This window comes from Capra hircus, chromosome 7, assembly GCF_001704415.2.
Source record: "Capra hircus breed San Clemente chromosome 7, ASM170441v1, whole genome shotgun sequence".
NCBI classification, from domain to species: Eukaryota; Metazoa; Chordata; class Mammalia; order Artiodactyla; family Bovidae; genus Capra; species Capra hircus.
This window is the reverse complement of record NC_030814.1, coordinates 71,789,159-71,996,997: the sequence shown is the minus strand read 5'-3', so window position 1 is coordinate 71,996,997 and position 207,839 is coordinate 71,789,159. Positions and strand designations below refer to the sequence as shown.

Below are 207,839 nucleotides of genomic sequence, written 5' to 3'. Positions count from 1 at the left end.
GGGGGACGTCGGCGTCGCGGGGTCATTATTTGGGTTTCCCCACCTGCCCTCGCGGTGTCTTTGGTGATTGGACGCAGTAGGCCAGTGCTGCGGGGCCCCGGGTACTGCGTGCAGGCCTCGAGGTGCCAGGCGCCCGAGGGCAGAGCGCCCCAGACCAGGAATTAGGCGAGCAGTCTTGGCGGGACCAGCTCAGCGGTCCGCCCTCCCACCGCTGTTCCGCCGGGGTCCCGATGCCCGGCCCGCAGGGGCGAGGCGCGCGCTCCCCGGGGAGCAGGGCTGCGGAGCAGGCGGCCTGCGCGGGGCGGAGGTGGCACGAGAGGGCCATCTGCCTGGGTGCAGAGAACTGCAGCGTCCGCGGAGCGAGGCTCGGCCCCTCCGGGCCCCCAGCCCGCGTCCACTGCCCCGCGCGCACACACCTACTGACGCCCGCCCGCGCCCCCGGCCCGAGTGCCTGTGCCAGGCCTAGACCCGGACTAGGCGCGGGAGGCGGTGCAGGGATTAGTGGACCCCTCCCCCAGCGCTCCCCTCGCCCCGCCCGGGGCTGCGAGGACCCCTGGGCCCGGGGGTGACGAGGGAGCTTCGTCCCGGCGGTGCCCGGGCTCGGGACTCGGCCTCAATGAGCGGGGGCCGCACCGCGGCAGGCCGAGGTGCGGGCGCGCTGTCAGATTGCTGCCCGGCTCGGGTGCGGGGGGTGGGCTCAGCGCGGGGGTCGCCTGGCCTCATCCCCCCACGGAGGCCAAGGCTGGGCGGGCAGTGCCCGGGCGGGTAACCCGACCCGACCCGGCTCCCGGGAGCCGCTCACCCCGCACGGCCGGGCAGGGGGAGGAAAAGGAATGGAGGGAGGGGGAAGGGAAGGGATGGTGGGTGAGGGGCTGTGGGGACCGCAGGGCTGAGTCCCCGGCCTGTCTGCGCTGCTCTAGGGCGGCTGCCTTTGGCGCCTGGGACGAGCCAGCCCCCGGCCTCGCGGGCGTCGGGCCTGCGGCAGGAGGGAGCCCTGGGGCTGCACAGGCTTGGCTCGGGGAGGCAGACCCGAGCTGCTGCCTCCATTTTGTTTCCTGCTCTGCTTGGTCTGTGGTGGTGGTGATGTGGGCTTGGGGTGCGGCCCGGCAGGGGGTTCACCTGCGGCCGCGCCTGCTCGGGGTTTGAGGCCTCGAAGACCCCAGCCCAAGCCCCCAGGTGAGCCCCGCGGTAGGAGGGGGGTTGCCTTGGTCTCGAGCCCGAGCCGAGCGGGCTGAAGGCAGGTGCCCAGTGGATAGGGAACCCGGGCTGTAACCTAAGATGGAGGCCGGGACTGACGCGGGCCCGAGCGGGGCTGGCGGGGCGGTCGGACAGGCCTCAGCCCAGCCAGGTGCCGCCAGGGCTGGGGCTCCAGACTGGTAGGGTTCTGGAAACGTGTGCAGCCCGGGGCCGGCGCAGCTCCCCGAGGTAGGTGAGGGGATCGGAATGCCACCCACGACGCCCGCAGGCCCCGACACTCCGGGGAGGCGCGCGAGGCCCCTGGGGAGCCCGCCTCAGGCCCCGCCCGGGCAGTCGGGCCGGCCCGTAGGCCCGGGCCGCGAGCGGGCGCGCAGGGGGAGGGGAGGGGGCGGCAGCGGCGGCTCCGCTGATTGGGTGGCGCGCTCGCGAGCCCGACTTCACCCGCCCTGAACCCCGAAGAGTGAGGCAAAGGAGCGCGCGCCTTGGGGGAAGGGGTGCGCGCGCACTCGGGGCCCCAGCCGCACGCGGGCCGGCGCGAGGCGCTCGGTCGCACGCGCCACCGCGGGGGCGCGCGCGGTGGGGGTGTGAGGAGGAGGCGGCGGCGGAATAGGCCGGGGCAGGTCGCGCTTGCTACCTTCTCTCCTGAAGAGAGACGCGGGGGGAGGGGGGTGCGGCGAGCGGCTCCACGCTCTCCCCACCGCTCCGCTCGCGCCCCAGTGTAATGAGGGTCACCCCCTCCCCCCAGCCGGCCCGGGAGGGGGCGCGGGGCACGGTAACTAGTGCGCTGGGGTGGGCGGCGGGCTGGCGCGAGCGGATGGGGGAGGCGGCCGGGCGGGGAAGATGGTGGTGGCCGTGAGGTGAGGGGCGCGGGGGAGGGCCGGGCGCGGCGCAGGGTTGGTGGCCCGCGGCGTTGCAGCCGCAGGCCCCCTCCCCCTCCATCACTACCAGCCGGGCTCAGGCCTAGCCGGCCGGGCCTCCGCGAACTTCCTCCCCGCGCGGCCCGTGCCCCGCCGGCCTCCCGCGCGCACCTCGGCCTCCGCCTCCCTTCAGGTAGCCGGCTGGGGGGCATGGGGCCGGCTGCCCTCCTGCAGCAAACTTTGCTTGGTGCTGAATATTGATGAGTACGATCGGCTCGGCCAGGAGGTGCTACCGGCGCTGCGGGAAGGAACGCGGCCCGGGCAGGCGGCGGCGGCGTCGGCAGCAGCCATGTTTGTCAAGCTGTAGCAGCTGCTGCTGCTGCTGCCCTGACTCGGCTTCACCGACTGCCTCCGTTTCTCCCCCTGCCGCGTTCCGGCCTCTGGGCCTGGAGCTATGGACCAAGCAGGCCTGCAAACAGAAAGGAGAACTTCGGGGTGCACCCGCTTCGCTGACTTGCTTGCGGCCTGAGCACGGTCACTGCAAAGGCTCGGGCGCCAGTTGGGGCGCAGGGTGCAGCGCTATTGTGACCGCTGCGCCCGAGCGAGCCAGGAAGGATGGGGGGGTAACCTTTTTGTGCAGCGTCCCGGAGCCCGCCTCGAACCCTACAGCCCCCTGCTTTTGGGAGATCCGGCCGCTGGACTCCTAGCGGGGGAGGGGAAAGACAATCCTGTTTTGAGATTTGGAAATTTCTACTGCCAACGGGATTTTAATTTTAGATCAGCCCAACTGCCCACCAGCCTGCAGGAAAAAGGGACGGGCTGTTTCCATGTGGCAAGATCTACCCGTCTCCGGGAAGATGGAGTTCGCGGAGGCTCACCGAGGCTGTTTTTCCATCGTCAACTGGGGAACTTTTTCCACCCGTGGAAGTGCAGCAGAAAAGCATTGAGGCCACTAGGCCTTGAGAAGTGGCTGCCATTTTGAAGATAAGAGTCAAATGGCCCATTAACCCAGATTAATTGCCGTGTTTTTGGATTCCAGGTTGATGCTGGCCCAGGATGGATCAGACCTGTAAACTACCTAGAAGAAATTGTCTGCTGCCCTTTTCCAATCCAGTGAATTTAGATGCCCCTGAAGACAAGGACAGCCCTTTCGGTAATGGTCAATCCAATTTTTCTGAGCCACTTAATGGGTGTACTATGCAGTTATCGACTGCCAGTGGAACATCCCAAAATGCTTATGGACAAGATTCTCCATCTTGTTACATTCCACTGCGGAAACTACAGGATTTGGCCTCCATGATCAATGTAGAGTATATAAATGGGTCTGCTGATGGATCAGAATCCTTTCAAGACCCTGAAAAAAGTGATTCAAGAGCTCAGTCGCCAGTTGTTTGCACTTCCTTGAATCCTGGTGGTCCAACAGCACTTGCTATGAAACAGGAACCCTCTTGTAATAACTCCCCTGAACTCCAGGTAAAAGTAACAAAGACTGTCAAGAATGGCTTTCTGCACTTTGAGAATTTTACTTGTGTGGACGATGCAGATGTAGATTCTGAAATGGACCCAGAACAGCCAGTCACAGAGGATGAGAGTATAGAGGAGATCTTTGAGGAAACTCAAACCAATGCCACCTGCAATTATGAGCCTAAATCAGAAAATGATGTAGACGTGGCCATGGGAGATGAACAAGACAGCACACCAGACAGTAGACACGGTGCAGGCAAACCGCCATTCTTGCCATTAGCTCCTCAGGCCGAAACGCAGAGAAATAAGCAAAGAAGTGACGTGGACGGCAGCCATGAAAGAGCAGCCCTTCTCCCAGCCCCCCTTTCACTAGGAGATACAAACGTTACTATAGAAGAGCAATTAAACTCAATAAATTTATCTTTTCAGGATGATCCAGACTCCAGTACCAGTACATTAGGAAACATGCTAGAATTACCTGGAACTTCATCATCATCTACTTCACAGGAATTGCCATTTGTAAGCAGTTTTTGGTACAACTTAAATAGATACATTAATGTATATATACAGGCAACTTAAAGGGAAACTATAAAAACCAGTTATAACTAATTGGTTTTTGATTGTTTACCAGTTCACAGATGAAAGCTTATTACTAATGATAAGCTCTTTGGGAAAATTTTACTTTGATCTAAAATTTTTTCTGTCTTATATGAGTTTGATTCTTTTCTGATTTTCCAAGTTAACTCTCCATTGAGGACTGGTTAAGAGTTAAGCTTTTAAGGGCATTTGGTTGAGTTCAGAATTAAGTTTTCAAGATAGAGGTATACATTTGTTCAGCTTTTTTTCTAAAAGTGGCCTTGGCTTTGCCTTGGTTGTGTCTTGAGTACAGAAATCAGTGAATTACCTGGAGTCCTATTTTTGCATAAGGCATGGGTTATATTTTTAGTTGATGGGATGACTTGCAGGTTGAAGTACATTTTGGGTTCACATTCAGGGTAGCTCAGATGAAAAGGCCTTTTTGGACATCAGTCAAAATTTAAATTAGGCTATTTTTTTCTGAGGTATGTGTTGTACAGCATCCTATGGTAACAGCCACCATGAGAATACGCTCTTGAACCTTCTCTGCTCTTAAATTTTGAAGTGTAGTTATGTGTGTGGTATGGGTGTATGTGTATGGAAATGGGAAAAAATGCACTTTGAGTTACTCAGTAGTGCTACCTACTATTGTTAGATTGTGGTAAATGATACTTGCTTTTTGAAAATCTGGTCTTCACCCAGAATTTTTGACTGTCCCTAGTTAGCTAAATGACCAGTTGACTTCACTTACCCTGTTTCATCACTTTTAAAATCTGAACCAGCTTGATTGTTAAAAGATGCCTTTCAACTTTAAATATTTGATTCTGATTTTGTTTCTGCCCAGACACATTGTCATGGTCATCTGTTATGTCACCAGAGAGGATCCCAGTCCCTCCCAAGATGTCTCTGAAATACTCTGTAAAGATTTAGATAGAAAAAACTTTATGGTGTGTGGTGATAGTTTTGAGTGCCTTCAATGTTCATTTTACTATATAGCCCTGCAGTTCTTTAAAATTAAGAGTGAGAATGTGGGTGTGTCGCTTTTGTTTCTGTTGATTCATATCTTAAATATGCTTTAGTACTACTCCTTGATTTCTTAGTTTGGCAGTTGCAGATTTAAAAAATTTGTTTTTGTAGTTATTTTGAGTCTGTTTTGTCCTAGATACTTTTTAGGGTGGATAGGCTGTGTTGGCCTATCAGCAGCAGCTCAGACAAATCCTTCCTTGTTACATTGAAATGTATTTTACATGTATATAGTTTTGTCTTTACATAAAAACTTAGATTGGAAGGTGGAGATACATGTTTCTCTAGAAGTTTATTAAGTGTAAGTCTATGTGGTTCTTATCAAAGAGGTGTCATTACTGGTTCTAAAATACTAGAGCCTTTAGAAAAAATGTTATGCATCTAAAATGAGAGTTAAACTTGTATAAGTGCAGAAAAATTTTCTTCATGTAGAAAATAAGATTACTCAAAGACTATTGACTTGAAGAAACCAGTATCTGTTCTTTTTTTTTGACCGTCCTGCATGTGGCTTATTGATCTTAGTTCCCCTGACCAGGGGCTGAACAGTAGTTCAGTCTTAGTTCCAGGCCACGGCAGTGAAGTCCTAACCACTGAACGCCAGGGAATTCGAATATTTATTCTTTTAAGTCTTTCTTACAGATTGTGTATAAATCTAAATTGCTTCATCCAAAATTGATTGCTTTCATTTTCGCCTTTGATATTTTCTGAGAATTTAAAGTGAAGTCAGTCTCAAAATGCAAATTTAGTTGAACAGTAAGCTTGAGCAAAGTGTAATTAAAAGAAATTCTATATAGCTGCACACTTGATATATTCAGACTATTCACAGTGACTGGTTGATGCAGCAGGTGTGGAGAGCACTTACTCTATATTAGAGCCTGTGCTTAGAGCTAGAAATTTTAGAAAATCTTTTGCACATGCTATTATTGTTTGATACTGTGATAGAATAAGATTCTCCTGGCAAGAGTAACAAGTACTTATTAGGATTTTAAAATGAGTACTTTTTAGGATTTTAAACCCTCTGTCTGGAATTAGAGAATGACAACATAATTCAATGTTGTATTGCCAGTTGTTTTTGTACAACTAGCTATCAGCAGACTGTTTGTCCCCTGTCATAAAGGAGCAACCTCTTCAGTTCACCTTCATGCTCTTTGGTTACTTTTTCTGCATACAGTGATGTGAAATGGTTCTCACTATAGTTAATAATCCTGACCTGGTGTTTTTGTATTTAATTGTCTAATTTCTGCCAGTGTACGTATATAGTATACAATGCTTTGTATATTGTAGGTGCTTGGAAAAAATCTTCAAGGAAGGTTGGTTCCCAGAGCTCCAAGTTGTAACAGGCAATAACTTAGTTTTAAGTGGTTTCGTCTGTATTATCTCACTGGGGCTTCATAGCCTTGCAGTAAAAAACAAATGTCATAAAAGGTCTAGATCTGCCTTAAAGGTACTTAAGATTATTGGGGATAAGACTGAAAACTATTGAAATCATAGAATTATTTGAGTACTCTTGGTTTTCTGTAGGGACTTTTGAAGGTCCCTGACACTCTTGCCTGGGCCTGAAGTGTCTCTTGGCTTTTTTGCTAGGCTGATTGCAGCAATTGTTTGTTTGATATTCTTCCTCATTTAGATATTTTATGGAGGTAAAATTGAGTTAATTTATGCTGTGGCAGTATTCATCAATTTTGGGAATCCTCAAAGTTCTTAGGATGTAGGCAGCCTCCAGAGTAGTCTAAAATATATATTAGTGATTTTCTTTATCTGAAGAAGACCACTAAAAATGAACACAATTAAAATTGAGGACTAAAATTCCACAAGTAAATAGAGAGGAACAGGTTTATTTAGATTTTATATAGAAATGTAAAATTGAGAATTAAAAAAGACAGTTTTAAACCTTTATCAAAATTTGATTATGATGGCAACTTTTCTTATCATAAGGTGAGAATCAAATAGGTTTTTATTTTGGCTGTGGTGTGTCTGCATTGCTGCACACTGGCATTCTGCAGTTAACGGCGAGCACGGGCTGCTCTTCGTGGCAGAGCTCAGGCTTCTTGTGGCGGTGGCCTCTTTCGCTGTGGAGCATGGGCTCCAGGCGCCCGGGCTCCAGTAGGTGCAGACCTCGGGCTCTGGAGTGCTGGCTCAGTAGTCTTGGTGCAGGGGCTTAGTTGCTCAGTGACTTGTGGAATCCTAGACCAGGGATCAAACCAGTGTCCCCTGAATTGCAAGGCAGATTCTTAACCACTGGACTACCAGAGAAGCCCTCAAGTAGGTTTTTAAAATTTTTGTCCAGCAAAATTGTACAATAGGTAGATGACATACTTTGTTTTACTTCATTTTCTTACCATGATCATAAGGATAAATTTTTGTAAGTATTTAAGGGCTTAGTCTTAACTAAGGTATTGTTTTAAAAAACTGTCCATTGTGCACAGTTTCAGGTGTATACCAAAGAAGAGAAAGTGGTTGAATTTCCATGTACTCCTCACCAAGCTTTAAGAATTCCTGATATTTTGCCAATCTTGTTTTATCCTCCCTCCACGATGTCACTTCACTAACTTTTCTTAATCCTTTGATGTTCAGCATCTCTCTTTGAAGCTCTTGTCCTGTTCTCCTTGTCAGTTGTCACTTGTTTATTGGTTGACCTAGATCACCTTTTTCTTGCCTTTAATTGGAGTAGTTCTTTATTATTTGCATTGACTTTGAGAAACACAGCATCTTTGTGCCAGATTTGTTTGCAGTTTTACCTTGTAATTGATTTGCACTGTAATACTAGCTTGTGCTTCATTAGGTAGAGACAGACACTATATTGTATGTGGGATGGATGTTAAATAGAGACTTTTTTGGGAGCCTTTTCAAAACAGACATCTCGATGTTGTGACAGTATACCCCTGTACAGTCTTGGACATGCAGAAAATATGAACCACCCTCTGTACTAAGTTCTGTGCCGTGGATTTTCAGGTGGTTAAGGAGATCAATGGAGAGGTGAATGAAACCTAGAGCAATCAAGGCTCCAGTAAAGAGTGGGACTTCAGTTCAGTGACTGGGTTGGGTTTGGTTAGGTTTAGAAAGGTACTTTGGATAAAAAGAATTAAGTAAACTTAGTATTTTCACCACCCTACTCCAGTACTCTTGCCTGGAAAATCCCATGGACGGAGGAGCCTGGTGGGCTGCAGTCCATGGGATCGCGCTGAGTCGGACACGACTGAGTGACTTCACTTTCACTTTTCACTTCCATGCATTGGAGAAGGAAATGGCAACCCATTCCAGTGTTCTTGCCTGGAGAATCCCAGGGACGGGGCAGCCTGGTGGGCTGCCGTCTATGGGGTCGCATAAAGTCGGACACGACTGAAGTGACTTAGCAGCAGCAGCAGCAGCAGCAGCAGTATTTTCACAGGGTTGGATAGGATGAATGTCCTCAGGTAATGTGGATGGTTTAGTTGATCAGTTATGTCTGACTCTGTGACCCTGTGGACTGTAGCCCGCCAGGCTCCTCTGTCCATAGGATTTCTCAGGCAATAATCCTGGAGTGGATTGCCATTTCCTCTTCCAGGGGATCTTTCTGACCCAGGGATCAACTCATGTCTCCTGGCTTATAGGCAGATTCTTGACCAGTGAGCCACCAGGGAAGCCCGTCTTTATGAAATAGGGCCTAGAAATTCAGATTGGCATTTGATGTTGATGTGATAGAAACTGGGATCCAGTGAGGAATTTCAGCTGAGAAGTGACACAATGAAATCTGTGTTGGGGAAATTTTGGCTGGGAGAGAGTAGAGGCAATGTTAGGTTGTGGAGTCTTGCACTAGTAATTAAAAATTAGAATTGAGCAGAGTCAGTAGTAGAAAGGGGGTAAATCTGAGAGATTATTTCAGAGGAGAGAAAATTGGCAGCCCTTTTAGGGTTGCCTGGACTGGGAATAAAGTTGGAGCCTGGATTTGAGGAATGAAAGAGATAAGTACAGATTTTGTTCAAGGCTTGTTGTGTTGGTGCCTGAGACAGAAATGGGGTTCTCTCTTCCCTTCTCATCTCAGCAATTCTCTGCTTCCTCCTTTCCTGTCTCCACACTTCTCAGCTTCTGCTCTTTCTCTGAATCTGTCCTTGCTGGAGTTGCTGGTTCTCTTCATTACTTTCTCCTATCTGCTGGGATCTTTATTCTCAACCTTCACTGCATCACTTTTTCTGCCTAAAAACAGAATGACATCTGTCTATTCTAAAGAATCTTCCTCTATCCTTACCCCTGTGATTACTTTCCTGTTTCCTGGGGAATTTCTTGAGAGTTGTCTACTTTGTTTACACCTCCTTAAAGCCCTGTGGATTGGCGTCGCTACTCTGTTGGAACTGTTCTTTTCAAAGTTACAAGTGGCACCTCCAGACTTATCCTACTAGATGTGCAGTGTTTTGACCACTCCTCCTTTAAACAGTCCTTTTTGGACTGCTTGTTCTCTTTTCTTCCTCTTTTCTGTCATTCTCTGCAGTCTTATCTGCTTTTATTAATTCACTTCTCTGCTGTGTGGAAACTCTTGATCTGACTTCTGAGCTTCAGACCAAGAAACAAATTTCCAGCTGAGTTCCTCTTCCACCTGTAGCATACTTACCTACCTTTGACCATCTTTTTTTGCCAAACATGCTTTTCCTTCTGTCTTTTTAAAAAATATTTAAAAAAAAATTTATTTTCATTTGTTTGCCCATGCCAGATCTTAGTTGTAACATGAGGCATATTTGATCTTCGTTGCAGCATTCATGATCTTTTAATTGCAGCCTGTGGGGGTCTTTTAGTTGCAGCCTGCAAACTTGCTGCATGTGGGATCTAGTTCCCTGACCAGGGATCAAACCCAGGCTCCTTGCATTGGAATCAGGGAGTCTTAGCCACTGGACTGCTAGGGAATTCCTGTCTTAATGATGGCATCATCCTCCAGTTCTTTTCAAGGTTGGAAACCTTGGAATCACTTGTTTATATGATCAAAATGAACTTGAGTGCCTTCTCGATGTATTGAAAGATACAGTCTGCTTTTAAGGAACTTTACCATGCAAGGAAGACTGGTGTAAACAATGACAGTACAGAATACCACATGGCCTGGTAGAAGTTATAGAGCAGTACTGTGGGAGTTTGGAAAAAGTCATGCCTGGAGTAATGTGGAAGAATTTCATAGAAGGTTATATATATTTAAGCAGAGACAAGCCAGTAAGTAAGGAGGAATAAGCACATGAAAGTGGCAAGAAATTCTTTGATGGGAATCTGAGAGGAGCAGGGTTGTCAGGAGATAAGTATGAATATAGGCCTTGTATTCCATGTTATAGGGTTGAATTTTTATGCTGTTTCCATTCTATTATGTTATCTTTATTACTGGTCTTCATATTGTTTTTCTTTCCAGTCTTTCTGGAGAGACAGAATTACCTGTGACCTTCAAAATGAGAAATACGAGGTGAGGTCTCTGATGGGGCTTCCCTGGTAGCTCAGATGGTAAAGAATCTGCCTGCAATATGGGAGACCTGGGTTCTATTCCTGGAGGGAAGATCTCCTGGAGGTGGGCATGGCAATCCACTCTAGTATTCTAGACTGGAAGGAACCCCATGGACAGAGAAGCCTGGTGAGCTACAGTCCATGGGTTTACAAAGTGTCAGGACTGAGCGACTATAGGCACACAAACAAAACACAGGTCTCTGATGAAAGCTTTACCTTCAGTGCCCAACTCTTCTCCCCATCTGCCTAACAAATAAAGCCCAAATTCAGTGTCTTTGATGAGACCTCATCTTGACTTTCCCAAATCTCATATGCTAAACCCAAGATATCCTGGCTGGCCTGACCTGAACTATTAGTGGTGCCTTGCTTCACAGTCCCCTGGCTTATGCCTTTCTCTTCCTGGTCTAATTTCAGCATTTAGTATCTTAACAGTGTGTAGTGTGATGTTTTCTTTGTAGCAGACACTCAGTGTACTCATGGAGTAGAAGAATGAATGGTACTATTACAGAGATACATGTTGGGAAGGGGAGTAAATTTTAGGTAGGAAGGTGATCAGATAGTGAGCTCTTATCCTCAATGTACCAAATTTCAAAACTTCAGAGATTTTTTTTTTTTACTTCATTCCCTCATGCCATCAGTTTCTAAGGGCTTTGAATTTGTGCTCCTTATATCTCAAGCTTTCATTTTCCTATTCTTATGTATAAGCTCTTAAGGATATTAAGTCATAAAAGTTTCATAGAACAGATTCCTTGAGATGCTGCCTGTTTAGTAGAAGTCCCTAATCTTTTTGAGCCCATTCCTCATTTCTAAATGGGGCAAATACTGTGCAGCCTTGCACATTTGAGAGGATGCAGCAAGATAATTTATCTGAAGCAGCTAGCACAGTGCTGTTTTTGAAGTAGGTGCTCAGTAAGTGATGCATGTTATTCTATGCCAAGAGCCAAATGCACATTTGGAAGAATTGTGAATTTTGAGAAACATATCTTTACAGTTTTGCTTTTTTCTGTTTATCCAAACTCTTCTTGCTTAATTGGTGAGATAAGGGCATTGGACTATTTGACAGTTTAAGTTTTCGTTTAATATTAGGAGAATTGGATCCATTTTTTGATTGGTAATCAGGAGAGTTTAATTTGGGCCAGAAGTTCAGTATCTTTCCCTACTCCAGCTGTGAAGTGGTATTATTTTTTACATTGTTGCTCTTTGCTGGGTGTTCTTTGTCATGGATATAAATGTTTCATTTCCACCCCCTGGTTTGTAGGAGAGTTGACCTCTTTTCTGGTGGTGGACTTGATTTTCATTGAATGATCATTTCTGAAACTTTTTTAAAATGATCTCAAATGAAGAAATTGCTAGGAATCTTTTTAGTTAGAAAAGTAACATAAATTCATGGTAAAAGTGAAAAATGGAATGTTAATAAAAAAGGATCTTTATTTCTGTCATCTTCATATGTTCCCTCTTTTTTTTCTTTTTTTGGGTCAAACTGTGACTTGTGGGATCTTATTTCCCTAACCAGGGATTGAAGCTGGGCCCCCTGCTGTGAAAGCAGGGTCCTAACCATTAAACTGCCAGGGAATTCCCAATGCTCCCTCATTTTCACTCTTAATATTTTATTAGAATTTTCTTTGTGTTTGTAGACCTTTTTTTTTTTTTTTAATCTTTTGGTCACACAAGTGGCCTCATATACATATTATTGAATACTTTGTTTAATATGTTAGGGACATGCATTCAAATGAACATGTAGGTAGATTTTTTTTAATTATTGAAACTTTTATTGAAAGTAGTATAAGTGCACATGCAGTTAGTTGTAAGAAATAGTACAGAGATCTCATGTGTGTTTTGCTTGATTTTGCAATGGTATGTTTTGTGAAAGCATCTAATACCACAACCAGATTATTGACATTGGTATAATCCACCAAACCTCAGATGACCCAGTTTTTGTTTTTCACATTCTTTTTTAAAGAAAATTCTTTATTTCTGTAAGGACATATTCCAGATGTCCCTGGTTTTACTTGTATTTGTTTGTATGTACTGTGTTAAGTTCTTTGCATTTTTGTCACCTGTATGGATTTGTATACTCAGTATCACAGTTAAGATGTTTAACAGTTTCAGTGCCACAGGGGTCTCTCCTGTGGCCCTTTTGTATCACATCCATCTTCTTCCTGGCAATTCCTCTTCCACCTTTGGCCAACTACTAATCTGTCCTTTGTTTCTAAAATTTTGTCATTTAAAAAGTGCCCATAAATGGAATCATGCAGAGAGTGTGTGTGTGTGTGTGTGTGTGTGTGTGTGTCTATAGCCTTGTATTGGGTCTTTTCACTTAAAATTACCTGGAGAGTCATCCAGGTTACTGAGTATATTGATATTTTATTTCTTTCTAAGTAGAAGGCAGTGGCACCCACTCCAGTACTCTTGCCTGGAAAATCCCATGGATGGAGGAATCTGGTGGGCTACAGTCCATCGGGTCGCGAAGAGTCGGACACGACTGAGCGACTCCACTTTCTCTTTTCACTTTCATGCATTGGAGAAGGAAATGGCAACCCACTCCAGTGTTCTTGCTTGGAAAAATCCCAGGGACGGCGGAGCCTGGTGGGCTGCTGTCTACGGGGTCGCATAGAGTTGGACACAACTAAAGCGACTTAGTAGCAGCAGCAGCATTCTACACACACACACACACGCGCGCGCGCGCACGCACGCACGCATGCACACATACACACACGTACGTGTGTTTAACCGTTCACCTGTTGAAGGACATCTGGGTTTATTCCAACTTTTGGCTATTAGAAGTAAAAGTGCTGTGACCATTCATATATAGCTTTTGTGTGAACATAAGTTTTCATTTTTCTGGGAATAATGCCCAAGAGTACAATTGCTGAATCACATGTTACTGGCATGTTTGCTTTTATAAGAAACTGCCAAGCTGATTTCTAGAGTGACTATACGATTTTACATTCTCACCAGTGGTGTATGAGAGATCCACTTCCTGTTCATCCTCACCATCATTGAGTGTTGTCACTATTTTTGTTTTAACCATTTTGATAGTTATGTAATAATACCTCATTCTGGTTTTAATTTGCATTTCCCTGATAGCTAATGGTGTTGAACATCTTTTTGTCTGCTTATTTGCCATTTGTATATCCTCTTTGGTGAAATATACTCAAGTTTTTTGTTCATTTTCTAATTAATTTGTTTGATTTTAATTGTTGAGTTTTGAGAGTTCTTTATGTATTCTAGATGCTCTATGTTCTTTATTATGCCTGTATACAAATCCTAATTTTTAACTATTACGTCTTTTAGATGACTTATTAAAGAAACTGTATAATCATACATACAAACTTGTGGTTTCCCCTTAATAAATTGGAACAGATTTTAGTGTTTGTTACTGTTATTAGGTAAAATTACTTTATTAAGTCCTCTAAAATTCACGTCTAGTAAACTTACAGGAAATACCATAACACTATGTTTAAGATTGCTGGAAGGATAAAATCCATTTTGGAGGGTGAACAATTATATCTGCACATTAAATTAAAAATAATTACTGGTTATATGATATCCCCTCATATAGCAAGAAGAATCTGAAGGTAATCTTTCTCTGTAAATTATGAGGGTATATTTCCCTTGTCATTTCTATAATTTCTCTTGAAGCAGTAATTGGAGCTGTTGGGGATCCCTGATGATGTCAGCAGTGTGCATTGTGGAAGTTCTGTCTATACCCAGTAAAAATAATAGACATTAATGCCAGGCTAATTGGTAATGAAATTTTATGTCCAAAGGCATCTCTTTAATGTTGCAGATGGTTCAATTGACAGAGTATCGACTCTATTTTTCTTATTAACATATGAAGAAAAAGCACTTCCACCATGCCATGATCTGTAAAGAATTGCAGAGCAGTGGTTGAGAGGTAGCAAAGTGCTGCATTTGAAATGCTTTTCTAATGTAGTAGAGTTTTGGGGCAGAAGTGTTACAGTGCCGGTTATTATACCACTGAAATTAGTTACTTGGTGGAGTAGATACTGGAGTTTTAAGTAAAGTCTTGATAGGTACCTTAATAATTTCATAGTAATGCCTGTGGAATTGTTCCTAAGGATAAACTGGTGATAGTGGAATTTTCAGGGCAATGGGTTAATTTTCTTTGTATCTCAGATGTGCCTACTTCTGAATGGTTTTCCAAAAGGATTGTACGATTTTACACAGTTCTCAGTAGTGTATGGGTCTGACGTTTTCCTCCCTTTGATAACAAAACAACTTTGATAGCATTGATTTTTTTTAAAGTTTTTTGCATAATTAAATAGATGCATACTACTACTGAAAGATTGATTTAATTAATACAGTTTTATTGTTGAAAGTGATTTATGTTTGTATTTCTTCTGTGGCCTTTGCTGTCTGTATCCTTCACTGACTTATCTGGATTGTAGTGTTTTGTAGCTATTATCCTTTAATTTTATGGACATAAATATTTCCTCTCAATCTGTTTTTCATTTTAGTTAATAATTTTCTATAGTTGTAGAGCTGAAGTTTCATTTTTCATATAGCCAAATTGGTGTTTTGGAGTGATTTCTTTTAACAATTTGAAGCTTATTGTGCTTCTATAAATTCGCTAAACAAACTGTACATACTTGTAAAAATTTGAAGAAATCCTGTCTGCTACAGTCTTAATTGATTTAATAGAAATTTTATTTTAATATCTAGCATGATACAGATAATTTTTATTGTGTCTTTAGTATTCTTTTTGGAAACAAATTCTTTTAGCTACTTCCCTTTGTATTAGGGAAGCAAATTACCCTCAAATTACCTGCAAATTGCGTAGTCTGAAACAATAAACATTTCTGTCATACGAAGTTAGGAATAAGGGTGTGGCTTAGCTGGGTGGTTCTGCCTTTCTCTCATGAAATTACAAGCACAATGTCCTTCACTGCTGCAGTCATTTGAAGGCTGTTGTAGAATCCTTGTCCAAGATGATGCACTCATATGGCTATTGGGAAAAATAAATAATATATGGCTGTTCACAATAGGAGACCTCAGTTCCTTACCTTGTGGGCTTCTCCATAGGGCTGCTCACAGTGATTAGCAGCTTTCCCCAGAGTGAGTGGTTCAGAAGAGGAGAAGCTTAACAAGGAGATCCAAAGAAATATACAGTGTGGGAGGGGAATACCTTGAAATGTGGATCACTGGGGGCCACTAGGGCAACTAGTTACTAGCCCACCCAGTAAGAAATAAACAGTTTTAATTAAAGGAGAAAGCATAAGTATACATAGTAGTGATACTTAAAACTTTTAAGCTGATGGACCTTGGATTTTTGAATTAGGTATATGGTTGAAAAATATAGTATAGAAAGATAACTAATAAAGTACCCTAAAGTACTCTTCTACCTTGCCTGCTAAATTTCAGTTCTTATGGGCCTTCTTACCTTTTTGTATGATAAAGGTAGCAGATTATGCACACTTAATCTTTCTTTTTCACTTAATTTGTTGTCTAAATCTTTACATTTTTGAACAGTATTTTCTCATTCATTTATACACTTAGATAGTATTTTATTTTATGAATGTATGAACATTTTCATTCCACATATTCTTTTGCTGAAAGGGAACAACTGTGCACATAAGTCATTGTGAATGTATGCAAATAAATCTGTAGGGTAAATCTCCAGGACCGAATTCTGGGTCAAAGTTAAATGTTTATGATTTTGAAAATATTGCCAAATTGCCCACTAAAAGACTATATGTATTTACACTCTCAGCCAGCAGTATATGTATTTGCCTGTTTCAGTGGGGATTCTTTATTTCATTTGTCATAGTATAAAATTTAGCATCTTAGCTTTTTTTTTTTTTTGCCACACTGTGTGGCTTGCAGGATCTCAGTTCCCCAACCAGGACTCAAACCTGGAGCCACCACAGTGCAAGCCTGGAATCTTAACTATTAGACTACCAGGGACCTCCCCATCCTAACCATTTTGAAGTGTACAGTTTGATAGTATTGTGTATTTACATTTTGTGCAGCCATTCTCCAAACTCCCGTTAAACAGCTGTGCACTTTCCCTTCCTGCCAACTCCTGTCAACTACCATTCTGCTTTCTGTTTCTGAGTTTGACTGATCTCGAAACGTCTTGTAAATGGAATTATACAGTGTTTATCTTTTTGTGATTACCTTATTTCACTTAGTGTAATGTCCTCAAGAATTTACCCATGTTGTAGGCTGTTAGAATTTTCCTCCTTTTTAAAGATATTCTGCAGTATACCACGTTTTCTTTATCCATTTATCAGTCAATGGCCACCTTTTGCCTATTGTGAATAATGCCGATATGAACATAGGTGTACAGATATGTCTTCTAGATTCACTGGGGTTCCTTTTTTTTTTTGGTCACACCATGCAGCTTGTGGTCAGCTTAGTCCCCTGACCAGGAATTGAACCCAGGCACTCAGCAATGAAAGCACATAGTCTTAACCACTGGACTGCCAGGGAATTCCTTATGGGGATTCTTTAAAGCTTTTTTTTTTTTTTAATTTGACGCCACTGAGTCTTAGTTGTAGCACTTGGGATCTAGTTCCCTGACCAAGGTTTGAGCCCTGGCCCCCTTCATTGGGAGCACAGAGTAGAGTCTTAGCCACTGGACCACCAGCAAAGTCCTCCTGTGGGTATTCTTACGATACTTCTTATACCCAAGGGAGAAGAACAAATAATAAATGTTTATTTGATACCTAAATGACCTATAATTTGGATAGTCTCCCCCCCCCTTTCTCCCTCCCTCCCTCTCTTCCTTTCCTAAGGTATTTTTTGTTGTTTAAAGCATGGACCTGGAAAAATCAAACATCCTTTCAGTTCAGTTCAGTTCAGTTGCTCAGTCGTGTCTGACTCTTTGTGACCCCATGAATCGCAGCACGCCTCCCTGTCCATCACCAACTCCCGGAGTTCACTCAGACTCATGTCATGGACCTGTAAAAATCAAACATCCTTTATGTTATGTATAATTTTTTTCCACATTTAAATTCTGAGTATATGTCTTATAAATTAAAAAAGCATAGTAATTGCATTTTAAAAAATTAAAATAAAAGTCACATATTGTAAAATTCACCTTTTTAAAGGATACAACTCAGTGTGGCTTTAGTGTATTTACAGAGTTGAGCAACCAAAACCACTATCTAATTCCAGAACATTTTATCACCCAAAATGAAACCCATAGCCAGCAGTCACTCTTCATTTTCCCCTCTCCTAGTCCCTGTCAACCACTGATTTACTTTGTCTCTATGACAAAGTATTTTATCTTTTCTGTATATGAATTTCATGTAAGTGGAACTATACAGTCTTTGGCCTTTTGTGTCTGACTAGTTTCATTTAGCATGTTTTCAGATTTATCCATATTGTAGTATTACTGTAACTGCTTAATTCTATTTTATTGCCAAATAATATTGCATTACATTGATAATCATTATTTGTTTACCCATTCATCATCCGATAGACATTTTGTTTGTTTTCACGTTTTTTGGCTGTTAGGCGTAATGCTGGGCTTCCCGTGGGGGCTAGTGACAAAGAACCCGCCTGCCAGTGCAGGTATATATGTAGGAGACACAGGTTCGATCCCTGGGTCGAGAAGATCCCCTAGAGGAAGGCACAGCAACCCACTCATGTTTTTGCTTGGAGAATCCCATGGACAGAGGAACCTGGTAGGCTGTAGTCCATAGGGTCCCATCAGACACAACTGAAGCAACTTAGCATGCATGCAAGCACAATGCTGTTACAAACACTTGTGTATAGATTTTTTAATGGATATATGTTTTCAGTTCTGTTGGGTATATTCCTGTGAGTGGTGTTGCTGGGTCACATGGTGACTGTTTAATATTTTGAGGAACTGACAGACTGTACCATTTTATCATCCTTTTAATGATGTATGAGAGTTGTAATTTCTTTATATCCTTGCCAACACTTGCTTTTTTTTAAATTTTAGCCACCCTAGTGAGTGTTATGTGTTATCTCTTGATTTTGTTTTACATTTCCCTGATGACAGATGTTGAGACTCCTTTTATGTGCTTTTTGGCCATTTGCATAGCTACTTTGGAGAGTCTGTGTTGTAAATTCTTTGTGTATTTTTTAAAGGTAGGGATTTTTTTTATTGTTGTAGTTTCTTGTATTATGGATTAAGTTTCTTATCAGATATGATTTGCAAATATTTTCTCCCATTCTATGATTTTTTTCATTTTTTTGATGGTATCCTTGAAACACAGAGGTCTTTATTTTCTTAATTTGGCCATGCTGAGTAGCCAACCGCGGATTAAATCAGGGCCCTTGGCAGTGAAAGCATGGAATCCTAACCCCTGGACTGCCAGGGAAATCCCATAGGTTAGTAATCTTTTTTTAAAAAAAATATTTATTTGGCTGCACTAGGTCTTAGTTGTGGCACTCGGAATCTTTAATCTTTGTAATAGCCTGTGGGATCTTTAGTTGTGGTAGGTGAACTGTTAGTTGCTGCATGCAGGATCTAGTTCCTTGACTGGGGATCAAACCCAGGACCCCTGCAGTGGGAGACCATTGGACCAACAGGGAAGTCCACGCCACATAGGCGTGCATACACACACCTATATATATAAATATATAATTGATTAACTTATTTATTTGGCTGTGTCTAGTCGTAGTTGCTGTACAGATCTTAGTTGCTGGTGAATGTTTGTTTCATCATGCAGGATCTTTCACTGGAGTGTATGGACTCCAGAGCACACAGCCTCAGTAGTTGTGGTGCGTAGTTAGTTCCCTGACCAGGGATCAAACCCGTCTCCCCTGCTTTGGCAGTTGGATTCTGTACCACTGGAACACCAGGGAAACCTCCTGGCTGCCTCCCGCCCTCCGCCTTTTTTTTGTTGTTTTTTTTTTTTTTGTATCGGCTGCACTGGGTCTTCATTGTAGCACATGGGTAACTTAAGAGTTGTGGTGCTTGGACTTCTCTTATTGTGGAGCACTGGCGCTAGAGCTTTCAGGCTCAGTAGTTGTATCACACAGGCTTCTTGAGTTTCGCTTAGTTGCCCTGTAGCATGTGGGATCTTAGTATCTTAGTTTCCTAAAAAGGGATCAAACCGTTGCCCCTCATGTTGGAAGGCAGATTCTTTTTTTTTTTTTTTAGGAAGGCAGATTCTTAACCACTGGACCACGAGGGAAGTCCTTTCCTTCCTTCTTTAGTACAGTGTATTACATTAATTGATTTTTCTGTGTGTTGAAGCAGCCTTGTGTTCCTAGGATAAATTTCACTTGTTCATGATATATAATATTTTTTATTTGTTGCTATATTTGGCTTCCCTGATGGCTCAGAGGTTAAAGCATCTGCCTGCAATGCGAGAGACCTGGGTTCGATCCCTGGTTCGGGAAGATCCTCTGGAGAAGGAAATGGCAACCCACTTCGGTATTCTTGCCTGGAGAATCCATGGACAGAATCCCTGGCTGGCTGGCTACAGTCCACGGGGTCGCAAAGAGTCGGACACGACTGAGCGACTTCACTTTCACTTTATTTGGATTGTTAGGATTTTTGTATCTTTATGCATAAGGGATGCTAATCTGTAGTTTTCTTGCAATGTCTTTCTGATTTTGGTATCAGGATAATACTATTCTAATAGAATGAATTTCATTTTTTAATATGATTATTTTTTATAGTAAGAGTTACATTCTAAGTTTTCAGTTAAGAGTAATTTTACCGGGTACATTTTATTGTAACTTTGCATTTTGAAAATTGCTAACATTGAGACAATGCATTCTTCATTCATTACTCAATAATTTTTTATGTGCCAGGAATGCATAAGATGGGAATATGGTGGAAGCTGAGGCAGGGCAACTGTGCTAGGCTGAGGGGAGTGTGATTTAGGATTCTAAGGATTGAAATAGCTGCTGCTTTGGGAGGATAAGAAGTTGAATATGGTGTGATTAGTTTGGGAAGATGCGGCAGGAAGGGATGGTATTGAAGGGAGAAGTTAGGGTCCAGGTCTTTCCCTAAGTTCTCCCATTTCTTTTGTTTGTTTGTTTAAATGATTGAAGTGATTTTTTATGTATTTATGGCTGTGTCGGCTCTCCTTGGCAGCATGCGGGCTTCTGTCTAGTTGTGTTGTGCAGGTTGAGTTGCCTCGCAGCGTGTGGATCTTAGTTCCCTGACCAGAGTCTGAACTCAGATCCCCTGCATTGGAAGGCAGATTCGTAACCACTGGACCACCAGGGAAATCCCCTATTGAAGTGATTTTTTTTTTCTATTTGTATTTGACATTTGTATCTATTGTTAACCTGTTTCTGTTACATTTTGATTGCTGCTCACCGGGAAAAAGCATAGATTAAATCCCATTAAAAGAAGTCATAAGAATCTTACGTTATTAGAAAGGCAGTTTATGATCGTAAAAAAAAATGTGGGAGGACGCAGACCCTTAGAGTTATTTGGAAAGCTGTGTCTTGGTCTTAAGTGCTCAGTTATGTCAACCAAATAAAACATAACTCTCAAAAAACAGTTGTGGGCTTTGGAGTTGGACATGTCTCCATTTGAGACCAAGACTTGATTCTTTTGTTTCCCTTGGACAAATGACTTTTCACCCTTAGTTTCTTAATCTATAAGCTGTTTTGAAAATTAACTCATAGAACATGGTGAGTATTTGCTGCTATTGTTAATTATCTAGTTAACATATATTGCCCTATGGTAGGCAGCTTAGGCTCTGTACTAAACACCTAACAAGTATTAGCTCATTTAAACCTCAGAACAAGCCCACATAAGTTGCTGGGCACAAACGTTACTTCAGGTTCACACATTAAGAAATGGAACCCAGGTGACGGTGTTGGTGTTCCAGCTAAAGCCATTTGGCTTCAGAGCATTTTTTCTGCTCTACTGCAAGGGTGCTGTTCATTACATAATGTATTTTTAGTAGACTCTTGTCTTGTTGGGAGTGGGAGATGAAAATGAGAGGTAGTAATTTGACAGTTTTTCTCAAGTTTACATGTCAATTTGGCCTGAAAACATGAATAGAAAGATATGTGTGTCATTAGCAAATTTGTCCTGTCCTGTACTTCAGAGTCAGATGTAACGTGTCCAGTATGAGGATTTATTTCTGTCTGAATTCTTGAGTTATTTCTGTGAATAAATAACCAAATAAATAACCGCAGTGTAAGTGTAGCTATGTGGTAATAAAATGTTCTTTCAGTTTATCATAACCAGATGTGAATGTTCCATTTAAAAAATAGTTACCTTAGGAAGCTAGGACTTTTATAAGATTTGAAATAAAATTTAAATTAGTTAAAATTTACCATTTAAACAACTTTAAACTGTATAATTCAGTGGCATTTTTTATATTTACATTATTGTATTAGCATTACTGCTAATTCCAGACCATTCTTATCACTCCAGAAGGAAAGTACTTAATCATTAGAACAATTACTCCTCTTTTCTTCAGTCCTTGGCAACCACTGGTCTTTTTTTCTTTATGAATATGCCTATTCTAGACATTTTATGAAATCAAAGTATGTGGTCTTTTGTGTCTGGTCCCTTTTCCTTAAACATCATGTTTCAAGGTTTATCCATATTGTAACATGTGCCAACACTTTGTTCCTTTTTATGGCTGAATAATATTCCATGGTTTGAATATACCACATTTTGTTTATCATTCATCAGTTGATGGGCATTTGAATTATTTCTGCTTTTCAGTTATAATGAATTATGCTGCTGTTAATAGTTGTGTACAGGCTTTTGATTGACTGCCTGTTTTTAAATCTCAGATGTATACCCTCCAGTGGAATACTGGGTCATATGCTAATTTTGTTTAATCTTTTGTCCCCTTTCATTATTTTTCATTGAGGCATGATTGACATGCAGAAAAGCTATACATATTTAGTGTATTTATCTTAATGAATTTGAAGATAAGTATGCATCTGTGAAACTCACCATATATAATACCATACAATTAATTTAACCATAACATCTACTCAAGAAATTGTAAGTATATAATACAGTATTGTTTATTATATGCACTATACAGTACATCTCAGTCTTGTTTGTCTTGCGTAAGGGGAACTATGTACCCTTTGATTCACATATCCCTGGTTCCGTCTCCTCCCAGTCCTGATAACCTTCCAACCCCTGATACACCTCTGAAAATTACCCTTCACCTTTAGCTCCTATGAATTTGACTGTGTTGAATTCTGTATAAGTGGGATCACATAGAATTTGTTTTTCTGGGTCTGGCTTATTTCCCTCAGCATAATATCCTCCATGTTCATATAATATCTAGTGGCAAAATTTCCTTCTTAAGAAAATTCATAATACTCTATTGTACATATATATCACATTTTCTTTATATGCTTATCTGTTGGACACAGTTGCTTCTGTGTCTTTGCTGTTGTACATAAAATGCTACAGTGGCATGGGTGTGCGGATATCTATTTGAGATCCTGATTTCAATTCTTTTGGGTATATATGGCAGAAGTCGGATTTCTGATCATATTTTAAATTTTTTGAGGAACCTTCACATAGATTTCCATGGTACCAATTTATATTCCCATGAACAGTATGTACGGGTTACCTTTTCTTTGTGTATTCTTGTCAACACTTGTGGAAGTTATTTCTGTGTTCTGGATGCTAGGTGTTTATCAGATGTTCAATTTGCAAATATTTGCTACCATTCCATGAGTGTTGCTGTTGCTAAGTCACTTCAGTCATGTCTGACTCTGTGCAACCCCATAGTTGGCAGCCCACCAGGCTCCCCCGTCCCTGGGATTCTCCAGGCAAGAACACTGGAGTGGGTTGCCATTTCCTTCTCCAGTGCATGAAAGTGAAAAATGAAAGGGAAGTCACTCAGTCGTGTCCGACCCTCAGCGACCCCATGGACTGCAGCCTACCAGGCCTCTCCATCCATGGGATTTTCCAGGCAAGAGTACTGGAGTGGGGTGCCATTGCCTTCTCCGACCATGAGTGTTACCATTCTTAATAGTTGATAGTGCCCTCTTCTGCAGAGGGAACTTTAATCTTGATGATGTTCAGCTTAATCTTTTTTCCCTTTTGTTGCTTGTGCTTTTGGTGTCCTTACTATGACTCCATTGCCAAATCCTAGGTTGTAAAGATGTACTGCTGTGTTTTCTCTTAAAATTTTTATAGTTTAAGCTTCTACGTTTAGATCTTTGATACATTTGAATTAATTTTTGTATATGGTGGGAGGTGAGGGTCTGACTTCATGTTTTAAATTAAAAAAAAATTGAATGGCTTTATTATATAATTACCACATAAATATATCCATTTAAAATATATAATTAGTAATTTTTAGTATATCCATTGAGTTACATGTCCATTACCACAATCTAACTGGAAGTTTTTTTAGAAAAATTATTTATTTGGCTGTATTGGGTCTTAGTTATGGCCTAGGAATCTTCATTGCGTCATGGAGATCATTCGTTGGATACACAGACTCTGTAGTTGTGGTGCTCAGGCTCAATTGGGGCATGCAGCCTTAGTTGCTCCAAGGCATATGGGATCTTAGTTTCTTGATCAGGCATCAAACCTGCATTGCAGGGTGTATTCTTTACCGCTGGACCACCGGAGAAGTCCCTGTAAGAATTTCTTTGTTATTCTATTAGCAATCAGCATTCTCAGCCTGAGGCAACCAGCAGTTTTATGTTCTTTCTTTATGGATTTTCCTATTCTGGACATTTCATATAAATAAAATCATATAATGTATGGTCTTTTATGATGAGTTCTTTAACAGTGTAATGATTTCAAGTTTATCCATGTCATAGCATGTATCAGTACCTCAGTTTTTTGTGTGTGGTTGAATAATACTCCATTGCATAGATATATAGACCACATTTTGCTGTCCATTCATCAGTTGATGGATCTTTGGTTTATTTCCAGTTTGGCTGTTGGAATGCTAATGTGAAGGTTCATGTAAAAGTTTTTGTGTGGATGCTTATGTTTTTTTCCCCTCTCTTGAGTATATACTGACCTTGAATCCGAATTTAATGTTTTTTAAAATTTTTCAATTAAATGTCACAACTAAGAAAATTATTATTTATGAAAATTACAGCTGCTTCCTTGCATACTCCCAGTAGTCTCTCCCTACTTTTTATAAAAGTGGATGTAGATTAATATAGCATAAAATTAATTATTTTAAAGTTTATCTGTCATTGGCATTTAGTATAGATATTCACAGCATTGTAGAACTACTACCTCTATCTAGTTCGCATAGCATTTTCATCAGCTCAAATGATATGAAAGTCCCATGACCATTAAAGTCATTTCCTATACAGCTCTCATCCTAGCTCCCAGCAGTCTGTCTCTATGTATTCTGCTTATTCCGGATATTTTATATAAATGAAGTCACATATGTGTGACTTTTTTGTTTCTGGCTTCTTTTCCTTAGCATAATGTTTTCATAGTTTATCCATATTGCATGTGCACCAGAACTTCATTCCTGTTTATGGCTGAAGAATCCTCTGCTGTATTTATATACCACATTTTTTTCATTCTCCATTGATGGACATTGGTTTCTTCCCACATTTTGGCTATTTTGCTTAATGCTGCTATAAACGTGTGTGTACTAGTCTCTTTGTGGACATAACTTTTCATTTATATTCACTATATACCTAGGAGTAGAATTTCTGGGCCATGTGGTCATTTTACATGTTAACTTTTTGAGGCACTGATAAACTTTCTCAGCGGTTGCACCATGTTTACATTTCCACCAGCACTGTACTCGAGTTCTTATTTGTTCATATTCTTGCCTATCCAGCGCTTTATTTTCCTTTTCTTTTTAATGTTAGGGCCATCCTAACGGGTGTGAAGTGGTATCTTATGTAGTATTGATTTGCTTTTCCTCGCTCACTAGTAATGTTAACCATCTTTTCATGTGCTTGTTGGCCATTTGTATACCTTCATTGTAGAAATATCTGTTCACATTCTTCACCCATTTTAATATTAGGTTTACCTTTTTGTTGTTGAGTTTTAAGAGTTCTTTATATATAGAGGATATTAAGCTCTTACCAGTTATGAATTATAAATATTTTATCTCAGTTGGTAGGCTGTCTTCTCATATTCTTTTTAAAAAATTTTTTAATTTTTAATTGAAGGATACTTGCTTTACAATATTGTATTGCTTTCTGCCATACATCAACCTGAATCAGACACAGGTATACATATGTCCCCTTCTTCTTGAACCTCTCTCCCACCTCATCCTACCCCTCTAGGTTGTTATAGAACCCCATTTTGAGTTCCCCGAGTCATACAGCAAATTCCCATTAGCTATCTATTTTACATAGGGTACTGTATGTGTTTCCATGAGAGTCTCTCCATTCATCCCATTCTCTCCTTTCTCCCTCCACCTCTGTGTCTGTAAGTCTGTTTCTCTATGTTTGTGTCTCCATTCCTGCCCTGCAAATAAGTTCATCAGGACCATCATTATAGATTCCATGTATATGCATTAATATATGATACATATTTTTCTGACTTACTTCATTCTGTATAATAGGCTCTAGGTTCATGCACCTCATGAGAACTGACTCAGATGCATTTCATCTTTCAAATGGACATCTAGGTTGCTTCCATGGCCTAGCTATTGTACATAGTGCTGCAGTGAACACTGAGGTACATGTGTCTTTTTCAGTTATATTCTTGATAATGTTATTTGACTGGCTACAGTTTTAATTTTTATAAAGTGTAATTTATCTTTTTTTGTTTCTTATCCTTTTGATATCAAATCTAAGAATCCTTTGCGCAGTTGGAGGTCTTGAAGACAACCCTTTGTTTTATATCAGTTCTTAAATAGGCTTCCTTGGTGGCTCAGTGGTAGAGAGTCTGCCTGCCAGTGCAGAAGGCAGTGGCGCCCCACTCCAGTACTCTTGCCTGGAAAATCCCATGAATGGAGGAGCCTGGTGGGCTGCAGTCCATGGGGTCGCTAAGAGTCGGACTCGACTGAGCGACTTCACTTTCTCTTTTCACTTTCATGCATTGGAGAAGGCAATGGCACCCCACTCCAACACTCTTGCCTGGAAAATCCCACAGATGGAGGAGCCTGGTAGGCTGCAATCCATGGGGTTGCTAAGAGTCGGACAGGACTGAGCGACTTCACTTTCACTTTTCACTTTCATGCATTGGAGAAGGAAATGGCAACCCACTCCAGTGTTCTTGCCTGGAGAATCCCAGGGATGGCGTAGCCTGGTGGGCTGCCGTCTATGGGGTCGCACAGAGTCAGACACGACTGAAGCAATTTAGCAGCAGCAGCTTGTAACGTGGGTTTGATCTGTGGGTTGAGAAGATCCCCTGGAGAAGGAATTGGCAACCCATTCCAGTATTCTTGCCTAGAAAATCCCATGAACAGGGGAGCCTTGCAGGCTACAGTCCATGGGGTTGCAAAGATCAGACATGATTTAGCGTCTAAATAGCAACAGATAGTCTATGATCCACTTTGAGTTATTTTAGTATATGGAATAAGGAAGAAGTCCAACTTTATTCTTTTGAATGTGGTGATCAGGTTGTCGCAGGACCATTGGTGCATACAGAAGAGACTGTTCCCTCTCCATGTAATGGTGTTGCAGCCACTGTCAAGTCTACTGAAGATGTTTGTGAGAGTTTACTTCTGGACTCTAAATTTTATTCCTTTGATCTATATTTCTGCTCTTATGCTAGAATCATACTGTTTTGATTGCTTTAGTTTTGTGGTAAGTTTTGAATTCAGGATGGGTGAGTCCGCCTGTTTCTTTATCTTTTCCAATATTATTTTGGCTATTTTGTTTACTTGCAGTTCCATGTGAATTAGAGAATTGGCTTGTCCATTTCTCCAAAAATGTCCTTTGGAATTTTCATAGGGAGTGAATAGAATATGTGGATTACTTTGGAGAGTATTGCTATAGTAACAAAATTAAAAATTCTGATCAATGAACGTTGATGTCTTTTCATTTATTTAAGGTCGTCTTTAATTTCTTTTCAGCAGTCTTTTGTAGTTTTCAGTGTACAAGTCTTTCACTGTTATTCTTTGGATGCTATTGTAAAGTGAAATTTTTTCCAGTTTCTTGTTTTGAATGTTCATTGCCCTTGTATAGAAGCAAAGGTAATAGTTGAGGTAATGTTATACCCTGCAACTTTGCTGAATTTATTAGCACTAGTATTCTGTGTGCCTGTATGTGTGTTTGTGTTGTGTGTGTGAATTATAAGGGGTTTTCTGTGTATAGGATTATGTCATCTGCAAACAGAGGTAGTTTTACTTCTGCCTTTCTAATTTAAATGCCCTTTTTTTCTTTCCTTGCTTTATTACTCTGGCCAGAACTTACAGTACACAATGTTAAAAGCAGTTGTGAAAATATTTTGGTCTTAATCTGATCTTAAGGGAAAAGCTTTTAGTCTTCATTTGCCATGGAATATGATGTTAACTGTGGGTTTCTCATAAATATCCTGAATTAAGTTAAGGAAATTCCCTTCTATTCTTAGTTTGTTCAGTTTTTTTTTTTAATCATGAAAGGGTGTTGGATTTTGTTAGATGGTTTTTCTGTGTATATATAATGGTAACTGTGTGTTCTTTTCTTTGCTCAGTTTTTCTCTTGTGGCCACTTTGGGCAGCTTATGGGATCTTAGTTCCCTGACCAGGGATTGAACTTGGGACCTCAGCAGTGAAAACGCTGAGTCCTAACCATTGAACTGCCAGGGAATTCTCTCCTTTGTTCTTTTAACACAGTGTGTTACATTGAATGTTTTAGGGTGGTTTCCCTTTTTTGTTGTTGTGGAAGTATTGATTATTTTTCCATAAGTGAGTATGCAATTTGGTGGTGTTAATTACATCCATATTGCTATGTAACCGTCACTGTTAACTGGAGTGAAAACTTTCATCATCCCCAACATCTCTACCCTTTAAATAATAACTAATTGCTTTCTCTCTAGGCCCTGCTAACTTCAGTTTGTATAATTGATCCTGCTAGTCTTGGAGGGTCTCTTGGGGAGGCAGGGGTGCGGGGGGTCATACAAACTGGTGGCAGAAATATTGGGGAGTGCCCAGGCAATGGCACCCCACTCCAGTACTCTTGCCTGGAAAATCCCATGGATGGAGGAGCCTGGTAGACTGCAGTCCATGGGGTCGCTAAGAGTCAGACACGACTGAGCGACTTCACTTTCACTCTTCACTTTCATGCATTGGAGAAGCAAATGGCAACCCACTCCAGTGTTCTTGCTTGGAGAATTCCAGGTACGGGGCAGCCTGGTGGGCTGCCGTCTATGGGGTCGCACAGAGTTGGACACGACTGAAGTGACTTAGCAGCAGCAGCAGTAGCATCCCCCTGAACTCATTGAAGGCAGACATATTGCTTGGGCAGTTAGCATTATTGTGTTAATTTCTACTGTACAACCAGGTGATTTAATTACATATACACATATTTATACATTGTTTTTCATATTCTTTTCCATTATGGTTTATTACGGGATATTGAATATAGTTCCTTGTGCTGTACAATAGGACCTTGTTGTTTATCCATTCTCTATGTGATAGTTTGTGTCTGCTCGTCCCAAATTCCCGGTCCATGCTCCCTCTTCCCTTTGCAACCACAAGTCTGTTTCTGTCTTATGAGTCTGTTTTTCTTGCATAGGTAAGTTCATTTGCGTCACATTTTAGATTCCACGTGTAGGTGACATCATAATGGTATTTGTTGCTCTCATTCCTATTTTATTTAGTGTGATAAGATCTAGGTCTATCCATATTGCATTGTTTCTTTCTTTTTTTACAGCTACGTATCCTGCACCTTTGTCATTCTTCTATCAATGGACGTTTAGGTCATTTCCATGTGTTTGCTGTTGTAAATAGTGCTGCTGTGAACCTAGGGGTGCATATATGTTTTCTAATTGAAGTTTTCTCTGGATATATACCCAGAAGTGGAAATGCTGGATCATATGGCAACTCTATTTTTAGTTTTTTGAGAAATCTCCATACTGTTTAACATAGTGGCTGTACCAGTTTATATTCACAGCAGCAGTATACAAGGGTTTGCTTTTCTCCACAGCCTTTCTAGCATTTGTTGTTTGTAGACTTTAATTTTGGCCATTCTGACTGATGTGAGGTGGTACCTCATTGTAGTTTTGATTTGCATTTCTCTGATAATTAGCAATGTTGAGTATCTTTTCATGTGCCTGTTGACCATTTGTATGTGTTTGGAAAAATGACTATTTAGGTCTTCAGCCCATTTAAGTTTTTTTGTTGTTGTTGTTGTTATTGAGTTGTATGAACTATTTGTATATTTTGGAAATTAAGTCCTTGTCAGTCACATCATTTGCAAATATTTTCTCCCAGTTTGTGGGTTATCTTTTTGTCTTGTTTATGGTTTTCCTTGCTATACAAAAGCTTGTAAGTTTGGTTAGACCCCTTTTGTTTTTTTTTGCTTTTATTTTTATTGCTTTGGGAGACTGACCTAAGAAAACATTGATATGATTTATGTCAGAGAAAATGTTTTGCTTTTGTTTTCTTCTGAGAGTTTTATGGTGTCATGTCTTTAAGCTATTTTAAGTTTATTTTTGTGTATGGCATGAGGATGTTTTCTGACTTCATTGATTTGCATGGGGCTGTCCAACTTTTCCAACACCACTTGCTGGAAGAGACTCTTGTCTTTTCCCATTGTGTATTTTTGTCTCTTTGTTAAAGATTTATTGTAGGTATGTGGGTATAATTCTGGGCTCTCTATTCTGTTCCATTAATCAGCATGTCTGTTTTTGTTCTAATACCATGCTGTTGATTAGCTTTATGGAGAAGGAAATAACAACCCACTCAAGTATTCTTGCCTGGGAAATTCCATGGACAGAAAAGCCTGGTGGGCTATAGTCCATGGGGTGACAAAAGAGTCGGACACGACTGAGCGATTTCACTTTATAGTATTATAATCTGAAGTCTGGGAGGGTAACGCTTCTTGCTTTGTTCTTTTTCCTCAGGATTGCTTTGGCATTTCTGGGTCTTTAGTAGTTCCATATAAATTTTAAGATTATTCTATTTCCTTGAAAAACATCATGAGTAATTTGATAGGGAGCACATCAAATCTGTAGATACCTTTGGTGGTATGGCCATTTTAACAGTGTTCTTCCAGTCTAGTAGAATGGGATATCTTTCCATTTCTTTGAATTATCTTCAGTTTTATTAATATTTTATAGTTTTCAGTTATCTCCTTGGTTAGATTTTTGGATGCAATTTAAAAAGGGATTTTTTTTTCTTATATTTCCTTTCTGATATTTCATTGATAGTGTAAAGAAATGCAACTGACCTTGATGTGTTAATCTTATAGCCTGCTACCTTGCTGAATTCGTTTATTAGTTCTAGTAGTTTTTGTGTTGTCATGTTTTCTGTAATAGTATAGTATTATGTCATCTATATACAATGACAGTTTCACCTCTTCCCTTCCAATTTGCAGACTTTTTACTTCTTTGCCTTGTCTGATTGCTGTGGCTGGGACTTCCCACACTATGTTGAATACAAGTGTTAAGAGTCGACATCCTTGTCTTGTTCCAGATTTTCATAGGAAGACTTTTCAGTTTTTCTCTGTTGAGTATTGTCTTGGCTGTGGGTTTGGCATAAATGACTTTTATTTTGTTGATAAATAAAATGATTTATTATTTTATTATGTTGAGATATTAGGTTGGTGAAAAAGTAATTGCAGTTTTGAACCATGAATTTTAAATCATGAAAAGAAGTGAAAATGAAGTCACTCACTTTCCAACTCTTTGTGACCCCATGACTGTAGCCTTGCCTAGCCTACCAGGCTCCTCCGTCCATGGAATTTTCCAGGCAAGAGTACTGGAGTGGGTTGCCATTTCCTTCTCCAGTCATAACTAGGCTCAAACACATCTTTATTAATCAAACTAGGAACCATTACAATCAACACATGTTTGCCAACAAGAAATAAGTTTTTTTTTTATTTTTGGTGTTTGGGAGTGATTTTTATTCATACGTGAAGATTTCCAAGGGAGAAATTTTGCCTTACAGTTTACAACTTTTCATTTTTCTTTTACGTTTTTTGGTGCAATTTTCAGAGTGAACTTACTGCTCCCCACTTTCTTAGCCCTTTTAAACAATTATTAGGTTTTATTTTTTTGAGCAGTTTTTGGTTTACAGAAAAATTGAGTGGAAAAGAGAAAGAATCCTCATGTACCTCATAAACTGTAAAATCCCACATAATGTACAATACAAAGAGTAAATTCTAGTATACACTCTAATGTAACTATTTAATAATAATGCAGTATCGGTTCATCAGTTGGCACAGGAAATGGCAATCCACTCCAGTATTCTTGCCTGGAAAATTCCATGGGCAGAGGAGCCTGGTGGGCTCCAGTCCATGGAACGAAGAGTTGGGCAAGACTAAGCAAATGAGCACATAGACTCATCAGTTTGAATGTATGTGCTACATTAAGGTAAGATGTTAAGAGGAATACGTTTGTTTATTCCTGTAGCGTAAAAATTTGTGCTTTGGGATTCAGTGAACTCTTGGAAAGCATTTTCTGCCACCTGATAGTTGTGGAAGCATTTTCCCTGCTAAAAGTTGTTGAGATACTTCAGGAAGTGGTAGTCGATTGGCAAGAAGTCAGGTGAATATGGTGGGTGAGACAAAACTTCGTAACCCAATTCATTCAACTTTCAAAGTATTGATTATGTGATGTGCGGTCAGGTGTTTTTGTGGAGAAGAGTTAGGCCCACATTGTTGGCCAATGCCCACTGCATGAGTGTTAGTTTTCAGTGCATCTCGATTTGCTGAGCACACTTCTCAGATGTAATGTTTCGCCAGAATTTAGAAAGCTGTCGTGGTTCACACAGGCATCAGACCACCAAGCAATGACCATGACCTTTTTTTGGTGGAAGTTTTTGGCTTTGGGAAGGGCTTTGGAGCCTCTTCTCAGTCCAGCCACAAAGCTGGTCATCTCCAAGTTGCATATAAAATCCACATTTTGTCGTATGTTACAACCTGATTGAGAAATGAATGATTTGTTGTTGCAGCATACAATAAGAGAAGATGACATTTCAAAACGCCGATTTTTAAAAAATTTTCAGGCAGCTCATGAGGCACTTATTTATTGAGGTTTTTCACCTTTCCAGTTTGCTTCAAATACGAAATGACCGTAGAATGGTCGGCATTGAGTTCTTTGTCAACTTCTAGTGCAGTTGTAAGAGGATCAGCTTCGATGATCTTTCATCTAGTGTTGTCAACTCCCAGTGGCCAGCCACTGCCGCCTCATCTTGAGGGCTCTTGTCTCCTTTGCAAAACTTCTTGAAACACTAGTGCATTGTATGTTGTTAGCAGTTCCTGGGCCAGATGCTGTTGATGTTGCAAGTTGTCTCAGCTGCTTTCCAGCCCATTTTAAACTCGAATAAGAAAATTGCTTGAATTTGCTTTTTGTCTAACATCGTTTCCCTAGTCTAAAATGAATAGCAAGTAATAAGTCATTAGCAAAAAAAAATAAGGTGAGAAATGTACATTAAAGTGATATAAAACATAACCACATTTATTTGAGTCTATTCCAATATCAAACAGCAAAGTTCAGCAATACAAAATTGCAGTTACTTTTGCACCAACTTAATATGCCCTCTATTCCCGGATGAATGAAAGTTGAGTTTTGTCAGATGCTTTCTCTGCATCTGTTGAAATGACGTTGAAATGGTTTTTGTTTTTTCTTTTGTTGATGTGATGTGTAACAGTTACTGATTGGTATATGTTGAACCATCCTTGTGACCCTGAGATGAATCCAGCTTCATCATGGTGTATGATCTATTTTATTTTTGTAGCCTTTTATTTTTTCTTTTAGTTTTTTTAAAATATATATTATTTTATTGAAGTATAGTTGACTTACAGTGTTTCAGGTGCACGACAGGGTGATTCAGTTATACACATATATTGTTTTTGAAATTATTTTCTATTATAGCTTATTACAAGATACTACAATTCCCTGTGCTATACAATAAGCCTTGTTGCTTGTTGCATATCTGTTTTTCCCCCTCCAGTAGGATTTATTTAACAATCATATATAACTGGAAATATGGAAAATTACAGCAGAATAAAAACACAAGAATTGTAGCTTGTCATGTTAAAAATTAAATAAAGGAAATACTGCTTAAATAAAAAGGCCTATGATATATGTTGGGTAGCTGAAGGTACAATGCTAAGCAAAACATTTAAGGTTCAGGAGTCAAATTTATCCATCCTTCTCTTCAGGATGGATTCAACACTATGTTCGCAAGAAGGGGTGGGCACTGCTATCCTCCCTTTGCTGCTGCTGCTGCTAAGTCGCTTCAGTTGTCTCCAACTCTGTGCGACCCTATAGACGGCAGCCCACCAGGCTCCCCCGTCCCTGGGATTCTCCAGGCAAGAACACTGGAATGGGTTGCCATTTCCTTCTCCAGTGCATGAAAGTGAAAGTGAAGTTGCTCAGTCATGTCCGACTCTTCGCGACCCCATGGACTGCAGCCTACCAGGCTCCTCCGTCCATGGGATTTTCCAGGCAAGAGTACTGGAGTGGGGTGCCATTGCCTTCTCCGTGCATATCTGTTTTTTAAATTAGGAATTTAACATTCTATTCCTACTAAGTCAAACAAGTGGAATCAAAATGTCATAACTTTTTAGGCAAAAATTAAGTTTTCTAAAATTTTTATATTATACATTTTATTTATGTATATTATACAAAAGCTTTTCTACTATGCTAATAAAGGCTTGAGAAAGAATATCAAAAAAAGAAAGATGGAGAAACTGGAAAATATAAACTAAATGAAATGGAAACACTGAGTATGAAATAGAGTGAAACAAACTAGATAAAGTAATAAAAGATCATCATATAGTCCAGTTTTTTTTATATAATAATTTATTTTGCTTTAATGGTTTCTTTTACCTTATAAATGGCAAAAGTCTCAACAATATTAGAACAGGTAAAAGAAATGAGCTAAGCTGCTGTAAAGGATCATGAAGACTATTTAAAGATCCACACATCAGAAAATCTGATGTCACATCAATCCCCATCACTGAAATAATTTAAGCTGTAACAACGAAATGTAATGCCATGAACACAAATGAGTCTTATTTTATAGTAGCCCTTTGTGTTCACTAAGTCCCTTCAGTCATGCCCGACTCTGTGCAACCCCAAGGATTGTAGCCTGTCAGCCTCTCTGTCCATGGGATTCACCCTACTTGTACATTAACTGGATGATAACCCACCAACCTTGCACTTCCAAGTAAAAGTGGTTAATAGGTTAGAGCTTCCCTGGTGGCTCAGATGGTAAAGAATCTGCCCACAATACAGGAGACCCAGGTTCAATCCGTGGGCTGGGAAGATCCCCTGGAAAAGGAAATGGCAACCCACAGTCCAGTTGTTTTTAAACCTGACTGCCCATTAGAAACATATCTGGAGCTCTGGAGGGAATAAAGCAATACCTGGGCATTTGTGTTTTTCAAAAATTGGAAGATAATTCTGATATGCATCTGAATTTTAAAAAGTGATTACAGGTTTTTCTATTAAATGGTAGTTTTGGTGATAGAGAATTCTATAATTTTTCTTTTGACTAATCATGATACAGTATGTGGGGTCTGTATTTCAGTTAGTAAAGAATCTCTGCAATGCAGGAAACCTGGGTTCAGCCCCTGGATCAGGAAGATCCCATGGAGAAGGAAATGGCAACCCATTCCAGTATTCTTTTTTTTTTTTTTTTTTTTACAAATCCACACTTTTAGTTATTTTCAAGAAGTTTAAATTCTCGAAGGGTATAGCATCACACGAATTCTGTGTCCAGTGGCCTTAGCAGGAAGGTTGCTTTGGAATTTGGCATGAACCATGCCACTGTTTCCATGAGATCGAGTGATCTTTCCCCAGATTACTCTGGTTTTGTTAGGTTTTCCACCAGGAGTTACTGTGTTGTTCTTTGCTTTGTACACATAAGCACATCTCTTGCCTAAATAGAATTCAGTTTCATCTTGAGCTTATACACCTTCAATTTTCAGGAGAGCAGTGTGTTCTCTTTGGTTCCATAGACCCCGTTTATAGCCAGCAAAAATTGCCTTGGACCACAGCCTTCCAGACATGTTTGTCGTTTCAGAAGTCCTGTTCCCAGCAGGCCTTCACAGGGTCCAAGATGGCTGAAAGAGCCACTCCAGTATTCTTGCCTGGAAAATCCTCTGGACAGAGGAACCTGGTGGGCTCCAGTCCATGGGGTTGCAAGAGTCATACAAGACACACACCAAACCAATCATGATACAATAGTATTAAGTGAGTAATAGTTACACAATCACAATAGTAAAAGATGTTCATCGGTTTTCTCAATCAGTAGCCAGACAAAAATAAAAGGTAATTACAGTTGCAAGCCATAATGGGAACATTAACTTAACAACATAAAATAATTACATACAACTTGAGGGCGGGGGGGGGTGGGGTGGGGGAGTCAAGCAGATGTGAGAAGTGGAAGTAAGTACATGCACACGTTTTCATCTGCTCAGCCAGTCTGCATCTTTTGATTGGTGCATTGAATCCATTTACATTTAAGTTAATTACTGATATGTATGATGTTACTGTTTTCTTAATTGTTTTGGGTTTATTTTTTGTAGGTCCTTCTCTTGTGTTTCCCGCCTAGAGAAGCTCTTTTAGTATTTGTTGTAAAGCTGGTTTGGTGGTGCTGAATTCTCTTAATTTTTGATTGTCTGGAAAGCTTTTGATTTTTCACATCAAATCTGAAGAAGAGTCTTGCTGGATAGAGGATTCTTGGTTTTATCTTTGTCTTTAGTTTTTGTCAGTTTGATTACTGTGTGTGTTCCTCCTTGGGTTTATCCTTCCTGGGACTCTGTGCTTCCTGGACTTCCTTCATTCACTGTTTCCTTTCCCATGTTAGGAAAGTTTTCAGCTCTTATCTCTTGAAATATTTTCTCAGGTCCTTTCTGTCTCTCTTCTCCTCCTGGGAACCCTATAATGCAAATGTTCATGCATTTAATGTTGTCCCAGAGGTTTCTTAGGTTGTCTTCATTTCTCTTCATTGTGTTTTCTATATTCTGTTCTGTGGCAGTGATTTCCACCCTTCTGTCCTCCAGATCATTTATCCATTCTCCTGCCTCAGTTATTCTGCCATGGATTCCTTCTAGTGTATTATTCATCTGTTTGTTTGTTCTTTAGTTCTTCTAGGTCTTCAGTAAGCATTTCTTCTCCATTGTTTTCCCAACATCCTGGATCATCGTCACTATCTTTATTCTGAATTCTTCTTCTTGAAGATTGCCTATCTTCAGTTAGTTGTTTTTTGGAGTTTTATCTTGTCCCTTCATCTGGGACATAACTTTCTGTTTTTCATCGTGATTAGTTTTCTGTAGTCTAATTTTCTGTAAAAAAAAATAAAAATATGGTTTTTCCTGTGGAACTGTGCTTATTCTTGCTTCTTCTGTCTGCCCTCTGATGGATAAGGCTAAGAGACTTGTGTAAGCTTCCTGATGGGAGGGAAGGGTGATGGGAAAAACTCTGGTGCGAAGAACCTTACTCAGTAAAGCTTTAATATCATTATCTGCTGATGGGTGGGATTGCTGATGGGTAGTTGTTTGGCCTGAGGCAACTCAGCCCTGGGCTCTATGGTAGGATTAACTGGTGAACTCCAAGAGGGTTTATGCCAAGGGGGACCTTCCTGGCCTGATGCCGCCAGCGTCCCCGTCCCTGTGGTGAGCCCCTGCTGACCCACACTCCACAGGAGACACTCCAGCACTAGCAGGTATTTTTGGTTCAGTCTCCTGTGGGGTCACTGCTCCTTTTCTCTGGGTCTTGGTGTGCAGAAGACCTTGTTGGTGTGCTCCAAGACCGGAGTCTCTGTTTCCCCCAGTCCTGTGGAAGTCCTATAATCAAATCCCGCTGTCCTTCAAAGCCAGATTCCATGGGGGTTCCCAGTCCCTTTGTCGGATCCCCAGGTTGGGAAGTCTGATGTGAGGTTCAGAACCTTCACAGCAGTTGGATAACTTTGCTATTACTGTTCTCCCGTTTGTTCATCACCCATCCAGTGGGTATGGGATTTGATTTTATTGTGATGGTGCCCCTCCTACAATACCACTGTGGCATCATCTTTGTCTTTGGACAAGGGGTATCTTTTTTTGGTGGGTTCCAGCATCCTCCTGTCGAGGAGGAGCTAGTTGCAATTTTGCAATTTTGGTGTTTTCACAGGAGATGAACGCATGTCCTTCTACTCCGCCATCTTGAATCGGAAGTCCATGGTGTATGATCTTTTCAAGGTGTTGTTAAATTCAGTTTGCTAGTATTTTACTGAGAACTGTGCATCAATATTCATCAAAGATATTGGCCTGTGCATTTCTTTTTTGGTAGTGTCTTTGTCTAGTTTTAGTATCAGGGTTATGGTGGCCTCATAGAATGTCTGGGATTTTTCCCTCTTAAGTCTTTTGGAAGAGGTTTGAGAAGAATTGGTATAAGTTCTTTGTATGTTTGGTAGAATTGAACTGTGAAAGCCATTTGATTCTGTACTGTTGTTTGTAGAGAGGTTTTAAAATGTTTTTAAAACTACCGATTCTATTTCACTTCTAGTGATTGGTCTGTTTAAATTATGTGTATCTTCTTGATTTGGTTTTGTGGGTTGTATGTTTCTAGAAACTTACAGGTTGTTGAATTTTTTTCACAAATAATTGTTCATAGTGTTCTCTTATGACCTTTTGCATTTCTTTAGTATCAATTGTTGTTTTTCTTTTTTCATTTCTTATTTGTGTCCTCTCTTGGTGAGCCTGGCTAGAGGTTTGTCAACTTTGTTTACCCTTTCAAAGAACTAGGTATTGGCTTTATTGATTTCTTTCCCCGCTATTGTTTTAAAAATCTCTTTCATTTCCTACCTGATCTTTATTATCTCTTTTCTTTCTATTGACTTTTAGGTTTTATTTGTTGGTTCTTTGTTCTGATTCTTTTAGATGGAGCTTATGTTGTTTATTTGATATTTTTCTTGTGTTTGAGGAAGGCCTGTATTACTGTGAACTTCTCTCTTAAGAACTGCTTTTTGCTACATCCCATAGTTGTGTTGCTGTGTTTTCATTTTCATTTATCTCAAAGTATTTTTTAAAAATTTCTCTTTGATTTCATTTTTGACCCATTAGTTTTGTAGGAACATGTTGGTTAGTCTCCATGTAATCTTTTTTTTTTTTTTTTTCTGTGATTGATTTGTACTTTTTATGCCGTTACGGTCAGAGAAGATGCTTGAAATAATTTCTGTATTCTTAAATTTGTTGAGGCTTGTTTTGTGCTATAGAGAATGTTCAATATGTACTTGAAAAGAACGTGTATTCTGGTGGTTTTTTTTTTTTTTTTGGATGTAATTTGCTGAAAATATCAAGTAAGTCTAACTGTTACATTGTATCATTTAGGATCTCTGTTGTCTTATTGATTTTCTGTCCAGAAGATCCATCCATTGATATAAGTGGGGCATTAAAGTATCCTAATATTATATTCCCATCACTTTCTCTCTTTCTGTTACTATTTGTTTAACATGTTTGGGTGTTCCTGTGTTGGACCCATGCTGATAGGTGTAATACCCTCTCCTTGTGTTGATCCTTCTATCATTTTCTTTATGGCCTTTGTTGTATCTGATATGAATATCGCCACCCCTGCTTTGTTGTCATGCGTTCCATTTTTCCCACCCCTCTCTTTCAGTCTGTGTGTATTCTTTGCCCTAAAGTGGGTCTCTCTCTCCCCTCTTTCTGGCTGCACTAGTGGCTTGTGGGACCTTAGTTTCCTGACCAGGGATCAAACTTGTGCCCATGGCAGAGTCCCAGCCACTGGACTGCTTTTCCCTACTCCATATCTTTTGATTGGAGCATTTAGTTCATTGACATTTAAAGTGATTATTGATAGATATGTTTTTATTGCCATCTTAATCCTTGTTTTACTTTTGAGTTCGTATTTCTTTTCTGTCCTTTCCTTTTTCCTTTTCTGGTTTGATGATTTTCTTTTGTTATGCTTGTGTTCTTTTTTTGTTTTTTGTGAGTCTGTTGTATGTTTTTGATTTGTGGTTTCAAGTATGTTAACCCATTACTATGATATTTCTTTGCTTTAGACTAATGAGTCTTATAGGCTCAAACAGATTCCTAAAAAAAAAAATCTGTTTTTTATTTTTATTTTTTTGCTCTCATCCACATTTTCTGATTTTGATGTCCTCTTTTACATCTTTGTGTTTATTCTTTTGCTGTTCTTTTTTGTTATTGTTGTTCATGTTGGTTGTAACTTTCAGAAAATTTTATTTTTTCTTTTAATTTGTATACTGGCTTATTTAAGTGATTTACTTGAGAATTGTGATTTTCTCTTTATTATAGTTGCTTGTTTTTTTTTTTTCCTTTTTTATTTAGAGAAGACTTCAATATTTCTTTTAGAATAGGTTTAGTATTGTATTCTTTCAGTTTTTGCTTGTGTGAGAAATTCTTTCTCTCTCCTTATATTGTAAATGATAATCTTGCTGGGTAGAGTATTCTAGGTTACAAATTTCTCCCTATCCGTACCTGGATTGTATCTTGCCACTTCTGGCCCCTGCAGCATTTCTGTAGAGAATCAGCTGATAGCCTTACAGGGTTTCTCTTGCAGTTAACTTTTGTTTTCCTCTTGCTGCCTTGGAGAAGAATCCATAGTCACTTTAACTTTTGTTATTTTAATTATAATATGTCTTGGTATAGGTCTGTTTTGGATTCAACTTTTTTGGGACCCGCTATGCTTCCTTACCTGGATTATCTGTTTCTTTCGTGAGGTTTGGGAAATGTTTAGCTATAATTTCTTCAAATACATTTTTGATTTGTTTCTTCTCTTTCTGGAATCCCTATTATGTGTAGATTGGCACACTATATTATATATATATATCCCATACATGTACTATATATATCCCATAGGTTTCTTGTATTGCTTTCCGTTTTCTTTTTTCCATTTGGCTTTCTGCCTGATATTCTGATTGGATAATTTCCATTATTCTGTCTTCCAGATCACATATTCATTCTTCTGTATTATTCAATCTGCTATTTATTGCCTGTAGCTTGGGTTTTGTCTCAGCAAATGAGTTTCCTAATTTTTCTTGGCTTCCCTTTCTAGTTTCTAGTTTCTTTTTACAGTAGTCCACATTTCTATTGATAGCCTTTCTTAATTCCTTGATTATTTTCATTGCCTCCTTTTTGAACTTGGTGTCTGTTAAACTGAAGAGATTTGTTTCATGGTTTTTTCTTTCAGGGGAATTCTCTTGATCTTTTAATTGGTAGTGGTTACTTTGCTTTTCTATTTTACTTAGATTTCTTACTCTATGAGTTTAAGAAAAACAATTTTCTGCTGTGGTCTTTGAGGGGTCTTTTTATGTGGGAGCATCCCTTGTAGTCTCCAAGGTTTAACATTTTTGGTGTGAGGGCTGTTTTTAGTATGGATGCCTGCTACCTCTTTCCTCAGTGTGTGCTGACTTTTATCCCCTTGATAAAGGGGTGTACCTGGTGTGACCAGAGCCTGCACTGGAAGCTGAGCGTGGCCACCTCTTTGCTCTGTGGTTGTCATAGCCCTGTTATGGGCAGAGTCTGCTCCTTAGTTGTAGGAGTGAAAGCGAAAGTCACTCAGTCGTGTCCGACTCTTTGCGACCACCTGGACTATATAGTCCATGGAATTCTCCAGGCCAGAATACTGGAGTGGGTAGCCTTTTCCTTCTCTGGGGGATCTTCCCAACCCAGGGATCAAATCCAGGTCTCCTGCATTGCAGGCAGATTCTTTACCATCTGAGCCACAGGAAGCCCAGGAATACTGAAGTGGGTAGCCTATCCCTTCTCCAGCAGATTTTCCCAACCCAGGAATTGACCGGGGTCTCCTGCATTGTAGGCGAATTCTTTACCAACTAAGCTATCAGGGAAGCCCATAGTTGTAGGAGTAGAAGCCCTCAGTTTCTGAGCTGTGGTGTGAGGTAGATGGGATTGGAGCATTCCCATCGGTAGAGGAGCCACTGAGTCCACTGCTGGAGCTGTCCACTGGGGAGTGTGCTTTGCGATGTCCCCTAAAACCTATTGTGTAAGCTCACAAAGTACACTGTTGCTGGCACTGTCCTCATCCCTGGTCAGCTGTGGGAATGCTGGTTTTAGGCCCTGGTGTCCCTTAGGCACTGCATTTACAAAACTACCGGTGCGTATCCACCAGTTCAGATCCAGTGAAGTCTGGTACCAGGACCAGATAATTACAGTGTGGGAACTATGGAAGCAGCTCAGACCCTGGCCCAGCCTCCATGTGCATACTCCCACACAGCCCACAACTTCTAAGGCCAGACCTGTCCCAGCCTTGGGGACACCCATCGTCTACTTGGATGTCCCACAGGTACTGAGTATAAAAAGCTGGCAGCCTCAGCCCTTTTCTTGATTAATCTTTTGCTTGATTATTGCAGACCTTTTTAGTTGTTCAAGATGGTTGTGTAGTTGTTTGTGGTAGTTTTTCTTTCTCCTGTTGAGTTATTACTTTTGTGGAGGGACTGGCCTTTAACGTTGCCTATTCCTTCATTTCTTCTGATGTCAGTCTAGACACATTTGACTGTTAAAGCCTTTGTGCAAAGTATTTTGGGAGTTTATTTTTTGTATTCATTGTTGGGCCTTATTTTTCTCTTTCTGGCAACACGTCACTTCATGTGGGATCCTAGTTCCCTGACCAGGGATCACACCTGTACCCCTTGCGGTGGAAGTGGGGAGTCTTACCCACTGGACCCCTGGAGAAGTCCCCAGACCTTGCTTTTATTAGGGAGAATCAAGTAAGAACGGGATCTGGTGAGGAAGTTAAACTGCTAGATAGTAGTTTAGGCTCTGTGTGTAATTTGTAATTAATATGAAAGCGTTTAATCATGTGCTATGTAGAGTTGACTTGTTAGTAGCCTTTTATAAACTACAGATAAATCTATCTATCACCTGTGTTTGTAACAGCCCACCAGCCAAGAATAGTTTTTTTGGTTTTGAATGGGATCAAATCAAATCAAAAAGAAAATATTATGTAACATGTTAAAATGATACAAAATTAAAATTTCAGTAACCAAAAAGTTCTGTTGAAACATGGGTCTTTTATGTGTTGTCTGTGGCTACTTTTGTGCTATAATGGAAGAATTGAGTAGTTGGGAAAAAGATTATATGAAATATTTACTATTTGGACATTAACAGAAAAAGTTATCATTCCCCTGTGTAAGTTATCCTGAGAACTACTTTAAATGGTCTTGTAAGGACCATAATTGTTTATAGATTCTGGTGTGTTATGTCAAAATATTGTTCATAAACACATCTCATATTTTACATTTAAATGAATTAAAGCAGTAACTCATTAGTTAAATAACTATAAATACAGCTTTTCCGGTTAATGGGAAGATGTTTCTAGGTAGTCTGATACTCATATTGTTACTTGGTTAGCATTTCTTCCTACTCTCTTAATACTCTTCCTTGGTTTTCAGAAAGGTGGATAAAAAGTTCTGTGTTCCCGTAATACTCTTATAGCATTTTTCATATATGTTTTGCTTATTGTTCTGTCCTATATCCCCCCAGTAAACTTACAACTTCAAGCTTGGGATTGTGTTGTCTTTATTTTGTATCTTTGAGTCCTGCTACAGTTTCTCATAAGTAGGTAAGCAACAAATATTTTTAGGAGGAAAGAATGAATATTCTGTTAGAGAAATATCTAAGTCATTTCTCATTCTTGATCCTCAGAGAGGAAAGAGATTAAACCTAGATGTATATTTTAGAGGTGTAAATTAAAATAAGTAGGGTTTTGCCAGAGACTGAATCAGTTGTAGGAAATTATTATACATTCAAAGTACTACTGGTCAAAACTGTTACTATCTTTTAACTCACCAGAGTATAGATTGTACATATTTATTACTTCAGTGATTTTGTTTTGGGGCTGTGTCATCAACTATGTGATCACAAAAGACGAGGGTTAATTTTTCTGTGGTTAGTAGAAAGATACTTTGAATTGCATTTACGTTATTGGAAGTAATAAATAGTATTTAAAGTCTTATTCAGAGGTTATTCTTGGAAGGGCAAATAATGTTAAAGCTTTGTCTATGATATGTAGTATATTATTTAAACCACATGGAAAAGGATATTTTGTATGTCACTTAGAATAATAATACACAAGGTAAAATTCTAAAAATATCTCTAGAATGGCAAGTGATACATCCTGTCTGCATTTTACAATAAAGCTTATTTGTGATGTGAACATTCAAATTAGAAAATTCTACCTTTTCTTCATTTTAGTGTCTTCAAACAGTGTTTAGAAATTGAAGTGTTAAAAACTAAATTGTTCTTTTAGATTTTATGATTGTAAATTTTGAATACTGTCTACATACTGAAATGTTTAAAATAGGTTTTGTCATTACTTTTCCTGATTAGTACAGTGTAAATCTAAAAGGATTGTGTTGGAAGAGTTTATAATAACTTAGAAAAATTAAAAAAAATTTTTTGGTTTTCAAAAATCCCCCTCTGGTGATATGCAGGTTTTTCTTTTAACTCTAGATCTTAGTTCAGAGTCCAAGCCCAGACTTTTTGCAGAGAGCAAGATGGTAGATACCCAAACTTTGGAAATCAGTCAGAATTGAGCTCAGCAATTAATGATGTCCCATTGGAAATTTTCTGTTTTGGGTTTCTCAGTAGTAAATGGAGGTTAATACCCCACCTATTAGCATTTTTTATGATTCCACTATATTACATGTAAAAGGTCTTGGCACATGGTTGAAGGTTTTCAGAAATGTTTTTTCCTCTAAACCTAAGATTCAAATTGGTCCCAGTTTCTAAAGGGTCAAAGTTTTTCTTTAAGGATTCAAATACTGATTCACAAACATTGGGTTCTCAAACTATGTGGGTCACCGATTAGCTCAGCATATTTACTTAACTTCAGTAGATTTAAGATCTGTGGGCTCTTCATCATTTGAGTTGGTGTTTGATCCTATTTGTTCACCAGAAACTTCAGATGCATCATTTTCATAAATGCAACAGGTTTAGCATTGAGAATCTACATGGATAAACTGTGAAACTTGTTTTCTGGTTCCTTCCTGTTTGTATCAGGTTCCTCTTAGCACATGCTGTAGCTTTCTTTTCTCAACAGCTCTTTGTATTTTTATTTCTTTTCTGTGTGGGAATCAAACCATACACCACTGAAGGGGATTAGTTAAATTTCTGGAATATTCCAAGTAGACTACTGGCAGCCAAAGGAGAAAATGCCCATTGGCTGTGGTTTTTAAATGAATGTGACACTTTAGCAGGTACTTTGTACCTCTGTGCATGCAGCTGTTGTTTTCCCACTTACATGTAAGTAGGACTTAAAGCTGCAAGGAGTGAAATGAAAGATAGAAACTTTCACAATATCTCATTAAGTTATTTTTTTAATCTTTGATTTATTCATTCATTATTCAACAAATACTGAGCATTAACAATGTGCCAGACACTGTTTTAAGTACTGGGAATATAGTGACCCTCCTTTGAGTACTGTGGGGAAGGCTAACATTAAACTGGATACTCCACAATACTTATGTAACTACAGTTAAATTGAGGATTAGGAAGAGAAGTAGGGAATTCCCTGGCAGTCCAGGGGTTCAGACTCTGCTATCACTCCCAGGGGCCTGGGTTTGATCCTTAATTCAGGAACTAAGATCCTACAAGCCATACTGTGCAACCCACCTCCCAGCACCACCCCCACCCCAACAAAGAAATAAAGGGGGAGGGGGAGAGGAAAAGTATAGAGAACTTGGAGCTTGCATCCCAAGTGCTTAGTTAGGGAGTTTTCCCTAAGAATGTGGAGACTGGGAATCCAAAGATTAAGTAAGAGTTAACTGGGACATAAAAGGGATTGGGAGGGTAGTGGTGAGAGTGGGAGAAATGAATTTTCTTTTTCTTTGAATGTGTTAGTATCTTTTTTCTTTTTAAATTTTTTATTGAAATATGGTTACACTGTTGTGTTAGTTTAATGTGTACAGCAGAGTGACTCAGTTATACATGTGTTCCTTTTTTAGATACTTTTCCGTTTTAGGTTATTACAACATGGTTCCATGTGCTATACAACAGATCCCTGTTGGTTATTTATTTTAGACATAGTAGTGTGTATATTTTAATTCCAAACTCCTAATTTATCTCCACTTCTCTTTCCCCTTTGATACCCATAAATTTGTTTCTGTGTCTGTGAGTCTATTTCTGTTTTGTAAATAAGTTCATTTCTATCAGGTTTTTAGATCCCACATGTACATGGTATGATTTTTTTTTTTTTACTTCACTAGTAAGATAATCTCTGGGTCCTTTCATGTTGCTGCAGATAGCATTATTTCATTCTTTTTATAAGGGGGAAAGGAACTAAAAGACCATTTTAGGCAGAGGAAGCAGCTTGAGTAAAGGCTAAAAGGAACTACAATAATTTAGTAATTGTGCAAAGTCTGTGAGCTTATGATTGAATCCTGGGCATCCTAAGGATCTGCCTTTCAGATTTCCTTTCTTTTTTAATTCAGAGATAGATTGTGTACTCACATTGACTATGGTGAGAGGAAACTCTTTATACCAATGCGCAGATTTTCCTCTCATGATGCCTTCTAAATAAATTATTTGTTACAGTTAAGATTTTAGAGCCATTCTTTTTTGTTTCCTGCTTGAAAATGGCATTTTACAACCTTATATGCTGTAAAAGATTTATAGTGAAAAATATTTAAATCAGCCAGGTTCTATCCCTGGTAAATCAGTTTATCAGTTCTTATGTGTTATCCTTTGAGATATTTTATACATATGTAAGCAAATGTATATACTATTCACCCCATTTTGTTTTTGTTTTTAAATAATGGCGGCGCACACTATTACCTTTTTTAGTGTAAAAGTATTTTAATAACGGTTTTTTTTAGAATTTCTGTTTTATATTGGAATACAGTTAGATTAACAATGTTGTGATTCAGCTCATTTAGACTATTACAGAGTACTGAGCAGAGTTGCTTGTGCTATACAGTAACTCCTTGTTGGTTATCTATTTTCTTTTTTTTTTTTTGGCCACATCACACAGCTTGTGGGATCTTAGTTCCCACACCAGGGATTGAACCCTGGGCCCTCCACAATGAGAGCACAGAGTCCTAATCACTGGACAGCCAGAGAGTTCCCTGTTTATTTTAAATATAATAGTGTTTACATGTGAATTCCAAAGTTCCATTTGGTCTGTCCCCAACCCCCATAATCATAAATTTGTTATGTAAGGCCCTGAGTCTGTTTTGTAAATAAGTTAATTTATGTCATTTAAAAAAATTTCCTCATATAATCAATATCATATGTTTGAAATGGAATCTCATCCAGAACGTCAGTATAGAACAGAAAAAAGATGGCGCTGCTTTAATTTGGGATGGAGAAAAGGCATATTTTCTTCTTCCTCTCTTGGGCAGACCCTGAGGGACTCTTCAAGATACACTCTCTGAGGAACACAATTGAAACTACTTTTTGGATGGAGTTTCAGCACAAGGATTTTGAGAAGTCCAGAGGGAGAGATCACCTAAACCAGTAAATGTAAAATGTGTTGTTACAGAGGGAAAAAATTGGTGCTACCTGTGGAGGAGGGCAAGGGGGAAGGAAGCCAGTCCACCTGTGTTTGGACTGTCTTGAAACTATTTCTGTTCTTTAGAATAGTCTATTAATAGATAATAAATGTTAATTAAACGTTCCTTTAGAGATACATACTGAAGTATCATGAAGGAAAATATATCTGGGGATTTGCTTCAAAATAATCAAGATAAGGAGGTTTATAGATCTTCACAGCTTGTACCAAAATTCTTGCATTCTGGGCCTCTCTATTGTATGAGAGGGCTAGTGTTGTAGGGTGTTAAGACTGGAAAGACAGCATAGCTTTAGGGAAAAGACACTAGAATAGAAGGCCACATATTCTAGTCTTCTTGTTATCTTGAGGAAATCACTTAGGTATGGCAAAAACATTGCTTTTTTTTTTAAGGTACATGGGGACACATAAAGTTCGATTGAGTAAAATTTGCCCTTTTTTAAATTGCAGAAAGCTATACAAACTGTTTTACTGTGTTTTCTGAGGGCATCTTTGTTTTAAACTTGAGCTAACTTAAGTTTAGTACTATCCATTAGTGACTTGTCTCTGAACAATATTGATTAATTTCTCTTAACAGTATTGATTAATTTTGACTCAGTATTGATTAATTTTGACTTAGATAAAGATGGAGAAGGCAATGGCACCCCACTCCAGTAGTCTTGCCTGAGAAATCCCACGGACAGAGGAGCCTGGTAGGCTGCAGTCCATGGGGTCGCTAAGAGTCAGACATGACTGAGCGACTTCAATTTTCACTTTCATGCATTGGAGAAGGAAATGGCAACCCACTCCAGTGTTCTTGCCTGGAGAATCCCAGGGACGGGGGAGCCTGGTTGGCTGCTGTCTATGGGGTCGCACAGAGTCGGACACGACTGAAGCGACTTAGCAGCAGCAGCAGCAGATAAAGAAGTACAGTAAAGAGAATAGATGTCTTTTTTGAAGAGACTGAGGCATCTTCTGTTAGTTGAATTATGATGTAAAGGTGTTGTGAGGAACGTTACCTGGTGAGAGTTTATGAGCAGAATCCCCTTATTGAATGAGAGATTAAGGTCACTAATTGTGTTGAGGTTGAGTATAGTTACGGATACTAAAGGCTGATGGTTTTATTTGTTTTTCTGTGTTGTGATCTGGTGAAAAGAGCATGGGCGATTGAACAGAGCACAGACGTGGCTCTGTTTGGCATTTGACCAGCCCATTTCCTATTTCTGAGCCTCAGATTCTACACCTAAAACAGATAGTAATTAATATCTGCCTCATTGTCACTATGAGGTTTAAAATAGAAAGAATATACATTTTCATAGAATGTACATTTTCATTTTCTCCTACTTGGAGTATCAGAAAAACACTTCCTTTTTCTTGTGTGACTTTACATTGGAATTGTATAGTCAGTTACCTCTTGCTGGTGTCAGAATACCTGTTTTTAAAAATTTTTCTTAACTGTTCTCCCCCACCAAAACAAACTCACTCAGGCCTATAATTACAGTAAAATACTAGCTAGCTATATGATTTGTTTTCAACCTTGGCTGTTCATCAGAATCACCTATGGATCTAAAAACAACTAGATGCCAAAAACCTCACTTGTATATATTGAATCAGTCTCTCCAGGCCTGTGGGTGGGTATGAGGGTCTGGCTAGGATTGAGAGCCATTGACCTGCATCTTCTGAAGCAGAAGCAGATCCATAAAAGGCATAGACTAAAGCAGAAGTCAGAGGGAAAATAAGCCCCAGGTCATACACAATAGTTACATGGTATAATGATGAATGGGAATCGTGGGGACATAATAGCTTCTCAAACAGTGAAAGAAAAATTTGTGGACAGAAAGACTGTGCAAAATGAAGTTGATTTATGTTGTAATGTTTTGGCACTAAGTTTTCTATTGTAGCAAAAATGCTTCTGGTCAGTGTTATGAAATTCTCCAGATTAAGAGTTCAAGGATATCTCCAAACTAATGTTTAAATCATTCAGTTCCAATATAATGTACAGGCATAATGGCATACAGCATTTTCTTTTCTTGCATCAGGCCAGAGAGTATAGCTCTCCTCTCTCGTTCTAGCCTTTTGGGGTTGTAGAGGGCTGCACCCTTTCAGGCCTGTCTCCTGCGCTGTTATCGAACCTGTTTTATTGTGGGTTTGAGAATTTTTATGGCATAAAGCCAAAGGTCTAGGCTAAGCAGGAATGCCTTGGCCTGCATGTTTCTGTTCTACCTCTTGAGCAGGCTGCCCTTTGTGAGCAGCTTCATGCTACATCCAGGCGGGGCTTCCAGCCTTAATTACCGTGTGGTCTTCAATACACCTGTTTCCATGACTAACCTAGCAGCTGCTATGCTTTCCAGCTTTCAGTGGACCAATTCCCTGCTTTTCTGCTGTCCTTTTCCAAGGCTTCAGTGATTCTCTTTGATCTATTGTCAGTGACTTTCTTTTTGATCTGTTGTTTCTGATATTTAGCCAATAAACAAGAGGTCATTTCTTACTCAGTAACAAGTTGTACACAATAATCTTTAGTCTTTTGCCTCAGCTTGCTGTAGGTTAAAATTGTAATGCTGCCAGAAATCGTTTATCCAACTACTCTTTGCTAGATTTTTTCTTCTTTTGCTACCTGGGTTCCAGATCCCCGTTTTTTCTCAGTGAAAGTTAATAGACCTAGCTCTGACTCCCGTCTGCAATGTAGAGAGGGTTAGTGGGAGGACACTTAAGGACTTAAGGACTCCAGTTCACTCCTTTGTTCTGTGATTGGTATGGTGAAGTAGGGGTCAGACGATGCTGACTTCTAATCCCCACCTTTTGTTAAAGCTCTCTACACTTCTGACAAGGTCACTCTCTGTTTCTCTTTCCTGGTCTGCTGTAAATATGGGATAATAAAAACTGTGCTGCCTATCTCACCTGGTTGTTTTTGAGATTCATATGATAAAATGGATGTTAAAAGAGCTTGGACAACTAGAATATACACGAACACTTATTTGACTATGTAGCTGTGAGTAAGGTGGGAGTAAAGCAGATGCTTTAAGTAGTATTTTACTTTCTTTTCTAGAGTTGAACATTTCCTTTGCAGTTCTGGGTTGATACTGGGAAAGGAAATCACAATTCTCATAAGGTAGAAGAATTGTAATCACTGACTAAAAATAGTTATCGTTTATTTTTGATTTCTCGTACTGGATTAAAAATAGTATTAGAGTTCTTCAGCCTCCTACAAAATTGGAGGCATTATTATCCTACTTTCATGGGCAAACAAACTGCCAGCTAAGAGAGGTAAAGTAACTCTTCAGAGTCTCACAGGTGGTTTAAGAGCATAGCAGGAATTAAGCCCATACATTTCTGTTACGCTGACTGGCAGTGTATTTAATTCCTCATTTAATTATAAGCAAACGTATATGAAGGATTAAGACTTTAAATTTAGTCACTGTAAGTTCAGTTCAGTCGCTCAGTCGTGTCCAACTCTTTGCGACCCCATGAACCGCAGCACGTCAGGCCTCCTTGTCCATCACCAACTCCTGGAGTTCACCCAAACCCATGTCCATTGAGTTGGTGATGCCATCCAACCATCTCATCCTCTGTCGTCCCTTTCTCTTCCTGTGCTCAATCTTTCCCAGCATCAGGGTCTTTTCCAATGAGTCAGCTCTTTGCATCAGGTGGCCAAAGTATTAGTGAATTACAAATGCACAGAATAGTATAGCTATTTATCTTGTTACCCTACTTATCTCATAGTCATGGACAAAATCATTTGGTCCCTCTGTCTTTCACAGTCTCTTTGGGAATAGTTTATCCCTCAGAGAGGACACTCATTTTCAATAAGTTCTAGAAAGTGAAAGTCGCTCAGTCATGTTTGACTCTTTGCAACCAAATGGACTACACAGTCCATGAAATTCTCCAGGCCAGAATACTGGAGTGGGTAGCCTTTCCATTCTCCAGGGGATCTTCCCAACCCAGGGATCAAACCCAGGTCTCCCACATTGCAGGGAGATTCTTTACCAGCTGAGCTACCGGGGAATCTTAATAAGTTATAAATTATATAATAGCATCAGAATTGTGTTACTATTTAAATATTTAAATAAATATTTAAATAATTGTAATACCTTTGCAAAGAAACACAATTAATAATATTATAGCAGCTGAATAATATTATAGCAGCTGCTTTTGAGTTGTAATTATGTGTTAGGCCCTTTATAACTTGGTAAGTTTGACTTCAGAGTCAGTGCTTTTTAAATTTATTAATTAATTTTGGCTGTCTGGGTCTTCCTCGCTACATAGGCTTCTCTCTAGATTCGGAGAGTTGGGGTGCTCCTTAGTTGTGCTGCTGGGGCTGCTCACTGTAATGGCTTTTCTTGTTGTGAAGCACAGGCCCCAGAGTGCATGGGCTTCAGTAGTTGCAGCATGTGGGCTCTAGAGCACAGGCTCAGTAGTTGTGGTACATGGGCTTCATTGCCCCATGGCATGTGGAAGCTTCTCACATCAGGGATCGAACCCGTCTCCCGCATTGGCAGACGTATTCTTTACCACCGAGCCACCAGGAAAGCCCCAGAAAATTTCTGTATAGCATTCAGATGTATTTGTTCTTCGTTAGTCGCTCATTCATGTCTCGACTCTTTGCAACTCCATGGACTGCAGCATGCCAGGCTTCCTTGTCCTTCACCACCTCCCAGAGTTTGCTCAAACTCATGTCCATTGAGTCAATGATGCCATCCAGCCGTCTCATCCTGTGTCGTCCCTTTCTCCTCTTGCCCTCAGTCTTTCACAACATCAGGGTCTTTTCCAGGGAGTCAGCTCTTTGCAGCACGTGGAAGTATTACAGCTTCAGCATCAGTCCTTCCAGTGACTATTCAGGGTTGATTTCCTTTAGAGTCAAACATACAGATGCTGCGTAATTAGCCAGGTACCTGTCCAACATCTATCTGAATTATTTCCATTTCTTTCATCATTTAAAAAGTGATGAGACTAAGTTACATTTAAAGTACTGCTTTTCTAAACTATGCCACATTCTCTCACATTGTTTCTTAGTTGTTTGTTTTTTGGTTTTTTTTTTAAGACTGAAACGTAGTTGCCATTTCTGAGATTTTAGCTACTGCCCTTTGTGGTGGAAGAAAATGCTCTTCAAAAATCAGAAATGTGTTGACAGCTACAGAACAGCTTCAGTGGCTTTGCTTGCCCGAATAAACTTTTGAAAGTTAGTTGATTTTTTTATTTTTTTGAGGGGGCTATGCTGTGCAGCTAGTGGGATCTTATAAGTTCCCCAGCCAATAATTGAACCTGGGCCCTGGCAGTGACAGTGCCGAGTCCTAACCACTGTTCAATTCAGTTCAGTCGCTCAGTTGTGTCCGACTGTTTGCGACCCCAAGAATCGAAGCACGCCAGGCCTCCCTGTCCATCACCAACTCGAAGTTCACCCAAACTCATGTGCATTGAGTCGGTGATGGCACCCAGCCATCTCATCCTCTGTCGTCCCTTTCTCCTCCTGTCCCCAGGGTCTTTTCCAATGAGTCCACTCTTCGCATGAAGTGGCCAAAGTATTGGAGTTTCAGCCTCAGCCTCAGTCCTTCCAGTGAACACCCAGGACTGGTTGGATCTCCTTGCAGTCCAAGGGACTCTCAAGAGTCTTCTCCAACACCACAGTTCAAAAGCATCAATTCTTTAGCACTCAGCTTTCTTCATAGTCCAACTCTCACATCCATACATGACCACTGGAAAAACCATAGCCTTGACTAGACAGACCTTTGTTGGCAAAGTAATAGCTCTGATTTTTAATATGCTATCTATGTTGGTCATAACTTTTCTTCCAAGGAGTAAGCGTCTTTTAATTTCATGGCTGCAATCACTATCTGCAGTGATTTTGGAGCCAAAAAAAACAAAGTCTGACACTGTTTCCACTGTTTCCCCATCTATTTCTCATGAAGTGGTGGGACCAGATGCCATGATCTTCGTTTTCTGAATGTTGAGCTTTAAGCCAACTTTTTCACTCTCCTCTTTCACTTTCATCAAGAGGCTTTTCTGCGAGGAATTCCTTAAAGTTATTGAGTTGGCCAAAGAGTTCCTATGGTTTTAAAGTAAAAATAAAAGACACATTTTCACCAAGAATTATTGAACAACACATTTACTGTTTTGTTCCACTTCGTTCTGACATTTTTCAGGCAACTTTATAATTGTACCTTCCCAAACTTTTTATCTTTTTGAGCAAAGAACTGTACTAGGTACCTTTTACAGTCTTCCAGAGAATTGAAATTTTTTCCATTAGGAGAATTTTGTAAAGACTGAAACAAATGGAAATCCAAAGGTGCTTTGTCAGGTGAATACAATGGATGAATCAGAACTTACCAGCTAAGCTGTAACAGTTTTTGTCTGGTTATCAAAGAAACATGCAATGTGGTTTTGCTTTTATCCTGATGGAAGATAACGTGGTTTTTGTTGACTAGTTCTGGTCGTTTTTTGTGGAGCGCTACTTTCATTTGGTCCAGTTGGGAGTAGTACTTGTTGGAATTAATTGGTTTTCCAGAAGCAGCTCATAATAGAGGATCCCCTTTCAATAGCACTGTATACACAACATCACCTTCTTTGGATGAAGACTGGTCTTTGGTGTGGTTGGTGGGGGTTCATTTTGCTTGTTCTATGATCTTTTCTGTTCCACAGTATTACATAGTATCCACTTTTCATCATGTCAGCTGTTTCCTGCGGGGTCTAATGTTGACTGTTCTCTGTATCTCGATTTGATTGCTATCCCCTTCAACTGGTCTGCTCGACTGTGGAGTATTACCCAGTGAGAAGTCTCCAGTGCAAAACTTCGAAAACCGTTTTTTACACATTGGATCAGTCACATCACCTTCTCCACATACTGCACAAATCTTTGTTTGCATCTCAGTTGCATTTTTACCTTTCTTTAAATAATAAGACATAACGTGCCAAAGGTGTTGCTTTTTTCTTTCCATCTTCAATATTAAAATGGCTACGCAAAATTCACCAATCTTGAAAAGTTTTTTTTTTTAATGCACGGTGATGTGACAGCTATCACAGTGCAGTGTGACAGAACTGTTTCAAATGAAGTTAAAGACAACTAAGCACTACTAGAGCCATTTTATGGGAAAAACCGAATGAACCTTTTGGCCAACCCAGTAGCTGTTCTAGATGGGGGAATATTTGGATTTCTTAAATGGTTAGGGGGATACGATATATGTTTAAATAGTGTGGAAAATTTATTTGTAAAATGTAAAATCTTATGTAAGGAAAATTTTGGTTTATCTTCAGCGAATAGATTGGTGCAGTGTTTAAAGCATTTTTATTGGAGTCAGATTTGAATCCCTGCATTGATATTTTAATAATAGTTTTGTGAACCTGGGTAAATGAATTAATTTATGCCTCAGTTTTTGCATGCATAATATGGAGAAAAACACCCTCCTACCCTGTTCTTGGAAGCTACTGTGACATCAGAAGTGATTAAGTGTTCAGCAAAGTGTCTGATTTTTTATTGTGCCTAAATGTACCTGGCTAGATTGTTATATTTAGTACAGTTATTTTCCTTAGCAGTTACTCGATATGTGATGTGGTTGGGATGCACTCTAACCCTCTTAAAGTACATCTCTAGTTACAGTGTGCAGGCTTCTCTTGTTGGGGAGCATGGGCTCTGCAGCTCGCAGACTCAGCTGTGGCATGCAGGTTTACTTGTCCCGAGGCATGTGGGACTTCAGTTCCCCAGCCTGGGCTCAAACCTGTGCCCTCTGCAGTGGAAGTGGGAAGTGGGGAGTCTTACCCACTGGCCCTCCAGGGGAGTCCCATGGCGTTTTATACTTGTCCAAGACCAAATCCCAGATTTTATTTCCTCAGACCTGCTTTTCCTGTAGTCTTCTCCATTTTAATAAATGGGAACTCCATCTTTGCAGTATTTAAGGCATAAAGGAGTGATCCTTGAGTTCTCTGTTTTAGCATACACATCCAGTCTATCAGCAAGCCCCCTGCCATCCCAGCTAGGTTCACATAACTGTTACATCACAAGCCCCTTTCAAAGCAAAAGATGGGGGAGGGGTGTGATTAGTTGCAAACTTCTTGGTGCTAGATCTTTTGTTCTTGAGGTCAGGTGATGGTCAGCTAACAGCGTTTCTATAAATCTCTACTAAATGAATGTTAGTCTCTGTCTTTACAAGAAAGGGCAAGGTGCCAAGGCACTGCTTTTACTCTCCAAGGTCTCAGTTCAGTTGCTCAATTGTGTCCGACTCTTTGTTACCCCATGGACTGCAGCACACCAGGTGTCCCTGTCCATCACCAGCTCCCAGAGCCTACTCAAACTCATGTCCATTGAGTTGGTGATGCCATCCAACCATCTCATCCTGTCTCGTCCCCTTCTCCTCCTGCCTTCAGTCTTTCCCAGCATCAGGGTCTTTTCCAGTGAGTCAGTTTTTCGCATCAGGTGGCTAAAGTATTGGAGCTTCAGCTTCAACATCGGTCCTTACAATGAATGTTCAGGACTATTTCCAGTCCTGACTAAGACGAGGCAAAACTCAGTTGGCAGCTCCTTCAGGGCCAGGTTCCCACATCTTGCCCAGCTGTCATCACTGAGGGAGCCAGGCACCCAACCCAAATAGCCCTCAGTATCCTCAGGCCACCCAAATGGGGGAGACCAGGTCTCACTGACTGCAGCCCAGACAATTGACCACTGCTAGTAGGTCGCAGAGACAGGGATTGGGGGAGAGGTTCACCGCTTCCTCAAAGCCTGGGCCAAGGCTAGTGGAGGGCCTTAGTAAGGACTCTGAAGCCCTGCACAGCATAGTCCCCAGTCTGTTCCCTGGGCCCTCCAGCTCACCTGCTGGCCAAAGGCTCAGTGAGCTGGAGGCCCTTTAAGACAAGGCCTGAATCTGCCTCTTACCTCACACTCTGCCTGATGACCACCACACACCACTGACCCTTGGCTGAATCATTTCCTTAATGGTTCCTCATTGATAGTTATTTATGGGCAGGGCCCTGCTGACCAATAGCTGAGCAAGACAACTAAGAGTCCGTTGTTGATGGTTGCTTGTGGGGGCGGCCCACTGAGGCACTGACCAATGGCTGAGCAAGACCTGTTGCCTAGTAATAGGGTGCAGAATAATAAGGCAGAGCACTGGCTGCCTGATAAGGGCTGTGCTCATACTGCTCTATTAACAACGTCTCCTGTGGAGCATGGGCTCTAGAGAGAGCTGGCTCAGTAGTTGTGGTGCACAGGCTTAGTTGTCACTTGGCATGTGGAATCTTCCCAGGTCAGGGATCAAACCTGTGTCCTTTAAATGAGCAGGTGGATTCCTAACCACTGGACCACAGCGAAGTCCCCCAGTGGTATTTTTTATCGGGCAGATTTGCTAAGGAAGTCCCTTGAAATTTGGGGCTCCCCCAGTGGCTCAATCTTGAAAGAATCTGCCTGCAATGCAGTAGAGTCAGGTGACAGGGGTTCTGTCTCTGGGTCGGAAAAATCCCTTGGAGGAGAAAGTGGCAACTCATTCTGGTATTGTTGCTGGGAAAATTCAGTAGACAGAGGGAGCCTCTTGGGCTACAGCTCGTGGGGTCACAAAGAATTGGACTTGACTGAATGACTGAACAACAATAATAATATGCTTAAGTGTTCCTTCAATAATAAAGAATATCATGTTAGTTAGGAATTAACCAGACAGTAACTATTGAATACCCACTGTTTGCCAAGTACTGCTAGGGCTAAGCGTTGGACACAGTGTGAGAAGTCTCCTTTTCGTTAAGGTGACTATAGTCTCTGAGGTCTGCTATCTGTAGACTTTAGCTTTGCTATTATCATGTTACAATGAAATCATATTGGAAAGTGTTTTATAAACCACCCAACTTATAGAAATGTAAGATTATTTTTATTTTATTTACTCAAAAAATTTGCATGTTAAAGGAGCAATAGTGTGAGTTTTATGTAACCTGTCACCTTAGGTGTCCTCTTTGTAAAATACTGAAACTGCCTACTTTTAGCATAATAATAAAAGAATTGGTAGGAAAAAGTTGAAATTCCAAAGGAAAATTCAGATAGCCCTGTATAATGTAATTCTTTAGAATAATACTTAAAATTTGGTATTTTGTAATTTTTTTTTTTACCTTTTTTTGGATTGTGCCCTGAGTCATGCGGGATTTTAGTTTTCAGGGATTGAACCCTTGCCCCTTGCAGTGGAAACACAGAATTTTAACCGCTGGACCTCCAGGGAAGTCCCAAAGCTTGGTATATTACTAAACATATTTTTTTCTCCTTTTGGAATTGATAAAAACAGTTGTTGTTTAGTTGCTAAATCTTGTCTGACTTTTTGCAGCCCCTTGGACTCTAGCCCATCAGGCTCCTCTGTCCATGGGATTTCCCAGTCAAGAATACTGGTTCCACTGTTTTCCCATCTATTTGCCATGAAGTGATGGGACCAGATGCCATGATCTTCGTTTTCTGAATGCTGAGCTTTAAGCCAACTTTTTCACTCACCTCTTTCACTTTCATTAAGAGGCTTTTTCGTTCCTCTTCACTTTCTGCCATAAGGGTGGTGTCATCTGCATATCTGAGGTTATTGATATTTCTCCCGGCAATCTTGATTCCAGCTTGTGCTTCTTTCAGCCCAGTGTTTCTCATGATGTACTCTGCATACAAGTTAAATAAGCAGGGTGACAATATATAGGCTTGAAGCACTCCTTTTTCTATTTGGAACCAGTCTGTTGTTCCATGTCCAGTTCTAACTGTTGCTTCATGACCTGCATATAGGTTTCTAAAGAGGCAGGTCAGATGGTCTGGTATTCCCATCTCTTTCCGAATTTTCCACAGTTTATTGTGATCCACACAGTCAAAGGCTTTGGCATCTTAGAAAACCATTATAGGTCTGGTTTGGACCTCTTGATGAAAATTCACTTTCTTGATGGAAAGTGAAAGTTTTGGAGTTAAGAAGTTCAGTAGTTGGTGAGGGGTGGTTCCTTCTGAGAGCCGTGAGAATCTGTCCCATGCCTTTCTTAATGTCTGGTGGCCTCTGTCGAACCTTGGTTTGTAGAAAGCATTCTCCCTGTGCCTTCACATCACTTCCTTATGTGTTTCTGTCTCTGTGTCCGAATTTTCCTTTTATATAAGGATATAGTTGTATTTTAGGTTGTTGTTTAGCCACTAAAGTTGTGTCCAATTCTTTGAGAATCCCTGGACTATGGCCTGCTAGGTTCCTTGTCCATGAGATTTCTCAGGGAAGAATACTGGAGTGGGTTGCCATTTCCTTCTTCAGGGGATCTTCCCGACCCAGGGATCAAACCCATGACTGCTGCTCAGTAGATGAATTATTTACCGTTGGGCTACTTGTGAAAGCACCAGTATATTTCATCTGATTGGACATAGCTGTTCTGAAATATGCCTGTCCTCCAGTCTAAGCTTAGATGACACTTCTTCACTCTAGTCTTTGCTGCTATTCTCCAGGAATTTTGGAGTCAGGAATTCATGTTTGTGTTTCTTGTTTTGCTTTGTTTGTAGGTTTTTAGTTGAATAATCGGCTTTTACAAGGAGTTGTTCCAGAGTCTTTCTCTCTGAGGTGGTATTTTTAAGCTCTTCTGAGGAGTCATATCCCGCCCCCCTCCCCCCTTAATTTTCCTTTGTCCTTATTTTCTCTATTTTCATGCTTGGAAGCCTATTTGGTCTGAAATTGTTGCCCGTTTCTAATTTTTTTATATATTTAGGTCACTTACAGGGATTTCCCTGGAAGTCCAGTGGTTAAGAATCTGCCTTCCAATTCAGGGAAATCATGTGCCATCCCAGTCTGGGAACTAAGATCCCATATTTCTTGAGGGGCGAAGATCATGTGCTGTGACGAAGATATTGCAGCTAACCCAAAATAACTAAAAACAATTTTTTTTAAAAAACACTAGTATTTGGATGTTGTTGTTCGTTACTAATATGTATTTGTATAGGCATTTTTTCCCTGTAGGTTTTCATATTTTTTTTTTTCTTGGTTGTCCTGGTAAATGAATTAAATAGTAAGGAGAAAATTAATGTTTCAAGTTTATGAAAATCTTCACCCATGATACTTTTAGTTTGATGAAACTATTTTGTGTTTCTCAGTGAGTTTTTTTTTCATCATTGTAGTTCAGGCATAGTGTCTAAGTAGTTGGTATAACTTATGTAAGGCTGTGTATTACACTTTCAGTATCCCTTAACTTCATCTGCACTTTGCATATTTCATTGTTTTCTGCATAATTTGTTTAATAGGCCTCTTGTTGGTTGTTAACTTTTTTTAAAAAATTGAAGTACATTTGATTTACAGTATTGCGTTAGTTTCTGGCGTAAAGCAAAGTGATTCAGTTATACACATTCTGCTCTCAGATTCTTTTCCATTTCTGTTTGTTGCAATGTATTGGATATAGTTCCCTTTGCTTTATACTGGGACCTTGTTTATCTACGTTATATGTAGTAGTTTTATTTGCTAATTCCAAATTCTGTAATTTATCAACCCCTCTTTTCCCCTTTAGTAACCATAAATTCATACTCTGTTAAGTCTGATTCTGTTTTGTAAATAAGTTCATTTGTAACATTTTAGATTCCATATATAAGTGGTATCATATGTTGTTTGTCTTTCTTGGTCCAGTTTACTTCACTTAGTGTTATACTCTCTAGTTCTGTCCATGTTGCAGCAAAGAGCATTACTTCATCCTTTTTATGACTGAGTAGAAATTCTATTGTGCTTCCGTGATGTCTAAGATGGTAAAGAATCTGCCGATCTGCCTGCAATTTGGGAGACTTGCCTTCAGTCCCTGCGTTGGGAAGATTCCCTGGAGAAGGGAATAGCTACCCACTCAAGCATTCTTGCCTGGGAAGTCCCATGGACGGAAGAGCCTGATGAGCTACCGTCCATGGGGTCGCAACATAGCTGAGTGACTAACACTTTCACTTTCAGAATTCCATTGTATATGAATACTGCATCTTTATCCATTCATCTGTTGATGGACATTCAGGTTGCTTTCATGTCTTGGCTATTGTAAGTAGTGCTGCTGTGAACAGTGCGGTGCATATATCTTTCCAGTTGGAATTTTCTCTGGATAATGCCCAAGAGGTGGATCGTTGGATCATATGGCAGCTCTACTGTTAGTTTTTGAGAAACCTCTGTAGTGTTTTCCAGTTTTTGCTTTTCTCCACACCTCTCCAGCATTTATTATTTGTAGATTTTTTTTTCAATGATGGCCATTCTGATCAGTATTAGATGGTACCTTGTTATAGCTTTGATTTGCATTCCTCTAATAACTAGCAGTGTTGAGATTTTTTTCATGTGCCTGTTGGCCTGCTGTATATCTTCTTTGGAGAAATATCTGTTTAGATCTTCCGTCTTCCTTTTGAACATTAATTTGGCTGTGTGGGATCTTAGTTGTGGTATGGGGGATCTTTAGTGGCAGCATATGGGATTTGTGAGCAGGGGCTGCTCTTCATTATGATGCATGGGTTTCTCGTGGTGGCTTCTCTTATGGAGCATAGGCTCTTGGTGTGCAAGCTTCAGTAGTCATGGCATGTGGGCTTTATGAGTTGTGGTACTCTGTACTTTGGCTCAGTAGTTGGGGCTCGCAGGCTTAGTTGCTTCACGGCATGTGGAATCTTCCTGGCCTAGAGAGATCGAACCCATGTCCCCTGCATTCACAGGTGGGTTCTTAACCATGGGACCAGCAGGAAAGACCAGATTTGTTTTTCTGTCCCATTTTGGTATCATGGTTTTAAAGTTTTGTAGCCATTGCTACCTTTGATGTAATTTTTTTTCCTGATAACTTACAGAATGATAATAGGCAGAAATGGCGCCTTTGCATCGTACTTTTCAAAAAGCTTTTTTAAAAAAATTGTAGCTTCTGTCTCTGTTCCTAGTGACTGTATATACATGAAGAACTAATGACACTGTTTCTTAAAAATTTATTAAGCACCTACTATCTGACAGACACACTAGGCTTTAGTGTTATTTTTAACTATTTTACTTTTGGCTGTGCTGGGTTTTGATTGCTGTGCAGACTTTTCTCTAGTTGTGGTGAGCAGGAACTACTCTGTAGTTGAAGTGTGTGGGCTTCTCATTGTGGTAGCTTCTCTTGCTGCAAAACCCAGGCTTGATGAGTGGGCTTCAGTAGTTGTGACACATGTGGGCTCAGTAGTCAAGGCTCCTGAGCTCTAGAGCACAGGCTCAGTAGTTGTGGTGCACAGGCTTCAGTTGTTCCTTCTCCTGCGGGATCTTCCTGGACCAAGCATTGAATGCATGTCTGTCTCCTGCCTTGGCAGGTGGATTCTTTGCCACTGAGCCACCAGTGATGCCTGAGACTATTTTTAGTAAGCATATTCTGTGAGAATTAACTCTGAATGCAATCTTAAAGTTGAATGGTAACTTAAGAATCATGGAATTGAGCCCAGTACTTTGGTATCCTTGAGCTCCAGATATTACTGATCATTATTTTATTTGAATGATTTCACTCATTTCATCCACAAATATTTCATTTTTAAAAATTCCTATTTATTTATTTGGTTGTGCTGAGTCTTAGTTGCAGCATCTGGACTCTTAGTTGTAGCACGTGAGATCTAGTTTCCTGACCAGTGGTCAGACTCAGGCCCCTTGCATTGAGAGTGAGAGTCTTTGTTATTGGAACACCAGGGAAGTCCCTATTCAGCATATTCTTTATTGAACACTTAATATGTTCCAGGTGGGTACTTCTGTAGGCAGTAAACAGGGACAATCAGGTCTGAAATAGGAACTCATCAAGCCTCTTTTGAGACTTGGAATTTATGGAAAGTCATAATGTTTGTATGCCTCCTTGGAGTAAATGTACAGATCCTTTGTCTAAGTACCTTAGGTGCTATTTTTAGCTACCTAGAAACAGTTTGGCATATGTGACACTCCTTTGTGTGGTTTATCAGGTGGGAAGCTCAGTCCTAGTAAACACAAAGTCATCTTTCTCTCAGGGCAGGAGAACTGTACTGTTGATGGGATGTTAAAGATGTTGTTGTTGTTCATTCACTAAGTCGTGTCTGACTTTGTGACCCCATGAACTGTAGCACTCCAGGCATCCCTGTGTTTCACTATGTCCCGGAGTATGCTCAGACTCATGTGCATTGAGTCAGTGATGCCATCCAACCATCTTATCCTTTTTCTCTCCCTTCTCCTCCTGACTCATTGGAAAAGACCTTGATGCTGGGAAAGATTAAGGGCTTTTCCAGTGAGTTGGCTCTTTGCATCAGGTGGCCAAAGTATTCGAGCTACAGCATCTGTCCTTCCAGTTTATATTCAAGGTTGATTTCCTTTAGAGTTGATTGGTTTGATCTCTTTGCAGTCCACAGGACTCAAGAGTCTTCTCAAGTACCACAGTTTGAAAGCATTTTTTTTTTTTTTTTTTGGTGTTCAGCCTTCTTTATGGTCCAACTCTCATATCTGTACATGACTACTGGAAACACCATAGCTTTGACTATACAGACTTTCATTGGCAAAGTGATGTCTCTGCTTTTTTAATATGTTGTCTGGGTTTGTCATAGCTTTTCTTCCAAGCCACAAGCATCTTTTAATTTCATGGCTGCAGTCACCATCCACAGTGATTTTGGAGCCCAAGAAACTAAAATCTGTCACTGTTTCCGTCTTTTTCCCATTTATTTGCCATGAAGTGATAGGACCTGATACCATGATCTTCTTTGAATGTTGAGTTTTAAGCCAGTTTTTTCACTCTTTCTCCTTCATCAAGAGCCTTTTTAAGTTCCTCTTTGCTTTCTGCCATTAAAATGATGTCATCTGCATATCTGATGTTGATATTTTTCCTGGCAATCTTGATTCCAACTTGAGCTTCATCCAGCCCAGCATTTTACATGGTGCACTCTGCATGTAAGTTAAATAAGCAGGGTGACATTATGCAGTCTTGACATACTCCTGTTGTTCCATTTCCGGTTCTAACTATTGTTTCTTGACCTGCATACGTATTTCACAGGAGGCAGGTAAGGTGGTCTGGTATTCTCATCTCTTTAAGAATTCTCCGGCTTGGGCTTTCTCTAATTGCAGTGAGCAGGAGCAGCTCTTCCTTTGCTTTACATAGGCTTCTCATTGCAGTGGCATCTCTTGCTGCAGAACACAGGCTGTAGGCATGTGAGTTTCAGTAGTTGTGGTACTCAGGCTCAGTAGTTCTCTTACATGGGCTTAGTTGCTCCTTGGCTTGTGGGATTTTCCTGGACTGAGGATTGAACCCGTATGCCCTGCATTGACTGGAGAATTCTTAACCACTGGCCCTTTATTGTTAATTAATTAACAGAAATGTCTGTGTTTGAGAAGAATGGAGAGTATCACCTGCCCAAGGGACCACAGTATCCTCCCCACCCTCCAGTTTTATTGAGATGTAGTTGGCATGTAACATTGTAATGGGATCAGAGTCTCTTGATATTGTTAAAATTTTTCTTGGGCTCCCTGCTTCCACCCTATGTTGTATTGTGATCCAAGCACTAAGGCAAAGATATCTTCTCCTTGGGATGATTCTGTTTCTCTGTTACTCGGTTTTTAGTTTTTTAGAATTTAAAATATTTATTTTCCTAGAATGCAGGTAGATTGCTTATGTCAAGCAAATATAAATTGAGAGCTACTACCAACTGGAATATGTTATAAACAGTTAAGACAAAATAATTTAGTTCTACTTATTTTGTAATTGTTGTTAAGGTGGAGTGTTTTCATCTAGTATTCATTAGGTCGTGTTATCTCAGAAGGCGTGTGGGAAGGTGATGTTTTGTTTTGAAAAGTGTTGATTTTTATTGATGCTCCATGTTTTGTCTGTCTAAAGTGTCAACCCAAGAAAAAGGCTACGCCACTGAAGTATGAAGTTGGAGATCTCATCTGGGCAAAATTCAAGAGACGCCCATGGTGGCCCTGCAGGATTTGTTCTGATCCGTTGATTAATACACACTCAAAAATGAAAGGTAAAACTTGCAGCTGATTATATGTAATAAAATATAGTGTGGAATTATAAACTTGCAGTTGCCTGTAGTAACAATTTATATTTACTTTTGATCATTTCATTAGTGCATAGTTGTGTATTTTAACCTCTTTTGGATTTCTTTTAAAAAGGTTTGTTTTATGTTACTCTATGATTTTAAAAATTCTCATTTAGTCTATCTGTAGATGCCAGAAAAATGTTAGGCTTTATTGTGTAAAGTTCATATTATTCAGAATCATTTTTCAGTATATTTATGTTTTTCTGCTTCAGTCTTCAGATTTGTGTCATTTGTTAGTTTCAAAGCTGAAATAATTACAAAGAATACTTATAAATTATCTTGAATTTCAAAATCTTGATTTAAAATATTTTCTTCAGTTACTATTGTTACTTGATTATTCTGTTTGTATCTTAATGTCTTAACTTCTCCCTGTTTCCCTAATATGTTAAGATATTCTGTGATTTTATTGTAGTTTTAATGTATGTATTTTAGTTTTTGAGTGAGTTACTAACACATATGGGGCTTCCCTGGTTGCTCAGCTGGTAAAGAATCAGCCTGCAATGCGGGAGACTTGGGTTTGCTCCCTGGGCTGGGAAGAGTCCTTGGAAAAGGGAACGGCTACCCACTCCAGTGTTCTGGATGGAGAATTCCATGGGCTATATAGTCCATGAGGTTACAAACAGTCAGACACAACTGAGAGACTTTCACTTGCACTTTTTTCGCTAACATATGCACAAGGTTTAAAAAAAAAATTCTCTGATCTGTCCCATTCTTTACCTCTTTTCAGAGAGTAGTCAGTTGTTATTAATGTTTCTTTCTAAACTTGCTTTATGTAAATGCAACTATGTATTCTCATCTCCCTTCCCTCCTTTTATTTAACATAAAAGTAGCATATTGTAGGTATAGTTTTTTCACCTGTTTGACTTTTTGGAGATTATAACCATTCCCCTGTTGATGGATGTTTAGGTTGTTTTTAATCTTGGGTTGAAAATATTATGCATATACATACACACGTGTTTGTGTGCATACAGAACAGTATTATAAACAATAACTGTATTTAATGTCTATTTATCTGGAGGATGATTTACCACAAGTGGTATGCTGGGTTTTCTGTTATATTTTGAATACTAGTATTGAAGTACCCAAAGACCTTTATAGCTCACTGTTTAAAGAAAATGATACCTAACTTTGTGACCTGCTTGGACATTTAAGTTCTTCTGTAGAAAATTCTTTTAGTCCCTCTGCCCTTCCTATGCCTGTGACATTGCTGGTTTCTTACTCATTATGGTGTCCTTCATGTGCACTAGTTGGGTCGATGCCATTTGTTCAACAAGTGATCAGTATGTTCTAGAAGTACTGTGCCTAGGTATTGGGATCTAGTCATTGGCAACGCATTTTGCTTGCCCTTATGTATTATTAGAGTCCAGTTGAAAAGAGAAGGCACCAGCAAATAGACGAAATGACTACTTACTTAACAGAGAGGTGTGTTCAAGGAAACATACTGATGATGTGAAGTGATGTTGGTGATGATGTGAAGGTACCTAACCTGAACTTTTGGAGCAGGGGTAGTCAGGGCCAGTGGTGCTGTAAAGTTATGTTTGATCTGAGATGTGATAGGTCAAGTAGAAATTAACTAGGGGAAAAGAAGCTTCCAAGCACAGAAAGTGGTATATGTTCTGCTCCTGTGAGGGCTGCAGCCCCTAGAGTTATGGAACGTGGCACAACATGAGGCTGGAGAAATAGGTGTGATTCAGATCATGTAGCATTTTGTAGACTTCATTAATATTTTGTATTTTTTCCTAAGAACAGTACCATTAACATGCTGTGAGCAGAGGGAGATGTGATCTGATCTATATATTTTCAAGTTCACTGAGTGCAGTGTGGAAAATGATTTGGAGGGGGCACAGATAAATCGGAGGAGATGATTAAATGGGTTTTCACAGTGATTATGTCAAGATTATAGTGGTGAAGAGGAAATGAAGACTACTTAGGAAGTAAAATGTGTATGATTTGTTAGTGGATGGATAATGGGAAGTGAGGGAGAATGAAGACTAAGGTTTCTATATCTCAGGATGGTCCCCAAGTTTTTAGCTACACCAGCATCTAAAAATGTTGCCATTTACTGAGAGCACTGGAACATCTACAACTTGGAGGTGACATCTTCTTGTTGATATTATTTGAAGCCATGAGGAAAGCATGGATGAGTTGGCCTTGGGAGAAGATAATATGGTGAGAAAAAAAGGTGGCTCTGAGGAAGGCAACATTTTGAGGTCTGTGTGGAGGAGATTGAGTGTGCAAAAGAGATGGGGAAAAAAAAATCAGATAAAAGGGAAACACCAGGAGCATATGGTATTGACGACTAGATCTGTTTTATAAAGCAAGTGTGGTCAGGTGCCTAGAGATCAGATGAAAAGTCCATTAGGTATAAAGAGCTGGAGATCACTGGTAATCTTTTTTTGATGGTACAGTTGTGACTGAAGTGTGTGTGTGTGTGTGTATGTGTGTGTTGGTAAGGGAAAGGATTCTATGTATTTATTATTGGTAGTCAGTCTCTCCTAGTTTCTGTTCTCTCTCCGTATGAACTGATGCATCAGTAATTTGTTATTTTTCATCATCTTGAGGAGATACCACCAGGAACTTTTTCTGTCCCTTCAGTCGACATGAGTTACCTTCTGTACCTGGTGAAGAGTTATCATCTTTCTTGGAGATTGCCTTCAACACTCCTGTGTCAGATTTCATCTCTTCCTTGTTTGTGATTTGCTTACTATTATATAAAATACATGGTAAGCACGTAAGTAGTTTCCTGTAAAGGAAGCACAGAGGTAAAATTTTTGAGACCTTTGAGATCTGGACATATTTCTATTCTTTTCCTGTACTTGTTTGGTAGTTGAGCTGTATAAAATACTAGGCTGGAAAAAATTTTTGCTCACAATTCTTTGAAGGCATTGCTCCATTGTCTTTTAGCTTCCAGAGTTTTCTATTAAATCTGAGACTGTTTTGATTTATGATCTTTTGTATATGATTTTTGTCCTTTACTCTGAAAGCTTGTATCTGTTCTGATAGTTCATAGACTATACCTTGCTGTAGGTACTTAGTAGGCCCCCTTTGATCTACAAGGTTAGTTTTCTTAAGTTCTAGAACATTTTCTTGAATTTTTTCATTGATTGTTTCCTTCCCTTTATTTTCCTGTAAGTCTTATTCACATGTTGACTCATTAGTTGCATTGAACTAATTTTTTTTTTTTTATGGTTGAATTTTTGTTGCTTTGCTCTACTTCATGGGGTAGAGCACACATGAGTGTGTTGATGTAGTTGGTTCTTGGATTTGCTCACTTTTTGTTTTTTTAAAAGAAATTTCCTTTTTTAAAATTAATGAATTGGTGTGCTGTGTCTTTGTTGCTGTGCATGGGCTTTCTTTAGTTTTGAGTGGGTGTGTCTCATTTCTGTGGCTTCTCTTGTTGCAGAGCATGGGTTCTAGGGCACACTGGCTTTAGAGACAGGTTTAGTTGCTCCGTGGCATGTGGAATCTTCCCAGACCAGAGATTCAACCTGTGTCCCTTTCATTGGCAGGCAGATTCTTAACCATTGGACTACCAGGGAAGTCCATGCTCTCTGTTGATTGATAGATTTTAGTATCTGTTACGTATAACATAATCCTTATCCAGGTGTTTCCCAGCTTCCGAAGCTGTGCAACACACCTGCATGCTAATAATTTATTCATCTGTTCCCTCTTACTCTCCTGTCCTTAATGAGCCTATCCTTGAACATCTCTTTATTGTAGTGTTAGTGGAGATTAGGAGATGGAGTGAATTTAGAAGTGCTTACTCAATTCTTCATGTTGACCTGGAAATACTCTCACTTCATCTTGAATAGACTTTCAGCCAGTCTTGTTTTTATGTTTTTCTATATTTTATGCTTTTCTGTGCTTCCACTTCTGGAGTTCCCGTTGCAAAGCAGTCTAGGGGTGAATCAGATTACTTCTTAGCTTTTCTCAAGGCTGACCTGTCATTCATTTTGTTTAACTCTTGTCACCATCTGACTTTCAGTGTTGCCAAATTTTTATTGTTGTTTCTTTTCCTGTATTTTATCTTTTGTATCTTTAAAAAAAAATTGTATTTGGAGGATAATTGCTTTACAGTGTCGTGTTAGTTCCTGCTATACAGTAATGTGAATCAACTATAACTATACATACATCCCCTCCCTCTTGAGCCTCCCCCACCACCACCACCACCACCCCCGTTTGCTTTTATAAAAATTGCTCTTTGTTGTTCAGTTGCTAAGTCATGTCTGACTCTTTCCTACCCCATGAACAGCAGCATGCCAGGCTTCCCTGTCCTTCACCGTCTCCCAGAGTTTGTCTCCCAGAGCTCAAACTCACGTCCGTTGAGTCTGTGATGCCATCCAACCATCTCATCCTCTATCCCCCCTTCTCCTCCTGCCTTCAATCTTTCCCAGCATCAGGGTCTTTTCTAGTGAGCCAGCTCTTTGCGTCAGGTGACATCAAGTATTGGAGCTTGAGCATCAGTCCTTTCAGTGAGTATTCCGGGTTGATTTCCTTTAGGATTGACTTGTTTGATCTCCCTGCAGTTCAAGAGACTCTGAAGAGTCTTTTCCAGTACCACAGTTTGAAAGCAGCAATTCTTTGATTCTCATCTCTCTGCATCCTTTCTACCAATTGTTACATGAGTGTTTTGTTTTGTTTTTTAAGTAAAACAATGTACATATATAATGGAATTTTATCATTTCATCCATTTTTAAGTTTATAGTTTGGTGGCATTAAGTACATTCACATTTTTGTGAAATTATTTGCACTGTCCATCTCTAGCACTTTTTCATATTCTTGAGCTAAAACTCTGTACTAATTTAACAAAACTTTCAGTCCCTAATTAATACTGTTCGACTTTTTCTTATGAATTTGACTGTTCTAGGTACTTCATATAAGTGGAATCATGCAGTGCTTGTCCCTTTGTGTCTGGCTTATTTAACATAATGTCTTTAAGGTTCATCCATGTTATTATTGTGTTACTCATTTGTAAGGCTCAGTGATTTTCATTTATATATATATGCCTCATTTTGTTCATCTTTACACCCTTCAGTGGATATGAGGGTTTTCTCATTTTGGTTATTGTGAATAATGCTTCTGTGAACATTGGTGTTCAGCGGTCTTCCCTACCTGACTTTTTATTAATATCTAGTCCTTTTCATTTGTTTTCTTAAGCAAATCTTTCTAATTTTGTTTCTCCCACTGCAGCCACCTTAGTTTATGTCTAGTCATCTTGAGTATACACTAGTGGTAATTTCTGGTCTCCTGTGTCTCCTTTTTGTTTCCTGTCAAATGTAATATTCATTGGTCAAGGAGATTTATCTTTCTAAGGTACAGAACTGAACCTGTAGTTCCACAGTTTAAATGGAGTTCAGTGCTAATGGGATAATGGTCAGACTCTTAACATGGCATCCAGGCTCTTCAGGTAGTCTCCCTTTCCTTCAGCTGTTTGACTTAGTGTTCTGAACTACTTATTGTTCCTAGCTGCTTCATTTGTTCTGTTCGTTTATGTCTTTGAGGGTTCTTGGCCCCCTTATAGGAATTCTTCCCTCAGTTCTCTCCCTCTAAAATTTTCTACTTAGGTGTCCCATTTGTCTTCCAATTAATGATTTTCACTTAAAAAAAAATACATTAACAACCTAAGTGTCCATCAGTAGATGGACAGATAAAGAAAATGTGGTATGTATACACAGTTGAATATTATTCAGCCATTCCAAAGAAAGCACCCTTTCCATTTGTGACAGCATGAAAGTACCTGGCAGGCATTATATTAAGTAAAGTATGTCAGAGAAATATAAATACCATATGAACTGCCTTATATGTGGAATCTATAAAAACCAAAATCCAGAAAACAAACCAAGTTCATAGATCCTGAGAATAGATTGCTTGCTGTCAGAGGCTGGGGGTGGGGTGGGTCAGGAATGGCAAAATGGGTTAAAAGGGGGTCAAAGTAATAGCTATAAAAGAAATAAGTCTCACGATGTAATATACAACATGGTAGCTGTAGTTGATGCTGCATTGTATATTTGAAATTTACTAAGAGAGATCTTAAAAGTCTTATCACAAGAAAAAAAAATTTTGTAAGTATGTATGGTGATGGATTGATATAAATATCAAGTCATTATGTTGTATATCTGAAACTAATATACCTTAATGTTAAAAAATGCCATTGCCAATACATGCCATTAAATGATAAATTTGAGTGTATGCAATGCACTCATGAACCAGTGTTCATGTTAACATCAATTAGCATGCAGTTTTCCCATAATCTCTTTATACTGTGTATCTTGTACCTGTCAGGCAGTGAATTCTCTCCACTGTCTGTAATAGTGACTGTTGCTGCCTCTCTGTATGGTGTTCTCTGTATATTACTCTCTTGTAGTGAGTGCTTTCAGTTCTCTGTATGCTGGCACATCATAAATGTTTGTAGTAATTGAGTTTACTTGTTTTGGGGAGGATAACTTTACTTTTCAAATTGACTTTAAGAATCTGTATGTGTGTGTATATGTGTACATTTAATCTTCCTTTATAGGTGGTTTCTGTTGAAGTGTTTACTAGGTAGAGACTAAAGAGTTTAGCGTGTTTTTTTTTTTTTTAACAGAACTTGTTTTTAAAATGTACAGTAAAACAAAATTTAACCAGGTTGTAATTCATTGTGAGTTAAAGTGAATTTTTATATAAAACAATTTCCTTTTTTTTTTTTTAAATAGAGACAAATCATTTTACCTGTGTAGCCCTGGCTGTATTTCTTTTGTGACCTTTTTTTTTTTTTAACTGGTATGAAAAATGATAAGAAAATAAGTGTATAGAAGTACATATATTATGTAAATTAGATTGTAATCTTTTCTGGATGAGATTTGTATTGATTTTTGATAATTGCATATAACTTTGGACAGCCAAGAAACTGTAGAATAACTGGATTTTTTCCCCCCCTGGCAGTTTTTAATTTATTATTTATTTATTTATTAAGTTATTTATTTATTTAATAATAGTTGTTATTTAGTTTTTTATTTCCTTTTCTTTATTTTTAAAAAATTTCTGTAGTTTGAATTATCAAGTCCCACTTTCTCTGCAATTCCAGTGTTTCATTCTGAATTTGTTCTCTCTGAAGTTGTTGAATTTATTATTGTCTATAAAATGGAGGTTATACCACTTATGTTTTAGAGGTCATTGTGAAGAATACATGAAAAGCAGCTTGTCCAGAGTAGCTGGGCCATACGTGTTAGCACATCATATGTGGAGTAATGTTGAAACATTTGTTCCTCCTTATACTTTAGCATAATATTTTATAAGTTTGTTTAGTGTTTAGTTCTTGGTAATTGTCATTTTTACAATACTGCAACTTATTATATGGCCTTTGTGATTTCTGATAATGAGGGTATAAAACTTCTAGTTTGGAATAGATAGCATATCACCAGAGCAAAACATTATATTGTTGCATTAACATCTTAACCATTTTCTTGTCACATAAATTGAAATTTTACTTTCTATCTAACCTACCTTAAAGTTTCTTTTTCTGTAGGTTTTTTAGCTTGTTGTTTTTTATGTTACTTTTAAGTGACAAGAAGGTTCTTTGCAGCTGTGGTGTTGCTGTTCTCTTGATGATGAGTAGTCTTTTTTCTTTTTTAAGTAATGACATTGTGGTTTTTGTTTTTATCTAGTTTCTAACCGCAGGCCCTATCGTCAGTACTACGTGGAGGCTTTTGGAGATCCTTCTGAAAGAGCCTGGGTGGCTGGAAAAGCAATTGTTATGTTCGAAGGCAGACATCAGTTTGAAGAGCTACCTGTTCTTAGGAGAAGAGGGAAGCAGAAAGAGAAGGGATATAGGCATAAGGTATTTCTCTTTCTTTTTTTAAAGCGTCTCAGATTATCTTCTTAGGGTTAGGGAGGGAGGAATCCCCAGCCTTTCTGGGACCAGTCTTATGGAACATAATTTTTCCACAAACCAAGGTGGAGGGTATGATTTGGGGATGACTCTTATAAGGAGCACGCAGTTCACAGTAGGGTTCTCACTCCCATGAGAATCTAATGCCACCGCTGATCGATGGGAGGCAAAGCTCAGGTGGTTTATGTTAGCCATGGGGACTGACTCACCTGTCGCTCACTTTCTGCTGTGTGGCCCAGGTCCTAACAGGTCATGGACCAGTATCAGTCTGGGGGTTGGGGACCCCTGGTTTGTGGGATCAGCCAAAAGAAGAAATATTACAATTTTTGAAATATAAGTTGGTGAGAAAATTGTCAGAAAGCTTTTTTTTTTTTTTTTTTGCGCAGGATAAGGTAGGGCTAACCTTGCAAATATTTCTACTCAATATTTTGAGAAGTGATACTTTTGTCATGTCACTTACATGTGATAGTACAAAATGGCACAACCAGTCACATTTGGGTCTATCTAATTTAAGCAGAAAATGACCATCAAAATGAAACGTTCTTCTCCCTCTCTAACTATTTCTCTTAAAAATGACAAATATAACGGTTTGAACATTCTTGTTTTGTTTGTCATTTTGGTTTTCATGTGTGATTATCAATGCTTAAGATTATAGTTTCAAACCTCGTTACGTTTTAATAAAGAACATGATGTTTTTGTTTCATTTGCTTGATGTTGTGTTTTAGCTAATTCTTTTGATAACACCTTTATAGTCCATTCTAAAAGGGGAAATAATTTCTCTTAGATTTGTGTTTCCTACTTTTAGACTATTCTATAAAAATTATAATTTGGATAATTTTGAGTCAGTATGCAGTCTCTGCTATTTCCAACTGGAGTTTCTTTGTCTCTAAAACTAAGATAATAATATGTACCTTGTTGAACTCTTGTGAGGATTAGCAATAAGTACTTTGTGTGTCACAGTATTCATGCTTTGAAACAACTAACATGTGCTACTGTTAGGATGCAGGAGGCTAACTGCATCCTTTCTAATACTTTGGGTAGTTGGTGGTAGGGAGATATCAAAGTTTTTGTGTCAAGCCTTTAAGTATGTGTATTAAACAAGCCCCCTTTCAAAAGAGTTTGCTTGGGCTTTCAGGTTCTGAAAAATTGATTTACTGTAACCATAGTCAGACAATTAATGGCTTTGTGCTTGTGTCTAGAGTAAATCAGATGATCTGTATATTGCTTTATAAGAAGAGGCTACTGTGTAGTGGCCTGAATTGTTACATGGTCAGCAGAACATCTCTTTCACAAGTATTAAAGTATTTGTGGACACTAAATGATAGAACCTTGGCTAACGTCTCTTGTATGAAGCCAAGGAGGGAAATAAGAGTCTCAAAAATTAGATGTATTTCACAGAGCCTTGATGTCCTTATGCTATGCTGCTGCTGCTGCTAAGTCGCTTCAGTCGTGTCCAACTCTGTGCGACCCCATAGACGGCAGCCCACCAGGCTCCTCTGTCCCTGGGATTCTCCAGGCAAGAAAACTGGAGTGGGTTGCCATTTCCTTCTCCACCTTATGCTATGAGGATTCAAGAAAAGAGCATATGTAACTTGTTAAACTATCCAGGGTGTATTGGTGTCTCTGCACTACATGATTAAGCCCAGGACACTGTTTGATTATAATCCAGATTGTATGTAAAACGTATAGAAAATTCTTGATTAGTCAAGGGCCTGGTGATAACCTGAGTTTCAAATTTCAGGTCTTTTAGGGAAGATCTGACTTAACTCATTTCCAGTCCTAGTTTTTCCACATTTATCTTCTTTAGCCTTTTGTTTTCTTTTTTATGCAACTGAGCAAATGCTTGGCCTTCATAATTCGGGAAGGAAATCTTTATGATTGGCAGAGTAAGTAGGAGTGATCTGGTTATTCCTTGACATAGTAATATAATGTTGATTAATAATGAAATGTCGTAGTCTAATTTATGGTCCACTTTTTGTGCTTTTACTGGCAAGGAGAGTGGAGGGTTTCCAGGATCAGTCTTCCTCCAGTGATAGATCTTAATGATAGAAGAAGTGTTGCAGAATCCCCATTAGCTAAGGTCTGACTGGGCTGTGGGAGGTAACCGCCTGACAGTCCCATAAAAGAGCCTCAAAGAAATATAATAAGGCTTGAAAAGCTTCTGATTTGAGAGGTGCTCAGTGATCATCTCCCTGTTTCCTCTTCTGTTTCTTAGATGAGTAATAATCTTTTTTTCTTTACATTTAAGGTTCCTCAGAAGATTTTGAGTAAATGGGAAGCCAGTGTTGGTCTTGCTGAGCAGTATGATATTCCCAAAGGGTCGAAGAACCGAAAGTGTGTCACCAGTTCAATCAAGTTGGACAGCGAGGAGGATATGCCATTTGAGGACTGTACAAATGATCCTGAGTCAGAACATGACCTGTTGCTTAATGGCTGCTTGAAATCTCTGGCTTTTGACTCTGAACATTCTGCAGATGAGAAGGAAAAACCCTGTGCTAAGTCTCGAGCCAGAAAGAGCTCTGATAATCCAAAAAGGACTAGTGTGAAAAAGGGCCATATGCAATTTGAAACACATAAGGAAGAACGGAGGGGAAAGATTCCAGAAAACCTTGGCTTAAACTTTATTTCTGGGGATGTGTCTGATAAGCAGGCCTCGAATGAACTTTCCCGGATAGCGAACAGCCTCACAGGGCCCGGCACTGCCCCAGGAAGTTTCCTGTTTTCTTCTTGTGCAAAAAACACTGCAAAGAAAGAATTTGAGACTTCAAATTGTGACTCTTTACTGGGCTTGTCTGAGGGTGCCTTGATCTCTAAACGTTCTGGGGAGAAGAAGAAATTCCAGCGAGGTCTGGTGTGTAGTTCGAAAGTACAACTCTGCTATATTGGAGCAGGTGATGAGGAAAAACGAAGTGATTCCATTAGTATTTGTACCACTTCTGATGATGGAAGCAGTGATCTGGATCCTGTAGATCATAGTTCAGAGTCTGATAACAGTGTCCTTGAAATTACAGATGCTTTTGATAGATCAGAGAACCTGTTACCTGTGCAAAAAAATGAAAAGGTAAAGTATTCTAGGTATCCTGCCGCAAACACTAAGGTAAAAGCAAAGCAGAAGTCTTTGATTACTAACTCACATACGGACCACCTAATGAATTGTACCAAAACAGCAGAGCCTGGAACTGAGACGTCTCAGATTAATCTCTCTGATCTTAAAGTGTCAAGTCTTGTCCGAAAACCCCAAGCAGATTTTAGAAACGATGGATTTTCTCCAAAATTCAGCACATCATCAAGCATTTCCAGTGAGAACTCAATAATAAAAGGTGGGGCTAAAAATCAAGCTCTGTTACATTCAAAAAGCAAACAGCCCAAAATTCGAAGTATCAAGTGCAAACATAAAGAACACCCGGTTGTAGCAGAACCTCCAGTTGCAAATGAGGACTGCAGTTTGAAATGCTGCTCTTCTGATAACAAAGGCTCTCCTTTGGCCAGCATTTCTAAAAGTGGGAAAGTGGATGGACTGAAACTACTGAGCAACATGCATGAGAAAACCAGGGATTCGAGTGACATAGAAACAGCAGTGGTGAAACACGTTCTGTCAGAGTTGAAGGAACTCTCTTACAGATCCTTAGGTGAAGATGTCAGTGACTCTGGAACGTCAAAGCCATCGAAACCATTACTTTTTTCTTCTGCCTCTGGTCAGAACCATATACCTATTGAACCAGACTACAAATTCAGTACATTACTAATGATGTTGAAAGATATGCATGATAGTAAGACCAAGGAGCAACGAATAATGACAGCTCAGAACTTGGTCTCTTATCGGAGTCCTGGTCTTGGGGACTGTTCTACCAGTAGTCCTGTGTCAGCTCCTAAGGTCTTGGTTTCAGGAGGCTCCAATCACAGTTCAGAAAAAACTGGAGATGGCACTCAGGATCCAGTCCACCCTGGCCCTGGTGGGGGCAACTCTGCACTGTCTGGGGAGCTGTCTACTTCCCTGCCTGGCTTGGGGTCTGATAAAAGAGACCTCCCTGCTTCTGGCAAAAATCGTTCAAACTGCGTTACTAGGCGCAACTGTGGTCGATCAAAGCCATCCAAATTTCGAGATGGTTTTTCAGCCCAGTTGGGAAAGAACACAGTGAACCGTAAAGCCTTAAAAACAGAACGCAGAAGAAAACTGAACGAGCTTCCAGCTGTGACTCTTGAGGCTGCGCTACAGGGAGACAGGGAGAGTAGGGGTTCAGAGAATAGCTCCTCCAGAGGTGAGGCAGAAGACCCTGGTAAGGAACCACCCCTTCAATTAATAGGCCATGTAACAAGTAAAGATGGTGCCCATTTTTCCAGTGTTAGTTTTGATAATAAAGTCAACCAGTCTGACCCTGAAAAAATTTCTGAAAAAGGCCCCTCTTTTGAAATCAGAAAAGTCCCAGAGCTGGACTCTGAAATGAACAGTGAGAATGATGAACCTAATAGTGTAAACGAAGCAGTGCCTAAAAAGCGATGGCAGCGTTTAAACCAAAGGCGCACTAAACCTCGTAAACGCACTAACAGACTTAAGGAGAAAGAAAACTCTGAGGGTGCCTTTGGGGTCTTGCTTCCTGCTGACCCTGTAAAGAAGGAAGACGAGTTCCCAGAGCAGAGACCTCCTGCTTCGACAAACAAACTAGAGCCTGCACTGACAGATCCAAATCGTGCCGACCACTTAGATTCAGCTGGGCCACGGTTGAATGTTTGTGATAAATCGAAAGCCAGCAATGAGGAGATGGAAAAGGAGCCAGGAATTCCCAGTTTGACTCCTCAACCTGAGCTCCCCGAACCAGGTAAGGGTTCCTAACTGTGAAAGAAAGGGACTAGATGAAGTGATGATAATGATACCCTACCAAGTTTAGTCTGTTTTCACGGAAGACCTAAGTATAAATTGGGAGGGAAGGGTTAATTACTTGAAGTGAAAAAAGGGCTTTATGTAGAAGGGTCTGAATTTTGATGACCAGGTTTCCACATACTTTCAGAAGTTACATTTTACCAAGAAGCTCTTTTTTCTTTTGCTTTTAATAAGTATCAAGAACATTTTGTTTCTGCTCCCCATTTCATACCTTTTAAAATCTGTGAACTTTTGGGGGCTCTGTATTTGAGAGGTTCTGAGTGTAAGATTAAAATCTAGTTGTTAGTTTACAGAAAGCTAATACATTTTATTGAATGTTAAGCTCTTAGAGCTTAAGGAAGGCTCTCCTGTTATATGGACAAAGGGGATATGTTTTTGAAAAAATGTGACTGTTTTGTGGTACTTATTTGAAGAGCTTAAATGTCTTTCATCCCTTCTGGAATGAAGTTTGAGAATAAATTTTTAAAAATCTGAAATACCAGGTTATCTTACCTTAGCTGCAGAAGGAAAGCAGCATAAGTTTTTCAAAATATAAGTATTATGCATTGAGGATAAAACTGACTTTTCTTAAAAGATTTCTCCATAATGTTTACCATAGTAGATTCTGTTTTCTAACAGCTTTATTGAAATATAATTCACATATCATAAAGTTCACGTTTTGAAAGTTTGTACTTCTGTGGTTTTTAGTATACTCAGACTTGTGCATCCATAAACATGATTAATTTTGGAACATTTGCATCAGCCTCGAAAGAAATCTTACAACCTTTATCAATCTCTCTTCATTTCGGCCCGGTCTATAGATTTGCTTGTTCTATACATTTCATATAAATGAAATCATATAATATGTGGTATTTTGGGGTTTTTTGCTTTGCGTTTATATCAGCACTTTATATTTATTATGGTAAAAAACACATGAATGTACCTTCTGAACAAGTTGAAAGTGTATACTACAATCTTACCTATGTGTGCATTATTGTACAGCACCATTTATTAAGCATGCTGTACTTTTCCCCATGTATGTTCAGTCACTAAGTTGTGTCCAACTCTTTGCAACCTCATGGACCCTGGCATGCCAGGCTCTTCTGTCCTCTACCAGCTCCTGGAATTTGCTCAGATTCATGTCCATTGAGTTCGTGATGCTACCTAATCATCTTGTTTTTTGTCGACCCCTTTTGCTTTTGCCTTCAATCTTTCCCAGGATCACGGTCTTTTCCAGTGAGTTGGCTTTGCATCAGGTGTCCAAACTGTTGGAAATCCTTTGTCAGAGATAATTTATATGTTGAAGGGTTTATTTCTGTACTCTCTGTTCTGTTGATCTATATGTTTGTCTTTATGGTAATAACAAGTTTGTTTTGACTACTGTAGTTGTGTAGTATGTTTTGAAAACAATGTATGATCAGTCTTTGTTAAGAGTATTTTTAGTGTAGGATGGCTTTTTTGTATTTCTGCAAAAAATGACATTAGGATTTTGACAGAGTACTGAGTCTGAAGATGACTTGTGTAGTATGGAAGTTTTATTAATGTTAAATCTTTGAATCTATGAACACAGACTGTCTTTTCATTTATTTGTGTTTAGTACTCAACTCCCTCACATCCTTGCTTAAGTTTATTTGTGAGTGTTTTATTCTTTTTTACTGTATTGTGAGATTGTTTTCTTAATTTCCTTTTTGAATTATTTGTTGTTATTGTATAGAAACACAAAGTAAAATTAATTAATATAATTCATTTATTTTTAATTGCAGGATAATCGCTTTACGGTATTGTGTTGGTTTCTACTAAACATCAACCCGCAGTCTGATGTTTTTAAAACAGTGTTTATTTCGACTGTGCTGGGTCTTCGTTGCCGTGAGGGCTTCTCTCTAGTTGTGGCAAGTGGGGGCTGTACTCCCTAGTTGCAGTGTCCAGGGCTGTCACTGTGCTGGCTTCTCTTGCTGCTGAGCGCAGGCTCTGCGGTAAGCAGGCTTCAGTAGTTGTGGCTCCTGGACTCAGTAGTTGTGGCACACGGGCTTAGCTGCTCCTTTGCATGTAGAATCTTTCTGGATCACAGATCGAACCCATGTCTCCTGCATTGGCAGGCAGATTTCTTTACCACTGAGCCACCAGGGAAGCCCAGAAACACAACTGAGTTTTAAATGTTGATTTTTCTCTTTCAGCTTTACTGAATTCATTATTATTCTTACGGCTTTTCTTTTTTGTGGAATCTTTAGGGTTTTCTTTAGATAAGGTCATGGTATCTATGAATTGAGATAATTTTACCTTTTCCTTTCCAATTTGAATGTCTTTTATTTATAATTGTTTATAATTCTTGTCAAATTGCTCTGGTTCGGACTTCCAGTGTCATGTTAAATTGGCAAGAATGGACATCCTAGCCCTTTTCCTGACCTTTCAGTTTTTCACCATAGATGCTCATGTTAGCTGTGAGATTTTCATATATAACCTTTATTTTAGATTATTTCTTAATGTTCCTAGTTTGTTGAGTGTCTTCTATTAGGAGAAAGTGTTAAATTCAGTCTTTTCTGCACCAATTGAGATGATCATGGTGCTTCCCAGGTGACTCACAGGTTAAGAATATTCCTGCCAAAGCAGGAGAGGCAAGAGATGTGGGTTTTATCCTGGATCTGCACTCATCTCACACGCTAGCAAAGTAATGCTTGAAATTCTCCAAGCCAGGCTTCAACAGTATGTGAACCGTGAACTTCCAGATGTTCAGGTTGGATTTAGAAAAGGCAGAGAAACCAGAGATCAAATTGCCAACATCCGTTAGATCATCAAAAAGAGAAGAGAGTTTCAGAAAAACGTCTACTCATGCTTTATTGACTACGCAAAGCCTTTGACTGTGTGGATCACAATAAACTGTGGAAAATTCTTCAAGAGATGGGAATACCAGACCACCTCACCTACCTCCTGAGAAATCTGTATGCAGGTCAGGAAGCAACAGTTAGAACTGGATATGGAAAAACAGACTGGTTCCAAATCAGAAAAGGAGCACGTCAAAGCTGTATATTGTCACCCTGCTTATTTAACTTCTAGGCAGAGTAAATCATGCAAAATGCCAGTCTGGATGAAGCACAAGCTGGAATCAAGATTGCCAGGAGAAATATTAATAACCTCAGATATGCAGATGATACCACCTTTATGGCAGAAAGCGAAGAGGAACTAAAGAGCCTCTTGATGAAAGTGAAAGAGGAGAGTGAAAAAGCTGGCTTAAAACTCAGCATTCAGAAAACTAAGATCATGGCATCCGATCCCATCGCTTCATGGCAAATAAATGGGGAAACTGGAAATAATGAGAGACTTTATTTTTTTGGACCCCAAAATCATTGCAGATGGTAACTGCAGCCATAAAATTAAAAGATGCTTGCTCTTTGGAAGAAAAGTTATGACCAACCTAGACAGCATATTAAAAACCAGAGACATCACTTTGCCAACAAAGGTCCCTCTAGTCAAAGCTCTGGTTTTTCCAGTAGTCATGTATGGATGTGAGAGTTGGACTATAAAGAAAGCTGAGCACTAAAGAACTGATGCTTTTGAGCTGTGGTGTTGGAGAATACTCTTGAGAATACCTTGGACTGCAAGGAGATCCAACCAGTCAATCCTAAAGGAAATCAGTCCTGAGTATTCATTGAAAGGACTGATGCTGAAGCTGAAACTCCAATACTTTGGCTAAGAACTGACCCATTGGAAAAGACCCTGATTCTGGGATAGATTGAATGCTGGAGTAGAAGGGGACGACAGAGGATGAGATGGCTGGATGACATCACTGACTTGATGGACATTTGTTTACTCAAACATGAGTTTGCTTAAGCTCCGGGAGTTGATGATAGACAGGAAAGCCTCACGTGCTGCAGTCCATGGGGTGGCAAAGAGTCCAAAGAGACTGAACTGAGCTGAAAGGTACTGAAATCAGAGTGTTATCTTATCACTGTGGAATTATGTTAGAGATCAGTAGCAAAAGATATTTGAAAATAACCGATATATTTTCAAGTGTAATGTGACACTCACCAAGAAAGATCTTTGACCTAGCCATTGAAAGCTTCAGTAAATACTGAAAAAACACAAAGGGTGATTGCACAGAAGAAAGCATTTAAATGATTTTTTGGAAAATAACCTGTATATTTTCAAGTGTAATGTGACCTTTACCAAGAAAGATCTTTGACCTAGCCATTGAAAGCTTCAGTAAAGTTAGAAGACTGAAAAAGCACAAAGGGCAGTTGCAGAGAAGTAAGCATTTAAATGAGCAATTAGTATCAGAATGAGAAATTTATATCAAAGATACTTTTAAAATCCCTTGTGTTTGGAAATTAATTGTCCACTTTTAAACAGTGGGTGTATCTTAAGAAGCCATAGCAAGAAAATAGAAAATAAAAATGCAAAGAGATTTTTCCAGAATTTGTTGCATGCAGCTTCAGTTGCTCAGTGTAGTTGAATACAAAGTGGAGTTTTGAATAAGGTATGAAAAGAAAACAAATAATGGATACTAGGATAAAAATGTGTGAAATTTTGAACAAAGTCTGTAGTTTAGTTAATAATGTTGTATCACATGTTAATTTCTTAGTTTTGTTTGTTTTTTATAGAACATAGTATTTCTTTAGGTTCTCAGAATTGGATTAGAAATTTCAAGCCTCATTCAAAAAATGTTTTAAAATCACTAAGATGATAAGCTTTCTAAACTTTTAGCTGTAATACTTGATGCCAAAATACATGGAATTATATCAAAGTTTTGAGTGAATATAAATTAGAAATCTCGCATTCAGATTAAGTCAAACAAATGGAATGAATGTCATAAAACTTTTTGCTAGACAATAACTCATTTTTTCCAAAATATATGTTATACATAATATATATATATGCATACACCCACACAAAAGCTTTTCTATTATGCTTATAAAGACTTAAGAAAGAAAAATTTTTTAAAAAGGATGGAGAAATTGGAAAACATGCTGAATAAAATAGTAGCACTGATTTTGAAATAGAAGAAGTAAAATAAACTAGATAATTTAAAAATCATCATAGAGTGTACTTGTTTTTAAACATGACCACTCATTAGAAACACTTCTAGAGCTTTGGAGAAAAAAGTAATATCTGGGCATTTGTATTCTTCAAGAAATCCCAAGATAATTTTGATATGCATCTGGATTTTAAAAAGTACTTACAGGTTTTTCTATAAAATAGTAGTTTAGTCTTAAAGAATTCTAGTATTTTTTGTTGACTATTACTGTTTTTTGTTGACTGTCATGATTTCTTTTAGACATCGGTGTTCTCTTGTAGATCACTGAGTTTCCTTAATACAATTGTTTTGAATTCTTTGATAATTCATAGATCTCTGTTAGTTTATGGTTAGTTTCTGAAGATTTATTTTGATTCTTTGGGATGTGTTTCCTTGTTTCTTCATATATTTCATAATCCCTCCTCCCCCTACCCCCCTGGCCCTAGTTTCATGCATTTGAATTTGATTAAACAGCCACTTTTTTGTGTCTTTACAGACTGGCTTCATATAGGGGAAGGCATACCAATCATATTGGCTAGAGATTCTGGGGACCTCTGGAATCTTTTTTGTAGAATGGGCTTCTTTGGGCTTGTGTGTGTAGTTTCCTAATCAGAGAGGTTTGTCTGTTTCTTTTTCAGGAGTTTGCAATCTCTTGCTTCCTCTTGAGTTTTTCTGCAGTACTGCAAGTTAGTTGTTGCTATTGCAACAAGCTTTCTCACTGTCTTTAATTCTCAGCAGCTCCCAGGTATCTGAAGAAGCCAGCTCTCTGTTAGCTTCCACAAGCAGGCCAAACAGGTACTAGTCCCTTGGTCAATTTTCTAAAAATCCAGATTTCCAAATACTCCCTCTTTTACCTCCCTTTGTAGAGAGAAGCCAGGAGTTTAGTACTTTCTCCCAGTCTTACCAATCTGGCCCCTGTCTATGTCACTATAGCCCCTCTAGTTCCACAACATGTTCCCTCTCTCCCTTATTTGTAGTGCCTCCAAGAGTCCAAACTGTGTGACTTCTCTTGGGTTCCCAGTCAGATTAAACAGAAACAAAAAAACTGCAATGTTGGACACCTCCAACATTCAGCTTTAAGGGGGAGCTCAGTTGTGCTTGCTTTTAGAGCGGCAGTCTCAGGTAAAGTGAATTGACTCTTCTAATCCATTTCAGTGCTGTTTTTCATGGGTTTGCACTTGCCCTGGGGTACTGTAAGTTCTTAACTGATTCTGCCTTCCTGCTGTACAAGTTTTGAGGAACTGCCAGAATGTTTTGCAAAGGTGTCTACCTTTACATATACACCTATTTGACAAAGCTGTCCTGGCTGGTGTCAAGTGGTATTTCATTACTATGATTTTGATTTGCATTTCCCTGATGACTGACCATATTGAACATCTTTTTTTATATGTTTTTTGATCACTTAAAATGTTTTTTGGGCTGTTTGTCTTTATTATTTAATTGTAAGAATTCTTTACATGGTCTCTATATAAGTCCACTATTAGGTATGATTTGCACATATTTTCTCATATTTTGTGGGTCACCATTTTGATTCTTAATCATATATTTTGAAGCACAGACATTCTTAATTTTGACAAAGTCTGATTTGCCTATTTTTTCTTTGGTTCTTTGTGCTTTTGGTGTCATAGCTCAAGTAACCATTGTTAATCTAGTTGTCTCAGCACCATTTGTGAAGAAGGGTATTCTTTCCCCATTGAATGGTCCTGGCACCCTCTTTGAAAATCTTTTGACCATAAATGTGATGGTTTATTTCTGGACTCTCAATTCTTTTTTATTACTATATATGTCTGTCTATATGCCAGTACCACAAATTCTTAATCTTTGTAGTAATTAATTAGTGTAGCTCTGAAATCAGAAAGTACAAGTCTTCCAACTTTATCCCTTTTCAAGACCGTTTTGACTCTTCTGGATTTTTGCATTTCTGTATTTATTTTAGGAGCTTCTTATCATTTCTGCCGAAAAGCCAGCTGGGATTTTGATAGAGGTTGTGCTGAATCATAGGTCAATTTGAGCAGTGTTGGCATTGTAACAATGTTAGGTTTTCCAACCTATGAACAAGAGATGGCATTTCATTAATTTAGGTCATCTTTGTTTTCTTTCAACAATGTTTTGTAGTTTTCAGTGTATAACTCTTGCATTTCTTCTGTTCGTTTTGTCCCTTAGTATTTTTATCCTTTTTTGGTGCTATTATAAATAAGATTATTTTCTTAGTTTCATTCTTGGATTTCCCATTGCTAGTATGTAAGAAATACAGTTGAGTTTTTAAAAAATTTTTTTACTTAATTTTTTAATTGAAGGATAATTGCTTTACAGAATTGTGTTGGTTTCTGCCAAACACCAACATGAATCAGACATAGGTATACATACGTGCCCTCCCTTTTTGAAGCTCCCTCCCACTTTCCTCCCCATCCTACCACTCTAGGTTGTTACAGAGCCCCAGTTTGAGTTCCCACAGTTGACTTTTATATATTGATCTTATGTGTTGCAACTTTACTGAACTTTTTTTTTTTTAAGCTCTGATCGTTTTATTATGAATTCCTTAGTATTTCCTGGGCTTCCCTAGTAACTCTCATGGTAAAGCATCTGCCTGCAATGCAGGAGACACGGGTTCGATCCCCGGGTCAGGAAGATCCCCTGGAGAAGGAAATGGCAACCCACTCCAGTATTCTTGCCTGGAGAATTTCATGGACAAAGGAGTCTGGCAGGCTATAGTCCATGGGGTTGCAGAGATCGTTTTGCTTCATCCTTTCTAATCTGGGTAGATTTTGTTTCTTTTTCTTGCCTAATTGCCCTAGCTTAATCCTTCAGTGCATTGTTGAGGACAAGTAGAGTGAACAGACACCCTCGTGTTACTCCTGATGTTAGGGAGGAAAGCTTCTGGGATTTCACCATTTACCTATGATATTTATTTACTGGGATTTTGATACACAGCCTTTCAGACTGAGAAAATTCCCTCTATACCCAGTTTGTTTAGTTTTTCAGATTTTTTTTTGTGCTTATTGAGATGATTATTCCTGTTTATTTCATTTAATATGACCTATTAACTTTCTTACGGGGGCTTGAATTTTCCTGTCCATCAGACTGTAAACCGACAGGAGGATCAGTCACAATTTCTGAAGGACTTGTCCTCTCTCCTGCTCCCCTTCTGCTTGGTGCCAAAGCACCTTTCCTTGTGGTTTCCTGGAGGTTGACATACGGTTTACTTCCGTGTCGCTATAACTCTGAGGATAGAGTCTTTCGGGGCCCAAGTTTAGTCTCCTTTGAACTCCTGCCTCCCAACAGGGTTGCCAAGAAGTCCTCAGGACAAAATCAGTTTCAGTGCTCTCCTTATTTCTGTGGGTTATTACTTTCCATTGGATTTTGGTTTGTAGTTCTTTACAGTTTTGTCAGTTTTTACTTCATTTAAGGTAGGTTTTTAAACATATTTATGCAGTATTTGTATTTACTTTCAACAGGAGATGTGGGCTGAGTAATTTGCCATCATTATGAAGAGTTGTTTATATTTTTGCCTCCACCCTCCCTTTAAATTCTTTTTCCTCTGAGATCCCAGAACTAGAGTAGAGGTATGACAGGGTTTAATAATCTGTATTGGTGGATTGATGTTGCTGTTAGTATTCTAGTTTCTTGGGAAATACCAGTGTTTTGAAGAAAAGATCTAAACTTACTCAGGGTAAAGTTTACATTCTACAAAAGTCACACACTTTTTAAGTGTGGAAGCAAATGTTTTTTTAGTAAATTTACTGAGTTGCACAAATATCCCTATAAATCAGTTTTTGAATATTTATAGCATTTCTGTAAGATCATCATAGTTAGCCCCTGTTCCTATTCCTAGTCCCAGGCAACCACTAGTCTACTCTCTCATCTCTATAGATTTGCCCTTTCTGGACATTTTATATTAATGGAATTATACAATGCATGATCTTTTTGTCTTTGTTTTTTTTCATTTAATATAATGTTTCTGTGGATTACTAATATTGTGGCATGTAGCAATATCTTACTCATTTTGGCAGTGTGCCCAGGATCACCCATGTCCCTGATGTCATATTTCTTATTCCCAGTGTGTTCCTCACTTTGAACATCCTGCCTTGCACTCGGGGACTCCCACAACAAGCGTGCCCCATGTCCTGTGCATCTTGGGCACCTCATCTTTCTCTCCACCTGCCAGAAAAATCCCACATTCAGGGTGCCCCATGCCTGAAACATCCCTATTTTATAACTTTCTATGTCTTGAGAACCCTATATTCTGTGCATCTGGGCACCCGGGCCTCAGATATGGATGGCTCCGCTTACCTGTTCCCTGCTTTCCAACGCTTGCCCTCTTTTTGTTGTGCCCAGTGTCTTGGGCCCCCATGCTGACTGCACTGGGTGCTGTACCCTAGTTTGCCCCAGTGCTTGTTGAGCCTGTGACCTTTTCTTTTGTTTTCCTTTTTTTAAGAAAACACCCATATTGCCACATTAAAATGAGGCAGGAATAACGTTCTCTGAAGTCACCATATTATGAAGTATTCCTGGCCTCTTGAGTAGATTGTATCCAGCATTCCGTAGGCATTAGCCTCTGCTCTCAAAGAGTTTATAGTATAGTAAAATGATTCTTGTTGTTTTTCAGTCATTACTTCTCGTCTGACCCTTTGCCACCCCATGGACTGCAGCATGCCAGGCTTTGCTGTCCTTAACAATCTCCCAAAATTTGTGCAGATTCATATCCATTGAGTCAGTGATGCTGTCTGTCTCATCCTCTGCAGTACGAAAAGTGAAGTGATTACAGCATGTGAAGTATAGTAAGACTAGGATAAAGGTTTATAGGGAAATTATAATAGATACTTGTTTCACTGTTAATTCAAAGAGAAATGGTATGGTACTTTGATATTTTGGTTATAAAACGTGGCAAGAGGTATATTTTTAAAGCAGGTACCCGGAATTCTATATCTTATCTTTTCTGTCGGGATACATGCCATACATTTTTAAATGCTATATTGGCATACATTTAATGGTTTACAGATAACTATTTTTTTGATGTTTCTAAAGTGAAACTCATCACAACTGTGATAGAAAATACGTGTGAAATGCTTTTGAAATTCATGTTGTCGTACTGATAGGGTAAATATTCTATCTGGATATTCATCTAATATTCTGCATAATCCAGCGAGAAGTTGTTTAGTCACTAAGTTGTGTGATTCTTCTGCAACTCTATAGACTGTAGCCCACCAGGCTCCTCTGTTCATGGGATTTCCCAGGCAAGAACACTGGAGTGGGTTGCCACTTCCTTCTCTAGGGGATCTTCCCGACCCACGGATCAAACCCATGTCTCCTGCATTGGCAGGTGGATTCTTTACCATTGAACTACCTGCTGCTGCTAAGTCACTTCAGTCGTGTCCGACTCTGTGCGACCCCATAGACGGCAGACCACCAGGCTCTCCCGTCCCTGGGATTCTCCAGGCAAGAACACTGGAGTGGGTTGCCATTTCCATCTCCAATGCATGAAAGTGAAAAGTGAAAGTGAAGTCGCTCAGTCGTGTCCGACTCTTCGCGACCCCATGGACTGCAGCCTACTAGGCTCCTCCGTCCATGGGATTTTCCAGGCAAGAGTACTGGAGTGGGGTGCCATTGCCTTCTCCATTGAACTACCTGGGAACCCTCTTAAGAGAGATGCTACATGGTGTTCTTTATGATTTTGCCTGATTTAGAATCTATATTGTATTATTAGCTCTGTCACTGATGCTGTGTGCTCTAGTGCCCTTACTCAGTCGTGTCCAACTGTGCGACCCCATGGACTGTAGCCTGGCAGGCTCCTCTGTACCTGGGATTCTCCAGACAAGAATGCTGGTGTGGGCGGGCATGCCCCCCTCCAGGGGATCTTCCTGACCCAGGGATCAAACCCAGGTCTCCCGCATTGCAGGTGGATTCTTTACCATCTGAGCCACCAGGGAAGCAGCTATAGGACTAGTTTCAGTTTAATTTCCTTAAGCTTAGGTGGGCTGTTTGTGGATAGAGCAACAAAGGTCTTCCTTCCTCCCAATTTTTGCATAAGGTAAACCATAGCAAATCATTTTTACCCTCTTGGAGCTTAAACCATAGTGTTTTTTGTGAGTTTCCTATTTCTGTTTCTTTGGGAATGCAGAGATGGTTATATGAAAACATTGGATTTCTCTCTAACTTTTTGTTTAATACTGAACTTGTGCCTCCTCTTTTAGCTGTGCGATCAGAGAAGAAACGCCTTAGGAAGCCAAGCAAGTGGCTTCTGGAATATACAGAAGAATATGATCAGATATTTGCTCCTAAGAAAAAACAAAAGAAGACACAGGAACAGGTGCACAAGGTATATTTCAGCATTTCAACAATGTTCTATCAGTCCTTTTAGGATACTGCAATTTTGCCTTCATTATCATGTTTTATCTTCACGGGACAATAGTTTCCTTAACTGGAATCTTGTTTTTTAGTTTTTTATTTCCAGTTTCTGGCATAGTGTTTAGCATATACTAGTTATACAGAAAAGGTATAAATGATTCTACATACTATGTGTGTATAGTGTGTGTGTGTATACTTTCCCCTTTTGCTTTTGAAACTATTTTAATGATTTAGGAGTATTACTATGATAAAATATTTAGTAAAAAATAATATAAATAATATAAAAATAATAGCTTGATCCTGATTCTGTCAACAAATGTTACAGTACCTATTTGCTTTATTTTTCACTTGAATTGCTTGAAACTCAAAGTATTTTAAAGTAAATTAGAGATATTTTGCAGAGAAGGCAATGGCACCCCACTCCAGTACTCTTGCCTGGAAAATCCCATGGACGGAGGAGCCTGGTAGGCTTTAGTCCATGGGGTTGCGAAGAGTCAGACACGACTGAGCGACTTCAGTTTCTCTTTTCACTTTTATGCATTGGAGAAGGAAATGGCAACCCACTCCAGTGTTCTTGCCTGGAGAATCCCAAGGACGGGGGAGCCTGGTGGTCTGCCGTCTATGGGGTCGCACAGAGTTGGACACGACTGAAGTGACTTAGCAGCAGTAGCAGCAGCAGAGATATTTTGACTCTGTTACTACTTGTACCTCTAAAAATCTAATAACAAATCTTGTTCAGATTTCCCCAGTTATTTCCTAACCTTTACATTTAATTTATCTGAAACAAGATCCAGTCCAGGACTACACTTTATATCTTGTTGTTGTATTTCTTAAATCACTTTAAATCCAGGACAGTCCCCCGTTTTCTTGACTCTGTGTAAGTGATGAGAGTGACATATTAAAAGTATCTGCCTTCTCAATTTGCTTCTAGTTTCCCTGTTAAGTGGTAGTTTTAACTAACATTTTGATAGATTCAAGTTAAACATTTTGGCTAGATTACATCATAGCTGTTGCATGACATTGAAAAGTATTTAACCTCCACTAGCTCAAAATGGTGATTAACTGATCTCTCTGGTTTGAGTTATGTTTCACCTCTTTTGATCAAACAACAGTACACGTATAATTAATTTGACTCCAACAGAATATCCTGTTTCCCATCAGCTATTTCCCTGTTTTTTTTTTTAAAGCAATTATAATTCCTTGTCTATATCAATAATTTCATTTGAAGTTACAAAATGAAGACTTTAAGATTTTATTATTTCTTCTGCTTATATTATCTGGCAGTCTCATTTTATAGTATAGAAATGGGTATATTTCTTTCCCATTAATGTATCAATTCAACATTGGAAGTTTATTATTAGCTGCTTTTATTGATGACACATTAGGGAATCTTTTGGAGAAGGAAATGGCCAACCCACTCCAGTATCTTTGCCAGGAGAATTACATGGACAGAAGCCTGGCGGGCTACAGTCCATAGGGTCTCAAAGAGTCAGACACGGCAGAGAAACTAACACTTTGACTTAAAGTGAATCTTTTTTTTCTTTTTTTTTAGATCATCACTATGGCCTATGAATTTTTATAGCTTTAGTGTTTCTCAGTCTCTGTGATGTTGAATAATTTGCTTTGGAAATGAATTGAGATCATTCTGTCGTTCCTGAGATCGTTTTGTCATTTTTGTCTTACCTGTCAATGATGTTTTTACCCTTTAAAATTATAGTGAAATATATGTATATAACATAAAATTCATCATTTTAACCTTTTTTCCTCCCAGTTTTTATCTATTTTTGTTCTTGGCTATCCTGGCTCTTCTTTGCTACACGTGGGCTTTCTCTAGTTGTGGCAAGTAGGGGGTAAACTTAGTTGTGGTGCGTAGGTTTCTCATTGTGGTAGCTTGTCTTGTGCAGCATCAGCTCTAGGCACGCCAGCTTTAGTAGTTGGAGTGTGCAGCCTCTGAAACACGGGCTCAGTAGTGTTGTCGGCGGGCTTAGTTGCTCTGTGTCATGTGGAATCTTCCTAGACCTGGCATTGAACCCGTGTCTCCTGCACTGGCAGATTCTTACCCAACTGTGCCACCAGGGAAGTCCCTGACCATTTTTTAAGTGTAAAATTCTGTGACATTAAGTATGCAATCATTGTCTTTGGAACTTTTTCATGTTCCCAAACTGGAACTCAGTATCTCTTAAAATGTTTCCACTTCCTCCTTCCTTTAATCCCACCGTTCTAGTTTTTTTGTCTCTGTGACAATTTTCCTATTAACAGAAGTCACCTCATACAAGTGAAATCATACAATATTTGTCATTTTGTGTCTGCTCATTTCAGTTACTGTTATGTCTTCAGGTTTCTTCCATTTGTAGCATGTGTCAGAATTTCATTCCTTTATAAGTGCATTATTCTTTTTAACACTTGAATCACAACAATTTTGGCCTATGGATTGCCCGTTTATCTTTTGTTCTTAGGTAAGTTCCCGCTGTGAAGAGGAAAGCCTTTTAGCCCGATGTCGATCTAGTGCTCAGAACAAACAGGTGGATGAGAATTCTTTGATTTCAACCAAAGAAGAGCCTCCAGTTCTTGAAAGGGAGGCTCCATTTTTGGAAGGGCCCTTGGCTCAGTCAGAACTTGGAGGTGGACATGCTGAGTTGCCACAGCTGACCTTATCTGTGCCTGTGGCTCCGGAAGTCTCTCCACGGCCTGCCCTTGAGTCTGAGGAATTGCTAGTTAAACCACCAGGTAAGATGGGGATGGGTCTCAGTATGTAAGTGGGTATACTTAGAGGATGCAGGAGATTTTAGTATGTTTTGATGGAAAGCCAGTAGTGTATCTGTGTACAACAAACTATCCATTTTGATCCTGGGAAATTCTTACAGTACTGGCTAATGGATACAGTTACTGATCATGAATTGGCGGTATACTGTCAGGAAGACATATTAAAAAAAAAAAAAAAACCTAGGCTCCTTACACTGTTTCTGCTCTTCATAATTGTTGACCAACCACAGTGTGAATCAGCACTCAGACTAGGATTTGGGGGAAGAGCACTGCATACTAGAGTAAACACAAAAAAATTATACTTTAGATACTGATTTTTACCAATCTTTGTGTTACTTGGGAAGTTGTTTTTAATTTTATACTTTTTAAAATACTGACTATTGAGTATTGTAGTCAGCCAAGGAAAATTCTGCATGTAACTTTCTTAAATTCCCAAGAATTGCTTGTAATGTTATTCTTTAGAAAGGTATCCAGTTGTGCAGAATCAAATAAGACAGAATCAAAAAGAATAATCCCCATTATGCGCCAAACTGTTATTTGGCCGTTTTATATAATTCTTAAGAGCAGTCCTATAAAGTAAGTAAGTGTCTCTACTTATTTAGGAACAGAACAGAAGTTCTACTCTTGGTCCATTTATGCCCAGAATTCTGGCTCTATTGAATTCACTTCTCCTTTTTTTTTTTTTCCACCAGTTGATTGCTCTAAATGCAGTTCTGCCCTTTTGATTCCTCCCTTAGTTCATTTGTGATTTAAAAAACATATATATATATAGTATATACACACACATTGACATTAGAACAACCTCACATTAGTTTGTGTCTATATTCAGAACTATTTTCTTATTTTGTTTTACATTAACTAGCATTTTAGAATAAATAAATTTTTACCCCTTCTCTTCCCAGAATATCATGAGAAAAAAACAAAAAAATAGATGACTAATTTTTGCATGATACATAAGTTTTTTAAAAAATCAGCTTGTGCCCAGTTTCTAAATCATCTAATGAAAAGATACATGCATTTCAGGAAATTACGAAAGTAAGCGTCAGAGAAAACCAACTAAGAAACTTCTTGAATCCAATGATTTAGACCCTGGATTTATGCCCAAGAAAGGGGATCTTGGCCTTACTAAAAAGGTATGTTAATTTTAGTCAATTCTAAAATAGGGTTGCATCCAGGAAATAGAAGATTTTAAAAACAAATCTTTTAGTAATACCTATAACATCAATACACATGCACATAGAAATTCTAGAATGTCAGAGTATATATGGTTCATCTGAGTGGTTCTACATTAACAGACCATTTTGCATTTGTATGAATATATGTACCAGTTGGCTTTAGATTTTCTTTTGAAATGAAAATGAAAAAAGCCTTTACAATTGAGTAAAGTTTGCATTTGTTGTAATCTCTTTTCTTGGTTCAAAACTTCTTACCTGATTTCTACTTCACTTCTGTCTCTACAAGCCACTGTAAGTTAATGCCATTGCATTCAGTGTCTGAGTAATACCTAAGAAAAGACCCTGTTCAACTATAATCCAGGCATAAACATTTCATCTTCAGTTTTGTGAACTTGGTTCCCATTAGCCAAGAAGGCATAATTTTATAGTAGTTAGAAATAGAAAATTATTTTCTAATTCTATAATGAATCATAACTGGATATTGAATCCTTAGGATATATCCTGTTGTCTTTGTATTTGAGGAATAAGTATATGTTAAAGTTTCAGTTGTAGGATGCACAGATTTCCTGTTTTTAAATATATATACATATATATTTATTTATTTGTTTGGTTGCACTGGGTCTTACAGTAGTTATGGCACACAGGATCTTTCATTATGGTGGACAGACTCTAGTGTTTGCACTTGGGCTCAGTGCTTATGGCGTCCATTGCTCTGTGGCATGTAGGATCTTAGTTCTCTGACCAGAAATCGAACTTGAATCCCCTGCACTGCAAGGCATATTCTTAACCACTGGACCACCAGAGAAACCTCCAGATTTCCTGTTTTTAAAAATTCTTTTTCCTTAAAGAAAAAATATAAGATTGTAATCAAGTCATAAATAAATTGAGTTTCTGGAATTCTTTTCTTAGCCCTGACAGACTTCTAATCTTTAATCCTGTATTAAGTCCCCTTGTTTTTGTTAGTCACCCACCAGTAAATGTAAAATTTATTTGTATTTTTATTAATATATTATTTTTAAAAGTCATTTTACGTACTTTAGTTTTTCTTCTCAAAGCAATCCTGTGACATGGACTTTTCAGTTTTTCTTAGGTTCATCTCTTGCCCTCTGCATTTTCTTTGCAGTCCATGCAACCTTTAGTGACAATATGTCTCCAACCCACTATCCTCTTGTTCCTTATACTCTAGTAAGGCTGAGAACATCTCCTGCAGTGCTTTCTCTCCTGGCCTGTATTATTCAAATCATAGCCACTTTGCAAGATTGTTGGAAAAGGGCCAGTGAAACTGGGATTCAGTTAAGCATGGAAGTGACTTTTGCAATCAGATGATAGATTTAATAGGTGAGTCATGGGAGGCCTGTTGTCTTACTGCTAGAAGTGAGGCACTGCAAATATCAAAAGAAAGTAAGAACTCAGGCGAGTTAAGTGAATGATCCCCTCCTCTCATTTTGTGCTAAGCTGCTTCAGTCATGTCCAACTCTATGTGACCCTGTGCGGTACAGCACACCAGGTTCCTCTGTCCATGGGATTCTCCAAGCAGGAATACTGGAGTGGGTTACCATTTCCTTCTCCAGGGGGTCGGCCTTCCCGACCCAGGGATTGAACCTGTGTTTCTTTACATCTCCTGCCTTGACAGGCGGGTTCTTTACCACTGCTGCCATCTGGGAAGCTCTATGGAGCTATAATTGACATACCTAAGTTAATGATGTGAAGAAATAAGATGAAATTTGAATCCTCAGTTTTGAGGTTTTGAGACTATGTTACTTAAAAAATAGTGTTAATTTGTTTTATAATAACTGTAAATGCAGTGTTAAAATTGTATTTTGAAATAGTTAATCTGTGTAACCTTGCTCTGTCCAATGTAGGTTTCTAATATGAAATTTAAGAGGATAAAAAGCATGATTTAGTTGGAACTTCCTTGGCTGTCTAGTGATTAAAAGAGTCCTCACTTCCACTCCAGGGGGCAGAAAACACATGGTTTACTTGATGTGTGTGTATGCTCACTTGCTCAGTTGTGTCCTGTTTGTGACCCCATGGACTGTAGCCTGCCAGGCTCTTCTGTCCATCGGATTTCCCAGGCAAGAATGTTGAAGTGGGTTACCATTTTCTATGCCAGGGGATCTTCGTGACCCAAGGATCAAACCAGTGTTCTCTTGCATTTCCAGGTGGATTCTTTTTACCACTCCTCCACTTTGGATGCCGATTTAGTTGATACACTTAATTTTAATAGGCGAATGTGTCCCAGAACTCTTGAGATTTAGTTTACACCAATAAAATGCACAGATCTTAATTGTTTGATGCCAATTGATAGACAGTTGTTTATACCATGTAATAAGTACCAGCCAAACTAAGTATGCTATATAAATCCACTACCCCCAGAAGTTCTCTTGTGCCCCCTTTCATTAATTATCCATTCTCATCTCTTCCAGAGGCAAAACTTTCTAACTTCTGTTACCATAGATTAGTTTTGCTTGTTCTTTCTTTTTTTTAAGTTTTGGTTGCGCTGGGTTGTCATTGCTGCAGGTGGGCTTTCTCTGGTTGCGGTGTGTAGGCATCTTGTGATGGCTTCTCTTGTGGCAGAATATGGGCTCTCGAATGCATGGACTTCCATAGTTGCAGATTGCAGCCTCAATAGTTGTTGCAAATGGGCCTCTTGGCCTATGGAATCTTTCTGGAGCAGAGATTGAATTTGTGTCCCCTACATTAGCAGGCAGATTCTTAACCACCAGACCATCAGGGAAATCCAGTTTTGCTTGTTCTTAAATGTCATATATTTTGTTTTGTTTTTGTTAGCTGGCTACTTTTATTCAAGACACATATTTGAGATCCATCCACAAAGTTGCTGTTTCAGTAGTTCACTTCCTTTTATTGCTGAGTAGTAGTTCAAGTAGTTTGCTTGTCTTTTTTCCTGTTGAGGTACATTTGTGTTTTCATTTTGGGTCTATTAATTTTAAGGCTGGTATGAATATACTCAGAATCTTTTTGTGTACACATATTTTCGTTTTTCTTGGTTTTGTAAATACTTAGGGTTGGGAATGCTGACTCATTAATGTTTTCCTTTTAAAGAAAATGCCAAACACTTCTCGAAAGTGCTTGTACAACTTCACATTCTCAGCAGTGATATATCAAAGTTCTAGTTGCTCCACATCTTTAATAGCATTTTGTTTACTGGTCTTTTTAAAATTTAGCCATTGTAGTGGATATGAAATGATACCTAATTATGGTTTTAATTTGTATTCTCTAGCGACTAATGATTTTGAGCCCCTTGTTATGTGCTCACTGACCATTCCTATATCTTATCAAACAACTATTCAAGCACACATATTTTTGGTTGGGCTGTTCAGCTTTTTTATAGTTGCCTTTTTAGGAGTACTTTTTGTATTTGGAATATGAGTCTGTTGTCAGGTATATATACTGTAAATATTTTTTCCCAGTCTGATGGTTGCCTGTTCATTTTTAAGTTGTATCTTTCATGAAAAGGAATTTTTAAAGTTTTTTTAATGATTTATATTTTGTGTTTATTTCAAGAAATCTTTTCTTACCACATCGACACAAAGATGTACTTGTTGTGATTTCATTAGAGATTTTATGATTTTGATTTTATGTGTAGATATTCGTTTTTTTTAAAAAAATGATTAATGACTATTCGATAAATTTCTGTGAAGAGTGAAGAATAAGAGATAATACTTGTATTAGTTTGGCTGCCATGACAAAGCAACACAGGCCAGGCGGCTCACACAACATTAATTTTTGCACAACTCTGGCGGCCAGAGTCTGGGATCAAGGTTTCAGCAGAATTCCTTTCTTCTAAGGCCTCTCTCTGTGGCTTGTAGACGTCCGTCTTCCTCCCCGTGGCATGAGGTCATTTTGTTTGAAGTTGTTGTTGTTTAGTCCCTGAGTCATGTCCAGTTCTTTGCAACACCATGAACTGTAGCCCACCAGGCTCGTCTCTCCTTGGGATTTCCCAGGCAGGAATACTGGAGTGGGTTGCCATTTCTTTCTCCAGGGTAGATCTTCATTTTTTGAGATGGAGTTTTAAAGTGCATATCCAGTTGTTTTAGTACCATCAGTTAAAAATCTCTATTGCTATCCAATTCTCTTACATATTTTTGGTTTCTTTAAGCATTAAATATAATTAATGTCCCTGTCACTGTTGCATTTTTAGTTTTTTGGTAGGGAGATGAGAATCAGATTTGGTGCTAGAACAAGTAAAAACGAGAATTGTTGGTGATGGTTAGACCCAGACTCTGGAGAAAAGTTACCTCTAAGTCAATTCTACTGTCTGACCTAGTCAACTTCACAGTTAAATTCCTGGCCACTCCAAACTGTATTTTGAAACCATCAGGTTGAAACCATGATTCAGCTCAGTCTTGGGACTTTGTCATGGGTTAACAGGCAGGCCACATCTTTCCTATAAATGGATCAGTCGGTGGCTTCAGAGAAAGAGGTAGTCTGTTGCGGTACTGGTACTTTAAGAGTGCACTGACTTAATACATATCCACACCAGGCTACACATAAAATAAATTAATGGAATCTTCCATGTACCCTCCAAGGCACTTACAGAGTTCTGTGGTCTTTTTTATTACAAGCAGAGCAGATGGTTTTTATTCACATAGTGTGATTTGTGTGTATGTACCTTGTTATTTCTATTTTAACTTAACAAAGTTGTTGATATCAGACATTAGAATATTTTCTGTATTATTCTCTGACTATAGTTTTGGGAACATTCTGATTTTTTTTTGTCCCATAACTTTTGGGTTAGTGTTAAACAATGAAGTATGAATTAGTTATCAAAGTAATATAAATGGTAGTTTTCTTTATATTATGTAATCTATTTTGTGTGTTTCTCTACTGGTGTTTTGTTCGATTTAACTAGATACCTAACATTAGCTCTTTGATTTTATTTGACTTTATAAGACTGATCTACACTGAACATGAGGAAAGTTATATTCTTATAGTTTATTAATGTATATAAGAAGCATTCAGAAATTCACAGCCGCATTTTATGTTGTTTTGACCTCAAACTCTGGGAACTTCATAGCAAGAATAGCATCTGTTAAATTTGCTTTTGTGGCCACTAAATTTTTACAGTCATGATGAAGAATATTATTCTTGTAGGAGAAGACATTTTCTTGGAATAGAACTAATTGATACAGGCATTAGTAGTAGGGGAATAAAATGTGTAGTAAATTATTCTTGATGTTTAAGGTTGGCTTTTTTTTGGCCATGGTGCATGGCTTGTGGAATCCTATTAATACTTCCCCAACCAGGGACCCTTGGCAGTGAAAGCGTGGAGTCCCAACTGCTAGACTGCCAGGGAATTCACAATATTTTAAGTGTTTTGTTTTTAGTTTCCATGTTGTTTTAATTTATATTTGTTAATGGATAGCAACTTGAATTAGAAATACTTTCCATGATACAAACTTTTTATGTTTAGATTTCACCAAGTAAATAAGTCTCTGTAAAATCCATTGGCCGTAAGTATAATATTAGGAAGGTAGATTTTAAATACAGGGTGGCATGGAATAGAATTGAGCTGGTGGGTATATGACCACATACTTTTTCACTCCTACTTCAATGAGAACAGTGTTTTGTATATGCTCTATACACTGGAAATCTCTTGAGTATGCCAGTGTCCTGTGTGTGTGCGCGCGCGCCTCCTGCCTGCCCAGTGCCTATCTGCCCCATGTGGTGTTCTTGAGTTTTAGAGGATTAAAAAAATCTGATGCTTTCCGTCACAAAGTTTCTTTATTGTTGTACTGTTCCTTTAATTGTCCAAAATAGCTAAGATTCTATATCTATGTCAATAGGCAGTCCAACTTTTGGCATATAATGTAAAGGATTTAATGTCTACTCCTGTGTAAAACACGATGCATCTTACTTATTTACAGTGTTATGAAGCTGGTCACTTGGAGAATGACATTAATGAATCGTGTGTTGCACCTCGTTCTAAAGAGTTTGGTGGAGGTGAGTATCTTGAGATTTAAAAAATGGATTACAGAAATAACTGTGAAGTCGGCTAAGTGAGAACAGTGAGATTGCAAGTTCTAAGACTTGTTTGCTCAATATGTGCTTCAAATAACACTAGGAAATTGTATTGATTCATTTCCATCTTTATGCTGAAATTAGTTAAATGTTATTAGAATTATATTAGCATTAAGGAAATGTTAAGAATAGCAGAGAAAAATCAGTTCCTATTCTTATTAGATAATTCTCTGTACTGCATCATTCATTACTTTCTTGGCTTTGATTCAGTTTTTATTTCTGTGGAATAGAAATAGAGAATTTGAGTTAAGGGGAAATTGCAAATCATCTTAAGTCTTTCATGGTCTTGTATTCTTTTATCACACCTGTGACCTTGGTCAGAGAAGAGTTTAAACATTTGAGCCTAGTCTATTATAGTTGCATCCTAAGGCCTTGGGAATCTTCTGGATTAAATTTAAATCTATTTCCTGGAACTTGTGCTTGGTCACCTTGTTTCTGCCCACAGGAAGAATTGACAGCGCTTCGTTTAATAACAGATGAAATAAGAACAGTTACAGTATCTACCACATTTTTTGCTTAAGGACTGTTACCTTTAATCAGTCTAAAGCAGTTCAAGAATTGGGATATTATCTATATTATCCCTATTTGTAGAAGAAACATGAAGATGAAAGAGGCTGGCAGAGTCGGGATGTTCAAATCTGACCAAATTTATTGCCGCACTACTGTCTCGCTATCTGCTCTGTATTTTCTTTTTTCTCCATTCGAATTCTTTCTGCCCCTTTGATCATGTTGTCTGCCAGTGCCAGGTACTAATGTGTCATTCCTGAAATATTAGCCTATATTTGAGCACGGTACATCAGATATGGTCTATCAGCAAAAGGTATTATGGGGAGATTATATTTTTTGTGGTCTTCAGTGTACACTTCTGTAAATGTGATCTGTGATTATTAAGTTTTTCAGCAAGTAAGTATAGTGGTATATTAACTTATTTTAACCCTGTATGCAGTTATATAGTTATATAGGGTGGTAAATTTGTTTGTTTGATTTAAATAACAAAAAGTACTTTCAAAATGATATCAGCTCTTCCCATATACACTTGTACTTAAGCTTTTTGTAAAACCTACTGCCTGTACATAATCCTTTGTAAGTTTCATCTAAGTGTTTTAATTTGTCAGAAATTTGAACCTTTATTCTGCCACCATATTGACTCTTCCTTTTTAGTCTTAGTCTGTCAGCTGCTTTGATAGCAGAGCTTCTCCGTCTCGATCAGGCAGTTCAAGAAGAGAACCCTAAAGCAGTCTTCCAAAGTCCCGCCTTCGTGTTGATATCTAGCCTAAATATCCCGGAACATTTTACAAAATACCTCTTTAGAGTCCTCCTAATGTTTCTATAACAGAAAGTGGAACTATGTAGAATATAAATTGAAGGAGAATCTAGACCATTTTCACAATATGTCAGACTAGGCATTTATTTTATACTGTTGGATGTTCAAGATTATAATACCGCTGCATGAATATATCTGTTTGGCTGATAGATGTATTGATTGGGGTAGGGAGGTGTTCGTCTCTCCTCCTGTAAGCCAGATCTTATGTATTTCAGTTTTTTATCTAAATCCTTAAGTCAGAGAGTGATATACTTTATTGTCTTTAATCTTGGAGGCCTGGTTTTAGTTATCTTTAGTTATCTTTACCTGACTACTAAATGCATTTCCTCCCTATCTGAACGATATTAAAGTCCTTTCTGGAACTAGAAAATCTTTCATATCAATCACATAAAATGAAATTGCTTTAATAATCTATACATTTACTGTTTAATCTGTATGAAACAGAACATATATATATATATACCCATACATACATACTTCCCTGGTACCTCAGATGCTAAAGCATCTGCCTACAATGTGGGAGACCCGGGTTTGATCCCTGGGTCAGGAAGATCCTCTGGAGAAGGAAATGGCAATCCACTCCAGTACTCTTGCCAGGAAAATCCAATGGATGGGGAACCTGGTAGGCTACAGTCCATGGGGTTGCAAAGAGTCCGACATGACTGAGTGACTTCACTTCATACATACATATATATGTATGTGTATAGCCATTTCCCCAACTACATATATACTAATGGGTAAGTCTCTTTTTTTTTTTATCTTCCCCTGTTTTCCTCATCTACAAAGTCAGAGAATTAAAATTAAGGTTGTTTTCACTCTTGACATTCCATTATTCTAGGAAGTACCTTTAGTCGAGGTTAGAAGTTCTTAGTCATGTACATTATCAGCCATTAGGTAACACCTATTGTCCTGTCCTAGGCACTGCCAAGCTGTTTGATAGACCAAGGAAGCGAAAACGACAGAGGCATGCTACAGCCAAGGTGCATTGTAAAAAAGTGAGAAATGACACCTCATCAAAAGAAACTCCAAACTCTGAGGTATTACTCAGTTCCTCATCTTTTGACCTTTCATAGTGAAGCTTCTTTTCACAATAGAGTCCATACCCCTCTTTCCCTTGAGTTTACCTGAAAATAGTATTTTATTGAAACTGCTAGTAGTGACAAGGAATACTGGAGAAAAGGAGAACCTGATTCTAGTAGAAGTAAGTCAAAATACATATAGTACCTGTGGGCATGACCTTTTTAAAAGATCACACCTCATGCTCTAAATGTCAGATGAAATACATAATTTGTTTCATCATGAAGTAAAATTGTTCTAAAACCAGAGAGCACCAATACCAAGAAAATACATGATCCAAATGAACTTGGATATTGCCCTTTAAACGTTGAGACTGCTACAGTTAAGGGAAAAACTCATTTGCTTATATATTGAAACCACCAACTACTTAATTTAGAGTAATGTTTGTAACCGGTGACTTTTAGGAAACAGAAGTTTAAAGCCATTTCATTACAGAGCATCACTGAAGTCATTGATGCTATCCCTTACTTTCCAATTCAGGTTAAGAGAGAATTAGAACAAGTCAGGTCAGCATCATACATTATGGTGCAGAGCATTTCTTTCCAGGACAATATGAATAGAATGCCCAAGGGGGGCATTATTTAGGAAATACTGATCTTGGAAGGACAAATAAGTAATCAAATAAACTTAAGAATGTTTTCTCTCCCTTAGTGAAACCTTAAAATGGAACAGCTCAAAAAGTTCCAGTGGAACAGCCTCAGAGCAGTTAGTGGCAGGGCATGAGGCGCCCACTACCCGCCCAATCACAGCAGGGTTAGAACTAACATTGCATGCAGTCCGCCCGCGTGATTGGCTGAACATCTGTAAGTGCTTAATGGATAGACAAATAGCAGCCCAGAGGGAGGGGGTCAGATGGCGGAGACATCAATAATACAGATGTGGGATGTTATTTTTTTCTCTGCAAGGGAGAACTGATGACACACAGGACAGCTGCAAGCCCCAAGGACACTATGGAGGAGGGTGTAGAAAACGACCATGGAATGCCTGCATCTAAAAAACTGCAGGGGGAGCGAGGAGGTGGAGCTGCACTCAAGGAGAATGTCTGTCAGGTAGAGAATGTTTGCCGACTTGCATTTTGATTGCATGCTTATCTTTTAAGAGAAATCGTTGTCTCCCATCTCTTGATGACTTAGTCATGGTTAGAATAAAAATTTCCTGCGATGATTCTGTTGGAATTACTTGTCTTCCTTAAGGCTTTAACTCTGCTCTCTCCCCACAAAAGGAGAAATGAAATAGTGTTGTCCCTGGGTAGATAACCTAAAGTTAAATCTGAGATGGCAGAGAATCTGTGGTTGCTCAGCCAGAGGTAATTTTTGCTGCACCTCTCATGGTGTAAGAATCTTTGGGTTTCTAGGGAATTTTTCAAGGAGAATTTTCACTTCGAGATTTTCTTGGTCTGTTTTGTTTTGTTTGCTTAAGTAGTTATTACTACTTTAGTGAACCTACTGTTTGTATTTTTCTGTCTATTTAATAAGCATACAGCGTTTTTATTATATGTTGTGTCTTTACGTTCACTATTTGAATTCTGCATCATTTAGGTATCATAACAATCTCATATAAGATTTTATTATCATCATTTTTGTTGTTCAGTTGCCACGCCATCTCCAACTATTTCCAACCCCATGAACTGTAGCATACAGGCTGCAGTATCCTTCACTGTCTCCCAGAGTTTGCTTAGATTCATGTCCATTGAATCAGCGATGCCATCCAACCATCTCTTCCTCTGCTGCCCTCTTCTCTTTTTGCCTTCAGTCTTCCCCAGCATCAGAATCTTTTCCAGTGAGTCAGCTCTTCACATCAAATGGTCAAAGTATTGGAGCTTCAGCATCAGTAGTTCAGTGAATATTCAGGGTAGATTTTTTGTAGGATTGAGTCCTTGCAGTCCAAGGGAGTCTGAAAAGTCTTCTCTGGCACCATAATTCAAAAGCATCAATTCTTTAGCCCTCAGCCTTCTTTATGGTCCAGCTCTCACATCTGTACATGACTACTGGAAAGACCATAGCTTTGACTATATGGACCTTTGTTGGCAAAGTGATGTCTTTGCTTTTTAATACACTGTATAAGGAAATTGAGGCACCAGGTGTTAAATGACTTGCTTGTAGTCACTTTGTGGAGCCAGGATTCAAACCCAGGCAATCTGGGTTTTGAGCCTTAACTGCTATGTTATCTTGCTTTTCTGTGAAATGTGACCCTATAATGTCAAATGCCTTTATCTTACTTGGGAATAGAGTCAATTAAATGGATGCTTTGGTTATATTCTGTTTTCACAGTATTAATTTATCCTTATAAATGCATTAAAACTTACATATAGAAAGTTGAAAATATTCGTGTCTTTTTCCCTCATTGAAACTTCTAAAAAATAAAATTACTCCAGGTATAAAATATTGTTATTATGGCCAATATAATTTCAACTCAGTTTGTCTCTTGTTGATGATATTCAGTCCTGCTTCTAGTGTTAGTCCTCAGAGACTTAAACCCATCAAAACTGTCATATAATATAAGGTGTCATAACCCTGTGGTCCTGGATTGTTTGGATCAGTCTTTGTTTCAGTCTGCTGTGCTTGTATACTTTCTTTATTGACAGCACTTTCTTTCATGTTCTGGTGTCCCAGTTGGAAAGATGAATTACATGGTCATCCCAATTAAAGGATTAGTCTGTAATATCTGGTTAATTTGAAAAATTTATTCTTCAGTACATAGTATACTTGAAGTTTTCCTGTTTGAGTGATGAAGGTGGATTTGTATGAATAGTAGATGATGGGAGGGCCAAACGTGATTCTGGCTCAGGATCTTTTGCAGTCCCCCTCTTAATTCCTGGCTGCCTCTGGCCCTTTATTCCCAAAGCTTTTCTCCTTGCTTGCTTATTTAAACTTTGATGTTAGATGGCCAACACCTGTTCTGTTTCTTTAGGTTCTTGAAAGTATTAGCCTTGCCTAGCCATCTTTCACCTTTTCTTGTCTTACAGAATAAGTATAAGACTTTTCTCATTTTTAGCATTTTTCTGCTGATATTACTATAGGAGAACAAGTAGAAAATCACTATGTGGGAAAATATTTAGAGGTGTAACAAATATTGGGAATTTCCAGAGTTTTCATAACTCTTTAAATGTTTTCAAAGCAACAAAGTCAGATTTTTATTTCCTAAGATTCTGTTATCATTCACACCCTGTTTTAGATGAGCTTAATTTAGAAAGGTGATCTCTCTCATATGGTTCTTGATGTATCTCAAGGGTTGTTCAGATGTCAACCAGAGAGCCCTTCTGGACTGTTGTGACCCCAATCCAACTGGGCAGTATTCCGTGCTTGAATGATTGCAGTAGCCTCTTTGATTATCTCTGCTTCCCCTCTTCAGTTCATTTTTCATGTAATCATAGGGACCTGTGCTTGGATAAATACCCAACTTCAACCTTCCCTTGGTATAGCTCTCATTATAATGACACACCTTTGTAATTGTAATAAAATCTGAAACTGTGCAATAATCTATAAGGCCACACAGCCTGACTCTTGTTTGTCTTTTTCTCATTTCTACCACTTCTAACTTTTGTTTGCTTTTGTCCAGTGATGTTGACTTTGTGATTCATAGCATGCAATGGTTTTTCCTATCTGTGGGCTTTCTGTACTTTCTGCCATCTTGGTCCCTTCATATCACATGGCTGACTTGTCATTTAGAGCCCAGTCTAAGAGGCCAATCCTAACCACTCAGTCCAAATTTTCTATTTGAATTCTACTCAGATACTTATTTTCTGATATTTTTGTTTATTCATTTACTTATATCTTCATATCCTTAGAATATAAGAATGATGGGAGCCAGGACCTTGTTCCTGGCATAAAGGAGGTAATTAAATAGTAGCTGAATGAATGGTGGTATTTTTTGTTTCTGCCAGAGCTGCTTCTTAATTTTTGCTTTAATGAAGACTTTCTGCTTGGGATTTTTAAAACCTTTCTCTATAGAAAGATCTGTTTTCTTTTTCCTAACAGAACTGTGAGAAACTGGGTGAGCTGCTATTATGTGAGGCTCAGTGCTGTGGGGCTTTCCACTTGGAGTGCCTTGGATTAACTGAAATGCCCAGAGGAAAGTTTATCTGCAATGAATGTCGCACAGGTAAAGTAGATAGGTCTTCTTCCAAGGAAGTTTTGAGCTTTAAGTTTTGTAGGAAAAAATTGTTTATTAGAGACACTTTTTTGTGGTAATACTTAACTAATTCCTACAGACACAGAGATAGGTGCTGTGTGGTCTTTGCCCTCCAAAGAACTCAAAGTGGAAAATGAATGTATAGCATAACGTAATGCAAAAAGTGTTGTGAACATTAAAGTGCTGTGTGAACGAAGATGCACTAGTGCCAGAGAAGAAGGTATCTTAGTTTGGCCTTAAGAGAGAAGTAGAAATTGGTCTGTGGAGGAGAAGGATGGAAGGTCCAGTAAAGAAAGTGTAAACTATTTGGGGAATAGATAGCATAGTTCAGTATGTTTGGAGTTCTAGGTATTTTAGGGAGGAGGCGAGGCATAGGTAGTGATGAGGAGGACTTCTGGGTTACTGATGATATTTTATGTTTCTTGATCTGACTGGTAAGAAATGTATTCACTTCATGATTATTTGTGAAATTAAACAATTTTATTAACATATAATTAAGAAAGTGCACAAATTGTTTAACAAAAAAATGAGAAAGAGCTGTTTTGTGAGAGTTACAAGATATATATGTATATCGGGTCAGTAACTAGAAGTGGTCAGGTGAGACCTCACAGCTGTGCTAAAGAGATTGCTCTTTTTTCAGCATTATGAGATGTCATAGTATGAAAATAGTAAGAAAGTAGGGCTGACAATAAAGATCTTATACGTCATTAAAACTGCAGGTGTGCACGATGCTGTGCAAATAGAAAGCATCTGTCATATTGAGAAGAGGGCCAATAATAGTGCCTGGGGATACCCACTTAAATGTAGGTACTGAGGAGCTAGTCAACAAAGAATAGCCGTAGAGAAGCAGACGTGTCAGATAGACCAAGGAGGTTCTAGAGTGAAAAGGAGATCTGTTTTTGGAAGCAAGAGAGAGTGCCTTACTGAACCAGACTGAAAGATGAATGAATGGGTAGCAGTGTACACTATGTGTTACAGAAGCTTAACTTCATTGGGAAAAAGAGCTGAAGGTAGGATGTTTTAGGGTCAGGAGGAAGAACATCTTTAGTAGAATGAAGGTTGAGAATTGTGTAGGGAAATAAATTTCCATAATAAGAGGGGAAATTATTGATGGAGTACAGTCAGAGACAGGAGAGGATAGTCTTGAGGAGATGAAAAGATTAAAGAGGAATGTACCATGTAATTATGAGGAAGACAGACATTTTCCTTGACATGGTGAGAGTGGTGGGGGAGGTTTTGTAACTTTGCAACTTGAAGGAAAGAGTGTAGGCTTAGACTAGCCCTTGTAGAAAATAAGAGAATTAACTGGTGTCTGTAAGTAGATGGCTATGTCAGATTGAGTTGTTTCATCTTTCTGCTACCACTTTCAGCAGGATAGGAACAAAAATTGGAATACAAGATAGTTGTGGGGTAATTTTGCCTTCTGCACAGTTGGGCTTTTGATCAGTTTGCACCGTTAGAAAGATCTTTTTTTTAATTATTTTGTTTTAACTTTCCTTTTTATATTGGAGTATAGTTGACTAACAGTGTTGTGTTGACCTAGAATGTTGTGTTGTACAACACAGTGATTCACTTGTATCTATTTTTTAAAAATTCTTTTCCCATTTAGGTTGTTACATAATGTTGAGCAGGGCTCCTTATACTATACAGTAGGTCCTTGTTGGTTATGTATTTCAGATTTCACTCTATACGTGTCTATCTCAAACTCTATCCCTACCCTGCTGGTAACCATAAGTTTTTTTTCCTCTTAAGTCTAAGAGTCTGTTTTGTAAATAAATTCACTTGTATTGTTTTTTGAAGATTCTGTGTATAAACACTGTCATACTGTATTTGTTTGTCTCTGTCTTCCTTAGTTTCCTCAGTATGACAATCTCTAGGTCCATCCATGTTGCTGCAAATGGCAGTGTTTTGTTCTTTTTTTAACAGTTGAGTAATATTCCTTTTTTTATAGGTACCGCATCTTCTTTATCTGTTTGTCTATAGACATTTAGGTTGATTCCATATCTTGACTTGTAACAGTGCTGCAGTGAACACTGGGGTTCCTGTATCCTTTTGAACCTTGTTTTTCTCTGGATAATGCCCAGGAATGGGATTGCAGGATCGTGTGCTAGCTAAAAGTCATCTTTATTGAAGTTCAATTTGCCTACTATAAAATGTGCTTCTTTTAAATACATGTTTGATAAAATGTATACACCCGTGCAACCATGACGACAGTGAAGATTTAGAACATTACCATGATGCCAGAAAGTTTCCTTGTGATCAGATCCAGTCTTTTTGCACCTCACTCCTTCACCCCCGTCATCAATTTCAGGTTAAACAGTGATCTGCTTTCTGTTCATAACACATTAGATTTACCTTTTTTTAGAGTTTGTGTCCAGCTCACCATAATGAGACTCATCTGTGTTGATGTATGTATCAGTAATTCATTCTTCCTTAAAATAGTGTTATTGAGGTTTAATTGGTATATAGTAAACTACACAAAGTTTACATTTTGATAAGTTCTTTGTGTGTGTGTGTGTGTGTGTGTGTGTACACACCTTTGAAACCATCCCTCTGTATAGTTATCTTGAGAGTCAACAACATTGGTGTAAGTATTGAGAATTCATTCCTTTTTATTGCCAGTGGTATTCCATTGTTTGGATATAGCAGTTTGTTTATCCACTCATCTATTGATGTACCTTTTGATAGTTCTCAGGTCGGGCTATTTTAAACAAAGCACTATGTATCCTTTGAATGGATGCATTTTGTTGTATATTTATCTAAGAGCAGAATGGTGGTTTATATGGTCAGCTTTACTTTTTTTTTTTTTTGTCAGCTTTAGTTTTTAAGAAACATTCAGTCCTTGTACCATTTTGCTTCACATCAGCAATGGTTTTAATTCTGCCATATCTTCGTCAACACTTGGTAGTGTCAATCTTTTTTATTTAGCCATTTGATGATGAGTAGTGGTATTTCATTAAAATGTGCATTTCATGATGGATGATATTGCACATCTTTTTATGTGCTTAGTTTTCTGTCTTGAGGAAGAAAGAGTGCTCAAAGCTTTTTAAAAATTGGGTTTGGTTTTTTCTTTAATGTTGAGGTTAGTTTATCAAATTTTTGTTTTAATTGACTGATTAAATCTTTTTTCTTTTTTTGGTTAAGAAATCTTGCTAAACAGTGTTGAAAAGATTTTGTTCTGGAAAGTTTTATGATTTTAGGTTTCACATTTAGGTCTATAGTCTACGTTGAATTAAGTTTTTTATGTATTATGTGATGTAAGAGAGTTGTTTTACTTATTTATTTATCTGTTATTGTCTGCTCTGGATCTTCGTTGCTGCGTGTAGGCTTTGTCTGGTTGGTACGAATGGGCGTCTGGGTGTGGTGCGTGGGCTTCTCCTTGCCATGATTCCTCTTATTGTAGAACTCAGACTCTAGGGCCTGTGGGCTTCAGCAGTTGCAGCTCTCCGGCTATAGAGCACGGGCTTAGTTGGCCTGCATTATGTGGAATCTTACGGACCAGGGATCGAATCTATGCCTCTTGAATTGGCAGGCAGATTCTTAACCACTGGACCATAGGGAAATCCAAGGTTATTATTTTTGAATGCAGAAAATTTTACCCTAGTTTTAGTAAAGGTGAATAGAGTAAGCATAAAGGAGTCATTTCTTATTTGGCTCACCCTGTTTTCCTGTAGTAGGATAAACACACCATAACTTAGGTTACTCCTCTTCAATATTGGCTGCCAGTTATTCAACATCAGGCAAGTAGAAAGCTTCTTTTCAAATACTTATTTAGATTTTTTCATAAAATCGTTATTAGTTGGGTGATATCCCTATAAAGATCTTAAGTACGTAATTTTAATATGTTTCTATTTCCAGCAAGTGCCACAAGCAGGCTTCAAGTTCAAGTCTGTCTTGCCTCTCAAACCTGGACTGTTTCCTTTATATCATACTGCTTCTCAGAGAGAGGTAGATTTTTTTTTTTTTCTGTCTAAATTTTTCATTACAGAATTCCTCACACATAACAGAAGTAGAGAGAAAACTATAAAAGATGAAGGTAAAAAGATTGAATGTACTCATCACTTAGCTTCAGTAATTACAACTTTTGGCCTCATTTTACTCAAAATATATTAAACTAGCATATTTTTTTAAAACTTAAATAATATCCAGTATAAATAGTAACTCCTGTGTGTCTTCAGCTACTCAGTCCCACTTTCAGATTTTCCCACTTTGTCTTTGAATATATTGTTCTATAGTGTTGTTTTGAATCGAAATCCAAATAAAGTCCCTGTATTTTATTTTTTAATAAAAAAATTCATCTCTTGAATTTCTCTTAGTCTACAACAGTACCATTCCCCTCACCCGATTTTTTTTCTTTTTTTCCACAAGAGAAGTATATGTTTTACTTAGTCCAGTATATTAAAAATGTATCTGCATATAATTAACACATTACTGACTGGGGGATTTTTGCAGAAGGTAATGCCCATGGTGTTACATTGTCTCCAGTCAATAATGTGTTAATATGAAAATGACTGAAATTTTTTCCATTCTTTTTTACTTGCCAGGTCTTCAAGCTCCAGTGTGTATCGACACTGACTACAGATCTCAGTTTGGGCTAGTCCCATTTTCAGTGCTTAGCATGCACCTGTGCTAAACCATGCCTTACCTGTCACCCCTACATGACAAACCTTATAGCTGGATCCAAATAACTGCACATATTTGAGGGGCCCCTCACCCACTGTTTTAGTATTCTTTATTTCTTGGAACAGTGATCATTTGTCTGCTGAGTTTTCCATATTCTAAATTTGGTTGATATATCTTTAATATATCCTTTTAATTTGTTCATCTATCCTCCATATTTCCCAGAAACTTGTAGTTAGATCTGGAGACTGGGTTAGATGAGGTCAGCTTTCTTTTGGCAAGAGTACTTTGTGGGGGCTGTATACTTCCTATTATATCACATCAGCAAGCATGTATTAAAATTTCTACTTAATAGTAACACTAAGATTGTTCAGTGGGTTCATGTTGTCATCCTGACCAGTCTTATAATGTTCTTTACAGTGATATTATGATTTTAAATAAATACATATGTGATCTTTGTCCAGTTTCTGGTACAGAGGTCCTGAAACACTTGAAATTTCCTAAGTGATGAGAGCTATAAAGATGTTTTCCTTTTTTTTTTTTTTTTTAATGTTAATGAGATGACTTTTGGATCTCCCTAAAGTATGGGAGCTGATTGCCAGGAGAGCCAATCATATAATTAAAGGGATTCATCTCCCCCTGACCTTTTTGGAGGGGAGAGTGCTAGAGGTTGGATTAGTCCTCAGTTGCCTGTGATCTAATCAATCATGCCTAAGTAATGTGGCCTCCATTGAACCTCAAAAGCATGGGGTTTGGAGAGCTTCTGGGTTGGTGAACACATAGAGATTAGGGGAATGTGACATGCTTAGAGAGAGCCTGGAAGCTCTGAGCCCTTTCCCCATACTTTATTCTGTGTATTTCTTTTATCTAGCTGTTCCTGAATTATATCCTTTAGAAAACTGATGATCTAGTAAGTAAAATGATTCTCTGAGTTCTATGAGCCACTAGAGCAAGATAATCGAACCCAGCAGTTGATTTATAGCCAGTTGGTCAGAAGTACAGATGACAACCTTGTCTTAAAACTGGTATCTGAAAGAGTGGATGTGGAGGACAGTGTTACAGGACTGAACCCTTACTTAACCTGTGGAATCTGATATTACCTCCAAGTTGATAGTGTCAAAATTGAGTTGAACTGTAGGATACCAGCTGGTGTCCGAGTTGCTTTGTGGTGTGGGCAACTTCCCACCCCCATCCCATGCTAGAATTTATGGTGTGGCAACCTTCCATCCCCACCCCATGCTGGAAGTTCATGCTCACTAACTCTCCACCTAATGGGTTAACACTGAGTGAATCCTCGTGTTTTTTATTAATTTGTTTTTTTCTGTTTCCCAGGAATACATACCTGTTTTGTATGCAAGCAGAGTGGGGAAGATGTGAAAAGGTGCCTTCTGCCCTTATGTGGAAAGTTTTACCATGAAGAGTGCGTCCAGAAGTACCCACCCACTGTGATGCAAAACAAGGGCTTCCGGTGTTCCCTCCACATATGTACTACCTGTCACGCTGCCAATCCAGCCAGTGTTTCTGCCTCTAAAGGTATGTGTTTCTTGTGTGGGCCAATCTAATTACAGAACCTCAGCTTCACTGGCAGTGGATGTTTCCAGATGGAATCTATTATCTATCTTCATGGCGTCTAGCTTTTGTTAGCATACCAGCATTTACCGTGAGAGGTCAGAGAGTAATAGACAAGTCTAGCAGCCACCACATTTTTACGTGTGCTTTACAGAGCCCTGGCATTAGGTAGCAGCTTTAAACTGTTTATATGTTCATGGCTGTGCTGGGTCTCTGTTGGCTTTGCACAGAACCTCTAGGCATTTCAGTGCGCAGGCTTCCCATTGCGGTGGCCTCTCTTGTTGCAGAGCCCAGGCTCTAGGAGCATGGGTGTCTGCAGTTGTGGCGCATGGGCTCAGTGCTTGCAGCTCACATCCGCCAGAGTGCAGCCTCAGGAGTTGTGGAACGTGGGCTTAGTTGTTCCCTGCCATTTAGAATCTTCCCAGAACTAGGGATCAAATCTTTCCCTTGCATTGGCAGGTGAATTTTTATCTGCTCCAATACTGGGAACTCAAGTGACGTTTAGTTTGTAAAGGTGTTCTGCTGGATATCTTACATTTTTTGACTGCACCATGCAGCTTGTGGGATCTTAGTTTCCCAACCAGGGATTGATCGTGTGCCCTGGGGAGTGAACGTGCAGTGTCCTAACCACTGGACTGGTAGGGAATTCCCTCTGGTGGGTATCCTCCTCCATTAGAACAAAATGTATTCTTCTCCTGTGGGCCCCGTATCTGTGGCTACCAGATGTGATATCATTCAGACATGATATAGGGAAGAATTTGTTTTGTGCTGATTGGTTTAATTTTTGAAAATGGAAATTCCTATCCTGAAAATTTTTTCGTCTGTCATAGTTAGGCTGAGAGCTGAGCTTTCCAAACTGCATGTGGGCACAGGTAAACTCAAGTTTCTAGATTCTTTCTGCTTAGTAATAGTGGGTCTCTTACTGATTTCACTGAAAGTCAAATACAGTGTCTCTACTATTAAATCCTTCTTTGGCCAAAGAGCCTCCCTTCTGCCTATGGGGATTGAGCAGGAAACATGCAGCAGTGTTGGCTGTTCTTTTAAGCAGAGTGGCAGTACCTTCTGTAAGATGATTAACATGATTCCTGGCCCTGTAGATACAGTAATGTTCTTGACCAAAATTGCAGTTTAACCATCAGCTACTTTGCCCTTTTCAGTTGCTATTGCAGATTGCATTCAGGTGGCCCGGTAATGGTTTTTAGTTGGTAAAGTATGTTAGAAGATATATCTCAAGTGGGTTTGAGGTAGAGAGGTTCATTCATCTAAAATAATCACAGAGTAAAAGTCAACGCAAGCAGCCATTAATGTTTCTACCATCTGGTCTTTTAGTCTGACCGTATACACACATACCACCACCGTTTAGTCTGCAGCTGATTCCAGTTTCCAAAGAGTCAGGACAGTGGTTTGAGTAGAGCTTATCCTTGCTGAGGCAGGCTTGCTTACTGTTGTGGTGTCTTTGACTCCTCAAGGCTGTTTATTGTATGGTTTCCATCTCAGCTTTTTCATTGGGTATTTAAGATCTCTTGACCTAGTAGTGCTTCCATTTATATATGTCATTTTCCCAGTGCTAGCAAATAGACTTGAATAACATTGCTTTTATACTTAATCTCTTTTTCTTTTGTCTCTCCCTGGTTTTTTGGCTTCTTGTATTTTTAGGTCGACTGATGCGCTGTGTCCGCTGCCCAGTGGCATACCATGCCAATGACTTTTGCCTGGCTGCTGGGTCAAAGATCCTTGCATCCAATAGCATCATCTGCCCTAATCACTTTACCCCGAGGCGTGGCTGCCGAAATCATGAGCATGTTAATGTTAGCTGGTGTTTTGTGTGCTCTGAAGGTAAGACCTAACTTGTTGATGTATGGATGGTGTAAAGAGAGATTAATTTAGCAGTGTTAAATAGCAACAAATATATAGTTTTCTTCATATTGCCACTAGAAACTGTATTGGGAAGTGATGTCCTGAATTACTGGTAACAGTACAGTGGTTTTGTTCCCTAATAGGGAGAGGTTTTATTTTTGTTATTTTGAATAATGATTTAATTTTAACAAAATGATAAACAGTTGAAACAATTAAAAAGAATAGGAGAAAAGGAACAAAGTCATTCTTGGAAAATTTGAGATATGGTCAAATGAAGAAATTTAGGGGATATGACGTACAATATGGTGACTGTAGTTAATGATACTATATTTTTGAAAGTTGCTGGGAAATCAGATCTTAAATTCACACACATTGCTTAAAATTGTAACTATTTGAAGTGTTTTTAATTTTTGGCTGTGCTGGGTCTTTGTTGCTGCATGCTGCGCTCTCCTGTGGTGCATGGGCTTCTCATTACAGTGGCTTCTCTTGTTGTGGAGCACAGGTTTAGTAGTTGCAGCGTGCAGACTCTAGAGCACACAGGTTTCAATAGTTGCGGCACATGGGGCTTAGTTGGCCCGCAACATGTGGAATCTTCTGAACCAGGGATCAAGCCTGTGTCCCTGGTGCTGGCAAGTGGATTCTTAACCCCACACCACCAAGGAAGTCTGTGAGGTATTGAATGTGTTACCTAGTATTATTGTGGTAACCTTTTCACAGTATATATACATATCAAGTACATATATGTTGTTCACTTTAAATGTACACAATATTATATGTTAATTGTATCTCAGTAAAGTTGGAGGCGAGTAAAAAATAAATTGGAAGTAAAAAAATAAAATAATAAATTTTAAAAACCCTAAATAGCCCCAAGCCCTATATCAGAAAAAAAACATTGCTTAATATTAAGTCATAATACTCCAAACAGAGGTGCATATAAGTAGGAAGAAGGGGCAGATGTTTGTTTAGAAATAGCTCTAGAAGATGGTGTTACGTAATTGTGTGTGGTTTTTTTAAAATCAATTTTATATTTAAAAGGGAATAAATAAGGGATCGCACAGAGTTGGACACTACTGAAGCAACTTAGCAGCAGCAAATAAGGGGAAAGTAAAAGATTTTATGAACTTCTGTTAAATATTTCTTCACTATAACGTACATTGCTACTGCTAACTGCTAAGTCGCTTCAGTTGTGTCCGACTCTGTTCGACCCCATAGACGGCAGCCCACCAGGCTCCCCCGTCCCTGGGATTTTCCAGGCAAGAACATTGGAGTGGGTTGCCATTTCCTTCTCCAGTGCATGAAAGTGAAAAGTGAAAGTGAAGTCGCACAGTTCATGCCTGACCCTCAGCGACCCCATGGACTGCAGCCTACCAGGCTCCTCCGTCCATGGGATTTTCCAGGCAAGAGTACTGAAATGGGGTGCCATTGCCTTCTCCGATAACATATATTAGTTTCTATAAAGTTTTCTATGAAGGAAAAATAAGTTTTCTGCCTTTATCTGTATCTCCCCCACATCCTCTACTTAAAACATACTTTCCTAATTTTCAGCAGAATCAATGTTATCCTTCTTAAACACAGCCTGATTTTTGCTAGTTATGTTAAGTGGAATATTTAGTACTCCACCAGTCTGTTTACTGTGGTGCTTATAGTTCTGAATTCCTTATTTCAATTTTTCTCTTAGTTGGCCAGACTTCTGAGAAGCACCCAGGAGGCCTGCATTTCTCTGCTTGAGACTGTTCAACTTTTATCTCTGTTCTAGAAGCACACATTGGGTTATTATAAGATTGTTGGCCGCTTGTTCTTTTTCTAAAACTTTTATGGATGTTACTCTACTATCTTTTAGTGTTGAGAGTGGTACCGATATCCTTTTATCTAGTTTTTTTCTTTCCTTCTCAAATTGACTAAAATTTGTTGGTTAGTAAAAGCATCTGCCTGCAATGTGGGAGACCTGGGTTCAATCCCTGGGTCAGGAAGATCCCCTGGAGGAGGAAATGGCAACCCACTCCAGTATTCCTGCCTGGAGAATCCCATGGACGGAGGAGCCTGGTGGGCTACAGTCCACGGGGTCGCAAAAGTCGGACATGACTGAGCAACTTCACTCATTCACTCAATTTGAGGGAAACAATTTTCTTGACTTTTGTATTTTTTAAGATCTACTTTCTGGTGATACAATTGCATGAAAATTTGACTGGTTGCGAACATTCTGAGGGACTAATTTTTAAGAGTCAGCATTTGTATTTGACTTAGCATCCCTTTTGAAAAGTTTGGATATACTAAAGAGTGCTAAAGACAAAAGTATTATGACTGCTTTATGTGATTGAAAATGGTCAATCAGGACTTTGTTGTTGTTGCTCTTAAGATTTATGTAACATGACTAGGGTTTGCATCAGAACATCCTTAAACTATGGTACTAATATAGAATAAATAAAACAATGTTAAATGCCATCATTTGGGTAGAAATGGAATTTTTATGTAGTTATGGATATTTTACTGCACAAAGGATTGTGCTGGATTTGGTTTTAGACATGTTAGCTTTGTGATTGTCTTATATAAAATTTTATGGTATCATACTTTATTTTTGGCTTTTTAATATCTATTCCTTATAAAATGGTGAACACTGCTGCCTGTTTATACCACTTATCTTTTTGCTTAGAAGAAAAAGATAATTTTGGTATGTAATAGCATTTAAATACAACACTGTATCATCCTGCTCTTGAATGAAAATAGACATCTGTCTGAGAGGCTGAAATGCAGGCTCCGAAAGTTTTCCATGTTTCATGAAAGTGGGGAGATAAAACAGCTTTAGCATTAGACTGTTTTTAATTACATAAGTATGAGATGGTTTCAAAAGTAATGTGGTTTCTGTGTGATGGCAGTCTTAAGTTGTGGCATAGTAATGAGTACCCAAGAAAACTTAGTAGCTATAGCAGTGGCTCTGAAAATGTGAGCCATGAATCCTTGGGAAGTGGAGAGGACCCAGAGACACATTCAGAAGCCTTCATGACATCATAGCTCTTTTCATAATAATTCCTAGATGTTACTTGCCTTTTTTACTTTGTTGACATTTGCACTGGTGGTATATAGTAGTGAGTAAAACTACCAGCACCTTAGCACAAATCAAGGTGGTGGTGCTAAACTATACAAGTAAAAGCAGTAACTGTTCTGTGTCATTTACCCACTTGCAGTAAAAACATAGAAATTTCATGTAACAGTATCCTTGATTTTATTTATTTAGTTTTTTAAAATATTTATTTATTTGGCTGTGCTGGGTCTTAGTTGCAGCATGTGGGCTCTTTAGTTGCTGCATGCAGGATCTAGTTCGCTGAACAGGGATCGATCCCAGGCCCCTTGCATTGGGACACAGAGGTTTAACCATTGGACCACCAGGGAAGTCCCACAATATCTTTGATTTTAAAAAGTAAGTAAAAATTATTAAATCTCAACTCAAACGTAGATGTGGTTTTAGGTATACATAAAGCAGTTCTGTTGCATACTGATCATGATCTAAAGTTAAGCATTCATGTAATAAGTTGCAATCTGAACTAGCTGCCTTGTTTGTGGAACACCATTTTTAGTCTTAAAAATTACCGAAAAACTGTGGCTCTTCATTCTTGGATATTTGTCAGATATTTTCTTGGAATGGATAAAAATGAGCATGTCAATTCAAGGGAAAACAACTGACAAAGTGTTGCCAGTGATAAAATTTGAGTTCTTTAGTGGAAATTAGAACTTTGGAAAACCTATACCTACTGACTCTGAGCTTTATGACTTCCTAGTATTTACTGATGAGATCATGGTGGCACTAGTAAATGTGACATTTTAGTAGTATGTAATGAAACAGGTCAGTATATGGAAGGTCTGGGACTTCCCTGGTGGTCTGTTGGCCCCATGCTCTCAGTGCAGGGGCCCCAAATTCAATCCCTGTTGAGAGAACGAGGTCCCCCGTGCCATAACTGAGAGTTTACATGCCACAGTGAAGATTGACGATCCAGTGTGCCACAACTAAGACTGTGTGCAAAAAAAAATAAAGACTGTGTGCAGCCAATAAATAAATAGAAATAAGTACTAAAAATATTTGGAAGATCTACCAGACTCAGAAACTAATATTTTCCATAGGACCAATGCATGATGTTAAAAACCAGGCATATGTAAAGGATCCATTCAAAGTGCAAGACAGATCAATGAATTTTAATGTAATAGTACTGAAAGTTTATTAATATAGTTTCACAGTTGACACCGACTGAGGTTTACCCTGTGAGGTTTTAGTGTATAGTATTAAAGAAGGAGAATTACAGTACTCCTTTTTCCAACTGTTCATCTGTGACAGACCAGATTTTCTTCACCAGACCACATTTTGCAACAAATTCAAGTAAAAAAATATTTGCAAAAGTATGATGACCACTGACCAAAACTATCAAAAGGTCTGCAGATAATAAATGCTGAAGAGAATGTGGAGAAAAGGGAACTCTTCTACGCTATTGGTGGAAATGTAAACTGGTGTATGGAGAACAGTATAGAATGTTTACTCAGTTGTGTCCGACTCTTTCTTACCCCATGGACTGTAACCCACCAGGCTCCTCTGTCCATGGACTTTTACAGGCAAGAATACTGGAATGGGTTGCCATTTCTTTTTCCAGGGGATATTCCTGACCCAGTGATCAAACCTGGGTCTCCTAGCATTTCAGGCAGAGTCTTTACCTTCTGAGGCATGTTCCTTATGAAAGGAAAAATAGAGTTAATCATATGATCCAGCAGTGCCACTCCTGGGCATATGTCCAAAAAAAGATGAAAACTCTAATTTGAAAAGATACATGCACCCCAATATTCATAGCAGCACTATTCACAATCACCAAGTTATCCATAAAAGTGTTACTTAATGTTAACATAGTAGGTTCATTGTTTCTTTTTAATGAATACTATTTTTAGCCCATATCAACAAAAGTTCACTGGGAATCTCCTTATTTTTCAAGATTATAACATGTTCCTGGAAGATTTTTCTAGCAAGGCCATGTAATTGGCAAACTGTTTTGTTAAAAGGCCTGAGAACTTTTGATCTCATTATCTAAGATTATCCTGCTGTTACGAGACAAGGAAAGTGTAGTCTTAAGTCATTTTTTTGTCCATGTATAGGAGAAAACTGAAGGTGGTTATCAGTGTTAGGGTAATAATATGGTAAATCATAAATTAGAAAGTAATCTATTACTAGAAGTCAAGAAGTTATTTACACTTCATTTTCTTTTACCTTCATCCACCAAATATCACCTTTTCATCTTTTGGTTTCTTAAGATGGCTTATGTGATTTTCTTTCTTTTCTTCCTCTCTTTCTCCTATGTGTTTCCTTTACTCCCACCAGACAGACCCTCCTGCTTGTCTCCCATTCAGCACCCAGAGTAATCTTGTTAGTTGCTTTTCATATCCTCCCTTAGCTCATCCCATTATGTCCTTCCCAGCAAAACTGTTGTGCTTGCCACCCTTGGCCTTTCTTCACTGGTTATTCTTCAATCCAGATTTTTTTCCAGTGCCTTCTTTGAAGCCCTAATTCAAATGCCTTATTGTATATATTTTCTAGTTGTCATGAATGTCAGGTGAATAAAAGGATTTTTTTTTTTGCTGTCTTTTTTACAAAGGCCATTAATTGGCACATTGTTATTAAATTTTGACTCAGCAGATAAATAAACATAGAGAGGAATGTTACAGAGGGTATTCCATTATTGGGGTGGTTAAACTCATGTGACTCTGTGTCCTGTGCTGACTGTTTATCCCATCTACAAAATGTACAAGGATAGCCAAATATGACTTTTGAGAGCATAGAGTACAGGCTTTATGTGTTAAACAAGTTCTGGAAACTTGTTTTGTAGCAACAGAACCTCTTACGAAATGCAGGCTTATTCTGAATCTGAACTCCAGTGTACAAAACAGGAGATTTTCTCTAGTCAAAGCCAGAGTTGGGTCTTAAGAGCACATTTCTGGCCACAACAAAACAAATGCCCGAAAACTTGTTTTATTGAGAAAAGGAAAGGCACAGTAAAAATCATTTGAGGACGGTGTCACAAAATTAAGTTTTTAATAGATTTTTATGTGGGAAAAGCAGCACAGTTAAACCAGGAAGATGCACATATATACTTTGCTTATGGCTTTCTCCTTCGTTATCTCTTCAGGATGAAACTTGGAATTACATGATTGAGTCTAGCGTGTTGGAACATGCTAGTTTCTGGCATGAGATAAATAAGGCATTTATTATATTGCTTATACGTGAAACCTCTTTACCTGAAATTCTTTATTATCTGTAACCATGATGTTTCAGATTCAGATATGTAAACTGAGTCACTTTGAGTAAAAATCTTTTAAGAAGTGAAAATTCATTCTCGTTGCAATGTATATAATTAATCTGGTATCTGGAAACTTAGCAGGAAAGGGGAGATACTATGTCTAACTGAAGTTCAGACAAAAAATCATAGTAGTGCCTGTGATTTCTGTCACCAGTAAAAATCAGATATTATTATAGATATCTTCAAACCTTGTGTCCAGTCATTACTACTGCTAGATTTTATTTGTGTGTTACAGAGGACTGTATATAATTCTAATGTCTTGTTCTAACATTCTGATCATTTTATTCTATGTTCTTTTATTAATTTTATGCATTTATAAAGTTTATTCTGCAAAGGGCCCTTAAGGTGTGAGAGAACCCAACAAAAAATGATTAAAAAGTAACTTAAAAAAAGAGAAAGAACTGACTTTATAGAGACGACTAATGTGCCAGACACTGTGAGGCAATTTATTTTCTCATTTAGTTCTCAGATAGATATGATTATTTAGTGTTCATTGCAGAAAATACCTTACCATTGAAGAAGTTAAAGTTTAGCAAGGAAAGTGAATTCCCCAGACTGATATATCTTAGAGTTCAAATCTGACATCACTTAAAGCTTGTGCTCTTTATACTCTGGTCATTGTGTATCATTAATATTTATTTATAATGTGTTGTCTTTTAATGAAGAGGAAGAAGTTGGGGAGGGGCAGGTTGTATACATACATGACTTTTAGGGATTTACTTCTGCCCTCATTGCCCTAACCTAATTTTGCCAGTAAGATCTCATGATTTGCTGTGACTCTTAACAGATCCCCAGGGGTATGGTTCAAGTACATTGGAGAGGGAATACTCTTATATAAAAGTCTTTGTAAATAACTAATTAAATTACTAAGCCCTTGGCTGCAAGATAATTGGTTAGGAACCGAGCAAAACCTATTTCAGCTGGGCCCTGGTATGCAGCCTTGTTATTCTGAGTGCCAGATTTTTTGATTCCCGCAGGAGGCAGCCTTCTGTGTTGTGATTCTTGCCCTGCTGCTTTTCATCGTGAATGCCTGAACATTGATATCCCTGAAGGAAACTGGTATTGCAATGACTGTAAGGCAGGCAAAAAGCCACATTACAGAGAAATTGTCTGGGTAAAAGTTGGAAGATACAGGTGAGTAAGCGTGAAGGAGACTGACAGTCTTTCACCAGCCTGTGTTTCTTGTGTTTAACTTTTTAAATAAATGGCCTAATTAAAGATGGTTTACCCACTCCCCCATTAACTTTCCATCATAAAAGAAAAAACTATATACTAAACTATATATCATCTGTAGAAGCTTTATTAATGAAAACAAACCCATAATATCACAAACAAGGAAGATGCATCGCTAACATTTTGGCATATTTACTTTCAGACACACCAATACATGCACCTTCAAAATAACTGACCTGTTGTTATTTGTACCCAGTTGTGTGTGTTGCTTTTTCGTTTTAAAAGCACTTATATTGCATATTGTTGATGTTTGGTCACTAAGTCATGTCCAGCTCTTTGTGACCCAATGAACTGCAGTACGCCTGGCTTCCCTGTCCTTCCCTATCTCCTAGAGTTTGCTCAGACTCATGTTCATTGAGTCGATGATGCCATCCAATCATTTCATCCTCTATCATCCCCTTCTCCTCCTACCTTCAATCTTTCCCAGCATCATTGTCTTTTCGAGTGAATTGGCTCTTTGCATCAAGTGGCCAAAGTTTTGAAGCTCCAGTGAATATTCAGAGTTGATTTCCTTTAGGGTTGACTTATTTGATCTCCTTGCAGTCCACAGGACTCTCCAGAGTCTTCTCCAGCACCACGTTTGAAAGCATCAATTCTTCAGTGCTCAGCCTTCTAATGGTTCAACTCTTATATCTGTACATGACTACTGAAAAAAGCATAGCTTTGACTATATGGACTTTTGCTGGCAAAGTGATGTCTCTGCTTTTTAATAGCTGTCTAGATTTGTCATAGATTTTCTTCCAAGGAACAAGTGTTCCTTAATTTTGTGGCTGCAGTCTTTTGGAGCCCAAGAAAAGAAAATTTGTCACTGTTTCCACTTTTTCCCCATCTATTTGCCATGAAGTGATGGGACTGGATGCTATGATCTTCTTTTTTGAATGTTGAGTTTTAAGCCAGCTTTTTCAGTCTCCTCTTTCACCCACATTAAAAGGCTCTTTAGTTCCTCTTCATTTTCTGCCATTAAGGTGCTATCATCTACATATCTGAGGTTGTTGATTTTTCTCCCAGCTGTCTTGATTCCAGCTTGTGAGTCATCCAGCCCGGAATTTCACATGATGTTGAGTGCACAAAAAATATTATAACATGCATGGTTTCAAAGAAATGCTTGTGTGTGTACCTCCCATTTTAAAAAACTTGCACCTTTGAGGGTCCCTCTCTGCCCCTATCTGAATCTTCTCTCCCCATTCCTAGAAGTAACTGCAGTACTGCATTTTGTGTTTTTTCTTTGCCTGACTGCATACATTTACCATATGTGTTTGATTCTATATGCTTTAGTCCTTTATATAAAGGAATTGTTGGTATATTTTCTTGCAGTATGTTTTTTTATTTGTTCTTTTGCTCCTTAGATATTATGGTTAGTGCAGTGCTCCAGTTCATTCATATTTCACTATTCCAGAGTGTTCCTTTATGTTTACATGCAGTGTAGTATATTTATTTATTTACTTATTCTCATGTTTGAACTATGAACATTTTGTCAATGTTTCTTGGTATATATGCACGGGAGTTTATTTACCACATTCTCACAGTAGAATAGCATTGTCTTTCTAAAGGTTGTTGTTGTAATTTATATGCTTGCTTTGCCAAGCTGATGGGGGTGGGGTATTGTTTTGGGTGTTCCATTTTTATATATTTCTAGTAATTTTTCAAAGTTGCCCTCTTTAAAGGCCAATTTATAGTTTGTTGTATAGTGTCCCACAGCTACTTCCATCATTCCCTTAATGTTGAATATTTAAATTGTTTACAGATTCTCATTCTTTCAGATTCTTTAGTGAACACTATAGTTGTAAAGTTTTGTCCATGTCTCTAATTACTTCCTTTTATACATTCCTTGACGTAGAACAGCAGTCTGAGGACGTATGTTTGGGTCTGTGAGCATGTGCTTGAGGGTGGCCTCTCCAGGCTTTTGGCATATACTGGGTCAGACATTTAGTAGGTTAGGGAGACATTGCTATTCTTTATTCCTCTCTCCAAAGTAGGATTCTTTTTAGTGCCTTGCAGCCTTCTAGAGGTTTTCTTCCTTGTTTTCACATTTCCCAGGTGGTGGCCAGCTGAGATCTGCCATCCTCGAGCTGTACCTTCCAATATTGACAAGATGAGACACGATGTAGGCGAGTTCCCTGTGCTCTTCTTTGGGTCTAATGACTATCTGTGGACTCACCAGGCCCGAGTCTTTCCCTACATGGAGGGGGATGTGAGCAGCAAGGATAAGATGGGCAAAGGAGTCGACGGGACATATAAAAAAGGTAACTTTATCCTTTTTGTTTCTTGGGCCAACATTAGATCTCTGTTGCCTGAGTATCTGCTCTCTGTTTGAATTAAATGTTTTAGAATTTATATACAGTCTATTAGCAGCTGTGTTCTACTCTCTGGAGCAGTATGTGGCTGCAGCTATAGAATTTGGCAGACAGGTTGACCCATGTAAATCAGTGTTTTTGAAGCTAACCTTTACTCAACTAGAATTTCCTTAAGGGATGTTTCTTATCAGTTCCGTTTCAATAGCATCCCATCAAATAAGTTCTGGAGCTTTCGAACTGTTTTATAGAATAAATATTTAAATTTGCTTGCCAAGGACCAGAAGCATCTCTAGCAGAGCCACATTTGTTCCAAGGAGAGTTGTTTTTTTGGTTTTTCTGAAGTTAAGAAGAAATAAAATTCAACCAAAATTATAGAACAATATAAGATAGTGAAAGCACGTAAATGTTCTAAATCAGAGTTTTTTCCTACGCGGGCCTAGCAGTGAATGAGAAGGGGCTGTTTTGAGGCCAGGAGGGTCTGACAGCGATATCTCTCCCTATGTAATGAATTAAAGTTGCTTTGAGAATTCAGTGAGGTAATATAAAAATCAGCCTGCAATGCATATAGTTGGTTTCCCATCAGTGATAATTAGCTTCTTCCTTTAGCTGTCCTTTGAAAAGCAATACAAATATCTCTTATTATTTGAATATGTTTGGACAGTGATGTGTAGTATTTTTTCTGCATAGTGAGGTGAAGAGATTCCAAGCAGGTAGAACTTCTTAGATGGAGAATGAAGATGATGTACATAAGGAACAAGTTTGACAGAAGTTTGTTTGCCTCATGTTATTTCAAGGGTCCTCACTTACCTGTTGGAGTGTGCTTTCTGTGCAGATATGGGCTATCAGTGCTAATACTACAGGAGTTTCGGTCTTGAGCCTTAGACTCTCAGGCGGTCAAGGACCAAGTGACCAACATCTTTGCCTGTATAGAGCTAGCCACCATCAAGGCTAGGGGTGAAGTTGGCGTGTAGGAAATATTGCAGATCTGAGCTGGCTGAAGCTCTGATCTGCTCTCTCTGCCTTGAACTTCAGCTGGCTGGATGACTCTGCGTTTAAGGAACACATGGTTTTTTGGGAGGACACAGTCAAATGGTTGTTCTTTGAGAGTGTTGTGGTAGCTAGTGATGGACAGAGAGGCCTGGCGTGCTGCGATTCATGGGGTCGCAAAGAGTCGGATACGACTGAGCAACTGAACTGAACTGAATGCTGTGGGAGCCAACCAAGAGGACGCAAAACAGTGCTGAGGATGACAGTATGGAAGTCATGGATGATTCTTTCTTAAGTGATGCTTTCAAGAGAATTACCATTTTTTGTTTGCCAGTCCCTGTTCAGAGTTTGATTTCCCACTTTAAATCTTTGAGGCAACCCTATAAGTTAGATGCTATTATCTTTATTTTCTAATGAGGAAACTGAGGCACATAAAAGTTAAATTGGAAAAATTCTCTGGTGGTTAGGAAAACGTGTTTTCACTGTTGAGGGGCCAGATTCAGTATCTGGTCAGGGAACTAAGATCCTACAAGCTACATGGCGTGGCCAAAAGGAAGTTTAATTTGTTGCCCAAAGTCCCTGTGCCAGTAAGTGATATGGGAAGGTTTCATACTCCAGTTGGACCCTAGAATCCGAACTCTTAACCACTACACTGACTGTGAAGAAGTTAACTTAAAATGTAACAGGAAGACAGCATATGTAAAAGTGCACCTTGAGACTAACATGATGAGTTAGTGATCTCTAAGTATTTGGTAGAGTTTAAGTATAGGGTTGAGTGAGTCAGAACAGAGTTTTATAAGTCTCAGTCTGAGTAGAATTTCAGGAACATGGAAAGTGAGAGGCTATATAGCCAGAAATGTCAATGAGATGGCTGTTTTAGTAGTTTGAAGCAGAGATGACGTGACTGTCACAGGGACTAGTCTGTAGGGTGGAGAGGATGATGGGTATTTAGCCTTTTCAGATTATTTAGACAGTAAGTAGATCAGCTGGATGGTAATGAGGAAATGGAGAAAGAAGGGGTGAATCAGAGGGAAGATATTCTTTTAATGTTTTGACAGATCATGAGGAGAGCAACAGAGAGGAACCTGGGAAATTTTGGAATATCCTTTTCAGAGTTTTTAACCTGAATCAAGCGTGATTGATTAAAATTTTAAGTGGAGAAGAATGAGATTCTGAGGATTTTTGTTGGACTTTTCAGATACTCCAGTCTTTTAAAAATATGAAAGTGCAGGGCTGGATGAAGATGAGCTGTGAAGATCTATCTTTGTGTTAGGGTTGTACGTGTGTGTTTTAGTCACTCAGTCGTGTCTGACTCTTTGTGGCCCCATGGACTGCAGCCTGCCAGGCTCCTCTGTCTGTGGCATTCTCCAGGCAAGAATACTGGAGTGGGTTGCCATGCCCTCCTCCAAAGGATCTTCACTACTCAGGGATCAAACCCGAGCCTCTTCTCTCTCTTGCATTGCCAGGCGGGTTCTTTACCACTGTTGCCACCTGGGAAGCTGTATTAGGATAATCACTGATATTTACAGAACGAGTTTTAGAAGAAGAGTCGGCTAGGTGTTCCAGAGAATAGACAGGAAGAAAAAGAAAACTTCAAGTTTCATTTCTTCCAAAGGAACACAGTATGTTTTCTGGACCACCTATGAGGCACGTTATTTGTGGAAGCAGAAAATTGGTGTCTGAGGAAAAGAATTAGGCTTCTAGGCAGTGACATTGCTGAGTGGATGCAGCTTGGTTGTTGTTAGGAGATATTATATGTGAGCTTTTTCAGATTATTTAGCTATGTTTTGTTTTGTTTTAAATTTTTCTCTGAAACTGGTAGTCTATATAGGGCTATTGAGTAATGTATAGTGTTTTATTTTAATGCCATATATGAATACCCTGGGGACTGTGCCTTAATTGAAAATAGAAATTGTATGTATGTCTTAGATTTTTGTCTAAAACATGAATTTTCTCCAACTTACAATGGAGAAAAGGCAAAATAACTCTACCCAGAGAGAAAGTGACTGTGCTGTGTTTTCTTAGCTCTTCAGGAAGCTGCAGCAAGGTTTGAGGAGTTGAAGGCCCAAAAAGAGCTAAGGCAGCTCCAGGAAGATCGAAAGAATGACAAGAAGCCACCACCATACAAACATATAAAGGTGAGAACAGACTTCAGGAGAGACCACATGATAGTTTGCTGGCTTCCCACTATGTTCATGGTGAGAACTGGAAGCACAAGCATAGTTGCTTTTAGGTAGAGGCATGAGCTTAAAGGAATACAAGAAAAAAGTGCCAGAGCACCATTTTTAGCACACTGTTTGTAATAATACTTTATAAAACCGATTATCTGATGATACTGTTTTATTGTTGCTTTGGAAAGTCTTCATAAAGTGAATGGAATAGATTCTGTTCACAGTCAACATCTTGCGGTTTGAATGGCAGGCACCAAAGAGCCGTGATAAAAAATGAGAAACAGCTCTGAGATAGTGTGAATAATACACATGATAATTTCTTCTGGTAGTAGCTGATACTAAAGATATTTTAGGTGACTAGTATGACTAGAATTCCCAAAGTCACGAGAATTCTTGTCAAGTGTACTTAGGTATGCTAGTCTACTTGGTAAAAGAGTCATTGTCATTTATCATCTGGGTCTGGTAGACCTTTTGTATTTGTATATTGTTAAGTCATTTTTATAAAGAATTTACAGAGGTAAAAATAAATGAATAGTGAGGAACAAACGTATTAGGAATCTTAGTGAAGTATTTTGAAGTGAAATGAAGTCGCTCAGTCATGTCTGACGCTTTGTGACCCCATGGACTGTAGCCTGTCAGGCTCCTCAGTCCATGGGATTTTCCAGGCAAGAGTACTAGAGTGGGTTGCCATTTCCTTCTCCAGGGGATCTTCCTGACCCAGGGATCGAACCTGGGTCTACCGGTAGGCAGACGCTTTACCATCTGAGCTACCAGGGAAGCCCAGTGAAGTATTTAGTAAGTACTAAAACATCCTTTTGAAAACCTTTTAATCAAGTTAGTTTTGGTGCTCAAATATCAGACCACATGAAGGAATACTGTAAGCTCTATTAACAAAATGAAATTGCCCAAGTTCTTGTTGTGAAATGTTTGTCATTCCTGGATAAGACATCTATATATATTTATTTTTGTCATTGGTAACGAATAAGTTGCATATTCATTGATTTTTTTTTTTTTTTTTGGAGTGTCTGAAATCTGAGGTTTTCACTTAGAGATCAATTTCACCACCATTTTTAGAATCTAGTGTGTTTAAGTGTCCCAGATATTCTGTGGGACATTCTTAAACTAAAAAACTATGTTATTTATCTGAAATTCAAATTCAGTTGGGTGTCCTAGATTTTTACTTGCCAAGTCAAACAATCCCACTAAAGGTATACTGAAAGATATTATCTCCCATCTTCTCTGCTTTCTAGAAAGATAGTACTTTGAGTAATGCAGTGCAGAAACTAAACTGTGCCTGTTTCACTGTTGCATCAAGCCTTTATGATTCTCTCATTCTTCCACTTTCTTATTTTTGTCCTTTTTAGAATAGCTGGGAATCATTGAGTAACAAAATGGGGTGATGAAATAGTAAAGAATTATGAGATACAGGAAAAGGAAACACTAAACATTTAGTGTTTAGAACACTGAAACTCCATAATGAAGCTTAGATTTATAAAAGAGTGTAATGGATCTGCCTGGTAGTATGCAATATAGAATGAGTTAAAATATCAGTCCTTACAAATAGTTAAACTGTTGGAAAAGAAACAAAACTTAAAATTGCATAGACTGAGAGTTAAATGGAGTTAATTATTCGTGGAGACATAACACTGAATTGTAGTTCATCCTCAAAAACAGGGAAAGTAATTCCTGTTTCCACAGTCATAGATGTCACACGTAACAGAAGTTAGGCAGTTCAGGGTAGCTTGTCAACTATATTGAACCTGAGTATTCAGAGACCAACTAATGTCCTGTGTGTGATCTAATCATAAATTTAGACACTACCTTCTTTCCTCCACCTTTAAAACAAAGATGTATTTCTAGGGATAAGATCAAACCAATGGTTGGTAAACTATAGTTCCAACTCTGGCCTACCATGCATGGTCCAGAAGAATTTTTTTCCAAAGAGTTTTTTCTAACCCAGGAAGATTTTATGAAATTCAAATATTAGTGTCCATAATTAAAGCTTTATTGGCACACAGCCATGCTTGTTCATGTACGCGTGGTCTGTTTCTTCTTTGGAGCTACAGTGACAGTTGAGCAACATGCACCAGAGATCTATGTCCTGAAAACAAAACATTTACTATCTGACCCTTTACAGAAAAGGTTTGTCAACCCCTGGCCCAGAGTGAGTGTAAATCTACAATTATATATCTGTGCTGTTCCTGCTTAACCATGTATGGGGTTTTGTTCTTGCTTTATGTTATGTTACGCAAGAAACATAATTGGGGATTAATATCAGTTTAGATCAGATGTCAAGGAAGAATGATTGAAACATACCTTTATGTAGAAAAAAGGAGTAGAATGCAACTATTTTCGACGGGGAGTCTCAGGTAAAGATAACCTTGAATCAAGGTGAATATTCAGATGGCCCTATTTGGGACCAGGTGATTGAGCTCAGCCCTGGTCTGCTACCTTGGAGTTTGCCTTAGTAGGTCTGTGACTTGCAGTGGCATGGGGTAAGAGTGCTCCTCCATTGACAAGCATTTACCAGTATTTTGAAGAAGGTGGGAAGAGATCTGGCAGTGAGACTCACTGTCATTTTAAGTTGTTCTGGAGAACATTTGAAGACAGTGTATTTTTACACACAGATTGTAGATTATTCCCCACAACAGTTTTGCAAGTAAAAATTAACTCACCAAAGAATGCAGTTCCTGAAGTATCAAATTTTACGTATAGGATAGGTTTTTGAAGGCTCGTGATTTGACTGTTCCCATTGATATCAAGTAGAGGAAACTCATTCCTTTAATTTTATTGAATTATAGTTGATTTACATTGTTGTGTTAATTTCTGCCTATAGCAAAATGAATCTGTTATATATATATAAAACATGGGTTTTCATTATGGTTTATCACAGGGTATTGAGTATCATTCCGTGTGCTATATAGTAGAACCTTGTTGTTTATCCATCCTATATATAATAGTTTGCATCTGCTAATCCCAGACTCCGAATCCCCCACCCCTACCTTTGGAGCTGGACATGTAGGGTCTTAATTCCCCTACCAGGGATTGAACTACCGACCCCTGTATTGGAAGCGTTGAGTCTCCCACTGGACCACCAGGGAAGTCCCCAGGACTCATTCTTATAGTGCACAAATCTCTCTATTGAGAACAGAGAGAATGTCTACTTTTTTCCCACACTGTTGTTAGTATCAAATGGCTTCAGTATCACAGCAATTGGCCTTTGTTTGACCACACTGGATATTCAGTACTAGCACCACTAAAAATGAATGCTTAGGTGACATTGCTGTAGTCTGTTCAAAAGATTTCAAGTTGTGATAGTCAGTTTTAAAATATATCTTCACATATTGGAACTCAGTTACTCAGAGACTTTTTCATGTTTTTTCAAGATTTACCACTTGAGAAGGGTGAATTTTTTTTTTTTTAATATAGCCGCTAACGTGGCGCCACCATGTGGCAATAGCGGAAACTCAAATTTACAATTGACTTCTCTTGTTTAGTTGCTCAGTTGTGTATGACTGTTTTGTGATCCCATTGACTGTAGCCTGCCAGGCTCCTCTTTCTATGGATTTTCCAGGCAAGAATACTGGAGTGGATTACCACTTCCTTCTCTAGGGATTCTTCCCCGACCCAAGGATGGAACTCTTGTCTCCAGAATTGGCAATCGGTTTCTTTGCCACTGAGCTACCAGGGGAACCCAGGCTTGAAATTATGAATTTTTTAGAAATGATTTATTTTTAAATGTTTATTTAGACTGTGCTGGGTCTGCATTGCTATGCAGGCTTTTCTCTATCTTCATTATGCATGGGCCTTCTCTAGTTGGGACAAGCAGAGGCTACTCTTCCTTTCAATGTGAGGGCTTCTCACTGCGGTGGCTTCTCTTGTTTTGGAGCATGGGGTGTAGGCTGTGTAGGTTTCTGTAGTTGTGGCGCGTGGGCTCAGTAATTGTGGCTCCCAGCTCTAGAGCACAGGCTCAGTACTTGTGGTGCATGGGCTTAGTTGCTCTGTGGCATGTGGGATCTTTCCACATTTGGATCAAACCCATGTCTCCTGCATTGGCAGGCAGATTCTTATCCACTGGGACACTGGGGTAGCCCAGAGATGATTTTTTTTTTCTATTTGTGGTATTTATATTTTATGTATTGAGTGAGGCTTTATTTTTATATCAAACTGCCTAAATTTTTATTTCCTTCTCCTTTTTCATTGTGGTAAAAATATAGATACGTAAAGTTTTGTTTATCTTAACCATATTTAACTATACATTCCAGTGGCGTTAAATGCATTCATGTGTATAACTATTGCCATTATCTCTTTGTATTTAAGTGGTACAAGTATTTGTCTGTTTTGACTGCCTTATTCCGTTTAACATAATGTCCTCCAGGTTTATCCATGTTGCGCATTGTGTCAGATTTCCTTCATTTTTAGGCTGAATAATACTCCGTTATTTTTACCACATTTTGCTTATCCATTCATGTACTGGTGGACACTTGAGTTGTTGCCATATTTTAGATGGCATTCATTAGATGTTATGAATAATCCTGCTAAATCTTGATAATTCAAAATCATGTAACGTGTGATGTGCAGCTTGAGAGAAACCTGCCTTTCGCAGGTGCTGAACTGTCCTGCGCTGACTTGCCTGATGCACTGTTGTGTGTGTCTCTTCGCCAGGTGAACCGCCCTATTGGCAGGGTGCAGATCTTCACTGCAGACTTGTCTGAGATCCCCCGCTGCAACTGTAAAGCCACGGACGAGAACCCCTGCGGCATAGACTCCGAGTGCATCAACCGCATGCTGCTGTACGAGTGCCACCCCACAGTGTGCCCTGCGGGAGGCCGCTGCCAGAACCAGTGCTTTACCAAGCGCCAGTACCCAGAGGTGGAAATTTTCCGCACGTTACAGAGGGGCTGGGGTCTCCGAACAAAAACAGATATTAAAAAGGTGAGGAGACTTCATCTTCGGTTTTTTTTCCTTCTTTGCAGTTGCTTAATACAAGTAATTTTTCTGATTAATATGAGAAAATTGGTCGTGGAGGAACATAATAAAGTGTAAGGATTAGCCTTATTATAATGTCTTGCCATATCCTTCCAAAATTTAGAGACTTGTAGAATAGATGGTCTCTTTTCTGTATGAAGTTCACTTACTGATCATGTTCATTATGTATGAGGATGAAAAAAATGAGGGAAATTCATAGAGATACCATTGTTTTGTCCACTCATTTGTGGAAATCCTGGAACTTGTAGTTAAGAGAATAGAAAGAGTGTGATACAGGTGTGAATCATCAACTAATGAAATAAAGTTTATTTTTACTGAGAGAAAAAATAGGTTTGGGTTCATAGAACATGAAGGGAAAGAGGATTAGGTCTTCTCTATCGAAAATGCAGTAACATCTTCAACTTGAACCTTGGAAGGACCTACAAATTTCTGATAAATAGATAGTATTATACAGTCTCTGAGTGGAATAAACCATATTTGACATTTGAATGTAATAAGTCTTATTCTGGTTATATTTTCTGAAGAATTTTATTGAAGTTTATTTCTAGGAAAGGAGGTGAATATGAGTTGGTTGGTCTCTTTTAGTCATTTGCTGAGTAACTATTGTATGTCTCCTTTGTGCCAGGCATGTTGCTATGTGATGCAGTGTTCAGTAAGAAAGACATGTTCCATACCTAAAGTTTACTTTATAGATGGAGAGAGATATTGAACAAGCAATCACTCACTGTGGAAGCACAAAGGGTTCTGTAGGCATGTGACGAAGGGCCTGAAGGTAGCTTATCTCTGAGAATATTTTAAATTGAGACTTGAAAGATAAATAGTTGTTGGCTTAAGCTGGTGGAATATTTTAGCATTTCGGGTAGAGGGGACAGCACATGAGAAAACCAGTATGACCGTAGTATAGTGCATCATTAGGACAGCAGTGTGAAATATGGATGGGCAGTAGGCAGGCCATGTTCCGTGAAAACAGAATATAGTTTAGGAAATTGACTTTTAGGTTCTTAGACAGGTAAAGGGATAAACCAGTACGGTGGAGCTTTAGTTTACTTATATCCATTTTGATTGATCTTAAGGTTAATTCCAAGTTTTCTGCTGTTGGCTGTGGTAGGAGTGAGGAGATCATTCTTATTTTTTAATAGTTGAAGCATCATATTTATGTTTTATCTTGAATAAGTGAAGTGAAAGTGTTAGTCGCTTAGTCCTGTCTGACTCTTTGGGACCCCATGGTCTGTAGCCCCCCAGGCTCCTCTGTCCATGGAATTCTCTAGGCAAGAGTATTGGAGTAGCCATTCCCATCTCCAGGGGGTCTTCCTGATCTGGGGATCAAACCTGGTGCTCCTTCATTGCATGCAGATTCTTTGCCTTCTGAGCCACAACCTTTGTTAAGTACAAAAGTACAGAGTGAAGTCACTCAGTCATGTCTGACTCTGCAATTCCATGGAGAAGCCTACCAGCCTTCTCTGTCCATGGAACTTCCCAGGCAAGTGTACTGGAGTGGGTTGCCATTTCCATCTCCAGGGGATCTTCCCAACCCAGGGATTGAACCCAGGTCTCCCGCATTGCAGGCAGACACTTTACTGTCTAAGCTACCAGGGAAGCTTTTGTGAATCTTACTTTAATTTTTTAAAAATAAGGTATACCTATGAACACAGTTGGCACTTTTTGCCATCTAAGTAATTTCTCGTTCCAGGGTGAATTTGTGAATGAATATGTGGGTGAGCTAATAGATGAAGAAGAGTGCAGAGCTCGAATCCGTTACGCCCAAGAACATGATATCACTAATTTTTATATGCTAACTCTAGACAAAGTAAGTAATGGAAAGTGCTATTCCCACTGTTATAAGCTTGGTTTAATCAGTGTTGTTCCGGCTATTCTGTGTAGGCATGTCATATACTGCGTAAAGCAGTGTCTTTCTTCCAGGTTCATAGGGATTAAGGTCCTGGAGTTGGATAAAGTTACTCATTTCTAGCTGTACAGCCATGGGCAAAAGGCACTAAAACTGCTTTTCAACTGTCCAACATAAGTTTGGGATGAGTTCTTTTAGTGTTTTTCCTATAAGATTAAAACTTGAAGCCAGAAAAATAAATGATGATTATTTTACTGTTTATTTTACAGATTGAAACACTGTTTTGTTAATATTTAGTTAGTACATTGAGAAAGTCATAAAAATTGACTATAGAACTCATCCTATAAACCCAAGTCAGCTATCCAATTATTGGAATTTCTGATGAGTTGTGTTTCATTGGTGTCTAGAGTTATATTTGGGATTTTTTTTTCCATATATCATTTCCAACATGTTTCATCTTTCGTTTTTAAAATTTATTATTTTTAAAATATTTTATTGAAGTATAGTTGATTTACAATGGCATGTTAATTTCTGCTGTACAGCAAAGTAATTCAGTTATACATATGTTTTTCCATTATGATTTATCACCAGATATTAAATATAGTTTTCTATGCAGTATATAGTAGGACCTTCTTCTTTATGGGATTTATTTCTAATTCTGGCATCCTAATGCGTTTTGTTTCTGTGTACACTGAGATTCCTCTTTGTACGTTAGTATTGGGTTCTGTTAGGTTTCGCCCTGTCTCCAGCTGTTATAATAGACTTTTCTTAGTGTGAAACTTTGTATTTACCCAGTTGTACTTTGATGGTTTGTGAGATCCTCAGCTCAAATGATCCTCTGATCATTTGGGATTAGGTCTGGATGTCATTATTAAAATCTTAGGTGATTACTAATGTATAGCCAGGGTTCAGAAGAGGATACAAGAAGCTACTGCTTCTAGGATGGTGGTTCTCAAACTTCACAATAATGCCAACCACCTAGAGGGCTACATACATAGATCACTGGGCCTCAGAGTTCCTGCTTTAGTTATCTCTGAAGTGCCACCAAAGACTTTGCATTCTTAGTGGATTCCGAGGTGGTGATACTAGTGCTAGTCTAGGCACTACATTCTGGACGAGTCAAAGTTTACCAATAGGAACTCCAGCTTGTTAAAATACTCTAATTTTACTCAGTAATAGTGGAGGTGTGCTGAACAGCGTCTCTTGGAATTCTAGGACCGGATTATTGATGCTGGCCCCAAAGGAAACTATGCTCGATTCATGAATCATTGCTGCCAGCCTAACTGTGAAACACAGAAGTGGTCTGTCAATGGAGACACCCGGGTTGGCCTTTTTGCCCTGAGTGACATTAAAGCAGGTAAGACTCATTTAAGGATTTTGGAACCAGGACTAGGGCCAGTTTTTATTATCTAAAAACCCCATTTGTCCTGTAATCCAAAATGAGGCTGCAAACCCCTGGGGACACAAGGAGACTATCTTGGTGGTGCCTGGCGGGTACCAGGTCTGTTCTTACTGGTGGTGGAATGGTAAGACACATGTAACCTGAAATTTACCATTGTAGACATTTTAAAGTGTGCCGTTCAGTGGCATTTCAGTCCATTCACATTGTGGTACAACTGTCACTACCGTCCATCTCCAGCACTTCTTTTCTTGAACTGAAGATACCCATTAAACAAAAATTCCCTCTTTCCCCACTCCCCCAGCCTCTAGTGACCACCATTTTACCTTCTGGCTCTGATTTTTTTAGCTGTTCTAGGAATCTCATGTAAGTGCAGTCATATAATACTTGTTTTGTTGTGACTGACTAATTTTATTTAGCATGATGGTTTGGGCATGTTCTCCAAGCGCACCATGTGGCTTGCGGGATCTTAGCTCTCCAACCAGGGATTGAACCTGGGGCTATCACATTGAAAGCACTGAGTCCTAACCACTGAAGTGCCAGATAATTCACTGTATGGTTTTAAAGGAATAAATTTCCAGACCTTTCTGTAACTTATATGAACTCCATAAAAATTGGGCTGCCTTAAAAATCGTCAGCAGCCAAGGTCTCCTTTCATAGCTGACTTTCATCCGTTGTGTAAACCAAATAGCCACCTCTCACCCATCTGAATTTTATGGTTTATGAGCCCAAAGCTAAGGAAAAAAAAAAAATCCCTCACCTCTTGGGTGTCAAAGAACTGGACATTTGGAGAATGCACTTTTATGTTGTGGCTGCCCTAGATGCCCATGCCTCTGAGAGTTCAGAGTGAAGAAGTGAGGTTGTTGTGTTCAGCACAATATTCAGATGTTTAGTTAAACTGAAATTACATCTGGTAAGGCTGAGAGGTTTGAACGTAAACTTACATGATGGATATTTTTCATAAATTAAAGCAACTTAACATTTAGTGTCAAGGTTTTTATGAAAAATTTTGAAACATATTATATGACACACTCTAAATTTTTTTTTAATATTTAGACTTACGTAAAGTTTGAGTGTAAGGATATACCTAATTTTTCAAAGTAAGTTTTTGCAGGAATACTAGCAAAGCGTTTAAAGATCACTCTCCCAGGTGGTGCTACTGGTAAAGAATCCTCCTGCCAGTGCTGGAGACATAAGAGATGTAAGCTCGATCCCTGGGTGGGAACGATCCCCCTGGAGGAGGGCATGGCAACCCACTCCAGTACTCGGTGCCTGGAGAATCCCATGGACAGAGGAGCCTGGTGGGCTACAGTCCCTGGGGTTGCACAGAGTCAGACACGACTGAGAGACTGAGCACGTGCACATGCACACAGTCTCTCTCTCTGCTACCCCCTCCCCCCTCCCACCTCAAAATGAGACTGGCCTGAGTAGGGTTTTTTTTCCTCTCATCAAAGCAGACTTTACTGGTGGAGCGCCTGGCTGCCCCGCGCCCCTGGGTGCCCACCCTGTGCTCAGCGGGCGACTGCTGCGGCGTTGTTACCCTGAGTTCTGGCTTTGCTGTTGTTGCACCTTGGAGGGCAACTCTCGGCTTGGGCAGTTCATAATTGACAGTCCAGTGATTCTCAAAGTGGAAATCCTACATGAGCCCAGTCAGTGTTATCCATGTTTACCTCAAGAAGCACTAATTAAAATAAAGAGTAATTTGGTCAGCCTTTTGTCTGTTGTCTTTTTTTTCATCTGTAGACAACCTCTCCTTTCTTCTCCCCCCCTCCTCCCCTATATATTTTTTCTCTTTAATTTAAATATACGGCTGCCCAGGAGTCTTTTAGGCTCTTTAGAATTTTAAAATTTGACAGTTTTCCTATTTTTAAAATTGAGCCACTAGTTCCTCCTCCTGTTTTGCATTGCTTCATATAAGGTATTTAATAATGAAAGTAACACTATTTGAGCATCACTGTGCACTTGTGTTCTGCTGACTAAATGAAACTGACTTTTAAAATCATAACGTGTATCAGGTTTTTAGAATGGATGGCTTCAGTATAAATTGGGTAGACTTCTGATTTGTACGAGGAATTATCAACTGAATGCTGTTAAGAGCTACTGTTTATCAGATGCCAAACTTTGTTCCAAGCTTGCTATTTAATCCTTACAAAATGAAAGTGAAGTTGCTCAGTTGTGTCCAACTCTATGTGACCCCATGGACACCAGACTCCTCCATCCATGGGATTTTCTAGGCAAGGGTATTGGAGTGGGTTGCCATTTCCTTCTCCAGGGAATCTTCGCGACCCAGGGATCCAACCCAGGTCTCCTGCATTGTCGACAGACGCTTTACTGTCTGAGCCACCAGGGAAATCCAGTCCTTACAAAAGTGCTATAAATTAACCTGTCTTCATACCTGTGTTATCTGCATCTTTTGACCTTATCTCTCTTTCAATCTTTGGTCTGTTTTTCTCTCTAATCACCCTAGGGGAAGAAGGGGCAGTGTTCCTCTGTATTAATTACTCAAATGTTAGTCATATGCCTTCAGTGCTTATCTCTGTCCTGACTGCTTTTAGTGCCACACTTCCACTTCAAACTTTAGTCTGTGTCTGTGGGGATAGCCTGTTCTACCTTGTGCAGCCACAAATTTCTCTGCTTCTAGCGTGGTGTGGGAACTGACTGACCTTGTTCCTGTCCTCCCAAACTGCAGGGGTATCTTCCATGTGTTGTTCTCATTCCTTGTTTATCTCTTCTCCAGTGCCGTTTGAAAGTGAAGTCGCTCAGTCATGTCCGACTCTGCGACCCCATGGGCAGTAGCCTGCACCAGGCTCCTCCATCCATGGGATTTTCTAGGCAGGAGTACTGGAGTGGGTTGCCATTTCCTTCTCCAGGGAATCTTCCCGACCCAGGGATCGAACCCAGGTCTCCCGCATTGTAGACAGACAGCCAGGGAAGTCCAGTGCCCTTTGTTCCCCCCCAACATGGCAGATGTCTGTATTTTGGACTCTTCTAGAATGGCTTGCCCTGTGTGCACACTGATCCCTTCTGATTAACCCCCTCCTGTAGTTTTGTTTGTGTAGTGGATGCTGAGTGAGCAGCAGGTGATAACAAGTATCCTGCTCTTATACTTGTGTATTTGATTGAGTTGCATTGTAAGCCCATTAAATTTGTGAAAATTCAGCTATATATTCAGAAAATTTTTGAAAAGGTTAGTGTGAATAAAAGTACCCATCATTCAGTCCAGTAAGTTCACAGTGGGTGTGAGAGGTTAGATGTGACCTGCTGACACCCTGGTCAGTCTTGGTTCCTCCAGGCTCTTCGCAATGTGAACCTCTTACCAGGCCACAAGTAATTCTAGCATTCGTACCATTCAGATTCCTAAATAGAAGCTGGCTGCTTTATAATTTACTCAACCAAATTTAAGGAATAATGATCTCTTTCCAATATTAGATGAAAACCTATATTAATTAATCTCACTGATAGAAGATATATCATTCTGCACTGGGAAATCTTCCTCAGTTTTGACAGTTTTAACTGAATAATTATCACTTTGTACATTAACGGTAAGCCATTACCCCTACCCAGGGACAGTCTCATTGTATATTTCTGTAAAATTCTTCTGTTTGTTAGGCTTTCCCTAACACACTTTGATTTTGAATGTTTGTGTGATCTATTTGCTCTCAATTTTGATGAAATGCACTTACGAGAAAAAGGGGAATTTTTGTATGTTAAATTTGTAAATCTCCTATTAAAGTTCACAAATTCCTGCTGTGTGCATTATGTCATTCTCAGTAAGCTTGTAAGATTGTTATCTGCATTTAACAAATGGACTCTCAGGCTCAGCTCACCCAGGTAGACTGTGGTGTAACTGGGATGTAAAGCCAGGGCTTAGGTCTTGTTGTCTAGAGTTCCTAATACTATTCTGTATTGACTTGTCTCTCGAGTGCTGCCAGGTAAGATGCTCACTTTGGGACAGATGACAGACAGGCTTCCTTCACACTTAGGTTTCACAGTGCCTGGCACATCAGTGCATAAATTGCATTTTGTTGTTTTTGGTAATAATATAATTTGAATCTGAATGGTTAGAAAAAAATTCAAAACAACTTGGGTAACACCTCGATGATAAAAATTGTTTTAAGTATTACTTGTTAGGTCATGTTTTTCTGTTGTTCAGTTACATTAGTTGATTAATATTGTTATTAGATTCAAATTCATTAATATGTTACTAATATAGTGGGATTAAAGTTAATATGCCCTTTTATTCCTCTTAAAAACTAACCTTGTTCTCTTGGAAGTCTGTGTCCTTTGTGGTTAATACAGAACTATTGTAATTAAAACTATTGATACTAATATTTTCATGGTCTCTTATGCAGGCACTGAACTTACCTTCAACTACAATCTAGAATGTCTTGGGAATGGAAAGACCGTTTGCAAATGTGGAGCCCCAAACTGCAGTGGCTTTTTGGGTGTAAGGCCAAAGGTACCTGTTAAACGTTTGCATCAAGGATAATGGTGTGGTCATTTCTCCCTAACCTGTTGGCAGGACTGAGTATTTAAGAAGATGTCTGTTTGAAATGATGGCATTGAATATTTGTCAGTAGGGACACTGGCAATTTAAGCATTCTAATAACCAGTTTGGTACACTAGAGAAGGTCTTTGGGTATTGTTGAAGTGTTTTGAGTAATCTGGCTTCTAATTAATGATACCTTTGAAGCTAAAAAAGATGTAAAATAGGAATCTATAAGGTAGGTTACTTCCCATATCTCTATTGGTCTTAGTTAATCTTACATTTGCTAAGAAACTACTTAGATTCTCAGTCTCTCTTTGTGTCTTTCTTTTTAAAGATATTAGAGAATCTGATATTGAATTTAAGATTCTAAATGTAGTATAAGATTGTAGATAAACATAGGACCCTTATTTTTTTCTTAACCCTTAATTTTTTTAACATTTTATTTTGTATTGAGGTATAGCTGAATAACAGTGTGTACGTATAAGAACCCTTAATCTTAACCATGTGCCATGTAACAGAGTATAAACTTTATTGTATCTTATGTCCTGTTTTTTTATGTATAAGTTAACTGAATTATAATTCTATATCTGTTAAAAATTGTTGTTTATAATTCATAGATATTATTTAAAAATACTTTCTTGCTGTTGCATTATTTTATTAACCATCATTTTCAATGACTGTTAAAGTTTTTATATATTGGATGAATCATAATAGGTGAATATCTGGATGCTTCCTGAGTTACTCTTATCATAAGTAACAGCATGCTGAAAATTGAAGTTTAACTTTGATACAAAGTACACGGTGACTCCAATTGGGTATTTCTTATTATACATCTTTGATAGTGAAGTCAACATTAAGAACTGAAAAGTGAAAATTAGCATGAAACTATTTAATAAAAGGATTATTTTGACCTATAATACATGAAGAACACCCAATAATTATTCTTTTATCTATTAAATAAGAAAATGTACATTGGATTTTGTTTTTTGTTCTGTTGGTTGGTTAAATGGTCTTGTTTCTTAAGGTGTTCAGTGGATTTAGTCCCTGTAAATTAAAATAGTAACAGAATTTAATGGTGTTTGGTGTACTTGGGATGTCTGTTTCTGTATCCTTAAGGTCTGTGTAGCACTTCACAGGTGAATCAGTGAGAGAGAAATTTGAGAACAGAAGTTTAGAAATGGGAGGAGATCACTGTGGGCTGGCAATAAACTGGATTGGTCCTGGATGTTTCTAGGCCAAGGTAAATAATGTGATGAAACCATGCAGTTTGGTGGCCGCATGTGGGCTGCAGGCAGCACAGAGTAGACCTGCTGGCTGCTCCAGGGTCTGTCTAGGCAAGTGGTGGATATGAACCTAAACTGATGTAGATAAAAATGCAAAGACCACAAATTAGCTTTCTGAAAAGCTAATATGAGCTGGAACATGGCTCATATGAAGAGCTCAGTGAAGATTTGTTGAATAAATTTAGAAATGTGTGTGACTCAGAGAAGTCTTCCTTAGTTTTTAAATTAGACAAACTTAAGAATGAAAATAAAACTTATCATTAAAGGATGATCTTTAATACCAGCCTGTGTGTCAACATAAAGCAGCATATTTCTGTTTTATTGCACTCAGGTGGTAGGAGTAGTTGATGTCAGATACACTTAATGCTACCATTTATTGGGTACCAGTGATATGCCCTGTGCCTTTTTCTGCATTTTCTTTTATCTTCACAATAGTCTGTGAGGACTGTCTTTCCAGAGGAGAGTCTGAAGTACAGAGATTAATTAACCTGGTCAAGATCATACAACTAATGTGTCAACAATATTTGACCTCTAGAATCAACCCATTGCTACAGAGGAAAAGTCAAAGAAATTCAAGAAGAAGCAACAGGGGAAGCGCAGAACCCAGGGTGAAGTCACAAAGGAGCGAGAGGATGAATGTTTCAGCTGTGGGGATGCTGGCCAGCTCGTCTCTTGTAAGAAGCCAGGCTGCCCCAAAGTTTACCATGCAGATTGTCTCAATCTGACCAAGCGACCAGCAGGTTGGTGCCAGAATCCTTTCAGAGTTCCCTCTGTTCTCTGCCAGAATTCTCAGAGCCCTTTGGTCTTCCCATGCGTATATGCAGGGGTGGGATGATTCATATTCTCACTATCAAAGTAAATGACAACAAAGACTATAGGGAAGGGAACAGAAGCTCACTTGCTCCATGAAGCATTTTATGTTAGTTTATCCTCCCACCAGCCTGTAAAGATGAGGCCTTTTTATCTTCCCATGTTTCAGATGAGGAAACTTGTCACATTAAAGCGTATAGATGCAGGGACTGGCTTGAAAGCCAGAAGTTTTCTGACTTTAAGCCCACTACATCATGTTCACTCTCTAGAGAAAGAGACGCTGAGAAAGAGTGGAGCTTCTGGGTGATTATAGGCCCACTTCCCTCTGAAAGAGATGCAGTTGTATTAGTAAACACAGGAGAACCTATGCAAGCAGGTGCAGTACTCAGAAATACGTGGCTAGAAAAATTGTCACCGGTCTTTGGATGATCATTTGATGTTAGAGGAGTTCAGGGATTCGGGTGTGCTGTGTATTTTAAACAACAAAAGTGAGAAACTGTTCTGGGTGACACGCACCGTTCGTGGCCTGCTTCTGGGAACTGCAGAGAGAGAACTTTGGGTTGGGAGTGAGAGGAGTTTGTCTGAAAATTAGCCTTTCTTCAGTATGTGGTTGCCAGGATAATGAAATAATAGAAACTGAGATAGCTTGGGGGCAAGGCCATAACACTGATTTCAGTGCCAGGAAGTGGGGAATTGTTTCAGAAGCAATTACTCGGGGTCATAGCTGGCACAGGTTGTGATAGACCTCATCTTGCCAATTCTAGAGCCAGGAGTGAGCTCTAGCATAGTTCACTTGGAAGGAGCTGGGATGGAAACAGCTGTCCATATCAGAGACTCTGGTATCATGAAATGAGGATAAAAGAGAACAGCTTAGGTTGGCTTTGGGTCTTTTCTGTTGATTCTTTGTAGACTACACAGATTAAATTTGTTCTAATTTCCAGTTTTAATGTTGAGCAGAGATAAATCTGTTTCCATTGTTCACTGTGTGTATCTACTCCCTATTCCTAGTAACAATGAAGTAAGCAGTTTAATTGGCTGATATTTTCTCCCTAGAGTTAAATATTTAAACGCTATGTAGGACGAATGGAATTTGTAAATATAGAAAAGTAGTATGTTCACATTCCATCTAAGGGGAGCTTTGGGTTTGGTTTTGTTGCTATTTCTCTCCTTGTTGGAATTAGTTGTATAAATCAGGCAGAGAACTCCTTGGTGGTGGTTGTTCACCGACTGCTGCTTTCCGCAGAGAGCTCGTGCCCCTTGTCCATATCCCCTCCCTCAGCATCTGGGGTTTACTTTCTGCAAAATGTGTAAAAACAACAGCCAAACATTAAGTCACAACTGAGTATCAATTAAAAACCCAATAGGTTTTGTTTTGTTATTGTTATTTCTCTCCTTGTTGGAAGTAGTCATAGAAATCAGGGTTTCCTCCTGCTTGGTTTTAAATTGATACTTAGTTGTGACAATATTTGGGGGTTATTTTTATACATTTCACAGAAAGTAAAGCCCAGATCCTAAGGGAGGGGGTGTGGGCGAGGGCCACGAGCTCTCCACAGGAGGCAGCAGTTTGCAGTCACTTTTTTGACTTGGTTCCAGAGCTGTGGCCCATCTCAGGCATGTCTTGTTTTCCTTAGTTTGTGTTTCACTTCTGTGTTTTCAGGGAAATGGGAGTGTCCTTGGCACCAGTGTGACATATGCGGAAAGGAAGCAGCCTCCTTCTGTGAGATGTGTCCCAGCTCCTTCTGCAAGCAGCATCGGGAAGGGATGCTCTTCATCTCCAAACTGGATGGGCGTCTGTCTTGTACTGAGCATGATCCCTGTGGGCCCAACCCTCTGGAACCGGGGGAGATCCGTGAGTATGTACCTCCTCCAGTACCACTGCCTCCAGGCCCAAGCACTCACCTGGCAGAGCAATCATCAGGAGTGGCTGCTCAAGGGCCCAAGATGTCGGACAAGCCATCTGCTGACACCAACCAGTCGCTGTCGCTGTCCAAAAAAGCTCTGGCAGGGACTTGTCAGAGGCCCCCGCTGCCTGAAAGGCCTCCTGACAGAACTGACTCCAGGCCCCAGCCTGTAGATAAGGTCAGGGACCTTGCTGGGTCAGGGACCAAACCCCAATCATTGGTATCCAGCCAGAAGCCATTGGACAGGCCAACTGCAGTGGCAGGACCAAGACCCCAACTATCTGACAAACCCTCTCCAGTGACCGGCCCAAGCTCCTCACCCTCAGTCAGGTCTCAGCCACTGGAAAGACCTCTGGGGACAGCTGATCCAAGGCTGGATAAATCCATAGGTGCTGCCAGCCCAAGGCCCCAGTCACTGGAGAAAACCCCTGTCCCTACTGGCCTGAGACTTCCACCGCCAGAGAAACTGCTAGTCACCAGCGGTCCCAAACCCCAGACTTCAGACAGACCCCCTGACAAATCCCATGTCTCTTTGTCCCAGAGACTTCCACCTCCTGACAAAGTACTGTCAGCTGTGGTCCAGACCCTGGTAGCTAAAGAAAAAGCACTGAGGCCCGTGGACCAGAATACTCAGTCAAAAAATAGAGCTGCTTTGGTGATGGATCTCATAGACCTAACTCCTCGCCAGAAGGAACGGGCAGGTTCACCCCATGAGCTCACACCACAGGCTGATGAGAAGATGCCAGTGTTGGAGTCAAGCTCATGGCCTGCCAGCAAAGGTCTAGGACAGATACCACGAGCTGTTGAGAGAGGCAGTGTGTCAGATGCTGTCCTTCAGCCACTGGGCAAAGCAGCGGCCCCTTCAGAACACTCCTGGCAAGCTGTTAAATCACTCACCCAGGCCAGACTTCTTTCTCAGCCCCCTGCCAAGGCTTTTTTATATGAGCCAGCAACTCAGGCCTCAGGAAGAGCACCTGCAGGGGCTGAACAGACCCCAGGGCCTCCCAGTCAAGTGCCAGGCCTGGTGAAGCAGGTGAAGCAGATGGCTGGGGGCCAGCAACTACCTGGACTCGCTGCCAAGAGTGGGCAGTCCTTCAGGCCTCTTGGGAAGCCCTCCCTCTCCACGGAAGAGAAGAAGCTGGCAACCACAGAGCAGAGTCCCTGGGCCCTGGGCAAGGCCTCGCCAGGGCCAGGGCTCTGGCCCATGGTGGCTGGACAGACACTGGCACAGTCTTGCTGGTCCTCCGGGAGCACACAGACACTGGCACAGACTTGCTGGTCTCTTGGAAGAGGGCAAGACCCTAAACCAGAGCAAAGTACACTTCCAGCTCTTAACCAGGCTCCTTCCAGTCACAAGTGTGCAGAGTCAGAACAGAAGTAACACCAGTAAATGCCACGTGACCAGACCAGCCTCCCCCAGGGTTCTTGGGGAAGGGAAAAATCTTTTTCCCTCTTAAAAAGAACAGACCCCAACACTTTTCCACTGTTATTCTTTCCTTATATCCCAGCATTCAGAACTCTTGTGACATTAGCCAGTGGGGGGGGGCTTGTGGTTGTATGAGCCATGTATGGAAGTCCAAGTGGGCCCCAGCCAAGGAAACAGACAGACTCGGGTCTCTTCCCCCCCAACCTTTACTCATGGTGAACTTGAAATAAAAAGTCCACTCTGGAGTCAAGCATGGGATTCAATTCCACTGGTCAGGTTGGAAGGTAGTAGGGCTCTCAAAGCTCTATCTAATCCTGCCACGCCCCACTGAGGGTACCTGATGAATCCTTGGGAGGAACTAATACCCGTTCAAGTCGGTGGTGATTTCTTGAACATCTGTGTGTGCTAGGTGTGGTATCAGTCACTGGCAGGAAATATAGAGATAAATAAGACCTGATCCCTGTGAGCCTAACATGCCTGCCTGGGTTCTCAGGTTGTTTTTAAAGAACCTTTGACCAGGAAATAAATAACAGGAAGTTTGAGGGGCCCTGGGGCTCTGGGCTCATTTTGTAATGTCCTTTGTGGCCCCAGAAGTGGTTGTTCTTGAGTGTCTCCTGGTCAGGTGTCCCTGTGTGCGTGTGCATGCATGAAAGCTCATGCAGAGGTCTCCTCTATAGGCAGGAGGGGGCTGCACCAAAGCCAAGGGCTGTGGCTAGGCAGCCGGTGCTGCTTCTGGCTGGGCTCTGCAGAGTCTAAAGATCTGTCCTTGGTGGAGCAGTTGGTTGAGGGGCTGGGCTCTATGAGGACACAGCTTTCCCTCAATGTAAGAAGGCAATTGGCAAGCTTACCTTCCTTTTCTACAAACTTTCCTCCTTTTACATCAACTCACCCCAAGCCTGTCCCCCAAACACTCAGGTGCTTTCAGATTTCAGAGTCTTGGGCAGTAGATCTAGGGAATCTGGCAAACTCTGGGCTAGATCCACCACCAGCTCAGGGAGAATGCCAGATTCTGGCGAGAAATTACTTATCTTCTGATCCTTTGCCCTCCTACCTGAATGGAGGAGTCATCATCTTCACTAGTGGATCCTATCACCATTTCTCCCTGAGAAATGGTGTGCTCCATGTTGAGAGCGCCTACCTGCTGACTTAGCCTAAGGGCAAGCCAGAACCCCTCCCCTATGACTGGCAAGATGGGGCGTACAGAGCAATGTCCAGCCTAAGAGATGATTCCTCATAACTGCTGATTATCTGTTACTGCTGCCCTGAGCTGGGGCCGAAGGGCTGGGAAATCTGTTGGTGCTACCCCACCCTACCGTTCACCCAGCTCACTGACTGCCAACAGGAAGTGCTGTTTGGCCAGTTCCTTCCCATTCACCCACGCCCTCATCCCTAGACCAAACATGTTTACCTCTGCTTCGCCAATGCAGCCAGCAGCTTTAGCCAACAGGCCATCTCCTGGCCCCAGTGTCTCCTGGCCATTTCTGTCTCTCAGTTATGGCTTTTATACCCTCAACAGGATTCTGTGTTGTCCCAATTTCTTCCTCCTGAGTTTTTATTGAGGTTATTCCCGTCACTTCTAAGGAGGGAACAATAGTTGTTTTAGAAGCATTTGCGCTTTATATAAAGATTTTAAAAAGAATTTGCTTTTATTTCCCAAAGTTTGTCTCTGGGGTTGAGACATTTGAACTCAGGCAGAGACAAGAGGCTGGGCAGAGCTGCCCTGAGTTTAGGGGCCTATTCTTGCATCTCACTTAGACCTCAGACTCTCCTCTGTAAATTCCACCTGCCTAGTTCTCCCCTTTCATCCTCTTTCTTCCCACATCATCAGAGAGGAAAAGCTCTTTGTTTAAGAGGAAGAGAAAACAAAGCATCTTATTTTCTTTTAAAAAATTTTAAATCATGGAAAAGATATTTTTAAAGAAATCCACCCAAACATTAAAGTTCATTATATTAAGTATTTATCATGTGTGAGAATAAGTATATAACTGCAGCTAGTAGGTCCCTTTCCCTAACCTCTTAGGTTGTATGAATAGGATTTGCTTGGTGCCAGTCCTGTGCCCTTTTTTCTCCTGTCATCTGTAGTTGTGATCAGAAAAAGATAACCGCACTGCGCTGTCAGAATCTCTTTCCACTATGTTGTGTGTTCAATTACCGTAGCTCTTTGTTTCATGAAATAAACTGTGAATTTTTTTGGGGGGGTGGGTATGCAGGCTGTGTAAAATTTTTAAGAGGAGAAGTCTGATCATGAAGTAGCTTCTCTGATACAGGCTTTGGTAGGTAATTGACAGCCACTCTAGATGTCTCACAGGACAGGAAGGAGTGAGGGAAAGGTGGACCACTCTGTGGTTTTCAGTTTTCCATTCTCCATCATTCACTGGAAGCTTCCTTCCAGACCTGCCTAGTAAACAACTTCTAAACTGTGCTTGGATTGGGGGAGGCAGGGAAGTTCTTTAAATGGATGGACAGCCAGCCAGAGTTTTGTGAGGGCCATTGAAAGATTCTTAGATTGATTGGAAACTAGACATTCAACTCAGGCCCGCTAATAGCGTTTGATACTAGATTGTTAACATCATGAAAGCAGTCACTGTACAATTAGAAGCAGAGTCAGAAAGACTTTTGGAAAAAGAGACTCTTGCATGAAAGGGGGGTGGCGACCTTGCCAGCCTTTGGGGATTTTCCTGGAGCCTGTACTGAGACCTTTTCTCCAGGGAGTGTGAATTGGCAGTTAACAGGAAATCTACTCTAGAAACTCCTGATCTTTGTGTAAGGTGGTATTTTGGCATTTGGCCAAGTGCTTATAAATCAGGATCTCAAGAGTCTGCCTCTAAGCTGGTTCCCCAGGAAGCCTTTCTGAGGAGGAACCCATAGCTTCCACAAGTAGCTAGAGAACTAATACCTCCCTTAGCCCTATTCAGAAGAAAATTATGAAAACTGTTGAAATTTTTATTCAAAGCCTCATTTGCTTCTCTACTGGAGCAAACCCATTCTCATAGCAAAATAGTTGTTGCTACAACAGCATTTAAGTTTTTTTAAATGTCTGCTTCCCCCTGAAGTTACTGAGTTTGAAGTGATTTAAATCACTGTGTTGATACTCTTCTGAACAACTACCAAATCCACATCTTTAGCATTGATATAAATCACTGTTTTATTCTTTACATTCTCCACCCCACACTACAGTCAGGGCATGAAGTGCATCAGCGATCCTTTTCCAGGCTTGGCAGCATCTACTCACTGGAGCTGGACTCGCACGTTGCCTCATGAGAACAGAGTGGCAGGAAGGAAGTTGGTCCTGGCAGCTTCCCCTGTGGAGAAGAATCAGGAGAGCACTAAACGTGGATGGATTTTATTTTTTGCATCAGCTCCTATAAAAAGTGGGTTTTCTCCAAGGCTTTTTGGGGGGGAGATGTCTTCATCCTCTTGGTATCTGTCAACCAGGAGGTCAGAGTTAGCCAGTGTCCTCACCTCTCTGAGATCATGGCAGGAAAGGAGGTGGGACAAGCCCCTGTTCCTCCTGAATAATGACTGGGCTGTTCCATGTGTTCGACATTCCAGATCATTTAGAGCTCAGTAGCTGCTGCATGAGACTTTCATTGACTGTGGCCCGTTAGCTCTCAGCTGAGCTTCCTAGGGCTAGTGTAGCAGGGCCAGAGGTTGCTATAGTGTAAATTGAAAAAAGAATAGGTAATTTGCTTTGTACACACACAAAAATGTAATGATGGTGCTAATTTCCTGGTAAAAATAAGCACTGCCAAGGGTTGAAGGACTGGTGACTTCAGAAACCTAGATTCCTGTTTGGGAGAAAGAGATCTCATGTCTTAGTTTCCTCGAGGTTCTGTTAGGAGAAGGTAGAGCCTTGGTGAATCCTGCACCTGACCCTGGGGTGATCCAGTGCAGTCCAGAAGCAGAAGACACGCTGTCTGCAGATGAGGGAGTTCTTTGAGTTTCTCAGGGCTGTTGTTACCTTGTCCACAGCCTCCGTCCACACTGCCTGAACAGGTTGGTAGAGAGCTCCAGGTGTGGGATCTTCCTCAGATACCTTCTGCCCCACTACCTCTTCACTCTCATGGGAGCACCTCTATTGCTTATGAAGACTAAGGGTATTATTTCTTAAGGAAGTGGAAAGAGTTTATTTTAAATAGAAATCCACAGCCTGGGCAGAAACATTTCCTATCAACATAAGCAAAAATAGCACATGTGGTCCCTTTTCTAGAGCTACTTCCCCGTGACTCTCAAAACATCAGGCTCTTTAGGGGCTTCAGGTATAACACCTTGGAAATCCAGCAAACCTTTGTAGATAAGAGGTGAGCCCAGGGAGCAGGAGCAGAAATGATCGGTTCTGGTGCTTTAGACTTGCAGGGTTGGGGCAGAGAGCAGGCAGTCTCCAGGTCTGAGATGCGTGCTGCCTGTGTGCATGTAGGGGAGAGTGTTGAAGATGGGCGAGTGCAGCACACAGGAGCTCATGGAAGAGCAGCTTTCTAAGTCTTGGCAAAAAAAATAAGCTGACAATGAGAGATCTCTTTATATTTTTAAGGGGCAAAAGGGGGTGTCAGCTGAGGTCCATCACTCTTTTTGCCCCCCTTCTCCCCAATAGATTGTCAGCGGTAAGTGAAACTCTTAGTGAAAAAGAGGGGAGCCTGTGCTAGGAGTCCCCATAAACATGTACTGTAATTCTTTGTATATAGAAAAAAAATTACTGTAAAGTAAAGTTTAACTTTACTCTTATGGCCCTTGCCCTGTGTTTTGTTTTGTTGTCCGTGGGGAGATAGAGCCTACAGGAGGGAGGATGGGTGTGGCGTGAGAGCAGAAGCCAGACTCTGAGGTGGTTCCCAGATGGGGACACGGAGCTGAGCCCTTCCTCCAAGCACCTCATGGAAGTGGTGTGGGTTTCCTCCCAGTAGCCACTGCTGTCAGAATGTCTCTGCCACTTTTGGAAGTGGCTGGTATCAGTCTCAGTCCCTACCCAGGAGGCCTCCATCACCCACACAAGAAGGGTATTTTGAGGAATTGGTTTTTAAAAAGGAACTGGAACCAAAGCACTTTTCTGATCATGAGTCTAGCCATCTTGGCCAAGTTTTTAGTTTTTTTAGAGGCAGGTGCTAAGCACTGCAGAAGACCCAGCCCAGGCCTAAAATGGGATAGTGAGGCAAAGAGGCTGAGCATCCCATACCAGAAAGGGAGGGCTGCTCTGATGCTTCTAATGTGAAAAGGAAAGGTCAGTCCTGTGTACAGTAACATCTGGTTCTTCTGAAGTATCTTGACATCCAAGGCCCAAAAATAATACTTTCAGGGAACCCTGGAAAACACTTCCCTTTGTGACTTCGTCCTAAACTTCCTGCCCCAGGAAAAAATAGGGGAAAACAAGCATTTAGTCCTACAGTTAAGATTCCAACCATACTCTTCATAGTCTTGAACTAGGTACTAGTCACCTCATTTTAAAAGGAGAACACAGCCAAGTTTGAGTCCCTTTTCTGGGTAGTTAGAGCCCAACCTGGATCTCTAAGACCTTTCTAAGTCTTGCAGAACCTGTAATTTGTCTACTATTAAGCCACATTATAGCATGCTGCTGGGAAGCTTAGGCTCTGAGCCACAGGGATGACTCACAGACCTAGACCTGACAGAGGTGCAGTAGAGCCAGCCAGTCCGAGGCAGAAATGCTTGACCTTTTGATCTCTGGATACCACCTGAGTGCCTTTCCAGTTCTTAACACCAAGAAGGAACCATTTGAGCTTTGCACTGCCCCAACCCCAGCTTTTCACCCTATCTCTGCCCCCACCAAAGAACCCAGCAAGGGCCCTTTTGCTTCTCCATTATCTCAGCTGCAACCCTAGGGTGAAGCCACTTGGTTTCCAAAGGAAAATAAGACCTGAGAAGAACCCTGATTATAGGAAGTGAGGCCAACCAGGTGGCCCCAGAAAGTCCTAGGTGTCCTGACACCCAATCCAGACAGCAGGGAAAGGGGTTGAGCGTAATTCACAGTGCATTGATTTTATTTACAAATCAGAAGCCATTTAAATAATCTGTAGACACAACTGCTGTCCAGGGCAGAAGCCTGGGGTCCAAATCAGCCCTTACCCTCTTTGTGCCCATCAGTCAGCCCCAATGCTGTCTCCGCTCCATGGGCCAGCACAGGCAGGTGCCACCTCTGCTGCCACGGGGACCCAGGTAGCTCAGATGTTTGATCATCCAAGCCCAGACATGAGCTAGGTCCAGCTTCCCTGGGGAAATCCCCACCCAGGCCAAGTGAGTGGTGATTCAGTGATGACAGCAGCTGTAGAAGTAGGGGTTTGCCTTCTGGCCCAGGTCCACGCCCTTGTCCTCTGTTAAAGAGAGAGGTGGTAGCTCAACATACTGTCCGGGGGGTGGGGGTCAGGTGCTGTGGGCCTGAAGGGAGTCTCCACAGGAGCTAAGGAAGGACACACCTGTCATCACCTGGAAGGCGGCCACACTGACGTAATCCTCGGCCACTTTCTGGAAGAGCTCGTCTGGCAGGAAAAAGGGCGATCAGTGAGGACCAGAAGTTAGGAGCCCAGGGATCCCATAGTAACCCAGCCCTCTGGGCTTTCCTCTGCCTCCTTTGTTGCCCCTGTGTGTTCCGCTGTGAGGCCAAGGACAGCACTCACCCACACTCTGGCCTGTCTTGCTGGATGTTTCAAAGAGCTGAGCTTTGATATCTGTAAAGAGAAAAGACTAAAGCCTCATACCTGAGAATTAGGTGGGCACAGACTAGCAGTACAGGGACTCTTCTGAAAGATGCAGGGAGGCCAGAGAAAGTCTTCCTGTGGGGGATCTTGCCAAGGCAGCCCCCATTTTCTGTGACCCACCCAAGCAGCCCCTTCCCTCCCCAACCCAAGGAGCTAAGGAGCAGCTACTGTCTGCATAGTCCTGAACGTCGTGGAAGTCCACTCGTCGCCGCCGCCTGTCCTCCTCCAGCAGGTCACTCTTGGTGCCACACAAGTAGATCTGACAGCCCTGGAGCAGAAGACAAGGTCAGGGTCACCTCCCTTGGACCACCAGACCGCCAGCCCCTGCCTGGTTTTCTGGTGAGGTCAGGCCACCTACCTCCTCTAGGTTGCGCAGTTCCTTCACCCAGAACTTTGCCCGTTCAAAGCTGCTGCTGTCTGTCAGGTCTTGGTGTGGAACACAGGAAACACAACCAAGGGTAAGGGGCTGTTCTATAAGGCCAGCCTGGCACCCTCCCCTTCTTGTTTGAGCAACAGGCCAAAACTGTTCTTACCATAGCAGACGATGGCAGCCTTGGCGCCCCGATAGTAGATTCGGCTCATGGCCTCATAGCGCTCAGAGCCTGCTGTGTCCTGAAGGGCAGGGGGAGGCTCAGCCCTGGCCTGAGTTACGGAGCTATACTCCCCACGACTTCAAACTAATATCACGTCCTCCAGACCCCTGTTTTTAAATTGGGGTCTAGAGAACAGAAACCCCCGTGAGCCCACAAGTCAGTACAAGGCAGGAACTACGCCTCCTCAAGAGTGGGTTTTCCCAGATTACGTGCCCAGAGAACTTACCCAAATACCCAAAGTCACCGTCCGGTCTCCGACAGACATCACCTTGGCTACGAAGGCGGCCCCAATGGTCTGCAACCAAGGGGAAGCGATCAGAGCCTCGCGTGTCGGCTAGCCCCCTCCCACCCGTGCTGGGCCCCGTCGGGAGCACTCACATTCTGATAAGGCCCCACCAGGAAGCGGTCGTGCACGTATCGCTCCACCAGGCTCGTCTTGCCCACGTACTCCTTGCCCAACATCACCACCTTGACGTCCACGCGCTGCCCGCTCATGCTCCCGGGGCCGCCTCACCCGCGTCAGGGTCCTGAGCGGGGGCGCGAGGCAAACCCGGATCTCCGCTCCGACAGGCAGCGCCCTTAACCTCAGTCCCCGACCCCAGGCGCCAACCTAAGGTTCCACACGCCGCAACGAGCTTGAGCGATGACAACGCCTCCGTCCGCCCCCGCTTTTCGGGCCCAGGAATTCTCCTCCTAAGAGCCTGGGACCCGGGGCGGCCTGGGAGCGCGCGGGGCAGCGCCCTTAACGGCGCCGCACGCCGCCGCCCGACTTGCTAGCTCGCTCTGCCGCTCGCTCGCCCACCTAGCTTAGAGGCCGCGCCGGCACAGATTCCCCACCGAGCCAGGGGATCCTCCAACCCAGCTCCGGCCCGCAGCCCCGCGACTCCAGCGGTGGCGGGGCCGGGGAAGGGGAGAGGGGTGTAGGGGGAAGGAGAGTGTGGGGGCGGGGTCGTCGGGTCACGTGGGCAGGCACCGGAAGAGGTGGGTACTTCACTGCCGAGCCGGAAGTGGCGCGCGGCCCGATAATTCCTCATGGCGGCGGCGGCGGCGGCGGTGGCTGGTTGGGTGCGGCGCTGTAGCGACTGACCTGCTGCTAGCCTGGCGGCTGAGCGTCGAGCTCCAGCCCGGCCTCCGCGTGCCCCTCGGGCTCCGCACCCCTGATGCTGCTCGGGCGCTGAGCTCGCCCCGGCCGGGACGATGGTGAAGTATTTCCTGGGCCAAAGCGTGCTCCGGAGTTCCTGGGACCAAGTGTTCGCTGCCTTCTGGCAGCGGTACCCGAATCCCTATAGGTACGTGGCCCTGGGAAGAGCAACCCTCCTACCTCGCTCTTTGGAGATCGGAGTCTGGGGGCCGGGAAAGACTCGACTTCGAGTCGGGGGATCTCCAGAGCCTGGCCATGTTTAGGGCAGAAGAACCCTATTGGGTAAGCGGCCAGGCTAGGCCTACAAGGTACTGGAAGGAGGCTGGGCCTGGGCAGTGGATTACTTGAAGCCCTAGTCTTAAGGTTCTCTCATCTCAGTGTGGTGAGACAGGAAGAGGAAGCAGCACAGGAATTGGGGAGGGATCTTGGGGTTGGAAGTCTGGGCGCTTGCCTGCTTCTCTGCCCTTGACTGCTCTCCAGTGGTGCAGTAAATCAGGAGGTCCACCCCTGCTGGAATGCCCAGGAATCCAGGTCAGCGAGGGGGCGGGAGTTGGAATTTGCCCTGGGAGAGGCTCAAAGGCTCCAGTTCAGGTCTGAGCCACAACCACAGCTTACTCTGAAAGTTTGGGAAAAGGCCTGGCCATTCTGAGCGTGGAGGCTCCAGATGGGAACCTCAGCAGGCCGTCTCCCAGGGTCAGGCTCCTGAGGGTCACCTTCACCCTGACACCTGCAGCAAGCATGTCTTGACGGAAGACATAGTGCACCGAGAGGTGACCTCTGACCAGAAGCTCCTGTCCCGCCGACTCCTGACCAAGACGAACAGGATGCCCCGCTGGGCTGAGCGACTGTTTCCTGCCAATGTTGCTCACTCAGTGTACATCCTGGAGGATTCTATTGTGGACCCACAAAACCAGACCATGACCACCTTCACCTGGAACATCAACCACGCCCGGCTGATGGTGAGACCCCTCTCATGTCCCCCCCGGAACTAGAGCGCTCTGGATACATGTGGCTAGGGAACCATGAGAGAGCTTCTGTGGGGGGCTAGGAGCTTCAGATCAAGCAGATCTGAAGAGTGATAGCTCTAGAGTACAAACTTGGATGGTCTTTCCAGGCGGTTACCTTCTCTAGGCCTGTCTTCTAACTCGTTCATACAGTGGAGGAGGAATACCTGTGTTCCACTTGTAAGTGCTAAATGCAGGGCACTCACAGTGTGCCTGGCACGAGTATGGGTTGGGCCACAGGCATGATGCTGAGGGAAGGAGACAGTGGTTTTCAAACATCAAGCCTCCAGGGTACCTTGGATGTACCTCAGAGGGGAGAGGACTGGGCCTGCCCCTTTGACTATCTAATGTAATGGATTTCTGCCTGAGATTTTAGGGCAAGGAGAGGGAAGTTCCACATACCTTCGATTTCTTGCTTTAAAAAAAAAAAAGACTTGAAAATCCATGATTTATTAATAGTTTAAGGAACATTTCATCAATGAGTACCTTGAAAGCTTTCAGGACACTTTTATTCTCTCAGTTAATCGTCACAATAACACAGGGAAGTGGGTCTTACTCTATTGTGCAAAGAGAATAGTGAAGTTCAGGGAGGGGAAGTGTGCTGCAAAGTCACAGAATGAGTCACCTTAATGCTTTGCCCCAGAGTCATCTGAGGGCCCTGTCTCTATGGTTTGTAAATTACTAAGAGAAGACCTCTGAGACCTCCCTTTCAATTCAGCTGTGACAGGTGTCTTTTTAAGTGTTTCTCTTGGACGTGCAGGTCCACTTTCTCCTCTCTGATAAGGAGAATTGCCAGATTTCCTTTTCTGTTTTTGGATTGCTGGCAGCTTAAGGGCCAAAGAGGGTCATAGTGTTAGTTGCTCAGTGGTGATGGATAGGGAAGCCTGGTGTACTGCAGTCCATGGGGTCACAAAGAGTCAGACACGACTGAACTCAATTGAACTGTTTCTCTTTGCAACCTGATAGACTGTAGCCCACCATGCTCCACTGGCCCTGAAATTCTCCAGGCAAGAATACTGGAGTGGGTTGCCATTTCCTTCTCCAGAGGATCTTCCTGACCCAGGGATCAAACCCAGGTCTCCTGCATTGGAGGCAGATTCTTCACCATCTGAGCCATGAGGGAAACCCAAGATGGTTGGCGGGCAGGCTGAAACCACCACAGACATTTCAAGAGTTTATGTGCTGTTTAGTGTGAAGGGTCAGAGGAAAGGTTTTGAGAACAAAATGACTTTTTTTTCATCTTCCTACTGTCTTCCTGAAGTGCCATTTGAGACTGCAGTAAGGTAAGGGGAAGAATGCTTTCCCTCATGAAAAGAGTCAGGGGATCAAATTGATGTGTAACTTAGCCAAGTGAAGGACTCCCACGCAATTGTGGTTGACTTGCCTGCCTGCACAGGTGGTGGAGGAACGATGTGTTTACCGTGTGAACTCTGATAACAGCGGCTGGACCGAAATCCGCCGGGAAGCCTGGGTCTCCTCTAGCTTATTTGGCGTCTCCAGAGCTGTCCAGGTGAGCAGCATTGGGATGCTGGGGCCAAAGCCATTTATCGTCGAGTCGGCTGGGGTTCCGTGGGCAGCTCTGAATCCTTCCCTTTGTCACTTTTTGCCAGGAATTTGGTCTCGCGCGGTTCAAAAGCAACGTGACCAAGACTATGAAGGGTTTTGAATACATCTTGGCCAAGCTGCAAGGTGAGGGCTCGGGACACAGACAGCCTCTGTGTCAAGTCCTAACTGCCATGATTGGGCCAGAGCCTACTCTTAGCCCACCTTCAACTCATCTGTACCCTGAGTATTTCCTTCAGAGCCTGGCCCCCAGGAGATAAACGTCCTGAGAAGTAATTTAGGTCGGTTTTCTTGGCATTCTCTAAAACCAGCCCCCCACCCTTTGCTCCAGGTGAGGCCCCTCCCAAAACCCTTGTTGAAACAGCCAAGGAAGCCAAGGAGAAGGCCAAGGAGACGGCACTGGCAGCTACAGAGAAGGCCAAGGACCTGGCCAGCAAGGCAGCCACCAAGCAGCAGCAGCAGCAGCAGCAGTTCGTGTAGCCAGCCCAGGCCCCGAGGCAGCAGTCTAGCAGACTACCAGCTCCAGTCCCTGTGCCCCCTCCTGTACTTTATAATTAAAAGCCAGCTTCTAGCCCTCTCGACTGTCTGGGTGGTGGGCTGAGGGTAGGTGCCCTGTTTGGCATCTCCAGCACAGCCAGCCAGTTACCCATGTCTGAGCCGGGCCGCCGCCTCCTGCATCGGGTGGCTGAGGACAGAGGCCCAGTGACTTGCCCAGGGTCACTGCATCCAGGTGAAGTGGTCGTAAATGCTAGACTGTAAGCTCCATGAGGGCAGGGACCGTTGTTTTATCCTCTGATGTGTCCCAAGTATCTGAAACAAAATCTTGCGTGTAACAGGCACTCAATAAATACTTGATGAATTCAATCGGACACAGCTCTGGAGTCAGAAAGCTTGAATCTTGACCCCACTTGTTTTCTGGCTTTGGCCCTCAGGCTGGTCACATCACTCGGCCTTGGTCCCACTCTTGAAGTGTGGACAGATGGCCTCCAAACTGTGGGGAGTAAAGGGGCACTGCCCAGTGCGGTCAGTAGGGTTTGTGGTGGCTGTGAATCTCATTTCTTCTTTTCCAGTTTGTGGCTGGAAGTTCCCACATTTTCATCAGGCAAGACCATGCACAGGAAGTTAAGAAAGAGGCTTTTAATGAAAATACAGTATGCATGGGGCAAAGGCCAGGGGCCCTTGTTTAGGAAGGAACATGAGGGCCCAAGAGGCTTCCTGCTGCCATGGACAGCTGGGCCAAGTGCTATAAAAAAAATGCCTGGGAGGGTGGCCTGGGCCTAAGCTACCTGCCCTGCAGGGCTCGGGGGGCCCAGCACCCCTCTCCCAGGTGGGACTGCCAGCCGCCAGCAGCAGGGTACGAGGAGCACCTGTTCCCACACAGGGTCCTTTGAGTCCATTCCAACAGTGACTCCAAGCAGCCCTGGAGGCCCGGTGAGGGCTCTGGCCTGACGGCGCAAAGAGTGGGCTGAGGGCAGAGGCCGCTCTGGGCAGTGAGGGTCACAACCAGGCACCGCCGCTGTGTGAGTAGCTGTGCTCCTGGCCTGCGCTGAAGCCCCGCAGCAGCTCAGCCTCACCTCCAAACACCAGGCTCTCCACGTCCACCTCCAGCTCCTCTGCACAGGGAGAGGGCCGGTCAGGAGGCCTGGCCCGCTCATCCCACCCGACCCCTCCACTCCAGGGCACTTACCTTGGTCTGAGTCGGAGCGCTCGGAGGAGAGGCCCGAGGAGTCCAAGCTGTCTGCCCGCAGGCGCTCCCGCTCGCCCACCGTGCCCAGCCCCCGGAGTTGCTCCAGCTGCTGCCGCAGGCTCCGCTGCTTGCTGCGCAGCTTCTCCTTGAGCTGCCGGGCCCGCTGCTCCTGCTCCTCTAGCTTCTGCAAATCCAGGGGAGCAGGGGCTGGGCTCAGGCACCACTCAACGGCAGACCGGTCATGTGACAGGCTCACTAGATGTGGGTGCCAGAGGGTTGCTCCCACATCCTGCAGGAAGCCAGGGCCTGCTGCCCTCCTATCTCACGTAAGTGGCCTGGGAGTTCAGTCTGGATGGTTGGGAGGGAGGGCTGCACAATCTCAAAGGCCCTCAGGGCTGTCAAGTGATGTGAAGGAGTGGAGTGTGCTGGTTTCAGGCGATGGAGATGGGAGAGGGACTGAGGCACACCAGCAAGTGCATACTAAGGCTTGGAGGAAGTGTCCCAGGCCAATTATTGCCACGTGGGAACAAGCCCAGTGTTGCCAGATCTCCTAGGGCTTGTTTTTGTTTTGGCCACGCCACACAGCATGTGGGATATTCATTCCCTGACCAGAGATAGAACCTGCATCCACTATTTTTAGAAAGCTACAAATCCACCTGTCAATGCAGAAGACGTGGATTCGATTCTTAAGCAGGGATGATCCCTTGGAGAAGGAAATGGCTACCCACCCAGTATTCTTGCCTGGGAAATCCCATGGGCAGAGGAGCCTGGCAGGCTACAGTCCATGAGGTTGTAAAGAGTCTGACACGACTGAGCAACTAAATGACAAGAGATTAAACAAAGGCTACCAGTTTGTAACTCCTCAAGATCCTGCCAGGAACCCTAAGGCTTCAGTATTAGTCCTCTCCTGCCGCCTCCATGCGAGCTCTGCCAGCCCTGAGATCCAGGGACTGGAGGACCAAGGGTTCTCCCATCAGGCCCTCAGTGGGCAAAAGCATGCATTCAATCAACAAGAAGGGGAGAATTGGGTGAGGAGGTATTTGAACTGGGTATAGATGGATGAATAAGCGCTACCCAGGTGAAGATGGAGGAGGAAACATCCAGGCAGAGTGAAAATGGGAAGAGTATAGAGAGTTCAGCTTTTTAGTGGGACATGGCACAAGATGAGACTAGAAGTGAGGCCTGTGTTGTGAAGGGCCTTGAGATTCACAGGATGTAAAATACTGAAAGTGTCCTGTCAGAAACCATGGAAGGTTTTCAGCAGGGGACAGACCTGGACAGATCTATGAGCAGCAAAGAACATTCCAGGGCAAGGTGAGGAGGACAGCCAGGTGGAGGCAAAACAGGAAGCAGGGAGTCCAGAAGGAGCAATCCCTAGGTCCCGCCCATGGGAGAGCCAGCACCCAAGACACACATCCCTCTGAGAACCAGGTCAGCCAAACTCCACGTGAGACACTGGACCCCACTTTCCAACCAGGGTGTTATTCAACCATAAGGCACCGTGAGGACAGTGCTAACAGTTTCCACACCATTTTATTTGCTGCGTGGCACCTCCAGCCTTCTCTGCCACAGCTGCCTGTGCCCACAGCAGGGCCGGGCAGAGCACATGCGCACTTGTTGTAAAGGAATCCAAGTCAAGAGACACAGGCCTCAGTTCTGAATCTGCCTCTCATCAGCCCGCTGTGCTTCCATTTCTTCCTCTGTCAAAAGAGCCAGGAGGGCAGGAAAAGGCCCCCACTGTTTCCAAGTCGCTTCTAAGCGCCCCCACTCCGTGGTGATGCCTCGTCTTGAGTCAGCCCATCCCACTCCCATCCACCAGGGGGCGCTGAGCTGAGCCCGGGAAGGAAAGGTCACCGGCGTCCTCTCAGCCCTTTTCCCCCTTCTGGCCTCTGGACCTGCCTCCCAAAGCAGGACAGGCCCCTCAGAACAGGAGGCCTTGAGGATGCAGGAGAGGAGGAGTGAGAAACAGCCCTCTCCAGACTGAGGGATCCTTATAGTGACCCATCACAGAATGTCCCCCATACAGAGGAGGAAATGAAGTCCAGAGAGGCTACCTAACTTGCTCCAGGTTTCACAGTTGGGATTCAAGTAATAATTGTAATAACAAGTGAACATTTATTGGGAAAACTTGCTTAAAGCCTCAGAACAATCCTCTTGGGTTACTTCCTGCTTTTCTTCCTACTTAAACTTGGAAACTAAAAGCACAGAGCCCAACGTCACACAGTTGGTCTGTTACATGAGACTTCGCTCCTAGTTCCTCCCAGTCTCTCCCTATTACGCTTCTCCCAGCATCCTGGCAAGCTGGCCCTGGGCCCCAGGGTAGTGTCTTACCTGGATGTGCATTCTAGCCCTGCGCAGAAGGCTCAGTGTGGTGTATCGGACACAGTCAGCCCCCAGGGGCATCTGCTGCTTCAGCTGCTCCAGGCATCGCTTCAGCTGGGCCCTCCTGCAGAGGGAGGGGTCTAGAGGGCAGTGCCAGCCCAGGCTCGCTGGCCGATGAGGGATGGCAGGGGAGGGAAGGCCAGAGGGAGGCTGTTCCTGGGGACTGGTGCTCTCAGGGCAGGATGGGGACTCACCTGCGCTTCTCCAGCTCGTTGTGCACAGATCTGCCAATGCCAGAGAGGATGGGGTGAGGGGGTGTCAGTTAGTGTCCACACCCTCAGTCTCAGAGTCCCCAGGGGCTCAAAATTCACTACAGATGTGTGCCCCAAACTAGCCCACTGTGGGGACCTTGCGCTGGCCTCAGCTGAGTCCGAGGCAGAGGCAGAGGCAGTAAGGAGGTCAAATGCTGAGGGAGGTCTGCCCAGGTGATGTGGGGTCCAAACAGAGTCCCCTAGCCACAATCAGGAAGGGCTTCCTGAACACAAGTGACATTTGAGTTAAGCCCAGCCACACAAGTTACCCAAAATGAGTAGTGAGGGGAGAGGCATTCAAATTGAGGGGGAATGGGTGTGCAAAGGGTTGAGAGGAGAGAAAAGGAGAATGCCTGTGAAGGAAAGCAAGTGGTTTCTTTTAGGAGTGTGAGTGGAAGCAGGACCCAGAACTATTATTCACAGCTCCAAACACATCAGAGGTGCTTGAGAAATAGTCCTTGAACGAAGTGTGTGTTCGGAGGATGGGGAAACGGCAGGAGTCTGTATGCCTCCAGAGCAAGGTACTTGGCCCAGAAGATGCAAGCAACAAGAAGGAAGCGGGCAGTGGAGAGACCCGATGAAGGACGGCGCCCATCCCCCTACTCCCCGCTGCCCCCGGCCCTCCTCACCGCCCACTGTCCAGCGCGCCAGGAGCTTGGGGAGACCGCTTCCTCCTCCTGTGGACTGGACCTGGACTCCGGTGAGGGCACAGGGACGCATAGCCATGCTCGGCCTCTGCCAGAGAGAGTCCCCGCCAGCGTCAGGCTAGTCCCAGCGGGCGCCCCATGCACGGCACCGTCAGAAAGGGATTTTGGGCTACAGAGCCATTTCCCCAACCCCTCCAGCCCACTGCCCGCGGACCCCTCTTAAGTTGAGCGCGGCGGTGCCGCAAGACTACTGCCCTAAAGCCATGCATTCTTCAAGTCTGGAGTCAAGCCCAGCCCAGGCCAGTGTCAGCGAGGTCGCCGCCTGGAGTCCGACCAAAGGTTTTTCCTCACCTCTCTCGCGGCGCTCCAGGAACTCCGCCGCCTGCAGCAAGACTTGGATGTTGCTGGCCACCGGTTCCATGTCGGCGACAGCCGGAGGCGGGAGGACCTGTGGTGCAGACCGGAGCAGCGGCGACACCACTTTTGTTACAATGTAACTGACACGGGGCAACAAACACAGGCGCCCGGCCCGCCCCCAAGACGCCCCGCCCCGGGACAGCCTAGCTCTTGGCCCCGCCCTTCTGGAACGCGCCCTTGAACCGCAGCCCACCCTCCGCCCACCTGCCCGCCCCCTAGGACTCCCGTAGGGCTTCCACCAGGCCTGGCCCTCGGGCGAACGCCCGGGCTGGAGTGGGGGTGCCGCGTCTTGCCGCTTCGCTCAGCGACCCCGCGCCGATCACTTGGCGTTTCTGGGCCTCAGTCTCCAGCCCAGTACTGGTGACTAGAGGCCCGCACGCTGAATGGTGCCCTGGGGGCGGGTGGCCCACCCGATGCCCCGGGCTTGGCCGCTGCACGTGGGCGCCGCGGAGGCGGGGCCGGCGGACGCCCTCGCCCATTTGCTCTCCGCCGCTTGTGGCTCGCTGACGTCACCTTATGGGCGGAGCAGGAAGGCCTCGGAGGCACTATTGGCTGCGTGCGGCTCCGCCCTCTCCCGCCGCTGGTCAACATGTTCGGGCGGGAAAAGGAGCAGGTTTCAAATTTGAAAACCCCGGCGATGGGGGCGGGGTTAAGCAGGGAATGGGGCCGCAATGCGCAAGCGCCGGGGGGCGGGGCGCGGATCTGGCTCCCAAGCTGCTGCTGCTACTAAATCGCTTCAATGGTGTCCGACTCTGTGCGACCCCATAGACGGCAGCCCATCAGGCTCCTCCGTCCCTGGGATTCTCCAGGCAAGAGTACTGGAGTGGGTTGCCATTTCCTTCTCCAATGCGTGAAACTGGAAAGTGAAAGGGAAGTCACTCAGTCGTGTCCGACTGTTAGCGACCCCACGGACTGCAGCCTACCAGGCTCCTCCGTCCATGGGATTTTCCAGGCAAGAGTACTGGACTGGGGTGCCAGTGCCTTCTCCGGCTCCGGAGCTGGGGGGTTAGTATCCTTGCAGGCTTGCCCTCTGCCCCCGTAGCTCCTCGCTCATCTTCAGCTTCCTACTGTGGCGAATGGGAATAGTCTCCCGGCTTCTCATCTGCAGGGAAGCTGTTGTTGCTACGAAAACGTCAGAAGGGTACCGATTTATGAGAACCAGCTGGCTAGAGTCCTGGGTTCTGGAGCCATCAGAGTTGAGTTCTCTCACCGCTACTTCTCAGCTGTGTGGCTCGGGAAGTGCCCTCCTTCCTGTAAGTTCGGGAAGCCCTGCGAAACCGTTGTCATCGAAGACCTGGGCATTGAAGGATCAGAGCCGTGCGCAGTTTGTAGGAGCTGCTGATTTTGTAACCTGACACAGGCTTCTTCCTCCCACAGAGCCCATGGTTGCCTTGCTGCTAAGTCACTTCAGTCGTGTCCGACTCCGTGCGACCCCATAGACGGCAGCCCACCAGGCTCCCCCGTCCCCAGGATTCCCCAGGCAAGAACACTGGAGTGGGTTGCCATTTCCTTCTCCAATGCATGAAAGTGAAAAGTGAACGTGAAGTCGCTCAGTCGAGTTCGACTCTCAGCGACCCCATGGACTTCAGCCTTCCAGGCTCCTCCGTACTTGGGATTTTCCAGGCAAGAGCACTGGAGTGGGGTGCCATTGCCTTCTCCATGTAAGCGTGTTACTATGACTTTTAACATCATCAAACAGTAACTGTTGGCATATATAAGGGGTTCCCTTCTGTTGTACTTCAAATAGGCGCCAAATGCTTGTAATGATTTCGTTCTTATAGGACCTTTATCTCTCACTTCTAAAAGATCTTTCAATAGGATCGAGGTGGAGGCAGAATTTTTTTTTTTTTAAGTTTCATCCTAAAATGTAAGAGAAACAAATACAACCAGAGAGAAGGAGAGAGCGGACTGGACGCACCCCTCCCATTTGGCCCGCCCCACATCCTCACAGGTCGATATCCCTCTGACTTGGATCCGTCGCCCTGATCCTGACGATACTGCTGCAGGCTATTCAGCAGCACCACCTCAATCTGCTCCTGGCAGGCTTTGGTTGCCTTACCCAGAGCCCTTCTTTAACTTGACTGCCTAGCCTCCGGAAGGAGATGATGCAGTGACTTCTAGGGGCGGCTCCGCCTCTGCGGAGACTGACAGTCTAAGGGTGGAGCCCAGAAGATGAAAGCAGCTGTTACAGAGTTGAGCATTACTGTTAGGATGGGGCTGAATCTATGGCCCGGAAATGGAGAGGAGGGAGAAGGAGGAACTAGATTCTTTATAAACAGCCCTGGGTAAACACATGGTATACAGCAGTCAGTCCTCTCAGTTATTTAGACAAAACCTTTGAGTTTCTCTAGGAGTCACTTCTAGAGGAATCACTGCCATGCTCAGCCAAGAACTGCTGCCTGGGACTATCCACCCTTTCATCCACCCGTTCACTCATGAAATATTTGCTGAGAACTTGCAGGACCCTAGGCAATGTGCTGGGGGCTGGAGAACACAAGGTTGGGCAGAACCAGACAGGGTCCTTCCCTCTGCCAAGCTCTTCCATGAGGGGGAGGGAGACTGACATAATAATCACACAGTAAAGATACAGTGTGACAGGTCCACATAGGAAAAGACACAATGTAAGCACACTTCCTAAAGGAGCATTTGGCCTAATCAGAGAGGTCAAAGAAGGTTTTTCTGGGGCGGGGATAAGGAGGTGTTATCTATGTATAGCAGGAACGTATGAGAATTCCAGACACACTAATAGCAGGTGCAGAGGCCCTGGGACTGGAAGGACGTATGCAGATGGAAAGAAGGTCAGTGTGGCCAGCATAGAGAGATCAAAGATAATGGAGAGGCTTGCGGGGCCCAGAAGAGACTGAAAGGTTCCCCAGACCCCCATCCCCAATTAATTTTGTCCGCAGAAAAGAGTCACAAGACTCGTGAATGAATTTCCCATTTTATTTCACTAAAGTCAGCACCCACACAGTGTAGGCACAAACCAACTAGTAAGATACCTGGGACCCCGGTGGCCCAGCCTTGGGCGGGGAGAACTGTGAAGGATAAGAGCTCCCAGCAGCGGGAGGGAGCTCTTAAAGAGTTGTACTGTGTGCTCAGCCGTGTCCAACTCTGGGACCCCATGGACTGTAGGCCGCCAGGCTCCTCTGTCCATGGGGATTCTCCAAGTAAGAATACTAGAGTGGGCTGCCATGCCCTCCTCCAGGGGATATTCCCACTCAGGGATTGAACCCAGGTCTCCCACATTGCAGGCAGATTCTTTACCATCTGAGCCACTACAGAAGCCCAAGAATATTGGCGTGGGTAGCCTGTCCTGTCTCCAGGGGATCTTCTTGACCCAGGAATCGAACCAGGGTCTCCTGCATTGCAGGCGGGTTCTTTACCAGCTGAGCTACCAGGGAAGCTCAGAGTTAGGGCTGCTCCAACTGGAGGTTGTGGAAATGAGACAGAAGCTGAAAAGCAGACTTGAGTAACCATGTCAAGGAGTTTGGACTTCATCCTAGAAGGGTAGGCTTTGAGCTAGGGAACAACATGGCCCTCAGGCCTCGCAGGGCCGCTAACTAGAGGAACAGGAAACAATCCTTCCCAGGGAGCAGGGCAAGTGGAGGAGGATGGGGCTCCTGCCCCAAACCTTTGGATGCCCTTCTGGGCCCCTCTGAGGCAATGCTAGTACTAGTCCCATCTGGGCACAGGGCTGGGCAGAGGCCTCCAGTGCTCCTGCCCTCTCAGCAGTGACTGGTCTTAGAGCCTCTTCCCCAGGACCCTAGGTCCTGCCGAGTTCAGCCTGCACACTGAAGCCGTATGGCCTCGCCACCCCTCAGCCCTCACTGCCCACACTTCAGTGCAGGTTCTGTCCGACACCAGTGTCCTCTGGGCTCCAAGGGGCAGAGTCTGCATCTGTGTCCTGAGTGAGTGGGAGGGGAGAAGGGGACCCCCACCCTCCTACCTTGCCCCAGTCAGGACATCTGGAAGAGGGCAGCTTTCAGGGCCTCAGCCCCGGGCTCACCATGCTCTCTCACGCTACGGACAGGATGCCCGAGGAGACAGCTCCTGCCGTTCCCCCGGGACCCTCTCGCCTCCTTCCCTGCAGGTGAGAGTAATAGTGGGGGTTGGGGGGGGAGGGTGGGGACAGTAGTGGAGCCGAGGCCTGGCTCAGGCCCGGGACCCTGCCCAGCCTCTTCTCTATGCTCCCTGTCCCAGCCTCTCCCAGTTCACTCACCCTCCCTTCTTCCCAGAGAGTAGCATTCCATGGTCACTGAGCTAACCAGGCCGTGTCCCTGCTGAAAGTCCCTCTAAGACTCCCTCAGCCCTGAGGACAAAGTTCAAGCTGGCTCTGCCTTCCTTCTGCCCTGTCAGGCCACATGCACCGCCCTTGCCGCACTTCCCTAACCCTGCTAGTTTGGCTTACATGTCACTTCCTCCAGGAAGTCCTCAGGCCTCTATTCTGAAAACAGCAGAGCATCCTTCTGAAAACAGCAGTGGCTCTGGGTCCCTCAGGGTCAGCCTTCTCTATCTGCCTATGAACACAGCAATAGAGGAAGCCTGTGCTAAGAAAAGGGTTTGGCCAAGCTGTCGTGGGGGGAGGGGACAGCAGACCGTGGTGGGCCTGGGTCTCTATGTACACAGGAAGCCAGTGGCATAGCAGTCAACAGGCCCCCAACTTGGAGGCCACAGCCAGAATGCCACTCCAGGCCTGTTGTCAGGAGCTGCACAACACAGTGACTGACAGAATCAGGAAGGCTAACTGCTCCCTCTGCAAGGGCAGGAGAATAGGCCACGAGGCCCGGCCTGGCTAGACTACGTCTAAGAAGAGGCTGACAGTCCTGGTTATCCTGGGTGGGGTCGCTGGGAAAAGGCCTCTAAGACCTGTAGTATGTCCACATTTTTATTCCTGATATAGGTAGATTCCCCACCACCACCCTTGATAAGTTTTACTGGGAGTATATCAATTTTGTTAAATTTTTTTAAACAATCACCTTTGGATTTCTTTTGCTCCTTTGTTATCTGGGTTTCTTAACAGGGAAATGTACATAATTCACTTTATTCCTTTCTTCTTTTCTGCACCTTGCTTTCACTCCATCCCACAAATGTTAAGGTGTTGTTTTTGTTTTGTTTTTCATTCACATAGAGATATTCTTAGAATTTTTCTTTGACCTGAGGCCTGTGGGTAAACTGAAGTGTTTTCCATAATGTCCAATACTTGGGAATTTTCTAGATGTCTTTTTATTATTGGCTTGTAATTTAATTCTATGGTGGGAAAATACACTCTTCTGATTTTGATCATTTGATTAATCAAGTTTATCAAAGCCTATATGTTCCAGTATATGATCTATCTTGGTGAATGTTTTATATGCATGTAAAAATAACATGCATCCTCCAGTTGTTACCTGTAGTGTTCTAAAAGCATCAGATTAAGTTGGTTGACTGTGTTGTATAAAAAAAAATTCATATCCTTACTGATCTTTTTTGTCTATTAGTTCTATCAATTAGTAGAAGATAAGTGTTAAAATCTCCGAATTTAATTGTGAAATTGTCTATCGCATTTTACTTTATATGTTGTGAAACTCTAGGTGCGCATACCTTCATGATTGCTTATCTTCTTGTTGACTTCATTGTTTTCGCATTCTGAAATATCCCTCTTTATCTTTGACAATCTTTTCTTTAACACTGCTTTGATATTAATATGTCACACAGTTCCTTTTGACTAGTGCTCTCACTGCATGTTTTTTCCCATCTTTTTTACTTTTTACCTAACAGTGTCTTAGTATTTAACATGTTTATCCTGCAAACAGCATATGATGGGAGTTTTCCCCTGCGGCCTGATAATCTCTGCCTTTGAATTGTGTTTAATACAATTATTTTGACACAGTTGGTTTTAAGGTCTATCATCTTGATTTTTATCTTACATTTGTCCCATCTGTCCTTTTCCTCTTTTCCCTCCTTTTCTGACTTGTTCTGGATTATTTGAGTCTTTGTCAGCCTTGCATTATATATTATATTAAAATCTACAATTGGCTTATCATTTCCTCTTTCAAGTGGTCTTTTAAGTATTCACTTTAAGAACTGTAATAACAAATGTCTTTAAATTAGGACAGTCTACTCTGCATTAATAGTATACAATTTAAAATATAAGGTAAGAAACATACACCATTATGCTTCATTTACTCTCTACCATCCTTTTTACTACTGTTATTATATATTTTATTTCTATATGTATTAAAATTCCTAGAATACATTGCTACAATCTTGCTTTAAACAGTCAACTGACTTTTTAAAAATTAAGAACAAATAATCTTTTCTATTTCCCTGCGCTTTTACCATTTCCAGCATGCGTCATTCTGTCCTGTAGAGCGGGGTTTTATTGGTACCATCTTCCTTCAGCCAAGAGAGCTGCCTTTGGCCTTCCTTGCAGTGCGGGTCTTTTAACAACACATTCTACCAGCTTTTCTTCATTGAAAATGTATTTATTTCGTCTTCATTTCTGTAGCATATTTACACTACATATAAGATTCTAGGTTGACTGCCTTTCAGCACTTTAATTACGTTATTGATTTGCCTTCTGACTAGTATTTCTTTTCCATGTCAGCTGGAATTCTTATCACTTCCCGCTGTATGTAATGTATTTATTTCCTCTAATTTTTTTTCTTTTTTTCAGTTATTGGCTCTGGTAGCTCAGACGGTAAAGAATCCACCTGCAATGTCAGAGACCTGGGTTGGGAAGATCCTCTGGAAAAGAGAATGGCTACTCACTCCAGTATTCTTGCCTGGAGAATCTCATAGACAGAGGAGCCTGGCAGGCTACCGTCCATGAGGTCACAAAGAGTTCATCACAACTGAACAGCTTTCACTCTCACTTTCATTGGCTATGATGCCCGTGGATGTGGTTTTCTTTGCGTTTGCCTTGCTTGGTGTGTTTTAAGCATCTGGAATGTTTTTCAGTCTTTAGTTCTTCAAGTATTTTTCTCCACCTCTCTTCCCTCTCCCCTCTCTTAATCTGAACTCAATTTCATGTATGTTTCCCAGTTTCATAATATATCAAGGGGAACTGATGCTGTTAATTTTAATTTTTTTAATTGAAGGCTAATTCTTTACAATACAGCATTGTTAATGTGCGTGTGTGTGTTTTACTCTCTCTGCTTCATTGTGGATAAGTTCTATTTACTTGGCTTCAAGTTTGCTTACTCTTTCTTCTGTAACATCTAATTTGGCGTTTAGCCCGTCCATTGTAGTTTTTAATTCAGCTATTGTATTTTTCAGATCTAGAATTTCCACTTAGTCCTTTTTTAAAAGTGTTCTACCCATATCCCAGAATATCTCATTACCCATGTGTTATGGGCTTCCATAACACAGTATTATAACTGAGTGGCCTACAACAATAGAAATTTGCTCTCTGACAGTTCTGGGGAAGTCCAAACTCCAGGTGTCAGCAGGGTCGGTTCCCTCCTGAGGGTCCCAGACTGACCTCATTTTATAACTATATCTGTAAGGATCCTATTTCCAAATTAGGTCACATTCGAAGTTCTGGTGAACATGAATTTTTGAGGGACACTATTCAACTTATTATTACCCCTTCTCTATCGCAATTATTCTTTTGCTATTAATTAGTTTATATATTTATAATCGTTGTTGCATGTCCTTGCCTGCTAATTCCAATAACTTAGGGTTTTCTTTTTGGGAAGGGGGCTTCCATTGACTATATTTTCTCTTTATTATGAAGCATATTTTCTTGTTTCTTCTCATGCCTTATAATTTTTTACTGATTCTAGAATATAAAAGTGAGAGAAAATATAATGGAACATAACCATATCAAAGTATATATTGGGATTTTTTTTCAATTTACTTACTGTTTGGCGGTGCTGGACCTTCGCCGCTGCGCACGGCCTTCCTCCGGTTGCTGAGTGAGGCCGCCGTCACGGTGTGCAGGCTCCTGGCTGCGCCGGCTTCTCTCCTGGAGCACAGGCTCTAGATGCACAGGCTTCAGCCGCACCTCCCGGACTCTAAAGCGCGGACTCAGTAACTGGGCCACAGGGTCTTAGTTGCACCGTGGCATGTGGAATCCTCCCTGAGCAGGGATTGAACCCATGTCCCCTGCCCTGGCAGATGGATTCCCATCCACTGTGCCACCAGGGAAGTCCTATATAATTTTGTTTTGTTTACTTTCTTAAGAGTGCAAGTCCTTACCTGTTTGGCAGTTAGAGGGAGAGGCTCATCATTCAGATTCTTACTAAGCTTTGTGAGAAGATTAACAAACGGTACAGGGTAGAGATGAGAAGGATCACACTCACATGAGACCACCATCACTTCAGACCCTAACTGCAAATTCAGGGGTTTCACCAAAGCACTGTTGGGAGTGGCAATTTTCAAGGACTCACAGAACCTGCTCAAAGCTATTATACTCCCTATATACACTGTATTATACAGTTTCTTATAGAGAAGGGACACAGATTAAGATAGACAAAGTGAAGAAGTTCATGAGTCTACAGAAGTGAAAAATGTGGGGCTCCTCTCTGTGTAGCCAGGACATACACAGTATACTGTGCACTAGGGAGGCTGTTCTGAGTTACTCAGGCAAGACATTGATCGGTTGATCTCGGTCTGCAGATCAACCGACACCCTGTGATTCTAAATCACCTGTGCAGTTTTTCCGGTGTGAGTAGTCCCCACCCTGAGGTGCGGTCAGCACCCACCCTAAATCAGGTCTTTTTCTCTGGCTAGCCCAGCGCTCCTTGGAAGAAAAGCTATGACCAACCTACACAGCATATTAAAAGCAGAGACATTACTTTGCCAACAAAGGTCCGTCTAGTCAAAGCTATGGTTTTCCCAGCAGTCATGTACGGAGTGAGAGTTGGAAACAAAGAAAGCTGAGTGCCGAAGAACTGATGCTTTTGAACTGTGGTGTTGGAGAAGGCTCTTGAGAGTCCCTTGGACTGCAAGGAGATCCAACCGGTCAACTCTAAAGGAAATCAATCCTGAATATTCACTGGAAGGACTCATGCTGAAGCTGAAACTCCAATACTTTGGCCACCTGATGTGAAGAACTGACTCATTTGAAAAGACCCTGATGCTGGGAAAGATTAAAGGCGGGAGAAGGGGATGACAGAGGATGAGATGGTTGGGTGGCATCACCAACTTTATGGCCATGAGTTTGAGCAAGCTCTGGGAGTTGGTGATGGACAAGAAGCCTGGCATGCTGTAATCCGTGGGGGTAGCAAAGAGTCAGACATGACTGAGCGACTGAACTGAACTGAGCCCAACACTCCCAGAAAATAAAGCATAATTTAGGGAAAACAAAGGTATCTCCCAGGACCTGAGGGCAAAATCCAGACCTCTTTCGGGACAGTTAAATTCTTTAAGACACAGGACAACCTTTGCCTGTGGCCAAGGCTCTGACAGCAAAATGATCATATTGCCGAACAGTTAGGGGACCAGTGTTGAGGTTCTTGTTGTTGTTCAGTCACTAAGTCATGTCCAGTGATTTGCGACCCTGTGGACTGCAGCATGCCAGGCTTCCCTGTCCTCCGCTATCTCCCAGAGTCTGCTCAAATTTGTGTTCCCTGAGTTGGCCATGCTATCTAACCATCTCATCATCTGACGCCCTCTTCTCCTTTTGCCCTCAATCTTTCCCAGCATCAGGGTCTTTTCCACTAAGTCTGTTCTTTGCATCAGGTGGCCAAAGTATTGAGCTTCACTTTCAGCATCAGTCCTTCCAACAAATATTCAGGGTTGATTTCCCTGATGATTGACTGGTTTGGTCTCCTTGCTGTCCAAGGGACTCTTAAGAGTTTTCTTCAGCACCACAATTCGAAAGCATCAATTCTTCGGTGCTCAGCCTTCTTTATAGTCCAACTCTCACATCCATACATGACTACTGGAAAAACCAGAGCTTTGACTAGACGGACCTTTGTTGGCAAAGTGATGTCTTTGCTTCTTAATATGCCATCTAGGTTTATCATAGCTTTCCTTCCAAGGAAGCAAGCACAGTTTAATTTCACAGCTGCAGTCACCATCTGCAGTAACTTTGGACCCCAACAAAATAAGATCTGCCACTGCTTCCATTCCCCCCTCCTTCTATTTGCCATGAAGCAATGGGATCTGATGCCATGATCTTAGTTTTCTGAATGTTGAGTTTAAAAAAGTTTTTTCACCCACTTCTTTCACCCTCATCAAGAGGTTCTTTAGTTCCCCTTCATTTTCTGCCATTAGAGTGGTATTCATCTGCATATCTGAGGTTGTTGATATTTCTCCCAGCAATCTTGATTCCAGCTTGTGATTCATCTAGCCTGGCATTTTGCATGATGTACTCTGCATAGCAGGGTGACAATATACAGCCTTGTTGTACTCCTTTCCCAATTTTGAACCAGTTAGTTGTTCCATGTCTGGTTCTCACTGTTGCTTCTTGAGCTGAATACAGGGTCAAGTGTCCCTGTCAGAGTAGGGATAAACAAACAACTCATCTGTCCTACAAGCATTTTCATATTTTTGTACTAATTCAATTGTCATTGTCCCCTTTGTATCTTATGATAAAGTGGTACAGAACTGTTTACCTTAGAAATTAGCTAATAATTAGGTAAATCCAGTTCTTCCTGAGACCAGTCATTTTCCACTTATTTGACTTCCTCAAGGGGCTTTAACTGAATTTCCCCAATACATGTGACTATGAATATAAGTATTATAACAATGCCAGTGTTGCACACTATCACAGTGAGGCAGCAGACATATCCTGGAAAACCTCTGGTTTGTGACCAGAGTCCCACTCAGCCAGTAAGAATTAGTTCAGTGATGGAAATGTCTCCCAGAGTGATGGATGTCATTCAGGTTTGCGACTTCCTTTCAATTGTTTCAGGCTGTAAAAGCAGGAGTGGTCTCAGCAACATGTCATCGTCCTTTCAGGCATCTGGTGTAACTGAGCTAAGAGGCAATAACATCTTACTCTGAGCCACTCTCGAGGTACCAATGTAAACTGCATAAATCATTAAACTTTATGTTCAGCTACCATTCTGCACGGGCTTTCCTGGTGGCTCAGATGGTAAAGAACCTGCCTGCAGTGCAGGAGGTCCAGGTTCAATACCTGGGTCAGGAAGATCCCCTGGAGAAGGGAATGGTTCCCCACCTCAGTATTCTTGCCTGGAGAATTCTATGGCCAGAGGAGCCTGGTGGACCCATGGGGTCACAAAGAATCAGACACTCCTGAGAGACCAAAACACACACACACACACACACACACACACACACACACACACACACACCATTCCTCTTCCTCCTCTCCATTCAAACCCTAATGTTCCCACTTGGGGAGAGGGTTGTTAGCGGTGGCCACTGTGCTGGTCCAGACTGCCAGCAGCAATACAAATCTAGTCTAGCACCTACCCTCCCCAATGCCACTCTCACTCCTGTGGGTAGGGTTGAAAGGGGGCAGAACTGGTGGGCTATCCCAACCACTAAGCAATACAGTGGTATTCACCCTCAGCCCCAGTTTTGCCAAGTTGGGTGAGGGCACAACCCACCCCAACAGGCCCTTAAGAATCTGACATAAAAATTTAAAGGCATAGTTACAGTTTCTTAGGGGTCATCCCTGCGTTCAGCACCTGCAGTTGCAGCCCTGGTTCTGGACCACTGCATCAGGTAGGACAGAAGAGGTGGAAGTGATGCGAGGGAAAAAGAAAAATAATTATACCACCATCTTTCCTGCCTCCTCTTTCCCAAATACCATCCCCGCAAAAGCAGAGGATTCTAACTATGGGGGACTCTCCCTTGCCCCACCCACTTGTGTGTAAGTGCACACTCATAATGGTGTGTAAACCAGCCGTTTATGCCTTTATTTCCCCATGTTTTAGACCTTCAAATCAGTTCCACATTGCTAGTGATTGGTGAAATGGAAGTCAAAACTACAATCAGGTGTCACCTCACACCAGTCAGAATGGCCATCCCTGAAAGTCTATAAATAATAAATGCTGGAGAAAAGGGAACCTTCTTACGCTACTGGTGGGAATGTAAATTGGTGTAGCCACTATGGAAAACAGTGTGGAAGTTCCTTAAAAACTAAAAATAGAGTTGCCACATGATCCAGAAAGCCCATTTCTGCATATATACCCACAGCACTATTTACAATAGCCAAGATATGGAAGCAACCTAAGTGCTCATTGACAGATGAATGGATAAAGAAGATATATGATGGTCATAAAAAGAATGAAATAACATCATTTAACAGCAACATGGATAGACTTGGAGATTATCATCATAAGCAAAGTCAGTCAGAGAGAGACAAACAGCATATGGTATCACTTACATGTGGAATCTTAACAAACGATATAAATGGGACTTCCCAGGTGGGACAGCAAGTGGGAATCTGCCTGCCAGTGCAGGGGACACAGATCCAGTCCCTGGTCTTGGAGGATCCACATGCCACTGAGCAACTAAGCCCTGGCCCACGACTGCTGAGCCTGCGCGCTCTGGGGCCCTGGCCCACGACTGCTGAGCCTGCGCGCTCTGGGGCCCTGGCCCAGGACTGCTGAGCCTGCGCGCTCTGGGGCCCTGGCCCACGACTGCTGAGCCTGCGCGCTCTGGGGCCCTGGACCAGGACTGCTGAGCCTGCGCGCTCTGGGGCCCTGGCCCACGACTGCTGAGCCTGCGCGCTCTGGGGCCCTGGCCCAGGACTGCTGAGCCTGCGCGCTCTGGGGCCCTGGCCCACGACTGCTGAGCCTGCGCGCTCTGGGGCCCTGGCCCACGACTGCTGAGCCTGCGCGCTCTGGGGCCCTGGCCCAGGACTGCTGAGCCTGCGCGCTCTGGGGCCCTGGACCACGACTGCTGAGCCTGTGTGCTGCAACAGCTGAAGCCCACTTGCCTAGAGCCTGTGCTCCACAACAAGAGAAGCCACCACAATGAGCCTGCGCATCACAACAGAGCAGACCCCACCTGCTGCAACTAGAGAAAGCTCACACGCAGCAACGAAGACCCATAATAAGTAAATAAAATCATTTTTTAAAATTATACAAATGAGCCTATTTACAAAATAGAAACAGACTCACAGACATAGAAAATAAACTTTACAGTTATCAAAGGAGAAAAGGGGGTGGTATAGGATTCAACAAGGAGTTTGGAATTAACAGATACACACCATGTTATATTGGAGAAGAAAACGGCAACCCACTCCAGTATTCTTGCTTGGAGAATCCCATGGACAGAGGAGCCTAACAGGCTACAGTCTATGGGGTCGCAAGAGCTGGACATGACTGAGCGACTAAGCGCACCATGCTATATAAAATAGACAAGCAACAAGGTCTTACTGTATCACACAGGGAACTGTAGTCAATATTTTGTAATAACTTCTAATGGAAAATAATCTAAAAAATAATATATATAGGATATATAATTATATCAGTTCAGTTCAGTCGCTCAGTCGTGTCTGACTCTTTGTGACTCCATGAATCGCAGGATGCCAGGCCTCCCTGTCCATCACCAACTCCTGGAGTTCACTCAAACTCACGTCCATCAAGTCGGTGATGCCATCCAGCCATCTCATCCTCTGTCATCCCCTTCTCCTCCTGCCCCCAATACCTCTCAGCATCAGGGTCTTTTCCAGTGAGTCAACTCTTCACGTGAGGTGGCCAAAGTATTGGATTTCAGCTTTAGCATCAGTCCTTACAACTTCCCTGGTAGCTCAGAGGTTAAAGCGTCTGCGTGCAATGCGGGAGACCAGGGTTCAATCCCTGGGTTGGGAAGATCCACTGGAGAAGGAAATGGCAACCCACTCCAGTACTCTTGCCTGGAAAATCCCACGGACAGAGGAGCCTGGTGGGCCACAGCCCATGGGGTCGCAAAGAGTCAGACACAACTGAACAACTTCACTCACTTACAATGAACACCCAGGACAAAAGATGGACTGGTTGGATCTCCTTGCAGCCCAAGGGACTTTCAAGAGTCTTCTCCAACACCACAGTTCAAAAGCATCAATTCTTTGGCACTCACTTTTCTTCACAGTCCAACTCTCACATCCATACATGACCACTGGAAAAACCATAGCCTTGACTAGACGGACCTTTGTTGGCAAAGCAATTTCTCTGCTTTTTAATATGCTATCTAGGATGGTCATAACTTTGCCTTCCAAGGAGTAAGCGTCTTTTAATTTCATGGCTGCAGTCACCATCTGCAGTGATTTTGGAGCCCCCCCCCTAAATAAAGCCTGACACTGTTTCCCCATCTATTTGCCATGAACTGATGGGACCAGATGCCATGATCTTAGTTTCCTGAATGCTGAGCTTTAAGCCAACTTTTTCACTCTCCTCTTTCACTTTCATCAAGAGGCTTTTTAGTTCCTCTTCACTTTCTGCCATAAGGGTGGTGTCATTTGCATATCTGAGGTTATTGATATTTCTCCTGGCAATGCTTCTTCCAGGCCAGCGTTTCTCATGATGTACTCTGCATAGAAGTTAAATAAGCAGGGTGACAATATACAGCCTTGACATACTCCTTTTCCTATTTGGAACCAGTCTGTTGTTCCATGTCCAGTTCTAACTGTTGCTTCATGACCTGCATATAGGTTTCTCAAGAGGTGGGTCAGGTGGTCTGGTATTCCCATCTCTTTCAGAATTTTCCACAATTTATTGTGATCCACACAGTCAAAGGCTTTGACATAGTCAATAAAGCAGAAATAGATGTTTTTCTGGAACTTTCTTGCTTTTTCCATGATCCAGCGGATGTTGGCAATTTGATCTCTGGTTCCTCTGCCTTTTCTAAAACCAGCTTGAACATCTGGAAGTTCACGGTTCACGTATTGCTGAAGTCTGGCTTGGAGAATTTTGAGCATTACTTTATTAGCATGTGTGATGAGGGCAATTGTGTGGTAGTTTGAGCATTCTTTGGCATTGCCTTTCTTAGGGATTAGAATGAAAACTGACCTTTCCCAGTCCTGTGGCCACTGCTGAGTTTTCCAAATTTGCTGGCATATTGAGTGCAGCACTTTCACAGCATCATCTTTCAGGATCTGAAATAACTCAACGGAATTCCATCACCTCCACTAGCTTTGTTTGTAGTGATGCTTTATAAGGCCCACTTGACTACACATTCCAGGATATCTGGCTCTAGGTGAGTGATCACACCATCGTGATTATCTGGGTTGTGAAGATTTTTTTGTACAGTTCTTCTGTGTATTCTTGCCACCTCTTCTTAATATCTTCTGCTTCTGTTAGGTCCATACCATTTCTGTCCTTTATTGAACCCATCTTTGCATGAAATGTTCCCTTGGTATCTCTAATTTTCTTGAAGAGACCTTTAGTCTTTCCCATTCTGTTGTTTTCCTCTATTTCTTTGCATTGATCACTGAGGAAGGCTTTCTTCTCTCTCCTTGCTATTCTTTGGAACTCTGCATTCAGATACTTATATCTTTTCTTTTCTCCTTTGCTTTTTGCCTCTCTTCTTTTCACAGCTATTTGTAAGGCCTTCCCAGACAGCCATTTTGCCTTTTTGCATTTCTTTTCCATGGGGATGGTCTTGATCCCTGTCTCCTGTACAATGTCACGAACCTCATTCCATAGTTCATCAGGCACTCTATCTATCAGATCTAGTCCCTTAAATCTATTTCTCACTTCCACTGTATAATCATAAGGAATTTGATTTAGGTCATACCTGAATGGTCTAGTGGTTTTCCCTACTTTCTTCAGTTTAAGTCTGAATTTGGCAATAAGGAGCTCATGATCTGAGCCATAGTCAGCTCCCGGTCTTGTTTTTGCTGACTGTATAGAGCTTCTCCATCTTTGGCTGCAAAGACTATAATCAATCTGATTTTGGTGTTGACCATCTGGTGATGTCCATGTGTAGAGTCTCTTGTGTTGTTGGAAGAGCGTGTTTGCTATGACCAGTGCGTTCTCTTGGCAAAACTCTATTAGTCTTTGCCCTGCTTCATTCTGTACTCCAAGGCCAAATTTGCCTGTTACTCCAGGTGTTTCTTGACTTCCTACTTTTGCATTCCAGTCCCCTATAATGAAAAGGACATCTTTTTTGGGTGTTAGTTCTAAAAGGTATTGTAGGTCTTCATAGACCCTTTCAACTTCGGCTTCTTCAACGTTACTGGTTGGGGCATAGGCTCGGATTATTGTGATATTGAATAGTTATATATAACGATACATACAATTGAAAGACTTTTCTGTATACCTGAAACTAACACAACATTGTAAATCAACTATACTTCAATTTAAAAGAAGTTTCAATTGTTCATTTCTCCATCAAACTTACTCTGAGGATGACATCTCTCTGTCCATCTACTTCATGGACCCAGGTGGCCACCTCAAATGAGCACCCTAGGAAACCTATTTGTTCATTCAAATCATCTTCCAAATCTGGCAGGTGCTCTTCTGCTGGGCGTCACATGTCCTATGCACCCCATATGGTCATCCTGTTAACAGGCCAGCTTTCCATTGCCCTCTGCCTGACCATATGGCCAGGCCATTGGCCCCTGCCTGTGAGTCAGTAAAAACCCAGCTATAGGGTCTTTTTACTATTGTTCAGTCTTTCCACCACTGGTAGGAAAAATGCAAATCAGCCCCCTGAGTTGATTTGCTTTGATTTTCTTCTATCAGAGTGGTAGCCTGCCAAATAGGAAGGTGTCCACTCACTGCGGAGCTTCTGCCCACAAACCAAACAGCTCTTTGTTGGCCATGGAGGGCAGCTCATAGGGCACTGCACAAGTAGCCTGTAGCCATAGGATCCAGCAGCTCTTTTTTTTTTTTTTAATTTCAAACTTTTTATTTTGTATTGGGGTATAGCCGATTAACAATGTTGTAGAAGTTTCAGGTCAATAGTGAAGGGACTCCACCATACATATACATGGATCCAGGCTTCCCTGGTGGCTCAGTAGAGAATCCACTGCAATGCAGAAGTCACTGGAGACACAGGTTCGATCCCTGGATAAGGAAGATCCCCTGGAGGAGGAAATGGCAACCTGCTCCAATATGCTTGCCTGAAAAATCCCATGGACAGAGGAGTCTGGCGGGCTACAGTCCATAAACAGACAGATGTAGACATGACTGAAGTGACTTCAACTTAGCACACATGCATACGTGTTCTCTCCCAAAGCCCCCTCCTCTGCAGGCTGGCACATAACACTGAGCAGAGTTCCATGTGCTATATACTAGGTCCTGTTGGTTATCCATTTTGAATATAGCACTGGATACAACCTTCCCACACTTCCTAACCACCCCTTTCCCCAGGCAACCGTGTGTTTTCTAAGCCTGTGAGTCTCTTCCTGTTTTGAAAGTTCATTTGCACCATTTCTTTTTAGATTCCACATATAAGAGATGTCTATAATGTTTCTCCTCTGTCTGACTGACTTCATTCAGTATGACTCTCCCTAGGTCCATCCATTTTGCTGCAAATGGCATCATTTCCTTTTTAATGGCCGAGTCTTATTCCATTGTATATATTTCCCGCATCTTCTTTATCCACCTGTCTGTTGGTGGACATTTAGGTTGCTTCCATGTCTTGGTTATTGTAAGAATGTGCTTCAGTGAACACTGAGGTGCATGTATCCTTTCTGATCATATTTTTCTCCAGATGTATGTCCAGAAGTGGGGCTGCAGGGTCATATGGCAGCTCTATTTTTAGTTTGTTAAGGAACCTCCATCCTGTTCTCCACAGTGGCTGTGCACTAAGTTGCTCAGTCGTGTCCAACTCTTTGTGACCCCATGGACTGTAGCCCGCCAGGCTCCTCTGTCCATGGGATTTTCCAGACAAGAGTACTGGTGTGGGTTGCCATGCCCTCCTCCAGGGAATCTTCCCGACCTGAGGATTAAATCCACATCTCTTTCATCTCCTGCACTAGCAGGCAGGTTCTTTACCATTAGCACCACCTGGTACATAACAGCTGTACCAATTTACATTCCTGCCAACAGCGTAGGACGGTTCCCTTCTCTCCCTACCCTCGCCAGCATTTGTCGTTTGTGGATTTTTTTATGATGACCCAGCAGCTCTTTAGGTGGTTCCGAGTCAGCCCTGGAGGAGAAGAGTAAGCATCACCTGGCATTCTGTGGCATATTCCTGTATGAAACACTTCCATTGTATAACGGAACACTCCTGGGCATTGCCCTCCCCATTAAAGTATTTCTCCATCATCACCCAAGGCATAATGAGGGTTTCAGGTTCAAGGTTATTTAATGTCTCTCAGTCATAGGGGAAATCTCAAAGCCCAAAAGCAAGCTGTGTGTGTGTGCTTAGGGGCTCAGTGTGTCCAAGTCTTTTAGTAATAATTTTCTCTCAACTGTGAATGTTCTGGTCCCAAATCCCAGAAGTTGCCACTAGGTGGCACTCACAGGCTTTTGCTATCAACTGCAGTCTACACTGCACATTGGGGTTTGGAATTGCAAATCAACAACCAGAGGAGGCAATGGCACCCACTCCAGTACTCTTGCCTGGAAAATCCCATGGATGGAGGAGCCTTGTAGGCTGCAGGAGTTGGACACGACTGAGCAACTTCACTTTCACTTTTCACTTTCATGCATTGGAGAAGGAAATGGCAATCCACTCCAGTGTTCTTGCCTGGAGAATCCCAGGGACAGGGGAGCCTGGTGGGCTGCTGTCTATGGGGTCGCACAGATTCGGACACGACTGAAGCAACTCAGCAGCAGCAGCAAACTTGTATGGGCTCAGGCACGCTCACAGTTTCCCATTTAATGTTTCCAATCAATACTGGAGGAAGGGTAGATTCCCATGCCTCCTGTTTTACAATGCTGGTAGGGGAAGCCTTCCCCAGTCAGACACAGTATCCATCCTCACAATACATTCAGGTAAAGAAGACACAACCACTTCATACAGTCTTGATGTGGGTTCAATCCCTGGGTCAGGAAGATTCCCCAGAGTAGGAAATGGCAACCCACTCCCGTATTCTGGCCTGGGGAAATCCCATGGAGAGAGGAGCCTGGCATGCTATGTCCACGGGGTCACAGAGTCAGACGAGATTGAGTGACTGAACAACAGCAAAGTAGAAGCAACCACTTCATGTCGTCTGTCCACGTCTTCGATTTTCATCCAGACTTTCACCTTTATCCCGTTTATCCTCCCAATTCAGCTATAGCACTGTTCACATACAGATTTTGGAATCACAGTGCACGGGGCTCCCATAGCAGGCTCCCATAGCAAGGAGTCCCAGAAAAGTCTCTTCTCCATCCTCTGACCATGTTACTCACTCAAGTTCGGATGGCCTTGGGTCTCCAGCAGGGGTCAGTTCTTATCTTGATTATATTGCAGGGCCATTGCCCCAGATAATTGGAGGCCTCTAGCCATCTTTGTCTTCCAGCTTTAAAAATTCCTCCACAAAGAATAAATAAAGCAAAGTTATTTAGGGCCCTTCGCTATCAGAGCCTGTATTTACTTCAGCAGTGCGTACACTAAAATTGGAATGATACAGAGATTAGCATGGCCCCTGCGCAAGAATGACATGCAAATCTGTAAAGAGTTCCAAGTTTAAAAATATATATAACTTATATAACATGTGCATGTGTGCATGTGTGTGTGTGTTGAGTCACTTCAGTTGTGTCCAACTCTTTGTGACCCTATGGACTGTAGCCAATCAGGCTCCTCTAGCCATACGATTCTCCAGGCAAGAATACTGGAGTGGGCTGCCATGTCATTCCTCCAGGGGATCTTCCCAACCCAGGGATCGAACCCACATTTCTTATGTCTCCTGCACTGGCAGGTGGGTGCTTTACCACTAGCGCCATCGGAGAAGCCCACAATGTAACATATGTAATATATACATGTCTTCACTGTGGTGTCAGTATCATCTCTCCCTTCAGTCGCGGCCCTGATGCTAGTGCCTGTAGCTCAGACCAGCTGTAATCCAAGCTTGGCCCAGTCTCAGGATCTGCAACACTCTTTTGCTTTCATTTTAGCAATTACAGATAATAACCAAGGCAGAATGTATTCTTTGCTTATTTCTTGTTACTTTTGATTTCCTTATGCATCCAGTGAACCAACTCTGTGGGAGCGGATTCTATCATTTCTAAGTTCTATTACTGATTTTTTAATGTATATTTAACTTTTTACTGATCTATTTTTGGCCACACTGGCCTTTGCTGCTGTGCCTGGGCTTTCTCCAGTCGCGGCGAGCAGGGGCTACACTTTGTCGCAGTGTGTGGGCTTCTCCTTGCAGTGGCTTCCCTTGTGGAGCACAGGCTCCAGGAGTGCAGGCTCAGTAGTTAGGGCACATAGGCTCTAAACAGCTGGCTCAATTGTTGTGGAGGCTTAGCTGCCCTGAGGCATGTGAATACCAGATCACCTGACCTGCCTCCCCAGAAATGTGTATGCAGGTCAGGAAGCAACTGTTAGAACTAGACATGGAACAATGGACTGGTTTCAAATTGGGAAAGGAGTACGTCAAGGCTGTTATATTGTCACCCTGCTTATTTAACTTATATGCAGAGTACATCATGCGAAATGATGGGCTGGATGAAGTACAAGCTGGAATCAAGACTGCCGGGAGAAATATCAATAACCTCAGATATGCAGATGACACCACACTTATGGCAGAAAGCGAAGAGCAACTAAAAAGCCCCTTGATGAAAGTGAAAGAGGAGAGTGAAAAACTCAACATTGGCTTAAAACTCAACATTCAAAAAACTAAGATCATGCCATCTGGTCCCATCACTTCGTGGCAAATAGATGGGGAAACAATGGAAAGTGACAGACTTTATTCTTTTGGGCTCCAAAGTCACTGCAGACGGTGACGGCAGCCATGAAATTAAAAGATGCTTACCCCTTGGAAGAAAAGTTATGACCAACCTAGACAGCATATTAGAAAGTAGAGACATTACTTTGCCAACAAAGGTCCATCTAGTCAAAGCTACAGTTTTTCCAGGCATGTATGGATGTGAGAGTTGGACCATAAAGAAAGCTGAGCGCTGAAGAATTGATGCTTTTGAACTGTGGTGTTGGAGAAGACTTTTGAGAGTCCCTTGGACTGCAAGGAGATCCAACCAGTCCATCCTGAAGGAGATCAGTCCTGAAGATTCATTGGAAGGACTGATGCTAAAGCTGAAGCTTTAATATTTTGGCCACCTGATGGGAAGAACTGACTCATAGGAAAAGACTCTGATGCTGGGAAAGACTGAAGGCAGGAGGAGAAGAGAACAACAGAGGGTGAGATGGTTGGATGGCATCACCAACTTGATCGACATAAGTTTGAGTAAGCTCCAGGAGTTGGTGATGAACAGTGAAGCCTGGCATGCTGCAGTCCAGGGGGTAGCAAAGAGCTGGACATGACTGAGCAGCTGAACTGACTGCCTGGGGCATACGAGATCTTCTCAGACCAGGGACTGAACCAGTGGCCCCTGCATTGGAAGGTGGATTCTTAACCACTGGGCCACCGAGAAGTCCCTTCCTTAATCTTTAAGAATGTCCATCTTTTTCATCTCCTCCCAAAGTTTTCTAGGATACTTCTCATAAAAGAAATATTCACATACTGAGGTATGAAAAAGTCATTCTGGCTTAAACATGAGCTAACGAATTTTATGCTAACTAGAATAGCCTATTTATGATCCAGCAAACATACCTTATACATCTGCTTTAATTATTTTAAAAAAGAGCTCATCCACCAGAAGTAGACTGTTTCAAGTTAAAAACAAAGAATTAGGGCTTCCCAGGTGACTCAGTGGTTAAGAGTCTGCCTGCCAATGCAGGTGACGCAGGTTCGATACCTGATCTTGGAAGATTCCATATGCCCTGGACCAACTAGGCCCACCCACCACAGCTACTGAGTCCGTGCTCTAGAGCCCAGGGGCTGCAACTGCTGAAGTCTGCAGACCCTGGAACCTTGGCTCCACAACAGAAGGGACCACTGCAGTGAGAAGCCTGAGCACCAGAGCTAGAGAGTAGCCCCAGCTCGCCACAACTAGGGGAGAGCCTGTGCAGCAACGAAGACCCAGCACAGCCACAAATAGATAAAAAATTTAAATTAATAACTAAAGATTAAATAAGTGTCTCTTATTAAAAAAAAAAAGATTAAATAAGTGACCAATTTTCCAGGACAGAATACTGGAGTGGGTAGCCTTTCCCTTCTCCAAAGGATCTTCCCAACCCAGGGATCAAACCCAGGTCTCCCACAGTGCAGGCAGATTCTTTACCAGCTGAGCCACAAGGGAAGCCCAAAAATACTGGAGTGGGTAGCCTATCCCTTCTCCAGGGGATCTTCCCAACCCAGGAATCAAACCGGGGTCTCCTGCATTGCAGGCAGATTCTTTACCAACTGAGCTATCAGGGAAGCCCTGTGACCAACCTAGATGGCATATTAAAAAGTAGAGACATTACTTTGCCAACAAAGGTCCGTCTAGTCAAAGCTATGGTTTTTCCATTGGTCATGTATGGATGTGAGAGTTGGACTATAAAGAAAGCTGAGAGCTGAAGAATTGATGCTTTTGAACTGTGGTGTTGGAGAAGACTGTGGTGTTGAGAGTCCCTTGGACTACAAGGAGATCCAACTAGTCAAGCCTAAAGGAAATCAATCCTGAATATTCACTGGAAGGATTCATGCTGAAGCTGAAACTCCAATACTTTGGCCACCTGATGTGAAGAACTGACTCATTTGAAAAGACTCTGATGCTGGGAAAGATTAAAGGCAGGAGGAGAAGGGGATGACAGAGGATGAGATGGTTGGATGGCATCACCGACTCTATGGACATGAGTTTGAGCAAGCTCTGAGAGTTGGTGATCGACAGGGAAGCCTGGCATGCTACAATCCGTGGGGTAGCAAATAGTCAGACACGACTGAGTGACTGAACTTAAGTGTCTCTTGCTTCCTGGGACACCATCGCTGGTACCCTTGGATGATAAGACTACGTTTCACATGCCAAGGTTATACTGATTCAATGTATATGTGCTGATCTGATTTTTTTAAAAAAAACAAACCCCTGAAGGACTGTATCCCTGACTTTGATGTTCTTTGCTCTGACCAGACATAAAACTGTGCTATAAACCATGTTTCTCTGGAGCAGTCCCTCAGAGTAATCTGAGAGGCTGTCTTCTGGGCTATAGCCCTCAGTTTGGCTCAAATACAACTCTTTTCTATTCCTATTATAGACTGTTTATTGTTTTCATCCACACTTCTTTGACTGGATCTTTTGATTTACTAGTTTGTTGAATATATGTTGTTACTCAACCCATCTACTGAGTTCCTTATGTCAACAATGACACGTTTCAGGCCCCTTATCTCCAGTAGATTCTTCCTAACTGCTTGTTCTTCATGTTCAGGAGCCTCCTGGGTCTGAGGAAATCCTTACTGGCAGGTCTATGCAGTTGGCTTCACTAGTTCAAGTTGTTCCATCTCCTCTTTGCAGTTCCTGCAAGTCTCAGATCGCCAGAGGACCCACAATCCTACCTGCCTGGTATTAATAAAAGAGGCCCAAGTGAGTCTGCTGAACTCTGCCCTGATGGTGAACCTACTGTGGGGGAGACTACACCTCAGGGCTGAGGGCCTCTCAGGTACATTTTGGTCCCATCATTTTGCATTTTCTCACCCCCTCCCCACGTACCCCCGCCACGTGTGTGTGTGTGTGTGTGTGTGTGTGTGCCTGTGTGTGTGCTAAATCACTTCAGTCGTGTCTGACTCTTTGCAACCCCGTGGACCATAACCCGCCAGGCTCCTCTGTCCATGGGACTCTCCAGGCATGAACACTGGAGTGAGTTCATGCCCTCCTTCAGGGGATCTTCCTGACCCAGGAATCTAGCCCAGGTCTCTTAAGCACAGTGGCAGGCGGGTTTCCTTACAGCTAGCGCCACCTGGGAAGCCCCGCCAGAAGTCGTTTGCTATGAGACGCACCGTGTGATTCACTCCTGGCTTCCTCCCTGCTCTCACTCCTGTGACTCATGTATTCTGTCTGCAAGCCCTGAGATCACTCAAGGTCAAATGACTGAAACTGAAATGCTTAATTTCATTTTCGCTATTATATATTACATATAATCTTCTGATACATAAGTTCATCTACGTTTGCTGATATAACTGATACTTTGTGGTGTCAACTATCTTTTACCATGTCATATTCGCTCTGTATTGTTTCATTTTTAAGTCTTCCCAGGTGGCTCAGTGGTAAAAAGTCAGCCTGCAATGCAGGAGACCCAAGTCTGATTCCTGGGTCAGGAAGATCGCCTGGAGAAGAAAATGGCAACCCACTCCAGTATTCTTGCCTGGAGAATCCCATGGACAACAGAACCTGGCAGAGGACAGTCCATGGAGTTGCAAAGAGTCAGACACCACTGAAGCGACTAAAACAGCAACAAACTCTCTGTATAATTAGTTTGCTTTTGCTTTTGTGTTTCTTTTGGAAGTGAGGTTTGTATTTCCGGTTAGTGGTTATTTTTCAGTTAATTACTTCTGTGAGGCCCTCAGGGCTTTGACCTTATTTAGGTGTCTGCTATTTTATTTGCCAGCTCTGAGTGCCATCCTTGGATGCTGACCTGTTCTCTCTGTGAGAATTGGTGAGCTCACCGTGCTTTCCCCACGCTCTCCCCATCCCCCACTGTTCAGTCACTGTTAGCACATACAAAGTTTATGTACATTTTCTCCACCCTTTTCCTATCTTTGTTTTATAGTTTGACCCACAGATAACATATTCCAGGCATCAAGAGCTTTTTGCCAGTTTCTCAGATCATCTCCTTTTTGGATAAATTTCATCCTCAAAGGACTTGTGAATGGGTATTCCCTGTTTCTGTATTTTTAAAGCTGTTTTTTTCTAGCATCTTAATACTTAAAGGATTACTTGTCTGCATATGAAGTCATTGGTTTACACTCTCATACACTGTTTCTTTTTAAAAATACTATTACTTAATTTAATTTATTTATATTTATTTTATTTTTGGCTATGCTGGGTCTTTGTTGCTGCTCAGGCGTTTCTCTAGTTGCAGCAAGGGGGGCTACTCTTCATTGCAGTGCTCAGAATTTGGCAAGACAGAATCCCATTCTTTCGAGGTGCCATGTCCAAGAAGGTACCATAGCTGAGTCTTCAGAGAGCCATTCCACATTTCCACTGAGTCAGCCACTTCTGGATGACAGACTATGTGGTAAGACTATGACAGAGAAGAACAAGCCTGACTGCATACGGGACCTGTTCCTGCAGCTGTACCCTCTGCACTCTGTTGCCTGTGCCTGGTCTTGCTGGCTCTGAACATCTGTAAAAGAATACTCCTTGCAGCCTGAAACAGACATACTAGCTCCTTCTCAATGCTCTGCCTCGCAGGCTTTAAGAGTATATAACACTTTTCCATTCAGATAGAGATAAAAAGTTGTAGAACAGAAAGTAACAACTGTCTTGTTGGAAGATTATATGTGAGCAGATCCATGCAGACAGCTGCAAGAACAAAGGATTAAAGAATCAAGAAGTCTGCAATGACCAGTCACACCTCCTCCCCTTTCAGTACAAAAAAAGACTGAATTCTAACTCAGGTAAAATGGTTCTTTGGAACACTAGTCCATCATGTTGGTCTGCTGGCTTCCTGAATAAAGTCGTTAGTCCTTGTATCAACACCTTGTCTCTTGATTTATTGGCCTGTCATGCTGGGCCCTGGGACTTCCCTTGTGACTCGAGGTGAAGAATCCAGGAGATTGCTATGCAGGAAATGTGGGTTCAATACCTGAGTGGGGTCCCTGGAGAAGGAAATGGTAACCCACTCCAGTATTCTTACCTGGGAAATCCCATGGACAGATGAGCCTGGCAGGCTATAGTCCCTGGGGTTGCCAAAAAGAGTTGGACACAAATTTTCAACCAAACAATAATACGCAGGGAGGAGTAGGAGCTTGGACTCAGTAACAAGACCAGTTAATGCCATTAGCATGGACCCAATGCTGCGTCTTTGTAGTGGAATTAATTTCTTGGTCAGAAGCAACACTGTGCAGAGAACCATGACAGTGGGTAGATCACTGTGTGCGTCCAGAATGGCGGAGCTAAAAGAAGCATCAGAAGCAAGGAAGACAAATCTAGTCTCAGATCTAGATCAAGTGAAGTAAAAGCGGTAGTCGTTTCAGTCGTGTCCGACTCTTGCGACCCCGTGGGCTGTAGCCCACCAGCTTCCTCTGTCCATGGAGTTCTCCAGGCAAGAATGCCGGGGTGGGTAGCCTACCTTCTCCAGGGGATCCTCCTAACCCAGGGATCAAACCTGGGTCTCCTGCATTTGCAGGCAGACTCTTTACCGTCTGAGCCACCAGGGAAGCCCAACGATACGCCAAGGAAGACAAATCTACACTCAGATCTAGATCAAGGGTCTGTGTCTATTTCTGTAAGAGTGAATTCCTTTCTCCTCCGTGATGGAAAAGAGAACACAATCAACCAGAAACCAGGAAAGTGGCTCCTCTTCCTTCGTCAGGGGCTCAGGGCTGGTCTCTGCAGCTGTCGTACAGCTCACTCAGCAGCGGCGTGACCCGGTCAGATGTGGTCAGGAGAAGTCCGCGGTACTGAACCGCACACAGGCTCCGCTGCTGCCACCAAGGCCACTTTGCTCATGGGTCCACTGAGCCTGCCGTGGCTGGGAAAGGCTGATGGATACCCACAGGCATTATTTTGTCCACCTAATTATGAAGAGCCTCCTCTGCAAAGATGCCCTTTGATGGGCATCCACACAGAACACAAAAAACTTCAGTCTGCTCCCTTCCAAGAGGTCCAAATATATTCTTCTCCAGATGTCCTCATTATTAATTTTCCAATTTTGATCTTCTTAAGACTTTGACAATCCAGGCAAATAATTAGCCACTGGCCATAAATCATGGTACACCCATTCTTCCAGGCATTTCTCACTCCAGACAAAGTGCACAGCCAGATGTGCTGCCCAGAGGATTTCTCTTCACCTCTGACCCCAATTCAGGAGGGCCAGAGTCAGGGAAAAGCAGATTTGAAGATGTTATACAATTGGCTTGGAAGATGGAGAAAGAGGTTTTAAGTCAAATAATGCAGGTGGCTTCTAGAAGCTGGACAAGGCAGGGAAATGGATGACCCCCTAGAGTGTCTAGAAGGAACCCAGCCCTGCTGTCCCCTCGATTTAGCCAGTGAGATTTCTGACCTACAGTAGGGCTGTCCACTGGAGCTGCCTGCTTCTGAATGTCAAAAGCTTCTCATGCAGACCATCTGGAAACCAGGCTCAAGTTCTTTCTCTCTCAGTCAACTGGCCAAGAAGGCTCTCCATGAGGTCACAGGCCTGGACTGATGGCAAGAGGCAAACCCAGGAGCTGGCAGCAAAGGAGTCCAAGCCAGCCCCTGGTGTACCCTGCGTGTGCCTCTGGACATGCCCAGGCCCAGTCTCTAGTCTGCTCTGCTGCGGCTGGGTGCACCGAAGGACAATCTAAGGACAACAATGCCAAGTTCGTTGTGGAGAACTCAGGCTGCATCATCACCTGATGTCCCATGGTTAGGCCTTTCCAACCCAAAGCCAGAAAATATTTCTCAAAGGGAGAATGGTTCTATATGCAAAGGAGGGGATGAATTTGCTCTAAAACCCTGAGGTCTGTGCTGTAATTTTCTTGGTGCTTTCCAGAAGCTCTGCACAGCATTCCTATTTATCACAGACACAGCAAGTGTCATTGGTTCTGCTGGATCATAAGGCCCAAGGGCTGGGGAAGCTTTTACTGCTGCACAGCCTGCCCTTGTTCTGGTCTCCTCTCAAACCCAGGTGGCTGGGACTTCCCTGGTGGAGCTAAGACTCCAAGCTCCTAACACAAGGGATCCAGGTTTGATCTCTGGTCAAGGAAATAGACCCCCACATGCCTCAACTAAAAGACTGTGCATTCTGCAACTAAAGAGTGCTGTCACTGAGCCCTGATACAGCCAAATGAATAAATAATAATATAGAAAAAAGGTGGCTTTCCAGGCGGCTCTCACTAGGTAGGGGATCAGACACAAACATGGGGCGTGTTGTCTCTCCACTCTGAAAAGACTCACCAAGAACTGTGCCTCTCTTTTTTGGTGGTAGGTTGTGGAAGGTGTGTTTGAAATGAAGAAGTGGTGGACCCCTGAAATTTTATGAGGTTTTATGAGGTTCATACTGCTCACCATATGACTCGAGTGCATCTTATTAAGATATCCAAAGTATCTGCTATTTCTTGTTTATCAGACCAGTCAACATCACGTCAGTGCAGAGGGTCAGCATCAGGTTTTCTGGAACGTCAAGGTGGTCGAGTGGTCTATGGATTATATTACAGCTGAGCAGGAGAGCTGACATATCCCTGAGGTAGGACCGAAGGCAAGTTGCTGGTCCCAGTAGGTGAAAAAAAAAACACTGTCTTTGGAGAGCCTTACAAATTGGTATAGAGAAAAAGGCATTAGCTAGATCAACAGCTACCAACTGTCAGGAGATGTGCTGAATTGCTCCAGTGACAGGCTCCAGTGACGCCTGGGACAGCAGCTGCAATCTGAGTCACTAGCAGCCAACAGCTGAGTTAAGTGGGGATGTGGCATTAAGCTCTGCAACTCCCCTTGGGAGGCAGTCTTGTTTCCAGGTTCCTATTTTGGTACAGAGGAGCGGCTTCTGGAGCTTTCACTCCAAGGTGTAGGGAACCAACATCAGCATCCTTCCAGTTGCCAGGTATGTCTTTTCCAATCATACATTCAAGAATTGAAGAAATATCAATTGAGGGACTTCCCATCCAGTGGTTAAGAGACCACTGGCCAATGCAAGGGGCATGGGTTCAATCCCTGGCTCAGGAAGATCCCACATATGGTGGAGCAACTAAGCCCCAGAACCACAACAACTGCGCCTACATTCCTCAACCCCTGAAGGCCGCATGCCCTAGAGCCTGTGCTCTGCCACAAGAGAAGCCACCTCAAGGAGGGGCCCAGGCACTGCAACTAGAGAGTAGCCCCCGCTTTCTGCAACGTGAAAGCCCATGCACAGAAAGGAAGACCCAGTGTAATCAAAAATTAATAATTGTTTTAAAAAAAGAAATATCAATTGATTTTTGACAAGGGTGCCAAGACAATTCACTGTGAAAAAAGCCTTTTCAACAAATGGTGCCAGGACGACTGGATACCACATGGAAAACAATGAAGCTGGACCTCTTTCATATACCACGCACAAAAATGAACTCAAAATGGATTGTGGGCCTAGATGAATGAGCTAACACTATAAAACTCTTAAAGTGTAAAAGTAAACCTTTGTGACCTTGGGTTAGGCAAAGCCTCTTTAGATCTGACATCAAACACACACACACACACACACAAACACACACACACACAACAGATAAATTGAACTTCATAAAAATTAAAAACTTTGAGTACCTCTAGTACTTGATGAACTAGAGATCTTGATTTTAAATACCATTCTCCAATGAAAGGAACCAGGGCTCCTTGGAGAAACGGCTGATTCTAGGACCAGGTAGGAATTATATAAGATGAGAGTGAAACATCTTATAGTGCCAGAAAGTAAATAAGTGATAAACACACACAGTGATGGGAAGATGTCAAAGGAACCCAGGACCAACTGAAAGCAGAGTTGGAACAATTTGAGCAACCAAGTAAAGCTGTAATGGTGTATAAAAGAGTCTATACTGATATAGATAAATGACTGACTAAATAAATGAGGAGAGACAAGTCACCCATGCAAAAGAATTCTGAATAATGTATATGGCTACTCTGCCCTCAAGGAGTTGGCATAACTCCACAGTCCTTAAATGGAGGCTACACATAGTGTGGCCAAAACTCCAGTTTAATTAAGAGAGATACATCAATTAAAAATAAAAAAAGATAGATACATCAATTAAAAATAAAAAAAGAAAAATACATCAGATAAACTCAAACTGAAGAACATCCTAAAAAAAAACACCTAACCTATACTCCTCAAAACTGTCAAGGTCATCAAGAACAAGGAAAGTCTGAGAAATTGTCACCACCCAGAGGAGCCTAAGGAGACAGGATGACTAAATGTGACAAGGAGCCCTGGATGGGGTCCTGGCACAGAAGCAGAACATGAGGCAAAAACTGAAGAAACCTGAATAAAGTTTCAATATTGGTTCATTAATTGTAACAACTGTGCCATGTTAGTGTAAGATGTTAATAACATGGGAACCCAGGTGTAGAGTATATGGGAATTCTTTGTACTATCTTTGTAATTTTCCTGTAAAACTCTTCTAGAATTAAAATTTTATTTTTTAAAAATGTAAAACTTGTAAAGGACACCCTAAATAAAGCTAAAGGAAACCCAGAAGATTATTTTTCCTAGGAGAGAAAGGTCCAGAAAAGCAGGCAGGGCCAATGATACTGAGTATTTTTCACGCGCTTACTGGCCATATGTATGTCTCTTTTGTGAAGTGTATGTTCAAGTCTTTTGCACTTGTAATATTGAATGAACTGTCTTATTACTGCCTTTTAAGTGGAGTTTTATTGGCTTAAAACAACATAAACTTACTATCTGATAGTCAGGTAGATCAGAAATCTCACTGGGCTAACATCAAGGGGACAGCTGGACTGGGATCCCCCTAAAGACTAGAAGATCATTATTTCTAAGCCTTTTCCACTTTCCAAACCCACCTGTGTCCTTTGACTTGTAACCCATTCCTCCATCTTAAAAGCCAAGAATGCAACATCCTCAAAAATCTGGTTTTCTCCGACTCTGCCCTTCCTGTCTCCCTCTTCTAAGGTCACTGTGATTACACTGGGCCGAACTAGGTAACCAGGACAGTCTTCCCATCTAAATATCCTTTATTTAATCACAACTGCCAAGTTCTTCTGCCATCTAAAGTAACTTATTCACAGGTTTTAGGTTTTAGGACGTGGACATCCTTGGGGAAGGCATTAATCAACTTATAACACCCACAATCTATCATTAAGTATAAAAAGCTAGCAATAAAGAATGCACATAGACTCATTTGCATAAGAAAAAACACTATTATCACTGAGGGTTAAGAGCGCTTTATATACTCTGGATCAAGGTTCCCATTTAATTAATTAATGTATTATTTTGGCTGCACTGGGTCTTCGTTGCTGTGCGCGGCTTTCTCTGGTTGGGTGAACAGGGGCTTCTCGTTGCGGTGGCTTCTCTTGTTGCGGAGCACTGGCTGCAGGCACTCGGGCTTCAGCAGCCGCAGCACTCAGGCCCTAGAGCATGCAAGCTTCAGTAGTTGGTCCACGGCCTGGCTGCCCTGCAGCGCGTGGAATCTTCCCAAACCAGGGATCACCCATGTCCCCTGCATTGGCAGGCAGATTCTTAACCACTGGACCACCAGGGAAATCTAGATTTCCTTTGACAGGTATGTGTGAATACCATCTCCCAATCTATGACATGCTGCTGCTAAGACACACCACAACCAAGACGGATCTCAAGAACATTATTCTGAGTGAAAGTGACCTTACACAAAAAATTATACTATATGACTCCATTGAGAAGTTCTACAGGAGGCAAGACTAGTCTACGGTGGAAAAAAATCCAAACAGTAGGAAAAGGCCTGATATGTGTGAAGCTCAGACCCAGGGGACCCTCTGCTTAGGGCAGCTACTCCGTGTTTCAGGCTTCTGCCCTCCCAGCAGATGTTGACTATACATCCTCAGCAGTCCCTTCTGTCTGCTTTACACTGTTCTCAGCTTAGGGACCACGGTAGAAAGAACGGTGCCCCCAAGGATGTCCATATCCTAACCCCTGGCACCACGCATGTGAATATCTTAATGCTACATCGCAAAGGGGGAATTAGAGTGGCAGATCAGCTGACTCTAAAATAGGATGGTTATCCTGGATTTTCCATGTTGGCCCAATGTAACGATATGGGCTCTCAAAGGCAGCAGCAGAAGATGGAGAGCGGCAATGATGGAAGACACTCAAAGTGTAGAGGGACTGGTCCACACTCGTGGGATCTGAAGATGGAGAAAGCAGGTCACGACCCAAGGAATGTGGCTGGCCTCTGGAAGCAGAAGCAGGGATGGCCCTAAGCCGACAGCCAGCGAGAAAGCAGAGACTCAGCCCTACGTCTGCAAGGAAGTGAGTCCTGGCAACAACCTGGATAAGCAAGCACACCATTCTCTTTTAGAACCTCCAAAAAGAATCAGGGCCTTGATGACGCCTCGATTTCAGTTGGTTGAGGTTCACCCTGAGCTTCTGACCAACGGAACTGTAAGAAATAAATCTATGTTGTTTAAGGCACTACATTTGCAGGCATTTGTTAGAGCAGCAACAGAAAACTAGCACAGGAACCAAGCTACTGCTCCTGAATCCTTTAATTCTGCTTCTCCAGGCGCATCACAGACTATTTCCAAGCCATCTTATTACATACACACACCTTAATAAACCCCAAAGCCCAATATATTTCGTGCGCACTTTTCTTAACCTAATACATTTCTCTTCTCAGATGTTCTGTCCCCAGGATATGATGCTGCCACCCCCAAGATCTACTCCCACCCCGAGTCCTGTGTCACTCTGCTCTCATCTGGGGCAGGTGCTTCTCAAGCCTCTGCCTCTCTGTGGGCCTGTGTCCGCCCACTGCTCTTCTCCTGGGTTGGAAGAAACAACTAGAAGAGGTTAAAAAGTTGTTCCCTGGGAGGGTGGGGGCCAGAGAACTGGTGTTTTTCACGCCGGAGGGAACAGCCTCTCTTAAGACTTTCTCCCGAACAAAGCACAGGGGCAAAGCTTACAAAGGCCAGAAGACCAAAAACCACAATCTACACAGACTGAATGGTCCATTTAGTGAAGCCTGTGGCAGTCCATTCAGGACTGGTTGGGTTGGGCTGGTTACTAATCTGTGAACTTGCGGTTTTCCAAAAGACTGTGTTGGTTTATCCAGTCTCTGACATTTTGTTTTTTCTGGGAGCTGCGCCCATTTGTTGCCTGTCCTTTGCTGATGGTGGCAAAGCCAACCCAGAGCAAGGAACCAAACAAAGACAGAGTCCAACACTTACTGTGGTCAGGCCTTCCTCAGTTTCCCTTTTGGCCACATTCTGCACTTGGCAGGGATGGGAACAAGTATTAGGCTTCCCTCGTAGCTCAGTAGATAAGATTCTGCTTGCAATGCAGGAGATCCGGGTTCGATCCCTGGGTCGGGAAGATCCTCTGGAGAAGGAAATGACAACCCATTCCAGTATTCTTGCCTGGAAAATCCCATGGACAGAGGAGCCTGGTGGGCTGCAGTCCATGAGGTCCTAAGAGTAGGACACGACTCAGTGATTAAACCAAACCACCAGATGGGTCTCTAGGCTAGGTCCTTCCCCTCCTTGAAAGCTGTGGCTGCCACCAGGGCTTGTGTGCGACTGGGTGATTTTGATAAACAATCCAAATAAACAGAGATGGAGGCCAAGGAAATGAGAACAAGAGGCAAGGAAGTCAACAAACACCAGGGGGTTTGGGGGACCCAGTAACCTCGGTAGGTCATTTAGGCTCAAAATGGCCGAGAAGAAGAGGTACCCCTGGGCATCGGGCACGGAGGGTTGCCCGGTTTCTGTCTGTCCTCGGATTGACTGTGTGCCTGTTGAGGCAGAGGCTCAGACTGAATAGTGTTTGCTCAATAAGATATTGGGATACAAAATAACAATACACATGCAAGTACCTCAGACAGTTACAACTTGATCACCAGCAACACTGTTCCTTGGAAAAGCCAACCTGTTCTTCCTGACACCACACCAGGGAACCGAGAATTCCACCAGCGAGGTGGGAACCTTCACCACGTTTTGAATGTATATAATTACCCTGATGTGCAGGGCTATTTGGCGCGTTTTCCCTACAGGGTAAGAGCTGTTCTTTAATACTTGGAGCCTCCTTAGGAAGCTGACAACACTCCACCTTGGCACTGAGTATGGGGCTTGCTAAAGCCCCCAGTCACAGTTTCCATAAGGCCAGAAGTATTAGCTAAGGTTCTCATCAGTTCCTCTACTTTGAGTTCAGGAACCAAGGGCTATCACAGCTAGCCTCTACAGGTTTCATGGGCAAAACCTTTAACTAGAGGGGTATCATCTTTCTTGAGATCCCAAGTTCGCCAACATGTCTGACCTGCCAGGAAGTGACCTCCTTACTGCCTGTAGACTGGGACTACACAGGCCATTAAACCAGCAGCAGGTCAGCTTCCTGAAATACTTTGCAGGTATCTTTTCCATGTGTGCTCCCTGGAGGGCAGCCAGCCCTGAGTGAGTGGGACACGGCTGAGTGAGTCATAGTCACAAGTCCAGTCTATCCAGCAGTAGGAAGGCAGCCTGGCTGGGCCTATGCCAAAGATTACAGCACCATGCAAAGTCAGGGTAAACACAAAGTTAAAACACAGAATTACTACAAAACCCAGCAATGCTACCCCTAGGTTTATACTCAAAAGAACTGAAAGCAGAGGCTCAAACAGAAATGCTTGTCCACCCACATTCACAGTAGTCTTTTTATTTTTAATTTATTTGGCTGTGCCGGGTCTTCGTTGCTGCCTGGGCGTTCTCTAGTTGCGGTGAGTGGGGGCTACTCTCCAGCTGTGGCACTCAGTTTTCTCACTGTGGTGGCTTCTCTTGTTGCAGAGCACGGGCTCTAGATCGTGGGGCACGTGGGCTCAGCAGTTGTGACCCCCTGGCCCTAGAGCAGCACGGGCTCAGTTGCCCCGTGGCGCATGGGATCCTCCTAGACCAGGGATTGAATTCACTCTCTTGCATCGGCAATTGACCAATGAGTCACCGGGGAAGCCCCACAGCAGTCTTACTCACAAGAGTCAGAAGGTGCAAGCACCCCAAGTGTCCATCAGCAGATGAACAAACAGACAAAATGTGGTACAGCCATATAATGGAACACGATTCGGTCATCATTTCTGATACTGATTAACCTTTTAAAAAAATATTTATTTGGCTGTGCCAGGTCTTGGTCACCGCACACTCAGTCTTTGACCTTCACTGCAGCATGCGGGATCTAGTTCCCTGACCAGGGATTCAACCCAGGCCCCCTGCATTGGGAGCTCGGAATCTTAGCCACTGAATCACCAGGGAAGTCCCCCTGATACTTGTTAACTTTGAAGCCCTAATCCTAAACTTGAAAACATGTGCGATGAAATAAGCCAGACCTAAAAGGATAAATATTACATGATTCCACTAAATGTGGAATCTACAACAGGCAAATTGAGAGACGGAAGGTAGAACAGAGGTTCCCAGGGGCTGAGGTGGGGGAAAGAGGAGTTACTATTTAATGGGTAGAGTTTCCGTTTGGAAGAAGAAAAAGTTCTGGAAATGGACGATGGTGATAGCTGCATAATACTGTGAACGCACAACTTAATGCCATCGAGCTGTATACTGAAAAACGGTTAAAATGGTTACTGTTATGTGCATTTTATTAAAAATTTTCATAAAAGTAAAGTGACTTAGTACTGACTACAAACTTGGGTAGTTTTATAGATAAAGCCAAGTCAATATGTCCTATTTTCAACGAATCAATATCTCATTAACATTTCTGATTATTACCCTATAATCTACATGATCTCCCAATGGATATTTTTCCTTAGTACTGATTGTTCTCATTCAGCTGGAACAATGTATCACTCACAGACTGCTTCATTCTAGTTTGTACAAGCACAGCCTGGTAAGCTAAAGACTAAAGATAGACAAGAAAAAAGGTCAAGTGCTTCCTCATATGCTGCTCAGAAAAAAGAACATTAAAAAAAATACCCCTATGTTCATGCATGAATAAAAAGTTATCAGAAATACCAACAGTACTCTAAAACAAATGACCTCAGTTGGTTTTTCTTTTTTCATCACACAAACCAAAAAGGAAAGATACAGAGCATCTGAGGAATAGAAATAAGGCCAATTGAACACAGACAGATCAAACTCCACCTCTGAAAACTAACTGTACGATCACAAAGCAAAAGCTAATCTACATTTTATACCACAAAGAAAAGCTCAACTCACTGCCAGAAGAATACAGACCAGATCCCACGCGAAGGCACATGCATCTACTTCTCTCCTCTCCAAAAACCCCATTAAAGTCATTAGAAAACACACATCCCATAATTTCGAGAGAAATTTCTAGAAGTTCAGTACAGACTCACAGAAAAATGAAAGCACCAAAAAACGCCCAAAACCCACAGGATGAGACTGTTCAGAGGTTAAGCACAACGCCAAGGAGAACAAGTAGGAAGCGACTCGGGTGGACAGCACTCAATGGAAGAGAACTAAAGTGAGACACTGGCTTCCTTCCATCTGTCTGGTCTGGGGAGGTGGGCACGTAGTTTCCTCTACAAATAGGGAGCAGACCCTGGAGCAGACCAGAGTAGGTTGGGTATAAACATCCGGGGGAGTAGAGAGCTTTAGGAAGAACCGAAAAACTTCAGGGAACGGGAAACAGAAGCAGAAACAGCTGAGTAAACATGAGCCTTTAGGTGAGACTCACAGCACACGAGAGATGCCAGCAGAATCATAACATTTTTCGTGAAAATGCAGCTATTCCTTTTCTGCTTTCAAATATGGCTTGATCCTATTGCATATAGCACAGAGAACTATATTTAATATCCCATGATAGGCCATAATGGAAAAGATTTTAAAAAAAGAATAAAGAATTTACATACATATATATAATTATATATATATGTCAAGAAACACATGGGGTAACAGGCAAATTTGGCCTTGGAGTACGGAATGGAGCAGGGCAAAGGCTAATAGAGCTTTGCCAAGAGAACGCACTGGTCATAGCAAACACCCTCTTCCAACAACACAAGAGATTCTATACATGGACATCACCAGATGGTCAACACTGAAATCAGATTGATTATATTCTTTGCAGCCAAAGATGGAGAAGCTCTATAGAGTCAGCAAAAACAAGACCGGGAGCTGACTGTGGCTCAGATCATGCACTCGTTATTGCCAAATTTAGACTTAAATTGAAGAAAGTAGGGAAAACCACTAGACCATTCAGGTATGACCTAAATCAAATTCCTTATGATTATACAGTGGAAGTGAGAAATAGATTTAAGGGACTAGATATGATAGACAGAGTGCCTGGTGAACTATGGACAGAGGTTTGTGACATTGTACAGGAGACAGGGATCAAGACCATCCCCATGGAAAAGTGAAAGTGAAGTCGCTCAGTTGTGTCCGACCCTCAGCAAGAAATGCAAAAAAGCAAAATGGCTGTCTGGGGAAGCTTTACAAATAGCTGTAAAAGAAGAGAAGTGAAAAGCAAAGGAGAAGAGGAAAGATATAAGCATCTGAATGCAGAGTTCCAAAGAATAACGAGAGAGATAAGAAAGCCTTCCTCAATGATCAATGCAAAGAAATAGAGGAAAACAACAGAATGGGAAAGACTAAAGGTCTCTTCAAGAAAATTAGAGATACCAAGGAAACATTTCATGCAAAGATGGGCTCGATAAAGGACAGAAATGGTCTGGACCTAACAGAAGCAGAAGATATTAAGAAGAGGTGGCAAGAATACACAGAAGAACTGTACAAAAAAGATCTTCACGACCAAGATAATCACAATGGTGTGATCACTCACCTAGAGCCAGACATTCTGGAATGTGAAGTCAAGTGGGCCTTAAAAAGCATCACTACGAACAAAGCTAGTGGAGGTGATGGAATTCCAGTTGACCTATTTCAAATCCTGGAGGATGATGCTGTGAAAGTGCGGCATTCAATATGCCAGCAAATTTGGAAAACTCAGCAGTGGCCACAGGACTGGAAAAGGTCAGTTTTCATTCTAATCCCTAAGAAAGGCGATGCCAAAGAATGCTCAAACTACCACACAATCGTACTCATCTCACACGCGAGTAAAGTAATGCTCAAAATTCTCCAAGCCAGGCTTCAGCAATACGTGAACCGTGAACTTCCAGATGTTCAAGCTGGTTTTAGAAAAGGCAGAGGAACCAGAGATCAAATTGCCAACATCCACTGGACCATCAAAAAAGCAAGAGAGTTCCAGAAAACCATCTATTTCTGCTTTATTGACTATGCCAAAGCCTTTGACTGTGTGGATCACAATAAACTGTGGAAAATTCTGAAAGAGATGGAAATACCAGACCACCTGACCTGTCTCTTGAGAAACCTATATGCAGGTCATGAAGCAACAGTTAGAACTGGACATGGAACAACAGACTGGTTCCAAATAGGAAAAGGAGTACGTCAAAGCTGTATATGGTCACCCTGCTTATTTAACTTATATGCAGAGTACATCATGAGAAACACCGGGCTGAAAGAAACACAAGCTGGAATCAAGATTGCCGGGAGAAATATCAATAACCTCAGATATGCAGATGACACCACCCTTATGGCAGAAAGTGAAGAGGAACTCAAAAGCCTCTTGATGAAAGTGAAAGAGAAGAGTGAAAAAGTTGGCTTAAAGCTCAGCATTCAGGCAACTAAGATCACGGCATCCAGTCCTATCACTTCATGGCAAATAGATGGGGAAACAGTGGAAACAGTGTCAGAGTTTATTTTTGGAGGCTCCAAAATCACTGCAGATGGTGACTGCAGCCATGAAATTAAAAGACGCTTACTCCTTGGAAGGAAGGTTATGACCAACCTAGACAGCATATTAAAAAGGAGAGACATTACTTTGCCAACAAAGGTCCATCTAGTCAAGGCTATGGTTTTTCCAGTGGTCATGTATGGATGTGAGAGTTGGACTGTGAAGAAAGTGAAAGTGAAGTCGCTCAGTCGTGTCCGACTCTTTGTGACCCCATGGACTATAGCCCACCAGGCTCCTCCGTCCATGGGATTCTCCAGGCAAGAATACTGGAGTGGGTTGCCATTTCCTTCTCCAGGGGATCTTCCCGACCCAGGGATCGAACCCAGGTCTCCCACATTGCAGGCAGACGCTTTAACCTCTGAGCCACCAGGGAAGAAAGCTGAGTGCCAAAGAATTGATGCTTTTGAACTGTGGTGTTAGAGAAGACTTTTGAGAGTCCCTTGGACTGCAAGGAGATCCAACCAGTCCATTATAAAGGAGATCAGTCCTGGGTGTTCATTGTAAGGACTGATGCTAAAGCTAAAACTCCAATACTTTGGCCACCTCGTGCAAAGAGTTGACTCATTGGAAAAGACTCTGATGCTGGGAGGGATTGGGGGCAGGAAGAAAAGGGGACGACAGAAGATGAAATGGCTGGATGGTATCACCGACTCGATGTACATATAATTATATATATATATATAATTTTTATAATTAAATATATATAATTTTTCCTGGAGGAGGGCATGCAACCCACTCCAGTATTCTTGCCTGGTGAATCCCAGGGACAGAGGAGCCTGGCAAGCTACAGTCCATAGGGTTGCAAAGAGTCAGACATGACTGAAATGACTTAGCATGCACACACACACACACACACACAAAGGATTTATATCTATTTATATATTATATATAAATATAAATATATAACTGAATCACTTAGCTGTACAGCAGAAACTAACACAGCATTGTAAATCAACATACTTCAATAAAAATAAATAAACAACAAACAGGGAGTGAACTGAAGTGAAGAATTAGGTCCCAGCACATTCTTGTGTAAACACATGTCACTTCATGGCTAACTGCGACTCTTCAGAATCATCCTTTAGGGAAAGCAGTCTTTTCAGTAAATGGTTGAAGTCTCTCATGAATCCATTCAGTTCAGTCCAACTCTTTGCGACCCCATGGACTGCAGCACACCAGGCTTCCCTGTCCATTACCAACTCTTGGAGCTTTACTCAAACTCAGGTCCATGAGTCAGTGATGCCGTTAGAAACTGAACTGGGCTGCCAGTGACAGAGGCCAACCTGTGGCTTCATCCCATAGGGCTTTTAATTGTTTTTAAGTGATGTATGGTTGAGCTTAACTATATTAGTTTCAGGTGTACAACAGTGATTCAATATTTTTATAATTGCATACCAAACAAAGTTATGATAACCTATTGACTGTATTCCCTGTGCTGTACATTATATCCTTGCATCTTATTTATTTTACACACAGTAGTTTGTACCTCTTAATCCCCTTCATCGATGTTACCCCTGCCCCTACCCTCACCCTGTGGTGACCAGTAGTTTGTTCCCTGTATCTGTGAGTCTGTTTCTCTTTGGCTTTGCAGGGGGCACAATGAGCAATATGCAGGATCTTCGTTCTCTGACCTGGGATCCCAAGCCCCACTGCAGTGGAAGTGTGAAGTCTTAACCACTGGACTGCCAGAGAAGTCCCAGTCTGTTTCTGTTTCGTTATAAATTTCCTTTTCTCTCAGGAAACAAAGTGTTCAGCATCAGGTATGCAGGGTTGGCAGGACTGCTGCAGCCAGCAACTCCTTCTGCCTTTCTGCTGTGACATGGGATAGTGTCCTGGAGTTCACCTCTTGGATGGCCACTGCACTTCCGAACATTAGGTGCACATCCCAGGAAGGAGCAGGGGCAGGGGCAGAAGGGTGAGCGTCAGGCTGAGCCGGCCCCTTCAAAGAGCATTCTGGAAGCACCACTTGATGACTCCCACTAACTTCTCACCACCACCAGCAACAGAGCTGGAAAAGGTCACCCTGGATTAAATCTAGGTTTTGACAGGAGTGAAGGACATAGCACACATCTGGAAGACAGCGTCCCCCAACTGAGTGTGTGAAGCCTGCGGGTATTTTTCTAAGATCTAGAAAATCTTTTATGGTTTGAAGGTGATATAATTAGAAAGTAAAAAAAAGCTAATGGATTCCAATTAGCTCAAAATTAAAATTGCTTATTTTTTAAAAGAGGGATCAGGAAATATATTAGAAAAAATTTGATAAATAAACTAGATTGAGCTCAACATACAATAAAATAATTAGAATAAAAGTCATGAGAAATAGGAATTTTTAGACAGAAAACTACCAACTTTACTGAGGGACATAAAACTAATTTCCACAGCCAGAGAGTCCATGTTACAAAATGGAAGCAAAGAGCAGCATAATTTGTATTAATAGTAACAGTTACTGGGGGCTCTGTCTTGGCAGACAGGCATTATTCCGTGTAATGGGTTCACGTATGCGTTGCTCTCAGAAATCCTGAGGCAGACAGATCTGACCCCCTATTACGATGACACAGAGACACACAGGAGTTGAACTTGATCCTGTCAAGGTCCAAGGGTGAAGGAAGGATTCAAGCACAGCCAGAAGTCTACAACCACTGCGTTTATCACTATTTCCATCTAAAATTTCACATAATCCCCCCCCAGCTTTGCTGAGGTACAACTGACATGTAACATGTGGGTCAAGGTACTGTCTTTATGGTATGTTCGGGAAGGAGGGGTCTGGAGCTGCTGGGTGCGTGTAACAGGCTGAGGTGGACGCTTGATGGAATTCTGTCTGTGCTAACTCTAGAGAAGCTGGGAGGAGAAAGACAACCAAAGGTCCCACCAGGGCTCAGAGTTCAGATTTTAGCTAAAGTACACACTCGTGCCTAAGAAGAAAGAGAAGGAAGCCCAGGAGAAGGAGCTCCCACTCAGGACGGCAAAGAACCTAGGCATGGGGCACCTGGGCCTGAGGGGGAACGACTGGGAAAGGAGGCGGAAACACTGTGGAGAAGCTTCAGGGGGGTCTGAGGGTTGGTACACGGGAAACACTGCAAGTTAAAAACGAGGCAAGTGGCAACCCAAGGAAAAGCTCAAAGCTGCACAGTCAGGCGCTGGAACTGGGTTGGCTCTACCTGGCTTGAAAGTAGAATACATTTGCATCGTGATAATGATCACTTCTTTAGCTAAAAATAGGGACATAATCACATTTGGAGGTTGGGGAGAAGGCGGACGTGAAAGAGCTGTATCATACAAGGAAGTGAATGCATAATGCTGAACACTTAGATATTCAGACAAAACAGGCATATCATTTAGAAACACAAAAGTAACTGCCAGGAAAAAGAGCTAAGAGCTGAAAATCCCTGCCCCTGGAGAGCAGAACTGGGGATCGTGGAGAGTGGTCATTTTTGTTGCTGCTGCTATGGCCTTTGATGTATTTGATTTTTAAATCATTGCATGTATTATTAGATGTGGGTTTTTTCTTTTTGATGGAGACCATTTTTAGTCTTTATTGAATTTGTTACAATAATTGCTTCTGTTTTATGTTTTTGGTCTTGGGGCTGAGAGGCATGTGGGATCTTCGCTCCACAACCAGGGAACAAACCTGTATCCCTGCACTGAAAGGCTAAGTCTTCACTGGACCACCAAGGAAGTCCCTATTTGATATGTTTTTAAATAAACACACAACAGAATTGATACTACCTGTAAGTTATTTCAATGAACACATGTAACTGTTTTTAGCAGTTCTCCTTGGCAAAAACTTCAGTTCCTGATGTGATTGATACAGTTTCTGCTTTGAGGGGGTCTCCTCCTTTCTTAGTCACAAATGTTTCTGGGGTGTGATTCTCTAGGGTCTGTCAGGTAGATGACACTTTCTTACTTAAACGGTGAGTTGGCCTATTTACGGGAACTTGTATTGCTGTGCACACTCAGCGTGACATGAACTTTGCTCTCAGATGATATGCATGGATGAACAGAAACATAAGCAATTCAAGCAATGTTAAGAATTAGGCTACAGCCTAAAAGCATTTATTTTTGCATTCCAGGTTTAAATTTCTGTAAGTAGATTTTAGAGAGAGTCTCATTATCAAAATTCTGAATTGGAATGCTCAAGGCTGAAGAGCTGCCACAAAACGTCGCTCCAGCCCACAAATCTGGGACTTCAAACACCAGCCCAGGAAAAAGTAGAGGCTCTCCCTCAAATGAAGTTCCCTTCAAGGGAGGCCATGCTCTTGGAAACTGAGGGAACTCTGACACTGGGTCTCCAAGAGAGAGAATATGAGAGTAAAATTCTAATGATTCCATCCTAAGTTTGGGAATTTTCTTACTAGGTAATATTTGACTGGAATGTTAGCAGGAATGAGCTGCCAAGGGGTGCTTTCTGGGGCTTGTCCTGACCCTGTTCCTTGCACTCACCCTTAAATGGAGATTGGTTAAGGAGATGGATGCTTGGGCTCTAGAGTTACAATGCTGTACTTGTCTGCTTTCTGGGGGAAGAGTAGGGAGTACTGTTACCAAATGGATTTTGTGTCCAAGATGATGAACACTGAAATTTTCCCAGTTTCATTCTAGATAAAGCAATATTTCTACTGGACTGTTTTACTGTTATCATAGGTTTTCAGAATGCTTTGTAGTGAGTTTCTGGAAGCCACCAGAGAATGCTAATATGGACAGCATCTATGGTGTGCACAGGCCTCCTCTTTTTTGAAAAATGCATATTGCCAGGCTCTGCCCCAGCAGTTTGGGTCAGTTGGCCTGGTGCCCCTGGACCCCACTCTGAGAGCTATGGGCTACCTTACGCTGATACTTGCATGTCTGCACCCAGCCCTCCCAAGACGGGAAAGGGGAGCACACTTACGGTCCTCAAAGGCCTGGACTTTGGCACCCAGTGCTCTGATGAACTTCTCCTTTACTAGCTGCAAGCATGCCTACGGTATGTTACAGCAGGTGGAGGAGGTCCGCAGCCACTTAACGTGACAGTCACCTGTGGCCCTGCATGTACAGGGACTGCCCTTCCCCACCGCCAGAAATGGGAAGAGGCCGGGAGTGATGTCCCCAAGGGTTGGCACATGTCAGTCCAAACATCGCCCATCTAGACTGCAGAGTCAGCATAAGGCACTGGCAAGAGGCTCACATCTGCTGGGGGAAATGACTGTCTTCCAACAACTGGATGACCGAGGGCCCAGGATGGCAGAGTGATCAAGGCCAAGGCACTTCCTCTCAACTGGAGCTCAGGAGAGAACCAGGTGGCGGTGAGGAGCGGTGGTGGGGGTGTGTGCATGGTCCAATCATCCGCTGCTGCATAAAAAGCCACGCTGAAACTTGGTGATGTAAAACAGCAATCTCTTTTTGTTGATGTTAACCATTTGTTTATTCATTTACTTACTGATGGACTATTTAAAGAAATATCAGAATGTTTCTTTTCCTTTTGGCTGTACCATGTGGCACGCACAGGATCCTAATTCCCCTACCAAGGACTGAACCCACGCCCCCTGCAGTAGAAGCACAGAGTTCTAACCACTGGACCACCAGTTAAGTCCCAGCAATCCCTTTAGGACTCTCTGGTTCAGGGATACGGAAGGAGCAAAGGAATTGCTCCACATCCAGTCCATGACATCGGGGGCTTCTGCTGAAGGACCTGGACAGCTGATGCAGGAGCCCGGATGGCTTTTTCCCTCGCATGTCTGCACCCGGAGGCTGAGGGACGGGACCAGCTGGGACTGGAGGCCTGCTTCCACGGTGGCTCGGGGCTCCCGGGGCCAGTGTCCCAGGTAAGCGGGTGAAGCTGCCTGGCCTTTAAGGCCAGCCTCAGAAGTCACAGCACCTCACCTCTGCCACATTCCACTAACGGAGGCAAACAGAAGCCCACCGGACGTAAGGAGGGGCAGACAGAACATGGAGCCTACCTCTTGAGTGGAGAAACAGGAGAGAACTTTGGGCAGTGCTGTCAAACGAGCACAGCAGGTCTCAGAAGAGTGGATGATGTAAGACAGTAACAGAAGAAAACCTCCCAGAGCCAAATAAAGACACAAGTGTCAAACAAAAGAGATGCCTAGTGCCAAGGAAGCGAGAAAAAGAAAAAGATTCAGACCCAGACACATCCTGGCCACGTTTCAAACCATCAAACAAAAATACTCCAAAAAACTTCTAGAAAGAAGAATCAGAGAGGAGCAAGAATCAGAAGATGACATCAGACTTATAGTTGACCTCACTAAACGCAAGTATAAGATCAAAATAAACCTGTTTTCAGAGAAGAATTCAGAATGATAACTTCCCCTGAACTGTCTCTAAGAGAGTATCTAAAAGGCATATTCCACAAAACAAAACACAAAATGCAAAAGGGCCTGGAACACAAGAATTGGAGAGCAAAGAGACCAGGAAGGCAAGTCAGTGCACATTTTAAGAACAGCCATTTATAACCAAAATCCCAAACAATTTCTGTTGGTTTCCTGTTCTGCCCCTCCCTCAGGAGGGTGGCTTAATGCTGACTACTTAAGATTAGTACCACAGGATACCGAGGGGACCCCAGTTCAGACACTGAGGTTTCTGGAGTGCTCAGCCAAGCAGTTGTGTCTAAGTGCATCAGCTGAGACTGGGAGCGTCTGCCTCAAGCCACCCAGTTTATTGTGAATCCCTGTCTCCTCCACAAGGCTTCAAGCAAGGCAGAGCAGGGTTTGCCCACTCCCCTCCTAACATCCCTTCTCCATGAGATCCACTCCCTCCCACATTCTCAATGACAAGTGACGCTCCTACTAAATTTACCAACTTAGCCATTTAACGTCGTTCCTCCTTCTACATATTCGATTCTCCTTCTGATCACCCTTGCATGAGTTGGAATTAATTTCAACCATGAGTAAAAGAAAACTACACATGCATGTAAGTTTGATTTCTCTCCTTGTGAATGCCCTCTGCAGCAGTGGCGGGTCCAGGGACCCTGGTGTGCCACCCTCCAGGCAGCCGCGTGCCCAGCAGCCTGCTGTCTGCAGGTTAGTCATCATCTCTAAGCCACAAGCCCACATCTTTATACTGTTGTGTGGTGCTGTGTCTGGAACTCTGTAAACTATGCTTGTCATGCTCCTTAGCCAGCCAGCCTCCTGCTGGGTTCTGCTCTTGGGAAGTCCTGGATGGAGACTAGAAGAGCAGACAGATGGGACTGCTCTCCTTTTTCCAAGGGAAGCAGCAGTAGCCAGAGGCTCCAGCCCATTCAGCACTCACAGCAGCACACACCTTGCCCCATTCGTCAGCAGAAGCAACTGTTACACTGCACTCCCTCCCTGCTGGGAGTCCAAGTATCTGCCAGGTCCCACCGTCTCCAAAGTCTGGGCCCCAACTTCTTAATGCCTCTTTGAGGATACAAAGATCCTCCACTGACGAGAAGAGAAACACAAATGAAGACTTTTGTACACTCATCAGACTACCAAAAATTGAGCACTCTTAACAACATCAAGTGCTGAGAAGCGGCAGTGGGCTGGCAGCCAAGATGGGGTGTGGAATGGATGCGACCCCTTTTGGAGAGCACCCTGACCTGTAATAGAACTGAAACTCACATGGGTTACAGCAGTAGCTCCTGTACACTAGTGCATGAAGACTGCTCACGAATTGTGCAGAGCAGAGCTCTAAGGGCAAAACCTGGAAACCGCCTAAATGTCCAGCAGTGCAGAACGGAACTGGAGTCTGCTCAGGCCACACCTTGAGCTGCATGTAGTCCAAAGGCTCACAAACAACGGTGAATTTTAAGCACTGAGGAAGGGAATTCCCTGGTGGTCTGGGGGTCAGGACTCCACGCTTTCACTGCCACAGGCCAGGGTTCAACCCCTGGTCAGGGAATGAGGATCCTGCAAACCAAGTGGTGAGGCCAAAAATAAACAAATAGACATTGAGGAATACATCTGTGACCATTTATAATTTTTTAAATGCAAAATAATACTATGTACTGAGGGACACACACACTTCCATGGTAAAATTTTTTAGAAACACAGAAAAAGTCAGAACCAGCAGTGGTCACATCTGAGGGGAGGGCACAGGTTTAGGGCAGAGGGAGAAGAGGTATGTAAACATTTTGAAATGTTTTTTATCACACCGCACAGCAGGTCCAGGGATATGCATTTATAACTTTCAGATGATCAAATAACTCAATTTTTAAACACACTTAGCAGAAACGTAGATTACAGCATCATGATCCCATGGGTATGAAAAGACAAAGTAAGAACATACATCTAACCATCTAATTTTCTGAGGAAGCACCCCTGGGTGTGAATTTTGAGAGGAATATAAAGAAGACCCTGACAGTCAAGCAAAGACCAACACCATCACTTTACGCTTTGCCTTCAAATCAGTGACCTGACACCTGCTGGTTCTCAAGCCTGGATTCTCATCAGAACCACCCGGGCCGGGGAGGGAGTGCTTTTAAAACTGCCCTTGGGCTTCCCTGCTGGCTTGGCGGCAAAGAATCCACCTGCCAATGCAGGAGGCACGGGTTCAATCCCTGGTCCAGGAGGATCCCACATGCCAGAGTGGCTGAGCCCAGGCGCCACAACCACTCACCTGTGCTCTGGAGGCCAGGAGCTGCAACTGCTGACGCCCGCGCTCCACAACAAGAGCAGCCACCACAGTGAGAAGCCTGAGCACTGCGACTAGGGAGCAGCCCCCCTCTGTGACTCGAGAAAAGCCTGCAGCAGTGAAGACCCAGCACCGCCAAAAATCAAATACATCAAATTATTAAAGTAAATAAATACTTATATTTAAAAAACAAAACCAAAAAAGCCTGCCCTTGCCCAGGCCCCACCTTCTTACACCAGAGCTGGAGAAGAAGGCAGGCTCACTTTCCTTTTCTAGGTGACTTTAACATACAGTCAAGGGTGAGAGTTATAGAGTACCAGATGCCAACTTGCCTACTTCAGGAATTCAGGGAACACCGAGTATGGCGAGTGGGCTGCAGACGACATGGCCGCTGCGGTCACGGAGGGGGGACCAGAGGCCTCGGCTGCAGACGACATGGCTGCTGCGGTCATGGCGGGGCGGGGGGGTCCAGACTCCAGGCCTCGGCTGTGCATGTCAGTGTGGACATGGAGCTCCTCTCCAAGAGGGAAGTGCTCAATGAGGCGGAACCTCAACGAGCTCTCCCTACAGATCTCCTGCATCCACAAGGGCATGGAGCGAAGTGAGTTAACTCATGTCAGCCGCTCAGAACCAACTCTTGGGCACACAGTGCCCATTCCATGTTAGCTACTTTTCGAGTAAAGAAACCATTCTGAGGTAAGTGCTTAATAAAATGTTTTAATGAGGAAGAGCATATTTACTCT

At 41.9% G+C, this 207,839-nt stretch overlaps 4 protein-coding genes and 1 pseudogene across 14 annotated transcripts; 2 read left to right on the top strand and 3 right to left on the bottom strand.

Annotated features, from left to right (window-relative positions):
• NSD1 (nuclear receptor binding SET domain protein 1) lies at nucleotides 512-148,500 on the top strand. 6 transcript variants are annotated; one of them, XM_018050622.1, is made up of 24 exons: nucleotides 1,736-1,969; nucleotides 3,094-3,207; nucleotides 3,948-4,037; nucleotides 63,778-63,913; nucleotides 71,632-71,804; nucleotides 74,104-76,672; nucleotides 87,913-88,037; nucleotides 90,523-90,793; nucleotides 91,853-91,962; nucleotides 97,893-97,968; nucleotides 100,289-100,407; nucleotides 101,353-101,496; nucleotides 104,425-104,548; nucleotides 110,531-110,731; nucleotides 112,424-112,603; nucleotides 119,928-120,084; nucleotides 122,221-122,426; nucleotides 125,490-125,602; nucleotides 130,301-130,570; nucleotides 132,315-132,431; nucleotides 133,686-133,827; nucleotides 138,222-138,328; nucleotides 140,177-140,381; nucleotides 142,109-144,028. In XM_018050622.1, the coding sequence occupies exons 2-24, from the start codon at nucleotides 3,178-3,180 to the stop codon at nucleotides 143,731-143,733; spliced, it is 7,290 nt and encodes a 2,429-aa protein (XP_017906111.1). In that variant the 5' UTR covers nucleotides 1,736-1,969; nucleotides 3,094-3,177; the 3' UTR covers nucleotides 143,734-144,028. The 6 variants fall into 6 exon arrangements, with proteins under 6 accessions (XP_017906109.1, XP_017906108.1, XP_017906107.1 ...); XM_018050623.1 differs by lacking the exon at nucleotides 1,736-1,969 and adding an exon at nucleotides 2,231-2,247; XM_018050620.1 differs by lacking the exon at nucleotides 1,736-1,969 and adding an exon at nucleotides 512-647 and having other exon boundaries at nucleotides 3,094-4,037.
• LOC102184520 lies at nucleotides 35,185-35,599 on the bottom strand (annotated as a pseudogene).
• RAB24 (RAB24, member RAS oncogene family) lies at nucleotides 146,899-152,015 on the bottom strand. Of its 4 annotated transcripts, XR_001918320.1 has the most exons (10): nucleotides 151,451-152,015; nucleotides 151,299-151,367; nucleotides 151,013-151,091; nucleotides 150,838-150,905; nucleotides 150,648-150,747; nucleotides 150,399-150,449; nucleotides 150,198-150,260; nucleotides 149,851-150,095; nucleotides 147,241-147,432; nucleotides 146,901-147,080 (listed from the first exon to the last, which is right to left on the bottom strand). XR_001918320.1 is itself a non-coding variant. In XM_005682749.3 (8 exons), the coding sequence occupies exons 1-8, from the start codon at nucleotides 151,565-151,567 to the stop codon at nucleotides 150,031-150,033; spliced, it is 612 nt and encodes a 203-aa protein (XP_005682806.1). In that variant the 5' UTR covers nucleotides 151,568-152,015; the 3' UTR covers nucleotides 149,738-150,030. The 4 variants fall into 4 exon arrangements, 1 of the variants encoding a protein (XP_005682806.1); XR_001918319.1 differs by having other exon boundaries at nucleotides 146,899-147,432; XR_001918321.1 differs by lacking the exon at nucleotides 147,241-147,432 and having other exon boundaries at nucleotides 146,899-147,080.
• Nucleotides 152,053-155,649, top strand: PRELID1 (PRELI domain containing 1). Its single transcript, XM_005682752.3, has 5 exons — nucleotides 152,053-152,361; nucleotides 152,947-153,172; nucleotides 154,614-154,727; nucleotides 154,828-154,906; nucleotides 155,112-155,649. The coding sequence occupies exons 1-5, from the start codon at nucleotides 152,270-152,272 to the stop codon at nucleotides 155,258-155,260; spliced, it is 660 nt and encodes a 219-aa protein (XP_005682809.1). The 5' UTR covers nucleotides 152,053-152,269; the 3' UTR covers nucleotides 155,261-155,649.
• Nucleotides 155,903-160,838, bottom strand: MXD3 (MAX dimerization protein 3). Of its 3 annotated transcripts, XM_018050624.1 has the most exons (7): nucleotides 160,369-160,838; nucleotides 160,099-160,195; nucleotides 159,730-159,835; nucleotides 159,044-159,073; nucleotides 158,799-158,913; nucleotides 156,468-156,651; nucleotides 155,903-156,393 (listed from the first exon to the last, which is right to left on the bottom strand). In XM_018050624.1, exons 2-7 carry the CDS (start codon nucleotides 160,166-160,168, stop codon nucleotides 156,278-156,280), a joined length of 621 nt encoding a protein of 206 aa, XP_017906113.1. In that variant the 5' UTR covers nucleotides 160,169-160,195; nucleotides 160,369-160,838; the 3' UTR covers nucleotides 155,903-156,277. The 3 variants fall into 3 exon arrangements, with proteins under 3 accessions (XP_017906113.1, XP_005682811.1, XP_013820853.1); XM_005682754.3 differs by lacking the exon at nucleotides 160,369-160,838 and having other exon boundaries at nucleotides 160,099-160,319; XM_013965399.2 differs by lacking the exon at nucleotides 160,369-160,838 and having other exon boundaries at nucleotides 158,799-159,073; nucleotides 160,099-160,329.

Coding starts and splice junctions, on each gene's coding strand:
- MXD3 (XM_013965399.2), bottom strand. CDS start 159,826: ATGGCTATGCGTCCCTGTGCCCTCACCGGAGTCCAGGTCCAGTCCACA. Junction 159,074..159,729: donor GGCGCGCTGGACAGTGGGCG/GTGAGGAGGGCC, acceptor TGGCATTGGCAG/ATCTGTGCACAACGAGCTGG. Junction 156,394..156,467: donor GCGCTCCGACTCAGACCAAG/GTAAGTGCCCTG, acceptor CTCCCTGTGCAG/AGGAGCTGGAGGTGGACGTG.
- PRELID1 (XM_005682752.3), top strand. CDS start 152,270: ATGGTGAAGTATTTCCTGGGCCAAAGCGTGCTCCGGAGTTCCTGGGAC. Junction 152,362..152,946: donor CGGTACCCGAATCCCTATAG/GTACGTGGCCCT, acceptor TGACACCTGCAG/CAAGCATGTCTTGACGGAAG. Junction 154,728..154,827: donor GCGTCTCCAGAGCTGTCCAG/GTGAGCAGCATT, acceptor ACTTTTTGCCAG/GAATTTGGTCTCGCGCGGTT.
- RAB24 (XM_005682749.3), bottom strand. CDS start 151,567: ATGAGCGGGCAGCGCGTGGACGTCAAGGTGGTGATGTTGGGCAAGGAG. Junction 151,368..151,450: donor TGGTGGGGCCTTATCAGAAT/GTGAGTGCTCCC, acceptor CCTTGGTTGCAG/ACCATTGGGGCCGCCTTCGT. Junction 150,096..150,197: donor CGCCTTCCAGGTGATGACAG/GTGTGTCCTTCC, acceptor TCTCTTTAACAG/AGGACAAGGGCGTGGACCTG.
- NSD1 (XM_018050618.1), top strand. CDS start 3,111: ATGGATCAGACCTGTAAACTACCTAGAAGAAATTGTCTGCTGCCCTTT. Junction 76,673..87,912: donor ACCTGAGCTCCCCGAACCAG/GTAAGGGTTCCT, acceptor CTCCTCTTTTAG/CTGTGCGATCAGAGAAGAAA. Junction 140,382..142,108: donor TCTGACCAAGCGACCAGCAG/GTTGGTGCCAGA, acceptor CTGTGTTTTCAG/GGAAATGGGAGTGTCCTTGG.